Here is a 288,358-nt window from a genome sequence, read left to right as displayed (position 1 = left end):
AATTCTTTGTATGTACACTCAAACTGGATTCTGATCCTAATCAGAGCCGGCCAAAGCCTCCATGGGGCCCTAAGCGAAATATGGTTTTGGGGCCCTGAATTTCTGGTAATAGTGTGGATTGCTGCAATCAATAGTGAGAAGATTAGCTCATTCACACACCTGTCATAAATCAATACATTTCTCATAGTGATGGTTAAATTTTATCATATATCCATGTATCATCTATTGGTAGTAAAAAGCAAAAAAAAATAAACTAGTGTACACTGGACTTAAGATGGAATACACACACACAAATATTAATTGACATACAGTACAGACCAAAAGTTTGGACACACCTTTTAATTTAAATAAATAACTGAATCAGATTGTTATAATGAAATTGTGTGTTTTTGTTAACATAATAACATAGAAATCATTACTAAATAAAACTATTGTGATCTTTTGAAACCAGCAGTATAGAAAAATGTATTACAAACAGCAAAAATATCCATTCACAACCACATTGTAAATGTTACTGGTTTACAAAAACATTTTGATGTTTTCTTTTTTTTATGTTTACCATGCATTGAACCGCAACTATCATTATTTATTGTTTGGGAAATTATTTAATATAAAGCATTTGGTCTACTGAAAAACCTAAGACAGACTTGAAATCAAGGGAATGTTTTACTTTGAAACACTTAACATATTTAATCTAATACCACAGCAAAATGAAAAGATGACTCTGATTATGATTTTCTTTTCTTTTCAGTTTCAGAGATGTTCACTGTATCAGTAAAGTCTCATGTCTCAGTCCAGCGAGGCCAGACAGCCATCTTACCCTGCTGGCTCACTTTCTCTGAGAGTGCAGAAGATATGGAGGTACGCTGGAATCACTGGAATGATGAGTTTGATACTCCTCCCCTCCTTTCTAAGGAAAAGGCTTTCAACTACTCATCCCAGAAAGCTTCGTACGCTGGCCGAGTCTCATTCGGCTTAAAGGAAGAAACATCAGGTGGATTAAAGGCAGGTGATGTCAGCCTGAAGCTGGAAAACGTCACAATTGAAGATGCAGGAAAATATAAATGCTTTGTCAGGAGCTCTGACGGTTATGACTTTAAATATATTAGTCTGAGTGTGACAGGTGAGAACCATGAAACAGAACAAGAACAAAACCAAACAGAATGATGTCTACATCAAATGATCATCCTCTTCTTCTTCCAGAAACTGGACGCTCCCCTCTCCTGTCAGCAGTGATGAAAGACGATAACAAAGTTAATATGAGCTGCCAATCTGACGGCTGGCATCCAAAGCCTGAGCTGAGCTGGTCAGACAGCAAAAAAGCTCTAATCCCTTCTAATGTGTCGTTTAGCAAAAACTCTGCTGGTTTTTATTCAGTCCATAGTTGGGTTCTGGTCTCCAGTTCTTCTGAGGTCTCCTGCTCTGTTGGACTTTTCAATGAAGCACCAAAAGAGGCCAGAATGTGTCTGAAAAATCCTCCACCATTACAAGAAGGTACATGGTTTTACCCTCAAGTTTCTTTTATTAGTCTTTTATGTAAAAGAAGTTTATTAGAACAATATTTGCTCTTTATTTAGAGACAGCATTGCCGTTAGCTGGATGGGTGGCCTTTGGGATACTTCTGGCAGCTGTAGTTGTTTCCGGAGTTTTGTACTTCCTGTATTTCAGAAAGAAAGGTAAATGTTTCATTTAAGCCAGAGAGGATGCATATCTGAAATGTAAAAAATGCTGACATTTTATTGAGCAATAACTTCAAACCTTATTATATTTATTTTAATTTCAGCTAACAAGTCAAAATCTGGAGATGACACAACTGGTGGTAAATAAAACACAACAGACTCAAAATGTCATTGTTTTTCTATTAAAGGTTCAATCATGTACTTTTGTTTAGTAGTTATCAGACTTAAGTACAAATGTAACAAAATTTACATCTTTGAAATAATAACTATTTGAACAGATTGATAAGATTGATGAGATTTATCTTTATCGAGTGCCTAAATAAAAGCTGTTGCAACTTAATACATTTAGAAGTCATCTAATTAGAACATTGATAAACACATTGAAGGTTTGAAAATATTATGAAATAATATTGTAGATATAGTCCACAACCTTGTCATCATACTGTACAGACTTAACCGCCACAAATGTGCTTTATAGTATAGTTTATTTAGGATTTTGAGACAAGAACAGTTTACCACAATAAGTCTGCTTTGACACTGGGATTTAAAATCTCATCTCTTGACCATGTAAGACCTGAATTAAGAAAAAAGTTTAGATCTGTTTTTCCCAGAGTAGTTTTCCATAATGTCATGAGGAAACTGGTAATTCAATAATCAAATTCCTTTAAATGTCTAAGAATAACTAAATAAATAAATAAGAACATTTTCTTTCAGTACATTAAATCCAAATCGTCCATCTAGATATCAAAATACGAACCTCTTTATCGATCAGACCATCCTAGAAGTCACTGTGTAACATCCACAAATATAAAACAGTTACAACAGCAAGTCACACTGGATTTACAATTCCTAAAGTTTGTATTTTTATCTTTCAACTGCTGAACTAATGAGCAGTACTGAAGGTAAGAAAGGAGACATAATTCATTTCTTTCTCTATGTCTGAGTCAGTTTAATTAATTTCAGTTCAACAGAATTTATTTATATAGTATAGTATATTTCTATTTATTTCACAGCATGTCCACTCAAGGCACATTTAAGGACTCAAGTTATTTTGATTTGCTCTAAATGAATGAAGGCTTGAAATGGACACATTAAAAACATTAACTTATTACATATTTTACAGTGGGTTAGGCTTTCAGCAATCTCACCTTCAAACTAGAAATGTCTGTAAAAGTGTAGATGGTTTTAAAGCTCTGTTTATTTTCGTGACATTAATTAATAAAAATTCATTTAATTTTGCATTTTTCCCTTAGACAATGAACCACTTCTGTCTGCAGGTAGGACCCAGTATTTGAAGCTGCCAGCGTTAATAGAGTCAAAACAAAACCTTTATAATGGAAAAATCTAATTTCTGAGATGTTTTTTTTCCTATTGCTTTTCTGTCCAGCAACATGGCAGCCAGCAACTCCATCGGAAGCCTCCAAGCATTATGGTAATTTTACATTTAGTTAATATTATTGTTATTTAGCATTTTTCTTTGTGACATTATTGATTATAATCTAATTTTCCATTTTTAACAGAAAATGTTCAACTGGTGGACACAGGCAATCCGCTAATAACAATACAGGGTTCTACACTGAGAGAAAATATTCATGCAAAGTTTCCTGATGGAGACAGAGTCACCTGTCTCACTGCAGTCAGAGGATCACCTGGCTTCTCTTCTGGACGACACTACTGGGAGGTTTCCTTACAAACTGAAAATGTAGACCTCAAGACGTCTTGGTGGATCGGAGTTACAGATAAACATGAAATCCCTCGTGATGCCAGTTTCCCTCCAACCACAAAAAATGGTTTCTGGTTCTTGTCTTCTTTCACCAAACAGGGGAAAACTCTTCAGTTTAGCACTGAACCAGAGACATTCATTCATGTCCAGTCAAAACTAAAAACAGTCGGTGTGTATTTGGACTTTGACAACAGAAAGCTCTCCTTCTTTAATGTGGAAGAAAAATGTCTGATTGGATCTCTGGCAGCAAAGTTCACAGGTGAAGTGTTCCCACTTTTTAACCCTGGAAAAGGTGACGCAGAAAAGATGGCGATATCACCTAGACCTGCGCAGGATCAGTCAAATAACACTGAACCTGTGGCGAAATTACAGAAGGAGCAGGAGGACTGATCATCCAGTTGCAATCCTCTGCAACTGGATGATCGCAGAGAACTGGATGTTTTGCTCCTTAAAAAAGAAGAAGAAAAACAAGACAAACCACATTGTATGATTTTTAAAAATCCTGTTTTGTTGGTAATTTTTGTTCAAATGTCCATTCTTCTGCAGGTTCAGATTCTACAGTAGTTGTCATAGTATCCTAGACATTTGAGAACATTCACATTTTTTTTTAAAATCACTGTTAAATAATTGAACACCACAATGCTGAAGCTGGTTTTTGATTTGTGGTGTGTTCAAGGACTATGTCAATTATTTTCTAGCATCTGAACCAACTTGGATACCTCAACATACCCGAGTTCTCAAATCTGAACTGAAGTGTCTTGATCTAAATACAGTTTATTTACTGCTTGTGTTCTCATCAATATTTGACAAAACTGTACATTTTGATGTGGTGAACTAATCTAATCTAGCTATGTATCGACACAAAAAGAAAGTCATTGATATTGAAATCCACTTGATCAGTATGTCCCAACCCTTGTCCTTAAGGGTCACCCTCCTGCATGGGTTTAGGTGCTTCCTTTCTTCAACACACCTGACTCAGATAATTACAGCATCAGTTAATCAGCCACCAGTTGACATCAATTGTCCTGAGGCAGAGAAACGCATAAAACATACAGGGCGTTGTGTCTCAAGGACCAGGGTTAGGAAACATTGCTCTTGTTTAGATCATAAAGGTGCATCTCAAAAGTCTAAATATCATCCAAAAGTTTATTTCATCAACTCAATGTGAAATGTTAAACTCTTGAGACAGAGTGACCCAAACACAGTAACACCATGAACATTAAAGCTAGCATTTGAACTTTTGGCACCAGTGCGGTCAGATGCTGAGTCCTGCTGGAAAATTAAATCAGCATCTCTGCACAGCTTGGCAGCAGAGAGAAGCCTGATGTACTCTAATAGGTCCTTGTAGACAGCTGATCTGACTTTGGACTAAAATAAAGTGGAACAACACTAGCAGATGAAATGCAACCCCAAGTCATCACTGACTGTGGAAATTTCACTCTTCCTTCAGGATCTGGGAAATTAACGTATGAAAAGACATTGGGCCATTGTGCAGCAGATGATTCTGACATCTTTGGTCCAGGAGGAGTTTCACACAAGGAATGTAATAATTTTGAAGCTCATGTTCTGGATTTGTCCATGTGGCGACTCACACTCAGACTTCAGCTGAAGTTCATGTACATTTCCTTCAAACTCTTAACAGGCTATGATTATCTCTGTTGCTTGTGGAGGTATTTTCCCTTCCACTCAACCTTTTGTAAATTTCTTCTCCGAGTACAGCCAGATTCTTCAGGATTGTGCCTTGGTAGATTGCTCCCCCTTGTGGAGGGTTTTGGTTAGTGTCTACTGGACAACTGTAGTCTTTCATGATTGTCCATGCAGGAACAGAAAAATGTTCCTAATGCCTGTATTAATTAATGCATTATTAATGCCTGTAATATTATGTTTGTCAAACAGAAATATTCATTAGATGTCATTGCTTATGAAAATTTACAGAAATAATTACTTTAGATTATTCATTTTGAAATAAATTACTAAACTACACTAATTTGTTGATAGTGATTTATTTTTATGCACCTGCTGACTAAGGAATCAAATCTTGAAACTCAACATATTGCCATTCTTATCCACACCTGAAAATTGTATAAAACAAATGTTTACTTTTTAATAAATACCAAAAAAAACACAAAAGAACCCCCCAAAAAACAAGTTTGTCATTTCTATGTTGCTCAGTTGTTTTCACAAGGCAAAATTCACTTTACAATCCAGTTTAGGAAAACACAACAAAATGTCATACACTTTAATAAGTACAGGTAATATTTACAGTTTATATACACAAAGAGAAACTGCCAACTTTGCTATCACAACCTCATACTTTTATAGATTAGGAACTATTTACAGTGTGGATAAGGTCATATGTTGATTCTGAAATACATAATTTTTATTAAAAATTATACTCAGTGAATTCAAGTAGATGTGCCTTGACACACTAACCTATAATGATGGTATGGAGGTATGCAAGAAACACTTAAAAACAGGTGCATCATGGTCTGGGACACTGAAGAATACTTTTTTCCAACACACACACACACACACACCTGTTGGAGCACACATGAGCATCAAACACATACTGTACAGATTCATACGAGTCCATGTAGTTTAGTTTGTTCTCCCAAAGCTTTACACATTCATGTTTGGTCAACAGCGACGTGACAGAGGTCTGTCTGCTTTCTGCATAAAACTCCACAGACTTGTTGCTAGTGACCCACTTTCCCCCCATACGTTCTCTACTTTTATTTTACTGGCAGAAAGTAAACAGGACATTTTAAAAAACCTAATAAAAAGTGTTCACTGTGCTCCACCTCATTTGTCAAAAAGTTTCCAAAACGGAGCAAAAGAATATTTTTTCTTCATCCAGTCTGTCCTCATAGCTTAATCACTTTTATTACACTACTCCCTTATAACCAGGGCGATGACCTGGAAAACCCCAAAACTTCAGGTGCTGCTCCTCTCAGCTTGTTCCACAGTTCGTCCCGACTGCTGGTGGTTTATACATCATGGTACTTTACCTTCTTTCACAGATTCCCTTCGCTCTAGCTAACTGCAGCAGCACTTTCTCTCCTCCCCTGCTTCTTCAGCAGCTGAATCCGGTTGTGGACATAAAACTTGATGGCTCTCCAGTCTCGCTGGTTGCTCACCAGCAGGGGGCAGAGTTCCAGGCAGCGTTCACAGTCCGCCTTGGCTGGGACACGCAGGTCCAAGAGGTTCTTCTTGAGGTGCGTCTCCACAGCTACGCGCTCCGCCTCGGACCAGGGTCGCTTCAGGACGCCGCGTTTTCCTGTGGGAAGGTGTAATGAAGGCCATGAGCACACGTATAAGATCCTTTCAGGTCACAAGGTCGCCGTTGACAAACCTACCTGATTTAACTGGAGCAGGTCTCCTTTTTTGGGGGTTTGCTACAGGTGGGGTGACAGTGGTTGGAGGAAGGGGTGCAGGTTTCTTCCGTGGGGGTCGTCCCGGTCCTTTCTTCTTTACGATCACCTCCGTCTTCTCCTTTACGTCTTCCTTCTCTTCATCTGCATCCGAATCTTCTGAAAATGAATCTCCGGAGTTGCCAGACATCACTGTTTGAAGACAAATTTCAATGTGACTGAATGCTTAACACTTTGCTTACATGATCCTGCTGAAGATGTGCATCCCCAAAGCATAATGCAGGAGACTTATGCGTTTAGGATGATGTGCGGTTCAAAAAGCGTCTTCACCTGCTCCTTGTCTGTCACCATTGCTTGCTTCTCTGATTAATGCTTTAGTCGCTACCTAAACTCTGCTTTAAAACTCCTCCCCATCCTTATCTCTGACCCATCTGCTGTGTTTCTAGGTTTGTATGAGGCAGATTGTTTTCTGAGAAACATCAGAGGCCTTCACAAAACAGCTGGAGATTAGATATCCAGAAATGGACTCCATGTACCATTTAGGTGACTTCTAAAGACTGCATTTCATTTTGGCGTACCAGCAAGAATTAGGCAAAAAAAATAAATAAAACACACACTTCAAATGTTCTAAGAAAAAAAACAAACAAAAGAAAAATCCTGATAAAAACTATAGCACTTTCATGCCATTTGTCAAAAGAGGTCAGAGCTGCCCAGTACTTCTGGGGGAGAAAAGGAGTTCCAGTGAAATTAAGACCTGAGAAGTGAGTCAGTGTTTTGAACAAGACATGAATCAAAATACTTCAAATGATGCTTTTCAAGAAATGAATTGAAAGTAAAAAAGATTAGGGAAAGAGAAATTAGTGCTATTTTACTCTATAATACAATAGTCTCAGAATGTTTATGAAATTTTTCTGACATTTTAAGTCATTTATCAAAGTTCAAGAATAGCATCCTGTGTAATTCAAAGAAAAGCATTCTTAATCGTGTTTGATTAAAGGAACAGTTTTCCTCAGAAGATGTAAAACATCTTCATTTATAAGAACTGCAGTACTGCAATGTTCTCTTTACAGAACTTATTCACTTTTTACTGAATGAAAAAAAAAGAATCACCATAAATCTTTCTGATTTTGACAAAAACAAACTTCTAACATTGTGTCTATTGATTTGGGTGCAGCTACATCATTGGCTGAAACGACATACAGACAGGGTTGGAAATAGAAAAAGAAAACTGTTAGATGCATTTCTTACCGTCTAACTCGAGGCAAATGTCCTGGAGGCTCATGCCCCTGAAAAGCACGCCCTCCCTCTCTCCGTAGAGAACGACGCGTCCAACTCGACTCATCAGCGCTGGATCTCGTATGATGGAGGAGCAGTTCTGCGTCACGTGGTACTCCCGTTCCAGGAAGTCCTCCAGCCGTTTGATGGCTCCACCCGGACCTTCTCCGTCCTCCAGCAGCAGCAGCTGGGTGAGGATGGCCACCTGCCGCCGCACTCGTGTCGCCGTCAGCGCCCCGGCGTTTTTGGCCCCACTGGCCCGAGCCAAGTTCCTCAGCAGGTCTGTGCCGCGGAGCGGAGTGGCAGGCGAGTGGTAGGGCCGGGAGAAGACGTAGGGGCTCTCGGGGTCCACGCCCACGTTGGGGCTGGTGCGGAGCAGCAGGTCCAGGCAGGACTCGCAGTGAGGCGGGAGGATGAGCGGCTGGACGCGGCCGCGCTTGCCCAGGACCCCCGCCCGTGGGAGGTGGCATAAGACCTGATGCTCGAAGGGGGACAAGAAAGACTCCATGGCAGAGGAGGCGCTGGGGGCGGACTGCGGCGTGATCCGGTTGCGGTAGTCCTGAATTGTGAGCTTGGCCACCTCGCATTCCCGGTGTCGGTTGTAGAGGATGAGCAGCGAGAGGCTGGAGTGGCAGAGCAGCCGCCACGCCTCGGCAGAGTGAGGAGAGCGAGTCAGAGCGAGGGAGGAGGAATGCTGCTGGCGGCGGAGGTAGATGATCAAACACGACAGGGAGGAGAGCAGGGGAGACATGTGATGCCTGTGTGTGCTGGAGAGAAAAATTGAGAAACATTAAATCGATTATTGAAATAATCATCAACTAATTTAGAAATCAATTAGCTGTTAACTAGAGTATACCGATTGAAAAAAGTTCAGTTGGTGGGAAAAAGAAAACATATTCAGAGTAGTAATTGTTTTAGGTGATAAAATGTAGTTTTTCTTATTTAAAAAAGAATGTAACCGTTTATTTACAACTTTGAATGTATGTCTAATACTGTGTAAAAAGGAATAAACAGACAAATGAAAAACCTGTGGATTAATCGATGACATAATAAATAAATGTTTCTAGGCAGACAGAAAATCTAACCACACCTTACAACTTCTCCATTCTTCTCTGGTGCATCCTCCTCCACTCCACTGAGCTCCAGATCTTCATCAGGATCAATATTAGGCTCCGGAGTGGGAGGCGGCAGCAGCTCCTCTTGATTCTTCTCTACCTCCACCTTCTGCTGCTCCTCGTGCTTCTCCTTCTTCATCCGCCTTCCTCTTTTCAAAGCCGGGGTCGGAGGTGGCGACGGACTCTTTACTCGAGAAACCAGCGGCGGCGAGGAGAGTTTGGCAGCGGGAAGCGGTAAGCTGGGCCCCTTCTTTGCAGCTGTGGGCTGTGCAGACGCAGGAGGTGAAAGCGAGAGGGAGAAGGAAACGCTGCCCGTGCTCGAGCGCGTAGCCGGCGACTCCCTCTCCCTGGAGAAGAGCGAAGGCGGAGCCGGGTTGGAGGCGGAGGACTGTGGGATGGCGAAGGAGTGGCTGTGAGGAGCGGAGGTGGAGGACGAGGAGGGGTGTGGCGTGTTGCCGTTCGAGGAGCTGTGTGTGTGCAGGTGTGCCAGCTCCATGGCCGTTCGGACATCTGGCTGGTTGCCGTGGTATTTCTCCAGGTGGCGTGCCAGCGAGCGGTAGTGGCGGCCACAGTACGGGCAATGCTGCCGCCGGTTCACAGCGGCGCCGCTGGAGCTGCCGATGTTTATGTTGATGTTATTGTTTATGTTGGTTGTTGGGGGCGCCAGCGGCCGAGCTGGCGGGGCCACGGGCCCCGGCCGGGAGAAGGAGGAGCAGGGGCGCCCAGGACCCCTGGAGGAAGGGGGCGCGCTCTTCTTCTTGGAATTAACGGCCGCAGGCAGCTTGCGCTTCTTGCGGCGCCGAAGCATCCGACCCCTTATCTCCTCAATTTCTTCTTCTTCATCGTCGTCGTCATCATCGTCATCCTCCTCCTCTTCGTCTTCTTCCCGGTCTGAGTCGCTGGCCTCAGAGTGGGTGAGTGGGGAGGAGGAGGGTGACAGTGACCAGGAGGGGGTGAGGTAATCGGACACAGAGAGGGACAGCGGGTGAGGGCCAGCCTCTTCCTCCTGGTTACACAACAGAAGAACAATTAACTGGTGTAGATTACAACTGTCCTGTGGTCAGGAGTAAAACACATCAGGATGAAGTTAGCATCTGTTGTGATTGTCTTTAGTAATTTAGGAAATCATTCTGACGAGTGCCCTTGTACATTCTCCTCTTTTACTCGTCTGTTGTTGTTCTTTGGCTCCTTCAAAAAAACATCTAGCTATTATTAAAACGGCTCTACACTATATTGCACTGGACTGGTGATTTCATTAAGAAGTAAATGTAATTTATATGAATGTCTAGTCCAATGACCGTTTGCAAAAAGTTATCAAGATCATTGCAATTTACAAAACATTTGTTAGAAATATGCAAAAGCGATGAAAAGCTGAAATTAGGGCTTTTCACAGCCCTAATTCATAGCCTTAATAATGCCACTAGCATTATTCACTTCATGCAGCAGAAATTGATAGATAATTACTGTTATGTGCGGATTTACAATGCTTGACAGCTGCCATTTATTAAATTATCTCACAGACTAGTAAGAGTCTGAGACTGAACACACAATGCACTCGGGAGAAGCAGAAAGGATCAACTTCTTTAAAATGTCTAAAATATTTAAATACAGAATACAGTACATAGAAATTAGAACATGTAGCGAACTTTTAAGTGGACTGTTTATATGTAATTAAAATAGTCAATTCTAAATATTCACACTGTAAAACAGTACCAAAGTTCTGGGTGTAAAAAATAACTGCAATTTTGAATAAGAGTACATTCAGTGAGAGAATCATTGTTTTACCATTGTATTCTTTATTACCATTTTATCCCTAATATTTCACTGTTCGCTTGGACTTATCACTTCTTTAACAGAAAATACTGTAAAATGCTATCAGCTGCTCACCATTGCGTTCTCCCCCCAGTCCGTCAGGCTGTAGTCCACAGTTATCTCCTCCCCTTTCGCAATGTCGCGGATTGCTATGACAACCAATCGGACCTGAGTACCACAGTGGACTTCTCGAATCCGGCAATTGGGAGGCGGGTGGAAGAGCACGGGTCCTCGAACACCGCTCGCTCCCTCTTCCCCCAGCTCAGGAACGCTGGAAAAACACGAAGTGGGTTTAGCAACGAGACAGCTTCCGTCAGCATCGGAGAAAAGTGGTCAGGGTCTTCTTTACCAGAGCTGAGTGGGGTCAGGCAGGTAGTAGGGACTACCAGGAGGAGGAAGGCGGTCTTCGGCGCCTTCTGGGTACTGGCCGTCACCTGCGATCAAGTAACGGTTTCATTATAGAAGCTATGTTTGGAATGGAAGGTATAACACAGCACAATGAATATACACAGTGGTACCAGATGGCAAGTTGTATTTGTATATATACCCGGGCTGTAGCTGTGCTCTGACATGCTCTCCTCCTCCTCATCTTCTGTTACATACGCTCGATCACACACCTTCACAGGTGTGCCCTTCCTTTTTCTCCCACACACGCGGCTGTAAAGAGAAAAGCCTTTGTTCAACGTACAGTCAAGATTATATAAAAAGCATTTTTACTGTAAATATTGGCAGAGCTAGCAGACACATTAAGGTGTGCAGGAGACACCTGGAGCAAAGCAAAAACAAGAGATCATCTTTAAGAATTTATTTCAACTATATGAACCAATCAGGTTTTTACTGGTCCAAACTGATTTTTATTTATGTATTTATTTATTCTAATTTTAGCAAATCCCCATATTACTAACAGACTATAACTGATTTTGAAAGCATTGACTTAATTCAACAATAAAACAAACAGTTATCAATCATCACAGAAAAAATGTGCTGCGCATTTCTTGACAGAAACTTCGACTCCAACTGAAAATGAAAAGATTACAGGATTGATGTTTAAGCTGGGACTACACTACAATATTTTCTGTAAATATTGTGCCGATGTACTGTACCACTACATCGGCACTTTCTATAATTCACAGCTTACAAACTTTGTTTTCGCACAGTACGACCAGACGCTTGGAAGTGACATACATGTGATGTGACACGTGTCGTACAAGTTTGGGAATGTGCTGCATACGAACATACACTTTACGTGTAGCCTTATGTCTGGAACTACAAAAGAAGAAGAAATAGAAAACCCGGAAGCGATGAGACCCTCGCCAGAGAAGGACACTAACCTTAGTAATCCTTGGCATTCTGTGCAAAAAAACTGCAGTCTTAACTTCACTACAGTCAACAACACACTTTTACTGAAGTAGTTTTGTATTTACAATCATATTAATGTGTGCTAATGTGAGAGAAATGAGTGAACCCTCAATTCAATAAGCAAGAAGAAATGGTTGGGGGACAATATTTTTATGTGGCTTTGAAGCTCACAAACTCCAATATCAGAATTTCAGTCTTTTTTAGAGACATGTCCACTTTAATGAAAGTAACATTTCATTATAGTGTTAACATAACACTATATATAACAGTGTTATACTGCTTACACAGTGAATGTAAGAGTTTCAGGTAAATTTGCTTCAACAGTGCGACACTCTCACAAGGCGCGGCCAGTATTTCCAACAGGTTTGATTTTCGAGCGACTGTGTGAATTTTGATTGGGAGCTGGTTGTGAGGCGCTTCTCGTTATCCCATGTATACTACTATCCACGAAACACAATTAGGCTGTGACTCAGCCTGACTGCAAAAACTGTCATATGTCATGAAAAATTTGAACAAAAATCACAGTGTATTTTTGATTGTTTGATTTTTTTTACTAAGACTTAAACAAAGCAAATGTGTTTGTTCATGCATTTTCAGACTCTAATGGTCCATGAACAGGCCTGACTTGCCAAGGAGGAAAGTCAGCCTTTAGTTTCAGATGTGTTGCAGCAGGAATCCATCCAAAAGTTGCAGGAAAGTGGCACTGGAGTGAAGGATTGGAATTTCAAACCCCTGCTAGAGAAATGATTATTAAACTTTCCATGTATCAGCAGTAATGCTGGTAAATACTCATCCATTTACAACACAACGTCTATTGTACACCTTTTTACCCTTAAAGGTTTCTTTCTCTCTCTCTTTTTCATATTCTGGAGATCTCTGAACATGATAGACAAGTCTATATCAGTTCTTGACATAACAGACAGCAAAAGGTCAACCAGTAAGTTTTAAAAGTAAAAGCACTCAAACCATATAGCCTGTCAAAAGAAGAAAGATATTTTGAAGTAAGAAATATAGGCCAAAATAACATCCATTATTCCTTTATTTGTAACTGATAACTTTAAAAGATTTGGAACCAATCAAACTGTATTAAGCCACCTCTCCATGCTTCTTCATTTTGCAATTAAGATATTACACACAATATTGCCCTGGGGATTGGAATCCAATCTGTGGTGCAAATGGAGTAAATTATACTCCATTTTTAACCGTACTGCATAAAACAGCAAAGGGACATAAATAGATAAATACAAATGACCCATATTGTTTGTCAATGGGGACATCCAGGATGTTGTGGCTTTTTTCCTTTTTATGCTTGAAATGAAAACTTCCCAGTAAAAACAAGGTTTATTTACATAGCTGCTGGTTAATAAATGCAATAAAATTTTTAGTTAACGGCTATTGTTGTTCAAATAAAATGCATCTAAGAGTAGCTTGATCAAAAATCTTGCCTTATTTTGGAGACAATTCAGGGTATTGATATGGTAAACAGGATGCAACGAGTAACCCAGCTAATTGCTGCTAATGGTCGTGATTTCTCTAATCACAACGTCAATAGTAGCCCCACCCCTTCATTCAATCACTCAGACTGTGCGACTTGCCTTTTGAAAAGGCTGATTAGCGCAACAACGTGTCCCTTATCTCTGAGCCCAGTGACAGTTAAATGTTTTAGGATGCATTTTTTTTCCTGGTGGTCAGCAACTTTGTTTACTCAACACAAAAACACGCCTGCCATTTGTGAGCCGTTGGCTCAAAGCTGAGGAGAAATGTGTTCGAAAACATGCAGTTCTTAAAATCTGGTGGATGAAGACGACTTCTGATTTAGGGGTTTTAAGAGCGACTGTTTTCTGCGGGGATAATGCTAACATGAATGCTAAACCACCGCTAGCCTGTTAGCTTCCAGCAGCAGCTAGCGAGGACTTCTCCGACGTACAAACATCTGAATTAAAACGGGTTTCCTTTTCAGTGCAGACCCAGCCGTCTGGGCGGCAGACGCCAACCTTTAACCTTCACCGTCTGCAGCAAATAAACAGATAAAACACACTTTCCCTGCTCCGTTTTCTGCAACACAACACCGAAATCATGCACGCGAACACTGGGTCCTAACGTTAACTACAAATACGCGCACGCTCCCAGCGCGTGCGCATGTGGCTCTGGCGTTTAATGCGATGAAAACGACTCGCGACGACCAACCGGTTTCCACCGCCGCGCTCACTCACCCCCGTGGTGGCGGCGGTTTGCTCCCATCCCCGTCGCTGTCGAGGGTCGGTGGCTCCCGGTAGTCAAAAGGCGACCGTACGCTCTCCGCCATTAGGACTGCCTTCACTACCTCTGGCGCTCCGGTAGATTGCACGCAGCGCGCATGTGCACAACATCCTTGAGGTTCCGCTGGTAAAATGGGGTGCAGCCAACCACCCCCTTTAAAATGTGGAAATAATAATAATAATAATGATAATAATAATAATAATTTAAACACAACATTTGTAAAAAAAAAAAAAAACCCAAACAAACAAAACAATTATCACCATAAGATCTCATCCTATTGAAAATAAGTAATAGTCGCAATACTTTTACTACTAATAATAGGAAATAATATCACATCTATGAAATAATACTGAAAAAGAAATCTAAATATGCATTGCACTGTGATGAACTAGAGACCTGTGCCAGGCGTACCTTGATCTGAGAATTAAACCCCAAGCATTAAATGAGAAGAGAATGAAGGGACAATATGACATTAAAAAACCCTTCCGATTTAAAATTTACGCACTGAAATGAATACATGGGACTGAAAATAAAAATCTACTAATCTACTACTAAACATGCCTGCCTATTATTTTGAAGTAAGCTGTTCCATACTGAAAAAGTTCACTCACAGTGTGAATTTGTGTACATATACTGTACATACTCTGGGAAAGCTGAGAGTCAGCTGGCAAAATGTTGCTGGACTTTTTTGCTTTCACATGTAGGATAAAGAAATACAATTAAATCTTTTCCAGTGGCCTGAAAGAGTACGAAATAGGTTAAATAATATGCCGCAAATAGGACTGTCCCTGAACAGAATCTGGACTCTCCTTGCTATGACCACCCAACAAATATTGAGGTGGTATCCAATTGCACTGGCAAACACTCTGAATCAAGTAAAGTCTAGCTAAGAAAGAGGGCAAAAAGTTGTTGTGTACATGTAGATGCAGGATAAATCGGGGACCAATGTGGAGCTCATCCAGCATGGTCAGAGTGCTCCGAAACATGATGCACAGTTTGAACTGAGACTCGCAAGTTTTTTGAACATTTACTTGTTCTTGTTAAAACAGTAAGCGCGCCAACTGTACTTACTCTTCTATATTGTTTTGCTCTGTGTTTTGCTCAAATATATTGATTTATAAAATCAGAGAAAAAGAAAAACACTATGCAATCACATGAAGAAGCAAAATCAAACTATGTTGGGTGCTGGTGGACACTGTAACCTGATTTTGATCGCACTTGGTTTCAGTGGTGAAGAAAGCAATACGCTTGGGTTACACTGGCTAATTTAAATTATATGAATGCTTAAAATCTCTCATGAGGAAAGTTGGCCACCTCTCTGCTTTAGTTCCCTCCGTAAATCTTAAAAATGAAAAATATAAACAGAAAATAACTCAAAAGGAGGTCTTTGCACATAGAAGCTTTTTTTTAGGAGTACAGATTTTATACTGATTGAGATTCAGTGCCTTTGTTCACATTTTGTCTGCTGACAGCTATAAACATCCATTTAAGTTAATCATTGTTTATTTGTGTTGATGTTCATTTTGTGTACAATATGTAACAGATTTTACAAACAATTGAATACTCATCAAGTTCTTAGTCTGAGTTGTATGTATGCAGAAAAAGCCGAAGAAGATCAGTATAAATATGAGCCAATATTTCAGCTGTGCAGATGTCTACGGGGTGCCTGGCACATTACATACGTCACGGGCAAACATAGACAATTGGGTAAAATTTAAAACCTCAACACAGTCCAAGACTCCAGGAAAGCAATTGTTTCTCAACAGCCAAACCCTCTACGAAGCAAAGTGTATTACAAGGGGACGGTTTTTACCAGAATACATTTATACAGCATTCGAAGAAAAAGAGAAAATCTAATTTAGTCACCTCTTGGAGCAAACTTGCAAGAATTTTCTTTGTCAAAGGAAATACCAACATGGCAAACCAAGGATCACTTTAACACTTGCTGTGGAAATGCCAGTGCCTGGGAAAAGCTGTTTACATGGTTTTGTTATGTAATTTTTCAACATCAAGTGTATAACGTGATCTACTGTTTACATGTTTAAATAGGAATATTTTGAAGAAGAAGCTGGTTCGTAGTGTTGATTAGGTTTGTTTAATGTTGTTGGAGTGAAACGAAAAGGGGTCAGATCTACTTTGTTCCTTCTCTCTCAGTGTGTAAAACATGCAGGGTCTTTGCAGCTTGGTCAGCCCAGTGGATGAGCTCCAACAGCACGCGGTAGGTCCACATTTTTAGGCCAAAGGTTCCCCCCATCCCATCAACTTCCTAGACAGAGGAGAGGAGGAAAACAAAGCATCACATGTGTCAGTAGGGAAAGACAGGGCAAAGGAATAATTCTGTGTTTGAGCCATATTAAAAAAATACCAAATTCCATCCTGTTATGAATTCAGGCTACATACGCTCACTGACTATTGGTCAAACTCTAGATTCAGTTGTGAAGATGCCATGTTTTATTAAACAAACCAAATCCAAATAGAACAGTTACAGTGAAGAAATCTAACCTCAAATGCAGAAAAACAGATTGATTATGTCTATTATTAATCAAGGAAGAGACAAAGTGGAAAAGTGTTTTTATTCATAGATTACTGCAGTCTGATTGTTGTACACACCTTTAGTATCCGTGAAATAATCTGAACATTTGAAATATCTCTGTTTATTAAATATCTATTGTTTTATATTGTTAGAAGTAATTTTGAATGTTTTGTAGGAAAGAGAATATTTTGCTCTGTGGTATTGATAGATAAATATATTGATAAATATATTGATTTATAAAATGAGAAAAAAAGGAGGCACAAAATCACATGAAGAAGCAAAAGAACTATGATGGAAGCTGGGGAAGACTTTCCAGGGTCTTCATGATGTGGGACATCAGCGCCACAGGCCTGAAGTCCTTGGAACCACATGGATGCTGCGCCTTTGGCACCAGAACAATGCAGAACGTTTGATCACAGCTGCACTGTTTCTCTTTTCTTTATTACTGTCCGTATTTCTGAGAGACGAGCAGCTAGCAGTGCTGCTAAATCATTTTGCAGTAAAAGTTACTGCATGAGTTCCTGCCGCTGCTCCTGATTAAGCTCATAGTTAAACTCTTCCTTACTGAGCAGCTCTCTGATAGCATGTCCGCCGGAAAGTGCTAAAAGCAACATTTTGTTTGCAGTTTTCAGTGATGTAATTCACTAGCCAATCAATGAATGCGGTCACCTGTTAATCAAATTGTTTCAGAACCTGCCCTGCTTGGTGCTGCTAGTACTACCCTTGAAGTATGTATGAAAATGTGAGAACAGCCATGCTGAGCCACGCCGAATTTACTACCGGAAAACAAATCTGGCTGAGGCGGCCTCTAACTGGCACAAACTTGAAAAGTGAAGAAGTGGAAAAGTGAGACATTTTAATTCAGAGGAAGATCTGGCAAGTGGCTTGAATCCAAACAGGACCGTGCCGTTTATACTTCACCTCATTACACTGATGATCTTGAGCCACTTCCAGGGTCAAATCTTTGCTCTTCAGCAGATCCTTGGTGGTGTAGAGCAGGTTCTCCAGACGTGCTCGGACAGATGCTTTTAGGGTCTCATAGCCGTCTCCCTGCTGGCCCAGCTCCTCCCTCTCCTTTTGGATGACACGGCGGAGCATCCCTAGACACTGTCGCAGAGCCGAGTGCAGCAGCCGCACCTGCTCCTCTATACTGAACTTTGTTGTCTCCGAGGACAAAGACACCATACGTACACCGTCTGGGGTTTGGTCCGACAAGGAGGTCTCCCTTTTTTTCTAAGGGAAAAAAATACATACCCAGACATGACCTTCAGGAATTTATGATAACATTCTATCTACATCATGTCAAGTGCAACAAATTATTTTGTTTTAAATAATGCAATATTATTATTATGTTTTAAAAAATATATTAGTATTTTGGTAAAAGTAATGTATTATCAGACATGTAGTTCCACCAGGCATTTGCTAATTGCTGCTGCTAGTCTGAAGGAGCTGTGTGAGGAAGGCACAGGGAGGGGGTGCTCTGTGGGGTGGAAGTTCAGCTCGAGACTTAACTTATTATGTTGTCTGAAATTATTTTGTTTTAAACAACTGTTTTGTTTTATATGTATACTCAATGTGGAAATAATGCTAAATTTAGTGACTGATTTGATTAAAAGGTTTTCTGGTAATGAATCATAAAGCAGGGAGATCAGAGATATACGAACACATGCTGCTGATTACATTAAGCACTGAAGTTCACCTTTTTCACGTTCAATAAGACGGCAGCTAACCGTCTTAGCACAGGGACAAACCGCATGTAACGGAACCGTGAGCCAATGAGAAACAACTGTTTCTCATTGGCGAGCGGGAAAACTCACGAATAGCTGAAGCAGCTGGATGCATTCTTGGTGCAGTAGCCGGGCCAGCGCCACCGCTCTCCCGGTCTGCGTCGAGTTCGGCGCCGTTGAGTCGGTTAACGGCTGCTTCCTCTGCTCTGCCATTTGCACTCAGGTCCGGTAAAGCCAGCGATGCAAACCAAGCAGAGGAGAAACGAAATCTAATTCCCCTTCGCCTAAAAAAAAAAACAAAAAACAAAAACAAAACAAAACAAAAAAACAACAACACAGACACACACACACAAACGGAATGTGCGTGTCTGTGCGGAAGGGAGCGGTGTTTATGAGCGCGCGGGGATTTAATGGCGCTTATCGCAAATTACGTCACATTTGCTTATTAATATTTATGAGCGCGCCAGTTGCCCGGAAGTTCGGACTAACAGGGTGCACACAGAATGGCAACATGTATAACTTTGGAAGACGATGATCTGGTGGCTTCATTTCAAAAAGCTTCAATACAGAAACACAGTGTAGAACATAATTGAAATTTAGAGGATTCAAAGTGAGCAGAAAGAAGGCAGTATTGGTAGAACTTGCCATTAAAAATGATCTGGAGGTATCTAGCCAAGTTCCTGCTGGGTAATAGGAGAGATTCAAAATATTGATCTATCGATGTATAGCAATTTTTTTCCAATTCAAAATCAATTCAGGAAAACTTGGAGAGTAACAGTTTCCTGAGCTACTTGCACTGTTGCTATTAGCTTAGTGTGGAGCTTATCCACAGTGGTCACAATGGTCACAGTCCTCCTTACTGCCATGATGAGTTTGAATGAGACTCACACTTTGAATGAGTGTTTTGTGAACATTTACTTGTTCTTGTTAAAAGCCACCAACTGCATTTAGCACCACTTCAAGACATTGTAAAATCGTTTTTAATTAACAGCTTTTCATCCAACCATGGAGAGACACTTGATAAATGCTTACTTTTTATTTGAAAATGAACTTTTGTTTTGTCAACTTTTCTTTGAGTCAAGCATTCAAGCACAGCTTTTTTTGAACAAAATTATAAAACTGTGTTGCACACGAGGATCACTCATTTGTTCTTGATGGCTCTGTTTAAAAAAAATTAAATGCTTACTACTTTAAGACCTCCACAGCTCCTACAGAACAGATTACACTTAAAGTGACTTCTATAATTTTGCTCTATTAGCTGGTAACCAGGTCATCATATACGTTTTTCACTACTCACAGGAGACATGTCAGAGACTTCTTATTCATGCTCCATTAACTTTCTGAACTGGTGCCATTGGGTAAAAGGTGCAGCAACATCAAAGGAGGCACCCAACTGCACCAATTTTCCATGGAAGTTAAGATCCTGAACTTGAGTTAAATTGAAATCACTGCATTTTTTTCTATGGCATTTGTATTTATGTTTCCTAAATCAATGCTCACTAATCTGCTGAGCAACCCAGAGAAACATTTTTATTTCCTTGTATGTCATATATTAACAAATGAGAGTTGATTTTTGCATCATGGAAGTAGGATAATGTACTTTAATTGTGTGTAATTTTAAGCATGATAATTGATTACACATCACATTATTCTCAATTTGCTCTCAAATTTATACCATCTCAACATTGTGAGGTTTTCAAAGTTAACTGTTGATGTAGTTGTACCTTTGTAAGGCATTTGTATGAAAAAAATAAAATAAAATCTGAATCACAATTATGCCTTCTTGCAAATAAAACTAACAAAACACAAGGAGTGGGATTGGTATTTTAATTTGCAATGTACAATCTTCACAGAAATTAATGCACAGCATTCAGAAAGACATTCTATGATTACATCTAAAGTGAGTTGTTGTACATTCAGTTAGTGCATCTGGCTATATTAGAAGTGTGGTGCATAGTGTTTGATTCTTTTGGCTTCACTGTGAAAAATAAAATAAAATAAAAAAAATCAGTCTAATACAGCAGTTCTGATACTATTTCCAGGCCTCAAGACTAGGGATTGGGGGAGGGGAGAAAGGGGACACACCCAGTTGGTCAAATAATGTAGAGTTCAGCAGCACATTCAAGTATCAGGAGAGAACTATGAACAAAGCAGCAAAAACATGACACCATGTCACAGATGGTGCCTCACAACACACATGACGAGACTCTAGGACATCATTTAGATTAAATGTGTAGATCATGTTTGTTAAAATCTAAAAATGGTAACACAATCAGCTGCACATGTAAGTCACAGTTCATCAGTTGTGGATTTTTGGTTAAACTCTAGCAGTTAGTAAATTGCGGAGTGTTAACAGCAGGTATAGATATACTGTATATATATATATTTATATATTGCCATTAACTGAAATCGATTTAAATAAAAATTTAAACTGCATTCAAAGAAAAGAGAAAAATATAAGCCCTCTATAAGTTACCTCTTAGACCAAACTAATTTACAAACTCTACAAGCATGTTTTTTTTGCCAAACAAAAAATCAACATGGGAAACCAGAGGTCACTAACACTTGTAGTGGAAATACCAGTGTCAGGGAAAATCCTTTAATCTTCTGTGGCAATAGAGCTGCTCTTAACCCTTTAACAACCTTTTTACCAGCATTGCACAGAGTCGCAAGGGAAGGTTGCTCTGTGAGACAGAAGATTGGAAATTGCAGCTCAGAGGAGGAGCTGTGCTTGAGCCACCCAGGCATTTTGTACAGCTAAATGGTTGCCACCAAATAGCAGTTTCTGATATGGGCAACATGGGTAAACGCCCAGGGTGACATCTCGTAAGGGGGGGGGGGGATAGACATGAGACATACCAATGTGTCTCCTCTCCATCCAAATGACATTGGAGGGCGCAGGTGAGATTGTTCGTCCAGGGCGCTAAAGAGATTAATAGACGAGCAACATTGTGATGACTTCCTGAAGGCAGAGTTTCAGAAAGAGCAGGAGTGTTTTAAAGAGATAGAGGCCCAATTTAAAGGCGTTAAATTACGATGTCCAAGTTATTTTAAGTCATATTTGATATATATAGCATTTTTATAACTGAAGGTTGTTATAACCTTCAGTTGTGATTTAAAATGCCACTATGTGCCTGGAAATACATAATACTGACACTTTTAAAGGGGCTTAGTAGTGTTAAGTAGTTTTTCCATGTCAGGTGTATAGAGTGATCATCTGTTTACAAGTTTAAATAGGAATATTTAGAAGAAGACGCTGGTTGGTAGTGTTGATTAGGTTTGTTTAATGTTGTTGGAGTGAAACGAAAAAGGGTCAGATCTACTTTGTTCCTTCCCTCTCTTCATGTAAAACATGCAGGGTCTTTGCAGCTTGGTCAGCCCAGTGGATGAGCTCCAACAGCACGCGGTAGGTCCACATTTTTAGGCCAAAGGTTCCCCCGATGCCATCAACTTCCTAGACAGAGGAGAGGAGGAAAACAAAGCAAAGAATCCAGCTTATCTTCCCAGCATAGTTTCAGTTCATTAAGATTTCTGAGCATAAATCTAAAAGGAGGTCTTGTTATTCAGTCATTCTGTTGCAAATTTCCTGATGTGTTTGGCAGAAGGCCTCACGTCTCACTCTGGAATTAACCACAAGCCCCTGCGTACACCAGTCACTGCTAGGCGGCACTACATACTCAGATTAAAATCACGACCATGATAATATATCTGCACCTTGAAATCAGCTAGAGATTGTTCCAGAGGTTTTGAGGAGTGATGTTGTTATATTCTTTTTTTAAAAAGCATAAGCTTCCTGCTGGAAACTTTAACAGGTGGGACTAGTTGAACCTTTCTCTAACTGCACTATAATATTATACATGCTAGTTGAGGTCAAGAGTGGAAGTGTGAGGGCGGTCTGACTTCCTGACATTCACTGCTGGAATTATAACAATGGTTGTAAAAAGTTTTCCACATTTTAATAAGCTTTATCAGAGTAGAATTATGGATTTCAAATAGTGTATATATGGCCTTACAAATATAAACTATTATATATAAACGCTGGACAATAAATCAATAATATATATACAAATAGACATGGCCTTGTAAAAGCGCAAGCAGTAACTTATTCTATTATTATTATTTCAAAGCCTGACCAATTTGTTTCTATGGTAAATGGCTTGTACTTGTTTTGTGCTTTATCAAGACCAGAGGTCCCCAAAGCGCTTCACTCTACATTTTAGTCATTCACACACATTCACATGCTGATGGTGGCACGGTATTGTATAGCTTGCCCTGGGGCAGCCTGACAGAAGCATCAGCACCTCCGGGTCTCTGACCACCAGCAGCAGGCCCTGTACTAAAAATAGCCAAAAAAAGTTGCAAAGTTGGCAACAGTAGGCTGACTACTGTGAAACGTAGCCCTCTCTCAGATGTTAGTGATGGTAGAATAGATCAGTAGATAAGATCAGTTTCTTAAGTAGGTATCAATCAAACCAAAATGAAAGAAATGATCATCAGTCTGTGCAACCCTATAAAATCCCCTCCAAACCCAAGTTTCTAGGAGAAACACTGGAAGTTTACCTAGACGCAGGCTTTTCATTCAAATTAGACGATTTGGAAGGTGTTCTTGCAGAGCAGGTTCACCTGTATTGGCATTTATATTAGCCCCGATCAGGACTTTCTTTGGTAAATACTGCACCAAGACAGGCGTCACGTTTAAAAGCCACAGTGTTGCTCTGCTTGTGCAAACTCAATGCGAACCGCAAATATAACTTATAGTTGCGCTTTTAGAGGTTCACCCAGTGATATTTGACATCTCCTGTCAACGAAACATTTTTTGTACAAAAACATGATGGGCTACTTGTAGACTGGCTTGGCACCCTGACCACCAGGTTAAGCAAGTTTTATGGGGTAACCCTGTATATAAATTAAGATCTGGCAACCCCTGTGCCTTTGTCTCCTCCATAAACCTCTACCACGTGCTTTAAAGAAAAATATAAAACGAACAATATCACAATAAGTCTTTGCACATAGACGTTTTTTATCGGAGTACATGTTATACTGATATAGATTCAGTGGTTTTCACATTTTTGTCTTCATACAATCATAAGAATGTTAAGGTGTGATAAGTGATATCTAAATGTGAGCTTAGAGGAAGATATCCAAACAGGATTGTGCTATTTATACTTCACCTCATTACATTGGTGATCTGGAGTTACTTCCAAGATCTTATCTTTGCTCCTCAGGAGATTTTTGGTGGTGTGAAGCAGGTTCTCCAGACGTGCTCGGACAGATGCTTTTAGGGTCTCATAGTTGTCTTCCAGCCTGCCCCACTCCTCCTCCTCCTTTTGGATGACACAGTGGATCATCCCCAGACACTGTCGCAGAGCCGAGTGCAGCAGCTGCACCTGCTCCTCTGTAGTGGACTCTGTTGCCTCGGGGGACAAAGACACCATACGTCCACCGTCTGGTGTTTGGTCCGACAAGGAGGTCTCCCTTTCTTTCTAAAGAAAAAAAAAACAAAAAAACAGACACGGTCTTGAGGTAGTGATGAGATTCTATCTACACCATGTGAAATGCAAATAATTATTTTGTTCTATTTGAAGTAATAATGTTAACACAATGTGGACTATATTGCTGACTATAATGATTGATTAAAATGTTTTCTGGTAATGAAAGAGACACCAAAGCAGGAAAATTGCTAAAGATTCATCTAGCAGGGAGATCAGGAATACAAGGGTGCATGCTGCCTTTTAGCATGGTTACATTTTTGAAAGCTCAGTGCCACCCCATGGCATATGAGTTACGCGGCTGCCTGGGGCCCCTACATCACCAGGAGGCAACCAAAAGCACCAGTTGAATAATACAAACTAAACGCTATTACACATGGAGAAAAATTTCTATTATTTTTATAGTGACACAAATAATAGGTTAATCTCTTGTTGGCTGCTGTCACTCTTGTGGAAATATAAAATATCAAGCTCATGTACAAATAGTCAAAATAATACTTCACACTGAAATACCACTCTGCATTTCAAAATTCAATTGTAGTTTTGCTTGTTACGGCTGAAAGGTTAAAATAACGCCACTGCTATGATGTAAACTAATTATAAACAATGCTAATGACAGTAGGTATTTTACACACATGATAGCTTTGGGATGATACAGCATTTGGTGTTGACATGTTGGTATGGTGAGCCCCAAAGGGAAATCTGCTTAGGGCTCCAAAAAGGCTTGGACCTATGGAAGACGAATAGTGCCACTGGAAAAACAAACAACAACAAAATTCTGACTTTAATCTCAGGCTACAGGGGAAAAAAAGGCTTAAATACAACATGACACTCTTGGTCACTGAACCAGGTTCCTCTAGGGTGCCCATCTGCTTTAAAGTAAACAAATTCTGAGTTAAAATCAGAATTCTGAGAAAAAAGATGGAATTTGGGGATTAAAGTCAAAATCATTTTTGGGTTTTTTTCTGTGGCCCTAATCCTCTTCCGTATGGACCGGCCCTGTCTCAACATCACCTATGTTCAGTGTCTGCAGTAAAACCCACACACGGCAATACGACAGGTTGCTAACAGTCCCAGGGACAAACCGCATATAACGGGACGGTCTGTGAGTCACACCGATGGGGAACAGCGAGGCAAAGCCCGGCGAGCGGGAAAACTCACGAATAGCTCAAGCAGCTGGATGCATTCTTGGTGCAGTAGCCGGGCCAGCGCCACCGCTCTCCCGGTCTGCGTCGAGCCCGATACCGTTGAGTCGGAGGCGGTTAATGGCTGCTTCTCCTGCTCTGCCATTTGCACTCAAGACACGGACAGTAAAGCCAGCGATGAAAACCGAGCACCGGGAGAAAACAAAGTCTATCACAAAACAGAACGACCACCTTTCCTCCGGTTTACCATAAAAAAAAAAAAGAGCACACGGAATGTTCGTGTCTGTGGGAAGGGGAACGGCGTTTATGGTGCCGTGAACGCAACGCGAGGGGATTTAATTGGTTCCGCAAGCTAGAGGGGCGTTCAGAAGGGGTGAAACACGGGAGGTTATTTTTTGTAACCCCCTTCTACGTCACTGTGTGGCCCACCAGCTCTCGGTATATTTATATGTCTTTTTCGGTCAAAAAAGACAATAAATAAATCACAGTTTCTCATCAAAATATCCTGTCTTTTTAAAACGTGGAATGTAATTAAAAAAAAAAAAATAAATAAACCCTTTTCCTCTGGAGAAACCAGGAATGATAGGAATGCCATTAATAGAGCTATGTTTCCCAAATCCATAATTCACCAAAATGACAGCGGAAGAGAACTGTAAGCCGACCAAACTGGCTGCAGAAAGAAAACATTTGTAAATCAAATTGAAATTGATTTACATTTGTAAATCAATAAATAAACAGTAAATATACTGTAGTATAAACTGCAAGGCACTTTATACTACAGTATAAAGTACACTATACTGTACTTTATACTACAGCATAGTGCAAGGCACTTTATACTACAGTGCCTTGCAAAAATATTTATATTTGCTTTAACTTACAATGACAAACATCATGGCCTTTTATGGTAATTTTACGGAGAAACAACACAAACTAGTGCAAAACTGTGAAAAGTAAATTTGTATATCATCTAATCCAGTGTTTCCCAACCCTGGTCCTCAAGGCACACTGCCCTGCATGTTGTAGGTATTTCCTTGCTTCAGTCCAGCTGATTTCAATTGATGCCTGATTAACAGGCGTTTGTTGAACTGCAATCAGTTGAATCAGGCACATTAAAGCAGGGAAACTTCTAAAACATGTAGGACAGTGTGCCTTGAGGACCAGGGTTTCTCCTAGAAACTTGGGTTTGGAGGGGATTTTATAGGGTTGCACAGACTGATCAGTGACAAGTTCACAACACCCAAGATAATACATTTCTCAATGAGTTACACACATTTATTAATGTTACATAATACTGCTATCAAAGCCTATCACTTTTAAATGTTATTCTTGCATATCTTCTGTTACTTCCCCCAACGTCCCAATGTATCATACATTGGGGTTTACTATATCTACCGGGTTTGGTTTCCCACCAGAAGACCCTAATTTGTCCACTGCTTTAACGTTATCATTTGCTACATGTTTACATTCAACTTTAAGTCTCTAATATTTGTTTTTAAGATTAAACTTAGTTGTGAAAATGCCAGTCATTACAAAGAGAATGTATGCACTCTCTTGTTTTCATAGTTTATAGCTCACAGTTCTGTTCATAATTTAAATTAATCGACTTTCAATGGAGTAACATTTGCCATTTACTTTTAAACATTTTAGGCTCAGGAGGTCTGGGCTTTAACTGGGTCATTACCACACCTAGAACAAACTAAAACATCATGCTTGCACAAGCATGTTTGACAGTGAGTGTAAAGTTATGAGACCATGAAGATGGATCATGCTCACAGAGCTTTCGCAGCTTTGTTTCCGCTTCTTAGTTGATCCTCTCAGTTTGCCTGTGGGTTTGTGGGTGAAGTCCCGATGAGAGGCTTACCTTGATACCCAGCATACAACAGAACTGTTTAAAAACTGCAAACAAACTTTGGTCATCCATCTGAAACAATGTCTTTAGACAGGAGAAATTTTCTCGAGTCAGAATCCCTCTTAGCTCCTTGGAAAAAAGTTTGTGAAGTGGTACCTAGTGGGACGTCCTAGAGAATCGATCTACAATCATGAGAAGGACAGAGTGATCATTGGGCAAATCTATTACAAAATCCATGAATTTGTGGGATCAGGGACAGTGAGCAATAGAGAGAGGTTACAGGAGCCCAGAAGGTGGTCAACTGGATGGTTTAGCCTGGCAGCAAACCGGCAAGTTCTGATGTATTATGTGACATCGTGAAGCAAAGTTTCCTCCCAGAAACAACTTCTGACCACCGTCCTAGTAACTCCAGGATGACAGACTCATGACAAAATGAGAGAACCTCAGGGTTTGCTGATGGGTCTCCCGCATTTTCTGATCCAGTTCAGGTTTGGTAACTGTTAACTATATAGACTTGGGAAGCATGTCTATATGGTTCCCAATAGCATATAGTCAAAATAATACGTCACACTGAACTACCACCTGCCTGACCTCCTGTCTCTCCTCCGTAGTTTCATGGAAAGTGCATAAGGGTTGATGTTCTTACTCCCAGGTCAGTAAGACAGTGAGAAATTGAAACAATTGAAGAGTAAGATCCACCTGGGGTTGAGTCTCTTTGCTACCTTGAGATACTGCAAATTTTTATGGTCTGACCAAATCACAAAGGGTTCCTTAGCTCCCTCCACTCAATGCCTCCACTTCTCTAGTGCCAGTTTAACTGCCAACACTTCATGATCACCGACATCATAGTTATTTTCTGCAGAAAATAAGCTTCTGGAAAAGAACGCTCATGGGCGAGTCTTACCATCCGTGGATCTCTGCCTGAGCATGGCTCCCGGTGGTTTTTCTTCAAGTACTCCAGTTTCCAAATAGCACTCCCGTTTCAAAGATTGCGGTGACATGTGTCAGCTCCCTTTTATTGTTCACTTTGTGTTAATCTGCTTTATTGAATACAAGAAATACATCAAAGTTTGAGACTGTAAGAAGATAAACCGTGAACAACTTCAAGACTTATGATTTATTTTGTTTCAAGGCACGCCGTATTTCAGAGTTGCCACAAGGTGGAGACAGACAACAGAAAGTGGGAAAGTTTTCTCTTCGAAATTTTCTGTCACTGGAAGCATATGAAGGAGATGACTTCAGGAACAAGTCAGAAGCAATACAGATATACATCTATTCAAAATTTATTAATTTGAATATTCTATTCTATTTACCTTTAGAAAATGCAAAATTAATTCCTTTTTGATTTATATAATGAGTTGTAAAAGTTTATCTTAAATATAGGCTTAAGTGTTGCTATAAACAACAACTTCATTTTAATTTCTTAAAATGAAGTGGCTCCTTTGCAAGAATTTTGATTACTGTAAAATGTTAAATAAAAACTTTAAATATTCATCAATGTTGGATCCAATAATATTGTTCCTTAATTAATAAGTGATCAGATCGGACTGCTTGGTCAGTGCTTGGAGCTCAGGAGTTGGGATCGCTTTTTATGAAACCCCCTTTAGATGCTAAGACCTCAGCTATGATCCCATTAACATTCAGATGTGGGCAACAACACAACCCGATGCCACAAACTGAACAAGAGAGCTGATATGTGGGCCTTTCGCATCATGTCTTTTCAGTTCGTAGTGCAGGTAAAGCCACATACCTCCCAGCTGCCACGAGGTGGAGACAAAGTACATCAAAATATCTTAGATAGTTCTACTTACCAATATCAGTAACAGCATCACAAGTTTATTGTGTCAATTCAAGGTATTCCCATTGAAATTTTGAAATTGTTTTAAGAATAACACATCCTTGGCATACAAGTTATTGTTTATTATTAGTGATTATATCTGTTTTAGGTAACAAAAGCTGGTTCACGTTTGAAAAACACATTCAAACCAGTTCAGAATGAGGCCAAGATCAGATCTGTGATGGGCCTTTTGCCCAAAGATGGGCCTATCTGCAGATAGATGGCAAAAAGCCTGTCTGCAAGGCAAAAGGCCTGCAGATAGGCACCAGTCTACTTGTGACTCCACAAGTAATTATAGACAGTGTGTGGATAGAAGATCAGATGTCATCAAGATTTTGTTAAAAAAAAAAAAAAATCCAAAGATTCGGTAAATGTTCAGAATTTGAAAACCATTCATAACATCTCAAGACTAGAAATCTAAAATTAAATTTGTAGGAAAGTCAGACAGTCCTGGATCACGTCTTTGAACAGATAACTCTATGGTGGAGGGCTTGGACTTGGAACAGGTCTTCAATTAAGGCACTCACACAACACCATCTGTAAAACACTAGGAGGCAGTGTGATGCCACAAATCAAACCTACCAACGAAACCATAACACCTACTAGAAGATAATAAGACATGAAATGTTCTGCAAAGGCCAAATTAAGTTATATATTTAACAAAAGTCAATTCTTTAGCAAACAGTGATTTATTTTCAGTTAGTTAACTGAAAAAAGGCAGTTGCAGTGTGCAAGATTGATGCTTATTGTTTCCATTTGCAACTCCTAAAAAATGAACCTATATTGAACTCCTGTTAAAAGTTCATTGACCTTATGCAGTGACTAGTTGGTTTTACATAAGAAAGAAAGTAACACACACCTAACACACACTTCAGAAGTAAAGAGTTTTTCAGTAAAAGTTTGTGAACTAGAAGTTCATTTTTACCGGACACCTAAATTGTAAGAATTTTTAAGTTAAACATACAGAATCAAAGATGTGTCAATATTAAGTTATATCTCCAAATAGTTAGTTTAAATCCAAATAATTTCAAAACCAAAGTTATACTGCTATTTCCAGCTCAGTTCTGTTTACAGTGCAATACAGTCAAATGTAATATTTAATATTATGTCTGTTGGTAAAATGTTCTCTGTAAAACACAAGAAAATACCAAAACCATTCAATCTTTTGACTTACTAAATTTGTGTAATAACATTTTGCAAGTGCTCCATTTTATGCAGAATGGGGAAAAAAAAGCAAATGAAGACAGAACAAATGTATTAAAACTAATTTTATTATGGTAAATAATTCACACAGGTTATTGTCATGCCTAAACTAGTTAAATGGAGTCCTACAATTCTGATTGTATTTCACAAGAACTCCACAGTAAACTGACCCACTGACACAAATAATGATCAACGTCTGCTATTACAAGTTCTGGCAACATATAGGATTTTATAGTTCTTTTATTTTTATTTCAATTAAAAAGAAAGAAAAAAACCCAATGATTTTAAAAACTGATGTTTTTCCTATGCAATTTTTGCAGCTATTTTTTGTAGTTTATGTAGAATCTAAGGCAGTTTATGCATTTGTTTATAAATCATGAATTAATTCTGAATAAATAACCGATTTACGTATTGTGCTCTGATCCTTTTCCTCCCAGACAAACCGGGTTTTCACATGACTGTCTATTATTAACAACATTGCTGTGCTCTGCCCAACTGTGAAATGAACAAGGTGCAAACTCACTGCGCTGGTTTTCTGACTGTGTGAATCATCCCGTGTCACAGTCAGGTTCTGGGCACACCTAAAGCCCGCAGGGCTTTATCAGACAGCTGTCAGTGTAAATGCCTAAACTATCAAAATAGCATCTATTCAATGTCTGTCTCGCTGAGCGGCTCCTACTAGCTTGGTGGATGCATCCGTCCTCAGGAAACAACAACAAAGACTTCAGGGCAGTGCTACAGTTGTGTCTGCACATACAGTATATTACCTTTACAAAAGTCTTCATACCTGTTTCATTTTTTGTTTTGGGACTTTATGTAACACCCTCACACAAACTTTGAAACGAAAAGTGAGGGTGGGAATAAAATATAGATTTTCAAAAGCTTTTCTAGCTCAAACTCTGAAACTCTGAGTGATATTTTTTTTTTACTGCTTTTGAAAATATATAAAGCTCAGTCCAACTGGATGGAGAGTATGTGAACATAAATGTTCAAGTCAACATTTATGTTCACATAATTAGAATTATGTTAGAATTGAATTAGACTTAGATCTGAATCTGAATATACTTTGATCTAAACCTTTCCACATAACTCTGGCTGTGTGTCATGTCTTATTGAGGTTCAATATTCCCCTGAAAGATAAACCTCTACCTCATTTTCAAATTTTTTGCACCCTCTGACAGACTTTCTTCCAGGAAGGCCCTGCCATGTATATACCTTCATCCATCATCCCAACTCAATGAGATCAACGTTTGTGATTTGACTGGATCCATGTCTTTTCATCTCTTAGTTTACAACCATATTTAGATGGATTTATTGTTTTGGGACATTCTTGCGATACAGGGTCCTGCTGTGCTTCAGCTACTTTTTTTTACAGATGGCCTGACATTTTCCTTAAGCATCCTGTGATGGATGATGGAATTAACGGTGGAATCTATTATAATTTGCTGCAAAGGTCAGAATGCAGCAAGACGTCCCCAAAACATGCCATTTCCATTTCCAGGTTTCCACAGCTGAATTGAATGGAAAAATGGAGAAGCAACATTTGGATTTTATGCTGCTCTAATCTGAAACAAACTTCCAAAAAACTGCAAAGCAGCCGAAACACTAGTTCCTTTGAATCAAAGTTAACAACCCACCACTTTAGAGTTGCCCTTGACTAATAATAACTGAAACATTTGATTTATATTTGCCTGATGATTGTGATGATGGCTTTTGAAAATGTAATGTTTATTGCTGTAAACCTCTTTGAACTGCCCTGTTCCTGTGCTATACAAATAAAGTTGTCTTGACTGGTGTAGTTTATTTATACTCATTATGTCCCCTGTTTTGTCCAGATAGACAAATTTTGGTCTCATCTGTTCAAAGAACATCATACTAGAAGTCTGGGTTTTTGATTACATGCTCTCTGGCAAACTTCAGTCTGACCCTCAAATTTTTCTTATGGATCAAATGTTTACGCCTTGAAAGTTAGACTGGAGACTTCATCTTGCTTTCTGCTTTCAGGGTGAACTTGTTTGAACTTTCCAGATCTGGGCGTGTCGGCAGCTCTGTTGAACGTCCTGACATTGCAGACTATTCAAAACAAGGAAGTTCAAGTTTGGACAAATTGTAAAAGGTATTTTATTCAAATTTTACTGTTTATTTATATTACATGCATTTCTCTGTGTTGTTGAAATGAATCTTAAATATCTCTACGCTCAAATATGCTTGAAAAACTGTAGGTTGCCTCATTTTTTAACATGTCAGTACATTGACGTTAGTGGGGTGTAACATGACAATGAGAAAAAGGTCAGGGGACATAAATACGTTTACAACAAACTGTACATGCTCCTTCATTGTTACTACAGTGTTTCTAAAGTCAGATAATGGCATCACAGCAAATTTGTTAAATTTATCAGTTGCAGTCAGTCAGTCAGCATGCCAAGGTTTCAACCATGAATAACAAACTATGATAGCACAAAAGGGCTCTTTTCCCCAGGTGTGTTTATTCTCAGAATAAAAGTGTTGCGCAAAGATCACGTCTAAATTAAGTAACAGTTTTTCAACTAGTATGAAAGACAAAGTCTTCTCACATTTGTCTGTCTGCTTTTTAAAGGGAGGTTTGACATCATATCTACTTAATCTTTAAACAACAAAGGGTGAAGAGATTAAATGTTGATTACAAAGCTAAAATTGCTAAGAAAGGTAATCTTTTTCACTAATAGCTCATCTCTGTGATAGACCAATACTTGAAATATTTTCTGGTTCAAAAGTAATTTAACCTCTTGTTCTATATCTGTTTAAAAAGAAGTTAGAAATTACACTCCTGCCTATTTTTTTATCTTCTGAAATGATCATCTACAATTTTCTCTTCTGTTCCTTTTATTAAGTTATCACTTAAATGAAAAGTACAATTTATCCACCTTAAAACAGCCACAACTTGAAGAATAAATAACCTGAAGACTTGATTTGACAAATTCTGACGTTATCCCTGGATCTTTCGCGTCACAACTTCCTTATTGGACAGTGTGACAGTATTCTCCCTGTCACGCACTCTGATACTTGGTTTCTGTTTTTGTTTTGTAGGTTATCTTTCAGGCCTTCAGCATGATAATCCCAGAAGAATCTTCACTTATAATAATTATTGGATTTGTTTTATTTTTATTTCAATTTCAGATGGAAGATTCTAGCCATCAACTCATCTACAGACTCAGTTATTGTTTGGGCTTTTTATATTAGGAAGTGCAGTAAACTATGCTTTTAGGACTTTAAGAAAAGGGATATTCATAAAAGCCTAAAAATTAACTTACATTTACAAACCTTCTTAGTAACTGTAATGAAGAGATCTCCATTACTGGGACTATTTTACCGAAATCACTGTATAGCACTTTTAAAAGTACTTTTTGCACTTTATTAACAAGCACTTTATTTAGCACTGACTTTAAGCATAGATTTGTACATCAATAACAATTTGCACACAAGAAGTTTTAATTGTATTTATTGAGTATTTTTAGAGATTAGCATGTAGCCTTTTGTTCTGGGCTCTGCACAGCTGCTCCTCATTGACGAGTGAGGTGGTTGCCTGTGGAGGGAGGATAATTGTTACTCAGAGCAATGAGCTACTGGTGGGTAAAACTGAGCAAATGTGTTGTGCATAATCTGTTGGGTGTGGAGTGCTAATGTAGAGTGACTCACCTGTCTTTTCTGTGTCCTCTCCAGGGTGTTTGGACAAATACTGCCCCGGGGGTCCAGACACCATATATAGTCTCCGGGAGAGGCCATTGAAAAGTGTGTGGGGGGGAATTGTTTATGGGTTTTGTGGTGTTTCATATGGTGTAATGATAAAACATAAAATATTTATAAAAAGTAAATGGAAATGTTTGTATTTAGTAAAAGGTATTTTAATTAAATAAGTGGATATTGATGAATTGAGATTCCCCTGTGAATTAAAGGTGGTTTGGTCTGTCACAGCTGGGACTATTTAAGACTGCAGTTTCAAGTGTGAAGTGTTGATTTTATGTGAAGAATAAACCTGACTCTGCCTCAAGGCTTCATCCTCACTGTAAAATCCAACCGCGAAAGGCTACCTTGTTACAGTAACACACACACACATGCACACACCCTCACAACAACACGGATGCCATAACTTCCTCAGGGACTAAACATAACAAAAGCTATCATGAGGGTACATCTGCTGCTTAGATTGAAGTTCTTGCTGGCCTTGTGCTTAAAGTTGTGACTGACAGCTTTCGTTTTTGCTTTTTTGTCACATTCTCATGTGACAAGGACCCAACAGCTCTGATTGTCACGCTTCTTGAGTTACACCCTTGACCTTCTGGATGCCTCTCTTGTCCCTCCCACATGTTCATCCACGCACTGACTGCATGACAGGGGTGTTTCTGAAGTGTGCTGCCCTCAGGGTTGTCATGTCTTAGGTCTACAGTATTCCAGGTATTTCAGAACGCACTCGTCCAAAAAATTTTGGCACGACTGGATTGTAAAACACACACAAGCAGAAGACTCATACCATCCTTACTTGAGCCGTCTTGTTCACCCTTCGGATAAAAGAAAGATAAAGTGATGGACAGAACTCAAAATACATGAGAATCTGAAATTGAATGCAAATACTGAAAATGGGGAAATATTCAGGCAATTCATCAAGAAGTTCAAAAACATCTGCTATAAGGAAAACATAAACATCAAAGTTGATTCCAAACACTGGACAGCCATATAAAAAACGTTTATAGACTATTTCAGGTTTGTCAGTAATTGTCTATATTTAGCCCAGAAAAATTTAGAAAATGTGACTTTTTTTCTAACTCAGTGGACCTCTCTGAACTTAGCCTACACAAAAATGTTAAAAGTCAAGGTTGGGCAACTGCAACTACTTTCAACCATATTTAAACATTTATGTCTTTTCACATCTTAACCACAATTTCATCCTGTTTGGGTTGAGTCCAATGTCATCCTTTTTACTATGCAACAGTAATTTGCTTAGAGGAGTTTAAGTTACTTCAGTTGCTGATGCTGTTTTCACTGACATCCTAAACATAATTCCAGTACTTTAAGAGAAGTTGCAACAGTCAGAGGCATATAAAGACAGCATGTACAATTGTTAGAGATGGTGGAAATTGGGAAATTTAAAAAACATTTGGTTTACTTTGTGAACATTGGCATATCAATCTATCCAAAGTGACAGCAGTCAAAAGGTGTGCCATCTCCACCCATAACCAGATCAATCAAATACAATCCAATTAAACAGAATACAATTGAGTCAAATTAAGTTTAAGATTGCCACAATAGAAAACAGTTGCTGTGCATCTAAGGAAGCACATCGGTTTGAATCAAGTCACTGACTTTACCTCATCCTGAGCAGGTTTGCGCAGACAGTAAACAGGAACCCTTCTCTTTTAGCAAGAAGAACCTAATTGTGAAGTAGCTATTTGATGTGACTCAGTGGGAATTGAAAATGCAGGAAAGAGACACAAAAGCCCCATAGAAGCACTGGTCCAGGAATAAAAAGAGCCAATTGCAGCAGAGACTCCATTACTGGTTTTGTCCAAGGGGTGAAGCTCAGCTAAACAGCGTAGTTGATCCAATAGTACTATCTGTGTCACGGAAAAACCTGTCCCCACGATTAATGGCAACAGCAAATTCTTGAATTGATTTGTCCATGGATCATACCTGGTTAAACACGGAGAACTGGGCCAAGTCTATCATATATAGTTATTGAAAATTAAGTTGATGGAAGAAATAGCTCAACCGATAGCCAATTGCTGGAGGGAGAAACGTGTTAAAGATAGAAACAACACATCATCGAGATGTGACATCACAAACAACCAGGAGAGTGGCTGCTAAGGCAATGCAAGTTTATTTGAATAGCACCATTCATAAGAGATTAAACTACAAAACAAACTAAAATGCCTTGACATAAAGAAACTTCTGTCTTCTCCAAATGTTAAAGTGATTTTTCATTAAATGCAACCAGACCAAACCAAATACAAAACCACATATACCCTGTGCTTTATTCCAGTTAGGAATACCTACAAATATCAATCTTAGGACAGATATTCCAAATTTATCAAGTTCAAAATTGTCCAATTTCACAATCAATATCCATTCTGTACCTTATCTAACATCGGCTTATCCTGTTGCTTTGCAGATAAATTCACTGTTATGTCACTTTGTGGGTTCCAGGTAAACTTGACAATGAGCTACTTTCTGTTAGAAGGGAATGACACTCCGGCATCTTTCACCATGCGTCAGTCATAATTGGAAAATGCCACAGGAGATTAAAGAAAACTTCTGTTGTCAGGCAGCCATAACTTTGCACCTCATGACGTTTTCTAATCAGATTTTCATTATGAAAGCCAAGCAAGCATTCAGCTTTCCAATAAAGGCAACCGTCAAAGCTTAAGTTGAATTTTGTATGTTATATCAAATAATAAAAACACCAATCAATTAAAAAAAACAAACTTGTAAAACTTTAAATACTTAAAAGACACATTCAGTTAAATATAGCAGAGCTCTACCCCACTCCACCACCATCTACTAATGTAATTGTTCAAGATCTGTGAGGAAGTTGTGGCCTAATAGGAAGAGTAGTAGCTCTATGCAATTACTTTTGAATGCGGCGTGTGCAACTTACCCAGGTCTGCAGAGTCATACTCTCTGCACCCTTCAGATGGTTGATTGTTTGGGTAAATTTGGACAACCCAAAACACCTCATGTAAACGTGAGTCATGCTCACTCAATGAGGTTCCCCATAAATTGGGTGCCGTCTCTTGCGCTTCTGCATGCTTAGTTTATATTTTGCGATCTTCTCTTGGTTTATATGGGCAATGGACACAATGAAGTGTTACTGACACTTCCCCAGCTGATTAATTTTCATGTAAATTGGTGCTGATTGGGATTTACTTCAGTGGCTTGTCATTTTGCCAATTTTCTTCCCGTTTTTCACCAGATTTTTACAAATGAAAGTCTCAAACTGCTGGCAAGGACGCAAAAGAAACTAAAAACTTCCTTTACTAATAAATGGTACATTTCTATATGATTATTAAAATGCATTTCAAGCAAAAGCTTGCTCTGCATTTGCAACTCTAGATACAAAGCAAAATTGAGCTCGTTCCAACTGATAAACAAACAGTGAAGAAACCTGTGATTAAATGACTCATCTAAGGGGTGAATTAAAACAGACAAAAAATTTTTTTTGGCTGCCACCTATGGGACGTGAGGTACAAGAAAGTCTGTCTCTGGAGTACTGTGACGCACATCGACTCATGGGAACATGCAGAAAACCTTCTGTGTTTTCGGCATGTCTTTGTAATGATTAATGAACTCCATAAATGTTTCTTTGTATTATTCCTTGAACATGCCTGACATGGTTTTTGAATTACAAAGCAAACACCAAGGTGTTCTTGTTCTGCAGGTCTCTCCACGCCCAGTAATAATTAGCTGCCCTTTTGTTATAGGACAAAACATGGGGCAGAGGTAGTTTTAAGAGCATTAAGGACAACTAATTAAAACCTGTTTAAAAGTCAAATGTATTTTCCATTAGTCACCAGGGTATCAAAACAGATACCCTCTGATGCAGATTATATTGATGGGTTGGTCCAAATGGTTTTCCACTTGGACCCGCTTCCTTCGAGGATGTCTCCAGCTGGCACTCACTGAGAGCGTCTGTAATCAGAACTGTGACAATAATAATAATAATAATAATAATAATAATAATAATAATAATAATAATAATAATAATAATAATAATAATAATAATAATGGAGGAAGGGGGTTGCGGTCTAAGAGAGAAATTCAAATGATTGACAAATTAAGTAAATAACTTATTTTCAAATTAAGTAAGTTATTTCCATCCATCCATCCATCCATCCATCCATCCATCCATCCATCCATCCATCCATCCATTTTTTAACGCCCTTGTCCCTAGTGGGGTCAGGAGGGATGCTGGTGCCTTATTTGATCTCCCTATATACAACTTGTGAATAGTTTAATTATATTTATAAAACATTATCATCTTATTCAATCCCTTATTATTCTAGTGCTGTGATTTTAGATCGTGTAATGTTTATCAAACAATTATCTTATCCTACTTCAGCCATCTGAAACTGTTGCACCAACAATGCCCCTTATGTCGGTCTTTTTCAGTTAAATTGTCCTTCGTATAATTTAGGATCCAAAACCAATTTACTTATTACAAGATTTCTGTGAATTTTTGTACATGGATGTGCAACGTTGGATTACTTTTAAAGAGATATTTTTCTGGTGTCACATCTAAGATGCCCTGCTTAATGCTTAATCCAAGAGGACAGGTCTTATAATCAGTTTTTTTCAAGTGACAATAACTGGATGATGGTGTTATATAAAACACAATGAGAGCTCTGTAAGCAATCACTTTGAAGCCAATGCACTGGAATAAAACGGGAAATCCTTGCAAACAAAAAAAAATTCAAAAGACCTGAACCTAAAGTCAACCATATTCTCAAAAACACAATTGTTGGTCATTAATGTCTTTTTGGCTACAGGTGTGTGAGTTCACTCTTTATCTTGTGCAACCTTACCTCCATATACTCTTCTATAATAAATTTATCTTGTATAAAGTTTATGAAAGAACAATATCAGTAATTTCTTTTGTCATAACTTCACTGTTGCACTATAATTACGAACAACGAACCATCTTTAATGGAAGGCGTTTCAGTCGAATTCTCTTTTGTATTGATTAGATGGTGAAGTCTGAGAAACAAGGACTTTGATGATGGGTGAGTTATATAAAGACTTATTGTCATGGATAATATAAACTACATAACTGTGATATAAATGAAAAAATATAGGTAAACACATTATGGATACTGTTAGCCATAATGTGTTTACCTATACTTTTAGCTTCGATACACATACACTGGTCAGTTATATCGGGATAGGATTTATTGAGCATTTATTTCCCCATTATGAGCAGAAAAGTATGAATTTTATTTCTTTGATACTTTGTTTTATGTATCGTTTGACCTCAGTCAAAATTCTTGACTGACAATGTCATTCGGCACAATAATATCATGATGTTATTTCATATTTGATCATTTTTGGTATTTCTGTTAACATTTATTGTTTAAGTATGTTGAAAACAAATATATCATTTATTCACCCATTCACTGATTGAAGCATTAATTGATTTAGTTTAAGAGCTGCTCATTACATATATTTATGTATCAGTATTCCCATGCAGGTAGCTAGAGGTATTTGCATATAGCAGAGTATAAAATGCAGACCGTACAGTCTGCTTTTCACAAAACATGACAATCAATCAAAATGAAAAAAAAAATCGGTTCGTGAAAGAGGAATGTGTGTGTGCGCGCGCTTGCGGGGGTGTGCATGAGGGTGTGACATCGCATAACATCTAAATTGATGTGTATGTACTGCCAGGTTTCAGTCTTGCAGATTTTTCGGAGGGGGGTAAACTTGTTTCTTTGTAGGCCAGTAGGAGGAGACATAAACGCAATAAATTCTTAGCAGCAACACTTTCAAAGTAGCTTTAAACTTGAAACTGGATTGAAAGAAACAGCTGTTTCATACCTGGAGGTCTGATAGTCACTCTCCTTGTAAAGGCTATAAAATATCAGTGGCAATTCCTGCACACACACACACTTACGCACACACTTTGCAACCCAATAAAAGGAGATGTTTTTTTACCTGCACTTAACCAAAATGCACAAATATCTCAGCAGTTTATATTAATACTGAAATTAAGGAAGATTGGCAGAAATGTATCTTTACTCAGTGGTAAGCACCTGAAATTCCATCATAAATCAAATCAGACTTCCTCAATAGCATTCCCAATAAGAAAGGCATTCCTTACCACCATGATGATGCAGATGTGACAAAGTCAACAAAAATGGAAGCGTCGTACCAACTCTTTCTTCGTTATCCAGTTGACATTTAAGACATATAATTTGTTGAATTATTTAATATTCGACTTATTTTAGAGATGATAAAAGTAGAAAAAGGAAATCAAAATCTTTTCAGTCAAAGAAAGTGTTTTTGCAGGGAGGACTTGCAAAATAAAAAGTAGATTGGGAATAAAATTGGCAGGACAGGGGAGACATTACTTCAATGTTTGCTAAAGAACATTGAAGTAATATCAATAGACTAAATGTAACCCCCACTAAGGAGACCTAAACTGGAAGGAGTCACTGGTGGTGCAACGTTTAATTAATACATTTTTATTCAGATATGGGATTCATTTTACATACTGCGAGATACGAACAAGGGAGGCCAGAAACTGTGATGACCAGTGTTGTAAATTCAGCAACAGAAGTAATTTATTGATCTGATCAGGGTGCCTCCTGTGAGTTTGGAGGTTTTTCCCAGTACACCCATCAGCAGGTAGCAGACACTGGGACAAACCTCCCTCCCCTCCCCGATTCAATCTCCACCAAGCAGAAAATAATGGATACATTATTTTTCCCCAACTTCCTCTTACCTGTTAATTTGCACGAGGTTTACTTTACCTCTCATCTAATTTGCATTGCTCTTTCGATTTGTTCCTTGTGATAGCTGCTTCACAAAAATAATTCTGCCTCAGCTCCTCAGTAAATAGATGGTTTCTGTTGACTGAATGCGGGCGCAGAGTTATTTCTGGGCAGTTCAACAAAAAGACCAAACTGATGAACGGCTAAAAATAAAATAGAAAAAATGTTGACGGAAACTAATCATTCATTCCTGCAAACATAAAAGCCTAGCAAAAGACATTTAGGTATGGGATGAATTTTGCTATCAACCATCTTATCGCATTAGCTATGCCCTTGATGTTGAATATCAGGGCCGAAAGAAACTACAGTCAGTATTGTGCTGTGTGTTCTCATGGTTACCATGCACAATAACTAGCAAGTACAGTGTGGATTGTGGATGAACAGGAAATATGTTGTTGCTCTATTACTTATCTGACAGTAACATCTAAACAAGGTTCCAGGAAATAGAAAATAATCTTACAGATGACTAATTGCAAAAACTCTCACAGTGATAGCATGATTAGTGTTCGGGATTTCTTGACATGAAGAATAATGCTGGCTTAAAGTTTCAGCACAAATCAGTGGTGTGAGGAAATTGCTGGAGATGGCTTTTCATTTCAGACATTGATTGGCTAAACACAGAATCATTTAACAAACTTGTCACAATATCAACATCATTAAAATTCTGAAACCAGAGATTTAGGGAGGCAGAGAAAGACATGTTCTATAGTGGCAGAGATTACTGGGTAAGTGCTACCACCAGTACCATCATTAGCCAGTAGGGACAAATATAGTCAATAGAAAGTAAACCCAATTTCATGTTTTGTATTTGTAAGGATTTGTGAGATATGCACAGATTTTTTTTTTTTTTTTGGACAAACTCTTCTGTGCTGTGTTTTGTGCACTTGCTGTTAGATTTAAGTACATTTAAAAGCTGTTCAAAATCAGATAATTTTCAATTAGCAAAAAAGATCCTAGAAGTGACTTAGATTCCCACAGAGACAGCATAGGATATTTATTATTTTATAGAATATTTTAAATTCTTCACCACCCTTTGAGGCATAAAAATACATACTCTTTAAGGCTTGGTGTGATTTTTTTTTGGCAGCAAAGTGACAAACCAGTTCTCAACATTGTCAGCTCTTTTGGCAGGTTCCATTTCTCTTTTTCAAATAAATTTTAAAATCCAGCGCTTAATGTGAGAGCATGAAACAAGTTTCCTCTATCCTTGTCTGTATTTAAATCTGCTGTTACATACAGCAGTCAAAGTTTTTCAATTTACATAGGTGACAATATGCAGTGAGGCGCAGCCGCTGGAGCTGTTAAGGCAGGAAGAACAGATTTCCGGAAAATGAGCTTAACTCCGTTGTTGTTGTGTTTTTAGTTTTGTTGAAACTTATCAGTGAACTGGAGATTTTGTCAAGATATTGTATCAGACTGATAAAAAGGTGAGTCTAACCTCGTGTAATTCATGCATTTCAAACCTCATGATAAACTTTGGGTTTGCGCAACTCACTTCTCGATTTTCTTGTCTGTCAGATTGAGCCTGCTCTGAAATTTGTACGTGTTGAAACTTGCAGGAAAAAATTATTCAGAAGCTTATGTGTGATGGCTTCATCAATCCTGCAGGAGAGAACAAAATATAAAAACATTATATGTAGGTGGACATGGATGGAGAAGAGGGGGAAAAAAAAAAGGTGAAGACTAACATTTTGTAGAAATTTCTAGCAATTACCATTGAAGGCTGCTGTTGCTGCGATTTGTTTCCTGTTGATTGCTCAAGCAGAGCTTGCTATGAACAACTTGTACTTTTCTTAAGCCTTTCTAAAAAAAAAAAAAAAAAAAAAAGGTTTGTAGTAACTTTGTAGCAGTGACCAGGAAATCCCTGCAGGCTAAAAAGTGTCTTTAAGTGTGAGGGAGTTCTCAGATCACCAAACCTGTTAAACATCCCACTGTGACCTCCACATTCAACGGCACAGCCAAAGTTCCTCTCAACTTCATGATCTCACATTCCGGTGGCTTGTTCTTCCATTTAGAAAAGCAACAGGAGGATGTTGAAAACTATTACAGTCGCTGGACGTTCGTTGCCATTTTGACTGTGAGTTGAATAACTCAATTTACCAAATGAATAGAATAGAATAGAATAGAATAACTTTATTCATCCCAGCAGGGAAATTATTTCGCAGTTACAGCAGCATAGAGACAAGACACACAACAACCACCACTGAGTAGCAATTGTAGACAAGATCAAAAAAAAAAACATGCTGTCAATATAAAAAGCAGCTTAGAGCAGTCCTTGCAAAGATTCAAAAAATGCAGATACAGTATGTATATGTATATGTATCTTATATATATATTCATATATATATGAATATATATGAAAATGAAACACATTCTATAGATTAATAGATTAGATTAATAGATTAATAGATCTATAGATTAATTACACATTTAAGTTTTTATGATGATTTTCTACTTATAGCCAATGAAAACACGAACACATTTAGACATCAATAGATCTTTTATTCTTTTAATTTTTCACTTTTGAACCATATGTTGATATCAGAAGTCTTTTCACCTATTACATTTCAGCTACACTTAAGGAATAGTAAACATTTTTAAATAAAGACATCCAGACTACTAGTATGTATTTTCGTCTTTGATTTTTTTAACCACATTTAGACATTAATACAGTTTTATGAGGACATCTCACCTTTCACTGTTCCACCACATTTTAGGATGCCATCTCATCAAAGGGTATATCGCACACAACTTGGGCTATAAGATTACATTTTGACAAATTTGAGCCGCAGTTTAACATGCACGGTTAAAATTTCCTAGGCCTTACAATATTTGTTCAGGCACTTTAGTGTAAATCTTCAGTCATCCAGGATATGAGAGTCAGCTGAGTTTATGTACAGGGTGAAGAAACAGACGATTCTAAGTTTCACATATTTAAGCATATTCTAGATAAAAGAAAATGCACATCTAAGCAATGTCTCAATAGTTTGCACCCATCTTTATGTCTAGAATGTAATTTTATGGAATTTATGGAATTGCCTACGTTGTTTTTCTGAAAGTGCAGACTTCTCTGTAATCTGTGTAATCCAGTGATTATTATCCTGACAGCAAGTACAACATTTCAAAAGATAAGCTACTTTTATTTTTCACCAGAAAAATTCCAGTACTTTCCATGATTCTATTTTTGTGAAAGTACACATGTTCGACAGAGGAACTCTCCGGTAGCTAAATTGACACTGAACGTAATCAAAGCACTTACACATCATGTCACTTTAAAATATAGCGACTGAGACAACGCTTACATTTGTGAGTGATTTGCAGACACGTCTTCTTGTCGTTAATTTACAAGCATGCATCTGAAGAATCTAGGTTTTTGAGGTGTAGAAGCCCGAGGCCTCCTGCTACTTCACAGAAACAACTGGTTTGGTTCGTCCTAAAAAAAGTTTTGTTGAGCACTGAGAATGAGGACTGAGGAGTAAAACAGGATTCAGTTTTAGACAGAGACTAATTCAGTCAAATGATGAGACACCTTAACTCAAGGTTACTGATGTTGGATACATAGTTCACCAGAAAAAGAAACATTCAGACCTACATGCTGTGAGAGAAAACAGCATCTACACCCAGATTGTCAATCCAGGACTGAGTGGTTCATTTAAAATTTATGAGAAAATGAAACATTTTGTTTTGAGGACAGTGAAGACAGGTGGATTGAGACAGAGGTGAAGGGAACAAGACTCTGACTCTGACTCTTCCCCCCATGCAGCTCCACAAGCTAAAACTCCTTAAAACACGACAAGAAAGGAAGTTGGAAGGATTGCTGTGTCAGTGATTAATGAGAGTTTAACAGCCCTATAAGTTTAATTGTTCTATAAATAAAACTTCTGGAACTCCTAATCAGATGAAGGTGAAAGATTTTCTACCTTATAATTATGAGCTTTACTTCTGGCTTTGAGAGCCTTTGGCAAGATTCCAGCTTGTTTTGGTGGCACACTTGTGTTTATTTATAACACACAAGGTTAAGATAAAGAATGCAAACTTTCTTAGAAATAATAACACATACATTGATTTGCAAAATGAATTGCTGTGGCAGGTAACAAAATGTACACACCTCCTCTTTCTCAAACCTGCTTTAGAATTTGTACCTATTCAATGTCGTCAAAAGTGATCAACGCTAAAGAATCTGCAATTCAAAACTTTTCTTCATTGATATTTGCTTAGGAAAAATGAGTTTCACTCTGATTAATACTTGATCTAATAAACTATAATACACGTTTGCTATTTGTGATACCAGAATGAGGAACTTTGAAATGTAGAACAGGAAGAAAAATGCTGCATGTTTTGAATATGTCATTGTATAACAATGAAGGAAATAAATGAGCTATGAACATAATACTACCAAAATCCCAGAACAGTAAGGTTTGCTCAAGGAAGTTCTTAAGAAAACAAATGAGAGAAACATGTGACTGCTAAGCTATTACAAATAGCATACCATTTGTACCATTTGGCTGTACGGCCTTACAGTATATTCTTCTGGTGCTCATTGTTTGTTTTTGTTTTTCTTTTAGACGGGGACTCTGGTTCCCTCCTACACTCTAATAACATTGGTGACTCTAAATTTGACCTCTACATTTTGTTTGTATGTTTGAATAGAGAAGGCAGGTGCAGACAATAAGTCGGTAATCCTTTTTGAAAACTGTTGACTCTTCAAGTGTGCAAGTTGAATCAGTGGATTATAACTTTAATTACAGTTGGCTTCACCCAACATAACCTGTGAAAGTTTCCGCCATGAACGCCACAATTACAATAGAGCCAAACCCTTCAGAAGCAATTCCAACACCAGCAGGCACCATTCCGCACAATACTTTAAACAAAAAGCAGCAATCATTGCTCCACAGTACAGACAGTGTTCTGTAATTACATAAATATGTCTGGCTGTTGTTAAAGTTTAACAACCATTGTATTCAGAAACAATAATTTAGTTCCTTTAATTATTAGGATCTACTATCAACAACGGTACTGGTAAACTTTAGTTCAACAGTAAATACTGACTTCCTTAAAGTACTGTTGCCAGTAAGATGCGAGATTTAGTTTTGGTTATTGCTCATACTGACCAAGATTTAAATTGCTTGGTGAGCTCACAGACACATTGGGCGCTGTGATCATTAAAAACTACTGGGTAACCTTTGGCCCAGAGATGCTTAGATTCTCAAAGTGAAACGAAAAACCAAAATGAAAGAATTTAGGTAATATGTGACTAAATTAAATGTAAGATCTGATAGACTTTTTAAAAAGCATGTGACAGGCTTGGAGTGACAAATCACTTAAAAATGCCATTGAATTTTCTTTGTCACAAACCAGACAAGAGGAGTGTAAAGTAAGTACGCAAGACGTTTTAGAGTAGGGAGCGTTTGTCTGTCATGGAAAAAACTTTTGAATTTATACCTCTGTCATTTGCAGACAAAAATAAAAGATAACCATCAGCTGCCACCATGAATGGTGGATTCCTTGTGAACTTGTTGGCAGGTGAGTAATCTAGTGCGTTAACCGTTGGCACAGGTTTAGATACTACACCAAAGATTTGGAAAACTGATTAGAGCAAAAGATAAATAATATCCGGCTCGTCAAGAACCGGATGCCCCTGGCTTTAAAGTAGCCCGACACTTGTAGTTATCTTTTAAATTATTCTTCGTTACCATTCTGCAGGTTTTCTGAAGGTCATTCAAAGTTTGCCTTTTGAGAAGATATTTTTTTGTAGTTTGTTTGACATCTGAATATGGCTGATGGACCATTCAGGAATAACCTGGCCATTCTCTTCCTGTGTAATTCCGCTCAATTATAATTTCGCTTCACAGCTTCAAAAGTCAATGGGCTTTCTCCCATTGACTTCATAGTGTCAAACTATCACATCACAAGCATGACGGACTAGTTTAAAACTTGTCCGTACCTCCAGGAATTAATTGTTTCTCAATATCCAAGAGCCCAGACGAAGGATGAGGGTTTGATTTTTACCAGGCTAATTCAGGAATTAAAAGCCTCCTGAAGTCTGACTGAGGAGTGCTTTGAAAGAGAACTTAGTCTAGATCCAATTTCAAATATGAATTATAGATACATTTTCACCAGCTGCCAGCTGCTGTTGTGAGACAGTTGGCCAAAGAAACAATCGCTTAACACCAACAAGGTGATTCCCAAAGAGCTATTACGGTAGATAAAAATCTGTAAAACAGTTGACCATCAAGAGAAAGAAGATGTTTTTTTTTTTTTGGTTTGTTTTGTTTTTAACTTTCTCTAAGATATAACTTTCAGTAGCCAGGGATATTGGATATGTGTGATGGAAGAGCAGACAACAAACATAATCAGGCATTAATTATACAAGATTTGGTGTCATTGTATGTCTAGCTATGAACTTTTACCTTATTCTGTAAGGATGAAATGTAATATTACTCACATCATGTGTTTTCATTTTCATCACAGACTTTTGCATACACACAAAACAGAGCTTTGTCCCATCTTTCACATATCAGCCTCATATTGCTTAAAATAATAGTTAATATTTAGATAAATGTTTATATTACCTGACTACACTCATATATATTCTTTCCATCTTGCACAGCTGTCTGCATAACTCACAGAGTGAGTCTACAAACCGAACCTACACAATTAAATATTAGTACACCAACAAACAGCACTATCGGAAACACAACACAATTTTATGTTGGAAAAACAACAGTGTCATCAGGGAAAATCATCAGTAACAACGCTTCAGATGGAGAAAGCATCATGCTTTCTACACCCAAGAGAAATGCCCAAGAATGTTGCAAAACCACTCAATCATCTGATTCAGAAACAAGCCAACCAGCCTCTACATTTTCTGAGGGGAACTCATCATTTTCACGTCAGACTCCCGCACCAGCTGAGACTGAAAACATTTCTGGAACGACGCCATCGAATGCTCTGCAGACTTCAGGCATCAAAGGTGGCAACATACCCACCGGCATTTCTTCACCATTAGCACAAAGTGAGACGTCAGTAAGGACGCCCACACAAGGATTCTTGGAATCACAGATAAACGAGCTTTTAACTACTTTAACAGACATGCCTGGAAACATACAAACCAACATGAAACCAACCAAAATGTCTACCCAGTCACACACAGACAGAAAAGAATCTGATGCAACAAAGAGTACTACACTTTTAACAACAATAAACACAGTGGTGACACGAAATACACAATCAGGGCAAAAACCATCATCTGAGGCATCATCTGACTATAAAGCTCCAACAAACTTCACTGTAGTTCCAGGCACAACAGAACCAACTTCAATCAACAGACTTGATTCTGAACCAAGTCAGAATCAAAGCACTGACTCTTTAAAGACTGACTCAGCCTCAACACAAAGCTCTGCAGGAACCACAAAACCAGATATGTCTACAACGGAGACGCAAATTGAGTCTACAGAACCAGCTACTTTACGTGCACTAAAAACTGAAACATCTACTGCGCATTATACACAGACACAAATTATGGAGGACATGACAACACCTTTGTCACCCTTATTAGAAACTTCTGCAACAGGAACAACCAGAAAGTCAACATCTTCCCGTCCACCTGTAACACAAGCAACACGCAGTGAATTACAAACATCAATGAAGAATAATGTAAGATCTTTCACAACACTTTTTCAAAACACGTCAGAACAAATTACTGTAAATGTAACCACTGAAACACAAACTGCAGTTGCAGAAGCAAGTGAAACAGCTGCCCAAGGTTTGGAGACTTCAACAACCTCTGAATCACTAACAACACAACTTCCCAAAACTTCAAAAGAAACTGCAGCCTCTATGATGGATTATACATCTACACTGACAGCAAAGTCCACAACATCATTCAGTACAATATCACCTCCTTCTGTAATTTCTACAAAAGAAACGTCTGTAAAAGGATTATCTTTACCTCAATCTATTACAACACCATCCACAACAGATATTGTAGAACCAACAACAAACAAGCAAGGCAATGAAACAACAAAATTAAAAAACACCTCAGAACAGAATACTTCAGATGTAACCACACAAACACCAGCTGCAAATAATATTAAAGCATCATCAACAACAAAAATATCAACTGTTTCAGGAACTGATTTGCTTTCTTCATCACCGCTAAATGCAACACAAACTTTGACTGAAGCAATACAACCAGAGAGTCAGAATAAAACTGCAACATCGACAACAACAAAACAAGAAAATACAACAGCATCAGCAAAATTTTCTACACAATCCACAACTGCAAAACAAACCGTTGGATCCGTAACAATTCAAGGAAAAACAGACCGTGAATCGGCGTCTGTGTCAACCAGACTCACAACCCAAACTGCAGGGCCTCTGGAAATTGTTGGATCTACAGGGCAAACAAAATCTATGGCGGCAAGAACTCAGACATCCACCAAAGATAACACAGCTACACTGTTTATGAAGTTCACAACAATAAGCTTGATCTCACCTCAAAGTGTGACTCCACAAGGATCATTTACAACACAACAACCCACAACTACCATGCAGACTAATCCATCAACAACAAATAGCAGAACAACTGACAATAAATCATTCTTTGCATCAACAAGGCTGAGTACACAAACTGCTCAATCAGTGGAAATTAATCCAACTACAAAACAAACACAATCTAGTCCAATGGCGACAGTCAGTAAAACATCTATGCAGATGGTGGAGTCCATGTCAACAGCCTCAACCCAAACATCACCTCCATCTTTAACTTCCACAATGAACAAACCCGTTCAGTCAACACAATCCTCTCCATATGTAACAAGATCCACAGTAAGCACTGTTTCATTAACAGCTACCAAACAGGATGAAGAAACATCAAAATTACAAAGTATATCAAATGTAGCAACAACAAAAACCTTAGCAGAAGAAACAACAGAAGCATCCTCAACAACTAGATCAGAAAATCAACAGAAAATGTCATCGTTTACAACAAGAAAATCATCAACATCAGAAGCATCAACAACACAATCCTCAACTGCAAAACAAACTGTGGGATCAACAATGACTGAAGCAAACAAAGACAGAGGTTCACTGACTGCATCAACAAGACAAACTATAGAGTCTGTGACCACACTGAGAATTGTGACAATAACAGAATCAAATCCGTCAACAACTGCAAATCAAGCATCTATTACAAATCAGACATCTACTTCAATGATGAATGTAAGGGCAACAGGATTGATGAGAACATCGTCTACATCTGTTACATCTAAAACAGAAGGAACTGTACAGTTAACATCTTCACCTCCACCCCTTACAACAAGATCCACAACAGGAACAGAAGCTGAAATACCAACATCAAAGAAATCAGACAAAATATCATCAACACAAAGCACCTCAGCGCAAAACCCTTTACATGTAACAACTGAGACACAGACTGCAGCTGCAGAAACAGGATCATCAACTGCTTTCAAACAGACTGTGTCATCAACATACAGTGAATCAGTGTCTGATCATAATAGAAGTGTATCAGAGTTATTGCAAACATTAACTCAAAACACAGATAAAACAACACAATCACAGAATGAGCCCACAACAACACCACAACCTCTAATTACTGGATCAAGAATTCAAGAAAACACAAACAGTGGATCAGATTCTTTCTCCACAATCGACAGAAAACAAACTACTAAGACTGTGGAAATGGCGCCCATTGCAACACAAACAGATTCTAGATCACCAACAATCATCAAGAAAGTATCGACCACAACTGCAAAGCAACCTGCTGGATCTGTAACTCAAACAAGCACAGAATCTGGATCAATCTCTGTGTCAGCAAGACTCTCAACACAGAGCACACAACCTGCAGCATCAAAAATACTCAACATATCTGCAACAATAGACTTGTCATACATAACTGAAAGGCTCACTGTTGCAAAACAAACAATGGCTGATCAAAATGAAAGCAGTCAAACTGTAAATGAGTCTCTGCAAAGTTCAACACTGAAATTAAAAACTCAGGATAGACCTTCACCGTCTGCAGCAGACAATTCAGGTTCATCGACAACATCAGCAGCTTTTCCAACAGAACAACACAAAGCAATTGGATCAACAACAGTTCAACCAAACGCAAAAAGTGAATCAATTCTCATGTCAACAAGACTTAACACACAAATGGCAGCAGATGTTCAAACGGAAACATCTAGTGTATCTAAAAATGAAACTCAAGCATCCACCACAAAAACAGATACATCTACACAAATGGTGATGTCAAAGGCAACAATTGCCAAACAAACAACAACAACAACAACAGTTCGAGAAAAAGATGTCAGTGGACTGGTGTCTATGTCACCTGAAACAGGAACCACTTCACTGTCAGTAATATCCTCTACATCTGTTACAAGACAATTCACCAAATTATCAAATGCTACTCAAACAACAACTAAAACAGACAAAGGAACGTCATTAAAAACTCCAGAGCCAATTACATTAAATTTGACACCAACATCTCAAACTAGAGCTGCAGAAATAACCAAAACAACAGAATTTGAGACTCTGCAAGAAATGGAGTCAACATCAATAGCATTAACAACACACCAGCCAACAGCTACAAAGCATGCCACTGGATCAGCAACAGGTCAAGTAACAACATATGGTGGATCAGTGCCTATGTTAACAAAGCAAACTGTAGGGCCTGGGACAACACTGCTAGCTGCAACACAAACACTATCTAGTCCATCTACAAATGCAACTCCAAAGTCTACCACAGATCATGAGACTACAAATATAATGGAGTCCATGTTGACACATGGTGGATTAGTGTCTGGTCAGAATGGAGGTGAATCCATGGAATCCATGGCAACAGGATCCTCAGCAATATCTCCTACCTCTCTAACTTTGACTGCAAGAACATCTGTAAAAGCAACATCTTTAACTCCATCTAAGACAATAAAACCAACAACAAATTCAGTAGAAAAGGCACAGTTACAAAACACCTCAGAAAAAATTACTTTAAATGTAAAAGGAGAGGCACAGACCACAGATGAGCAAATGACCAAAACACCAGCAAAAATTGAATCATTCACCACTTCAAAAGAAACGAAGGGGTCAACTAAGGGTGGATTAGTGGTTACACAAACACAAACAATAAACACTGTTTATGGACAGCAACAAATATCAACGCAAATTTCAACCTTGAGAACTCCATCAGTGGATTCACAGGAAACATCATCATCTGCAGTGACCAAGTCAGCGAAGCCAACAACATCAGCGCCACTGACAACACAGCAAACTGCTGGAACTACAACAACTAACGGAAACACAGACAGCAGATTGGACTCTGTGTCATCCAGACTCACAACCCAAACAGCAGAGTCTAATAAACATGCTAACTCAAATTCAGTAACGACTTCAGCTTCGTCTGCAACTTCTACAACTGGTGCAAATGGAAAGTCTACAGTATCGACTCTATCTGTATCAAGAAGACTAACCAGCTCTGTGGTAGCAAATACCCAAGAAGAGACAGAAAATACAAAATTGCCAACATTTTCAAGACAAAGTACACAAAATGTAGCAACCAAAAATCAAACACCAGAAAAAGAAACAAGCATAACACCTGAAACAACTAAAGCTGACACTCAGTATGAAACAAAAACCTTAGCAGAAGAAACAACAGAAGCATCCTCAACAACTAGATCAGAAAATCAACAGAAAATGTCATTGTTTATAACAAGAAAATCATCAACATCAGAAGCATCAACAACACAACCCTCAACTGCAAAACAAACTGTGGGATCAACAATCACTGAAGCAAACAAAGACAGAGGTTCACTGACTGCATCAACAAGACAAACTGTGACCACACGGAGAATTGTGACAATAACAGAATCAAATCCGTCAACAACTGCAAATCAAGCATCTATTACAAATCAGACATCTACTTCAATGGTGAATGTAAAGGCAATAGGATTGATGACAACATCGTCTACATCTGTTACATCTAAAACAGAAGGTACTGTACAGTTAACATCTTCACCTCCACCCCTTACAACAAGATCCACAACAGGAACAGAAGCTGAAATACCAACATCAAAGAAATCAGACAAAATATCATCAACACAAAGCACCTCAGCGCAAAACCCTTTACATGTAACAACTGAGACACAGACTGCAGCTGCAGAAACAGGATCATCAACTGCTTTCAAACAGACGGTGGTATCTACATACAGTGAATCAGTGTCTGATCATAACAGAAATAAATCAACTTCATTGCAAACATCGTCTCAAAAGACAGGTGAAACAAATGAATCAGAGGATCAAACTAAAGATGCATCACCTGCAACGAACAAATCAGAGATTCCAAAAACACAACAACCTCCAATTATTGGATCAATAACAGTTCAAGAAAACACAAAAAGTAAATCAATATCCCTGTCTACATTTGACAGGAGACAAACAGAGCACAATGGCACGCAAACAAATTATACTCCACCAACGACCATCAATCAAATGTCTATCACAACTGCAAAGCAACCTGTTGGATCTACAACAACTCAAGGAAGCGGAGACTCTGGGTCAACCTATATGTCAGCTAAAAAATCAAGCATAACACCTGCAACAACTAAATCAAACACTCAGGATAAAGCAACATCATCCGCAACAACCAAATCACAGACTACAACGACAGCAGCAATTACAGGAAAACAACCCACAACTACAAAGCAAACCGTGAGTTCAGCAACAACAGCTTCGTCGAGGACTTCGACAATCACAGCACATGCAGTGACAAACACAAATTATGACACCTCATTAACAACCGGACAGATATCACCCATAGCTTCAACACAAAGCATTGGATTATCAAACCAGTCACCAACACAAGTTCTAGAGAAGACTACAGGGAAACAAGAGGCAGGACGAACAACGGGATATATGGGAACTACAGTGAACACCACACCACACACCACAGCATCTTTAGTTACATCTCTTCAAGAAACGACACAAACAGCTGCACACACAATTACCCCTGAGGAGGAACCAGAGACTGCATCAGGTATGTTGGTCGCAAACATTTCCACCCATGACCAAATTACTACCACAGTCATACCAACAGATCCAAATCAAACTAATGTCTTTCTTTCTTGTGCTTCTGCAGCAGCCTGGACAGCGGATCAGTACTCATCCACACTGCAAAGTTTAGAATCTTCCAGTTCGCAACAACCTCAAAGTGTCTCATTGGTCCCAGTTAGCACATCAAGAAGCACTTCAGCTTCAGTCCCAGCACAGAGCTCATCCCATTCCACAACAGAAGAAGCTCATTCAAGTACTTCCCCTCAGGTTAACGGGACTACAAATATGGAGAAGGCTACAGTAAAATCCACAGCAGCTGAGTATGGAAGCGCAGATACAACAGACTCCAATTTATACACATCATCAGCTAACATCAGGCATGCAAACACAACACAACTGGAATACGATGCAAGCCCTTTGCCTGTTTCTCGAAACAGGACTGTGTTTTTCAAATACAGTCCTAGGGTTGTTATTGTGAAGCCTTTAGTCTTTGATTATCCAGTTGTGGAGCGCATCACGTTTTTATCAAATGATACAGACAAAATTGATGGAATGACAAACTAAATAGTAACAAGGTTTGCCAATGGTACAAGATGATGAAAACAACATGGCAAATTACTTGTTAAAACATTTGTCACATGTTGATGTAAAATAATTTTTGGGATAAAATTTTACTGGGGCGGTTTCTTACAATCTCTTTTGTTCTGTTGAGATGTTGCGACTGTTCGGGATTTTAAAATTAGTTCAAAAGAGCAACCTAAATCTGGAGAGCCAATAGGTACACTCGAAATAAAACTTGATGTGGGCATTTTACAACATGTAGGCCACATCCAGCTCTTTAGTTGTTCAAGACTGGCCTGCAGTGGTTAATAGATCTGCAAAAATGCAATAAATAAAATAAATAAAGTTTATTTTGTACTGAAGTCCAACTATGTGTATTATTTGGAGAATCCAATCCTTATTTCACTTTTGTCTCTGTCTGCTACAACAGCGTCCGGTATGTGCCAATGTTCATTTTGCTACCAAATGTAAAGTTTCTTCTATGTAATTACTGCACACATACCATCATCACAACATGAGTGTTAATACTAATAATATTTCAATTGTCACGAATGCGCACACTGCATATGACATTCAGCCTGAAATAAATGTGACACAGGGAAAAGACATCACAATCCAATGTACCTAATATACCTAATACTGTATAAAAGTTTGGTTTCTGACACTGCAGTTTTAGATTACAACATGTTCTATTTTGCAAAATATGTAAAACTCTGAGATAGCTGGTAATGGGACATTTCAAAATCTTCAGTGTAAAGCAAAACAACAAACTCCTATGTAAAAAAGTAATGCAGTACAAAGGAACTACAGTCTGACGGTGAAATTTGAGGTTGTAAAGTATAAAGTATTGTCATTTTGTTTGTTCAACATGTGGATAACAGTCTATGTAAATAGTTTTACAACCAAAACACAGCAAATGTGCCATTATTGGTGTGGGAGGTAAACAAATCTTGTTTTTAGTTTCATGTTATAGCTCACTTCATCATTTGTCAGAACTGTTTTAGAAACAAGATTTCTTTTTTTTCCACTGTATAATCCTTTAATCTGTTATTGAAGACATCAAGAGATTGTTTTTAATTATTCTTTTACATTTTCTGTCAATGCTGTGTGCAGTGGCAAAGTGGTTAACACTTTAACTTTTTCCAGAAAGTCTTCGACCATCAATCTGTTTTTTCTCTTAAAGTGGATTGCACCCAGGCAATCTTTGTCATCTGGATCAACAACATGAAGTCTGGTGTATCTTTACAACTAATGTCTGGTAACCGGTTGGCCTTCGTTTTTTCTTAAAGTAACACATGATATTATAAAGCTTGGGAATCATTGCATTTTTCAAGCAGTTTTCAAAATAACATCTGGGGATTTGTAAGGTGAAGGAAATAGCAAAATTCCATTTTAAAGGTCTAATTACAAAGTTGCACAACATAACATTTAAAAATCTTAATGTAGATGTTCAATGCAGACCTTATGTTCTAATGTGTGTCTATTTTTAATAAAAACAATTGCTCCCAATGTCTATATTTGTTGTGTTACGCTTCTTTCAGGTTTTCAGGTAGCCACTTTCCTCCTATTATGTAATGCCCCCATCCTCCATCTACGCCAGCCTGTGACATCAGACACTATGCACCCTAAATCAGTATATGAAAAGAAACAATCTCCTGCACTGCCTTAGAAACAAGCCAAAAATAAAACACAAAAAAAAATAAGCAACAAAAGCAAACACACCTCCGCCCTCTACATTCTTCAGATCAAATGAAACAGATTCACTTCTTATTATGTTGGTCGTAGTCATGATGTTTCTCATAGTGGGTTTGATCTGAAGCGTGCCTCTTGTTTGACTATAAGCAGTGATGGTGACAGACACAGCTCCTTCAGCATACTTAGTGCAGTTAGACCAGTTTAACTGAAAGTCTTTGCATGGATGTAATTTGCAAAAGGTGATTTCAGTTTCTCTAAATATTCACATTTATGCAAATAACATTTTAAAAATGTGGAAAATACATTTGTGATTTATATTTCTTTGTGTATTTAGATGACTGTCACATGCAATTTCTGACAAATGTAGGTCTTCGTGTAGTGCTGCTTACTTCCTTTAATTTGTTGTGATGAATTGTGTTTTTCTTGGATGAAGCAGAAAAATCACATGGTTGCTTGAAAGCTCAATCAATTTATAAGCCAGTCATTATTGTGGACCAAAGGATCTTGGTGATCCCTGGAAAAGCGTTCTCTCCTGATCCTCCTATTTACAATATCCTTCAATGCCAGTGGCTCCATTGTGCAGCATTGAGCATGGGTGTCACAGCGTATTTAGATGTTTACAGGGATCAGTGTGATTACACATCTTGTCAAAATGTATGCGTTAATCTGTGGTGAAATAAATAAATAAAACTGATGTGTGTCTCAACATTCTGACCACTGAAGACAGGACTCTGAAGATGAGAAAAACGTTTAAATATTGCGTAGACTTTGATTTTGGATTGAGACTGCCTTATAGAACTTTCTTGTTTGCTAGAACGGTCATCATGTATAATTATATCACCCTTTGAATGCTTGAATGCTTATGAAAAAGTCGATCTACGTTTAAAGGTCAAAAGATTTCCGCATATAAAAACACTTGCAACCTTCCATGCACAAATCTTGTCCACAAACAACACTCAAACAAGATTGTATCAGCAAAATATTTTGCAAAAATATGCAGCGCATATGCTGATCACCAGAAAGTGCAAAATACAGGGAGGAGGATATGGAAATGTGTGACGTACCACCTGCAATTCAATATACTAGACCAGGACCAGATTACGGGTGCTGTTATTACGTCTACATTTGGCATGTTTGAAAAGCAGGTGAGAACTTTAATGTAAAACTGTATGGCCACAGTGGCAAGCATAGCATAGCATTCTAGCTGCAAGACAATTGATAGTTGGGAATTTTTTTTTTGTCTGTCTATGATGCACACTGCTGTCATTGGAGCAGTCCCTTCTCCTAAGCAAGCATGAGGTGGCAGTGGAAAGGAAAGACTCCTTTATTACAAGCTGAACGTTGATCTTTATTTATTGTAAAGAAATTGCTAGTGGTCTAACCTTGTCCATGTTTAGAGTCTAAGGAATTATTTCAAAAACTTATAACTGGAAATGTGACAACCAAGGCTGGATATGGAGATTTGTCTTACCATATGCACAGTGAGGAGGACTATAAAAGTTTTAAAGAGATCAACTTCTGTTTCAAAAACTGCTGCAAATATTTCTTTATCTACTTCTTTATCTTTATTCTTTATCTTTTCTCACGTTTTAGAACTGATGAGATGTTTTATTTATTTATCCCTAAGTACTTTGTCATGTTTTCATAGTTTTCAACTGCGTTTTTCATAGTTGTTTTAGGTCAGTGAAGTTTAAAATAAATGTTGCTAATTAAAAAGGTACACCTTAGGTCCTACTGTCCTTAATTGTGACACAGTAAATCAATGTCATGCAAGTTCACATCAAGCCAGGAAAGTAAAAATGTCAGTGCCAATGACGTCTGAAAATAAATGTGTCAGTGCTCTGATTTGCTTGATTAATTTTTTTTATTGAAAATGTCACATTGCACCCATGCCTTTGAATTTGTTTTGCCAAGAAAAACAGCTTCTACATCCAATCACGCTATCCGGTTCACTCTGTGACTGATCTGGCAAGCTTCTAAAGCATATTTCTTTAAGAGCTTGCTAGGCTTGTTGCAAAAAAATGGAACAAATGCACCTATCTTTTGTATTTCACACATTGTGTGTATTGTTTTCTTAGTCTCAATGTTTAAGAAAACAGACCTTCAATCCGAGAAACTCAAGCGTCTACCTAACCTTTCAGACCATAAAGTAAAGATAAATAATTTGGACATGCAAACATTAACATCTTATCATTGTTGACATCAATACTTAAATTTTAAAGTGAAACTGTACCAACATGGAACAGAGGTAAGCTAGCTTGTGGTCTGACCACTTCAGTGGAATGAATAAACAATACATGCCTCTAAAACTGAGTCTGAGCCAAAAGATTTTTTTTCTTTTACCTGTCAATTCACAAACATCCCTAGGAGAATGAACATGAATTCCTTTCCGTCGTCCTACTTTTCAGATGCAGGTTATATATAAGGGCCAACATCATTGTGGCATCTGATGAGTTAAGGGAGCAGCAGGAAAGTTTTAAAGAAGCACTTGAACTTGAATACAGCTGCAGGTAAGTGGATTACTGACTTCGTTGTTAGTTAAAGTGATGAGAGCTTTTATAGTCTAAATCTAATTCCTTATCAGTCAAATTCATGTAATATTAGACATTGTGTGATGTTTGTGCAATGTGCAATGTAAAAGATTCTAATTGGGAAATTTTGCCTTGTACAAATTCACTATAACATAATTACAACATTTTTGTTGTGGTATCAAAATCTAAATAATAGATTTTTTTTATTTATTATATTTCAAGACTCATAATATTTATTTTGTATTTTAAGACAAATACAATGTAAATACCTTATTATTCTCTAGTCTGTTTTAACATTAACGTCTGCTTGTCTGTTTTACAACTATTTCATAACTACTATTTAACCATTTCCACTCCCTACTTTTAGGGAGGTGTGGGATAAAAAACAAAACATGCATGACTTATGCCTGAGGTTAGTTTAGATTAACCATAGAAATAAATATCCTTGCTATTGGACTGCTGTGTTAGAAAAGTCAGTTTCAAATAGAGCACATGGAAACTGCACACTACAGTATAGAACAGTTCATCACTATAAGTCCCAAAGCACTGGTTTATAAAACATTGTTTCAGTGATAAACTTTTCTTAACATGTACAGTCAACCCGCTCAGATTTAAACCAAATTCTCTCTTTCTCTCTTGATTTTAATTAAATTAGTGTGATATTTGCACAAAAAAAAAACTCAGTGAAACTTCTAAGTATTCTAAAAACTCATAAATTTTTATTTTACATGTTATTTTTATACCACTGATTAAGAACTAAAGTGGACACTGATAGTCCGGGTCACTCTCACTCCTTTCTTTACATTATCCCACATGATAAAAAGCACTGTACTACATCTTACAGGATCTACTAATTATTAGATCCTATTGAGAACTTATTCAGGAAGAAAATAAATTAAAAAATCCCATTCCATAAAAGAAACATTAAAATATGTTTTCAGTTAAAGTTAATTAAAACTTTTTTTTTGTTTGTTGAACAGGTTTAGAAGAAATCGCAGAGAAGATGTAGATATGACATTTGATTAGATTCTTTTTTTATTCCACATGACTTCCAAACAATGGACCTTTGACTCATTCATAGTTTCAATATTATGTATTTAGAGAGAAGTGCATGCAAGACCAGTAATGATAGTTGAATACCCACAATCCTTCACGCTGCTTGAACTGAACCCAAGAGAGAAAAATAAGTGAACCATGTGACTGCTCCTTGTTTCATCACAATCAGCATTTTCCATTTGTTGCACTGATTTCCTCTGCAGAATAATTAAGAAGTAGTATATAAGACAAAAACTACTCATCCTTGAATCACAATTTAATATTAAGGTTAGGCTAATTTTCTGAAACACTAAAAATTTTGGCAACCTATAAGCTCTATCTAGCTCTATCTCATTTTGGGGAGAGCAATTAAACTACTCTCCTTAAAAGATAAAAGTTGTTGTGATTTGTGTTTTGACCAGTTGAATGATTTAAATGAGACATCACCTACACAAATATTAAACTCAAAAAATACAGATTGTACTTAGTTTAAAGAATTAGTCGGTTAATTTATACATATGAATGACATAATGACTTAATTTAGTCATGATTTCAGTAGCTTAGCTACTTTGTTGAAGTATTACCACATCACTCATTTGATTAAAGAATAGGAACATGTCAATACAAAAGTAATAGAAACCATTTTATTAAATAACATTATTTACTTTCTGTTTTTGAGGTGATTTTGTTTCATCTTTGCTGTTATGTGTCCACAAATGTGATCAAGAAAGAATTTGGATGAAACAAGACTTAAAGTTTACTGAAAAAACTTTAAAAACATATCAAAATAAAATGGGTTTAGCACATAATAAAGGCTCAGTTACTACAAAAAATTATGGAGATGACATTGAAAATTGATTAAGATAGATTTTCTTTACGTTGCAGACTAAAGATCAGAAAAGGATGGGGGTTGGAAACGTAATACCATTGCTACTAATCCTAGCAGGTAAGTAAGAGATTAGACAAAATAAGGTTGAGGGTGGAAAGACACGGTCCTGAATATATGATTTTAGCTCCAAAAGAGCTGCACAAAATAACGTAAATCTCAGTAGAGCAAACAAAAATCTCTATATGTGAATAATAATAAGGATTAATAAACTGTTTTCTTGATTCAGTAGTAACACAGATAACAACAACTACAGCTCAGATAACAGCAGCTGCTCCAACTACAACAACAGCTGCTCCAACTACAACCACAGCTGTTACAACAACAACCACAGCTGCTCCAACTACAACCACAGCTACTACTACTACAATAGTAGCTCCAACAACAACCACAGCCGCTGAAACTACAACCACAGCTGCTCCAACTACAACCACAGTTGCTCCAACTACAACCACAGATGTTCCAACTACAACCACAGTTGCTCCAACTACAACCACAACAGATCCAACCACAACCACAGATGTTCAAACTACAACCACAGCAGCTCCAACTACAACCACAGCGACTACAACCACAGCGGCTCCAACCACAACAACAGCGGCTCCAACTACAACTACAGCAGCTCCAACCACAACAACAGCAGCTCCAACTACAACCACAGCTGCTCCAACTACAACCACAGCGGCTCCAACTACAACTACAGCGGCTCCAACCACAACAACAGCGGCTCCAACTACAACCACAGCTGCTCCAACTACAACCACAGAGGCTCCAACTACAACTACAGCGGTTCCAACTACAACTATAGCTGTTGCAACTACAACCACTGTGGCTCCAACCACAACCACAACAGCTCCAACCACAACCACAGAGGCTCCAACCACAACCACAGCGGCTCAAACCACAACCACAGTTATTCCAACTACAACCACAACGGCTCCAACTACAAACACAGTGGCTCCAACTACAACCACAGTGGCTCCAACTACAACTACAGTGGCTCCAACCACAACAACAGCGGCTCCAACTACAACTACAGCTGCTCCAACAACAACTACAGCTGCTCCAACAGCAACCACAGTTATTGCAACTACAACCACAGCTGTTCCAACTACAACTACAGCTGTTCCAACTACAACCACTGTGGCTCCAACCACAACCACAACAGCTCCAACCACAACCACAGCTGCTCGAACCACAACTGCAGCAGTTCCAACTACAACCACAGAAGCTCCAACTACAACAACAGTTGCTACAACCACAACCACAGAGGCTCCATCCACGACCACAGCTACTACAACCACAACTACAGCTGTTCCAACTACAACCACTGTGGCTCCAACCACAACCACAACAGCTCCAACCACAACCACAGCTGCTCCAACCACAACTGCAGCTGCTCCAACTACAACCACAGAAGCACCAACTACAACAACAGTTTCTACAACCACAACCACAGCTCCTCCAACCACAACCACAGTTGCTCCAACTACAACCACAGAGGCTCCAACCACAACCACAGCTGCTCCAACCACAACCACAGCGGCTCCAACAACAACAACAGCAGCTACAACCACAACCACAGCTGCTCCAACCACAACCACAGCAACTCCAACTACAACCACAGAGGCTCCAACCACAACCACAGCTGCTCCAACCACAACCACAGCGGCTCCAACAACAACAACAGCAGCTACAACCACAACCACAGCTGCTCCAACCACAACCACAGCAGCTCCAACCTCAACGGCTCCAACCACAACCACAGCTGCTCCAACCACAACCACAGTGGCTCCAACCACAACCACAGTAGCTCCAACAACAACCACAGCGGCTCCAACCACAATCACAGCAGCTACAACCACAACCACAGCAGCTACAACCACAACCACAGTAGCTACAACCACAACCACAGCTGCTCCAACTACAGAGGCACCAACCACAACCACAGCTGCTCCAACCACAACCACAGCTGCTCCAACTACAGAGGCACCAACCACAACCACAGCTGCTCCAACCACAACCACAGCGGCTCCAACCACAACCACAGTAGCTCCAACAACAACCACAGCGGCTCCAACCACAACCACAGCAGCTACAACCACAACCACAGCAGCTACAACCACAACCACAGTAGCTACAACCACAACCACAGCTGCTCCAACCACAACCACAGCAGCTACAACCACTACCACAGCAACTACAACCACAGCTCCTCCAACAACAACCACAGCTGCTCCACCCACAACCACAGCTGCTCCAACCACAACCACAGCAGCTACAACCACAACCACAGCAGCTACAACCACAACCACAGCTGCTCCAACCACAACCACAGCTGGTCCAACGACAACCACAGAGGCTCCAACCACAACCACAGTTGCTCCAACAACATCCACAGCAGCTCCAACCACAACCACAGAAGCTACAACCACAACAACAGCAGCAACAACTACAACCACAGCGGCTCCAACCACAACGGCTCCAACCACAACCACAGCGGCTCCAACCATAACCACAGTGGCTCCAACCACAACCACAGTACCTCCAACAACAACCACAGCGGCTCCAACCACAACCACAGCAGCTACAACCACAACCACAGCAGCTACAACCACAACCACAGTAGCTACAACCACAACCACAGCTGCTCCAACTACAACCACAGTAGCTACAACCACAACCACAGCTGCTCCAACTACAACAACAGAGGCACCAACCACAACCACAGCTGCTCCAACCACAACCACAGCGGCTCCAACAACAACCACAGCAGCTACAACCACAACCACAGCGGCTCCAACCACAACCACAGCAGCTCCAACCACAAACACAGCGGCTCCAACAACAACCACAGCTGCACCAACCACAACCACAACTGCTCCAACCACAACCACAGCGGCTCCAACCATAACCACAGTGGCTCCAACCACAACCACAGTACCTCCAACAACAACCTCAGCGGCTCCAACCACAACCACAGCAGCTACAACCACAACCACAGCAGCTACAACCACAACCACAGTAGCTACAACCACAACCACAGCTGCTCCAACCACAACCACAGCAGCTACAACCACTACCACAGCAACTACAACCACAGCTCCTCCAACAACAACCACAGCTGCTCCACCCACAACCACAGCTGCTCCAACCACAACCACAGCAGGTACAACCACAACCACAGCAGCTACAACCACAACCACAGCTGCTACAACCACAACCACAGCTGGTCCAACGACAACCACAGAGGCTCCAACCACAACCACAGTTGCTCCAACCACAACCACAGCGGCTCCAACCACAACCACAGCGGCTCCAACCACAACCACAGTAGCTACAACCACAACCACAGCTGCTTCAACTACAACAACAGAGGCTCCAACCACAACCACAGCTGCTCCAACCACAACCACAGCGGCTACAACCACAACCACAGTAGCTACAACTACAACCACAGCTGCTCCAACCACAACCACAGCTGCTCCAACAACAACCACAGCTGCTCCAACCACAACCACAACTGCTCCAACCACAACCACAGCGGCTCCAACCACAACAACAGTAGCTACAACTACAACCACAGCTGCTCCAACCACAACAACAGCTGCTCCAACCACAACCACAGCAGCTACAACCACAACCACAGCTCCTCCAACAACAACCACAGCGGTTCCAACAACAACCACAGCGGCTCCAACCACAACCACAGTAGCTACAACCACAACCACAGTTGCTCCAACTACAACAACAGAGGCTCCAACCACAACCACAGCTGCTCCAACCACAACGACAGCGGCTCCAACAACAACCACAGCGGCTACAACCACAACCACAGCGGCTCCAACAACAACCACAGCTTCTCCAACCACAACCACAGCGGCTACAACCACAACCACAGTAGCTACAACCACAGCGGCTCCAACAACAACCACAGCTGCTCCAACCACAACCACAGCTGTTCCAACTACAACCACAGCTGCTCCAACCACAACCACAGAGGCTCCAACCACAACCACAGCAGCAGCAACTACAACCACAGCGGCTCCAACAACAACCACAGCGGCTCCAACCACAACCACAGCGACTCCAACCACAACCACAGTAGCTACAACCACAAACACAGGTGCTCCAACTACAACAACAGAGGCTCCAACCACTACCACAGCTGCTCCAACCACAACCACAGCGGCTACAACCACAACCACAGTAGCTACAACTACAACCACAGCTGCTCCAACCACAACCACAGCTGCTCCAACAACAACCACAGCTGCTCCAACCACAACCACAACTGCTCCAACCACAACCACAGCGGCTCCAACCACAACAACAGTAGCTACAACTACAACCACAGCTGCTCCAACCACAACAACAGCTGCTCCAACCACAACCACAGCAGCTACAACCACAACCACAGCTCCTCCAACAACAACCACAGCTGCTCCAACCACAACCACAGCAGCTACAACCACAACCACAGCGACTCCAACAACAACCACAGCTGCTCCAACGACAACCACAGCTGCTCCAACTACAATCACAGCTGCTCCAACCACAACCACAGAGGCTCCAACAACAACCACAGCTGCTCCAACCACAACCACAGCGGCTCCAACCACAACCACAGCAGCTACAACCACAACCTCAGCAGCAACAACTACAACCACAGCGGTTCCAACAACAACCACAGCGGCTCCAACCACAACCACAGTAGCTACAACCACAACCACAGCTGCTCCAACTACAACAACAGAGGCTCCAACCACAACCACAGCTGCTCCAACCACAACCACAGCTGCTCCAACAACAATCACAGCTGCTCCAACCACAACCACAGCTGCTCCAACCACAACCACAGCTGCTCCAACCACAACCACAACTGCTCCAACCACAACCACAGCGGCTCCAACCACAACAATAGTAGCTACAACTACAACCACAGCTGCTCCAACCACAACAACAGCTGCTCCAACCACAACCACAGCAGCTACAACCACAACCACAGCTCCTCCAACAACAACCACAGCTGCTCCAACCACAACCACAGCAGCTACAACCACAACCACAGCGACTCCAACAACAACCACAGCTGCTCCAACGACAACCACAGCTGCTCCAACTACAATCACAGCTGCTCCAACCACAACCACAGAGGCTCCAACAACAACCACAGCTGCTCCAACCACAACCACAGCGGCTCCAACCACAACCACAGCAGCTACAACCACAACCTCAGCAGCAACAACTACAACCACAGCGGTTCCAACAACAACCACAGCGGCTCCAACCACAACCACAGTAGCTACAACCACAACCACAGCTGCTCCAACTACAACAACAGAGGCTCCAACCACAACCACAGCTGCTCCAACCACAACCACAGCTGCTCCAACAACAATCACAGCTGCTCCAACCACAACCACAGCTGCTCCAACCACAACCACAGCTGCTCCAACCACAACCACAACTGCTCCAACCACAACCACAGCGGCTCCAACCACAACAATAGTAGCTACAACTACAACCACAGCTGCTCCAACCACAACAACAGCTGCTCCAACCACAACCACAGCAGCTACAACCACAACCACAGCTCCTCCAACAACAACCACAGCTGCTCCAACCACAACCACAGCAGCTACAACCACAACCACAGCGACTCCAACAACAACCACAGCTGCTCCAACGACAACCACAGCTGCTCCAACTACAATCACAGCTGCTCCAACCACAACCACAGAGGCTCCAACAACAACCACAGCTGCTCCAACCACAACCACAGCGGCTCCAACCACAACCACAGCAGCTACAACCACAACCTCAGCAGCAACAACTACAACCACAGCGGTTCCAACAACAACCACAGCGGCTCCAACCACAACCACAGTAGCTACAACCACAACCACAGCTGCTCCAACTACAACAACAGAGGCTCCAACCACAACCACAGCTGCTCCAACCACAACCACAGCTGCTCCAACAACAATCACAGCTGCTCCAACCACAACCACAGCTGCTCCAACCACAACCACAGCTGCTCCAACCACAACCACAACTGCTCCAACCACAACCACAGCGGCTCCAACCACAACAACAGTAGCTACAACTACAACCACAGCTGCTCCAACCACAACAACAGCTGCTCCAACCACAACCACAGCGGCTCCAACCACAACAACAGTAGCTACAACTACAACCACAGCTGCTCCAACCACAACCACAGCTGCTCCAACAACAACCACAGCTGCTCCAACCACAACCACAACTGCTCCAACCACAACCACAGTGGCTCCAACCACAACAACAGTAGCTACAACTACAACCACAGCTGCTCCAACCACAACAACAGCTGCTCCAACCACAACCACAGCAGCTACAACCACAACCACAGCTCCTCCAACAACAACCACAGCTGCTCCAACCACAGCCACAGCAGCTACAACAACAACCACAGCGACTCCAACAACAACCACAGCTGCTCCAACGACAACCACAGCTGCTCCAACTACAACCACAGCTGCTCCAACCACAACCACAGAGGCTCCAACAACAACCACAGCTGCTCCAACCACAACAACAGCGGCTCCAACCACAACCACAGTAGCTACAACCACAACCACAGCTGCTCCAACTACAACAACAGAGGCTCCAACCACAACCACAGCTGCTCCAACCACAACCACAGCGGCTCCAACAACAACCACAGCAGCTACAACCACAACCACAGCTGCTCCAACCACAACCACAGCAGCTACAACCACAACCACAGCTCCTCCAACAACAACCACAGCTGCTCCAACCACAACCACAGCAGCTACAACCACAACCACAGCGACTCCAACAACAACCACAGCTTCTCCAACGACAACCACAGCTGCTCCAACTACAACCACAGCTGCTCCAACCACAACCACAGAGGCTCCAACAACAACCACAGCTGCTCCAACCACAACAACAGCGGCTCCAACCACAACCACAGCAGCTCCAACCACAACCACAGCAACAACAACTACAACCACAGCGGTTCCAACAACAACCACACCGGCTCCAACCACAACCACAGTAGCTACAACCACAACCACAGTTGCTCCAACTACAACAACAGAGGCTCCAACCACAACCACAGCTGCTCCAACCACAACGGCTCCAACAACAACCACAGCAGCTACAACCACAACCACAGCGGCTCCAACCACAACCACAGTAGCTACAACTACAACCACAGCTGCTCCAACCACAACCACAGTAGCTACAACCACAGCTGCTCCAACAACAACCACAGCTTCTCCAACCACAACCACAGCTGCTCCAACCACAACCACAGCGGCTCCAACAACAACCACAGCAGCTACAACCACAACCACAGCTGCTCCAACCACAACCACAGCAGCTACAACCACAACCACAGCTCCTACAACAACAACCACAGCTGCTCCAACCACAACCACACCAGCTACAACCACAACCACAGCGGCTCCAACAACAACCACAGCTGCTCCAACGACAACCACAGCTGCTCCAACTACAACCACAGCTGCTCCAACCACAACAACAGCGGCTCCAACCACAACCACAGCAGTTCCAACCACAACCACAGCAGCAACAACTACAACCACAGCGGTTCCAACAACAACCACACCGGCTCCAACCACAACCACAGTAGCTACAACCACAACCACAGCTGCTCCAACTACAACAACAGAGGCTCCACCCACAACCACAGCTGCTCCAACCACAACCACAGCGGCTCCAACAACAACCACAGCAGCTACAACCACAACCACAGCGGCTCCAACCACAACCACAGTAGCTACAACTACAACCACAGCTGCTCCAACTACAACCACAGCTGCTCCAACCACTACCACAGAGGCTCCAACAACAACCACAGCTGCTCCAACCACAACCACAGCTGCTCCAACAACAACCACAGCTGCTCCAACCACAACCACAACTGCTCCAACCACAACCACAGCGGCTCCAACCACAACAACAGTAGCTACAACTACAACCACAGCTGCTCCACCCACAACAACAGCTCCTCCAACAACAACCACAGCTGCTCCAACCACAACCACAGCAGCTACAACCACAACCACAGCGACTCCAACAACAACCACAGCTGCTCCAACTACAACCACAGCTGCTCCAACCACAACCACAGAGGCTCCAACAACAACCACAGCTGCTCCAACCACAACCACAGCGGCTCCAACCACAACAACAGCAGCTACAACCACAACCACAGCAGCAACAACTACAACCACAGCGGTTCCAACAACAACCACAGCGGCTCCAACCACAACCACAGTAGCTACAACCACAACCACAGCTGCTCCAACTACAACAACAGAGGCTCCAACCACAACCACAGCTGCTCCAACCACAACCACAGCTGCTCCAACAACAATCACAGCTGCTCCAACCACAACCACAGCGGCTCCAACCACAACCACAACTGCTCCAACCACAACCACAGTGGCTCCAACCACAACAACAGTGGCTCCAACCACAACAACAGTAGCTACAACTACAACCACAGCTGCTCCAACCACAACCACAGCTGCTCCAACAACATCCACAGCTGCTCCAACCACAACCACAACTGCTCCAACCACAACCACAGTGGCTCCAACCACAACAACAGTAGCTACAACTACAACCACAGCTGCTCCAACCACAACCACAGCTACTCCAACCACAACCACAGCAGCTACAACCACAACCACAGCTCCTCCAACGACAACCACAGCTGCTCCAACGACAACCACAGCTGCTCCAACTACAACCACAGCTGCTCCAACCACAACCACAGAGGCTCCAACAACAACCACAGCTGCTCCAACCACAACCACAGCGGCTCCAACCACAACCACAGTAGCTACAACCACAACCACAGCTGCTCCAACTACAACAACAGAGGCTCCAACCACAACCACAGCTGCTCCAACCACAACCACAGCGGCTCCAACAACAACCACAGCAGCTACAACCACAACCACAGCTGCTCCAACCACAACCACAGCAGCTACAACCACAACCACAGCTCCTCCAACAACAACCACAGCTGCTCCAACCACAACCACAGCAGCTACAACCACAACCACAGCGACTCCAACAACAACCACAGCTGCTCCAACGACAACCACAGCTGCTCCAACTACAACCACAGCTGCTCCAACCACAACCACAGAGGCTCCAACAACAACCACAGCTGCTCCAACCACAACAACAGCGGCTCCAACCACAACCACAGCAGCTCCAACCACAACCACAGCAGCAACAACTACAACCACAGCGGTTCCAACAACAACCACACCGGCTCCAACCACAACCACAGTAGCTACAACCACAACCACAGTTGCTCCAACTACAACAACAGAGGCTCCAACCACAACCACAGCTGCTCCAACCACAACCACAGCAGCTACAACCACAACCACAGCGGCTCCAACCACAACCACAGTAGCTACAACTACAACCACAGCTGCTCCAACCACAACCGCAGTAGCTACAACCACAGCTGCTCCAACAACAACCACAGCTTCTCCAACCACAACCACAGCTGCTCCAACCACAACCACAGCGGCTCCAACAACAACCACAGCAGCTACAACCACAACCACAGCTGCTCCAACCACAACCACAGCAGCTACAACCACAACCACAGCTCCTCCAACAACAACCACAGCTGCTCCAACCACCACTACACCAGCTACAACCACAACCACAGCGACTCCAACAACAACCACAGCTGCTCCAACGACAACCACAGCTGCTCCAACTACAACCACAGCTGCTCCAACCACAACCACAGAGGCTCCAACAACAACCACAGCTGCTCCAACCACAACAACAGCGGCTCCAACCACAACCACAGCAGCTCCAACCACAACCACAGCAGCAACAACTACAACCACAGCGGTTCCAACAACAACCACAGCGGCTCCAACCACAACTACAGCAGCTCCAACCACAACCACAGTAGCAACAACTACAACCACAGCGGTTCCAACAACAACCGCACCGGCTCCAACCACAACCACAGTAGCTACAACCACAACCACAGCTGCTCCAACTACAACAACAGAGGCTCCACCCACAACCACAGCTGCTCCAACCACAACCACAGCGGCTCCAACAACAACCACAGCAGCTACAACCACAACCACAGCGGCTCCAACCACAACCACAGTAGCTACAAATACAACCACAGCTGCTCCAACTACAACCACAGCTGCTCCAACCACAACCACAGAGGCTCCAACAACAACCACAGCTGCTCCAACCACAACCACAGCTGCTCCAACAACAACCACAGCTGCTCCAACCACAACCACAACTGCTCCAACCACAACCACAGCGGCTCCAACCACAACAACAGTAGCTACAACTACAACCACAGCTGCTCCACCCACAACAACAGCTCCTCCAACAACAACCACAGCTGCTCCAACCACAACCACAGCAGCTACAACCACAACCACAGCGACTCCAACAACAACCACAGCTGCTCCAACTACAACCACAGCTGCTCCAACCACAACCACAGAGGCTCCAACAACAACCACAGCTGCTCCAACCACAACCACAGCGGCTCCAACCACAACAACAGCAGCTACAACCACAACCACAGCAGCAACAACTACAACCACAGCGGTTCCAACAACAACCACAGCGGCTCCAACCACAACCACAGTAGCTACAACCACAACCACAGCTGCTCCAACTACAACAACAGAGGCTCCAACCACAACCACAGCTGCTCCAACCACAACCACAGCTGCTCCAACAACAATCACAGCTGCTCCAACCACAACCACAGCGGCTCCAACCACAACAACAGTAGCTACAACTACAACCACAGCTGCTCCAACCACAACCACAGCTGCTCCAACAACATCCACAGCTGCTCCAACCACAACCACAACTGCTCCAACCACAACCACAGTGGCTCCAACCACAACAACAGTAGCTACAACTACAACCACAGCTGCTCCAACCACAACAACAGCTGCTCCAACCACAACCACAGCAGCTACAACCACAACCACAGCTCCTCCAACCACAACCACAGCTGCTCCAACCACAACCACAGCAGCTACAACAACAACCACAGCGACTCCAACAACAACCACAGCTGCTCCAACGACAACCACAGCTGCTCCAACTACAACCACAGCTGCTCCAACCACAACCACAGAGGCTCCAACAACAACCACAGCTGCTCCAACCACAACCACAGCGGCTCCAACCACAACCACAGTAGCTACAACCACAACCACAGCTGCTCCAACTACAACAACAGAGGCTCCAACCACAACCACAGCTGCTCCAACCACAACCACAGCGGCTCCAACAACAACCACAGCAGCTACAACCACAACCACAGCTGCTCCAACCACAACCACAGCAGCTACAACCACAACCACAGCTCCTCCAACAACAACCACAGCTGCTCCAACCACAACCACAGCAGCTACAACCACAACCACAGCGACTCCAACCACAACAACAGTAGCTACAACTACAACCACAGCTGCTCCACCCACAACAACAGCTCCTCCAACAACAACCACAGCTGCTCCAACCACAACCACAGCAGCTACAACCACAACCACAGCGACTCCAACAACAACCACAGCTGCTCCAACTCCAACCACAGCTGCTCCAACCACAACCACAGAGGCTCCAACAACAACCACAGCTGCTCCAACCACAACCACAGCGGCTCCAACCACAACAACAGCTGCTCCAACCACAACCACAGAGGCTCCAACAACAACCACAGCTGCTCCAACCACAACAACAGCGGCTCCAACCACAACCACAGCAGCTCCAACCACAACCACAGCAGCAACAACTACAACCACAGCGGTTCCAACAACAACCACACCGGCTCCAACCACAACCACAGTAGCTACAACCACAACCACAGTTGCTCCAACTACAACAACAGAGGCTCCAACCACAACCACAGCTGCTCCAACCACAACCACAGCAGCTACAACCACAACCACAGCGGCTCCAACCACAACCACAGTAGCTACAACTACAACCACAGCTGCTCCAACCACAACCACAGTAGCTACAACCACAGCTGCTCCAACAACAACCACAGCTTCTCCAACCACAACCACAGCTGCTACAACCACAACCACAGCGGCTCCAACAACAACCACAGCAGCTACAACCACAACCACAGCTGCTCCAACCACAACCACAGCAGCTACAACCACAACCACAGCTGCTCCAACCACAACCACACCAGCTACAACCACAACCACAGCGACTCCAACAACAACCACAGCTGCTCCAACGACAACCACAGCTGCTCCAACTACAACCACAGCTGCTCCAACCACAACCACAGAGGCTCCAACAACAACCACAGCTGCTCCAACCACAACAACAGCGGCTCCAACCACAACCACAGCAGCTCCAACCACAACCACAGCAGCAACAACTACAACCACAGCGGTTCCAACAACAACCACAGCGGCTCCAACCACAACCACAGTAGCTACAACCACAACCACAGCTGCTCCAACTACAACAACAGAGGCTCCACCCACCACCACAGCTGCTCCAACCACAACCACAGCGGCTCCAACAACAGCCACAGCAGCTACAACCACAACCACAGCGGCTCCAACCACAACCACAGTAGCTACAACTACAACCACAGCTGCTCCAACCACAACCACAGTAGCTACAACCACAGCTGCTCCAACAACAACCACAGCTTCTCCAACCACAAGCACAGCGGCTACAACCACAACCACATTAGCTACAACCACAACCACAGCTGCTCCAACTACAACAACAGAGGCTCCAACCACAACCACAGCTCCTCCAACAACAACCACAGCTGCTCCAACCACAACCACAGCTGCTCCAACCACAACCACAGCAGCTACAACCACAACCACAGCAGCTACAACCACAACCACAGCGGCTCCAACAACAACCACAGCTGGTCCAACGACAACCACAGCTGCTCCAACTACAACCACAGCTTCTCCAACCACAACCACAGAGGCTCCAACAACAACCACAGTTGCTCCAACCACAACCACAGCGGCTCCAACCACAACCACAGCAGCTACAACCACAACAACAGAAGCAACAACTACAACCACAGCGGCTCCAACAACAACCACAGCGGCTCCAACCACAACCACAGCAGCTCCAACCACAACCACAGAAGCTACAACCACAACCACAGCTGCTCCAACTACAACAGAGGCTCCAACCACAACCACAGCTGCTCCAACCACAACCACAGCGTCTCCAACAACAACCACAGCAGCTACAACCACAACCACAGCGGCTCCAACCACAACCACAGTAGCTACAACTACAACCACAGCTGCTCCAACCACAACCACAGTAGCTACAACCACAGCTGCTCCAACAACAACCACAGCTTCTCCAACCACAACCACAGCGGCTACAACCACAACCACATTAGCTACAACCACAACCACAGCTGCTCCAACTACAACAACAGAGGCTCCAACCACAACCACAGCTCCTCCAACAACAACCACAGCTGCTCCAACCACAACCACAGCAGCTACAACCACAACCACAGCAGCTACAACCACAACGGCTCCAACAACAACCACAGCTGGTCCAACGACAACCACAGCTGCTCCAACTACAACCACAGCTGCTCCAACCACAACCACAGCTGCTCCAACCACAACCACAGAGTCTCCAACAACAACCACAGTTGCTCCAACCACAACCACAGCGGCTCCAACCACAACCACAGCAGCTACAACCACAACAACAGAAGCAACAACTACCAGCACAGCGGCTCCAACAACAACCACAGCGGCTCCAACCACAACCACAGCAGCTCCAACCACAACCACAGTAGCTACAACCACAACCACAGCTGCTCCAACTACAACAGAGGCTCCAACCACAACCACAGCTGCTCCAACCACAACCACAGCGGCTACAACCACAATCACAGTAGCTACAACTACAACCACAGCTGCTCCAACCACAACCACAGCTGCTCCAACAACAACCACAGCTGCTCCAACCACAACCTCAACTGCTCCAACCACAACCACAGCGGCTCCAACCACAACCACAGTAGCTACAACCACAACCACAGTTGCTCCAACTACAACAACAGAGGCTCCAACCACAACCACAGCTGCTCCAACCACTACCCCAGCGTCTCCAACCACAACCACAGTAGCTACAACCACAGCTGCTCCAATAACAACCACAGCTTCTCCAACCACAACCACAGCGGCTACAACCACAACCACAGTAGCTACAACCACAGCGGCTCCAACAACAACCACAGCTGCTCCAACCACAACCACAGTAGCTACAACCACAGCTGCTCCAACAACAACCACAGCTTCTCCAACCACAACCACAGCGGCTACAACCACAACCACAGTAGCTAAAACCACAGCGGCTCCAACCACAACCACAGTAGCTACAACCACAACCACAGCTGCTCCAACTACAACTGAGGCTCCAACCACAACCACAGCTGCTCCAACCACAACCACAGCGGCTACAACCACAATCACAGTAGCTATAACTACAACCACAGCTGCTCCAACCACAACCACAGCTGCTCCAACAACAACCACAGCTGCTCCAACCACAACCACAACTGTTCCAACCACAACCACAGCGGCTCCAACCACAACAACAGTAGCTACAACTACAACCACAGCTGCTCCAACAACAACCACAGCTGCTCCAACCACAACCACAACTGCTCCAACCACAACCACAGCGGCTCCAACCACAACAACAGTAGCTACAACTACAACCACAGCTGCTCCAACCACAACAACAGCTGCTCCAACAACAACCACAGCAGCTACAACCACAGCGGCTCCAACCACAACCACAGCGGCTCCAACCACAACCACAGTAGCTACAACTACAACCACAGCTGCTCCAACCACAACCACAGTAGCTACAACCACAGCTGCTCCAACAACAACCACAGCTTCTCCAACCACAACCACAGCGGCTACAACCACAACCACAGTAGCTACAACCACAGTGGCTCCAACCACAACCACAGTTTCTCCAACCACAACCACAGTTTCTCCAACCACAACCACAGCGGCTCCAACTACAACCAGAGAAGCTCCAACTACAACAACAGCTGCTCCAACTACAAACACGGCTGCTCCAATTATCACTACAGCTGTTCCAACCACAACAGCTGCTCCGACCACAAGTATAGCAGCTCCAGCATTAATAAGACAACTAACTTTTAAGTCCAATGAAGTATTCACCTCTGATTTGGGAGACCCATCAACATCAGGATTCCAAACACGCTCTGGACACATAATTAATCGTGTATGTTTACATTTCTTACTCACATAAATGTGTTCATTGTAATTTTTATAAAAATGAATTCTGCTTCATAAATTAATATCTTTTTATATGTATATAAATATTTTGTGTATCTCTTCAACTTGAAGATGTGAGTTAAGTTTTATTCTAAATTTAAAAAATACATATTTATCTTATAAATATTATAACATGTATTGCTTACCTAGAATGTAGTCTTAATTTTCCTCCAACATCACACCATATACTTTCATTTTTTTCATTAGGGGAGTATGTAGAATTTCTATTGAAATCAATACAACATAATATATTAATTGTAATAATGTTTATATCTAGCGATATCCAGAAAAATACATTTTTTAAAATTGTACACTTAACATTCTTAATTTCTCCACATAGCTTGACCCACTTTTCAGAAGATCTTTCCCCTCATTCCAAAAGACTGGAGCCATGAGATTCAGGTAATTTCTTCGTAGTTTGCTCAAGAAATTATAAACTTTGTAGGAAGGCACTTGTAGACAATAACTAATTATGCTAATACATTTGCAGTGCTGGATCAATTATCAACTCTGTGGACCTTGAATTTCAGTCATCATCGTCTCCTAATGATACACTAATTAAAGACATTTTGGTTAATGAGGCTTCAAACATCACGGAATTCAACGTACTAGCAGACACGGTTGCTATTAGTGACCCAGGTAAGAGGAATAAACTAATTTAAGAAAATTGAATATTTATGCAAAGGACAAATGAAAACAAACACTGTTCAATAAATATGAAGGAATTAGTTGGATCAACAAAATATTCTAAAAATCTTTTTGAGAACTTATAACTTCTAAGCTTTTTGAGAACAGCTTAGAAGAACTGTAATCTTTTTCAGTTCTTCCAAGCTGTTCACATTTGGTAAATGCAATAAATATTACAGCACCTCCAACCACAACAACAATGGTTCCAACCACAACAACTGCTCCATCCACAACTACAGTGGTTCCAACCACAACTACAACAACTCCAACCACAGCTGCTGCCACCACCACAACAGCTCCAACCACAACCACAGTAGCTACAACCACAGCGGCTCCAACCACAACCACAGTAGCTACAACCACAGCTGCTCCAACTACAACAGAGGCTCCAACCACAACCACAGCTGCTCCAACCACAACCACAGCGGCTACAACCACAATCACAGTAGCTACAACTACAACCACAGCTGCTCCAACCACAACCACAGCTGCTCCTACAACAACCACAGCTGCTCCAACCACAACCACAACTGCTCCAACCACAACCACAGCAGCTACAACCACAACCACAGTTGCTCCAACTACAACAACAGAGGCTCCAACCACAACCACAGCTGCTCCAACCTCAACCACAGCGGCTCCAACAACAACCACAGCAGCTACAACCACAACCACAGCGGCTCCAACCACAACCACAGCGGCTACAACCACAACCACAGTAGCTAAAACCACAGCGGCTCCAACAACAACCACAGCTGCTCCAACCACAACCACAGTAGCTACAACCACAGCTGCTCCAACAACAACCACAGCCTCCCCAACCACAACCACAGCGGCTACAACAACAACCACAGCTGCTCCAACCACAACCACAGTAGCTACAACCACAACCACAGCTGCTCCAACCACAACAACAGAGGCTCCAACCACAACCACAGCTGCTCCAACAACAACCACAGCTGCTCCTACAACAACCACAGCTGCTCCAACCACAACCACAACTGCTCCAACCACAACCACAGCAGCTACAACCACAACCACAGTTGCTCCAACTACAACAACAGAGGCTCCAACCACAACCACAGCTGCTCCAACCACAACCACAACTGCTCCAACCACAACCACAGCAGCTACAACCACAACCACAGTTGCTCCAACTACAACAACAGAGGCTCCAACCACAACCACAGCTGCTCCAACCTCAACCACAGCGGCTCCAACAACAACCACAGCAGCTACAACCACAACCACAGCGGCTCCAACCACAACAACAGAGGCTCCAACCACAACCACAGCGGCTCCAACCACAACAACAGAGGCTCCAACCACAACCACAGCTGCTACAACCACAACCACAGTAGCTAAAACCACAGCGGCTCCAACCACAACCACAGTAGCTACAACCACAGCTGCTCCAACTACAACAGAGGCTCCAACCACAACCACAGCTGCTCCAACCACAACCACAGCGGCTACAACCACAATCACAGTAGCTACAACTACAACCACAGCTGCTCCAACCACAACCACAGCTGCTCCAACCACAACCACAGCAGCTACAACCACAACCACAGTTGCTCCAACTACAACAACAGAGGCTCCAACCACAACCACAGCTGCTCCAACCTCAACCACAGCGGCTCCAACAACAACCACAGCAGCTACAACCACAACCACAGCGGCTCCAACCACAACCACAGCGGCTCCAACCACAACCACAGCGGCTACAACCACAACCACAGTAGCTAAAACCACAGCGGCTCCAACAACAACCACAGCTGCTCCAACCACAACCACAGTAGCTACAACCACAGCTGCTCCAACAACAACCACAGCCTCCCCAACCACAACCACAGCGGCTACAACCACAACCACAGTAGCTACAACCACAGCGGCTCCAACAACAACCACAGCTGCTCCAACCACAACCACAGTAGCTACAACCACAACCACAGCTGCTCCAACCACAACAACAGAGGCTCCAACCACAACCACAGCTGCTCCAACAACAAGCACAGTAGCTACAACCACAACCACAGCGGCTCCAACAACAACAGCTGCTCCAACCACAACCACAGCGGCTCCAACCACAACCACAGCAGCTACAACCACAACCACAGCAGCTACAACCACAACCACAGTAGCTACAACAACAACCACAGCTGCTCCAAGCGCAACAACAGCAGCTCCAACTACAACCACAGCTACTCCAACCACAACCACAGCTTCTCCAACTACAACAGCGGCTCCAACCACAACCATAGAAGCTCCAACCACAACAACAGTAGCTCCAACAACAATAACAACTGCTTCAACTACAACTACAGCACCTACAACCACAACAACAGTAGCTCCAACAACAATAACAACTGCTTCAACTACAACTACAGCACCTACAACCACAACAACAGTAGCTCCAACAACAACAACTGCTTCAACTACAACTACAGCACCTACAACCACAACAACAGTAGCTCTAACAACAATAACAACTGCTTCAACTACAACTACAGCACCTACAACCACAACAACAATAGCTCCAACAACAATTACAACTGCTTCCACTACAACTACAGCAGCTACAACCACAACAACAGTAGCGCCAACCACAATAACAACTGCTTCAACTACAACTGCAGCAGCTACAACTACAACAACAGCTGCTCCCACCAAACCAAAGACTACTCCAACAACACCAACTACTCTTGTGACGACTACAACAACAACAACTCAAGCTCCTCCTCCAGTGTTTGTTGTTGCAGCAACTGTGGTTGAACCATTTGTTGAAGAGCTAAATGACAGACAGAGTGTGCAGTTCAAAGCACTTGAAGTAAAAGTGATAGCAGTGGTGAGTGGTTCATTCAAAATCCTTTATTATTTAAATTGTTTAATCTGAGGATTATTTTACAATGAATTTTAACATGTTTTCTGTTCTACAGTATGATATCATCTACAGCGCAAGATATGGAATTCTCTTCATCCGGAGTTTTATCATTTCCTTCAAGTATGTTAGCTTTTGACTTTATTAGTCAAGTTCATCTACTTGTATGTTTTATTTACGTTTATAGTGGTAATGACCAACTAGGAATAACATAATCTGAAAGACATATTACACATAATTTATTATTTCCACCACAAACATAGAATTTTAATATTTGAAATCAGTTTGAGTGTTGATCTTTTTTTTCAGACCAGCCTTCACCAGATTTCGAATGAATGGTACTCAAGCAGAGGTTGGCGTAGAGTTCAATAAAACCACACCAGCTGAGACAATCCCAAAGGCTGAAGATGTTCAAGCAACACTGAAGGAGGCTGTGAATAACCCCAACTCCACTTTGAATGTCACATTCGACGTGAATTCCATTCAAATAATAAGTAAGAACAAAGTGTTTGAAACACATAAAGCCATATATTTAAGGTTACTCAAGTAATTTTACTCCATAATTATATTTCTAATTATCCTAATTCTCTGCGGAGTAGCATGACACTAAGTATCTCTAATTTTGTAATTAGGCAGATGATTCATACAATTCTCCTTTTATATCTTATCAGTCACGTACACGGTGCCTTCCACCCATCTCTCTCCTGTAGGATCTTCTCTAAGTTTCTCTCATCTCTGGTTAATTGGTACCTCTGTCCCTAAATCAAACCCGGTTCAAAGAAGTTTTGGTTGGACAAGGAAGAAAAAAACATCTTCCCTGAAACCTCCGTTATCAGTTCCATAAGTATAACGCCTGCTCAGAAACCTTCATTATCAGTTCATTCTTCCCAGTAAATAAGCGAAAGTTTTATTTTCCAAGACACCTGGTAAAACAAGCCCCTTGTTTTACACTTTGCTCCATACAAAGGGTCTGGACCCTGGGTTACTGAGAAATTATTGATTGCAGGAGTTGTGGATTTTGCTGATGTTTGAAAAGATTGGATTTGACTTTACAGAGTCGCTAACGATTGGCCATGTAATGAGCCAGCTCAGTGAAGCTTCCTGGGGAGTAGGGAACTACATCTTTGCCAGCGGTTTCGAACTTGAACACAATCCACACTTCCTGTAAACGATCATTACTCTATAGCCGGGGGAGCAGGCCTTCTGTATGAAGTGAGTACAGAACAGGGGACTGGTTTTTACCAAGCTAACCTCCCAGTGGAACATGACTGGAAAACTTCCAAGCAGAGTGAGAAATTTTGAGAATCTTTGTCATCGCTAATTATCTTTTAAAATATGATTTAAAAACAATTATTTCATTCATTGTTATTTTTATCACCATAAAGAAAAAGCAGTTGACTTTCAGGTTAATTTTAAAACAATAAATCAAGCAATTCCTGTCTTTATTTGTCAGCACATTAGTAACTCTAAAGAAAATTCAATGACCAAAATATGCACAGACTGATTAAAAAAAAACAAAAAAACACTAACTACATAGTTTATTTTTATTGTGATAAATATTAAGTTGATTACTTATTGCTTTCACTCCACCAAATAAGTATTAGTTCATGTATTGTAATGGTAAAGAAAAATGATCAATTTTACATTTCACTTTTTTGTTGTTTTTCTGCACACTAATATGTTACTTTCAATGCTTGTCTTTGTTTGGCAGGTGTACCTGCAACTTCAGCCCCAGTAGTTTTGCAAAATACAACAACTACAACTAATGAAACTACTGCAAACATCACTACCGGAGTAGCAACAACAACACCTGTAACGTCAACTGCCAGCAATGCAACAACCACAACTACAGTAGCTCCAACAACAATAACAACTGCTTCAACTACAACTACAGCAGCTACAACTACAACAACAGCTGCTCCAACCAAACCAAAGACTACTCCAACAACACTAACTACTCTTGTGACGACTACAACAACAACAACTCAAGCTCCTCCTCCAGTGTTTGTTGTTGCAGCAACTGTGGTTGAACCATTTGTTGAAGAGCTAAATAACAGAAGTAGTGTGCAGTTCAAAGCTCTTGAAGTAAAAGTGATAGCAGTGGTGAGTGGTCCATTCAAAATCCTTTATTATTTAAATTGTTTAATCTGAGGATTATTTTACAATGAATTTTAACATGTTTTCTCTTCTACAGTATGATATCATCTACAGGTCAAGATATGGAATTCTCTTCATCCGGAGTTTTATCGTTTCCTTCAAGTATGTAAGCTTTTGACTTTATTAGTCAAGTTCATCTACTTGTATGTTTTATTTACATTTATAGTGGTAATGACCAACTAGGAACAAAATAATCTGAAAGACATATTACACATAATTTATTATTTCCACCACATACATAGAATTTTAATATTTGAAATCAGTTTGAGTGTTGATCTCTTTTTTCAGACCAGCCTTCACCAGATTTCGAATGAATGGTACTCAAGCAGAGGTTGGCGTAGAGTTCAATAAAACCACACCAGCTGAGACAATCCCAAAGGCTGAAGATGTTCAAGCAACACTGAAGGAGGCTGTGAATAACCCCAACATCACTTTGAATGTCACATTCGACGTGAATTCCATTCAAATAATAAGTAAGAACAAAGTGTTTGAAACACATAAAGCCATATATTTAAGGTTACTCAAGTAATTTTACTTCATAATTATATTTCTAATTATCCTAATTCTCTGCGGAGTAGCAAGACACTAAGTATCTCTAATTTTGTAATTAGGCAGATGATTCATACAATTCTCCTTTTATATCTTGTCAGTCACGTACACGGTGCCTTCCACCCATCTCTCTCCTGTAGGATCTTCTCTAAGTTTCTCTCATCTCTGGTTAATTGGTACCTCTGTCCCTAAATCAAACCCGGTTCAAAGGAGTTTCGGTTGGACAAGGAAGAGAAAAACATCTTCCCTGAAACCTCCGTTATCAGTTCCATAAGTATAACACCTGCTCAGAAACCTTCATTATCAGTTCATTCTTCCCAGTAAATAGGCGAAAGTTTTATTTTCCAAGACACCTGGTAAAACAAGCCCCTTGTTTTACACTTTGCTCCATACAAAGGGTCTGGACCCTGGGTTACTGAGAAATTATTGATTGCAGGAGTTGTGGATTTTGCTGATGTTTGAAAAGATTGGATTTGACTTTACAGAGTCGCTAACGATTGGCCATGTAATGAGCCAGCTCAGTGAAGCTTCCTGGGGAGTAGGGAACTACATCTTTGCCAGCGGTTTCAAACTTGAACACAATCCACACTTCCTGTAAACGATCATTACTCTATAGCCGGGGGAGCAGGCCTTCTGTATGAAGTGAGTACAGAACAGGGGACTGGTTTTTACCAAGCTAACCTCCCAGTGGAACATGACTGGAAAACTTCCAAGCAGAGTGAGAAATTTTGAGAATCTTTGTCATCGCTAATTATCTTTTAAAATATGATTTAAAAACAATTATTTCATTCATTGTTATTTTTATCACCATAAAGAAAAAGCAGTTGACTTTCAGGTTAATTTTAAAACAATAAATCAAGCAATTCCTGTCTTTATTTGTCAGCACATTAGTAACTAAAAAGAAAATTCAATGACCAAAATATGCACAGACTGATTAAAAAAAAAAAAACCACTAACTACATAGTTTATTTTTATTGTGATAAATATTAAGTTGATTACTTATTGCTTTCACTTTACCAAATAAGTATTAGTTCATGTATTGTAATGGTAAAGAAAAATGATCAATTTTACATTTCACTTTTTGGTTGTTTTTCTGCACACTAATATGTTGCTTTCAATGCTTGTCTTTGTTTGGCAGGTGTACCTGCAACTTCAGCCCCAGTAGTTTTGCAAAATACAACAACTACAACTAATGGAACTGCTGCAAACATCACTACCGGAGTGGCAACAACAACACCTGGAACGTCAACTGCCAGCAATGCAACAACTGCAACTAATGAAACTGCTGCAAACATCACTACCGGAGTGGCAACAACAACACCTGGAACATCAACTGCCAGCAATGCAACAACTACAACTAATGAAACTGCTGCAAACATCACTACCGGAGTGGCAACAACAAAACCTGGAACGTCAACTGCCAGTAAAGCAACAACTGCAGCAGTTACAACCATTACAACAAAAACCACAACTGTGGTGCAAACAGTAAGGCAGCTGACCTTTAGGTCTCCCGGAGAGACCTTTACAGCTGATTTACTCGACTCGACCTCAACAGCATTTAAAAACCGAGCTGCACTTTTAAAGTCAACTGTGAGTAATTTTCTTTGAAATTTGTAACAGCCAAATGATCACAACATATTTTCTACACTTGTTAAGCAATGTGGCAAGACTTTTTTTTTTGTCAAAAAATAAATGTACATTTTTATTGAGATTCTACTTAAATATATTTCTTGTTCTGTATGTTTGGTATGAATAATTTCCACAATGTTCTAAATGACACAACTTTGTTTAGTTGTGTTATTTACACATTGAGCATTGTTTATTTACACTCTTAGCATCGAGATTTGATTCAAACTTTCTTCTTTCTTCAGCTTGAACCATTCTACAAGCAATCATTTTCTTCATTCAGTGATCTAACAGTGAAGTCTTTCAGGTAATTCGTTTACAATATTCTAAAAAAATTTTTTTTAATTCTTTCAACTCACATCATATGTTTTCTGTTGTACAGAAGCGGCTCAATCATCAATGAAATGGAGCTTCGATTTGTATCTGCATCTGCTCCTACTGGCTCCGAAATTGCACAAGTTTTGGTCAAGGCGGCTTCAAACATCACTGCCTTCACCATTGATGCTGCTAGTATTTTCGTCGATGGCACACGTAAGCTACAATAAATTCAGATATCAAGATAATTATCTACATAAACAAAAATCATAAAATACATTTAAAAACCGTTTTATTATCAAACATTTTGTTGACGTCGTGTTTTGCTTTCTCAATGTTTACAGAAGTGTCAAGTGGAGTAAGCCACAAGATCAGTCTCATCATGGCTTTCTGCATGGTCCTGTTGTCATGGATGCTGTCAAGCCAACACTAACATCTCTGCTAATTTCTAGTGGATGATCTGCTTAAAAATTATTCTAAGTGGAAACCACCCAAGACATCATGAGAGGGCATTTTGTTTAAGAGATATAATTAGTCAACATTTTCCAAGCATGTTTCAGCAAATCATCAGTCAAAAACTGAAATGCTGGTAAAACCACATTTATTATTTGTACTACTTGTGAAGATGTTAGTAGGATATTGTTACTTTGGCAGCAAAATCCTGGATCCAGTCTATGAAGAAAACAACTTGTGTACTGCCTGCGTCTATTGAGAGAGTTATTTATGTTGTCTAAAGAAGTGATGTAGGATTTAAAACTTTTTCTCTCAAAGTAACTGCACTTTATTCTTATACAAAGTTTAATTATTGTGTTCATTATTTATATATACATATATTTGAAATACTAATGAAGGAATTGCCTGAATGACTGATGAGTGGGTGACACAATTTATGCCAGAATCCTCTATAAATGAATGTTGTGGGATAAAAGAAATGTAGAACGTCTGAAACCTTTGTGATTATTTTGTTTTTCTTTTCAATATAAACATATCAATGAGATCGATTGGTTCTGTATTCAGTATGCTCTTAAGTGTTATGCAAGCTTATTTCCGTGTAACTAATGAAGAAATTTAATTATATACAATATGAACATTAAATTACATTCATATGAGATTATTGCAATATTTATCTTTAGGGTGAAAGATGTGTTAAAGGGTATAAAATGCAATGTAGCTGTTTCCAATAAAGAAATTAATATGTAAAAGTATTGCTTCTATTCTATTCTGAGCAATAAATACACCACTGAGCAGTTACTCATTGGGCTGAGTGACAGAGCTGAAAAATAAAATCTCAGATTTTTTTCATACTAAATCTGATGTCTGATTTAAATTTTAAAAATTTATCTCGCTTTTTATTTTCTGTTTATTTTTTAAAGGAAATTACAAATCACATAAAGCATTTCCAAAGACATGCTTTTATTTTAATCATTCCTTCTTGGAATTTAAATGAATTTAAATGAAGTAATAAAAATGATCATTAGAAAATGTCTTTATAAATGTTCTGGCACTAACTGAATTGAAAACGAATGAAGAATTCTTTTCGTACCTGGTTAGAGTTTAGTCTGATGTAAAGTCAAACTGTGAGAGAAAAAAAAACAATGTTTTCAAAAAGTTAATTTAAATCTTCCAATGTCAAATAAAAGACTCTTTCAGTTGTGCTGTTTTTTTATCTAAGTCATTTTAAAATCGTCATGAAGGCGTCCAATAGGAAATGACACCTTTTTCTCAGCTTTTTCTGACCAAAGGAATCCTTTGTTTGCTGCTGACGTCGTTCACGCACTCAAGCAAATACAATGTAAATCTCTAATACCAACAATGAAAACAAACTTGTGTATTTATAGAATTCAATCTGGAGAGACTCAGACGGAGATAAGAAGACAATTAGAAGAGTTTACTAACAGACAGAACAGCTCGGCTGGAGAGCGAAGGACACCATGAATGAAGGTCCTTATCAGCTGGGACTTGGTCGATGATTGGACGTGACGTGGCTTGGTCCGGCGTTGATAGGTCGGCGATTGTGGGCAGGTCGCTTCAGTGGGGATAAAAGAGTCTTCCAGTTTGAATTTGCGCCTAGGCTTCATTTCTCAGTTGATGTTAACGTAAGCAAGCTGTTATCTTGTTTTATGATCTTCCTTCCTGCATGTTTGTGGTGGTTTGGCCAGTTTTGCTGCTATTTATATATCCGGATGAAGAGATTTCCCAATAGCAAGTTCTATGTTATTACGTTCTTAAATAAAAAATACTTATTGATAACATTTGGACACATTTGAAATCAAAGATTTGGTATGTAAATTTGTATGGTTTTGGATTTAAAGTGTACCGGATATTACTGGTAAAATTTTTCATATTAGTATTAGAGAAAACAAGTAGATATAAATGTTTGTTGCTACCACTAAACATATATTTATCACAATTACTGTTACTATTATTATTATTATTATATTTTAACCACCACACATATCTTAACTACATGAGGCATATGTATACATGTTATCTTAAATGTTGGGAAAAATAATATCTTTATGAAATTTTATTCATTCACTTCCTTATTTGTGCTTTGACTTGTCGTTAAATGGTTTGTGTAACTCTTCCAATAATGTGGAAAATGTAAAATTTAGGACTTTTTGAACAGTGAACTTTTTGTTTCTTTTTAAACCAGCTGGTTTAAAACTGCAATAGCTCAAAATAAAATAAAATAATGTAGCAAAAACTTTTGTTTTAAACTTGAACAACATCTACAACAGAAACATCTTCGACTATTGCGGTACATTTTATTGCCATACTCTTATGCGCATTCTAAAATATATTCCAGGATTGCAAGAAGTTGATCTACAACGTAATTCTTTGTTAAATATAAAGTTTATTCCATTTAACAAGTTTGAGCCAATATATAAACAAATTTTATAGTGTTTAAAAAAACTAAACATGATGTCTTAATGCTGATGTCTTAATGTCTAATAGCTTAATGCTATTTGTAACAATGAAGTGTTCGAAGTGAGACAAACATAATGTCGCAGCCACACCTTTGCATTCTTGCTCTTGTGAATACTACTCACAAAAACACACATGCAGTTTAAAAGCTATTCATCTTTAACAATAGGTCTGTCTACAGGCATTTTTGTCTGAGTTAGTTTTTAAATACATCAGACACTTTATAACGTAAACCTTTGTACAAAACAGTCTGTTCAGCTTTATAGAATGTAGATTTCATAGCATCTGTGCTAAAAAAAAGAGACATACAAATTTCTTTAAAAAAAAAAAAGAACTTGTGGGGCAAATTAAACTGTAAATTACTGAAACGACCAAGTCATTCAGTACAATGCCTTATGTAACTATGAAACCCTCTTCTATTAGAAGGTTTAGAAGGCACCATTTTGCATACACAAAACAAGATAATGGCGTCTGGTTTGTTCACTTTGACGGAATGAGAGGACAATAGGAATGCAAACCAAATCACCTTTGCGAGTTGTTTTCATTCCTCTGACACCAACAACAGTTCAAAAATGAATTTTTTAACCTGCGTCATACTTGCAATAGATAAGGTGCAATAGATAAGGGTAATATATAAGGTTCAGCAGCAGACTGGTTGATCAAGAGTTAGAGGAGAAGCAAGAGAGGGTTAGAGGAACTTTTTAAACCAGCCACTGCTTTGGGTAAGTACATTCCTTAGTCTAATAATGCCAGGTTTTGTAATTTACATGTGTATGAAAAATTAAGGTTTTAGATTTTCTTTTAAAAAATTATGTTGATGTGATTTGTGTTTAAGGTTCTCACTGTCATTGTTTAAAATGACTATGTCCTCCTCCGTTCATCCCCCTAAAAGACAAAATTTAAAAACAAAAAAGCCTGCTGTGTGACGTGCTTTTGCTAATAAATTTCCTATACATTGACAGAGAAGTAAAAAACACTGATAGAGTCAGAAATACATTTCTTTTTTATGCAAATGTGAATTGGAATAAATGACTGGACTTTTACGCGTATTTATGTGTCTTTAATATTGGCAAGCTTACTAAATATGTAAGTTTGCCAATATTGTGATAAAATGGTGACTGGGAAGTTTAATCAGACTTTTAGCTAGATTAAAATATGTCAAAACAATTTAAAAACTAAATTTTGATGACAAAATATAATCTACAGAATACCTTGGCAAAACTTTAAATGAAACATTAACACACGTTTAGTTAACACATTAATTCTTTTTAAAAAAAATTCTAATAAAAGATTTTTTAACTACAACAAAATGGAAATATGTACAGCTTATTTTAATTTCAAGTAGTTAAAGAACAGTGTTTTTTGTTAAAAACCTTTAAAAAACTAATAAGAAGAAGTTGAAAATCAATAAATCAATTTGATGTGTTTCCTGTTTTGATAATTGTTTGAGGATCGACTGTAAGAAACTCACAAATTGTGTTGAATATTTTTCTTTGTCTTCTTGTGAGGAAAGTTGTTGGTTGCTTTAATGTGTTTATCTTTACTTGAACAGTTCATTATTTATTACAATTGATTATTTACAATTTATACAACTTAGTTATAATTTATTATTTACAATTAACCTAAATAACTATCAATTAAGTTCTTTTTTTATGTTTTTAAAATGGCTGTTTTAAAGGAGATTCAATTTATCTATTTAGTTGGTGGAAGTAACTCTTGTCTGTAAATTTACAGGTGTTGTGTTAACTTTTTTAGGACAAAGATTGAAAATGGGACTTAAAGGAATCTTGATGATACTACTAATGCTAAATGGTAAGTTCACAAAGGAAAAACTTAAAAGATTTGTGTAAATATGAAACTGTAAAATAACAGTTTAATATAATAAAAAACTTTACCAACAAATTCCAACCGACAGCAAGTACAACGCTGACGACTGCACAGTCATCAACCACAGCTGCTCCAACCACAACCACAGCAGCTCCAACCACAACCACAGCTACACCAACCACAACCACAGCTACACCAACCACAACCACAGCTGCTCCAACCACAACCACAGCTACACCAAGCACAACAACAGCTGCTCCAACCACAACCACAGCGGCTCCAACCACAACCACAGCTGCACCAACCACAACAACAGCAGCTCCAACCACAACCACAGAGGCTCCAACCACAACAACAGCTGCTCCAACCACAACCACAGCTACACCAACCACAACCACAGCTGCTCCAACCACAACCACAGCGGCTCCAACCACAACCACAGCGGCTCCAACCACAACCACAGCTGCACCAACCACAACAACAGCTGCTCCAACCACAACCACAGCGGCTCCAACCACAACCACAGCTGCACCAACCACAACAACAGCAGCTCCAACCACAACCACAGAGGCTCCAACCACAACAACAGCTGCTCCAACCACAACCACAGTGGCTCCAACCACAACCACAGCAGCTCCAACCACAACCACAGCTACACCAACCACAACCACAGCTGCTCCAACCACAACAACAGCAACTCCAACCACAACCACAGCTACACCAACCACAACCACAGCTACACCAACCACAACCACAGCTGCTCCCACTACAACCACAGCGGCTCCAACCACAACCACAGCTGCACTAACCACAACCACAGCGGCTCCAACCACAACAACAGCTGCTCCAACCACAACCACAGCTGCTCCAACCACAACAACAGCAGCTCCAACCACAACCACAGAGGCTCCAACCACAACCACAGCTGCTCCAACCACAACAACAGCAGCTCCAACCACAACCACACCTACAGCAACCACTACCACAGCTACACCAACTACAACCACAGCTGCTCCAACCACAACCACAGCTGCTCCAACCACAACAACAGCTGCTCCAACCACAACCAGAGTTGCTCCAACCACAACCACAGCTGCTCCAACCACAACCACAGCTGCACTGACCACAACCACAGCGGCTCCAACCACAACCACAGCTGCACCAACCACAACAACAGCAGCTCCAACCACAACCACAGAGGCTCCGACCACAACAACAGCTGTTCCAACCACAATAACAGCTGCTCCAACCACAACAACAGCAGCTCCAACCACAACCACAGCTACACCAACCACAACCACAGCAGCTCCCACTACAACCACAGCGGCTCCAACCACAGCTGCACTAACCACAACCACAGCGGCTCCAACCACAACAACAGCTGCTCCAACCACAACCACAGCTGCTCCAACCACAACAACAGCAGCTCCAACCACAACCACAGAGGCTCCAACCACAACCACAGCTGCTCCAACCACAACAACAGCAGCTCCAACCACAACCACACCTACAGCAACCACAACCACAGCTACACCAACTACAACCACAGCTGCTCCAACCACAACCACAGCTGCTCCAACCACAACAACAGCTGCTCCAACCACAACCACAGTTGCTCCAACCACAACCACAGCTGCTCCAACCACAACCACAGCTGCACTAACCACAACCACAGCGGCTCCAACCACAACCACAGCTGCACCAACCACAACAACAGCAGCTCCAACCACAACCACAGCTGCTCCAACCACAACAACAGCAGCTCCAACCACAACCACAGATACACCAACAACAACCACAGCTACACCAAGCACAACCACAGGTGCTCCCACCACAACCACAGCGGCTCCAACCACAACCACAGCTGCACTAACCACAACCACAGCGGCTCCAACCACAACAACGGCTGCTCCAACCACAACAACAGCTGCACCAACCACAACCACATTGGCTCCAACCACAACCACAGCGGCTCCAACTACAACCACAGCTGCACTAACCACAACCACAGCGGCTCCAACCACAACAACAACTGCTCCAACCTCAACCACAGCTGCTCCAACCACAACAACAGCAGCTCCAACCACAACCACAGAGGCTCCAACCACAACAACAGCAGCTGCAACCACAAACACAGCTACACCAACCACAACCACAGCTGCTCCAACCACAACAACAGCAGCTCCAACCACAACCACACCTACAGCAACCACAACCACAGCTACACCAACTACAACCACAGCTGCTCCAACCACAACCACAGCTGCTCCAACCACAACCACAGCTGCACTAACCACAACCACAGCGGCTCCAACCACAACCACAGCTGCACCGACCACAACAACAGCAGCTCCAACCACAACCACAGAGGCTCCGACCACAACAACAGCTGCTCCAACCACAACCACAGCTGCTCCAACCACAACAACAGCAGCTCCAACCACAACCACAGCAGCTCCAACCACAACCACAGCTGCTCCAACCACAACAACAGCAGCTCCAACCACAACCACAGATACACCAACAACAACCACAGCTACACCAACCACAACCACAGGTGGTCCCACCACAACCACAGCGGCTCCAACCACAACCACAGCGGCTCCAACCACAACAACGGCTGCTCCAACCACAACAACGGCTGCACCAACCACAACCACATCGGCTCCAACCACAACCACAGCGGCTCCAACCACAACCACAGCGGCTCCAACCACAACCACAGCTGCACTAACCACAACCACAGCGGCTCCAACCACAACAACAACTGCTCCAACCACAACCACAGCTGCTCCAACCACAACAACAGCAGCTCCAACCACAACCACAGAGGCTCCAACCACAACAACAGCAGCTCCAACCACAACCACAGCTACACCAACCACAACCACAGCTGCTCCAACCACAACAACAACAGCTCCAACCACAACCACACCTACAGCAACCACAACCACAGCTACACCAACTACAACCACAGCTGCTCCAACCACAACCACAGCTGCTCCAACCACAACAACAGCTGCTCCAACAACAACCACAGTTGCTCCAACCACAACCACAGCTGCTCCAACCACAACCACAGCTACAGCAACCACAACCACAGCTGCTCCAACCACAAACACAGCGGCTACAACCACAACAACAGCGGCTCCAACCACAACCACAGCTGCACTAACCACAACCACAGCGGCTCAAACCACAACCACAGCTGCTCCAACCACAACAACAGCTGCTCCTACCACATCCACAGCGGCTCCAACCACAACCACAGCAGCTACAACTACAACCACAGCAGCTACAACCACAACCACAGCGGCTCCAACCACAACGGCTCCAACCACTACAACAGCAGCAACAACTACAACCACAGTGGCTCCAACAACAACCACAGCGGCTCCAACCACAACCACAGCAGCTACAACTACAACCACAGCAGCTACAACCACAACCACAGCAGCTACAACTACAACCACAGCGGCTCCAACAACAACGACAGCTGCTCCAACCACAACCACAGCTGCTCCAACTACAACCACAGATGCTCCAACCACAACCACAGCGGCTCCAACCACAACCACCGCAGCTACAACCACAACCACAGTAGCTACAACCACAACCACAGCTGCTCCAACTACAACAACAGAGGCTCCAACTACAACTACAGCTGCTCCAACCACAACCACAGCGGCTCCAACAACAACCACAGCAGCCACAACCACAACCACAGCGGCTCCAACCACAACCACAGCGGGTCCAACCACAACCACAGCTGCTCCAACAACAACCACAGCTGCTCCAACAACAACCACAGTAGCTACAACCACAACCACAGCTGCTCCAACCACAACCACAGCAGCTACAACCACAACCACAGTAGCTACAACCACAACCACAGTGGCTCCAACAACAACCACAGCTGGTCCAATAACAACCACAGCCTCTCCAACCACAACCACAGCTGCTCCAACTACAACAACAGAGGCTCCAACCACAACCACAGCTGCTCCAACCACAACCACAGCAGCTACAACTACAACCACAGCTGCTCCAACCACAACGGCTCCAACCAGTACCACAGCAGCAACAACTACAACCACAGTGGCTCCAACAACAACCACAGCGGCTCCAACCACAACCACAGCAGCTACAACTACAACCACAGCAGCTACAACCACAACGACAGCTGCTCCAACCACAACCACAGCTGCTCCAACTACAACCACAGCTTCTCCAAACACAACCACAGCGGCTCCAACCACAACGGCTCCAACCACTACCACAGCAGCAATAACTACAACCACAGTGGCTCCAACAACAACCACAGCGACTCCAACCACAACAACAGCATCTACAACTACAACCACAGCAGCTACAACCACAACCACAGCAGCTACAACCACAACCACAGCTGCTCCAACTACAACAACAGAGGCTCCAACCATAACCACAGCAGCAACAACTACAACCACAGATGCTCCAACCACAAACACAGCGGCTCCAACCACAACCACAGCAGCTACAACCACAACCACAGTAGCTACAACCACAACCACAGCTGCTCCAACTACAACAACAGAAGCTCCAACTACAACTACAGCTGCTCCAACCACAACGACAGCGGCTCCAACAACAACCACAGCAGCCACAACCACAACCACAGCGGCTCCAACCACAACAACAGCGGCTCCAACCACAACCACAGCTGCTCCCATAACAACCACAGCTGCTCCAACAACAACCACAGTAGCTACAACCACAACCACAGCTGCTCCAACCACAACCACAGTAGCTACAACCACAACCACAGTAGCTACAACCACAACCACAGCGGCTCCAACAACAACCACAGCTGCTCCAACTACAACAACAGAGGCTCCAACCACAACCACAGCTGATCCAACCACAACCACAGCAGCTACAACTACAACCACAGCTGCTCCAACCACAACGGCTCCAACCACAACGGCTCCAACCACAACCACAGCGGCTCCAACCACAACGGCTCGAACCACTACCACAGCAGCAACAACTACAACCACAGTGGCTCCAACGACAACCACAGCGGCTCCAACCACAACCACAGCAGCTACAACTACAACCACAGCAGCTACAACCACAACCACAGCAGCTACAACCACAACCACAGCTGCTCCAACCACAACCACAGCTGCTCCAACAACAACCACAGCAGCTACAACTACAACCACAGCTGCTCCAACCACAACCACAGCAGCTACAACCACAACTACAGCTGCTCCAACCACAACGACAGCGGCTCCAACAACAACCACAGCAGCCACAACCACAACCACAGCGGCTCCAACCACAACAACAGCGGCTCCAACCACAACCACAGCTGCTCCAATAACAACCACAGCTGCTCCAACAACAACCACAGTAGCTACAACCACAACCACAGCTGCTCCAACCACAACCACAGTAGCTACAACCACAACCACAGTAGCTACAACCACAACCACAGCGGCTCCAACAACAACCACAGCTGCTCCAACTACAACAACAGAGGCTCCAACCACAACCACAGCTGATCCAACCACAACCACAGCAGCTACAACTACAACCACAGCTGCTCCAACCACAACGGCTCCAACCACAACGGCTCCAACCACAACCACAGCGGCTCCAACCACAACGGCTCGAACCACTACCACAGCAGCAACAACTACAACCACAGTGGCTCCAACGACAACCACAGCGGCTCCAACCACAACCACAGCAGCTACAACTACAACCACAGCAGCTACAACCACAACCACAGCAGCTACAACCACAACCACAGCTGCTCCAACCACAACCACAGCTGCTCCAACAACAACCACAGCAGCTACAACTACAACCACAGCTGCTCCAACCACAACCACAGCAGCTACAACCACAACCACAGCTGCTCCAACAACAACCACAGCTTCTCCAACTACAACCACAGCGGCTACAACCACAACCACAGCAGCTCCAACCACTACCACAGCAGCAACAACTACAACCACAGTGGCTCCAACAACAACCACAGCGGCTCCAACCACAACCACAGCAGCTACAACTACAACCACAGCAGCTACAACCACAACCACAGCAGCTACAACCACAACCACAGCTGCTCCAACTACAACAACAGAGGCTCCAACCACAACCACAGCTGCTCCAACAACAACCACAGCAGCTACAACTACAACCACAGCTGCTCCAACCACAACCACAGCAGCTACAACCACAACCACAGCTGCTCCAACAACAACCACAGCTTCTCAAACTACAACCAGAGCGGCTACAACCACAACCACAGCAGCTACAACCACAACCACAGCGGCTCCAACAACAAACACAGCTGCTCATACCACAACCACAGCTGCTCCCACCACATCCACAGCGGCTCCAACCACAACCACAGCAGCTGCAACTATAACCACAGCAGCTACAACCACAACCACAGCAGTTACAATCACAACCACAGCGGCTCCAACAACAACCACAGCAGCTACAACCACAACGACAGCGACTCCAACCACAACCACAGCGGCTCCAACCACAACCACAGCTGCTCCAACCACATCCACAGTGGCTCCAACCACAACCACAGCAGCTACAACTACAACCACAGCTGCTCCAACCACAACCACAGTAGCAACAACTACAACCACAGCGGCTCCTACAACAACCACAGCGGCTCCAACTAGGACAACAGAGGCTCCAACTACAACTACAGCTGCTCCAACCACAACCACAGCAGCCAAAACCACAACCACAGCAGCTACAACTACAACCACAGCTGCTCCAACCACAACAACAGCAGCTACAACTACAACCACAGCTGCTCCAACCACAACCACAGTAGCTACAACCACAACCACAGCTGCTCCAACAACAACCACAGCTTCTCCAACTACAACCACAGTGGCTCCAACAACAACCACAACCACAGCTGCTCCAACCACATCCACAGCGGCTCCAACCACAACCACAGCAGCTACAACTACAACCACAGCAGCTACAGCCACAACCACAGCAGCTACAACCACAACCACAGCGGCTCCAACAACCACAGCTGCTACAACTACAACCACAGCAGCTACAACCACAACCACAGCAGCTACAACCACAACCACAGCGGCTCCAACAACAACCACAGCTTCTCCAACAACAACCACAGCGGCTCCAACCACAACCACAGCAGTTCATACCACAACAACAGGTGCTCCAACCACAACAACAGCAGCTCCAACCACAACCACAGGGCCTCCAACCACAACCACAGCAGCTACAACCACAACCACAGCGGCTCCAACCACAACCACAGTAGCAACAACTACAACCACAGCGGATCCTACAACAACCACAGCGGCTCCAACCACAACCACAGCAGCTACAACCACAACCACAGTAGCTACAACCACAACGGCTCCAACAACAACCACAACAGCTACAACCACAATGACAGCGACTCCAACCACAACCACAGAAGCTACAACCACAACCACAGCGGCTCCAACAACAACCACAGCTGCTCCAACCACAACCACAGTAGCTACAACCACAACCACAGCGGCTCCAATCACAACCACAGCTGCTCCAACCACAACCACAGCAGCTACAACCACAACCACAGCGGCTCCAACCACAACCACAGTGGCTACAACCACGACCACAGCAGCAACAACCACAACCACAGCGGCTCCAACAACAACCACAGCAGCTACAACCACAATGACAGCGACTCCAACCACAACCACAGAAGCTACAACCACAACCACAGCGGCTCCAACCACAACCACAGCTGCTCCAACCACATCCACAGCGGCTCCAACCACAACCACAGCAGCTACAACTACAACAACAGCAGCTACAACCACAACCACAGCAGCTACAACTACAACCACAGCGGCGCCAACAACAACCACAGCTGCTCCAACCACAACCACAGCTGCTCCATCTACAACCACAGCTGCTCCAACCACAACCACAGCGGCTCCAACCACAACGGCTCCAACCACAACCACAGCAGCAACAACTACAACCACAGTGGCTCCAACCACAACCACAGCGGCTCCAACCACAACCACAACAGCTACAACCACAACCACAGTAGCTACAACCACAGCCACAGCTGGTCCAACTACAACCACAGCTGCTCCAACCACAGCCACAGCTGCTCCAACAACAACCACAGCAGCTACAACCACAACGACAGCTGCTCCAACCACAACCACAGCAGCTACAACCACAACCACAGCTGCTCCAACTACAACAACAGAGGCTCCAACTACAACTACAGCTGCTCCAACCACAACAACAGTGGCTCCTACAACAACCACAGCAGCCAAAACAACAACCATAACCACTGCGGCTCCAACCACAACCACAGTAGCTACAACTACAACCACAGCTGCTCCAACCACAACCACAGTAGCTACAACTACAACCACAGCTGCTCCAACCACAACCACAGTAGCTACAACCAGAACCACAGCTGCTCCAACAACAACCACAGCTTCTCCAACCACAACCACAAGTGTTCTAACTACAACAACAGAGGCTCCAACCACAACCACAGCTGCTCCGACCACAACCACAGCGGCTCAAACAACAACCACAGCAGCTACAATCACAACCACAGCGGCTCCAACCACAACGTCTCCAACCACAACCACAGTAGCTACAACCACAACGGCTCCAACAACAACCACAGCTGCTCCCACAACAACCACAGCTTCTCCAACCACAACCACAGCTGCTCCAACTACAACCACAGCTGCTCCAACCACAACCACAGCGGCTACAACCACAACCACAGCGGCTCCAGCCACAACCACAGCAGCAACAACTACAACCACAGTGGCACCTACAACAACCACAGCGGGTCCAACCACAACCACAGTAGCTAAAACTACAACCACAGCTGCTCCAACCACAACCACAGTAGCGACACCTACAACCACAGCTGCTCCAACCACAACCACGGCGGCTCCAACAACAACCACAGCTGCTCCAACAACAACCACAGCTTCTCCAACCACAACGACTCCAACAACAACCACAGCGGCTCCAACCACAACCACAGTTCCTCCAACCACAAAAACAGCTGCTCCAACCACAACCACAGCAGCTCCAACCACAACAGCAGCAGCTCCAACCACAACCACAACAGCTACAACAACAACCACAGCAGCTACAACTACACCCACAGCAGCTCCAACCACAACAACAGCTGCTCCAACTACAACCACAGAGTCTCCAACCACAACCACAGCAGCGCCAACCACAACAACAGCTGCTGTAACCACAACCACAGAGGCTCCAACCACAACTACAGAGGCTCCAACCACAACCACAGCGGCTCCAACTACAACCACAGTGGCTCCAACCACAACCACAGAAGCTCCAACCACAAGCACAGCAGCTCCGACTACAACCACAGAGGCTCCAACCAAAACAACAGCTGCTCCGACCACAAATCCAGCGTCTCCAGCTACAACCACAGCACCTCCAACCACAAGCACAACAGCCCCAACCACAACCACAGAAGCTACAACTACAACAACAGAAGCTCCAACCACAACCACAGCTGCTCCAACCACAACCACAGCTGCTCCGACTACAACCACAGAGGCTCCAACCACAACCACAGCTGCTCCAACCACAACCACAGCGGCTCCAACCACAACCACAGTGGCTCCAACCACAACCACAGCTGCTCCTACCACAACAACAGTAGCTCCAACTACAACCACAGCTGCTCCAACTACAACCACAGCGGCTCCGACCACAACCACAGCGGCTCCAACCACAACCACAACAGCTACAACCACAACCACAGTAGCTACAACCACAGCCACAGCTGCTCCAACTACAACCACAGCTGCTCCAACCACAGCCACAGCTGCTCCAACAACAACCACAGCAGCTACAACCACAACGACAGCTGCTCCAACCACAACCACAGCAGCTATAACCACAACCACAGCTGCTCCAACTACAACAACAGAGGCTCCAACTACAACTACAGCTGCTCCAACCACAACAACAGTGGCTCCAACAATAACCACAGCAGCCAAAACAACAACCATAACCACTGCGGCTCCAACCACAACCACAGTAGCTACAACTACAACCACAGCTCCTCCAACCACAACCACAGTAGCTACAACTACAACCACAGCTGCTCCAACCACAACCACAGTAGCTACAACCAGAACCACAGCTGCTCCAACAACAACCACAGCTTCTCCAACCACAACCACAAGTGTTCTAACTACAACAACAGAGGCTCCAACCACAACCACAGCTGCTCCAACCACAACCACAGCGGCTCAAACAACAACCACAGCAGCTACAATCACAACCACAGCGGCTCCAACCACAACGTCTCCAACCACAACCACAGTAGCTACAACCACAACCACAGCGGCTCCAACAACAACCACAGCTGCTCCCACAACAACCACAGCTTCTCCAACCACAACCACAGCTGCTCCAACTACAACCACAGCTGCTCCAACCACAACCACAGCGGCTCCAGCCACAACCACAGCAGCAACAACTACAACCACAGTGGCACCTACAACAACCACAGCGGGTCCAACCACAACCACAGTAGCTACAACTACAACCACAGCTGCTCCAACCACAACCACAGTAGCGACACCTACAACCACAGCTGCTCCAACCACAACCACAGCGGCTCCAACAACAACCACAGCTGCTCCAACAACAACCACAGCTTCTCCAACCACAACGACTCCAACAACAACCACAGCGGCTCCAACCACAACCACAGTTCCTCCAACCACAAAAACAGCTGCTCCAACCACAACCACAGCAGCTCCAACCACAACAGCAGCAGCTCCAGCCACAACCACAACAGCTACAACAACAACCACAGCAGCTACAACTACACCCACAGCAGCTCCAACCACAACAACAGCTGCTCCAACTACAACCACAGAGTCTCCAACCACAACCACAGCAGCGCCAACCACAACAACAGCTGCTGTAACCACAACCACAGAGGCTCCAACCACAACTACAGAGGCTCCAACCACAACCACAGCGGCTCCAACTACAACCACAGTGGCTCCAACCACAACCACAGAAGCTCCAACCACAACCACAGCTGCTCCAACCACAACCACAGCAGCTCCGACCACAACCACAGCGGCTCCACCTACATCCACAGCTGCTCCAACCACAACCACAGCTCCTCCAACCACAACCACAGAAGCTCCAACCACAAGCACAGCTGCTCCAACCACAACCACAGCAGCTCCGACTACAACCACAGAGGCTCCAACCACAACAACAGCTGCTCCGACCACAAATACAGCGTCTCCAGCTACAACCACAGCACCTCCAACCACAAGCACAACAGCCCCAACCACAACCACAGAAGCTACAACTACAACAACAGAAGCTCCAACCACAACCACAGCTGCTCCAACCACAACCACAGCTGCTCCGACTACAACCACAGAGGCTCCAACCACAACCACAGCTGCTCCAACCACAACCACAGCGGCTCCAACCACAACCACAGTGGCTCCAACCACAACCACAGCTGCTCCTACCACAACAACAGTAGCTCCAACTACAACCACAGCTGCTCCAACTACAACCACAGCGGCTCCGACCACAACCACAGAAGCTCCAACCACAACCACAGAAGCTTCAACCACAACTACAGCTACTCCAACCACAACCACAGCTGCTCCAACTACAACCACAGCGGTTCCAACCACAACTACCGCTGCTCTAACTACAACTGTAGCAGCTCCAGCATTAATAAGACAACTGACTTTTAAGTCTGATGAAGTATTCACCTCTGATTTGGGAGACCCATCATCATCAGGATTCCAAACACGCTCTGGACACATAATTAATCGTGTATGTTTACATTTGTTATTCACTTAACAGTGTTCATTGTAATTTTTATAAAAATGAATTCTGCTTCATAAATTAATATCTTTTTATATGAATATAAATATTTTGTGTATCTCTTCAACTTGAAGATGTGAGTTAAGTTTTATTCTAAATTAAAAAAAATACTAATGTATCTTATAAATATTATAATATGTGTTGCTTACCTAGAATGTAGTCTTAATTTTCCTCAAACATCACACTATATACTTTCATTCTTTTTCATTTACAGGAGTATGTAGAATTTCTATTGAAATCAATACAACAAAATATACTAATTATAATAATGTTTATATCTAGTGATATCCAGAAAAATCCATTTTTTAAACTTGTACACTTAACATTCTTAATTTCTCCACATAGCTTGACCCACTTTTCAGAAGAGCTTTCCCCTCATTCCAAAAGACTGGAGCTATGAGATTCAGGTAATTTCTTTGTAGTTTGCTCAAGAAATTATAAACTTTGTAGGAAGGCACTTGTAGACAATAACTAATTATGCTAATACATTTGCAGTGCTGGATCAATTATCAACTCTGTGGACCTTGAATTTCAGTCATCATCTTCTCCTAATGATACGCTAATTGAAGACATTTTGGTTAATGAGGCTTCAAACATCACGGAATTCAATGTACTAGCAGACACGGTTGCTATTAGTGACCCAGGTAAGAGGAATAAACTAATTTAAGAAAATTGAATATTTATGCAAAGGACAAATGAAAACAAACACTGTTCAATAAATATGAAGGAATTAGTTGGATCAACAAAACATTCTAAAAATCTTTTTGAGAACTTATAACTTCTAAGCTTTTTGAGAACAGCTTAGAAGAACTGAAATCTTTTTCAGTTCTTCTAAGCTGTTCACATTTGGTAAATGCAATAAATATTACAGCACCTTCAACCACAACAACAATGGCTCCAACCACAACAACTGCTCCATCCACAACTACAGTGGTTCCAACCACAACCACAACAACTCCAACCACAACCACAGCTGCTTCACCTACAACAGCGGCTCCAACCACAATCTCAGAAGCTCCAACCACAACCACAACTGCTTCACCTACAACAGCGGCTCCAACAACAACAATGGCTCCAACCACAACAACTGCTCCATCCACAACTACAGTGGTTCCAACCACAACCACAGAAGCTCCAGCCACAACAACAGTAGCTCCAACAACAATTACAACTGCTTCAACTACAACTACAGCAGCTACAACCACAACAACAGTAGCTCCAACCACAATAACAACTGCTTCAACTACAACTACAGCAGCTACAACAACAACAGTAGCTCCAACAACAATAACAACTGCTTCAACTACAACTACAGCAGCTACAACCACAACAGTAGCTCCAACAACAATTACAACTGCTTCAACTACAACTACAGCAGCTACAACCACAACAACAGTAGCTCCAACCACAACAACAACTGCTGCAACTACAACTACAGCAGCTACAACAACAACAACAGTAGCTCCAACCACAATAACGACTGCTTCAACTACAACTACAGCAGCTCCAACAACAATTACAACTGCTTCAACTACAACTACAGCAGCTACAACTACAACAACAGCTGCTCCAACCAAACCAAAGGCTACTCCAACAACACCAACTACTCTTGTGACGACTACGACTACAACAACTCAAGCTCCTCCTCCAGTGTTTGTTGTTGCAGCAACTGTGGTTGAACCATTTGTTGAAGAGCTAAATGACAGAAGTAGTGTGCAGTTCAAAGCTCTTGAAGTAAAAGTGATAGCAGTGGTGAGTGGTCCATTCAAAATCCTTTATTATTTAAATTGTTTAATCTGAGGATTATTTTACAATGAATTTTAACATGTTTTCTCTTCTACAGTATGATATCATCTACAGCGCAAGATATGGAATTCTCTTCATCCGGAGTTTTATCATTTCCTTCAAGTATGTAAGCTTTTGACTTTATTAGTCAAGTTCATCTACTTGTATGTTTTATTTACGTTTATAGTGGTAATGACCAACTAGGAACAAAATAATCTGAAAGACATATTACACATAATTTATTATTTCCACCACATACATAGAATTTTAATATTTGAAATCAGTTTGAGTGTTGATCTCTTTTTTCAGACCAGCCTTCACCAGATTTCGAATGAATGGTACTCAAGCAGAGGTTGGCGTAGAGTTCAATAAAACCACACCAGCTGAGACAATCCCAAAGGCTGAAGATGTTCAAGCAACACTGAAGGAGGCTGTGAATAACCCCAACATCACTTTGAATGTCACATTCGACGTGAATTCCATTCAAATAATAAGTAAGAACAAAGTGTTTGAAACACATAAAGCCATATATTTAAGGTTACTCAAGTAATTTTACTTCATAATTATATTTCTAATTATCCTAATTCTCTGCGGAGTAGCATGACACTAAGTATCTCTAATTTTGTAATTAGGCAGATGATTCATACAATTCTCCTTTTATATCTTATCAGTCACGTACACGGTGCCTTCCACCCATCTCTCTCCTGTAGGATCTTCTCTAAGTTTCTCTCATCTCTGGTTAATTGGTACCTCTGTCCCTAAATCAAACCCGGTTCAAAGGAGTTTCGGTTGGACAAGGAAGAAAAAAACATCTTCCCTGAAACCTCCGTTATCAGTTCCATAAGTATAACACCTGCTCAGAAACCTTCATTATCAGTTCATTCTTCCCTGTAAATAAGCGAAAGTTTTATTTTCCAAGACACCTGGTAAAACAAGCCCCTTGTTTTACACTTTGCTCCATACAAAGGGTCTGGACCCTGGGTTACTGAGAAATTATTGATTGCAGGAGTTGTGGATTTTGCTGATGTTTGAAAAGATTGGATTTGACTTTACAGAGTCGCTAACGATTGGCCATGTAATGAGCCAGTTCAGTGAAGCTTCCTGGGGACTAGGGAACTACATCTTTGCCAGCGGTTTCAAACTTGAACACAATCCACACTTCCTGTAAACGATCATTACTCTATAGCCGGGGGAGCAGGCCTTCTGTATGAAGTGAGTACAGAACAGGGGACTGGTTTTTACCAAGCTAACCTCCCAGTGGAACATGACTGGAAAACTTCCAAGCAGAGTGAGAAATTTTGAGAATCTTTGTCATCGCTAATTATCTTTAAAAATATGATTTAAAAACAATTATTTCATTCATTGTTATTTTTATCACCATAAAGAAAAAGCAGTTGACTTAATTTTAAAACAATAAATCAAGCAATTCCTGTCTTTATTTGTCAGCACATTAGTAACTAAAAAGAAAATTCAATGACCAAAATATGCACAGACTGATTAAAAAAACAAAAACCACTAACTACATAGTTTATTTTTATTGTGATAAATATTAAGTTGATTACTTATTGCTTTCACTTTACCAAATAATTATTAGTTAATGTATTGTAATGGTAAAGAAAAATGATCAATTTTACATTTCACTTTTTTGTTGTTTTTCTGCACACTAATACGTTGCTTTCAATGCTTGTCTTTGTTTGGCAGGTGTACCTGCAACTTCAGCCCCAGTAGTTTTGCAAAATACAACAACTACAACTAATGGAACTACTGCAAACATCACTACCGGAGTGGCAACAACAACACCTGGAACGTCAACTGCCAGCAATGCAACAACTACAACTAATGAAACTGCTGCAAACATCACTACCGGAGTAGCAATAACAAAACCTGGAATGTCAACTGCCAGCAATGCAACAACTACAATTAATGGAACTACTGCAAACATCACTACCGGAGTGGCAACAACAAAGCCTGGAACGTCAACTGCCAGCAAAGCAACAACTGCAGCAGTTACAACCATTACAACAAAAACCACAACTGTGGTGCAAACAGTAAGGCAGCTGACCTTTAGGTCTCCCGGAGAGACCTTTACAGCTGATTTACTCGACTCGACCTCAACAGCATTTAAAAACCGAGCTGCACTTTTAAAGTCAACTGTGAGTAATTTTCTTTGAAATTTGTAACAGCCAAATGATCACAACATATTTTCTACACTTGTTAAGCAATGTGGCAAGACTTTTTTTTTTGTCAAAAAATAAATGTACATTTTTATTGAGATTCTACTTAAATATATTTCTTGTTCTGTATGTTTGGTATGAATAATTTCCACAATGTTCTAAATGACACAACTTTGTTTAGTTGTGTTATTTACACATTGAGCATTGTTATTTACACTCTTAGCATCGAGATTTGATTCAAACTTTCTTCTTTCTTCAGCTTGAACCATACTACAAGCAATCATTTTCTTCATTCAGTGATCTAACAGTGAAGTCTTTCAGGTAATTCGTTTACAATATTCTAAAAAATTTTTTTTTAATTCTTTCAACTCACATCATATGTTTTCTGTTGTACAGAAGCGGCTCAATCATCAATGAAATGGAGCTTCGATTTGTATCTGCATCTGCTCCTACTGGCTCCGAAATTGCACAAGTTTTGGTCAAGGCGGCTTCAAACATCACTGCCTTCACCATTGATGCTGCTAGTATTTTCGTCGATGGCACACGTAAGCTACAATAAATTCAGATATCAAGATAAATACCTACATAAACAAAAATTATAAAATACATTTAAAAACCGTTTTATTATCAAACATTTTGTTGACGTCGTGTTTTGCTTTCTCAATGTTTACAGAAGTGTCAAGTGGAGTAAGCCACAAGATCAGTCTCATCATGGCTTTCTGCATGGTCCTGTTGTCATGGATGCTGTCAAGCCAACACTAACATCTCTGCTAATTTCTAGTGGATGATCTGCTTAAACATTATTCTAAGTGGAAACCACCCAAGACATCATGAGAGGGCATTTTGTTTAAGAGATATAATTAGTCAACATTTTCCAAGCATGTTTCAGCAAATCATCAGTCAAAAACTTAAATACTGGTAAAACCACATTTATTATTTGTACTACTTGTGAGGATGTTAGTAGGATATTGTTACTTTGGCAGCAAAATCCTGGATCCAGTCTATGAAGAAAACAACTTGTGTACTTCCTGCGTCTATTGAGAGAGTTATTTATGTTGTCTAAAGAAGTGATGTAGGATTTAAAACTTTTTCTCTCAAAGTAACTGCACTTTATTCTTATAGAAAGTTTAATTATTGTGTTCATTATTTATATACTGTATATATATTTGAAATACTAATGAAGGAATTGCCTGAATGACTGATGAGTGGGTGACACAATTTATGCCAGAATCCTCTATAAATGAATGTTGTGGGATAAAAGAAATGTAGAACGTCTGAAACCTTTGTGATTATTTAGTTTTTCTTTTCAATATAAACATATCAATGAGATCGATTGTTTCTGTATTCAGTATGCTCTTAAGTGTTATGCAAGCTTATTTCCGTGTAAATAATGAAGAAATTTAATTATATACAATATGAACATTAAATTACATTCATATGAGATTATTGCAATATTTATCTTTAGGGTGAAAGATGTGTTAAATGGCATAAAATGCAATGTAGCTGTTTCCAATAAAGAAATTAATATGTAAAAGTATTGCTTCTATTCTATTCTGAGCAATAAATACACCACTGAGCAGTTACTCATTGGGCTGAGTGACAAAGCTGAAAAATAAAATCTCAGATTTTTTTCATACTAAATCTGATGTCTGATTTAAATTTTAAAAATTTATCTTGCTTTTTCTTTTCTGTTTTTTTTTTAAAGGAAATTACAAATCACATAAAGCATTTCCAAAGACATGCTTTTATTTTAATCATCTCTTCTTGGAATTTATATGAATTCAAGGTCCAAATAAATACAAGCTCTAAAGCATGTTTGTAAAACAATATGGTAGGTCTTGGACGGGCTGACATAGCCCTGAAGTATGGAAGACCAAAAAAATAAAAATGTTTCTAAATCTATGAATGCATTGATAAAATTGATTTATTGTCAACCCTAGTTTTCTCTTTCTTTTTGATACAGAGAAAAAGAACATTTTCTTTTTATGCTTAAAAATGCACCATAAGTAGTTAAAAAAATAACTTGTGCTCTTCGTAATATGTAACATACATCCTATGAACATCACATATTTACATCATATTGCAAGAAGTATCATTAAAATTTTTACTTTTGATATGAGCTTGTTAGAATCACCAGAGCCACAGTTACATAATTTCATTTGTCATTTTTGTGTCATAATCAAACAGTTCATTTAAAAATGGTCTGATTTCAAACTGCTTTTCCTCCATCATTTACACTGTTAATACTTTTAATAATAATTTTACACATCCCTACTAGTCGCGCCAATAAGCTTAAACATTACTGTACTTGAGCAGAACTTGCTTTCCTTTCATTTGGTGCATGCCTTAAACAAAAAAGCAGTTTCATGAGACATATCTTAGCAAAAGTAAGCAATTCTAAAAAAAGCACTGATTTCCACAATGTCTCGACTTTTCTTTGGGGCCCTTCATATTGCTTTCATGTCAACTTTGTGAGCAATCACAGTGTCTGGCAGACTAGCTGTTTTAAAATATCAAATTTGTACATAGCATTGTATTTATAAATGACAGACACCATTTTTAAATATTAAATCAAATAATCTGATCAGGTACTCAGTACTTGAGTAGCCCTTTAAAGACCTTTTAAAGACTAAGATCATCACCCACTATGATGTAGAACATAGTAAAGTACCAAATGTCACAGCAGGCTAAGCAGGTAGAAAATAGCAGCAGAATAACAAAGCTTGTGCACAAACAATAAGTCTCACTTTACCTTAAACTAGGTGTGTCTGTCCCTCATGCATTTTTTTTATTTTGTTTTCCTTCACTCTGTGAAGTTACTCACAGTGGGTAGGGTATCCAGAAATTTTACTCCAGCAAGAGTGGTGATAATAATAAGAAGAATAATAATAAGAATAATAATTATGATGATTTACTTTGTGGTGCTGACGAGTTGTGTGTCTGACCAGGTGGTCTTAAACCACACAGGACACGTCCGAACAGTCAGAGATGCTGAGTACAGCGAAGGGCTGCTTTGTAAGCAGAGTGCGGGCGCAATCACCTCAGCCGCTGGTAACGCTGAAAATGAAGGCTGACCCTGTTCTGGGGACATTTCTGGAACCTCTCAAGGTCATTGTAAAAAGGAAAAATGTTTCACAAACAAATAACAAAAACCAAAGCAAAGACAAGGTGTCGTCAACCAGAGACTTCTTACGATTTGTTGTAATACAGAACATTAAATAAATGTTTTGTTGTTTTTTTAATTAAGCAAATCAAACCCTTGGACATTGAACAAAGTAATAAAAACGATCATTAGAAAATGTCTTTATAAATATTCTGGTACTAAATGAATAGAAAACGAATAAAGACTTCTTTTTGTACCTGGTTAGAGTTTAGTCTGATGTAAAGTCAAACTGTGAGAGAAAAAAAGACAATGTTTTCAAAAAGTTAATTTAAAACTTCCAATGTCAAATAAAAGACTCTTTCAGTTGTGCTGTTTTTCTTTCTCAGTCTTTTAAAATCGTCATGAAGGCGTCCAAAAGGAAATGACACCTTTTGCTCAGCTTTTTCTGACCAAAGGAATCCTTTGTTTGCTGCTGACGTTGTTCACGCACTCAAGCAAATACAATGTAAATCTCTAATACCAACAATGAAAACAAACTTGTGTATTTATAGAATTCTCAGTTGATGTTAACGTAAGCAAGCTGTTATCTTGTTTTATGATCTTCCTTCCTGCATGTTTGTGGTGGTTTGGCCAGTTTTGCTGCTATTTATATATCCGGATGAAGAGATTTCCCAATAGCAAGTTCTATGTTACGTTCTTAAATAAAAAATACTTATTGATAACATTTGGACACATTTGAAATCAAAGATTTGGTATGTAAATTTGTATGGTTTTGGATTTAAAGTGTACCGGGTATTACTGGTAAAATTTTTCATATTGGTATTAGAGAAAACAAGTAGATATAAATGTTTGTTGCTACCACTAAACATATATTTATCACAATTACTGTTATTATTATTATTATTATTATTATTATTATTATTATTATTATTATTATTATTATTATTATTATTATTATTATATTTAAACCACCACACATATCTTAACTGCATGAGACATATGTATACATGTTATCTTAAATGTTGGGAAAAATAATATCTTTATGAAGTTTTATTCATTCACTTCCTTGTCGTTAAATGGTTTGTGTAACTCTTCCAATATTGTGGAAAATGTAAAATTTAGGACTTTTTGAACAGTGAACTTTTTGGGTTTTTTTAAACCAGCTGGTTTAAAACTGCAATAGCTCAAAATAAAATAAAATAATGTAGCAAAAACTTTTGTTTTAAACTTGAACAACATCTACAACAGAAACGTCTTCGACTATTGCGGTACATTTTATTGCCATACTCTTATGCGCATTCTAAAATATATTCCAGGATTGCAAGAAGTTGATCTACAACATAATTCTTTGTTAAATATAAAGTTTATTCCATTTAACAAGTTTGAGCTAATATAAACAAATTTTATAGTGTTTAAAAAAACTAAACATGATGTCTTAATGCTGATGTCTTAATATCTAATAGCTTAATGCTATTTGTAACAATGAAGTGTTCGAAGTGAGACAAACATAATGTCGCAGCCACACCTTTGCATTCTTGCTCTTGTGAATACTACTCACAAAAACACACATGCGGTTTAAAAGCTATCCATCTTTAACAATAGGTCTGTCTACAGGCATTTTTGTCTGAGTTAGTTTTTAAATACATCAGACACTTTATAACGTAAACCTTTGTACAAAACAGTCTGTTCAGCTTTATAGAATGTAGATTTCATAGCATCTGTGCTAAAAAAAAAGACATACAAATTTCTTTAAAAAATAACAAAAAGAACTTGTGGGGCAAATTAAACTGCAAATTACTGAAACGACCAAGTCATTCAGTACAATGCCTTATGTAACTATGAAACCCTCTTCTATTAGAAGGTGTTACACCCTTTTGCATAAACAAAACAAGATAATGACGTCTGGTTTGTTCACTTTGACGGAATGAGAGGACAATAGGAATGCAAACCAAATTACCTTTGCGAGTTGTTTTCATTCCTCTGACACCAACAACAGTTCAAAAATGAATTTTTTAACCTGCGTCATACTTGCAATAGACGGGTAATATATAAGGTTCAGCAGCTCAGACTGGTTGACAAAGAGTTAGAGGAGAAGCAAGAGAGGATTAGAGGAACTTTTGAAACCAGCCACTGCTTTGGGTAAGTACATTCCTTAGTCTAATAATGCCAGGTTTTGTAATTTACATGTGTATGAAAAATTAAGGTTTTAGCTTTTCTTTAAAAAAATTAGGTTGATGTGATTTGTGTTTAAGGTTCTCACTGTCATTGTTTAAAATGACTATGTCCTCCTCCGTTCATACTCAAAAAAAGACAAAATTTAAAAACAAAAAAGCCTGCTGTGTGACGTGCTTTTGCTAATAAATTTCCTATACATTGACAGAGAAGTAAAAAAACACTGACAGAGTCAGAAATACATTTCTATTTTATGCAAATGTGAACAGTAATGAATGACTGGACTTTTACGGGTATTTATGTGTCTTTAATATTGGCAAGCTTACTAAATATGTAAGTTTGCCAATATTGTGATAAAATGGTGACTGGGAAGTTTAATCAGACTTTTAGCTAGATTAAAATATGTCAAAACAATTTAAAAACTTTTAATTAACAATAAAGTGTAGATTATCACTGGGAACTAAATTTTGATGACAAAATATAATCTACAGAATACCTTGGCAAAACTTTAAATGAAACATTAACACACATTTAGTTAACACATTTAGTTCTTTTTTTAAAAATTTCTAATAAAAGATTTTTTAACTACATCAATATGGAAATATGTACAGCTTATTTTAATTTCAAGTAGTTAAAGAACAGTGTTTTTTGTTAAAAACTTTTAAAAACTAATAAGAAGTTGAAAATCAACAAATCAATTTGATGTGTTTTCTGTTTTGATAATTGTTTGAGGATCGACTGTAAGAAACTCACAAATTGTGTTGAATATTTTTCTTTGTATTCTTGTGAGGAAAGTTGTTGGCTGCTTTAATGTGTTTATCTTTATTTAAACAGTTTATTATTTATTACAATTGATTATTTACAATTTATACAATTTATTACAATTTAGTTATAATTTATTATTTACAATTAACCTAAATAACTATAAATTATGTTCTTTTTTAATGTTTTTAAAATGGCTGTTTTAAAGGAAAATCAACATATCTATTCAGTTGGCAGAAGAAATTATTGTCTGTAAATTTACAGGTGTGGATGTGTTAACTTTTTTAGGACAAAGATTGAAAATGGGACTTAAAGGAATCTTGATGATACTACTAATGCTAAATGGTAAGTTCACAAAGGAAAAACTTAAAAGATTTGTGTAAATATGAAACTGTAAAATAACAGTTTAATATAATAAAAAAACTTTACCAACAAATTCCAACCGACAGCAAGTACAACGCTGACGACTGCAACGGCAACAACCACAGCTGCTCCAACCACAACCACAGCTACACCAACCACAACCACAGCTACTCCAACCACAACCCCAGCTGCTCCAAGCACAACAACAGCGGCTCCAACCACAACAACAGCAGCTCCAAGCACAACAACAGCGGCTCCAACCACAACAACAGCAGCTCCAACCACAACCACAGCAGCTCCGACCACAACAACAGCGGCTCCGACCACAACCACAGCTGCTCCGACCACAACAACAGCTGCTCCAACCACTACCACAGCTGCTCCAACCACTACCACAGCTGCTCCAACCACAACAACAGCAGCTCCAACCACAACAGAGGCTCCGACCACAACCACAGCTGCTCCAACCACAACAACAGCGGCTCCAACCACAACCACAGCTGCTCCAACCACAACAACAGCAGCTCCAACCACAACAGAGGCTCCGATCACAACCACAGCTGCTCCAACCACAACAACAGCGGCTCCAACCACTACCACAGCGGCTCCAACCACAACAACAGCGGCTCCAACCACAACCACAGCTGCTCCAACCACAACAACAGCGGCTCCAACCACAACCACAGCTGCTCCAACCACAACAACAGCGGCTCCAACCACAACGGCTCCGACCACAACCACAGCTGCTCCGACCACAACCACAGCGGCTCCGACCACAACCACAGCGGCTCCGACAACAACCACAGCTGCTCCAACCACAACAACAGCAGCTCCAACCACAACCACAGCGGCTACGACCACAACCACAGAGGCTCCAACCACAACCACAGCGGCTCCGACCACAACCACAGCAGCTCCTACCACAACCACAGCTGCTCCAAGCACAACAACAGCGGCTCCAACCACAACCACAGCTGCTCCAACCACTACCACAGCTGCTCCAACCACAACAACAGCAGCTCCAACCACAACAGAGGCTCCGACCACAACCACAGCTGCTCCAACCACAACAACAGCGGCTCCAACCACAACCACAGCTGCTCCAACCACAACAACAGCAGCTCCAACCACAACAGAGGCTCCGACCACAACCACAGCTGCTCCAACCACAACAACAGCGGCTCCAACCACAACCACAGCTGCTCCAACCACAACAACAGCAGCTCCAACCACAACAGAGGCTCCGACCACAACCACAGCTGCTCCAACCACAACAACAGCGGCTCCAACCACTACCACAGCGGCTCCAACCACAACAACAGCGGCTCCAACCACAACCACAGCTGCTCCAACCACAACAACAGCGGCTCCAACCACAACCACAGCTGCTCCAACCACAACAACAGCGGCTCCAACCACAACGGCTCCGACCACAACCACAGCTGCTCCGACCACAACCACAGCGGCTCCGACCACAACCACAGCGGCTCCGACAACAACCACAGCTGCTCCAACCACAACAACAGCAGCTCCAACCACAACGGCTACGACCACAACCACAGAGGCTCCAACCACAACCACAGCGGCTCCGACCACAACCACAGCAGCTCCTACCACAACCACAGCTGCTCCAAGCACAACAACAGCGGCTCCAACCACAACCACAGCTGCTCCAACCACAACAACAGCAGCTCCAACCACAACAACAGAGTCTCCAACCACAACCACAGCCGCTCCGACCACAACCACAGCGGCTCCGACCACAACCACAGCTGCTCCGACCACAACAACAGCGGCTCCAACCACAACCACAGCTGCTCCGACAACAACCACAGAGGCTCCAACCACAACCACAGAGGCTCCAACCACAACCACAGCGGCTCCGACCACAACCACAGCAGCTCCTACCACAACCACAGCGGCTCCGACCACAACCACAGCAGCTCCTACCACAACCACAGCTGCTCCAAGCACAACAACAGCGGCTCCAACCACAACCACAGCTGCTCCAACCACAACAACAGCAGCTCCAACCACAACAACAGAGTCTCCAACCACAACCACAGCCGCTCCGACCACAACCACAGCGGCTCCGACCACAACCACAGCTGCTCCGACCACAACCACAGCGGCTCCGACCACAACCACAGCGGCTCCAACCACAACAACAGCAGCTCCAACCACAACAGAGGCTCCGACCACAACCACAGCTGCTCCAACCACAACAACAGCGGCTCCAACCACAACAACAGCAGCTCCAACCACAACAGCAGCTCCAACCACAACAACAGAGTCTCCAACCACAACCACAGCCGCTCCGACCACAACCACATCGGCTCCAACCACAACCACAGCTGCTCCGACAACAACCACAGAGGCTCCGACCACAACCACAGCTGCTCCGACCACAACAACAGCGGCTCCGACCACAACCACAGCTGCTCCGACAACAACCACAGAGGCTCCAACCACAACCACAGAGGCTCCAACCACAACCACAGCGGCTCCGACCACAACCACAGCAGCTCCTACCACAACCACAGCTGCTCCAAGCACAACAACAGCGGCTCCAACCACAACCACAGCTGCTCCAACCACAACAACAGCAGCTCCAACCACAACAACAGAGTCTCCAACCACAACCACAGCCGCTCCGACCACAACCACAGCGGCTCCGACCACAACCACAGCTGCTCCGACCACAACAACAGCGGCTCCAACCACAACCACAGCTGCTCCGACAACAACCACAGAGGCTCCAACCACAACCACATCGGCTCCAACCACAATCACAGCGGCTCCAACCACAACCACAGCTGCCCCGACCACAACCACAGCTGCTCCAACCACAACAACAACAGCTCCAACCACAACAACAGCTGCTCCATCCACAACCACAGCGGCTCCAACCACAACCACAACAGCTCCAACCACAACAACAGCTGCTCCATCCACAACAACAGAGGCTCCAACCACAACCACAGCTGCTCCAAACACAACCACAGTGGCTCCGACCACAACCAGAGAGGCTCCAACCACAACCACAGAGGCTCCAACAACAACCACAGCTGCTCCAACCACAACAACAGCGGCTCCAACCACATCAACAGCGGCTCCAACCACAACAACAGCGGTTCCAACCACAACCACAGCTGCTCCAACAACAACAACAGCAGCTCCAACCACTACCACAGTGGCTCTAACCACAACCACAGCTGCTCCAACATCAACCACAGCGGCTCCGACCACAACCACAGAGGCTCCGACCACAACCACAGCTGCTCCGACCACAACCACAGGGGCTCCGACCACAACCACAGCAGCTCCTACCACAACAACAGCTGCTCCGACCACATCCACAGCGGCTCCAACCACAACCACAGCTGCTCCAGCCACAACAACAGGGGCTCCAACCACTACCACAGCGGCTCCAACCACAACCACAGTTGCTCCAACGTCAACCACAGCGGCTCCAACTACAACCACAGAGGCTCCAACCACAACAACAGCCGCTCCAACCACAACCACAGCGGTTCCAACCACAACGGAGCCTCTAACCACAACAACAACCGCTCCAACCACAACAACAGCGGCTCCAACCACAACAACAGCAGCTCCAACCACAACGGCTCCAACCACAACCACAGCTGCTCCAACCACAACAACAGCTGCTCCAACCACAACAACAGAGGCTCCGACCACAACCACAGAGGCTCCGACCACATCCACAGCGGCTCCGACCACAACCACAGCCGCTCCAACCACAACAACAGCTGCTACAACCACAACCACAGCTGCTACAACAACAACGGCTCCAACCACAACCACAGCTGCTACAACCACAACAACAGCAGCTCCAACCACAACCACAACAGCTCCAACCACAACAACAGCTGCTCCATTCACAACCACAGTGGCTACAACCACAACAACAGCAGCTCCAACCACAACCACAACAGCTCCAACCACAACAGCTGCTCCATTCACAACCACAGTGGCTCCAACCACAACCACAGCTGCTCCAACCACAACCACAGAAGCTACAACTACAACCACAACGGCTCCATCCACAACCACAGTGGCTCCAACCACAACCACAGCTGCTACAACCACAACCACAGCTGCTACAACCACAGCAGCTCCTACCACAACAACAGCTGCTCCGACCACATCCAAAGCGGCTCCAACCACAACCACAGCTGCTCCAACCACAACAACAGGGGCTCCAACCACTACCACAGCGGCTCCAACCACAACCACAGCTGCTCCAACGTCAACCACAGCGGCTCCAACTACAACCACAGAGGCTCCAACCACAACAACAGCCGCTCCAACCACAACCACAGCGGTTCCAACCACAACGGAGGCTCTAACCACAACAACAACCGCTCCAACCACAACAACAGCGGCTCCAACCACAACCACAGCTGCTCCAACCACAACAACAGCAGCTCCAACCACAACCACAGCGACTCCAACCACAACCACAGCTGCTCCAACCACAACAGCTGCTCCAACCACAACAACAGAGGCTCCGACCACAACCACAGAGGCTCCGACCACATCCACAGCGGCTCCGACCACAACCACAGCCGCTCCGACCACAACAACAGCTGCTCCAACCACAACCACAGCTGCTACAACCACAACCACAGCTGCTACAACGACAACGGCTCCAACCACAACCACAGCTGCTACAACCACAACAACAGCAGCTCCAACCACAACCACAACAGCTCCAACCACAACAACAGCTGCTGCATTCACAACCACAGTGGCTCCAACCACAACCACAGCTGCTCCAACCACAACCACAGAAGCTACAACTACAACCACAACTGCTCCATCCACAACCACAGTGGCTCCAACCACAACCACAGCTGCTACAACCACAACCACAGCTGCTACAACCACAACGGCTCCAACCACAACCACAGCTGCTCCAACCACAACCACAACAACAGCTGCTCCATCCAGAACCACGGTGGCTCCAACCACAACCACAGCAGCTCCAACCACCACCACAGCTGCTCCAACCACAACTACAGCTGCTCCAACCACAACCACAGCTGCACCAATTACATCCACAGCAGCTTCAACTACAACCACAGCGGCTCCAACAACAACCACATCGACTCCAACCACAACCACAGCTCTTCCAACCACAACCACAGCAGCTCCTACCACAACAACAGTAGCTACAACTACAACCACAGCTGCTCCAACTACAACCACAGCGGCACCAACCACAACCACACCAGCTCCAACCACAACAGCTGCTCCAACCACAACTATAGCAGCTCCAGCATTAATAAGACAACTGACTTTCAAGTCTGATGAAGTATTCACCTCAGATTTGGGAGACCCATCATCATCAGGATTCCAAACACGCTCTGGACATATAATGAATCGAGTATGTTTACAGTTATTATTCACATAACACTTTCCATTGTAATTTTTATAAAAATGAGTTCTGCTTCACAAATTAATATCTTTTTATATGAATATAAATATTTTGTGTATCTCTTCAACTTGAAGATGTGAGTTAAGTTCAATCTTCAGAGACTCAGACGGAGATGAGAAGACAATTAGAAGAGTTTATTGACAAACAAAATTTAAAGTCTTTGGCGCTCGGGCCCATGCTGGGGATAACGGTTATCGCAGCGTTAACGATAGGCTTCAGATGAGCATCCCCGATGCTGATAGGAACGTCATCCCCCAGGACCCGGCACTGCTGGTGGAGGTTGAAGAAGGGTACGGGCCTCAGGACCAGGCGAATGGAGGAGAAGGGGTGGTGGTGGGTTGAGCTTGGCTGGAGAGCGAAGGACGCCATGAATGAAGGTCCTTATCAGCTGGGACTTGGTCGATGATTGGACGTGACGTGGCTTGGTCCGGCGTTGATAGGTCGACGATTGTGGGCAGGTCGCTTCAATTAACGGGTCCCGGTGGGGATAAAACAGTCTTCCAGTTTGAATTTGCGCCTAGGCTTCATTTTTATTCTAAATTAAAAAAATACTAATGTATCTTATAAATATTATAAAATGTATTTCTTACCTAGAATGTAGTCTTAATTTTCCTCAAACATCACAACATATACTTTTAGAGGAGTATGTAGAATTTCTATATAAATCAATACAACAAAATATATTAATTGTAATAATGTTTATATCTAGCGATATCCAGAAAAATAAATTTTTTAAAATTGTACACTTAACATTCTTATTTTCTCCACGTAGCTTGACCCACTTTTCAGAAGAGCTTTCCCCTCATTCCAAAAGACTGGAGCCATGAGATTCAGGTAATTTCTGTGTAGTTTGCTCAAGAAATTATAAACTTTTGGAGGAAGGCACTTGTAGACAATAACTAATTATGCTCATACATTTGCAGGGCTGGATCAATTATCAACTCTGTGGATCTTGAATTTCAGTCATCATCTTCTCCTAATGATACACTAATTAAAGACATTTTGGTTAATGAGGCTTCAAACATCACGGAATTCAACGTACTAGCAGACACGGTTGCTCTTAGTGACCCAGGTAAGAGGAATAAACTAATTTAAGAAAATTGAATATTTATGCAAAGGACAAATGAAAACAAACACTGTTCAATAAATATGAAGGAATTAGTTGGATCAACAAAATATTCTAAAAATCATTTTGAGAACTTATAACTTCTAAGCTTTTTGAGAACAGCTTAGAAGAACTGAAACCTTTTTCAGTTCTTCTAAGCTGTTCACATTTGGTAAATGCAATAAATATTACAGCACCTGCAACCACAACAACAATGGTTCCAACCACAACCACAACAACTCCAACCACAGCTGCTCCAACAACAACAACAGCGGCTCCGACCACAACCACAGCGGCACCAACCACAACCACAGCGGCACCAACCACAACCACAGCGGCTCCAACCACAACAACGGCGGCTCCAACCACAACCACAGCTGCTCCAACCACAACCACAGCGGCTCCAACCACAACAACAGCGGCTCCAACCACAACAACAGCTGCTCCAACCACAACAACAGCGGCTCCAACCACAACCACAGCGGCTCCAACCACAATCACAACTGCTTCAACCAAAACAACAGCTGCTCCAACCACAACAACAGTGGCTCCAACCACAACCACAGCGGCTCCAACCACAACCACAGCTGCTCCAACCACAACCACAGCTGCTCCAACCACAACAACAGCGGCTCCCACCACAACCACAGCTGCTCCAACCACAACAACAGCGGCTCCCACCACAACAACAGCCGCTCCAACCACAACAACAGCGGCTCCACCCACAGCGGCTCCAACCATAACAACAGCTGCTACAACCACAACCACAGCTGCTCCAACCACAACAACAGCTGCTCCATCCACAACAACAGCGGCTCCAACCACAACCACAGCGGCTCCAACCACAACAACAGCGGCTCCACCCACAGCGGCTCCAACCATAACAACAGCTGCTCCAACCACAACCACAGCTGCTCCAACCACAACAACAGCTGCTCCATCCACAACAACAGCGGCTCCAACCACAACCACAGCGGCTCCAACCACAACCACAGCGGCTCCAACCACAACCACAGCGGCTCAAACCACAACAACAGCGGCTATAACCACAACAACAGCGGCTCCAACCACAACCACAACAGCTCCAACCACAACAACAGCTGCTCCAACCACAACCACAGCGGCACCAACCACAACCACAGCGGCTCCAACCACAACCACAGAAGCTACAACCACAACCACAGCTGCTCCAACCACAACCACAGCTGCTCCAACCACAACCACAGCTGCTACAACCACAACCACAGCGGCACCAACCACAACCACAGCGGCTCCAACCACAACCACAGAAGCTACAACCACAACCCCATCAGCTCCAACCACAACCACAGCTGCTCCAACCACAACCACAGCTGCTACAACCACAACCACAGCAGCTCCAACCACAACAACAGCAGCTCCAACAACCGCAGCTGCTCTAACCACAGCTACTCCAACGACAACATCAGCTGCTCCAACCACAAGCACAGTTGCTCCAACCACAGCTGCTACAACCGCAACAACCGCTGCTCCAACCACAACCACAGCGGCACCAACCAGAACAACAGCGGCTCCAACCACAACCACAGCGACTCCAACCACAACCACAGAAGCTACAACCACAACCCCATCAGCTCCAACCACAACCACAGCTGCTCCAACCACAACCACAGCTGCTACAACCACAACCACAGTTGCTCCAACCACAACCACAGGTGCTACAACCACAACAACAGCTGCTACAACCACAACCACAGCAGCTCCAACCACAACAACAGCAGCTCCAACAACCGCAGCTGCTCTAACCACAGCTACTCCAACGACAACATCAGCTGCTCCAACCACAAGCACAGTTGCTCCAACCACAGCTGCTACAACCGCAACAACCGCTGCTACAACCACAGCTGCTACAACCACAACAACAGGAGCTCCAACCACAACTACAGCTGCTTCAACCACAACCACAACGGCTCCAACCACAACCACAGCTGCTCCAACCACAACCACAGATGCTCCAACCACAACAACAGCAGCTCCAACCACAACAACAGCGGCTCCAACCACAACCACAACAGCTCCAACCACAACAACAGCTGCTCCAACCACAACAACAGCGGCTCCAACCACAACCACAGAGGCTCCAACTACAACCACAGCGCCTCCATCCACAATCACAGTGGCTCCCACCACAACCACAGCTGCTCCAACCACAACCACAGCTGTTCCAACCACAACCACAGCGGCTCCAACTACAACCACAGTGACTCCAACCACAACCACAGAAGCTACAACCACAACCCCATCAGCTCCAACCACAACGGCTCCAACCACAACCACCGTTGCTCCAACCACAACCACAGTTGCTCCAACCACAACCACAGCTGCTACAACCACAACAACAGCTGCTACAACCACAACCACAGCTGCTCCAACCACAACCACAGCAGCTCCAACCACAACAACAGCTGCTCCAACAACAACCACCGCTGCTCCAACCACAGCTACTCCAACAACAACAACAGCTGCTCCAACCACAAGCACAGTTGCTCCAACCACAGCTGCTACAACCGCAACAACCGCTGCTACAACCACAACCACAGCTGCTACAACCACAACAACAGGAGCTCCAACCACAACTACAGCTGCTTCAACCACAACGGCTCCAACCACAACAACAGCGGCTCCAAGCACAACCACAACGGCTCCAACCACAACAACAGCTGCTTCAACCACAACCACAACGGCTCCAACCACAACTACAGCTGCTTCAACCCCATCAGCTCCAACCACAACCACAGCGGCTCCAACCACAACCACAGTTGCTCCAACCACAACCACAGCTGCTACAACCACAACCACAGCTGCTACAACCACAACAACAGCTGCTACAACCACAACCACAGCTGCTCCAACAACAACCACCGCTGCTCCAACCACAGCTACTCCAACCACAACCACAGTTGCTCCAACCACAACCACAGTTGCTCCAACCACAACCACAGCTGCTACAACCACAACAACAGCTGCTACAACCACAACCACAGCTGCTCCAACCACAACCACAGCAGCTCCAACCACAACAACAGCTGCTCCAACAACAACCACCGCTGCTCCAACCACAGCTACTCCAACAACAACAACAGCTGCTCCAACCACAAGCACAGTTGCTCCAACCACAGCTGCTACAACCGCAACAACCGCTGCTACAACCACAACCACAGCTGCTACAACCACAACAACAGGAGCTCCAACCACAACTACAGCTGCTTCAACCACAACGGCTCCAACCACAACAACAGCGGCTCCAAGCACAACCACAACGGCTCCAACCACAACAACAGCTGCTTCAACCACAACCACAACGGCTCCAACCACAACTACAGCTGCTTCAACCCCATCAGCTCCAACCACAACGGCTCCAACCACAACCACAGTTGCTCCAACCACAACCACAGCTGCTACAACCACAACAACAGCTGCTACAACCACAACAACAGCTGCTGCAACCACAACCACAGCTGCTACAACCACAACAACAGCTGCTCCAACAACAACCACCGCTGCTCCAACCACAGCTACTCCAACGACAACAACAGCTGCTCCAACCACAAGCACAGTTGCTCCAACCACAGCTGCTGCTACAACCACAACAACCGCTGCTACAACCACAACCACAGCTGCTACAACCACAACAACAGGAGCTCCAACCACAACCACAACGGCTCCAACCACAACAACAGCTGCTCCAACCACAACCACAGCGGCTCCAACCACAACAACAGCTGCTCCAACCACAACAACAGCAACTCCAACCACAACCACAGCGGCTCCAACCACAACAGCTGCTTCAACCACAACAACAGCTGCTCCAACCACAACAACAGCGGCTCCAACCACAACAGCTGCTCCAACCACAACCACATTGGCTCCAACCACAACAACAGCAGCTCCAACCACAACCACAGTTGCTCCAACCACAACCACAGCTGCTCCAACCACAACAACAGTGGCTCCAACTACAACCACAGCAGCTGCACTAACCGCAATAACAGCAGCTACAACCCCAACAGCTGCTTCAACCACATTAACTGCAGCTATAACCTCAATAGGTGGTCCAAACACAACAGCTCCAAACACAACAGTTGCTCCAATTACAACCACCCCAACTCCAATCACATTTGTTGATGATCCAACCACAGCAGCAGCTCCAACTACAACCACATCACCTCCAACCACAACAGCTGCTCCGACCATTTCAACAGCAGCTCCAACATCAACCACAGGATCCCATTCTGAACCCACATATGCCCCCACAGAAACAACTACTTTAAAAACTACAACTGAACCTCCTGCTCCAGTGTATGTTCTTGCAGCAACCATTATTGAACCATATGATGAACAACTTAAAAACAAATCCAGCAAATTGTTTATGGATCTTGAGAAAAAAGTCATAGAAACAGTAAGTGCCAAACAGACATGTCTATTTTATATTTGCAAAGATTCAGTAAACATCTATTTTGAATGATTCAAATTTATTCTTCGTTCTTATGGTTGCATTCAATGTTATTTCCTACAGTATGACTCAATCTACAAAAAGAAGTTTGGAATCCTCTTCGTTCGTAGTTTTGTCATTGCATTTAGGTAAGATTTAAATTGTACTTCTTCTCTTTCTACAAGCATATTTGTGATCTGAATGATGATTTATGTTATTTGATGAAAAAGAGCCAAAATATTATAGGTTTTTTATTTTCTGTTTTTTTCTTAACTTGCTTTATTTATGGTTATGTTGCAGAAATTCCACACAATCTGCACAACGATTGACTACTACTGAAGCAGAAGTGGGGTTGGAGTTTAATAAAACTACAACTTCTGACAATCTCCCAAAGAATGAAGTTGTACAAGAAACCTTACGCGAGGCAATAAACAGCACCACTTTCAACGTTACATTCATTCCTAACACCATTAATTTAATAAGTAAGTAAACGAGTTTTAACACTACACAAGAACAGAGCAGTGAAGCTCTTTTTAGAAGCATTGATATTTGCATTTTTGACCAGTTTATGTGTCTGTTTAATTTTGATGAAAAACTGCAGGGACTTCATTTTTGACAACAAGCAATGGCTAATTTTATATTGTTTATGTTACTGGTAGGCACACCTTTGGCAACCCCTGCTCCCACTACAAATGCTACAGATACTACAAATACTACTACAACTGCGCCAACCACCAATGCAACTACTACAAATACTACAACTACGCCAACCACCAATGCAACTACTACAAATACTACTACAACTGCGCCAATCACCAATGCAACTACTACAAATACTACAACTACGCCAACCACCAATACAACTACTACAACTACGCCAACCACCAATACAACTACGCCAACCACTACAACTACTACAAATACTACAAATGCTACAACTACGCCAACCACCAATACAACTACTACAACTACGCCAACCACAACAACTACAACTGTGGAGTCACTAGTGAAAAGGCGACTGACTTTTAGGTCTGCGGGAGAGATATTTACCACTGAGTTGCTGGACACATCATCTACAGCTTTCATAAAACGAGCCGTACTTTTGAAGACCCATGTAAGTATTATTTGAGATGGTCGTGAAATATTTGCATTAGTCATTAGTGTTTAAAACATCTTACCTAAAAGAACTAATACAAGTTTTCTTTCTTCATATCTGTGCGCTTTGGCAGCAAATATAAAATTTCCATGCAATGTCACACAGACTCAAAAACATGTTCCATCTTTATTTTTTTGCACGAATCAAAAAACAATTATGAAAAAAAGAAAAAAAACAATGGGTCTGAACATGTTTTATCAAGCCAATATTAAGAGCTTGCAATATCACAGGAGAAATTTTGAATTCCCTTTACTGCTTTTTCACAAACTTCAAGCCTGATTGTTGCAATTATATTTTGAAGTACCCAATGTTAAAATTCACCATTAATAGAAAACTCACTTTTTTTTGTCTTTTTGCAGCTTGAACCACTCTACCAGGCAGCGTTCGCTTCTTACCGCAGTTTCATTGTGATTTCATTCAGGTATGAGTTGCAGATAAATTCTGAAGACTGTTTAATATGAATGTGCACAGAATAACTGAAATGTTGTTACCTCTGCAGCAATGGATCAATCATCAACAACATTGACCTTGGATTTGCAACAGCATCCCAACCTAGTAGCACCCAAATCACAGATATTTTGGTGAAAGCAAATTCAACCGTCACAGCTTTCAACATTGACATCAATTCAATTTTTGTGGATGGCACACGTAAGTTAAATTACATTCAAACTACAGAAAATATAGATTAACATGTTAATCATACAAGATCTATGAACTCACGAAGGAGTTTGTTGATATAAGTTTTTCTTTTTGCCTTCTTTTACACAGAAACGTCGAGTGGAGCAAGCCATAAAATCAGCCTCATCACTGCATTCAGCATGGTCCTGTTGTCATGGCTTCTTTCAACACAACAATAACGTCTCTGCTGGCTTCCAGAGGAAAATCTGCATGAAAATGTCAATTATTGCTTGTGTGAACAAGAATGTTGTTCTAATTCCGGACCAAGATTCACTTAGAATTTTAAACTTTAAAACATTTATTGAAACTTGATCATTTCCTCATGTCAATTTTGTCTTATTTATTAATGAAAAACTAATTATTCTGTGTCATTGTATTAACTTATCATATTCATCATGAAGGTATTTCTTGAAGGATTATTTAGTTTGGTGAAGATTTCTCTCTCAATAAATATTGTAGGATTTACCAAAAATAAGCTGTCTGAGCAACGTCCTGTATGATTGTCCAGTTTTTCTTTTCCTTTTAATTGTATTTATAACAGAAGGTATTCTGTAAAGAATATACCTGTCAGTTTAATAAAAGATAATGAAAACACAATTTTGCAATGGAATTGTTTTTATATATTAAATTATCTTCTTTTCTCCTCCCTGTCTGAAGTTACAAACCAAACTTATCTTGTTTTAGCTTAGTTAGAATTACCAAAATTATTTCTATTTACTAAACTACATGATTTGTGTCAAGCCTTTGGGGTTTCCTTCCACAGGTTTTCACACAACATTTTGCTGGAGTTCTGGCCCATTCCTTCTGATGACAGAATTGGTGGGACTAAGTCCATTTTGTAGGAAGCCTCACTTGCACACACACCAAGTTAAAACCTGAAAAGTGTGGTCGGATTTAACTTCACACAGTGAGAACAAATGTGCATGTCTCTTTTTAGTCTGTGTATGGAAAGAGTTAGTGCTTTATATACTTACACTTATTATTATTATTATTGTAATCAGCATCTAAACCCATGCAAAAATGTTTTCATGAAACTGCGTCCATTAGAATAACAAGCAAATAATCAGCCGACATCTTCAGGGAATCAGGAGAAAATATTCCAATAATCTCAGTACATAAAAGACGAAGAGACAGTGACAGAAGACAATGGCAGGCCAGGAAGAGGAAGAGTATCACTCACTGGGAGATTCTGGGAACCTGCATCCAAACCTGAAACTGTGGCCTCTCTTCTTGAAGAGTTACCTACAGAAAACATAAAAAAATAAACTTAAAAAAAGTCCACACTGCATGTAAGAAGCCAATCAAAGGGAAGTGTGTATTTCTTACACACAATCAGAAGTGAAAAGTGTTCTGTTTGATCATTAAGGGGTAATGTCTTAAAACAGTTTTCTTACTATGAATTTACAAACGGCACAAATACCAACACATTAAATATTTCATTTCACGCTTTCAGCTGCTACACGCAGATAACAGGCAGCGGAAAACGACAGGGTGACCTTTCAACATCAGAAAGCGGTTAGTGGGAAAACACCCTCCACGTCCACCCGCCCGTGGAGCCTGCAGCGGCCTGGCCCCGTTAGCGGAGCTACGCTGCTCCGAAAACTCCGGAGCACATTTCAAAGAAGCCTAATGTTGGATGAACTAAGTGGATAGATGAAGCCATGAAGACTACTTTCTCGCCTAAAAGCGTTTTACAATAACTTATTATAGCAAATTCATAGTGTGTATTTACCGGTCACATTTCTTGTTTTTACTGATTTGTTCGTTGTTCGACTCCCCCCAGTGGTTTGGAGAGCGTCCGTTTTGTGGAACCAGTTTGCAGTTGTTTTTGCTATTTGCTTCATTTATCTGCCTTGCTCCTTTTTCTTGTGATTGCAGCATTTTATTAGTGTTAGCAGCATTTTTCATGATTACAGCATTTTATTTTGTAATTTCAGCCTTTTGATTGTAGTTGCAGCATTTTATTTGTAATTGCAGCATTTTTTTTGCCTGCATTTGTTTTCTGTGATTGCATATTTTGGAGTTTGCATCTTACATCTGTTATTAGCTCATGCCGCCATTTGCTCTGTATTTGTTGGGCACATGACCTCCTATCGCTGATTATATTTATATTTGCGCAATTTTATGATTAATGGAAAAGCAGCTGCCATTGCACTTGTTTTTTTTTCTTTGTTTAAAAAGAAAACCCACATCTACATATAAAGTTTAAATAAGAGTCTAAATATCATTCTGTAATTATTTTCTGTTTACTATCAGCTGTTCAAAGTTTCACACATCGCCGCCTGAATTTTATCAATCGTCATTAAACAGCTAAAACGGAAAAGTTTATTAAAAACCAAGTACAACAATAAAACTTGGGATATGTGCAAAATGTGTAAAAGCCTAGAATGCATTGCCCATGACTGTAATGCTTACTTCAGTCATTAATTCAGAATCCCCAGACTTCTACTAGAAGTCTTCTGGCGCCTCCTTGTGGTTTATGTTTGTATATTTTGGTGTAAATACACTGGAGAGCATTTCAAGCATAATGCACACAGCTGATGTTGAATTTTCTTTTCTGTTTAATTAATAATTAATTTGAAATTTTAGAAGCACGTATGGAGCCAGTATTAATATTCTTATTCAATGTTGGATCTCAAAGTCTCGGGAGTGAGGATACCGCCTAAGTTTCTTTGCCGTGTCATTTTTGTGCTTTGCACGTCCTATGGCATACATTTCTCATAATAGTGCCATCTGGTGTACATTTCTTGCAAAACTCAATACAGAATGACAGTCACATTCAATACATTAGAATATTAAGATAAAGTATTTCAGTAACTCAGCTGACAAGAAAAACACGTCATATAGTTTAATTACAAATAGACTGATGTTTTAAAGCTTCAATTTCAGTTAATTATGATGATTTATTGTTTAAAGCTATTGGAAACATGATATTCAAGATTAGAATGTTACATGAGACCAATAAAAAATATATTAATGCAGAATTGTGGGTCTAATGACAAATATGTTTAATCTGAAAAACAAGACTAATCAGAATCCATATTCTAATTTCTTGAATATGACTAAATTTGATCCGGGCACGTTTTGTAATTAATTAATATAATTGACTCATTATCACACATTCACTTTGACTCGTCCCCTTTATGTAACAACAGGTGAATCTTAAGACTTTTAAATATCTTTTTGCTCCTCATTCCATTTGTTTTCACTTCTTTTTATTCTGTTAGCAGAAAAATCTTCTGTCTTAGTGATGAACAAACCGATTCTTCTTGAGTTGCCGATGACCTTCAGTTCTCCTAATGTCAAATAACCGATTTATTTCAAATGAACTCGTTCTAATCTGAAGTCTTTATTAGTTTTAATCTACAATGTGTGTCTTAAGGCCACATGTTAAAGCTATTGCCAAAATCTCAAATTAGATGTTTCCATTTTCTGCTGTGAATGATTTTAGTGTTGACATCTTCCACCAGCTGAAAACCTTTCGTTTGATTAAGAGGAAAATGAATTACCTCCTCTCTGAGGTTTAAGTAGCTCCAGGCTCTTGTTCATGAGTGAAGAGAAAAATGGAGGGGGTAATTGATACGCTAAATTGTTCTGGGTCTGTAGTGATGTGGACTCGGTACCGGTATGTTGGGGTGAAGAGGGAGGTGAGTCAAAAGGCCAAGCTCACAATTTACTGGTTGAGATACGGTCCAACCCTCCTCTGCAGTCATCAGCTCTGGGTAGGAACAGAAAGAACGAGATCATGGATACTGGTGGCCAGAAAGAGTTTCATCCGCAGGGTGTCTGGACTCTCCCTTAGAGACAGGGTGAAGCTCGGTCATCCGGGACGGACTCAGAGTAGAGCTGCTGCTTCTCCACATTGACACGAGCCAGTGGAGGAGGTTCTGCCGTGTGGTTAGCATGCCTCCCTGGTGAGGTGTTCTGGGCACATCCCACCGGGAGGAGACCCAGAAGTAGACCCAAGACACGCTGGAGGGACTATGTGCCTCTGCTGGCCTTGAAATGCTGGTGGAAGGATGGACAGATGGATGGATGGATGAACGGATGGAAAATGCATTAGGAATGATTTACTGTATCTGACATACTTTTGAATGGGAACAACCAAAAACAACATCCTACTTCTGTTAATTATAATGCTAGTCATAGATCAGTCACTTTGGTCTGAGGCTCAGCAGTCTTTTTATTTAATGCAGCAAACTATGAAGTGGCAAGATTTGACTCATCTGCCAATGACACATAGAGAAAGTATTTCAAAAGAAAGCCATGCAATTACTGATTTTAGTTTCCTCTCGAATTGTCCTTGTGGTTGAATGACTGTACTTGTTAAAGCATTTTCCTATGTAGTTAAATGTCTAAATCAAACACATGTGAATTGTAATTTCACACATCGTAATTAAAGAATTATACAATAAAGTTTATTGTAAAATGTTTGTTTACAAATTTATTTTATAGTTGCATTGGAACCATGTCACTTGTTTTAACTCAGAATATTTTTAAAATAAATTTCAAATTGTTTTGAAATTCTCATATATGTTTTGTTACAGTGTGACTCCACAACAGACATTTCTTGCCATGTTATGACATAACTTTTGTAAGACGTTACACAAAAAAACAAGTTCTCATTTAAGGATCACAAACTGTGGACTTCTTGTGATCCCTTTTGTGAACCTAAGCATGGTTTGTTTTGTGCCTGATCCGACCTGTCAACTAAGAATTTCACAAGTTAATAATGGATTTCTGAACAGAGTGCATCTATTCTAAATTTGGATTTTCTAAAGCCGTCAGCGTTGCACAAAAGATGGTATTACAGCCACACCTCTGGCATTTTCTTACTCACAATTTGCATTCAACAAATTTACCGTGTACCTTAGCAAAATGAAACTAAGCCAAAAAATATATTTTCGTTGTTTTTATTCGCAGCAAAGTCTTATCTTTATATTTTGACATACTTAAAACTGCAACACATCCACAAATAAAAGCAAAATCGTCTGGATTGTTTACTTGGGTGGAACGAAGAAATATCACTGAGCTGTGAATGTGGTGTAGATGAAAGAAACTTATAAAAAAAGGGGAGTAGCACAGCCGGATTTGTTACCTCGCCATTCCTGAAATACCTATGTTGTTTCAAAAGAAATTTCATATCTGCGTCATTCTGGTAATAACTTAGAGCTAATATATAAGGCTGAGCAAGCTCTAGAAAAGCAAGTTTCAAGAGCAGCAAGAGAGATTTTAGGAACCTTTGAATTGATTTACTGCTCTGGGTAAGTACATTTCTGAGCGTTAAGATTTAAAGGTTTAAATACAATGAACCTTAAAAATTGACTTTTTTTTGAAAGATTTGCCTTTTAGATCTGATTTATTAACACAGATTTGTTTCTAGATATTTAGACACTAGTTTTAAATAGAGGAATTTGTAAACATTTAACTAGTTCGCACTGATTTGAGGGCATTCCATATAATCAGTAAAATAGGCAAAATTATGTCAAAGTTTCACCACATTAAAGAGAATCAAAACAGATTTTTACTTTTAGTTCTTTTTTTATATATATTATCAAAGTTACAGAATTTGGAATTTTTTTTTTGTTTTTTCTCACTTTTTCATAAAAACTGCTTTTGTTTAGGAGAAGTCATGAGTACGTTTTCCCATTTTTGCTAAATTCTTACTTTAGCAGTCATTATAAAAATATATTTAAAAAAATATTTTGTGGTCTGTTTATCTTAAAGTAACAGCGAGGTTATTTAAAATAGATACTAAACATTTCAACAATATTCTAATATATGGAGTTTATATTCACGTTTTAGTTCCGCTTAATCCCAGAGTTCAGCCCTCTCTGATCTGTATTATCTTGAATATGGAAGTCAGTACAGTAGCAATTTTCAGATTGGCAAAAGACGCTTTACTCTTAATTTCTTTCTTTTCTTTTCTTTTCTTTTTTTGTGTCTCCGGGTTTGTGTTGAACGTCGACTTGAATTTGACCACTTAGGCAGGACCATTTTCTGAGCTATCCATCCCTTTGGAGAGATGAGCACAGGCAGAATCACAGAGTACCAAAAATACCTGTTTCTTCATTCTTGTTCATTCTCCTGGAAACATTGTAACACTTTTTGCCTTGGCATATTTAACACCTCCAATTTTTAAGACAGACCTTTCAAACTGTTTCACAAAATACCCCACGAGTTTACTACAAACAGTACTGACAGAAAACCACATAAGGAGATTACAGAATTTGTGAGTTTGTGTCAAAGACAGACGTGGCCTTTATTAAAACCTACCCCAGTATGTAGGATGCAATGCATGATGGGATGAGTTGGAGCAAAATTTTAAAAAAAGAGCAAAATTAGAAACCACGTTGTAGATGCAATTTAACAAGTGTAATTGAGAAATAAGCCAACCCAAAATAGCGTCTTGTCATTCTTTATGGACAACTTTCAGATAATTAGCTTCTTGAGAAACTACTTTCTCAACAGACAGACAATATTCTAGTTCCAACTGTGTAAAAACCCAATCAAAATTCATCTTTTGTCAAAAAAAAGTTCTTACCGCTAAATCAGTTTTTTCCTAAATAAAATAGGAACACCACAGCTTTCAGCCCTGACATCCACCTTGTGGGCTTGACTCAATAATCAAAGAATTGATGTAGCGCCATCAATTATAAATGGTAGAATTGATGGTTTTACAACGCGCAACGCGTTGCAATCATCCGTGTTGCAGGCAAGATCTGCCTACAACAGGGGAAAAAACATTTAATTAGAATATAGTTCATTACTATTTACTGATATAAGTGTATTTGCACATTGGAATAGACATTATTTCTCTCTAAAACCCACACAGGACAGTGAAAAATAAATTTGGCTAAATTTGCCTGCAGGGTTCCAGAAGTGTTTCCAACTTCTGCTCTCTGTCCATTTCAGCTGTAATTGGCGATCTTGGTGTTGTGTGTGGTGAGAACATCCCTGAGTTTCTGCGGATTCCTTTTATTATGTTCAAAGTCGAATTCCATCTGGATGGGAATATTTATTTTGTCCGTGTTCTGTTTAATTGCTCCCGCGTTCAAAGTTGCCCACGACGTTTCTTCATTTGTCCAAAACATTGCCGAATGCGCTGTTAAAAAGGCGTACCCTGACAGGACGCCGGAGAAGCTGCGCGATGCGTTATGTTTCGTGGCATTATTTAGGCTAAATGAACTCGCTTCATTAAAAACGCCCCACTGTTGTCAAACGGTTTCAGCAAAATGTCTTTAAAGTTACCCGACAACGTCCAGTCTCCAAAGAATCAGTTGCTGCATGTTTTAGCGCTCTCTTAGCTTTTGCGTCTTTCTTGTGATTTGAACACTTGTTGTGACCGCAAGAGCGTTGCTCAGACCCACAACACTATTGTCGAAGACTGTTGGTTGAAAAAAAAAATAATAATGAATTTAATACACTGCCTAAATAAGGGCTGTAAATAATTATCGGCGCTAATCAAAAATTGCATATTTACACACAGGCCAGCTGCCCACCCACCACTGCAGAAATATAAGGTTTTGTTTTTTTCTTTAACAATTTAAATACATGGTTCATTTTTGTTCTGTGGTCTTTCCCAGCCTCTCAACACTTTAAATTGTTTTAGTTTTCCTCTTCTGAACAGGTTCAACAGGATATTCCTGTTATAGACTACTAACGATGACAAATCCTAAGCATTACTGAGTTATTAAATACGTGTTATAGCCTATGTGATAATTTGAATAAAACTGGAAATTTATCAAATTAATAATTCAGTATTGTTTTCGTAATTTATTACACAAAAATATATTAAATTTGGAATCAGAGCAAAATTTGAATCAAATGCATGGTAAAATCATTTATTATTTTTTTTTCCAAGTTATGTTTCACTTCCTGTGCTAAAGTAGATTATTGAACAATTATAACTGCTCCTTGTCTACTAAATCCTAACAGCTTCACAGGACTTCAGTGGCAGAATAGCCAATGACAAAAATATGTTTCATATTTTATTTTATCTGATTTGTAATATGGGGAGAAAAAAAATAAATTCCTCAACTTTAGGAGCATATGACTATGAATAAAAATATACACATTAAGTTATTACTCAAGTACGGAACAGAATTAGGGCCACTGGAAAAAAACAAAATCTGACTTTAATCTCAGAATTCTGAGAATAAAGTCAGAATCGTGACATTTCTCTCAAAATTCTGATTTGAAAGTCAGAATTTTGTTTTCTGGTGGCCCTAATCCTCTTCCATACATTACTTGAGACCTAAAACGGCGAGTGACTGAGGGTCATTGCATGTAACGGAAACCCTGTAAATTCTAGACACTAACAGATACCATAGAATTGCACAAAAATCCGTGAGGGACGGCGGAGTCCCTGCTCGAAATTCCGTGTAAGAGGTGTACAGAGCCTGGTCCCAGAAGCCCATTAAAATGCTGCCTACATCGTTTTAAACTGTGTGATTGTGAGCGTAAGTGGGAATAAAAATAGCAATAGGTATTTTGTTCCGTATAACACAGTAGGAGTGTAAAAGGTAAACCTTTTATGGATGCAAACTCGACTAAAAACCCACCTGTTTAGGATTGTATTTGAAAAGTAATCATTTACAAATTTATAGATGGAACCTGACCTAATGTCGTGTTTTGATTGTTGATTCTATGTTGCATTGTGTTTCTCTGTTTGATATGATGTAAAGCACTTTGAAATGCTTTGCTGCTGAAATGTGCTATACAAATAAAATCAGATTGATTGATTGATTGATTGATTGATTGATTGATTGATAAATATAATTTTTTTTAATCATAATTTGTGCAAGATAATTATTTATTATTTCAATTTGACAGTCAAGTCTCCAGTTGTATTACAATTTTACATAAATAAAAATCTAATTTTGTACATTTTAAAGTACTAAACTGACACTTGTGGCCTTCCATACATGAGGCTCTGAATCAAATTATTAATATATTAGGCTTCTGGGTGTTAGACGTGTAGATTTGAGCTAGTTTTGAACTTTCCTCTCACAGCTGAGGGTTTACAGCAATCTCTACATTTCAATCATACCTATTTTTAAGATGCAGCGGTGAGGAGGAAACTGGTATCCGTGTCAAGCTAGAGCAAACTTTGAAACAGTGCAGTCATTAATGTTACCAGTATCCAAGCATTAACCACCAGATTCAGACCTGGTATAATGATAACTTCCACAAGTAAATATGCACAGTAAGCCTCTGGCAGAAACAGCTGAGCGCAGAGGGCACAGAGGTAATCTGTGGATTCGAGAGTGAACCGAAGGCTGTACCAGCAGCTTGACGTTGTTTCTATTTCTAGAAGCGATGGCACAACTGGCTGACTCAGAAAGGAGCGACAAATTGAAGCTGCTTATTTTCCCCTGTCTGCCTGTAGTGCAACGAGAATTTTATAATTTACTATAGAACGGCTATATATAAATACTGTATACTGTATATATATACAGTATATATACAGTACAGACCAAAAGTTTGGACACACTTTCTCACTGAATTAAATGGGAAGGTGTGTCCAAACTTTTGGTCCGTACTGTATATATATATATATATATATATATATATATATATATATATATATATATATATATATATATATATATATATATATATATGTATCGTCAATCTCAACTTTTCGTCTGTACTGTATATATATTTGATGTCCACAATGAAATGTGGACATCCACATTTCCTTGTGATATCCACATTTCAAAATGTCTCTATGTTAAATGACATTAAGTATTGATGAATTATTTCTCTGATTCACTAATGTTTGAATAAGTTGTTTGTTTTGCTTACAATTACAGCATTAAGATTGAAAAAGCATGGGTCCTGAAAAAGTGTTACCACTGCTACTAATACTAACAAGTAAGTTTGATGTTATAAATCCAGTGCCTAAATACAACAGCATATGATGTAAATATTGATTATTTAAAATGTTTCCACTCTAAAAAATAAACAGCTCAGAAGATGATGGCTGCACAGACAACTACAAATCCTACAACCATCACAAGTGCTTATTCAACAACAAACAAAGTGGCAACAACGAGAGGCACTCCAGACACAACAACAGCAGTTGTTACCACAACAACGTCAGACACAACTACAGAACCTCCCCCAACAACTGTAGTTGTTCCAGAAACTACCAGAGCTATTCCAGTACAAACTACAGCTGTTCCAACTGCAACTGCAACCACACTCTATGTAACAACAACAGTTGGTGGCACAACAACCACAGAAGCCAAATCCAAAACAACAGCAACTCCAACAACAACCACAGCACCATCAAGTACAGCTGATGCAAAAACAACCACTACAGTTGCTACATCCACAACAGCTGGACTAACCACAACAAAAGCAGCTGAAACCACAACCACAGCTGCTCCAAGCACAACAGCTGCTCCAACCACAACAACAGCGGTTCCAACCACAACCACAACAGCTCCAACCACAACAACAGCTGCTCCAACCAAAACAACAGCGGCTCCTACCACAACCACAACAGCTCCAACCACAACAACATCTGCTCCAACCACGACAACAGCTGCTCCAACCACAACCACGGCAGCTCCAACCACAACAGATGCTCCAACCACAACAACAGCGGTTCCAACCACAACAGCTCCAACCACAACAACAGCTACTCCAACCACAACAACAGCGGCTCCTACCACAACCACAACAGCTCCAACCACAACAACATCTGCTCCAACCACAACAACAGCTGCTCCAACCACAACCACAGCAGCTCCAACCACAACCACAGATGCTCCAAACACAACAACAGCTGCTCCAACCACAACCACAGCAGCTCCAACCACAACCACAGATGCTCCAAACACAACAACAGCTGCTCCAACCACAACAACAGGAGCTCCAACCACAACAACAGCTGCTCCAACCAGAACCACAGCTGCTCCAACCACAACAACAGGAGCTCCAACCACAACAGCAGCTGCTCCAGCCACAACAACAGCTGCTTCAACCACAACAACAGCTGCTCCAACCACAACCACAAAAGCTCCAACCACAACAACAGCTGCTCCAACCACAACCACAGCACCTCCAACCACAACCACAGCAGCTCCAACCACAACAACAGCTACTCCGACCACAACAACAGCGGCTGTAACCACAACCACAGCTGCTCCAACCACAACAACAGCTGCTTCAACCACAACAGCTGCTCCAACCACAACAACAGCTGCTGGAACCACAACAACAGCTGCTTCAACCACAACAACAGCTGCTCCAACCACAACAACAGCTGCTCCAACCACAACAACAGCTGCTCCAACCACAACAACAGCTGCTGGAACCACAACAACAGCTGCTTCAACCACAACAACAGATGCTCCAACCACAACCACAGCTGCTCCAACCACAACAACAGGAGCTCCAACCACAACAGCAGCTGCTGGAACCACAACAACAGCTGCTCCAACCACAACAACAGCTGCTCCAACCACAACAACAGCTGCCCCAACCACAACCACAGCTGCTCCAACCACGACAACAGCTGCTCCAACCACAACCACAGATGCTCCAACCACAACAACAGCTGCTGGAACCACAACCACAGCTGCTCCAACCACAACAAGAGGAGCTTCAACCACAACAACAGCTGCTCCAACCACAACAACAGCTGCTCCAACCACAACCACAGCTGCTCCAACCACAACAACAGCTGCTCCAACCACAACCACAGCTGCTCCAACCACAACAACAGGAGCTCCAACCACAACAACAGCTGCTCCAGCCACAACAACAGCGGCTATAACCACAACCACAACAACAGCTGCTCCAACCACAACAGCGGCTACAACCACAACAACAGGAGCTCCAACCACAACAACAGCTGCTCCAACCACAACAACAGCGGCTACAACCACAACAACAGCTGCTCCAGCCACAACAACAGCGGCTATAACCACAACCACAACCACAGCTGCTCCAACCACAACAACAGCTGCTTCAACCACAAGAAGCGCTGCTTCAACCACAACAACAGCTGCTCCAACCACAACCACGGCAGCTCCAACCACAACCACAGCTGCTCCAACCACAACCACAACAACAGCACCTCCAACCACAACCACAGATGCTCCAACCACAACAACAGCTGCTCCAACCACAACCACAGCTGCTCCAACCACAACAACAGGAGCTCCAACCACAACAACAGCTGCTCCAGCCACAACAACAGCTGCTCCAACCACAACAACAGCGGCTCTTACCTCAACCACAACAGCTCCAACCACAACAACAGCTGCTCCAACTACAACCACAGCACCTCCAACCACAACCACAGATGCTCCAACCACAACAACAGCTACTCCAACTACAACCCCAGCTGCTCCAACCACAACAACAGGAGCTCCAACCACAACATCTCCAACCACAACAACAGCTGCTCCAACCACAACCACGGCAGCTCCAACCACAACAGATGCTCCAACCACAACAACAGCGGTTCCAACCACAACAGCTCCAACCACAACAACAGCTACTCCAACCACAACAACAGCGGCTCCTACCACAACCACAACAGCTCCAACCACAACAACATCTGCTCCAACCACAACAACAGCTGCTCCAACCACAACTACAGCTGCTCCAACCACAACAACAGATGCTCCAACCACAACAACAGCTGCTCCAACCACAACCACAGCTGCTCCAACCACAACAACAGGAGCTCCAACCACAACCACAGCAGCTCCAACCACGACCACAGATGCTCCAAACACAACAACAGCTGCTCCAACCACAACCACAGCAGCTCCAACCACAACCACAGATGCTCCAAACACAACAACAGCTGCTCCAACCACAACAACAGGAGCTCCAGCCACAACAACAGCGGATATAACCACAACAACAGCTGTTCCAACCACAACAACAGGAGCTCCAACCACAACAACAGCTGCTCCAACCAGAACCACAGCTGCTCCAACCACAACAACAGGAGCTCCAACCACAACAGCAGCTGCTCCAGCCACAACAACAGCTGCTTCAACCACAACAACAGCTGCTCCAACCACAACCACAAAAGCTCCAACCACAACAACAGCTGCTCCAACCACAACCACAGATGTTCCAACCACAACAACAGGAGCTCCAACCACAACCACAGCAGCTCCAACCACAACAACAGCTACTCCGACCACAACAACAGCGGCTGTAACCACAACCACAGCTGCTGGAACCACAACAACAGCTGCTTCAACCACAACAACAGCTGCTCCAACCACAACAACAGCTGCTCCAACCACAACCACAGCTGCTCCAACCACAACAACAGATGCTCCAACCACAACCACAGCTGCTCCAACCACAACAACAGATGCTCCAACCACAACCACAGCTGCTCCAACCACAACAACAGGAGCTCCAACCACAACAGCAGCTGCTGGAACCACAACAGCTGCTCCAACCACAACCACAGATGCTCCAACCACAACAACAGCTGCTGGAACCACAACCACAGCTGCTCCAACCACAACAACAGGAGCTTCAACCACAACAACAGCTGCTCCAACCACAACAACAGCTGCTCCAACCACAACCACAGCTGCTACAACCACAACAACAGCTGCTCCAACCACAACCACAGCTGCTCCAACCACAACAACAGGAGCTCCAACGACAACAACAGCTGCTCCAGCCACAACAACAGCGGCTACAACCACAACAACAGGAGCTCCAACCACAACAACAGCTGCTCCAGCCACAACAACAGCGGCTATAACCACAACCACAACCACAGCTGCTCCAACCACAACAACAGCGGCTACAACCACAACAACAGCTGCTCCAGCCACAACAACAGCGGCTATAACCACAACCACAACCACAGCTGCTCCAACCACAACAACAGCTGTTTCAACCACAAGAAGCGCTGCTTCAACCACAACAACAGCTGCTCCAACCACAACCACGGCAGCTCCAACCACAACCACAGCTGCTCCAACCACAACCACAACAACAGCACCTCCAACCACAACCACAGATGCTCCAACCACAACAACAGCTGCTCCAACCACAACCACAGCTGCTCCAACCACAACAACAGGAGCTCCAACCACAACAACAGCTGCTCCAGCCACAACAGCTGCTCCAACCACAACAACAGCGGCTCTTACCTCAACCACAACAGCTCCAACCACAACAACAGCTGCTCCAACTACAACCACAGCACCTCCAACCACAACCACAGATGCTCCAACCACAACAACAGCTACTCCAACTACAACCCCAGCTGCTCCAACCACAACAACAGGAGCTCCAACCACAACAGCTCCAACCACAACAACAGCTGCTCCAACTACAACCACAGCACCTCCAACCACAACAACAGCTACTCCAACCACAACAACAGCGGCTATGACCACAACCACAACAGCTCCAACCACAACAAAAGCTGCTCCAACGACTACAACAGCGGCTCCAACCACAACCACAACCACAGCACCTCCAACCACAACAACATCTGCTCCAACCACGACAACAGCTGCTCCAACCACGACAACAGATGCTCAAACCACAATCACAGTTGCTCCAACCACAACAACGGCTTCAATGACAACCACAAAAGCTACAACCACAACCATGGCAGCTCCAACCACAACCACAGCAGCTCCAACCACAAACACGGGAGCTCCAACCACAACAACAGTTGCTACACCCGCAACCAGAGCTGCTCCAACCACAACCACAGCACCTCCTACCACAACAATTGCTGCTTCAACCACAACAGCAGCTACAACCACAACCACAGCTGCTCAAACCACAACATCTTCTCCAACCACAACATCTGCTCCAACAACAACAACAGCAGTTCCAACCACAACCACAGCTGCTCCAACCACAACAGCAGCTACAACCACAACCACAGCTGCTCAAACCACAACAGCTGCTCCAACCACAACAACAGCGACCACAACCACAATCACAGCTGCTTCAACCACGACAGCAGCTGCTCCAACCACATCCACGGCAGCCCAAACCACAACAACAGCGGTTCCAACCACAACCATAACAGCTCCATCCACAACAACAGCTGCTCCAACCACAACAACAGCGACTCCAACCACAACAACAGCTGCTACAACCACAACCACAGCAGCTCCAACCACAATCACAGTTGCTTCAACCACAACAACAGCGGCTCCAACCACAACCACAGTTGCTCAAACCACAACATTAGCTCCCACCACAACAACAGCGGCTCCAACCACAACCACAACAGCTCCAACCACAACCACAACAGCCCCAACCACAACCACAGCAGCTCCAACCACAACAACAGCTGCTCCAACCACAACAACAGTGGCTTCAACGACAACCACAACAGCTCCAACCACAACCACAGCAGCCCCAACCACAACAACAGCACCTCCAACCACGACAACAGCTACTCCAACCACGACAACAGCTGCTCCAACGACGACAACAGCTGCTCCAACCACAATCAGAGTTGCTCCAACCACGACAGCTGCTCCAACCACAACAACAGCGGCTTCAACGACAACCACAACAGCTCCAACCACAACAGCTCCAACCACGACAACAGCAGCTTCAACGACAACCACAATAGCTCCAACCACAACAGCTCCAACCACGACAACAGCTGCTCCAACCACGACTACAGCTGCTCCAACCACCACCACAACAGCTCCAACCATGACAACAGCTGCTCCAACCACGACTACAGCTGCTCCAACCACAACCACAGTGGCCCCAACCACAACTACAGAGGCTCCAACCACAACTACAGAGGCTCCAACCACAACTACAGAGGCTCCAACCACAACTACAGAGGGTCCAACCACAAGCACAGTGGCTCCAACCACAACCACAGCGTCTGCAACCACAACAACAGCAGCTACAACCACAATTACTGCTGCTCCAACCACAACAACAAATTCTCCAACCACAACCACTGCACCTCCAGCATTAATAAGGCTGCTGATTTTTAAATCTGATGAAGTATTCACCACAGATTTGGCAGACCCATCAACATCAGCATTCCAAACACGTTCTGGACACATAAGGAATAGTGTATGTTTACCCTTCTTACTCCCATAACAATTTCCATAAAAAAAAAAAAAAATTATAAATTAAAATCCTATTGTATGCCTATGAAGGATATTTTGTGTCTCTTCTGCATAAAAATGTGAAATAAATTTTCCTCTAACCTAAGAATATACAAAGGAATCTTATACTCCTTATATTGTAAGTCCTGCTTACCTAGAATGTGGGTTTAAATATACGGAAGAGGATTAGGTCCACCGAAAAGAAAAAAACAAATTCTGAGTCAGAATTTGATTAAACTCAGAATTTTGACATTAATCTCAGAATTTTTGACTTTAAACTCAGAATTCAGACTTTAGATTTTCTACCTGAACCAATAAATACCAAATGTATTCACTGAACTAATGTTTTTAGTAACGGCATTCTGAGAAATACATTTTCAAAAACTATACAATTAAATTCCTTCTCTTTTTTTCATGTAGCTTGACCCACTTTTCAGAAATGTGTTCCCTTCATTCCAAAAGACTGGAGCTGTGGCATTCAGGTAATTTCTTTGTAGTTTGCACAACAAATCGTGAACATCATCTTAAGAGATTTGTAGACTTTAACTAACTATACTACACTTTTCCAGAGCGGGCTCAATCATCAACTCTGTGGACCTTGAATTTGAGTCATCTTCTACTCCTAATGATACACTTGTCTCAGAGACGTTGGTTAACCAGCCTTCAGTAATGGCAGAATTTCACATAGATCCTGCGACCGTTTCTGTCAGCAACACAGGTAAGACAAAATGATACATTCAAGAAAATCAAATATTTGCGCAACAAATGAAAAATGAAACACTGACAGAAATGTTAATGAACATTGAAAAAGTATAATGGAATTGAGTTACATCACTTGAATGTTTGTAGAAAACATCAATCAAACTTTAATTAAGAGGAAAACTTTAGTATAATTTTGAACAAATTTTAGAAACAAAATTAAAAAATGTTGTTCCTCTGAACTGCATACTAACTGCAACAAATATTACAGTAACTGACACCACGACAGCTGCTCCAACGACAACTACAGAGGCTCCAACCAAAACCACAGAAACTACAACTACAACTACAGCATCTCCAACCACAGCCACAGAAGCCCCAACCACAACCTCAGCTGCTCCAACCACAACCACAGCAGCTCCAACCACAACCACAATAGCTCCAACCACAACCACAGCTGCTCCAACTACAAAGACAGAGGCTCCAACCAAAACCACAGAAACTACAACTACAACTACAGCATCTCCAACCACAGCCACAGAAGCCCCAACCACAACATCAGCTGCTCCAACCACAACCACAGAAGCTCCAACCACAAAAACAGCGGCTCCAACCACAACAGTTGCTCCATCCACAACCACTGCTGCTCCAACCACAACCACAGCTGTTCCAACTACAGCCACAGGGGCTCCAACCACAACCACAGTTCCTCCAACTACAACAACAGTGGCTCCAACAACAACCACAGCGGCTCCAACCACAACCACAGTTCCTCCAACTACAACCACAGCGGCTCCAACCACAACCACAGCTGCTCCGACTACAACTACAGCATCTCCAACTACAACCACAGCTGCTCCAACAACAACAGCTGCTCCAGCCACAACCACAGCTACTCCAATCACAACCACAGCGGCTCCAACCACAAACACAGCTCCTCCAACCACAACCACAGCAGCACCAACAACAACCACACCTTCTCCAACCACAACTACAGCTGCTCCAACCAAGATTACAGCTGCTCCAACCACGACAACAGCTGCTCCAACCACAATCACAGTTGCTCCAACCACAACTACAGATGCTCCAACCACAACAACAGCGGCTCCAACCACAATCACAGCTTCTCCAACTACAACTACAGCTGTGCCAACCACAACCACAGCTGCTCCAGCCACAACCACCGCTGCTCCAACTACAACAACAACAACTCCAACCACAACAACAGCGGCTCCGACCACAACCACAGCTGCTCCAACTACAAAAACAGCTTCTCCAACTACAACCACAGCCTCTCCAGCTACGACCACAGCTGCTCCAACCACAACCACAGCGGCTCCAACTACAACCACAGCTGCTCCAACCACAACCACAGCAACTCCAACAACAAGTACAGCTGCTCCAGCTACAACCACAGCTGCTCCAATGACAACCACAGCTGCTCCAACCACAACCACAGCTGCTCCAACTTCAACCACAGAATCTACTACAACAACCACAATGGCTCCAACCACAAACACAGCACCACCAACTACTACAACAGCGACTCCAACCACAACCATAGCTGCTCCAACTACAACCACAGTAGCTCAGACCACAACCACAGCTGCCCCGAGCACAACCACAGCGGCTCCAACAACAACCACAGCTGCTCCACCTACAACTACAGCTTCTCCAGCTACAGCCACAGCTGCTCCAAGGACAACAACAACAACTGCAACCACAACCAAAGAAGCTCCAACCACAACCACAGCTGCTCCAACTACAACCACAGCTGCTCTGACTACAACCACAGAACCTCCAACTACAACCACAGCGACCCCAACAAAAACCACAGCTGCTCCAGCTACAACCACAGAGGCTCCAACCACAACCACAGCGGCTCCAACTACAACCACAGCTGCTCCAACCACAACCACAGCAAATCCAACAACAACTACAGCTGCTCCAGCTACAACCACAGCTACTCCAACGACAACCACAGCTAATCCAACCACAACCACAGCTGCTCCAACTACAACCACAGAATCTACTACAACAACCACAGTGGCTCCAACCACAACCACTGCAATTCCAACCACAACCACAAAGGCTCCAACTACAACCACAGTAGCTCAGACCACAACCACAGCTGCCCCAACCACAACCACAGCACCTCCAACTACTACAACAGCGACTCCAACTACAACCACAGCTGCTCCAACTACAACCACAGCTTCTCCAACTACAACCACAGCTTCTCCAGCTACAAACACAGCTGCTCCAACGACAACCACAGAGGCTCCAACCACAACAACAGTGGCTCCAACTACAACCACAGCTGCTCCAACCACAACCACAGCAACTCCAACAACAACTACAGCTGCTCCAGCTACAACCACAGCTGCTCCAACGACAACCACAGCTGCTCCAACGACAACAACAACAACTGCAACCACAACCAAAGAAGCTCCAACCACAACCACAGCTGCTCCAACTACAACCACAGCTGCTCTGACTACAACCACAGTGGTTCCTACAACCACCACAGCCCCTCCAACTACAATCACAGCAGCTCCAACCACAACCACAGAACCTCCAACTACAACCACAGCGACCACAACAAAAACCACAGCTGCTCCAGCTACAACCACAGAGGCTCCAACCACAACCACAGCGGCTCCAACTACAACCACAGCTGCTCCAACCACAACCACAGCAAATCCAACAACAACTACAGCTGCTCCAGCTACAACCACAGCTACTCCAACGACAACCACAGCTAATCCAACCACAACCACAGCTTTTCCAACTACAACCACAGAATCTACTACAACAACCACAGTGGCTCCAACCACAACCACTGCAATTCCAACCACAACCACAATGGCTCCAACTACAACCACAGTAGCTCAGACCACAACCACAGCTGCCCCAACCACAACCACAGCACCTCCAACTACTACAACAGCGACTCCAACCACAACCACAGCTGCTCCAACTACAACCACAGTAGCTCAGACCACAACCACAGCTGCCCCAACCACAACCACAGTAGCTCCAACTACAACCACAGCTTCTCCAACTACAACCACAGCTTCTCCAGCTACAACCACAGCTGCTCCAACGACAACCACAGAGGCTCCAACCACAACCACAGAGGCTCCAACTACAACCACAGCTGCTCCAACCACAACCACAGCAACTCCAACAACAACTACAGCTGCTCCAGCTCCAACCACAGCTGCCCCAACGACAACCACGGCTGCTCCAACCACAACCACAGCTGCTCCAACTTCAACCACAGAATCTACTACAACAACCACAGCGGCTCCAACCACAACCACTGCAATTCCAACCACTACCACAATGGCTCCAACCACAAACACAGCACCACCAACTACTACAACAGCGACTCCAACCACAACCATAGCTGCTCCAACTACAACCACAGTAGCTCAGACCACAACCACAGCTGCCCCGAGCACAACCACAGCTGCTCCAACTACAACCACAGCTGCTCCAACTACAACCACAGCGACCCCAACAAAAACCACAGCTGCTCCAACTACAACCACAGCTGCTCTGACTACAACCACAGCGGTTCCTACCACCACCACAGCCGCTCCAACTACAATCACAGCAGCTCCAACCACAACCACAGAACCTCCAACTACAACCACAGCGACCCCAACAAAAACCACAGCTGCTCCAACTACAACCACAGAGGCTCCAACCACCACCACTGCTGCTCCAACCACATCCACAGTGTCTCCAACCACAACCACAGCTGCTCCACCTACAACTACAGCTGCTCCAACTACAACCACAGAGGCTCCAACCACCACCACAGCAACTCCAACCACAACCACAGCTGTTCCAACTACAAACACAGCAGCTCCAACCACAACCACAGCAACTCCGACTACAACCACAGCTGCTCTAACTACAACCACAGCTGCTCCGACTACAACCACAGCTGCTCCGACTACAACCACAGCAGCTCCAACAACAACCACAGAATCTCTAACTACAACCACAGCGACTCCAACCACAACCACAGCTGCTCCAACTACAACCACAGAGGCTCCAACCACCACCACCGCTGCTCCAACCACAACCACAGCGACTCCTATCACATCCACAGTGGCTCCAACCACAACCAAAGCTGCTCCAACTACAACCACAGAGGCTCCAACCACAACCACCGCTGCTCCAACTACAACAACAACAACTCCAACCACAACCACAGAAGTTCCAACCACAACCACTGCTGTTCCAACTACAACCACAGCACCTCCAACTACAACCACAGCGACCCCAACAAAAACCACAGCTGCTCCAACTACAACCACAGAGGCTCCAACCACCACCACTGCTGCTCCAACCACATCCACAGTGTCTCCAACCACAACCACAGCTGCTCCACCTACAACTACAGCTGCTCCAACTACAAACACAGAGGCTCCAACCACCACCACAGCAACTCCAACCACAACCACAGCTGTTCCAACTACAAACACAGCAGCTCCAACCACAACCACAGCAACTCCGACTACAACCACAGCTGCTCTAACTACAACCACAGCTGCTCCGACTACAACCACAGCTGCTCCGACTACAACCACAGCAGCTCCAACAACAACCACAGAATCTCTAACTACAACCACAGCGACTCCAACCACAACCACAGCTGCTCCAACTACAACCACAGAGGCTCCAACCACCACCACCGCTGCTCCAACCACAACCACAGCGACTCCTATCACATCCACAGTGGCTCCAACCACAACCAAAGCTGCTCCAACTACAACCACAGAGGCTCCAACCACAACCACCGCTGCTCCAACTACAACAACAACAACTCCAACCACAACCACAGAAGTTCCAACCACAACCACTGCTGTTCCAACTACAACCACAGCACCTCCAACTACAACCACAGCGACCCCAACAAAAACCACAGAAGCTCCAAGCACAACCACAGCGGCACCAACCACAACCACACCAGCTCCAACCACAACAGCTGCTCCAACCACAACTATAGCAGCTCCAGCATTAATAAGACAATTGACTTTTAAGTCTAATGAAGTATTCACCTCTGATTTGGGAGACCCATCATCATCAGGATTCCAAACACGCTCTGGACATATAATGAATCGAGTATGTTTACAGTTATTATTCACATAACACTTTCCATTGTAATTTTTATAAAAATGAATTCTGCTTTATGAACTACTATGTTTTTATATGAATATAAATATTTTGTGTTTCTCCTCAACTTGAACGTGGGAGTTAACTTTTATTCAAAATAAAAACATATATATGTATCTTATAAATATTATAAAATGTATTGCTTACCTAGAAAGTCTTAATTTTCCTCCAACATCACACCATATACTTTCATTTTTTTTTTCATTTAATGGAGTATGTAGAATTTCTTTCTAATCAATACAACAAAAAATATTAATTGTAATAATGTTTATATCTAGTGATATCCAGAAAAATAAATTTTTTAAAATTGTACACTTAACATTCTTATTTTCTCCACGCAGCTCGACCCACTTTTCAGAAGAGCTTTCCCCTCATTCCAAAAAACTGGAGCCATGAGATTCAGGTAATTTCTTTGTAGTTTGCTCAAGAAATTATAAACTTTGTAGGAAGGCACTTGTAGACAATAACTAATTATGCTAATACATTTGCAGGGCTGGATCAATTATCAACTCTGTGGATCTTGAATTTCAGTCATCATCTTCTCCTAATGATACACTAATTAAAGACATTTTGGTTAATGAGGCGTCAACCATCACGGAATTCAACGTAGTAGCAGATACGGTTGCTATTAGTGACCCAGGTAAGAGGAATAAACTAATTTAAGAAAATTGAGAGTATTTTGAGAACAGCTTAGAAGAACGGAATTCTTTTTTAGTTCTTCTAAGCTGTGCACATTTGGTAAATACAATAAATATTACAGCACAAACCACAGGCACTGCTGCTCCAACTACAACCACGACGGCTCCAACCACAATCACAGCAGCTCCAACTACAACCACAGCTGCTCCAACGACAACCACAGAGGCTCCAACCACAACCACAGCGGCTCCAACTACAACCACAGCTGCTCCAACCACAACCACAGCAACTCCAACAACAACTACAGCTGCTCCAGCTACAACCACAGCTGCTCCAGCTACAACCACAGCTGCTCCAACCACAACCACAGCTGCTCCAACTACAACCACAGAATCTACTACAACAACCACAGCGGCTCCAACCACAACCACTGCAATTCCAAACACAACCACAATGGCTCCAACCACAACCACAGCACTTCCAACTACAACCACAGCAACTCCAACCACAACCACAGCTGCTCCAACTACAACCACAGAGGCTCCAACCACCACCACCGCTGCTCCAACCACAACCACAGTTACTCCTACCACATACACAGTGGCTCCAACCACAACCACAGCTGCTCCACCTACAACTACAGCTGCTCCAACTACAACCACAGAATCTCCTACAACAACCACAGCGGCTCCAACCACAACCACAGCAGCTCCAACCACAACGACAGAACCTCCAACTACAACCACAGCAACTCCAACCACAACCACAGCTGCTCCAACTACAACCACAGAGGCTCCAACCACCACCACCGCTGCTCCAACCACAACCACAGTTACTCCTACCACATACACAGTGGCTCCAACCACAACCACAGCTGCTCCACCTACAACTACAGCTGCTCCAACTACAACCACAGAATCTCCTACAACAACCACAGCGGCTCCAACCACAACCACAGCAGCTCCAACCACAACGACAGAACCTCCAACTACAACCACAGCAACTCCAACCACAACCACAGCTGCTCCAACTACAACCACAGAGGCTCCAACCACCACCACCGCTGCTCCAACCACAACCACAGTTACTCCTACCACATACACAGTGGCTCCAACCACAACCACAGCTGCTCCACCTACAACTACAGCTGCTCCAACTACAACCACAGAATCTCCTACAACAACCACAGCGGCTCCAACCACAACCACAGCAGCTCCAACCACAACGACAGAACCTCCAACTACAACCACAGCAACTCCAACCACAACCACAGCTGCTCCAACTACAACCACAGAGGCTCCAACCACCACCACCGCTGCTCCAACCACAACCACAGTTACTCCTACCACATACACAGTGGCTCCAACCACAACCACAGCTGCTCCACCTACAACTACAGCTGCTCTAACCACCACCACAGCTGCTCTAACCACAACCACAGCTGCTCCAACGACAACCACAGCTGCTCCACCTACAACTACAGCTGCTCCAACTACAACCACAGAATCTCCTACAACAACCACAGCGGCTCCAACCACAACCACTGCAATTCCAACCACAACCACAATGGCTCCAACGACAACCACAGCTGCTCCAACTACAACCACAGCTGCTCCGACTACAACCACAGCGGTTCCAACCACCACCACAGCCGCTCCAACTACAACCACAGAAGCTCCAACCACAACCACAGAACCTCCAACTACAACCACAGCGGCTCTAACCACCACCACAGCTGCTCTAACCACAACCACAGCTAGTCCTGCCACAACCACAGCTGCTCCAACTACAACCACAGAGGCTCCAGCCACCACCACCTCTGCTTCAACTACAACAACAGCTTCAACCACAACCAGAGAAGCTTCAACCACAACCACAGCTGTTACAACTACAAACACAGCAGCTCCAACCACAACCACAGCACCACCAACTACAACCACAGCGACTCCGATCACAACCACAGCTTCTCCAACTACAACCACAGCTGCTCCAACCACAACCACAGCGGTTCCAACCACCACCACAGCAACTCCAACCACAACCACAGCTGCTCCAACGACAACCACAGCGGCTCCAACTACAACCACAGCAGCTGCAACTACAACCACAGAAACTCCAACAACAACTACAGCTGCTCCAGCTACAACCACAGAATCTCCTACAACAACCACAGCGGCTCCAACCACAACCACTGCAATTCCAACCACAACCACAATGGCTCCAACGACAACCACAGCTGCTCCAACTACAACCACAGCTGCTCCAACCACAACCACAGCTGCTCCAACTACAACCACAGAATCTCCTACAACAACCACAGCGGCTCCAACCACAACCACTGCAATTCCAACCACAACCACAGTGGCTCCAACCACAACCACAGTGGCTCCAACCACAACCACAGCTGCTCCACCTACATCTACAGCTGCTCCAACTACAACCACAGAGGCTCCAGCCACCACCACCTCTGCTCCAACTACAACAACAATAACTCCAACCACAACCACAGTGGCTCCAACCTTTACCACAGCGGCTCCAACTACAACCACAGCTGCTGCAACCACAGCCACATCTGCTGCAACCACAACCATAGCTGCTCCAACTACAACCACAGAATCTCCTACAACAACCACAGCGGCTCCAACCACAACCACAGCTGCTCCAACTACAACCACAGAATCTCCTACAACAACCACAGCGGCTCCAACCACAACCACTGCAATTCCAACCACAACCACAATGGCTCCAACCACAACCACAGCTGCTCCAACTACAACCACAGCTGCTCCGACTACAACCACAGCGGTTCCAACCACCACCACAGCCGCTCCAACTACAACCACAGAAGCTCCAACAACAACCACAGAACCTCGAACTACAACCACAGCGACTCCAACCACAACCACAGCTACTCTAACTACAACCACAGCTGCTCCGACTACAACCACAGCAGTTCCAACCACCACAGCTGGTCCAACTACAACCACAGCAGCTACAACCACAACCACAGCTGCTCCAACTACAACCACAGAGGCTCAAACCACCACCACCGCTGCTCCAACCACAACCACAGTTACTCCTACCACATACACAGTGGCTCCAACCACAACCACAGCTGCTCCACCTACAACTACAGCTGCTCCAACTACAACCACAGAGGCTCCAACCACCACCACCGCTGCTCCAACCACAACCACAGTTACTCCTACCACATACACAGTGGCTCCAACCACAACCACAGCTGCTCCACCTACAACTACAGCTGCTCCAACTACAACCACAGAGGCTCCAACCACCACCACCGCTGCTCCAACCACAACCACAGCTACTCCTACCACATACACAGTGGCTCCAACGACAAACACAGCGACTCCAACCACAACCACAGCTGCTCCACCTACAACTACAGCTGCTCCAACTACAACCACAATATCTCCTACAACAACCACAGTGGCTCCAACCACAACCACAGCTGCTCCAACTACAACCACAGAATCTCCTACAACAACCACAGCGGCTCCAACCACAACCACTGCAATTCCAACCACAACCACAATGGCTCCAACCACAACCACAGCTGCTCCAACTACAACCACAGCTGCTCCGACTACAACCACAGCGGTTCCAACCACCACCACAGCCGCTCCAACTACAACCACAGAAGCTCCAACCACAACCACAGAACCTCCAACTACAACCACAGCGGCTCGAACCACCACCACAGCTGCTCCAACTACAACCACAGAGGCTCCAGCCACCACCACCTCTGCTTCAACTACAACAACAGCTTCAACCACAACCAGAGAACCTCCAACCACAACCAGAGCGGTTCCAACCACCACCACAGCAACTCCAACCACAACCACAGCTGCTCCAACCACAACCACAATGGCTCCAACCACAACCACAGCTGCTCCAACTACAACCACAGCTGCTCCAACGACAACCAGAGCTGCTGCAACTACAACCACAGAATCTCCTACAACAACCACAGCGGCTCCAACCACAACCACTGCAATTCCAACCACAACCACAATGGCTCCAACCAAAACCACAGCTGCTCCAGCTACAACCACAACTGCTCCAACCACAACCACAGCTGCTCCAACCACAACCACAGCTGCTCCAACCACAACCACAATGGCTCCAACCACAACCACAACTGCTCCAACTACAACCACAGCTGCTCCAACGACAAGCAGAGCTGCTCCAACTACAACCACAGAATCTCCTACAACAACCACAGCGGCTCCAACCACAACAACTGCAATTCCAACCACAACCACAATGGCTCCAACCACAAACACAGCTGCTCCAACTACAACCACAGAACCTCCAACTACTACCACAGCGGCTCCAACCACAACCACAGCTAATCCTGTCACAACCACAGTGGCTCCAACCACAACCACAGCTGCTCTACCTACATCTACAGCTGCTCCAACTACAACCACAGAGGCTCCAGCCACCACCACATCTGCTCCAACTACAACAACAATAACTCCAACCACAACCACAGTGGCTCCAACCTTTACCACTGCGGCTCCAACTACAACCACAGCTGCTGCAACCACAACCACAGCTGCTGCAACCACAACCACAGCTGCTCCAACTACAACCACAGAATCTCCTACAACAACCACAGCGGCTCCAACCACAACCACAACTGCTCCAACTACAACCACAGAATCTCCTACAACAACCACAGCGGCTCCAACCACAACCACTGCAATTCCAACCACAACCACAATGGCTCCAACCACAACCACAGCTGCTCCAACCACAACCACAGCTGCTCCGACTACAACTACAGCGGTTCCAACCACCACCACAGCCGCTCCAACTACAACCACAGCAGCTCCAACCACCACCACAGGAACTCCAACCACAAACACAGCTGCTCCAACGACAACCACAGCGGCTCCAACCACAACAACAGTTGCAGCAACAACAACTACAGCTGCTCCAGCTACAACCACAACTGCTCCAACCACAACCACAGCTGCTCCAACCACAACCACAGCAGCTCCAACCACAACCACAATGGCTCCAACCACAACCACAGCTGCTCCAACTACAACCACAGCTGCTCCAACGACAACCAGAGCTGCTCCAACTACAACCACAGAATCTACTACAACAACCGTAGCGGCTCCAACCACAACCAGTGCAATTCCAACCACAACCACAATGGCTCCAACCACAACCACAGCACCTCCAACTACTACAACAGCGACTGCAACCACAAACACAGCTGCTCCAACTACAACCACAGAATCTACTACAACAACCACAATGGCTCCAACCACAACCACAGCACCTCCAACTACTACAACAGCAACTCCAACCACAACCACAGCTGCTCCGACTACAACCACAGCGGCTCCAACCACCACCACAGCTGCTCCAACCACAACCACAGCTAGTCGTGCAACAACCACATTGGCTCAAACAACAACCACAGCAGCTCCGACCACAACCACAGCTGCCCCGACCACAACCACAGCGGCTCTAACTACAACCACAGCTGCTCCTACTACAAACACAGCAGTTCCAACCACAACCACAGCTACTCCTACCACAACCACAGCAGCTCCGACCACAACCACATTTGCCCTGACCACAACCACAGCGGCTCCAACACCAACCACAGCTGCTCCACCTACAACTACAGCAGCTCCAACTACAACCACAGACGCTCCAACTACAACTACAGCTGCTCCAACTACAACCACAGCAGCTCCAACAACAACCACTGAACCTCCAACTACAAACACAGCGACTCCAACCACAACCACAGTTGCTCCAACTACAACCACAGAGGCTCCAACCACCACCACAGCTACTCCGACCACAACCACAGCTGCTCCAACTACAACCACAGCGGCTCCAGCCACCACCACAGCTGCTCCAACCACAACCACAGCAGCTCCAACTACAACCACAGAGGCTCCAACTACAACTACAGCTGCTCCAACCACAACCACAGCAGCTACAACCACAACCACAGCAGCTCCAAGCACAACCACTGCAATTTCAACCACAATGGCTACAACCACAACCACAGCACCTCCAACTACTACAACAGCGAGTCCAAACACAACCACAGCTGCTCCAACTACAACCACAGTAGCTCCAACCACAACCACAGTGGCTGCAACCACCACCACAGCTGTTGCGACCACAACCACAGCAGCTCCGACCACAACCACAGCTGCTCCAACTACAACCACAGCGGCTCCAACCACCACCACAGCTGCTCCAACCACAACCACAGCAGCTCCAACTACAACCACAGAGGCTCCAACTACAACTACAGCTGCTCCAACTACAACCACAGGGACTCCAACAACAACAACACCTGCTCCAACCACAACTACAGCTGCTCCACCTACAACTACAGCTTCTCCAACGACAACCACAGATTCTCCAACAACAACCTCTGCGGCACCAACCACAACAACTGCACCTCCAACCACAACAACAGCTGGATCAACTACAACCAAATCGGCTCCAACCACAACCACAGTTGCTCCAACCACTTCAACAGAGGCACCAACCACAACAACAGCAGCTTCAACTACAACTACAGTACCTATAACTACAACATCAGCTGCTCCATCTACAACCACAGAGGCTCCAACTACAACTACAGCTGCTTCTATCACATCCACAGTGGCTCCAACCACAACCAAAGCTGCTCCACCTACAACTACAGCTGCTCCAACTACAACTACAGAGGCTCCCACCACAACCACCGCTGCTCCAACTACAACAATAACTCCAACCACAACCAGAGAAGCTCCAACCACAACGACAGCTGCTCCAACCACAACCACAGCAACTTCAACAACAACTACAGAGACTCCAACCACCACCACAGCTGCTCCATCGACAACCACAGAGGTTCCAACCACAACCACAGCGGCTCCTACTACAACCACAGCTGCTCCAACTACGACAACATCAACTCCAACCACAACCAGAGAAGCTCCAACCACAACCACAGCGGCTCCTACCACATCCACTGCTGTTCCAACCACAACCACAGCACCTCCGTCTACAACCACTGCGACTCCGACAACAACCACAGAGACTCCAACCACCACCACCACTGCTCCAACCACAACCACAGCGACTCCTACCACATCCACAGTGGCTCCAACCACAACCAAAGCTGCTCCACCTACAACTACAGCTGCTCCAACTACAACCACAGCTGCTCCGACCACAACCACAGCTGCTCCAACTACAACCACAGCGGCTCCAACCACCACCACAGCTGCTCCAACCACAACCACAGCAGCACCAACTACAACCACAGCAGCTCCGACCACAACCACAGCGGCTCCAACCACCACCACAGCTGCTCCAACCACAACCACAGCAGCTCCAACTACAACGACAGATGCTCCAACTACAACTACAGCTGCTCCAACTACAACCACAGGGACTCCAACAACAACAACACCTGCTCCAACCACAACTACAGCTGCTCCACCTACAACTACAGCTTCTCCAACTACAACCACAGCTGCTCCGACCACAACCACAGCGGTTCCAACCACCACCACAGCAACTCCAACCACAACCACAGCAGCTCCAACTACAACCACAGAAGCTCCAACTACAACTAAAGGTGCTCCAACTACAACCACAGAGGCTCCAACCACAACCACTGCTGCTCCAACTACAACAACATCAACTCCAACCACAACCAGAGAAGCTCCAACCACAACCACAGCGGCTCCTACCACATCCACAGTGGCTCCAACCACAACCAAAGCTGCTCCACCTACAACTACAGCTGCTCCAACTACAACCACAGAGGCTCCAACCACAACCACTGCTGCTCCATCTACAACAAAAACTCCAACCACAACCAGAGAAGCTCCAACCACAACCACAGCTGTTCCAACTACTAACACAGCAGCTCCAACCACAACCACAGCACCTCGAACTACAACCACAGAGACTTCGATCACAACCACAGCTGCTCCAACTACAACCACAGCTGCTCCGACCACAACCACAGCGGTTCCAACCACCACCACAGCAACTCGAACCACAACCACAGCTGCTCCACGTACAACCACAGCGGCTCCAACCACCACCACAGCTGCTCCAACCACAACCACAGCAGCTCCAACTACAACCACAGAGGCTCCAACTACAACTACAGCTGCTCCAACTACAACCACAGCGGCTCCAACCACCACCACAGCTGTTCCGACCACAACCACAGCAGCTCCGACCACAACCACAGCTGCTAAAACCACAACAGCATCTCCAACCACAACCACAGCTGCTCCAACTACAACTACAGCAGCTCCAACTACAACCACAGAGGCTCCAACTACAACTACAGCTGCTCCAACTGCAACCACAGTGACTACAACAACAACACCTGCTCCAACCACAACCACAGCTGCTCCACCTACAACTACATCTGCTCCAACTACAACTACAGTACCTCCAACTACAACAACAACTGCTCTGACCACAACAACAGTTGCTCCAACCACAACAACACTAGCTTCGACAACAACAGCATCTCCAACCACAACCACAGCAGCTCCAACCACAACCACAACTGCTCAGACCACAACAACAGAGGCACCAAACACAACTACTCTGGCTACAACCACAACCACAGCTGCTGCAACCACAACAGCTTCTCCAACCACAACAACAGAATCTCCAACCACAACTACAGTACCTCCAACCACAACAGCAGCTCCAACCACAACCACATCAGTTCAAACCACAACTACAGCAGCTCCGACCACAACCGTTGCTCCGACCACAACAACAGTAGCTCCGATGACAATAGCCTCTCCAACCACAACCACATCAGCTCCAACCACAACCACAAATGCTCTGACCACAACAACAGAGGCACCAACCTCAACAACAGTGGCTGGCACTACAACCACAGTTTTTCCAACTACAACTACAACTGCTCCAACCACAACTACAGTACCTCCAACCACAACCACAGCAGGTCCGACCACAACTACAGTAGCTCCGACGACAACAGCCTCTCCAACCACAACCACATCAGCTCCAAGCACAACCACAACTGCTCCAACCACAACTACAGAAGCTCCAACCACAACTACAGTAACTCCAACCACAACCACAACTGCTCCATTCACAACAACAGAGGCACCGACCACAACTACAGTGGCTGCAACCACAACCACAGCTGCTGCAACCACAACAACAGAGGCACCAACCACAACTACAGTGGCTCCCACCACAACCACAGCTGCTAAAACCACAACAGCATCTCCAACCACAACCACAGCTGCTCCAACTACAACCACATTGGCTCAAACCACAACCACTGTTGCTCCAACTACGACCACAGCAGCTCCAAGCACAACTACAGTTATGCCAACTACAACCACAGAGGCACCAACCACAACCACAGCTTCTGCAACCACAACAGCTTCTCCAACCACAACAACAGGATCTCCAACCACAACTACAGTACCTCCAACAACAACAACAGCATCTCCAACCACAACCACAGCTGCTCCAACTACAACCACATTGGCTCAAACCACAACCACTGTTGCTCCAACTACGACCACAGCAGCTCCAAGCACAACTACAGGTATGCCAACTACAACCACAGTGGCACCAACCACAACTACAGTGGCTGCGACCACAACCACAGCAGCTCTAACTACAACCACAGTTTTTCCAGCTACAACTACAACTGCTCCAACCACAACAACAGCTGATCCGACCACAACAGTTGCTCCAACCACAACCACATCAGCTACAACCACAACCACAGAAGCTACAACTACAACCACAGCTGCTCCAACTACAACCACATTGGCTCAAACCACAACCACTGTTGCTCCAACTACGACCACAGCAGCTCCAAGCACAACTACAGTTATGCCAACTACAACCACAGAGGCACCAACCACAACCACAGCTTCTGCAACCACAACAGCTTCTCCAACCACAACAACAGGATCTCCAACCACAACTACAGTACCTCCAACAACAACAACAGCATCTCCAACCACAACCACAGCTGCTCCAACTACAACCACATTGGCTCAAACCACAACCACTGTTGCTCCAACTACGACCACAGCAGCTCCAAGCACAACTACAGGTATGCCAACTACAACCACAGTGGCACCAACCACAACTACAGTGGCTGCGACCACAACCACAGCAGCTCTAACTACAACCACAGTTTTTCCAGCTACAACTACAACTGCTCCAACCACAACAACAGCTGATCCGACCACAACAGTTGCTCCAACCACAACCACATCAGCTACAACCACAACCACAGAAGCTACAACTACAACCACAGCTGCTCCAACTACAACAACAGCTGCTCCAACCACAACCTCAGTGGCTCCAACCACAACCAACGCTTCTCCAACCACAACACCTGCACCAACCACGACAACATCTGCTCCAACAACAACTGCATCTATAACAATTTCTACAACAGCAGCAACTACCGTTAGCACAACTGAGATGAGAGTTTTCCGCCGGATGAACTTTAGGTCTCCTACTGATACCTTTACCAACAATCTTGAAATCAATTCTTCAGATTCTTTCAGCCAACGATCCCAACTTTTGTGGAATCGTGTAAGTTTTATTCTCTTGATATCTTAATTTTTTCTATGTTTTTTTTTAAAAAATCAGACAAAATTATACTGTCTTACAATGGTATAGCAGTAGTCCTCGCATTATTATCTTGTAGCAATAAAATCCTGCTTTAGAATCCAGATAGGAAACAGAACCCTATTTTATCAAGAAAAATATACACAATTGTTAGATGGATTACAACATTATTTAAAGATGAGGGAAATTTGGAACTGAGTTTTATTTCCAAAAAAAATATTGTAATAAGAAAATACAATGATCTACCACTCAAATATTTTAAGTGATTGTATTAATTACATACCTTCCCAATGTTTTGAAGTAAGATGAGTCATGATAATGTATTGTTTTATCCTGTAAAAGTAGTGTATTTATGTTTTTACTACTTCAAATTCTGAGTTATAATATTGTAAAACAGAGAGCAAGTAATTCATTTCACATCATTTCTTTGCAGCTTCATCCCCTCTACAAACAAGCATTTAGGTCATTCTTGGGAATGATTATCATCTCATTCAGGTTCTGAAATAGAAAAAAAAACACATTTTCGTCTTCTAAATGAGCTTTTTGTATGAATGAGTTTTTGATTTTTCTATATTTGCAGAAGAGGATCAGTTATCAACACGCTGGACCTCGAATTTCAAGCAACAGATGTTCCTAGTAATCAAGCAATCGAAAATGTTTTAATCAATGAGGCACCAAACATAACTGAATTCTCGGTGGAAGCGTCATCGGTTATTGTTGGAGACTTAGGTAAGCAAAGTAAAAAACATCCATAAAAAATGTAAATCTGTGCATTACCAAAACTACTGAAATTTTGAGTGATGCAATACTGCTTTACTAATGCTCGTATCAAACTACAACCACAGTTCCTTTAACAACAACAACAGCTGCACCAACAACAACCACAACTTCTCCAACCACAACAGAGACACCAACCACACCAACAGAAGCTCCAACCACAACTACAGTACCTCTAACAACAACAACAGAGACGGTAACCACAACAACAATAGCACCGACGACAACAGCAACTCCAACAACAACCACAGCTTCTCCAACCACAACCACAGCTGCTCCAACCACAACAACAATTTCTTCAACCACAACAGCTGCACCAACCACAACAACAGCAGCTCCAACCACAACAACAGAGACACCAACCACAACCACAGCATCTCCAACCACAACAGCTGCACCAACCACAACCACAGTAGCTCCAACCACAACAGCTTCTCCAACCACAACAATAGCGTCTCTAACCACAACCACAGCTGCTCCAACCACAACTACAGCTGCTGCAACCACAACAGATTCTCAAACCACAACAACAGGGACACCAACCACAACTACAGAGACACCATCCACAACAACAGAAGCTCCAACGACAACCACAGCAGCTGCAACCACAACAGTTGCTCCAACCACAACAGAGACACCAACCACAAAAACAGCAGCTCCAACCACAACCACAGCTGCTGCAACCACAACAGCTTCTCCAACCACAACAACAGCGTCTTCAACCACAACCACAGAAGCTCCAACCACAACTACAGCTGCTGCAACCACAACAGCTTCTCCAACCACAACAACAGGGACACCACCCCCAACTACAGCTGCTCCGACCACAACAACAGTAGCTCCAACCACAACAACAATTCCTTCAACCACAACAGCTGCACCAACCACAACAACAATTCCTTCAACCACAACAGCTGCACCAACCACAACAATAGTGTCTCCAGCCACAACCACAGCAGCTCCAACCACAATAACAGAGACACCAACCACAACAACAGAAGCTCCAACCACAACCACAGCGGCTGCAACCACAACAGTTTCTCCAACCACAACCACAGCAGCTCCGACCACAACAGCATTTGTTCCAACCACAACAGTAGCTCCGACAACAACAACAGTTGCTCCAACCACAACAGAGACACCAACCACAACAACAGCAGCTCCAACCACAACCACAGCTGCTGCAACCACAACAGCTTCTCCAACCACAACAACAGCATCTTCAACCACAACCACAGAAGCTCCAACCACAGCAACAGGGACACCAACCACAACAACAATTCCTTCAACCACAACAGCTGCACAAACCACAACCACAGAACCTCCAACCACAACAGCTTCTCCAACCACAACCACAGCTGATCCAACCACAACAACAATTCCTTCAACCACAACAGCTGCACCAATCACAACCACAGCAGCTCCAACCACAACAACAGAGACACCAACCACAACAACAGAAGCTCCAACCACAACCACAGCGGCTGCAACCACAACAGTTTCTCCAACCACAACAACAGTAGCTCCGATGACAACAACAGTTGCTCCAACCACAACCACAGCTGCTCCAACCACAACAGCTGCACCAACCACAACCACAGCAGCTCCAACCACAACAACAGAGACACCAACCACAACAACAGAAGCTCCAACCACAACCACAGCGGCTGCAACCACAACAGTTTCTCCAACCACAACAACAGTAGCTCCGATGACAACAACAGTTGCTCCAACCACAACAGAGACACCAACCACAACAACAGCACCTCCAACCACAACCACAGCTGCTTCAACCACAACAGCTTCTATGACCACAACAACAGCGTCTCCAACCACAACCACAAAAGCTCCAACCACAACTACAGCTGCTGCAGCCACAACAGCCTCTCCAACCACAACAACAGAAGCTCCAACCACAACAGCTTCTCCAACCACAACCACAGCTGCTCCAACCACAACAATTCCTTCAACCACAACAGCTGCACCAACCACAACAACAGCAGCTCCAACCACAACAACAGCTGCACCAACCACAACCACAGCAACTCCAACCACAACCACAGCTGCACCAACCACAACCACAGCAGCTCCAACCACAACCACAGCTGCTCAAACCACAACAACAGAAGCTCCAACCACAACCACAGCTGCTCCAACCACAACAGCTGCACCACCCACAACCACAGCAGCTCCAACCACAACTACAGCTGCTCCAACCACAATAACAGAAGCTCCAACAACAACTACAGTAGCTCCGACGACAACAACAGAACCTCCAACCACAAAAACAGAGACACCAACCACAACAGATGCACCAACCACAACAAAAGCTCCTTCAACCACAACAGCTGCACCAACCACAACCACAGCAGCTCCAACCACAACCACAGCTCCTCCAACCACAACAACAATTCCTTCAACTACAACGGCTGCACCAACAACAACCACAGCAGCTCCAACCACAACTACAGTAGCTCCGACCACAACTAAAGTTGCTCCAACCACAACAACAGTAGCTCCGACGACAACAACAGTTGCTCCAACCACAACAGAGACACCAACCACAACAACAGCTTCTCCAACCACAACAACAATTCCTTCAACCACAACCGCTGCACCAACCACAACCACAGAAGCTCCAACCACAACAGCTTCTCCAACCACAACCACAGCTGCTCCAACCACAACAATTCCTTCAACCACAACAGCTGCACCAACCACAACCACAGCAGCTCCAAGCACAACCACAGCTACTCCAACCACAACCACAGCTGCTCCAACCATAACAACAGAGACACCAACCACAACAACAGCAGCTCCAACCACAACCCCAGTGGCTGCAACCACAACAGTTTCTCCAACCACAACCACAGCTGCTCCAACCACAACAACAATTCCTTCAACCACAACAGCTGCACCAACCACAACAACAGCAGCTCCATCCAAAACCACAGCTGCACCAACCACAACCACAGCAACTCCAACCACAACCACAGCTGCTCCAACAACAACCACCGCAACTCCAACCACAACCACAGCTGCACCAACCACAAGCACAGCAGCTCCAACCACAACCACATTTGCTCCAACCACAACAACAGAAGCTCCATCCACAACAACAATTCCTTCAACTACATCGGCTGCACCAACAGCAACCACAGCAGCTCCAACCCCAACTACAGTAGGTCCAACCACAACTACAGTAGCTCCGACCACAACTACAGTTGCTCCAACCACAACAACAGTAGCTCTGACGACAACCACAGTTGCTCCAACCACAACAGAGACCCCAACCACAACAACAGCTTCTCCAACCACAACAACAATTCCTTCAACCACAACAGCTGCACCAACCACAACCACAGCAGCTCCAACCACAACCACAGCTGCTCCAACCACAACAGCAGAAGCCCCAACCACAACTACAGTAGGTCCAACCACAACAACAGAAACACCAACCACAACCACAGCTTCTCCAACCACATCAACAGCTGCTCCAACCATAACCACAACAGCTCAAACCACAACCACAGCTGCTCCAACCACAACAACAGAAGCTCCATCCACAACAGAGGCAAAAACCACAACGACTGCTGCTCCAAGCACAACCACAGCTGCTCCAACCACAACCACAGCGGCTGCAACCACAACAGTTTCTCCAACCACAACCACAGCAGCTCTGACCACAACAGCATTTGTTCCAACCACAACAGTAGCTCCGACAACAACAACAGTTGCTCCAACCACAACAGAGACACCAACCACAACAACAGCAGCTCCAACCACAACCACAGATGCTGCAACCACAACAGCTTCTCCAACCACAACAACAGCATCTTCAACCACAACCACAGAAGCTCCAACCACAGCAACAGGGACACCAACCACAACAACAATTCCTTCAACCACAACAGCTGCACTAACCACAACCACAGAACCTCCAACCACAACAGCTTCTCCAACCACAACCACAGCTGCACCAATCACAACAATAGCGTCTCCAACCACAACCACAGCTGCTCCAACCACAACAGCTGCACCAACCACAACCACAGCAGCTCCAACCACAACAAAAGAGACACCAACCACAACAACAGAAGCTCCAACCACAACCACAGCGGCTGCAACCACAACAGTTTCTCCAACCACAACAACAGTAGCTCCGATGACAACAACAGTTGCTCCAACCACAACAGAGATACCAACCACAACAACAGCACCTCCAACCACAACCACAGCTGCTTCAACCACAACAGCTTCTATAACCACAACAACAGCGTCTCCAACCACAACCACAAAAGCTCCAACCACAACTACAGCTGCTGCAGCCACAACAGCCTCTCCAACCACAACAACAGAAGCTCCAACCACAACAGCTTCTCCAACCACAACCACAGCTGCTCCAACCACAACAATTCCTTCAACCACAACAGCTGCACCAACCACAACAACAGCAGCTCCAACCACAACAACAGCTGCACCAACCACAACCACAGCAACTCCAACCACAACCACAACTGCACCAACCACAACCACAGCAGCTCCAACCACAACCACAGCTGCTCCAACCACAACAACAGAAGCTCCAACCACAACCACAGCTGCTCCAACCACAACATCTGCACCAACCACAACCACAGCAGCTAAAACCACAACTACAGCTGCTCCAACCACAATAACAGAAGCTCCAACAACAAGTACAGTAGCTCCGACGACAACAACAGAACCTCCAACCACAAAAACAGAGACACCAACCACAACAGATGCACCAACCACAACAAAAGCTCCTTCAACCACAACAGCTGCACCAACCACAACCACAGCAGCTCCAACCACAACCACAGCTCCTCCAACCACAACAACAATTCCTTCAACTACAACGGCTGCACCAACAACAACCACAGCAGCTCCAACCACAACTACAGTAGCTCCGACCACAACTAAAGTTGCTCCAACCACAACAACAGTAGCTCCGACGACAACAACAGTTGCTCCAACCACAACAGAGACACCAACCACAACAACAGCTTCTCCAACCACAACAACAATTCCTTCAACCACAACCGCTGCACCAACCACAACCACAGAAGCTCCAACCACAACAGCTTCTCCAACCACAACCACAGCTGCTCCAACCACAACAATTCCTTCAACCACAACAGCTGCACCAACCACAACCACAGCAGCTCCAAGCACAACCACAGCTACTCCAACCACAACCACAGCTGCTCCAACCATAACAACAGAGACACCAACCACAACAACAGCAGCTCCAACCACAACCCCAGTGGCTGCAACCACAACAGTTTCTCCAACCACAACCACAGCTGCTCCAACCACAACAACAATTCCTTCAACCACAACAACTGCACCAACCACAACAACAGCAGCTCCATCCAAAACCACAGCTGCACCAACCACAACCACAGCAACTCCAACCACAACCACAGCTGCTCCAACAACAACCACCGCAACTCCAACCACAACCATAGCTGCACCAACCACAAGCACAGCAGCTCCAACCACAACCACATTTGCTCCAACCACAACAACAGAAGCTCCATCCACAACAACAATTCCTTCAACTACATCGGCTGCCCCAACAGCAACCACAGCAGCTCCAACCCCAACTACAGTAGGTCCAACCACAACTACAGTAGCTCCGACCACAACTACAGTTGCTCCAACCACAACAACAGTAGCTCTGACGACAACCACAGTTGCTCCAACCACAACAGAGACCCCAACCACAACAACAGCTTCTCCAACCACAACAACAATTCCTTCAACCACAACAGCTGCACCAACCACAACCACAGCAGCTCCAACCACAACCACAGCTGCTCCAACCACAACAGCAGAAGCCCCAACCACAACTACAGTAGGTCCAACCACAACAACAGAAACACCAACCACAACCACAGCTTCTCCAACCACATCAACAGCTGCTCCAACCATAACCACAACAGCTCAAACCACAACCACAGCTGCTCCAACCACAACAACAGAAGCTCCATCCACAACAGAGGCAAAAACCACAACGACTGCTGCTCCAAGCACAACCACAGCTGCTCCAACCACAACCACAGCGGCTGCAACCACAACAGTTTCTCCAACCACAACCACAGCAGCTCCGACCACAACAGCATTTGTTCCAACCACAACAGTAGCTCCGACAACAACAACAGTTGCTCCAACCACAACAGAGACACCAACCACAACAACAGCAGCTCCAACCACAACCACAGATGCTGCAACCACAACAGCTTCTCCAACCACAACAACAGCATCTTCAACCACAACCACAGAAGCTCCAACCACAGCAACAGGGACACCAACCACAACAACAATTCCTTCAACCACGACAGCTGCACTAACCACAACCACAGAACCTCCAACCACAACAGCTTCTCCAACCACAACCACAGCTGATCCAACCACAACAACAATTCCTTCAACCACAACAGCTGCACCAATCACAACAATAGCGTCTCCAACCACAACCACAGCTGCTCCAACCACAACAGCTGCACCAACCACAACCACAGCAGCTCCAACCACAACAAAAGAGACACCAACCACAACAACAGAAGCTCCAACCACAACCACAGCGGCTGCAACCACAACAGTTTCTCCAACCACAACAACAGTAGCTACGATGACAACAACAGTTGCTCCAACCACAACAGAGATACCAACCACAACAACAGCACCTCCAACCACAACCACAGCTGCTTCAACCACAACAGCTTCTATAACCACAACAACAGCGTCTCCAACCACAACCACAAAAGCTCCAACCACAACTACAGCTGCTGCAGCCACAACAGCCTCTCCAACCACAACAACAGAAGCTCCAACCACAACAGCTTCTCCAACCACAACCACAGCTGCTCCAACCACAACAATTCCTTCAACCACAACAGCTGCACCAACCACAACAACAGCAGCTCCAACCACAACAACAGCTGCACCAACCACAACCACAGCAACTCCAACCACAACCACAACTGCACCAACCACAACCACAGCAGCTCCAACCACAACCACAGCTGCTCCAACCACAACAACAGAAGCTCCAACCACAACCACAGCTGCTCCAACCAAAACAGCTGCACCAACCACAACCACAGCAGCTCCAACCACAACTACAGCTGCTCCAACCACAATAACAGAAGCTCCAACAACAAGTACAGTGGCTGCAACCACAACAGTTTCTCCAACCACAACCACAGCTGCTCCAACCACAACAACAATTCCTTCAACCACAACAGCTGCACCAACCACAACAACAGCAGCTCCAACCAAAACCACAGCTGCACCAACGACAACCACAGCAACTCCAACCACAACCACAGCTGCTCCAACAACAACCACCGCAACTCCAACCACAACCACAGCTGCACCAACCACAAGCACAGCAGCTCCAACCACAACCACATTTGCTCCAACCACAACAACAGAAGCTCCATCCACAACAACAATTCCTTCAACTACATCGGCTGCACCAACAGCAACCACAGCAGCTCCAACCCCAACTACAGTAGGTCCAACCACAACTACAGTAGCTCCGACCACAACTACAGTTGCTCCAACCACAACTACAGTAGGTCCAACCACAACAACAGAAACACCAACCACAACCACAGCTTCTCCAACCACATCAACAGCTGCTCCAACCATAACCACAACAGCTCCAACCACAACCAGAGCTGCTCCAACCACAACAACAGAAGCTCCATCCACAACAGAGGCAAAAACCACAACGACTGCTGCTCCAAGCACAACCACAGCTGCTCCAACCACAACAACAGAAGTTCCAACCACAAAAACAGAAGCTCTAACCACAACAACAGAGACACCAACCACAACAACAGCAGCTCCATCCACAACCACAGCTGCTCCAGCCACAAGAACAGTAGCTCCGACGACAACAACAGTTGCTCCAACCTCAACAGAGAAACCAACCACAACCACAGCAGCTCTTACCACAACAATTCCTTCAACCACAACAGCTGTACCAACCACAACCACAGCAGCTCCAACTACTACAACAGCGTCTCCAACCACAACCACAGCTGCTCCAACCACAACAGCTGCACCAACCACAACCACAGCAGCTCCAACTACAACCACAGCTGCTCCATCCACAATAACAAAAGCTCCAACAACATCTAAAGTAGCTCCGACGACAACAACAGAACCTCCAACCACAACTACAGCTGCTCCATCCACAACAGCTCCTTCGACCACAACAGCTGCACCAACCACAACCACAGCAGCTCCAACCACAACCACAGCTCCTCCAACCACAACAACAATTTCTTCAACTACAACGGCTGCACCAACAACAACAGAGACAAGAACCACAACAACAGCAGCTCCATCCACAACCACAACTTCGTCAACCACAAACACAGCTGCTCCAGCCACAACAACAGAAGCTCCGACGACAACAACAGTTTCTCCAACCTCAACAGAGACACCAACCAAAACAACAGCTTCTCCAACCACCACAACAATTCCTTCAACCACAACAGCTTCACCAACCACAACCACAGCAGCTCCAACCACAACCACAGCTGCTGCAACCACAACTGAAGCCCCAAGCACATCTACAGAAGGTCCAAAAACAGAGACAACAACCACAACCACAGCTGCTCCAACCACAACAATTCCTTCAACCACAACAGCTTCTCCAACCACAACCACAGCTGCTCCAACCACAACAATTCCTTCAACCACAACAGCTGCACCAACCACAACAACAGCAGCTCCAACCACAACAACAGCTGCACCAACCACAACCACAGCAACTCCAACCACAACCACAACTGCACCAACCACAACCACAGCAGCTCCAACCACAACCACAGCTGCTCCAACCACAACAACAGAAGCTCCAACCACAACCACAGCTGCTCCAACCAAAACAGCTGCACCAACCACAACCACAGCAGCTCCAACCACAACTACAGCTGCTCCAACCACAATAACAGCAGCTCCAACCACAACCACAGCGGCTGCAACCACAACAGTTTCTCCAACCACAACCACCGCAACTCCAACCACAACCACAGCTGCACCAACCACAACCACAGCAGCTCCAACCACAACCACAGCTGCTCCAACCACAACAACAGAAGCTCCATCCACAACAACAATTCCTTCAACTACAACGGCTGCACCAACAACAACCACAGCAGCTCCAACCACAACTACAGTAGCTCCAACCACAACTACAGTAGCTCCGACCAGAACTACAGTTGTTCCAACCACAACAACAGTAGCTCCGACGACAACAACAGTTGCTCCAACCAAAACAACAGTAGCTCCGACAACAACAACAGTTGCTCCAACCACAACAGAGACACCAACCACAACAACAGCTTCTCCAACCACAACAACAATTCCTTCAACCACAACAGCTGCACCAACCACAACCACTGGTGCTCCAACCACAATCACAGTTGCTCCAACCACAACAGCAGCTAAAACCACAACAACAGCAGCTCCAACCAAAACCACAGCTGCTCCAACAACAACCACAGCTTCTCCAACCACAACAATTCCTTCAACCATAACAGCTGCACCAAACACAACCACAGCTGCTCCAATCATAGTTACAGTCGCTCCAACCACAACAACAGGGACACCAACCACAACAACAGCAGCTCCAACCTCAACCACAGCTGCTGAAACCAAAACTGCTTCTACAACCACAACAACTGAGGCTCCAACCACATCTACACTCGCTCCGACCACAACATTTGCTCCATTCACAACAACTGTAGCTCCAACGACAACAGCAACTCCAACCACAACCACAGCTTCTCCAACCACAACCACAGCTGCTCCATCCACAACCACAACAGTTGCTCCAACCACAACAACAGCTGCTCCAACCACAACCACAGCAACTCCATCCACAACCACAGCTGCTCCAACAACAACCACAGCTTCTCCAACCACAACCACAGCGGCTCCCACCACAACAACAGTTCCTTCAACCACAACAGCTGCTCCAACAGGAACCACAGCTTCTCCAACCACTACCACAGGTGCTCCAACCACAACAGTTCCTTCAACCACAACAGCTGCACCAACCACAACCACAGCAGCTCCAACCAAAACCACAGCTGCTCCAACCACAACAATTCCTTCAACCACAAGAGCTGCACCAACCACAACCACAGCAGTTCCAACCACAACCACAGTTGCTCCAACCACAACAACAGAAGCTCCAACCACAACCACAGTAGCTCCAACCACAACAACAGGGACACCAACCACAACAACAGCAGCTCCAACCTCAACCACACCTACTGAAACCAAAACAGCTTCTCCAACCACAACAACTGAAGCTCCAACCACAACCACAGCTGCTCCAACCACAACAACAGAGACACCGACCACAACAACAGTTCCTTCAACCACAACAGCTGCACCAACCACAACCACAGCAACTCCAACCACAACCACAGCTGCTCCAACAAGAACAACAGCTTCTCCAACCACTACCGCAGCAGTTCCAACCACAACCACAGTTGCTCCAACCACAACAACAGAAGCTCCAACCACAACCACAGTATCTCCAACCACAACAACAGGAACACCAACCACAACCACAGTAGCTCCAACCACAACAGCAGAGACACCAACCACAACTACAGCTGCTCCGACCACAACAACATTTGCTCCATCAACAACAACTGTAGCTCCAACGACAAAAACAGCAACTCCAACCACAACCATAGCTGCTCCAACAACAACCACAGCTTCTCCAACCACAGCACCAGAAGCTCCAACCACAACAACAGAGACACCGACCACAACAACAGCAGCTCCAACCACAGCCACAGCTGCTCCCACAACAACCACAGCTTCTCCAACCACAAAAACAGAGACACCAACCACAACAACAGTTCCTTCAACCACAACAGCTGCACCAACCACAACCACAGTGGCTCCAACCACAACAACAAAAGCTCCAACTACAACAACAGTTCCTTCAACCACAACCACAGCAGTTCCAACCACAACCACAGCTGCTCCAACCATAATTACAGAAGCTCAAACCACAACTACAGTAGCTCCAACCACAACAACAGGGACACCAACCACAACCACAGCAGCTCCAACCAAAACCACAGCTGCTCCAACAACAATCACAGCAGTTCCAACCACAACCACAGTTGCTCCAACCACAACCACAGTTGCTCCAACCACAACCACAGTTGCTCCAACCACAACAACAGAAGCTCCAACCACAACCACAGTAGCTCCAACCACAACAACAGGGACACCAACCACAACAACAGGAGCTCCAACCTCAACCACAGCTGCTGAAACCTCAACAGTTTCTCCAACCACAACCACAGCAGCTCCGACCACAACATCAGTTGCTCCAACCACAACCACAGTTGCTCCAACCACAACAACAGAAGCTCCAACCACAACCACAGTAGCTCCAACCACAACAACAGGGACACCAACCACAACAACAGGAGCTCCAACCTCAACCATAGCTGCTGCAACCTCAACAGTTTCTCCAACCACAACCACAGTAGCTCTGTCCACAACAACAGCTGCTCCAACCACAACCACAGTAGCTCTGACAACAACCACAGCAGCTCCAACCACAACATCAGAGACTCCAACAACAGCTGCCCCAATCACCACCATAACTGCTACATCCACATCCACATCCGTTGCGCCAACAATAACAAGCTCTACTCCAAGCATCCCAATTACAGCTGGCTCAACCATAACTACAAATCTGCAACCCACAGCAGCTCCACCCACAACTACGATTGCCCAATCCACTAGAATTATTGCAACAGCCACTACCAAAACTTCTCCAGCTACATCCATATCAACTTCATCCACATCCTCGATTTTTCCTTCAACAATATCACCTTCATCAGTAATAACAGCTGCTACAGTTACAAGTCAAACTTCTGTTACAGAGACCACAGTGTCTCCTAACACATTCACAGCTGCCCCAAATATAGCCACAAATGCCCCGATCAGAACCACAAATGTTTCAACCAACACTTCTGCTGCTCCAGCAGCAACTACACCTGCTCTAATTACTTCCACAGTTCTTCCTTTAACAGCCACACCTTCCCTGACCGCAACAATTCCATCAAACACGACAGTTTCATCTCCCACCACAGCTCCTTCGACACTATCAGCTAAGCCAACCTTAATGTCATCTACTCATAACCAAACCACAGCTTATCAAACAATTCCGGCTACTAATGCAACTACTACAAATGGACCTCCTGCTCCAGTTTTTTATGTTGGAGTGGTTGTTTACGAACCATTTGATGAAGATCTCAAAGATAATAACACCCAAAAATTTAAGGATCTCGCAAAGAGGATTGTTGCAGTAGTAAGTGCCATAGTAAAATATATCATTATGGTCATATTGTCAGACATTCAATTGAAATATTAAAATATTCAGTTATACAATATTCTTATCATTGTACTTAATCTTTTGTCCTACAGTATGACATGCTCTACAGAAAAGCTTTTGGAGCCCTCTTCGTCCGTAGTTATGTCATTTCATTTAGGTAAGCTTAATATATATATATTTTTAAAATAACAAAATGAATATATGTTTTCCTAAACTTGTTTATATTTTGTGTTTATATTGCAGAGTTTCTGTAACATCCCGAATTCGAATGAATGTCACAGAAGTAGAAGTTGGGGTGGAGTTTAACCAAACCACGCCACTTGTGGAACTCCCAAGGAACGAAGAAGTACAAAAAACGTTATCAGATGCTATAGATACGTCTAATAACAACACTATCATGGATGTTCCATTTTCACCTGGTTCTGTCCAAATAATACGTAAGTAAATCGTGGTCTAACACTACACAGAACCAGAGCAATGTAAATTTTTATTTAAGCAGCATTGTCTTTTTTCTTTTCTTTTTCTGGCAGGCACACCTTTGCCAACCACACCGCCCACTACAAATTCTACAGATACTACCATCTCTCCAAACTCAACTGCAACTACTGCAGTTAATCCAACAACCAACACCACAACTCCATCTACTGCAGTTAATCCAACAACCAACAGCACAACTCCATCTACTACAGTTAAACCAACAACCAACACCACAACTCCATCTACTACAGTTAAACCAACAACCAAAACAACTCCAACTGTGGAGGCAACAGTCACAAGGAAAGTGACTTTTAGGTCTCTGGGCGAGACCTTCACCACTGATTTGCTGAACCCATCATCTGCCGCATTTAAAAATCGAGCTGCACTTTTAAAGTCAAATGTAAGTCTTATTTCAGCTTATAGTAAAATATTTGTAAAAGAGCTTTAATAAACAACACTTTCAAGTTGATATTTGCTGTGAGACAGAACCATAAAGCTGTCTAAATTATTTTGTATTCAGAAAATGAAAATTGAATAAAAGAAACTATGTTCTATACCACAGGAGGGCAAGGGTTGTTAGAAAAAAAATCTACACCTTGGCCTGTATGGTGTAGATTTATTCCCTGATTTAAAATTAGAATATACTTTCCGGATCCTGAAAGGGAAGTTGTTTATTTGTTAACAAGCTACTCCCATCTAAAGTGTCAAATACTGGTAAATATAAATATAACCATACGTGATATAAAAATTAAAAATACATGCATAAGTGTGAAATTATGAGTAATTTAAAAGAAAAAAAGAAACAAAAACAAATATGTATGCTTGTATGGATATATCTGAATCTATAAATAAGTCCAGGGTAAATATAATCTTTGTTATATAGTCTGATGGCACTTTTAAAATATCAAATTATGATTCAAATTGTTTAGTTATATAATTAACCTTTAACCAGCTTCTGTAGAACCTTGTCAGTTAATTATTTATTTAAATCAGGTGGGTTTAAGAAACACACTTTGTAACATGCAGGACAAAAATTGGTTAAAACAATGTTTCTTCACTTAATGAATTCACACTTTCCTTTAGCAAAAGTTAGTAATATCTAATATCACTGAAATACAACACATACACAAAAGGTTTATCATGATTGTTTTTTTTTGCCTAAACTAACATAGGAAAAAATTATATTTGATGTAATTTCAGGATTTGGATGAGTGAGATATAAAAAAAATTACAACTTTAATTTACAGAACAATATTTTCTTTGTCTTCCTGCAGCTTGAACCTCTCTTCCAGCGAACGTTTTCTACTTTACGCGACTTCACTGTAACTTCATTCAGGTATGATTTGCAGACAATTTTAAACATTGTTAAATATAAATTTGGACAAATTAACTGATATTTTTTTTTAATTTTTAGCAACGGATCAATTATCAACAACATGGACCTTAAATTTTCAGCAGCGTTTGTACCTAGCAACATTCAAATTTCAGAGGTTTTGCTGAAAGCAGCTTTGATCGTCACAGACTTCAACATCGAAACTGCTTCTATTCTTGTGGATGACATACGTAAGCTAAATTACATTCAAATAAAAATAAGTTAGCATTGCAATGATACAAAATCTGGTATATAACAGAGGAGGGGTTTTTTTCAAATAAGGTCATGCGTCTTCTTTTTCTCACTTGCAGAGGTATCAAGTGGAGTAAGCCACAACATCAGCCTCATCACTGCACTCAGCTTGGTCTTGTTGTCATGGCTTCTTTCAAACCAGCAATAACGTCTCTGCTGGTTTCCAGAGGAAGATGTGCTGGAAAATGTCAATTCTTACTGGTGTGAAGAAGGACATTCTAAAAATTTACTCATGACACTTTAAAACTTTAAAAGCATTTATTGAAACTTGATACTGTATTACAGTGAATATGTTTATTTGAATTGTCAGGCTCTTTAAGTTTGTTCATATCAGTTCTTTCTTATTTATTTATGTAAATTTAATTATTATGGTAAAGTAATATAATTTATAATCTGTGAAAGGTAACATGAAGGTAATTAAGGATTATTTAGGTCAGAGACTGTTTATGTAATCCTTAAGATTTCTCTCTCAATGAATATTGTAAGACTGTCTGATCAATGTCCTGTATGATTGTCTAGTTTTTCTTTTTCTTTTACTTGTATTTATCACAAAAATATTCTGTATTCAGTATTCTGAAAGTATTTTGCTTATTTTTTCCTGTATAGATATCAATATAATAAATATAAATTATAAGATACAGCGTTGGTCCTAGACTAAATTTATCAGAGTGTCCAAGGTGGGGCCATAATTTTTTTTATGGGGGCACATAGCAAAAAATGAAAAAAAAGAAAAATCTTCATTTTATACATTATGTGAAGCTCCAGATTGCAGAGCGCTTGGGGTTGAAATTCAACCGGGGGATTGAAGAAGTCTTTAATCTGTTTCTAAAACATAATCAGCATTTAACATATATGTATTTAATGACACAGTTAAAAGTAACAAAAGTTTATTAAACAGATTATAAAAATTAAAGCAAATTTAATGGAACAAAAAAAACAACCTCCAAGGCTAAACAGAACTATTACATTATGAAGGGAAATTATTCATATTTAAACTTAAAACAGAACAGGACAACTACGTGTAGCCTCTATATTGAGATTTTTTTAAATTATATTTTATTTTGAACACAGGTTTTCTCCTGAAATGTTCCCTCTTACATTAAAGGAATCTGTGCCTTTTATTGGTCAGCCAGTAGGGACTGATTTTATTAATTAGCGTTACATGTGTAATTATTAATGCTGTGTGTGCCCTGAACACAAACACATGTAGGTAATGATGGCTGACCTGCTGTAGTCCTGGAAGATTTTCTTCAGCCTTACCTGCGTCATCCAATCGCTGAGTCATGAGCTTCTACCACAGCCAATCAGCATTGGAGCGCACCTCAATAAACTCCTCCATCTACGGCTCCATCTGCTCACCAGCTGGGCTTCAACCCACCTCCATCCCTTCTTCTCCACCCTTGGTCCTTCATCTTCTTCAGACTTCCATCCTCTCTTTTGCCTCCTCCACCAGTGTCCGGATCCCGGGGGGAAGACATCTCTAATCCTCATCCTAATCTGCGCATCTAAGCCTATATCATTTCACAGCTTCCATGTCTTCTACCGGACGCCATAACTTTAATCCATATCACAGGAGAAATTGGTCTGGATAGATTTGAATTCCCCTTACTGCTTTTTCACAAACTTCAAGCCTGATTGTTGCAATTATATTTTGAAGTACCCAATGTTAAAATTCACCATTAATAGAAAACTCACACTTTTTTTTGTCTTTTTGCAGCTTGAACCACTCTACCAGGCAGCGTTCGCTTCTTACTGCAGTTTCATTGTGATTTCATTCAGGTATGAGTTGCAGATAAATTCTGAAGACTGTTTAATATGAATGTGCACAGAATAACTGAAATGTTGTTACCTCTGCAGCAATGGATCAATCATCAACAACATTGACCTTGGATTTGCAACAGCATCCCAACCTAGTAGCACCCAAATCAAAGATGTTTTGGTGAAAGCAAATTCAACCGTCACAGCTTTCAACATTGACATCAATTCAATTTTTGTGGATGGCACACGTAAGTTAAATTACATTCAAACTACAGAAAATATAGATTAACATGTTAATCATACAAGATCTATGAACTCACGAAGGAGTTTGTTGATATAAGTTTTTCTTTTTGCCTTCTTTTACACAGAAACGTCGAGTGGAGCAAGCCATAAAATCAGCCTCATCACTGCATTCAGCATGGTCCTGTTGTCATGGCTTCTTTCAACACAACAATAACGTCTCTGCTGGCTTCCAGAGGAAAATCTGCATGAAAATGTAAATTATTGCTTGTGTGAACAAGAATGTTGTTCTAATTCCGGACCAAGATTCACTTAGAATTTTAAACTTTAAAACATTTATTGAAGCTTGATCATTTCCTCATGTCAATTTTGTCTTATTTATTAATGAAAAACTAATTATTCTGTGTCATTGTATTAACTTATCATATTCATCATGAAGGTATTTCTTGAAGGATTATTTAGTTTGGTGAAGATTTCTCTCTCAATAAATATTGTAGGATTTACCAAAAATAAGCTGTCTGAGCAACGTCCTGTATGATTGTCCAGTTTTTCTTTTCCTTTTAATTGTATTTATAACAGAAGGTATTCTGTAAAGAATATACCTGTCAGTTTAATAAAAGATAATGAAAACACAATTTTGCAAAGGAATTGTTTTTATATATTAAATTATCTTCTTTTCTCCTCCCTGTCTGAAGTTACAAACCAAACTTATCTCGTTTTAGCTTAGTTAGAATTACTAAAATTATTTCTATTTACTAAACTATATGATTTGTGTCAAGCCTTTGGGGTTTCCTTCCACAGGTTTTCACACAACATTTTGCTGGAGTTCTGGCCCATTCCTTCTGATGACAGAATTGGTGGGACTAAGTCCATTTTGTAGGAAGCCTCACTTGCACACACACCAAGTTAAAACCTGAAAAGTGTGGTCGGATTTAACTTCACACAGTGAGAACAAATGTGCATGTCTCTTTTTAGTCTGTGTATGGAAAGAGTTAATGCTTTATATACTTACACTTATTATTATTATTGTAATCAGTATCTAAACCCATGCAAAAATGTTTTCATGAAACTGCGTCCATTAGAATAACAAGCAAATAATCAGCCGACATCTTCAGGGAATCAGGAGAAAATATTCCAATAATCTCAGTACATAAAAGACGAAGAAACAGTGACAGAAGACAATGGCAGGCCAGGAAGAGGAAGAGTATCACTCACTGGGAGATTCTGGGAACCTGCATCCAAACCTGAAACTGTGGCCTCTCTTCTTGAAGAGTTACCTACAGAAAACATAAAAAAAATAAACTTAAAAAAGTCCACACTGCATGTAAGAAGCCAATCAAAGGGAAGTGTGTATTTCTTACACACAATCAGAAGTGAAAAGTGTTCTGTTTGATCATTAAGGGGTAATGTCTTAAAACAGTTTTCTTACTATGAATTTACAAACGGCACAAATACCAACACATTAAATATTTCATTTCACGCTTTCAGCTGCTACACGCAGATAACAGGCAGCGGAAAACGACAGGGTGACCTTTCAACATCAGAAAGCGGTTAGTGGGAAAACACCCTCCACGTCCACCCGCCCGTGGAGCCTGCAGCGGCCTGGCCCCGTTAGCGGAGCTACGCTGCTCCGAAAACTCCGGAGCACATTTCAAAGAAGCCTAATGTTGGATGAACTAAGTGGATAGATGAAGCCATGAAGACTACTTTCTCGCCTAAAAGCGTTTTACAATAACTTATTATAGCAAATTCATAGTGTGTATTTACCGGTCACATTTCTTGTTTTTACTGGTTTGTTCGTTGTTCGACTCCCCCCAGTGGTTTGGAGAGCCTCCGTTTTGTGGAACCAGTTTGCAGTTGTTTTTGCTATTTGCTTCATTTCTCTGCCTTGCTCCTTTTTCTTGTGATTGCAGCATTTTATTAGGGTTTGCGGCATTTTTCATGATTACAGCATTTTATTTTGTAATTTCAGCCTTTTGATTGTAGTTGCAGCATTTTATTTGTAATTGCAGCATTTTTTTTTGCCTGCATTTGTTTTCTGTGATTGCATATTTTGGAGTTTGCATCTTACATCTGTTATTAGCTCATGCCGCCATTTGCTCTGTATTTGTTGGGCACATGACCTCCTCCTATCGCTGATTATATTTATATTTGCGCAATTTTATGATTAATGGAAAAGCAGCTGCCATTGCACTTGTTTTTTTTTCTTTGTTTAAAAAGAAAACCCACATCTACATATAAAGTTTAAATAAGAGTCTAAATATCATTCTGTAATTATTTTCTGTTTACTATCAGCTGTTCAAAGTTTCACACATCGCAGCCTGAATTGTATCAATCGTCATTAAACATCTGAAACAGAAACGTTTATTAAAAACCAAGTACAACAATAAAACTTGGGATATGTGCAAAATGTGTAAAAGCCTAGAATGCATTGCCCATGACTGTAATGCTTACTTCAGTCATTAATTCAGAATCCCCAGACTTCTACTAGACTTCTACAGACTTCTGGCGCCTCCTTGTGGTTTATGTTTGTATATTTTGGTGTAAATACACTGGAGAGCATTTCAAGCATAATGCACACAGCTGATGTTGAATTTTCTTTTCTGTTTAATTAATAATTAATTTGAAATTTTAGAAGCACGTATGGAGCCAGTATTAATATTCTTATTCAATGTTGGATCTCAAGTCTGGGGAGTGAGGATACCGCCTAAGTTTCTTTGCCTAAGTTTCTTTGCCGTGTCATTTATGTGCTTTGCACGTCCTATGGCACAGGTGTCAAACTCCAGTCCTCAAGGGCCAGTGTCCTGCAGTTTTTAGATGTGCCACAGGAACAAAACACTAGAATGAAATGGCTTAATTACCTCCTCCTTGTGTAGATCAGTTCTCCAGAGCCTTGCTAATGACCTAATTATTCTATTCAGGTGTGGTGCAGCAGAGTCACATCTAAAAGTTGCAGGACAGCGGCCCTTGAGGACTGGAGTTTGACACCCTTGTTCTAAAGCACAGGTGTCAAACTCCAGTCCCAGAGGGCCACTGCCCTGCAACTTTTTGATGTGCCTCTGCTGCACCACACCTGAATAGAATAATTAGTTCATTAGCAGGACTATGGAGAACTGATCTACACAAGAAGGAGGTAATTAAGCCATTTCATTCCAGATTTTGTACCTGTGGGACATCTAAAAACTGCAGGACACTGGCCCTTGAGGACTGGAGTTTGACACCCCTGTCCTATGGCATACATTTCTCATAATAGTGCCATCTGGTGTACATTTCTTGCAAAACTCAATACAGAATGACAGTCACATTCAATAAATTAGAATATTAAGATAAAGTATTTCAGTAACTGAGCTGACAAGAAAAAGACGTCATATAGTTTAATTACAAATAGACTGATGTTTTAAAGCTTCAATTTCAGTTAATTATGATGATTTATTGTTTAAAGCTATTGGAAACATGATATTCAAGATTAGAATGTTACATGAGACCAATAAAAAATATATTAATGCAGAATTGTGGGTCTAATGACAAATATGTTTAATCTGATAAACAAGACTAATCAGAATCCATATTCTAATTTCTTGAATATGACTAAATTTGATCCGGGCACGTTTTGTAATTAATTAATATAATTGACTCATTATCACACATTCACTTTGACTCGTCCCCTTTATGTAACAACAGGTGAATCTTAAGACTTTTACATATCTTTTTGCTCCTCATTCCATTTGTTTTCACTTCTTTTTATTCTGTTAGCAGAAAAATCTTCTGTCTTAGTGATGAACAAACCGATTCTTCTTGAGTTGCCGATGACCTTCAGTTCTCCTAATGTCAAATAACCGATTTATTTCAAATGAACTCGTTCTAATCTGAAGTCTTTATTAGTTTTAATCTACAATGTGTGTCTTAAGGCCACATGTTAAGGCTATTGCCAAAATCTCAAATTAGATGTTTCCATTTTCTGCTGTGAATGATTTTAGTGTTGACATCTTCCACCAGCTGAAAACCTTTCGTTTGATAAAGAGGAAAATGAATTACCTCCTCTCTGAGGTTTAAGTAGCTCCAGGCTCTTGTTCATGAGTGAAGAGAAAAATGGAGGGGGTAATTGATACGCTAAATTGTTCTGGGTCTGTAGTGATGTGGACTCGGTACCGGTATGTTGGGGTGAAGAGGGAGGTGAGTCAAAAGGCCAAGCTCACAATTTACTGGTTGAGATACGGTCCAACCCTCCTCTGCAGTCATCAGCTCTGGGTAGGAACAGAAAGAACGAGATCATGGATACTGGTGGCCAGAAAGAGTTTCATCCGCAGGGTGTCTGGACTCTCCCTTAGAGACAGGGTGAAGCTCGGTCATCCGGGACGGACACGAAGTAGAGCTGCTGCTTCTCCACATTGACACGAGCCAGTGGCGGAGGTTCTGCCGTGTGGTTAGGATGCCTCCCTGGTGAGGTGTTCTGGGCACATCCCACCGGGAGGAGACCCAGAAGTAGACCCAAGACACGCTGGAGGGACTATGTGCCTCTGCTGGCCTTGAAATGCTGGTGGAAGGATGGACAGATGGATGGATGGATGAACGGATGGAAAATGCATTAGGAATGATTTACTGTATCTGACATACTTTTGAATGGGAACAACCAAAAACAACATCCTACTTCTGTTAATTATAATGCTAGTCATAGATCAGTCACTTTGGTCTGAGGCTCAGCAGTCTTTTTATTTAATGCAGCAAACTGTGAAGTGGCAAGATTTGACCCGTCTGCCAATGACACATAGAGAAAGTATTTCAAAAGAAAGCCATGCAATTACTGATTTTAGTTTCCTCTTGAATTTTCCTTGTGGTTGAATGACTGTACTTGTTAAAGCATTTTCCTATGTAGTTAAATGTCTAAATCAAACACATGTGAATTGTAATTTCACACATCGTAATTAAAGAATTATACTAAAGTTTATTGTAAAATGTTTGTTTACAAATTTATTTTATAGTTGCATTCTCAACTGACATTGAAGACCCATGTTGCGTTTTTGACTCAGAATATTTTTAAAATAAATTTCAAATTGTTTTGAAATTCTCATGTATGCTTTGTTACAGTATGACTCCACAACAGACATTTCTTGCCATGTTATGACATAACTTTTGTAAGACCTTACACAAAAAAACAAGTTCTCATTTAAGGATCACAAACTGTGGACTTCTTGTGATCCCTTTTGTGAACCTAAGCATGGTTTGTTTTGTGCCTGATCCGACCTGTCAACTAAGAATTTCACAAGTTAGTAATGGATTTCTGAACAGAGTGCATCTATTCTAAATTTGGATTCTCTAAAGCTGTCAGCGTTGCAAAAAAGACGGTATTACAGCCACACCTCTGGCATTTTCTTACTCACAATTTGCATTCAACAAATTTACCGTGCATCTTAGCAAAATGAAACTAAGCCAAAAAATATATTTTCGCTGGGAGACATGGAGTCTGAGTGGACCGTGTTCCGTGCCTCCATTGTCGAGGCGGCCGATCGGAGCTATGGCCGCAAGGTTGTCGGTGCCTGTCGCGGCGGCAACCCTCGAACCCGCTGGTGGACACTTTCGGTGAGGGATGCCGTCAGGCTGAAGAAGGAGTCCTATCGGGCCTTTTTGGCCTGTGGGACTCCGGAAGCAGCTGATGGGTACCGGCGGGCGAAGCGGCATGCGGCTCGGGCGGTTGCTGAGGCAAAAACTCGGGCGTGGGAGGAGTTTGGAGAGGCCATGGAGAAAGACTTCCGTACGGCTTCGAGGCGATTCTGGTCCACCATCCGGCGTCTCAGGGGGGGGGAAGCGGTGCAGCACCAACACTGTTTATAGTGGGGATGGTGTGCTGCTGACTTCTACTCGGGACGTTGTGGGCCGGTGGGCAGAGTACTTCGAAGACCTCCTCAATCCCACCAACATGCCTTCCACTGAGGAAGCGGAGCCTGGGGACTCTGGGTTGGGCTCTCCAATCTCTGGGGACGAGGTCACCGAGGTGGTTAAAAAGCTCCTCGGTGGCAGGGCCCCGGGGGTGGATGAGATCCGCCCGGAGTTCCTTAAGGCTCTGGATGTTGTGGGGTTGTGTTGGTTGACGCGACTCTGCAATGTCGCATGGACATCGGGGGCAGTTCCCCTGGATTGGCAGACTGGGGTGGTGGTCCCCCTGTTCAAAAAGGGGGACCGGAGGGTGTGCTCCAATTATAGAGGGGTCACACTCTTAAGCCTCCCTGGCAAGGTCTATTCAGGGGTCCTGGAGAGGAGGGTCCGTCGGATAGTCGAACCTCGGATTCAGGAAGAGCAGTGTGGTTTTCGTCCTGGTCGTGGAACACTGGACCAGCTCTACACCCTCGGCAGGGTCCTGGAGGGTGCATGGGAGTTCGCCCAACCAGTCTACATGTGTTTTGTGGACTTGGAGAAGGCGTTCGACCGTGTCCCTCGGGGAGCCCTGTGGGGGGTTCTCCGGGAGTATGGGGTACCGGGCCCTTTGATACGGGCTGTCAGGTCCCTGTATGACCGGTGTCAGAGTCTGGTCCGCATTGCCGGCAGTAAGTCGGGCTCGTTTCCGGTGAGAGTTGGACTCCGCCAGGGCTGCCCTTTGTCACCGATTCTGTTCATCACTTTCATGGACAGAATTTCTAGGCGCAGCCAAGGTGTTGAGGGGATCCGATTTGGTGGCCTTAGGATCTCATCTCTGCTTTTCGCAGACGATGTGGTCCTTTTGGCTTCATCAGATCGTGATCTGCAGCTCTCGCTGGAGCGGTTCGCAGCCGAGTGTGAAGCGGCCGGGATGGGGATCAGTGCCTCCAAATCCGAGGCCATGGTCTTGAGCCGGAAAAGGGTAGAGTGCCTTCTCCGGGTCAGGGGGGGTGTCCTGCCCCAAGTGGAGGAGTTTAAGTATCTCGGGATCTTGTTCACGAATGGGGGAAGAAGGGAGCGGGAGATCGACAGGCGGCTTGGCGCAGCGTCTGCTGTCAAGCGGGCGCTGTACCGGTCCGTCGTGGTGAAGAGAGAGCTGAGCCAAAAAGCGAAGCTCTCGATTTACCGGTCGATCTACGTTCCCACCCTCATCTATGGTCATGAGCTTTGGGTCATGACCGAAAGAACGAGATCGCGGATACAAGCGGCCGAAATGGGTTTTCTCCGTAGGGTGGCTGGGCTCTCCCTTAGAGATAGGGTGAGAAGCTCAGTCATCCGGGAGGGACTCAGAGTAGAGCCTCGGGGAAGACCCAGGACACGCTGGAGGGACTATGTCTCTCGGCTGGCCTGGGAACGCCTCGGGATTCCCCCGGAGGAGCTAGAAGAAGTGGCTGGGGAGAGGGAAGTCTGGGCCTCCCTTCTGAAGCTGCTACCCCCGCGACCCGACCTCGGATAAGCGGAAGAAGATGGATGGATGGATGGATGTTTTTATTCGCAGCAAAGTCTTATCTTTATATTTTGACATACTTAAAACTGCAACACATCCACAAATAAAAGCAAAATCGTCTGGATTGTTTACTTGGGTGGAATGAAGAAATATCACTGAGCTGTGAATGCGGTGTAGATGAAAGAAACTTAAAAAAAAAAGGGTAGTTGCACAGCCGGATTTGTTACCTCGCCATTCCTGAAATACCTATGTTGTTTCAAAAGAACTTTAATGTCTGCGTCATTCTGGTAATAACTTAGAGCTAATATATAAGGCTGAGCAAGCTCTAGAAAAGCAAGTTTCAAGAGCAGCAAGAGAGATTTTAGGAACCTTTGAATTGATTTACTGCTCTGGGTAAGTACATTTCTGAGCGTTAAGATTTAAAGGTTTAAATACAAGGAACCTTAAAAACTGACAATTTTTTTTTGGAAAGATTTGCCTTTTAGATCTGATTTATTAACACAGATTTGTTTTTAGATATTTACACACCAGTTTTAAATTGAGGAATTTGTAAACATTTAACTAGTTCGCACTGATTCAAGGGCATTCCATATAATCAGTAAAATAGGCAAAATTATGTCAAAGTTTCACCACATTAAAGAGAATCAAAACAGATTTTTACTTTTAGTTCTTTTTTATATATATATTATCAAAGTTACAGAATTTGGAATTTTTTTTTTGTTTTTTCTCACTTTTTCATAAAAACTGCTTTTGTTTAGGAGAAGTCATGAGTACGTTTTCCCATTTTTGCTAAATTCTTACTTTAGCAGTCATTATAAAAATATATTTAAGAAAATATTTTGTGGTCTGTTTATCTTAAAGTAACAGCGAGGTTATTTAAAATAGATACTAAACATTTCAACAATATTCTAATATATGGAGTTTATATTCACGTTTTAGTTCCGCTTAATCCCAGAGTTCAGCCCTCTCTGATCTGTATTATCTTGAATATGGAAGTCAGTACAGTAGCAATTTTCAGATTGGCAAAATATGCTTTTCTCTTAATTTCTTTCTTTTCTTTTCTTTTTTTTGTGTCTCCGGGTTTGTGTTGAACGTCGACTTGAATTTGACCACTTAGGCAGGACCATTCTCTGAGCTATCCATCCCTTTGGAGAGATGAGCACAGGCAGAATCACAGAGTACCAAAAATACCTGTTTCTTCATTCTTGTTCATTCTCCTGGAAACATTGTAACACTTTTTGCCTTGGCATATTTAACACCTCCAATTTTTAAGACAGACCTTTCAAACTCCCAAAATACCCCACGAGTTTACTACAAATAGTACTGACAGAAAACCACATAAGGAGATTACAGAATTTGTGAGTTTGTGTCGAAGACAGACGTGGCCTTTATTAAAACCTACCCCACTATGTAGGATGCAATGCATGATGGGATGAGTTGGAGCAAAATTTAAAAAAAAGAGCAAAATTAGAAACCACGTTGTAGATGCAATTTAACAAGTGTAATTGAGAAATAAGCCAACCCAAAATAGCGTCTTGTCATTCTTTATGGACAACTTTCAGATAATTAGCTTCTTGAGAAACTACTTTCTCAACAGACAGACAATATTCTAGTTCCAACTGTGTAAAAACCCAATCAAAATTCATCTTTTGTCAAAAAAAAAAAAAAAAAAGTTTTTACCTCTAAATCAGTTTTTTCCTAAATAAAATAGGAACACCACAGCTTTCAGCCCTGACATCCACCTTGTGGGCTTGACTCAATAATCAAAGAATTGATGTAGCGCCATCAATTATAAATGGTAGAATTGATGGTTTTACAACTCGCAACGCGTTGCAATCATCCGTGTTGCAGGCAAGATCTGCCTACAACAGGAAAAAAACAACATTTAATTAGAATATAGTTCATTACTATTTACTGATACATATTGAAATAGACATTATTTCTCTCTAAAACCCACACAGGACAGTGAAAAATAAATTTGGCTAAATTTGCCTGCAGGGTTCCAGAAGTGTTTCCAACTTCTGCTCTCTGTCCATTTCAGCTGTAATTGGCGATCTTGGTGTTGTGTGTGGTGAGAACATCCCTGAGTTTCTGCGGATTCCTTTTATTATGTTCAAAGTCGAATTCCATCTGGATGGGAATATTTATTTTGTCCGTGTTCTGTTTAATTGCTCCCGCGTTCAAAGTTGCCCACGACGTTTCTTCATTTGTCCAAAACATTGCCGAATGCGCTGTTAAAAAGGCGTACCCTGACAGGACGCCGGAGAAGCTGCGCGATGCGTTATGTTTCGTGGCATTATTTAGGCTAAATGAACTCGCTTCATTAAAAACGCCCCACTGTTGTCAAACGGTTTCAGCAAAATGTCTTTAAAGTTACCCGACAACGTCCAGTCTCCAAAGAATCAGTTGCTGCATGTTTTAGCGCTCTCTTAGCTTTTGCGTCTTTCTTGTGATTTGAACACTTGTTGTGACCACAAGAGCGTTGCTCAGACCCACAACACTATTGTCGAAGACTGTTGGTTGAAAAAAAAATAATAATGAATTTAATACACTGCCTCAATAAGAGCTGTAAATAATTATCGGCGCTAATCAAAAATTGCATATTTACACACAGGCCAGATGCCCACCCACCACTAACTAAGCAGAAATATAAGGTTTTTCTTTTTTCTTTAACAATTTAAATACATGGTTCATTTTTGTTCTGTGGTCTTTCCCAGCCTCTCAACACTTAAAATTGTTTTAGTTTTCCTCTTCTGAACAGGTTCAACATGATATTCCTATTGTAGACTACTAACGATGACAAATCCTAAGCATTACTGAGTTATTAAATACGTTTTCGTGGCCATTTATGCTAAGGTTTTGTAGTTTATCATTTCTACCAATTTTGTTTTGTTCTTTGGGTAGTTGGAATATATTTAAGTTAATTTAGAACCAATATTTGTAATTAATTTTTATATTTGGAATTGTTTTATTTACGTTGTTAATTGTTAGACCCTCCCACCAATTTAATGATTAAGAACACACCGGGTGTTTGGTGCTGGGTGGATTGTTTGGTGGATGTCTGGTGTGGATGGGAGGTTTGGTAGAATGATTTTTTTGACTTAAATGTCGCAGCCTTTCGTTCCAAAAAAGCGAAAAATAAAACTCCAAGAAAGGCTGTGGGTGGTAACAGGTGGCTTGGGATTTGTACGCACTTGAACCAAGGACGTAGGTTTGGTCTAAGTTTTGGTGGGACCTTACAACTTACTGCGCCCCCCCCGCAACCCCCCGCACCGACCATTTTTGACCAGTGGGGGGCCTTAATAACATTGGCTTAATAACCCCCTCCCCCCAACCATAACCATAACTTGATCATGCATCTTGTGTATACAACCAGATACAGTCATGCTCAGCAGATCAGTTCAAGAACACTTTACTTTTTCCTTTTCAAAATTCAGCAAACATTACAAGTAAGATCAAAAGAAATATCCTCTGGATCTACTGATTATACAACAAACACAATTGCAGATAAGAACAAAAAATGACTTCTTGCACTTCAGGAAAAAGATCCAATTGTTGAGATATTATTGCGTGATAGATATCTAACTTATGGGCCCACTCACTGTACTTACAGCAGAGGTAGCGAAATAACTTCTAATGTCTGTCGTCCATGACCATGTCTTTTTTGGTGGCGACATGGTCTCGGAGACTCATAATAAATGTCAAACTCAGAAGGAGACGCGTTCACTTTCATCACCATGGACCAAGCTTCCGTTCCGCGTGTGGCCAGCTGGCCGCCGCCTGGTGCAGCTAATCAAAGAACGAAGATCCAAGTTCTGTGAGCCAATGGCGGGTCGTCATAGTTCATAACAGCGAATTTTAAAATGAATGCTACCACTGCGTAGTATATTGAAATATTAAACTAATCAATGTAGATTTTCGTTTATTTATTTTGTTTTTGTTAAAAAATACATGTTTTTTTTTATTAATATGGCAAAAATTGGTCGGGACTATTTTATATCCCTTGAATATTGGTCGTGACATGTCACTACCGTCCATACCCAAACCTACGCCCATGACTTGAACACTTGAACACTTATTTACACTTGTTTTGTTTACACCTTCAAACATTAAATTGAGATTATTTTTCATTTCAACTAAGTTACAAGACCTTTATTTCTACTTTTGCAATAAACGAATCAAGTCAAAGTGCGTACAAATCCCAAGCCACCTGTTACCACCCACAGCCTTTCTTGGAGTTTTATTTTTCGCTTTTTTGGAACGAAAGGCTGCGACATACGTGTTATAGCCTATGTGATGAATTGAATAAAATTGGAAACTTATCAAATTAATAATTCAGTATTGTTTTCGTAATTTATGACACAAAAATATATTAAATTTGGAATCAGAGCAAAATTTGAATCAAATGCATGGTAAAATAATTTATTAATTTTTTTTCAAGTTATGTTTCACTTCCTGTGCTAAAGTAGATTATTGAATAATTATAACTGCTCCCTTGTCTACTAAATCCTAACAGCTTCACAGGACCTCAGTGGCAGAATAGCCAATGACAAAAATATGTTTCATGTTTTATTTTATCTGATTTGTAATATGGAGAGATAAAAAATAAATTCCTAAACTTTAGGAGCACATGACTATGAATAAAAATATACACATTAAGTTATTACTCAAGTACGGAACAGAATTAGGGCCACTGGAAAAAAACAAAATCTGACTTTAATCTCAGAATTCTGAGAATAAAGTCAGAATCGTGACATTTCTCTCAAAATTCTGATTTGAAAGTCAGAATTTTGTTTTTTGGTGGCCCTAATCCTCTTCCATACATTACTTGAGACCTAAAACGGCGAGTGACTGAGGGTCATTGCATGTAACGGAAACCCTGTAAATTCTAGACACTAACAGATACCATAGAATTGCACAAAAATCCGTGAGGGACGGCGGAGTCCCTGCTCGAAATTCCGTGTAAGAGGTGTACAGAGCCTGGTCCCAGAAGCCCATTAAAATGCTGCCTACATCGTTTTAAACTGTGTGATTGTAAACGTGAAAGGCAATAAAAATAGCAATAGGTATTTTGTTCCATATAACACAGTAGGAGTGTAAAAGGTAAACCTTTTATGGATGCAAACTCGACTAAAAACACACCTGTTTAGGATTGTATTTGAAACGTAATCAAAAACAAATTTATTGATGGAACCTGACCTAATGTCGTGTTTTGATTGTTGATTCTATGTTGCATTGTTTTTCTCTGTTTGATATGATGTAAAGCACTTTGAAATGCTTTGCTCTGGTTCAAATTATTAATATATTAGGCTTCTGGGTGTTAGATGTGTAGATTTGAGCTAGTTTTGAACTTTCCTCTCACAGCTGAGGGTTTACAGCAATCTCTACATTTCAATCATACCTATTTTTAAGATGCAGCGGTGAGGAGGAAACTGGTATCCGTGTCAAGCTAGAGCAAACTTTGAAACAGCGCAGTCATTAATGTTACCAGTATCCAAGCATTAACCACCAGATTCAGACCTGGTATAATGATAACTTCCACAAGTAAATATGCACAGTAAGCCTCTGGCAGAAACAGCTGAGCGCAGAGGGCACAGAGGTAATCTGTGGATTCGAGAGTGAACCGAAGGCTGTACCAGCAGCTTGACGTTGTTTCTATTTCTAGAAGCGATGGCACAACTGGCTGACTCAGAAAGGAGCGACGAATTGAAGCTGCTTATTTTCCCCTGTCTGCCTGTAGTGCAACGAGAATTTTATAATTTACTATAGAACGGCTATATATATATATATATATATATATATATATATGTGATGTCCACAATGAAATGTGGATGTCCACATTTCAAAATATCTCTATGTTAAATGACATTAAGTATTGATGAATTATTTCTCTGATTCACTAATGTTTGAATAAGTTGTTTGTTTTGCTTACAATTACAGCATTAAGATTGAAAAAGCATGGGTCCTGAAAAAGTGTTACCACTGCTACTAATACTAACAAGTAAGTTTGATATTATAAATCCAGTGACTAAATACAACAGCATATGATGTAAATATTGATTATGTTTCCACTCTAAAAAATAAACAGCTCAGAAGATGATGGCTGCACAGACAACTACAAATCCTACAACCATCACAAGTGCTTATTCAACAACAAACAAAGTGGCAACAACAAGAAGCACTCCAGACACAACAACAGCAGTTGTTACCACAACAACGTCAGACACAACTACAGAGCCTCAACCAACAACTGTAGTTGTTCCAGAAACTACAACAGCTATTCCACTACAAACTACAGCTGTTCCAACTGAAACTACAACCACACTCTCTGTAACAACAGTTGGTCGCCCAACAACCACAGAAGAAAAATCCAAAACAACAGCAACTCCAACAACAACCACAGCACCATCAAGTACAGCTGATGCAAAAACAACCACTACAGCTGCTACATCCACAACTGCTGCATTAACCACAACAACAGCTGCAATAATCACAACCAAAGCAGCTGAAACCACAACTACAGCAGATCCAGCAACTACAGCTGCTCCAACCACAACCACAACAGCTCCAACAACAACCACAGATCCTCCAAAAACAACTACAGCTACTCCATCCACAACCACTTCAGAGCCAACCACAACAACAGCAGCACCAACCACAACCACACCAGCTCCAACCACAAACACAAATGCTCTAACCACAACCAAAGCACCTCCAACCACAACCACAACTGAACCAACCACAACCACAGCTGATCCTACCACAACCACAGCAGCTTCAACCACGACAACAGCTGCTCCAACCACAACAGCACCTCCAACCACAACCACAACTGAACCAACAACAACCACAGCTGATCCTACCACAACCACAGCAGCTCCAACCACAAACACAGCTGATCCTACCACAACCACAGCAGCTCCAACCACAAACACAAATGCTCTAACCACAACCAAAGCACCTCCAACCACAACCACAACTGAACCAACCACAACCACAGCTGATCCTACCACAACAGCAGCTAAAACCACAACAACAGCGGCTCCAACAACAACCACAGAAGCTCCAACAACAACCACAGCTTCTCCAACCACAACCACAGCGGATCCAACCACAACCCCAGCAACCCCAAACACAACTACAGCAGCTCCAACCACAACTACATTGGCTCCAACTAGAACTACAGCTACTGAAGCACCAACAACCTCAGCTTCAACCACAACCACAGCATCACCAACCACAACCACAGCAGCTTCAACCACAACAAAAGTAGCACCGACGACAACAACAGCTGCTCCAACAACAACCACAACTGAACCAACCACAACCACAACTGAACCAATCACAACCACAGCAGCTCCAACCACAACAACAGCTGTTCCACCCACAACCACAGCTGCTCTAACCACAACCACAGCAGCTTCAACCACAACAGCTGCTCCAACCACAATCACAGCTACTCCAACCACGACAACAGCTACTCCAACCACGACAACAGCTGCCCCAACCACAACCACAGCTGCTCCAACCACAACCACAACAGCTCCAACCACAACAACAGCTGCTCCAACCACAACCACAGCGGCTCCAACCACAACCACAGCGGCCCCAACCACAACCACAGGTGCTCCAACCACAATCACAGTTGCTCCAACCACAACAGCAGCTAAAACCACAACAACAGCGGCTACAACCACAACCACAACAGCTCCAACCACAAACACAGCTGATCCTACCACAACCACAGCAGCTCCAACCACAAACACAAATGCTCTAACCACAACCAAAGCACCTCCAACCACAACCACAACTGAACCAACCACAACCACAGCTGATCCTACCACAACAGCAGCTAAAACCACAACAACAGCGGCTCCAACAACAACCACAGAAGCTCCAACAACAACCACAGCTTCTCCAACCACAACCACAGCGGATCCAACCACAACCCCAGCAACCCCAAACACAACTACAGCAGCTCCAACCACAACTACATTGGCTCCAACTAGAACTACAGCTACTGAAGCACCAACAACCTCAGCTTCAACCACAACCACAGCATCACCAACCACAAACACAGCAGCTTCAACCACAACAAAAGTAGCACCGACGACAACAACAGCTGCTCCAACAACAACCACAACTGAACCAATCACAACCACAGCAGCTCCAACCACAACAACAGCTGTTCCACCCACAACCACAGCTGCTCTAACCAAAACCACAGCAGCTTCAACCACAACAACTGCTCCAACCACAATCACAGCTACTCCAACCACGACAACAGCTACTCCAACCACGACAACAGCTGCCCCAACCACAACCACAGCTGCTCCAACCACAACCACAACAGCTCCAACCACAACAACAGCTGCTCCAACCACAACCACAGCGGCTCCAACCACAACGACAGCGGCCCCAACCACAACCACTGGTGCTCCAACCACAATCACAGTTGCTCCAACCACAACAGCAGCTAAAACCACAACAACAGCGGCTACAACCACAACCACAACAGCTCCAACCACAACCACAGCTGCTCCAACCACAACAACAGCTGCTTCAACCTCAACCACAACGGCTCCAACCACAACCACCGCTGCACCAACCACTACCACAGCGGCTACAACCACAACAACAGCGGTTCTAACCACAACCACAGCTGCACCAACCACAACCACAGCTGTACCAACCACAACTACAGCTGTGCCAACCACCGCGGCTCCAACCACAACCACAACAGCTCCAACAACAACAACAGCTGCTCCAACCACAACCACAACAGCTCCAACCACAACCACAGCGGCTCCAACCACAACCACAGCGGCCCCAACCACAACAACAGCGGCTCCAACCACAACTACAGCTGTATCAACCACAACCACAGCTGCATCAACTACAACCACAGCGGCTCCAACCACAACCACAGCTGCTCCAACCACAACTACAGCTGTGCCAACCACCGCGGCTCCAACCACAACCACAACAGCTCCAACTACAACTACAGCTGTGCCAACCACCGCGGCTCCAACCACAACCACAACAGCTCCAACTACAACTACAGTTGCTAAATCTACAACCACAGAGGTTCCAACCACAACCACAGCTGTTCCAACTACAACTACACCTGTGCCAACCACAACCACAGCGGCTGCAACCACAACCACAAACACAGCTGCTCCAACTACAACGACAGCTGCACCAACCACAATTGAACCAACGACAGCCACAGTTGCTCTAACAACCACAGCACCTCCAACAACAACAACAGCTGCTCCAACCACAACAGCAGCTAATACCACAACAACAGCGGCTACAACCACGACAGCTCCAACCTCAACCACAACGGCTCCAACCACGACAACAGCTACTCCAACCACGACAACAGCTGCTCCAACCACGACAACGGCTGCCCCAACCACTACCACAGCGGCTCCAACCACAACAACAGCGGCTCCAACCACAACCAGTGCTGCACCAACCACAACCACAGCTGCACCAACCACAACCACAGCCGCACCAACCACAACTACAGCTGTGCCAACCACCGCGGCTCCAACCACAACCACAACAGCTCCAACAACAACTACAGCTGCTAAATCTACAACCACAGAGGTTCCAACCACAACCACAGCTGCTCCAACAACAACAACAGCTGCTCCAACCACAACCACAACAGCTCCAACCACAACAACAGCTACTCCAACCACAACCACAGCGGCTCCAACCACAACGACAGCGGCCCCAACCACAACCACAGCTGCTCCAACCACAACAACAGCGGCTCCAACCACAACTACAGCTGTGTCAACCACAACCACAGCTGCATCAACTACAACCACAGCGGCTCCAACCACAACCACAGCTGCTCCAACCACAACTACAGCTGTGCCAACAACAACCCCAGCTGCATCAACCACAACCACAGCCGCTCCAACCACAACTACAGCTGTGCCAACCACCGCGGCTCCAACCACAACCACAACAGCTCCAACTACAACTACAGCTGTGCCAACCACCGCGGCTCAAACCACAACCACAACAGCTCCAACTACAACTACAGTTGCTAAATCTACAACCACAGAGGTTCCAACCACAACCACAGCTGTTCCAATTACAACTACACCTGTGCCAACCACAACCACAGCGGCTGCAACCACAACCACAGCTGCTCCAACTACGACAGCTGCACCAACCACAATTGAACCAACGACAGCCACAGTTGCTCTAACAACCACAGCACCTCCAACAACAACAACAGCTGCTACAACCACAACCACAGCTGCTTCATCCACAGCAACAGCTGCTCCAACCACAACCACAACAGCTCCAACCACAAGAACAGCTACTCCAACCACGACAACAGCTGCTCCAATCACGACAACAGCTGCCCCAACCACAACCACAACCACAGCTGCTTCAACCACCACCACAACAGCTCCAACCACAACAACATCTGCTCCAACCACGACTACAGCTGCTCCAACCACGACAACAGCTGCTCCAACCACAACAGCAGCTAACACCACAACAACAGCGGCTCCAACCACAACAGCTCCAACCACAACCACAGCTGCTCCAACCACAGCAACAGCTGCTCCAACCTCAACCACAACGGCTCCAACCACAACAACAGCTACTCCAACCACAACCACAACAGCTCCAACTACAACTACAGCTGCTCCAACCACAACAACAGCGGCTCCAACCACAACAGCTCCATCCACAACCACAGCTGCTCCAACCACAGCAACAGCTGCTCCAACCTCAACCACAACGGCTCCAACCACAACAACAGCTACTCCAACCACGACAACAGCTGCTCCAACCACGACAATGGCTGCCCCAACCACAACCACAGCCACTCCAACCACAACTACAGCTGTGCCAACCACGACAACAGCTGCTCCAACAACGTCAACGGCTGCCCCAACCACAACCACAACCACAGCTGCTCCAACCACAACCACAACAGCTCCAACCACAACTACAGCTGCTCCAACCACAACCACAACGGCTCCAACCACAACAACAGCTACTCCAACCACGACAACAGCTGCTCCAACAACGTCAACGGCTGCCCCAACCACAACCACAACCACAGCTGCTCCAACCACAACCACAACAGCTCCAACCACAACAACAGCGGCAACAACCACAACCACAACAGCTCCAACCACAACCACAACGGCTCCAACCACAACAACAGCTACTCCAACCACGACAACAGCTGCTCCAACAACGTCAACGGCTGCCCCAACCACAACCACAACCACAGCTGCTCCAACCACAACCACAACAGCTCCAACCACAACAACAGCTGCTCCAACCACAACCACAGCTGCACCAACCACTACCACAGCGGCTCCAACCACAACAACAGCGGCTCCAACCACAACCACTGCTGCACCAACCACAACCACAGCTGCACCAACCACAACCACAGCCGCTCCAACCACAACTACAACTGTGCCAACCACCGCGGCTCCAACCACAACCACAACAGCTCCAACCACAACCAAAACCACAGCTACTCCAACTACAACAACAGCTGCTAAAACTACAACCACAGAAGCTCCAACCACAACCACAGCTGTTCCAACCACAACCACTGCAGCTGCAACCACAACCACAGCGTCTGCAACCACAACAACAGCAGCTACAACCACAATTACTGCTGCTCCAACCACAACAACAAATTCTCCAACCACAACCACTGCACCTCCAGCATTAATAAGGCTGCTGATTTTTAAATCTGTTGATGTATTCACCACAGATTTGGCAGACCCATCAACATCAGCATTCCAAACACGTTCTGGACACATACGGAATAGTGTATGTTTACCCTTCTTACTCCCATAACAATTTCCATTAACAAAAAAAAATAATAATTATATATCAAAATCCTATTGTATGCCTATGAAGGATATTTTGTGTCTGTTCAGCATAAAAATGTGAAATAAATTTTCTTCTATTTTAAGAAAATACAAAGGAATCTTATAAATATTGTAAGTCCTGCTTACCTATAATGTGGTTTTAAATATACGGAAGAGGATTAGGGCCACCGAAAAGAAAGAACGAATTCTGAGTCAGAATTCGATTAAACTCAGAATTTTGACATTAATCTCAGAATTTTTGACTTTAAACTCAGAATTTTGACTTTAGATTTTCTACCTGAACCAATAAAAACCAAATGTATTCACTGAGCTAATGTTCTTAGTTTTAATGTTTTAACAGCATTCTGAGAAATACATTTTCAAAAACTGTACAATTAAATTCCTTCTCTTTTTTTCATGTAGCTTGACCCACTTTTCAGAAATGTGTTCCCTTCATTCCAAAAGACTGGAGCTATGGCATTCAGGTAATTTCTTTGTAGTTTGCACAACAAATCGTGAACATCATCTTAAGACAGTTGTAGACTTTAACTAACTATACTACACTTTTCCAGAGCGGGCTCAATCATCAACTCTGTGGACCTTGAATTTGAGTCATCTTCTACTCCTAATGATACACTTGTCTCAGAGACGTTGGTTAACCAGCCTTCAGTAATGGCAGAATTTCACATAGATCCTGCGACCGTTTCTGTCAGCAACACAGGTAAGAATTGAGTTACATCACTTGAATGTTTGTAGAAAACATCAATCAAACTTTAATTAAGAGGAAAACTTTAGTATAATTTTGAATAAATTTTAGAAACAAACTTTAAAAATGTTGCTCCTCTAAACTGTGAAGTCATACTAACTGCAACAAATATTACAGTAACTGACACCACAACAACAGCTGCTCCAACAACAACCACAGCTGCTCCAACTACAACAATGGCTGCTCCAACTACAAGAACAGCTGCTCCAACTAAAACCACAACAGCTCCAACCACAACCACAGTTAGTCCATCTACAACCACAGCTGCTCCAACCACAACTACAGCTGTGCCAACCACAACCACAGCTGATCCAACTACAACAACGGCTGCTCCAGCTACAACCGCAGCTGCTAAAACTACAACCACAGCTGCTCCAACCACAACAACAGCTGCATCAACTACAACCACAGCATCTCCAACCACAACCACAACAGCTCCAACCACAACCACAGCTGCTCCAACTACAACAATGGCTGCTCCAACTACAACCAGAGAGGCTCCAACTACAACCGCAGCTGCTAAAACTACAACCACAGCTTCTCCAACAACAACCACAGCAGCACCAACCACGACAACAGCAACTCCAACCACAACCACAGCGGCTCCAACCACAACCACAGCAGCACCAACCACGACAACAGCAACTCCAACCACAACCACAGCTACTCCAACCACAACCACAGCAGCTCCAACCACAACTACAGCAGCTAAAACCACAACAACAGCTGCTACAACCACAACCACAACAGCTCCAACCTCAACCACAACGGCTCCAACCACAACAACAGCGGCTCCAACCACAACTACAGCTGTGTCAACCACAACCACAGCTGCATCAACTACAACCACAGCGGCTCCAACCACAACCACAGCTGCTCCAACCACAACTACAGCTGCTCCAACCACAACCACAACGGCTCCAACCACAACAACAGCTACTCCAACCACGACAACAGCTGCTCCAACAACGTCAACGGCTGCCCCAACCACAACCACAACCACAGCTGCTCCAACCACAACCACAACAGCTCCAACCACAACAACAGCGGCTACAACCACAACCACAACAGCTCCAACCACAACAACAGCTGCTCCAACTACAACCACAGCGGCTCCAACCACAACCACAGCTGCTCCAACCACAACTACAGCTGTGCCAACAACAACCACAGCTGCATCAACCACAACCACAGCCGCTCCAACCACAACTACAGCTGTGCCAACCACCGCGGCTCCAACCACAACCACAACAGCTCCAACTACAACTACAGCTGTGCCAACCACCGCGGCTCCAACCACAACCACAACAGCTCCAACTACAACTACAGTTGCTAAATCTACAACCACAGAGGTTCCAACCACAACCACAGCTGTTCCAACTACAACTACACCTGTGCCAACCACAACCACAGCGGCTGCAACCACAACCACAACCACAGCTGCTCCAACTACAACGACAGCTGCACCAACCACAATTGAACCAACGACAGCCACAGTTGCTCTAACAACCACAGCACCTCCAACAACAACAACAGCTGCTACAACCACAACCACAGCTGCTTCATCCACAGCAACAGCTGCTCCAACCACAACCACAACAGCTCCAACCACAACAACAGCTACTCCAACCACGACAACAGCTGCTCCAACCACGACAACAGCTGCCCCAACCACAACCACAACCACAGCTGCTTCAACCACCACCACAACAGCTCCGACCACAACAACATCTGCTCCAACCACGACTACAGCTGCTCCAACCACGACAACAGCTGCTCCAACCACAACAGCAGCTAAAACCACAACAACAGCGGCTCCAACCACAACAGCTCCAACCACAACCACAGCTGCTCCAACCACAGCAACAGCTGCTCCAACCTCAACCACAACGGCTCCAACCACAACAACAGCTACTCCAACCACGACAACAGCTGCTCCAACCACGACAATGGCTGCCCCAACCACAACCACAGCCACTCCAACCACAACTACAGCTGTGCCAACCACGACAACAGCTGCTCCAACAACGTCAACGGCTGCCCCAACCACAACCACAGCTGCTACAACCACAACCACAACAGCTCCAACCACAACAACAGCTGCTCCAACCACAACCACAACGGCTCCAACCACAACAACAGCTACTCCAACCACGACAACAGCTGCTCCAACAACGTCAACGGCTGCCCCAACCACAACCACAATCACAGCTGCTCCAACCACAACCACAACAGCTCCAACCACAACCACAACTGCTCCAACCACAACAACAGCTACTCCAACCACGACAACAGCTGCTCCAACAACGTCAACGGCTGCCCCAACCACAACCACAACCACAGCTGCTCCAACCACAACCACAACAGCTCCAACCACAACAACAGCTGCTCCAACCACAACCACAGCTGCACCAACCACTACCACAGCGGCTCCAACCACATCAACAGCGGCTCCAACCACAACCACAGCCGCTCCAACCACAACTACAACTGTGCCAACCACCGCGGCTCCAACCACAACCACAACAGCTCCAACCACAACCAAAACCACAGCTACTCCAACTACAACAACAGCTGCTAAAACTACAACCACAGAAGCTCCAACCACAACCACAGCTGTTCCAACCACAACCACTGCAGCTGCAACCACAACCACAGCGTCTGCAACCACAACAACAGCAGCTACAACCACAATTACTGCTGCTCCAACCACAACAACAACTGCACCTCCAGCATTAATAAGGCTGCTGATTTTTAAATCTGTTGAAGTATTCACCACAGATTTGGCAGACCCATCAACATCAGCATTCCAAACACGTTCTGGACACATACGGAATAGTGTATGTTTACCCTTCTTACTCCCATAACAATTTCCATTAACAAAAAAAAATAATAATTATATATCAAAATCCTATTGTATGCCTATGAAGGATATTTTGTGTCTGTTCAGCATAAAAATGTGAAATAAATTTTCTTCTATTTTAAGAAAATACAAAGGAATCTTATAAATATTGTAAGTCCTGCTTACCTATAATGTGGTTTTAAATATACGGAAGAGGATTAGGGCCACCGAAAAGAAAGAACGAATTCTGAGTCAGAATTCGATTAAACTCAGAATTTTGACATTAATCTCAGAATTTTTGACTTTAAACTCAGAATTCAGACTTTAGATTTTCTACCTGAACCAATAAAAACCAAATGTATTCACTGAGCTAATGTTCTTAGTTTTAATGTTTTAACAGCATTCTGAGAAATACATTTTCAAAAACTGTACAATTAAATTCCTTCTCTTTTTTTCATGTAGCTTGACCCACTTTTCAGAAATGTGTTCCCTTCATTCCAAAAGACTGGAGCTATGGCATTCAGGTAATTTCTTTGTAGTTTGCACAACAAATCGTGAACATCATCTTAAGACAGTTGTAGACTTTAACTAACTATACTACACTTTTCCAGAGCGGGCTCAATCATCAACTCTGTGGACCTTGAATTTGAGTCATCTTCTACTCCTAATGATACACTTGTCTCAGAGACGTTGGTTAACCAGCCTTCAGTAATGGCAGAATTTCACATAGATCCTGCGACCGTTTCTGTCAGCAACACAGGTAAGAATTGAGTTACATCACTTGAATGTTTGTAGAAAACATCAATCAAACTTTAATTAAGAGGAAAACTTTAGTATAATTTTGAATAAATTTTAGAAACAAACTTTAAAAATGTTGCTCCTCTAAACTGTGAAGTCATACTAACTGCAACAAATATTACAGTAACTGACACCACAACAACAGCTGCTCCAACAACAACCACAGCTGCTCCAACCACGACAACAGCAACTCCAACCACAACCACAGCGGCTCCAACCACAACCACAGCAGCACCAACCACGACAACAGCAACTCCAACCACAACCACAGCTACTCCAACCACAACCACAGCAGCTCCAACCACAACTACAGCAGCTAAAACCACAACAACAGCTGCTACAACCACAACCACAACAGCTCCAACCTCAACCACAACGGCTCCAACCACAACAACAGCGGCTCCAACCACAACTACAGCTGTGTCAACCACAACCACAGCTGCATCAACTACAACCACAGCGGCTCCAACCACAACCACAGCTGCTCCAACCACAACTACAGCTGCTCCAACCACAACCACAACGGCTCCAACCACAACAACAGCTACTCCAACCACGACAACAGCTGCTCCAACAACGTCAACGGCTGCCCCAACCACAACCACAACCACAGCTGCTCCAACCACAACCACAACAGCTCCAACCACAACAACAGCGGCTACAACCACAACCACAACAGCTCCAACCACAACCACAACGGCTCCAACCACAACAACAGCTACTCCAACCACGACAACAGCTGCTCCAACAACGTCAACGGCTGCCCCAACCACAACCACAACCACAGCTGCTCCAACCACAACCACAACAGCTCCAACCACAACAACAGCTGCTCCAACTACAACCACAGCGGCTCCAACCACAACCACAGCTGCTCCAACCACAACTACAGCTGTGCCAACAACAACCACAGCTGCATCAACCACAACCACAGCCGCTCCAACCACAACTACAGCTGTGCCAACCACCGCGGCTCCAACCACAACCACAACAGCTCCAACTACAACTACAGCTGTGCCAACCACCGCGGCTCCAACCACAACCACAGCTGTTCCAATTACAACTACACCTGTGCCAACCACAACCACAGCGGCTGCAACCACAACCACAACCACAGCTGCTCCAACTACGACAGCTGCACCAACCACAATTGAACCAACGACAGCCACAGTTGCTCTAACAACCACAGCACCTCCAACAACAACAACAGCTGCTACAACCACAACCACAGCTGCTTCATCCACAGCAACAGCTGCTCCAACCACAACCACAACAGCTCCAACCACAACAACATCTGCTCCAACCACGACTACAGCTGCTCCAACCACGACAACAGCTGCTCCAACCACAACAGCAGCTAACACCACAAGAACAGCTACTCCAACCACGACAACAGCTGCTCCAATCACGACAACAGCTGCCCCAACCACAACCACAACCACAGCTGCTTCAACCACCACCACAACAGCTCCAACCACAACAACATCTGCTCCAACCACGACTACAGCTGCTCCAACCACGACAACAGCTGCTCCAACCACAACAGCAGCTAACACCACAACAACAGCGGCTCCAACCACAACAGCTCCAACCACAACCACAGCTGCTCCAACCACAGCAACAGATGCTCCAACCTCAACCACAACGGCTCCAACCACAACAACAGCTACTCCAACCACGACAACAGCTGCTCCAACCACGACAATGGCTGCCCCAACCACAACCACAGCCACTCCAACCACAACTACAGCTGTGCCAACCACGACAACAGCTGCTCCAACAACGTCAACGGCTGCCCCAACCACAACCTCAACCACAGCTGCTCCAACCACAACCACAACAGCTCCAACCACAACAACAGCTGCTCCAACCACAACCACAACGGCTCCAACCACAACAACAGCTACTCCAACCACGACAACAGCTGCTCCAACAACGTCAACGGCTGCCCCAACCACAACCACAACAGCTCCAACCACAACAACAGCTGCTCCAACCACAACCACAGCTGCACCAACCACTACCACAGCGGCTCCAACCACAACAACAGCGGCTCCAACCACAACCACTGCTGCACCAACCACAACCACAGCTGCACCAACCACAACCACAGCCGCTCCAACCACAACTACAACTGTGCCAACCACCGCGGCTCCAACCACAACCACAACAGCTCCAACCACAACCAAAACCACAGCTACTCCAACTACAACAACAGCTGCTAAAACTACAACCACAGAAGCTCCAACCACAACCACAGCTGTTCCAACCACAACCACTGCAGCTGCAACCACAACCACAGCGTCTGCAACCACAACAACAGCAGCTACAACCACAATTACTGCTGCTCCAACCACAACAACAAATTCTCCAACCACAACCACTGCACCTCCAGCATTAATAAGGCTGCTGATTTTTAAATCTGTTGATGTATTCACCACAGATTTGGCAGACCCATCAACATCAGCATTCCAAACACGTTCTGGACACATACGGAATAGTGTATGTTTACCCTTCTTACTCCCATAACAATTTCCATTAACAAAAAAAAATAATAATTATATATCAAAATCCTATTGTATGCCTATGAAGGATATTTTGTGTCTGTTCAGCATAAAAATGTGAAATAAATTTTCTTCTATTTTAAGAAAATACAAAGGAATCTTATAAATATTGTAAGTCCTGCTTACCTATAATGTGGTTTTAAATATACGGAAGAGGATTAGGGCCACCGAAAAGAAAGAACGAATTCTGAGTCAGAATTCGATTAAACTCAGAATTTTGACATTAATCTCAGAATTTTTGACTTTAAACTCAGAATTTTGACTTTAGATTTTCTACCTGAACCAATAAAAACCAAATGTATTCACTGAGCTAATGTTCTTAGTTTTAATGTTTTAACAGCATTCTGAGAAATACATTTTCAAAAACTGTACAATTAAATTCCTTCTCTTTTTTTCATGTAGCTTGACCCACTTTTCAGAAATGTGTTCCCTTCATTCCAAAAGACTGGAGCTATGGCATTCAGGTAATTTCTTTGTAGTTTGCACAACAAATCGTGAACATCATCTTAAGACAGTTGTAGACTTTAACTAACTATACTACACTTTTCCAGAGCGGGCTCAATCATCAACTCTGTGGACCTTGAATTTGAGTCATCTTCTACTCCTAATGATACACTTGTCTCAGAGACGTTGGTTAACCAGCCTTCAATAATGGCAGAATTTCACATAGATCCTGCGACCGTTTCTGTCAGCAACACAGGTAAGACAAAATGATACATTCAAGAAAATCAAATATTTGTGCAACAAATGAAAAAAGAAACACTGACAGAAATGTTAGAGAACATTGAAAAATTATAACGGAATTGAGTTACATCACTTGAATGTTCGTAGAAAACATCAATCAAACTTTAATAAAGAGGAAAACTTTAGAATAATTTTGAATAAATTTTAGAAACAAACTTAAAAAATGTTGTTCCTCTAAACTGTGAAGTCATACTAACTGCAACAAATATTACAGTAACTGACACCACGACAACAGCTGCTCCAACAACAACCACAGCTGCTCCAACTACAACAATGGCTGCTCCAACTACAAGAACAGCTGCTCCAACTAAAACCACAACAGCTCCAACCACAACCACAGTTAGTCCATCTACAACCACAGCTGCTCCAACCACAACTACAGCTGTGCCAACCACAACCACAGCTGATCCAACTACAACAACGGCTGCTCCAACTACAAGCAGAGAGGCTCCAACTACAACCGCAGCTGCTAAAACTACAACCACAGCATCTCCAACCACAACCACAGCGGCTCCAACCACAACCACAGCTGTGCCAACCACAACCACAGCTGCATCAACTACAACCACAGCATCTCCAACCACAACCACAACAGCTCCAACCACAATCACGGCTGCTCCAACTACAACAATGGCTGCTCCGACTACAACCAGAGAGGCTCCAACTACAACCGCAGCTGCTAAAACTACAACCACAGCTTCTCCAACAACAACCACAGCTGCTCCAACTACAACCACAGTGGCTCCAACCACAACAACAGAAGCTCCAACCACAACCACAGCGGCTCCAACCACATCCACAGCTGCATCAACTACAACCACAGCATCTCCAACCACAACCACAACAGCTCCAACTACAACAACGGCTGCTCCAACTACAACCAGAGAGGCTCCAACTACAACCGGAGCTGCTAAAACTACAACCACAGCTTCTCCAACAACAGCAGCTCCAACCACAACCACAGCTTCTCCAACAACAGCAGCTCCAACCACAACCACAGCGGCTCCAACAACAGCAGCTCCAACCACAACTACAGCTGCTCCAACCACGACAACAGCTGCTCCAACCACAATGACAGTTGCTTCAACCACAACAGCGGCTAAAACCACAACAGCGGCTAGAACCACAACGACAACAGCTCCAACCATAAGAACAGCTGCTCCAACCACAACTACAGCTGCTCCAACTACAACAACAGCGGCTCAAACCACAACCACAACAGCTCCAACCACAACCACACTTAGTCCATCTACAACCACAGCTGCTCCAACCACAACTACAGCTGTGCCAACAACAACCACAGCTTCTCCAACCACAACCACAGCTGCTCCAACTACACCAACGGCTGCTCCAACTACAACCACAGAGGCTCCAACTACAACCACAACACCTCCAACCACAACCACAGCTGCTCCAACCACAACCACAGCTACTCCAACCACAACCACAGCGGCTCCAACCACAACCACAGCAGCACCAACCACAACCACAGTGGCCCCAACCACAACCAAAGCGGCTCCAACCACAAGCACAGCTGCATCAACTACAACCACATCTGATCCAACCACAACCACAGTTCCTCGAACTACAACCACAGCACCTCCAACCACAACCACAGCTTCTCCAACCACAACTACAGCTGTGCCAAACACAACCACAGCTGCATCATCTACAACCACAGCAGCACCAACCATAACCAGAGCTTCTCCAACCACGACCACAGCTGCTCAAACCACAACAGCAGCTAAAACCACAACAACAGCTCCAACCACTACAACAGCTGCTCCAACCACTACAACAGCTGCTTCAACCACAACAACAGCTACTCCAACCACAACGGCTAAAACCACAATCACAACAGCTCCAACCACAACCACAGTTAGTCCATCTTCAACCACAGCGGCTCCAAAAACAACGACAGCTGTGCCAACCACAACCACAGCTACATCAACTACAACCACAGAATCTATAACTACATCTTCTCCAACTACAACCACAGCGGCTCCAACAACAACAGCTGCTCTAACCACAACCACAGCTGCTCCAACAACAACCACATCTTCTCCAACTACAACCACAGTGGCTCCAACAACAACAGCTGCTCCAACCACAACCACAGCAGCTCCAACCACAACCACAGCTGCTCCAACCACAACCACATCAGCTCCAACCACAACTACAGAGGCTCCAACCACAACCACAGCTGCTCCAACCACAACCACAGTTCCTCCAACCACAACTACAGCTGCTCCAACTACAACCACAGCGTCTCCAACCACAACTACAGCTATGCCAACCACAACAGCTTCCCCAACCACAACAACAGTAGCTCTGACAACAACAACAGCAACTCCAACCACAACCACAGCTGCTCCAACCACAACCACAGTTCCTCCAACCACAACTACAGCTGCTCCAACTACAACCACAGCGGCTCCAACGACAACCACAGTTCCTCCAACCACAACTACAGCTGCTCCAACTGCAACCACAGCGTCTCCAACCACAACTACAGCTATGCCAACCACAACATCTTCCCCAACCACTACAACAGTAGCTCCGACAACAACAACAGCAACTCCAACCACAACCACAGAAGCTACAACTACAGTACCTCCAACCACAACAACAGAGACAACAACAGAGGCTCCAACCACAAATACAGTACCTCCAACCACAACCACAGCTTCTCCAACCACAACACCTGCACCAACCACGACAACATCTGCTCCAACAACAACTGCATCTATAACAATTTCTACAACAGTACCAACTACCATTAGCACAAATGAGATGAGAGTTTTCCGCCGGATGAACTTCAGGTCTCCTACTGATACCTTTACCAACAATCTTGAAATCAAGTCTTCAGATTCTTTCAGCCAACGATCCCAACTTTTATGGAATCGTGTAAGTTTTATTCTCTTGATATCCTAATTTTTTCTATGTTTTTTTTTTTAAAAATCAGACAAAATTATACTGTCTTACAATGGTATAGCAGTAGTCCTTGTATTATTATCTTGTAGCAATAAAATCCTGCTTTAGAATCCAGATAGGAAACAGAACCTTATTTTATCAAGAAAAATATACACAATTGTTAGATGGATTAAAACATTATTTAAAGATGAGGGAAATTTGGAACTAAGTTTTATTGCAAAAAAATATATATTGTAATAAGAAAATACAATGATCTTTTACCACTCAAATATTTTAAGTGATTGTATTAATTACATACCTTCTCAATGTTTTGAAGTAGGATGAGTCATGATAATGTATTGTTTTATCCTGTAAAAGTAGTGTATTTATGTTTTTACTATTTCAAATTCTGAGTTATAATATTGTAAAACAGAGAGCAAGTAATTGATTTCACATCATTTCTTTGCAGCTTCATCCCCTCTACAAAGAAGCATTTAGGTCATTCTTGGGAATGATTATTATCTCATTCAGGTACTGAAATAGAAAAAAAAACACATTTACGTCTTCTAAATTAGCCTTTTGTATGAATGAGTTTTTGTTTTTCTATATTTGCAGAAGAGGATCAGTTATCAACACGCTGGACCTCGAATTTCAAGCAACAGATGTTCCTAGTAATCAAGCAATCGGAAATGTTTTAATCAATGAGGCACCAAACATAACTGAATTCTCCGTGGAAGCGTCATCGGTGTTTGTTGGAGACTTAGGTAAGCAAAGTAAAAAACATCCATGAAAAATTGTAATTCTGTACATTACCAAAACTACTGAAATGTTGAGTGATGCAGTACTGCTTTACTAATGCTCGTATCAAACTACAACCACAGTTCCTTTAACAACAACAACAACTGCATCAACAACAACCACAACTTCTCCGACCACAAAAGAGACACCAACCACAACGACAGCTACTCCAACCACAGCCACAGCTTCTCCAACCACAACACCTGCACCAACCACGACAACATCTGCTCCAACAACAACTGCATCTATAACAATTTCTACAACAGCAGCAACTACCGTTAGCACAAATGAGATGAGAGTTTTCCGCCGGATGAACTTTAGGTCTCCTACTGATACCTTTACCAACAATCTTGAAATCAAGTCTTCAGATTCTTTCAGCCAACGATCCCAACTTTTGTGGAATCGTGTAAGTTTTATTCTCTTGATATCCTAATTTTTTCTATGTTTTTTTTTAAATCAGATAAAATTATACTGTCTTACAATGGTATAGCAGTAGTCCTCGTATTATTATCTTGTAGCAATAAAATCCTGCTTTAGAATCCAGATAGGAAACAGAACCCTATTTTATCAAGAATAAAGAAAATATACACAATTGTTAGATGGATTAAAACATTATTTAAAGATGAGGGAAATTTGAAACCGAGTTTTATTGCCAAAAAAAAAATTGTAATAAGAAAATACAATGATCTTTTACCACTAAATATTTTAAGTGATTGTATTAATTACATACCCTCTCAATGTTTTTGAAGTAAGATGAGTCATGATAATGTATAGTTTTATCCTGTAAAAGTAGTGTATTTATGTTTTTACTACTTTAAAATTCTGAGTTATAATATTGCAAAACAGAGAGCAAGTAATTGATTTCACATCATTTCTTTGCAGCTTCATCCCCTCTACAAAGAAGCATTTAGGTCATTCTTGGGAATGATTATTATCTCATTCAGGTACTGAAATAGAAAAAAAAACACATTTACTTCATCTAAATGAGCCTTTTGTATGAATGAGTTTTTGTTTTTCTATATTTGCAGAAGAGGATCAGTTATCAACACGCTGGACCTCGAATTTCAGGCAACAGATGTTCCTAGTAATCAAGCAATCGAAAATGTTTTAATCAATGAGGCACCAAAAATAACTGAATTCTCGGTGGAAGCGTCATCGGTTATTGTTGGAGACTTAGGTAAGCAAAGTAAAAAACATCCATAAAAAATGTAATTCTGTACATTACCAAAACTACTGAATTGTTGAGTGATGCCATACTGCTTTACTAATGCTCGTATCACACTACAACCACAGTTCCTTTAACAACAATAACAGCTGCTCCGACCACAACTTCACCAACCAAAACCACAGCTACTCCAACCACAACAGTTGCTCCAACCACAACAGAGACACCAACCACAAAAACAGCAGCTCCAACCACAACAACAGAAGCTCCAACCACAACTACAGTAACTCCAACAACAGAGACACCAACCACAACTACAGCTGCTCCGACCACAACAACAATAGCTCTGACGACAACAGCAACTCCAACCACAACAACAGAAGCTCCAACCACAACTACAGTAGCTCCAACCACAACGACAGCAGCTCCAACCACAACCACAGTGGCTGCAACCACTACAGTTTCTCCAACCAAAACCACAGAAGCTCCGACCACAACAACAGTTTCTCCAACCACAAAAACAGTAGCTCCAACCACAACCACAGCTGCTCCAACCACAACAGAGACACCAACCACAACTACAGCTGCTCCAACAACAACAACAGAGGCACCAACCACAACTACAGTAGCTGCAACCACAACCACAGCTTCTCCAACCACAACCACAGCTGCTCCAACCACAACAACAGAGACACCAACCACAACCACAGCAGCTCCGACCACAACAACAGTAGCTCCGACTACAACAACAGCATCTCCAACCACAACAGTTTCTCCATCCACAACAGTAGCTCCGATGACAACAACAGTAACTCCAACCACAACCACAGCTTCTCCAACCACAACCACAGCTGCTCCAACCACAACAACAGTAACTCCAACCACAACCACAGCTTCTCCAACCACAACTACAACTGCTCAAACAACAACAACAGAGGCACCAACCACAACTACAATAACTGCAACCACAACCACAGCTACTCCAAGGACAACAACAGTTGCTCCATCCACAACAACAGTACCTCCGACGGCAACAACAGCAACTCCAACAACAACCACAGCTTCTCCAACCACAACCACAGCTGCTCCAACCACAACAACAATTCCTTCAACCACAACAGCATCTCCAACCACAACCACAGCTGCTCCAACCACAACAATTACTTCAACCACAAGAGCTGCATCAACCACAAACACAGCAGCTCCGGCCACAACAACAGTAGCTCCGACTATAACAACAGCATCTCCAACCACAACCACAGCTGCTCCAACCACAACAATTCCTTCAACCACAAGAGCTGCATCAACCACAAACACAGCAGCTCCGACCACAACCACAGCTGCTAAAACCACAACAACAGAAGCTCCAACCACAACTACAGTAGCTCAAACCACAACAACAGAGACACCAACCACAACCACAGCAGCTCCGACCACGACAACAGAAGCTCCAACCACAACTACAATAGCTGCAACCACAACCACATCTACTCCAAGGACAACAACAGTTGCTCCATCCACAACAACAGTACCACCGACGACAACAACAGCAACTCCAACAACAACCACAGCTTCTCCAACCACAACCACAGCTGCTGCAACCACAACAGTTTCTGCAACCACAAACACAGCAACTCCAACGACAACCACAGCTTCTCCAACCACAACCACAGCTGCTCCAACCACAACAGAAGCTCCAACCACAACTACAGTAGCTCAAACCACAACAACAGAGACACCAACCACAACCACAGCAGCTCCGACTACAACAACAGCATCTCCAACCACAACAGTTTCTCCATCCACAACAGTAGCTCCGATGACAACAACAGTTACTCCAACCACAACCACAGCTGCTCCAACCACAACAACAGTAACTCCAACCACAACCACAGCTTCTCCAACCACAACTACAACTGCTCAAACAACAACAACAGAGGCACCAACCACAACTACAATAACTGCAACCACAACCACAGCTACTCCAAGGACAACAACAGTTGCTCCATCCACAACAACAGTACCTCCGACGGCAACAACAGCAACTCCAACAACAACCACAGCTTCTCCAACCACAACCACAGCTGCTCCAACCACAACAACAATTCCTTCAACCACAACAGCATCTCCAACCACAACCACAGCTGCTCCAACCACAACAATTCCTTCAACCACAAGAGCTGCATCAACCACAAACACAGCAGCTCCGGCCACAACAACAGTAGCTCCGACTATAACAACAGCATCTCCAACCACAACTACAGCTGCTCCAACAACAACAACAGAGGCACCAACCACAACTACAATAGCTTCAACCACAACCACAGCTACTCCAAGGACAACAACAGTTGCTCCATCCACAACAACAGTACCTCCGACGGCAACAACAGCAACTCCAACAACAACCACAGCTTCTCCAACCACAACAATTCCTTCAACCACAAGAGCTGCATCAACCACAACCACAGCTGCTCCAACCACAACAATTCCTTCAACCACAAGAGCTGCATCAACCACAAACACAGCAGCTCCGACCACAACCACAGCTGCTAAAACCACAACAACAGTACCACCGACGACAACAACAGCAACTCCAACAACAACCACAGCTTCTCCAACCACAACCACAGCTGCTGCAACCACAACAGTTTCTGCAACCACAAACACAGCAACTCCAACGACAACCACAGCTTCTCCAACCACAACCACAGCTGCTCCAACCACAACAGAAGCTCCAACCACAACTACAGTAGCTCAAACCACAACAACAGAGACACCAACCACAACCACAGCAGCTCCGACTACAACAACAGCATCTCCAACCACAACAGTTTCTCCATCCACAACAGTAGCTCCGATGACAACAACAGTTACTCCAACCACAACCACAGCTGCTCCAACCACAACAACAGTAACTCCAACCACAACCACAGCTTCTCCAACCACAACTACAACTGCTCAAACAACAACAACAGAGGCACCAACCACAACTACAATAACTGCAACCACAACCACAGCTACTCCAAGGACAACAACAGTTGCTCCATCCACAACAACAGTACCTCCGACGGCAACAACAGCAACTCCAACAACAACCACAGCTTCTCCAACCACAACCACAGCTGCTCCAACCACAACAACAATTCCTTCAACCACAACAGCATCTCCAACCACAACCACAGCTGCTCCAACCACAACAATTCCTTCAACCACAAGAGCTGCATCAACCACAAACACAGCAGCTCCGGCCACAACAACAGTAGCTCCGACTATAACAACAGCATCTCCAACCACAACTACAGCTGCTCCAACAACAACAACAGAGGCACCAACCACAACTACAATAGCTTCAACCACAACCACAGCTACTCCAAGGACAACAACAGTTGCTCCATCCACAACAACAGTACCTCCGACGGCAACAACAGCAACTCCAACAACAACCACAGCTTCTCCAACCACAACAATTCCTTCAACCACAAGAGCTGCATCAACCACAACCACAGCTGCTCCAACCACAACAATTCCTTCAACCACAAGAGCTGCATCAACCACAAACACAGCAGCTCCGACCACAACCACAGCTGCTAAAACCACAACAACAGAAGCTCCAACCACAACTACAGTAGCTCAAACCACAACAACAGAGACACCAACCACAACTACAGCTGCTCCAACAACAACAACAGAGGCACCAACCACAACTACAATAGCTTCAACCACAACCACAGCTACTCCAAGGACAACAACAGTTGCTCCATCCACAACAACAGTACCACCGACGACAACAACAGCAACTCCAACAACAACCACAGCTTCTCCAACCACAACCACAGCTGCTGCAACCACAACAGTTTCTGCAACCACAAACACAGCAACTCCAACGACAACCACAGCTTCTCCAACCACAACCACAGCTGCTCCAACCACAACAGAAGCTCCAACCACAACTACAGTAGCTCAAACCACAACAACAGAGACACCAACCACAACCACAGCAGCTCCGACTACAACAACAGCATCTCCAACCACAACAGTTTCTCCATCCACAACAGTAGCTCCGATGACAACAACAGTTACTCCAACCACAACCACAGCTGCTCCAACCACAACAACAGTAACTCCAACCACAACCACAGCTTCTCCAACCACAACTACAACTGCTCAAACAACAACAACAGAGGCACCAACCACAACTACAATAACTGCAACCACAACCACAGCTACTCCAAGGACAACAACAGTTGCTCCATCCACAACAACAGTACCTCCGACGGCAACAATAGCAACTCCAACAACAACCACAGCTTCTCCAACCACAACCACAGCTGCTCCAACCACAACAACAATTCCTTCAACCACAACAGCATCTCCAACCACAACCACAGCTGCTCCAACCACAACAATTCCTTCAACCACAAGAGCTGCATCAACCACAAACACAGCAGCTCCGGCCACAACAACAGTAGCTCCGACTATAACAACAGCATCTCCAACCACAACTACAGCTGCTCCAACAACAACAACAGAGGCACCAACCACAACTACAATAGTTTCAACCACAACCACAGCTACTCCAAGGACAACAACAGTTGCTCCATCCACAACAACAGTACCTCCGACGACAACAACAGTAACTCCAACAACAACCATAGCTTCTCCAACCACAACAACAATTCCTTCAACCACAACAGCATCTCCAACCACGACAACAGAAGCTCCAACCACAACTACAATAGCTGCAACCACAACCACATCTACTCCAAGGACAACAACAGTTGCTCCATCCACAACAACAGTACCACCGACGACAACAACAGCAACTCCAACAACAACCACAGCTTCTCCAACCACAACCACAGCTGCTCCAACCACAACAACAATTCCTTCAACCACAACAGCTGCACCAACCACAACCACAGCAGCTCCAACCACAACAACCGAAGCTCCAACCACAACTACAGTAGCTCCAACCACAACAACAGAGACACCAACAACAACCACAGCAGCTCCAACCACAACCACAGCGGCTGCAACCACAACAGTTTCTCCAACCACATCTACAGCAGCTCCAACCACAACCACAGCGGCTGCAACCACAACAGTTTCTCCAACCACAACCACAGCTGCTCCAACCACAACAAGAATTCTTTCAACCACAACAGCTGCACCAACCCCAACCACAGCAGCTCCAACCACAACCACAGCAGCTCCAACCACAACTACAATAGCTGCAACCACAACCACATCTTCACCAAGGACAACAACAGTTGCTCCATCCACAACAACAGTACCACCGACAACAACAACAGCAACTCCAACAACAACCACAGCTTCTCCAACCACAACCACAGCTGCTCCAACCACAACAACAATTCCTTCAACCACAACAGCTGCACCAACCACAACCACAGCAGCTCCAACCACAACTACAGTAGCTCCAACCACAACAACAGAAACACCAACCACAACCACAACAGCTCCAACCACAACCACAGCGGCTGCAACCACAACAGTTTCTCCAACCACAAACACAGCAGCTCCAACCACATCTACAGCTGCTCCGACCACAACAACAGTAGCTCCGACGACAAACACAGCAGCTCCAACCACAACCACAGGTGCTCCAACCACAACAACAATTCCTTCAACCACAAGAGCTCCTCCAACCACAACCACAGCTGCTCCAACCACAACAACAATTCTTTCAACCACAACAACAGAGACACCAACCCCAACCACAGCAGCTCCAACCCCAACCACAGCAGCTCCAACCACAACAACAGAAGCTCCAACCACAACTACAGTAGCTCCAACCACAACAACAGAGACACCAACCACAACCACAGCAGCTCCAACCACAACCACAGCTGCTGCAACCACAACAGTTTCTCCAACCACAAACACAGCTGCTCCAACCACAACAGAAGCTCCAACCACAACTACAGTAGCTCAAACCACAACAACAGAGACACCAACCACAACCACAGCAGCTCCGACCACGACAACAGAAGCTCCAACCACAACTACAATAGCTGCAACCACAACCACATCTACTCCAAGGACAACAATAGTTTCTCCATCCACAACAACAGTACCTCCGACGACAACAACAGCAACTCCAACAACAACCACAGCTTCTCCAACCACAACCACAGCTGCTCCAACCACAACAACAATTCCTTCAACCACAACAGCTGCACCAACCACAACCACAGCAGCTCCAACCACAACCACAGCTGCTCCAACCACAACCACAGCTACTCCAACCACAACCACAGCGGCTCCAACCACAACCACAGCAGCACCAACCACAACCACAGCTTCTCCAACCACGACAACATCTGCTCCAACCACAATCACTGTTGCTACAACCACAACAGCAGCTAAAACCACAACAACAGCGGCTACAACCACAACAGTTCCAACCACTACAACAGCTGCTCCAACCACAACAGTTGCTCCAACCACAACCACAGTGGCCCCAACCACAACCAAAGCGGCTCCAACCACAAGCACAGCTGCATCAACTACAACCACATCTGATCCAACCACAACCACAGTTCCTCGAACTACAACCACAGCACCTCCAACCACAACTACAGTTGCTCCAACTACAACCACAACCACAGCTTCTCCAACCACAACTACAGCTGTGCCAACCACAACCACAGCTGCATCATCTACAACCACAGCAGCACCAACCACAACCAGAGCTTCTCCAACCACGACCACAGCTGCTCAAACCACAACAGCAGCTAAAACCACAACAACAGCGGCTACAACCACATCCACAACAGCTCCAACCACTACAACAGCTGCTCCAACCACTACAACAGCTGCTCCAACCACAACAACAGCTACTCCAACCACAACGGCTAAAACCACAACCACAACAGCTCCAACCACATCCACAGTTAGTCCATCTTCAACCACAGCGGCTCCAACAACAACAGCTGCTCCAACCACAACCACAGCTTCTCCAACCACAACACCTGCACCAACCACGACAACATCTGCTCCAACAACAACTGCATCTATAACAATTTCTACAACAGTAGCAACTACCATTAGCACAAATGAGATGAGAGTTTTCCGCCGGATGAACTTTAGGTCTCCTAGTGATACCTTTACCAACAATCTTGAAATCAATTCTTCAGATTCTTTCAGCCAACGATCCCAACTTTTGTGGAATCGTGTAAGTTTTATTCTCTTGATATCCTAATTTTTTCTATGTTTTTTTTTAAAAATCAGACAAAATTATACTGTCTTACAATGGTATAGCAGTAGTCCTCGTATTATTATCTTGTAGCAATAAAATCCTGCTTTAGAATCCAGATAGGAAACAGAACCCTATTTTATCAAGAATAAAGAAAATATACACAATTGTTAGATGGATTAAAACATTATTTAAAGATGAGGGAAATTTGGAACTGAGTTTTATTGCAAAAAAATATATATTGTATTAAGAAAATACAATGATCTTTTACCACTCAAATATTTTAAGTGATTGTATTAATTACATACCTTCTCAATGTTTTGAAGTAAGATGAGTCATGATAATGTATTGTTTTATCCTGTAAAAGTAGTGTATTTATGTTTTTACTATTTCAAATTCTGAGTTATAATATTGTAAAACAGAGAGCAAGTAATTGATTTCACATCATTTCTTTGCAGCTTCATCCCCTCTACAAAGAAGCATTTAGGTCATTCTTGGGAATGATTATTATCTCATTCAGGTACTGAAATAGAAAAAAAAACACATTTACGTCTTCTAAATTAGCCTTTTGTATGAATGAATTTTTGTTTTTCTATATTTGCAGAAGAGGATCAGTTATCAACACGCTGGACCTCGAATTTCAAGCAACAGATGTTCCTAGTAATCAAGCAATCGGAAATGTTTTAATCAATGAGGCACCAAACATAACTGAATTCTCCGTGGAAGCGTCATCGGTGTTTGTTGGAGACTTAGGTAAGCAAAGTAAAAAACATCCATGAAAAATTGTAATTCTGTACATTACCAAAACTACTGAAATGTTGAGTGATGCAGTACTGCTTTACTAATGCTCGTATCAAACTACAACCACAGTTCCTTTAACAACAACAACAGCTGCACCAACAACAACCACAACTTCTCCGACCACAACAGAGGCACCAACCACAACGACAGCTACTCCAACCACAACCACAGCTTCTCCAACCACAACACCTGCACCAACCACGACAACATCTGCTCCAACAACAACTGCATCTATAACAATTTCTACAACAGCAGCAACTACCGTTAGCACAAATGAGATGAGAGTTTTCCGCCGGATGAACTTTAGGTCTCCTACTGATACCTTTACCAACAATCTTGAAATCAAGTCTTCAGATTCTTTCAGCCAACGATCCCAAATTTTGTGGAATCGTGTAAGTTTTATTCTCTTGATATCCTAATTTTTTCTATGTTTTTTTTTTAAATCAGATAAAATTATACTGTCTTACAATGGTATAGCAGTAGTCCTCGTATTATTATCTTGTAGCAATAAAATCCTGCTTTAGAATCCAGATAGGAAACAGAACCCTATTTTATCAAGAATAAAGAAAATATACACAATTGTTAGATGGATTAAAACATTATTTAAAGATGAGGGAAATTTGAAACCGAGTTTTATTGCCAAAAAAAAAATTGTAATAAGAAAATACAATGATCTTTTACCACTCAAATATTTTAAGTGATTGTATTAATTACATACCCTCTCAATGTTTTGAAGTAAGATGAGTCATGATAATGTATAGTTTTATCCTGTAAAAGTAGTGTATTTATGTTTTTACTACTTTAAAATTCTGAGTTATAATATTGCAAAACAGAGAGCAAGTAATTGATTTCACATCATTTCTTTGCAGCTTCATCCCCTCTACAAAGAAGCATTTAGGTCATTCTTGGGAATGATTATTATCTCATTCAGGTACTGAAATAGAAAAAAAAACACATTTACTTCATCTAAATGAGCCTTTTGTATGAATGAGTTTTTGTTTTTCTATATTTGCAGAAGAGGATCAGTTATCAACACGCTGGACCTCGAATTTCAGGCAACAGATGTTCCTAGTAATCAAGCAATCGAAAATGTTTTAATCAATGAGGCACCAAAAATAACTGAATTCTCGGTGGAAGCGTCATCGGTTATTGTTGGAGACTATGGTAAGCAAAGTAAAAAACATCCATAAAAAATGTAATTCTGTACATTACCAAAACTACTGAAATGTTGAGTGATGCCATACTGCTTTACTAATGCTCGTATCACACTACAACCACAGTTCCTTTAACAACAACAACAGCTGCTCCGACCACAACTTCACCAACCACAGCCACAGCTACTCCAACCACAACAACAGTTGCTCCAACCACAACAGAGACACCAACCACAAAAACAGCAGCTCCAACCACAACAACAGAAGCTCCAACCACAACTACAGTACCTCCAACAACAACAACAGAGACACCAACCACAACTACAGCTGCTCCGACCACAACAACAATAGCTCTGACGACAACAGCAACTCCAACCACAACAACAGTGGCTCCAACCACAGCGACAGCAGCTCCAACCACAACCACAGTGGCTGCAACCACAACAGTTTCGCCAACCAAAACCACAGAAGCTCCGACCACAACAACAGTTTCTCCAACCACAAAAACAGTAGTTCCGACGACAACAACAGTTGCTCCAACCACAACAGAGACACCAACCACAACAACAGCATCTCCAACCACAACAATTCCTTCAACAACAAGAGCTGCTCCAACCACAACCACAGCTGCTCCAACCACAACAACAATTCCTTCAACCACAACAGCTGCACCAACCACAACCACAACAGCTCCAACCACAACAACAGTTTCTCCATCCACAACAACAGTAGCTCCGACGAAAACAACAGCAACTCCAACCACAACCACAGCTGCTCCAACAACACCAGCATCACCAACCACAACTACAGCTGCTCCAACAACAACAACAAAGGCACCAACCACAACAACAGTAGCTGCAACCACAACCACAGCTACTCCAACCACAACAGTTTCTCCATCCACAACAGTAGCTCCGACGTCAACAATAGTAACTCCAACCACAACCACAGCTTCTCCAACCACAACCACAGCTGCTCCAACTACAACAACAGCAGCTCCAACCACAACTACATTAGCTCAAACCACAACAACAGAGACACCAACCACAACCACAGCAGCTCCGACCACAACAACAGTAGCTCCGACTACAACAACAGCTTCTCCAACCACAACTACAGCTGCTCCAACAACAACAGAGGCACCAACCACAACAACAGTAGCTCCGACGAAAACAACAGCAACTCCAACCACAACCACAGCTGCTCCAACCACAACCACAGCTGCTCCAACCACAACAACAGCAGCTCCAACCACAACTACATTAGCTCAAACCACAACAACAGAGACACCAACCACAACCACAGCAGCTCCGACTACAACAACAGCTTCTCCAACCACAACTACAGCTGCTCCAACAACAACAACAGAGGCACCAACCACAACAACAGTAGCTCCGACTACAACAACAGCTTCCCCAACCACAACCACAGCTGCTCCAACAACACCAGCATCACCAACCACAACTACAGCTGCTCCAACAACAACAAAGGCACCAACCACAACAACAGTAGCTGCAACCACAACCACAGCTACTCCAACCACAACAGTTTCTCCATCCACAACAGTAGCTCCGACAACAACAATAGTAACTCCAACCACAACCACAGCTTCTCCAACCACAACCACAGCTGCTCCAACCACAACAACAGCAGCTCCAACCACAACAACAGTAGCTCAAACCACAACAACAGAGACACCAACCACAACCACAGTAGCTCCGACCACAACAACAGTAGCTCCGACTACAACAACAGCTTCTCCAACCACAACTACAGCTGCTCCAACAACAACAACAGAGGCACCAACCACAACAACAGTACCTCCGACGACAACAACAGCAACTCCAACAAACACAGCTTCTCCAACCACAACCACAGCTGCTCCAACCACAACAACAATTCCTTCAACCACAACAGCATCTCCAACCACAACCACAGCTGCTCCAACCACAACAATTCCTTCAACCACAAGAGCTGCATCAACCACAAATACAGCAGCTCCGACCACGACAACAGAAGCTCCAACCACAACTACAATAGCTGCAACCACAACCACATCTACTCCAAGGACAACAACATTTGCTCCATCCACAACAACAGTACCTCCGACGAGAACAACAGCAACTCCAACAACAAGCACAGCTTCTCCAACCACAACCACAGCTTCTCCAACCACAACAACAATTCTTTCAACCACAACAGCTGCACCAACCACAACCACAGCAGCTCCAACCACAACAACCGAAGCTCCAACCACAACTACAGTAGCTCCAACCACAACAACAGAGACACCAACCACAACCACAGCAGCTCCAACCACAACCACAGCGGCTGCAACCACAACAGTTTCTCCAACCACAAACACAGCAGCTCCAACCACATCTACAGCTGCTCCGACCACAACAGTAGCTCCGACGACAACCACAGCAGCTCCAACCACAACCACAGAAGCTCCAACCACAACTACAGTAGCTCCAACCACAACAACAGAGACACCAACCACAACCACAGCAGCTCCAACCACAACCACAGCGGCTGCAACCACAACAGTTTCTCCAACCACAACCACAGCTTCTCCAACCACAACCACAGCTGCTCCAACCACAACAACAGAAGCTCCAACCACAACTACAGTAGCTCAAACCACAACAACAGAGACACCAACCACAACCACAGCAGCTCCGACCACGACAACAGAAGCTCCAACCACAACTACAGTAGCTGCAACCACAACAACAACAGAGGCACCAACCACAACTACAATAGCTGCAACCACAACCACATCTACTCCTAGGACAACAACAGTTTCTCCATCCACAACAACAGTACCTCCGACGACAACAACAGCAACTCCAACAACAACCACAGCTTCTCCAACCACAACCACAGCTGCTCCAACCACAACAACAATTCCTTCAACCACAACAGCTGCACCAACCATAACCACAGCAGCTCCAACCACAACCACAACTGCTCAAACCACAACCACAGCTGCAGCAACAACAACAACAATTCTTTCAACCACAACAGCATCTCCAACCACAACCACAGCTGCTCCAACCACAACCACAGCTGCTCCAACCACAGAAACAATTCCTTCAACCACAACAGCATCTCCAACCACAACCACAGCTGCTCCAACCACAACAATTCCTTCAACCACAAGAGCTGCATCAACCACAAACACAGCAGCTCCGACCACAACCACAGCTGCTCCAACCACAAATACAGTAGCTCAAACCACAACAACAGAGACACCAACCACAACCACAGCAGCTCCGACCACGACAACAGAAGCTCCAACCACAACTACAGTAGCTGCAACCACAACAATAACAGAGGCACCAACCACAACTACAATAGCTGCAACCACAACCACATCTACTCCAAGGACAACAACAGTTGCTCCATCCACAACAACAGTACCTCCGACGACAACAACAGCAACTCCAACAACAACCACAGCTTCTCCAACCACAACCACAGCTTCTCCAACCACAACAACAATTCTTTCAACCACAACAGCTGCACCAACCACAACCACAGCAGCTCCAACCACAACAACCGAAGCTCCAACCACAACTACAGTAGCTCCAACCACAACAACAGAGACACCAACCACAACCACAGCAGCTCCAACCACAACCACAGCGGCTGCAACCACAACAGTTTCTCCAACCACAAACACAGCAGCTCCAACCACATCTACAGCTGCTCTGACCACAACAACAGTAGCTCCGACGACAAACACAGCGGCTCCAACCACAACCACAAGTGCTCCAACCACAACAACAATTCCTTCAACCACAACAGCTCCTCCAACCACAACCACAGCTGCTCCAACCACAACCACAGAAGCTCCAACCACAACTACAGTAGCTCCAACCACAACAACAGAGACACCAACCACAACCACAGCAGCTCCAACCACAACCACAGCGGCTGCAACCACAACAGTTTCTCCAACCACAAACACAGCAGCTCCAACGACAACCACAGCTTCTCCAACCACAACCACAGCTGCTCCAACCACAACAACAGAAGCTCCAACCACAACTACAGTAGCTCAAACCACAACAACAGAGACACCAACCACAACCACAGCAGCTCCGACCACGACAACAGAAGCTCCAACCACAACTACAATAGCTGCAACCACAACCACATCTACTCCTAGGACAACAACAGTTTCTCCATCCACAACAACAGTACCTCCGACGACAACAACAGCAACTCCAACAACAACCACAGCTTCTCCATCCACAACCACAGCTGCTCCAACCACAACAACAATTACTTCAACCACAACAGCTGCACCAACCACAACCACAGCAGCTCCAACCACAACCACAACTGCTCAAACCACAACCACAGCTGCAGCAACAACAACAACAATTCTTTCAACCACAACAGCTGGACCAACCACAACCACAGCAGCTCCAACCACAACAACCGAAGCTCCAACCACAACTACAGTAGCTCCAACCACCACAACAGTTTCTCCAACCACAAACACAGCAGCACCAACCACATCTACAGCTGCTCCGACCACAAGAACAGCAGCTCCAACCACAACAACAATTCCTTCAACCACAACAGCTCCTCCAACCACAACCACAGCTGCTCCAACCACAACAACAATTTTTTCAACCACAACAGCTGCACCAACCCCAACCACAGCAGCTCCAACCCCAACCACAGCAGCTCCAACCACAACTACAGTAGCTCCAACCACAACAACAGAGACACCAACCACAACCACAGCAGCTCCAACCACAGCGGCTGCGACCACAACAGTTTCTCCAACCACAAACACAGCAGCTCCAACGACATCTACAGCAGCTCCAACCACAACCACAGCTGCTCCAACCACAACAACAATTCTTTCAACCACAACAGCTCCTCCAACCACAACCACAGCTGCTCCAACCACAACAGCATTTGCTACGACCACAACAACAGTTGCTCCAACCAAAACAGTATCTCCGACGACAAGAACAGTTGCTCCAACCACAACAGAGACACTACCCACAACAACAGCAGCTCCAACCACAACCACAGCTGCTGCAACCACAACAGCTACTCCAACCACAACAACAGAAGCTCCAAACACAACTACCGAACTACCAATCTCAACAACAGGGACACCAACCACAACTACAGCTTCTCCGACCACAACAATGGTAGCTACGACGACAACCACAGCTTCTCCCAAAACAGCCACAGCTGCTCCAACCACAACAACAATTACTTCAACCACAACAGCTGCACCAACCACAGCAGCTAGAACGACAACCACAGCTGCTGCAACCACAACCACAGCTGCTCCAACCACAACAACAATTCCTTCAACTACAACAGCTGCACCAACCACAACCACAGCAGCTCCAACCACTACGACAGAAGCTCCAACTACAACTACAGTAGGTCCAACCACAACAACAGAGACACCAACCACAACAACAGCAGCTCCAACCACAACCACAGCGGCAGCAACCACAACAGTTTCTCCAACCACAACCACAGCTGCTCGAACAACATCATCATCTCCAACCACAACCACAGCTGCTCCAACAACAACAGAAGCTCCAACCACAACTACAGCTACTCCGACCACAACAACAGTAGCACCGACGACAACAACAGCTGCTCCAACCACAACAACAGAAGCTCCAACTGCAACTACAGTAGGTCCAACCACGACAACACAGACACCAACCACAACAACAGCAGGTCCAACCACAACCACAGCGGCACCAACCACAACAGTTTCTCCAACCACAACCACAGCAGCTCCGACCACAACAACAGTTCGTCCAATCACAACAACATTAGCTCCGACGACAACAACAGCATCTCCAACCACAACCACAGCTGCTCCACCAACAACAGAGGCACCGTTCACAACAACAGTAGCTCCGTCGACAACAACAGCAACTCCAACAACAACTACAGCTACTCCAACAACAACAGATGCACCAACCACAACTACAGTAGCTGCAACCACAACCACTGCTACTCCAACCACAACAGTTGCTCCATCCACAACAACAGTAGCTCCGACGACAACCACTGCACCAACCACAACCACAGCTGCTCCAACCACAACAACAATTCCTTCAACCACAACAGCTGCACCAACCACAACCACAGCAGCTCCAACCACAATGACAGAAGCTCCAACTACAACTACAGTAGTTCCAACCACAACAACAGAGACACCAACCACAACAACAGAATCTCCAACCACAACTACAGCAACTCCAACCACAACAAAAGAAACTCAAACCACAACCACAGCTGCTGCAACCACAACAACAGCTTCTCCAAACACAACTACAGTACCTGCAACCACAACAACCGCTGCTCTGACTACAACAACAGTTGCTCCAACCACAACAACAGTAGCTCCGACAACAACAGCAACTCCAACCACAACCACAGAAGCTACAACTACAGTACCTCCAACCACAACAACACAGACACCAACTACAACAACAGAGGCTCCAACCACAACTACAGTACTTCCAACCACAACAACAGAGACACCAACCACAACTACAGCTGCTCCGACCACAACCTCAGCGGCTCCAACCACAACCACAACTTCTCCAACCACAACACCTGCACCAACCACGACAACACCTGCTCCAACAACAACTGCATCTACAACAATTTCTACAACAGCAGCAACTACCGTTAGCACAACTGAGATGAGAGTTGTCCGCCGGATGAACTTTAGGTCTCCTAGTGATACCTTTACCAACAATCTTGAAATCAATTCTTCAGATTCTTTCAGCCAACGATCCCAACTTTTGTGGAATCGAGTAAGTTTTATTCTCTTGATATCCTAATTTTTTCTATGTTTTTTTTTTTTAAATCAGATAAAATTATACTGTCTTACAATGGCATAGCAGTAGTCCTTGTATTATTATCTTGTAGCAATAAAATCCTGCTTTAGAATCCAGACAGGAAACAGAACCCTATTTTATCAAGAATAAAGAAAATATACACAATTGTTAGATGGATTAAAACATTATTTAAAGATGAGGGAAATTTAGAAGTGAATATTATTGCCAAAAAAAATTGTAATAAGAAAATACAATGATCTTTTACCACTCAAATATTTTAAGTGATTGTATTAATTACATACCTTCTCAATGTTTTGAAGTAAGATGAGTCATGATAATGTATTTTTTGATAATGTATCCTGTAAAACTAGTGTATTTATGTTTTTACTACTTTAAAATTCTGAGTTATAATATTGTAAAACAGAGAGCAAGTAATTGATTTCACATCATTTCTTTGCAGCTTCATCCCCTCTACAAACAAGCATTTAGGTCATTCTTGGGAATGATTATTATCTCATTCAGGTACTGAAATAGAAAAAAAAACACATTTTCGTCTTCTAAATGAGCCTTTTGTATGAATGAGTTTTTGTTTTTCTGTATTTGCAGAAGAGGATCAGTTATCAACACGCTGGACCTCGAATTTCAAGCAACAGATGTTCCTAGTAATCAAGCAATCGAAAATGTTTTAATCAATGAGGCACCAAAAATAACTGAATTCTCAGTGGAAGCATCATCGGTTATTGTTGGAGACTTAGGTAAGCAAAGTAAAAAACATCCATAAAAAAATGTAATTCTGTACATTACCAAACCTACTGAAATTTTGAGTGATGCAATACTGCTATACTAATGCTCGTATCAAACTACAACCACAGTTACTTTAACAACAACAACAGCTGCACCAACAACAACCACAACTTCTCCGACCACGACAGAGGCACCAAGCACAACAACAGTAGCTCCGACAACAACAGCAACTCCAACAACCACAGCTGCTCCAACAACAACAGAATCTCCAACCACATCCACAGCTGCTCCAACCACAACAACAGAAGCTCCAACCACAACAAAAGTAGCTCCGACAACAACAACAGCAACTCCGACAACAAGCACAGCTGCTCCAACCACAACAAATCCTTCAACCACAACAGCTGCACCAACCACAACCACAGCAACTCCAACCACAACCACAGATGCTCCAACCACAACAACAGAGACACCGACTACTACAACAGCGGCTTCAACCACAACCACAGCTTCTCCGACCACAACAACAGAGACACCGACCATAACAACAGTAGCTCCGACAACAACAGCAACTCCGACAACAACCATAGCAACTCCATCTACTACCACAGCTGCTCCAACCACAACAACAATTCCTTCAACCACAACATCTGCACTGACCACAACCACAGCAGCTCCAACCACAACAACATTAGCTCAGACAACAACAACAGCAAGTCCAACCACAACCACAGCTGCTCCGACCACAACAACAATTCCTTCAACCAAAACAGCTGCACCAACCACAACCACAGCTGCACCAACCACATCCACAGCTGCTCCAACCACAACAACAGAAGCTCCAACCACAACAACAGTAGCTCCGACAACAACAACAGCAACTCCGACAACAACCACAGCAACTCCATCTACTACCACATCTGCTCCAACCACAACAACAATTCCTTCAACCACAACAGCTGCACCAACCACAACCACAGCTGCACCAACCACATCCACAGCTGCTCCAACAACGACAGCTGCTCCGTCCAAAACAACAGCAACTCCATCCACTAGCACATCTGCACTGACCACAACCACAGCAGCTCCAACCACAACCACAGTGGCTCCAACCACAACGACAGAAGCTCCAACCACAACAACAGAGACACCGACCACAACCACAGCAACTCAATCCACTACCACAGCTGCTCCAACAAAAACCACAGCTGCTCCAACCACAACAATTCCTTCAACCACAACAGCTGCAACAACCACAACCACAGCAACTCCAACCACAACCACAGCGACTCCAACCACAATTCCTTCAACCACAACAGCTGCACCAACCACAACCACAGCAGCTCCAACCACAACAACAATTCTGTCAACCACAACAGCTGCACCAACCACAACAACAGTAGCTCCGACAACAACCACAGCAACTCCATCCACTAGCACAGCTGCTCCAACAACAACCACAGCTGCTCCAACCACAACAACAATTCTGTCAACCACAACAGCTGCACCAACCACATCCACAGCAGCTCCAACAACAACCACAGAAACTTCATCCACTACCACAGCTGCTCCAACAACAACCACAGTTGCTCCAACCACAACAACAATTCTGTCAACAACAACAGCTGCACCAACCACAACAACAGTAGCTCCGACAACAACCACAGCATCTCCATCCACTAGCACAGCTGCTCCAACAACAACCACAGCTGCTCCAACCACAACAATTCCTTCAACCACAACAGCTGCACCAACCACAACCACAGCAACTCCAACCACAACCACAGTTGCTCCAACCACAACAACAGAGACACCGACTACAACAACAGCGGCTCCAACCACAATCACAGCATCTCCAACCACAACAACAGAGACACCGACCACAACATCATTAGCTCCGACAACAACAACAGCAACTCCAACCACAACCACAGCTTCTCCAACAACAACCACAGCGGCTCCAACCACAATTCCTTCAACCACAACAGCTGCACCAACCACAACCACAGCAGCTCCAACCACAACAACAATTCTGTCAACCACAACAGCTGCACCAACCACAACAACAGTAGCTCCGACAACAACCACAGCAACTCCATCCACTAGCACAGCTGCTCCAACAACAACCACAGCTGCTCCAACCACAACAACAATTCTGTCAACCACAACAGCTGCACCAACCACATCCACAGCAGCTCCAACAACAACCACAGAAACTTCATCCACTACCACAGCTGCTCCAACAACAACCACAGCTGCTCCAACCACAACAACAATTCTGTCAACAACAACAGCTGCACCAACCACAACAACAGTAGCTCCGACAACAACCACAGCATCTCCATCCACTAGCACAGCTGCTCCAACAACAACCACAGCTGCTCCAACCACAACAATTCCTTCAACCACAACAGCTGCACCAACCACAACCACAGCAACTCCAACCACAACCACAGTTGCTCCAACCACAACAACAGAGACACCGACTACAACAACAGCGGCTCCAACCACAATCACAGCTTCTCCAACCACAACAACAGAGACACCGACCACAACATCATTAGCTCCGACAACAACAACAGCAACTCCAACCACAACCACAGCTTCTCCAACAACAACCACAGCTTCTCCAACCACAACCACAGCTGCTCCAACCACAACAACACTTCCTTCAACCACAACAGCTGCACAAACCACAACAACAGTGGCTCCAACCACAATAACAGAAACTCCAACCACAACAACAGAGACACCGACCACAACAACAGTAGCTCCGACAACAACAACAGCAACTCCGACAACAACCACAGCAACTCAATCCACTACCACAGCTGCTCCAACAACAACCACAGCTGCTCCAACCACAACCACAGCGGATCCAACCACAATTCCTTCAACCACAACAGCTGCACCAACCACAACTACAGCAACTCCAACCACAACCACAGCTGCTCCAACCGCAACAACAATTCCGTCAACCACAACAGCTGCACCAACAACAACGACGGCTGCTACGACCACAACAACAGTAGCTCCGACTACAACCACAGCAACTCCATCTCCATCCACTACCACAGCTGCACCAACCACAACCACAGCAGCTCCAATCAAAACCACAGCTGCTCCAACCACAACAACAGAGACACCAACCACAACCACAGTTGCTCCAGCCACAACAACAGAGACACCGACCACAACAACAGCAGCTCCGACAACAACAACAGCAACTCCAACCACAACCACAGCTGCTCCAACAACAACCACAGCTTCTCCATCCACAACCACAGAGACACCAACCACAACTACAGCTGCTCCGACCACAACAACAGTAGGTCCGACAACAACAACAGCAACTAAAACCACAACCACAGCTGCTCCAACAACAACCACAGCTTCTCCAACCACAACCACAGCTGCTCCAACCACAACAACAATTCCTTCAACCACAGCAGCTGCACCAACCACATCCACAGCAGCTCCAACAACGACAGCTGCTCCGTCCACAACAACAGTAGCTCCGACAACAACCACAGCAACACCATCCACTAGCACAGCTGCTCCAACAACAACCACAGCTGCTCCAACCACAACAATTCCTTCAACCACAACAGCTGCACCAACCACAACCACAACAACTCCAACCACAACCACAGTTGCTCCAACCACAACAACAGAGTTACCGACTACAACAACAGCGGCTCCAACCACAACCAAAACTTCTCCCACCACAACAGAGGCACCAAGCACAACAACAGTAGCTCCGACGACAACAGCAACTCCAACAACCACAGGTGCTCCAACAACAACAAAATCTCCAACCACATCCACAGCTGCTTCAACCACAACAACAGACGCTCCAACCACAACAACAGTAGCTCCGACAACAACAACAGCAACTCCGACAACAACCACAGCAACTCCATCCACTACCACCGCTGCTCCAACAACAACCACAGCTGCTCCAACCACAACAATTCCTTCAACCACAACAGCTGCACCAACCACAACCACAGCTGCTCCAACCACAACAACAATTCTGTCAACAACATCAGCTGCACCAACCACATCCACAGCAGCTCCAACAACAACCACAGCAACTTCATCCACTACCACAGCTGATCCAACAACAAGCACAGATGCTCCAACCACAACAACAATTCTGCCAACCACAACAGCTGCACCACCCACATCCACAGCAGCTCCAACAACGACAGCTGCTCCGACCACAACAACTGTAGCTCCAACAAAAACCACAGCAACTCCAACCACAACCACAGCAACTCCAACCACAACCACAGTTGCTCCAACCACAACAACAGAGACACCGACTACAACAACAGCGGCTCCAACCACAACCACAACTTCTCCGACCACAACAGAGGCACCAAGCACAACAACAGTAGCTCCGACGACAACAGCAACTCCAACAACCACAGAATCTCCAACCACATCCACAGCTGCTTCAACCACAACAACAGAACCTCCAAGCACAACAACAGTAGCTCGGACAACAACAACAGCAACTCCAACAACAACCACAGCAACTCCATCCACTACCATAGCTGCTCCAACAACAACAATTCCGTCAACCACAACAGCTGCACCAACCACAACAACAATTCTGTCAACCACAACAACAATTCTGTCAACCACATCAGCTGCACCAACCACATCCACAGCAGCTCCAACAACGACAGCTGCTCCGACCACAACAACAGTAGCTCCGACAACAACCACAGCAACTTCATCCACTACCACAGCTGCTCCAACAACAACCACAGATGCTCCAACCACAACAACAATTCTGTCAACCACAACAGCTGCACCAACCACATCCACAGCAGCTCCAACAACGACAGCTGCTCCGACCACAACAACAGTAGCTCCGACAACAACCACAGCAACTCCATCCACTAGCACAGCTGCTCCAACAACAACCACAGCTGCTCCAACCACAACAATTCCGTCAACCACAACAGCTGCACCAACCACAACCACAGCAACTCAAACCACAACCACAGTTGCTCCAACCACAACAACAGAGACACCGACTACAACAACAGCGGCTCCAACCACAACCACAACTTCTCCGACCACAACAGAGGCACCAAGCACAACAGTAGCTCCGACGACAACAGCAACTCCAACAACCACAGGTGCTCCAACAACAACAGAATCTCGAACCACATCCACAGCTGCTTCAACCACAACAACAGAAGCTCCAACCACAACAACAGTAGATCCGACAACAACAACAGCAACTCCGACAACAACCACAGCTGCTCCAACCACAACAATTCCTTCAACCACAACAGCTGCACCAACCACAACCAAAGCAACTCCAACCACAACAACAGACACACCGACCACAACAAAATTAGCTCCGACAACAACAACAGCAACTCCAACCACAACAACAGCGGCTCCAACCACAACCACAGCTTCTCCAACCACAACAACAGACACACCGACAACAACAACATTAGCTCCGACAACAACAACAGCAACTCCAACCACAACCACAGCTGCTCCAACAACAACCACAGCTTCTCCAACCACAACCACAGAGACACCAACCACAACTACAGCTGCTCCGACCACAACAACAGTGGCTCCGACAACAACAACAGCAACTAAAACCACAACCACAGCTGCTCCAACAACAACCACAGCTGCTCCAACCACAACAACAATTCTTTCAACCACAACAGCTGCACCAACCACAACCACAGCAGCTCCAACCACAACCACAGTGGTTCCAACTACAACAACAGAAGCTCCAACTACAACAACAGAGACACCAACCACAACAACAGTAGCTCCGACAACAAAAACAGCAACTCCGACAACAACCACAGCAACTCAATCCACTACCACAGCTGCTCCAACAACAACCACAGCTTCTCCAACCACAACCACAGCAACTCCAACCACAACCACAGCTGCTCCAACCACAACAATTCCTTCAACCACAACAGCTGCTCCAACCACAACCACAGCAACTCCAACCACAACCACAGCGGCTCAAACCACAATTCCTTCAACCACAACAGCTGCACCAACCGCAACCTCAGCAGCTCCAACCACAACCACAGCTGCTCCAACCACAACAATTCCGTCAACCACAACAGCTGCACCAACCACAACAACAATTCTGTCAACCACAACAACAATTCTGTCAACCACATCAGCTGCACCAACCACATCCACAGCATCTCCAACAACAACCACAGCAACTTCATCCACTACCACAGCTGCTCCAACAACAACCACAGATGCTCCAACCACAACAACAATTCTGTCAACCACAACAGCTGCACCAACCACATCCACAGCAGCTCCAACAACGGCAGCTGCTCCGACCACAACAACAGTAGCTCCGACAACAACCACAGCAACTCCATCCACTAGCACAGCTGCTCCAACAACAACCACAGCTGCTCCAACCACAACAATTCCGTCAACCACAACAGCTGCACCAACCACAACCACAGCAACTCAAACCACAACCACAGTTGCTCCAACCACAACAACAGAGACACCGACTACAACAACAGCGGCTCCAACCACAACCACAACTTCTCCGACCACAACAGAGGCACCAAGCACAACAGTAGCTCCGACGACAACAGCAACTCCAACAACCACAGGTGCTCCAACAACAACAGAATCTCGAACCACATCCACAGCTGCTTCAACCACAACAACAGAAGCTCCAACCACAACAACAGTAGATCCAACAACAACAACAGCAACTCCGACAACAACCACAGCTGCTCCAACCACAACAATTCCTTCAACCACAACAGCGGCTCCAACCACAACCACAGCTTCTCCAACCACAACAACAGACACACCGACAACAACAACATTAGCTCCGACAACAACAACAGCAACTCCACCCACAACCACAGCTGCTCCAACAACAACCACAGCTTCTCCAACCACAACCACAGAGACACCAACCACAACTACAGCTGCTCCGACCACAACAACAGTGGCTCCGACAACAACAACAGCAACTAAAACCACAACCACAGCTGCTCCAACAACAACCACAGCTTCTCCAACCACAACCACAGCTGCTCCAACCACAACAACAATTCTTTCAACCACAACAGCTGCACCAACCACAACCACAGCAGCTCCAACCACAACCACAGTGGTTCCAACTACAACAACAGATGCTCCAACTACAACAACAGAGACACCAACCACAACAACAGTAGCTCCGACAACAAAAACAGCAACTCCGACAACAACCACAGCAACTCAATCCACTACCACAGCTGCTCCAACAACAACCACAGCTTCTCCAACCACAACCACAGCAACTCCAACCACAACCACAGCTGCTCCAACCACAACAATTCCTTCAACCACAACAGCTGCTCCAACCACAACCACAGCAACTCCAACCACAACCACAGCGGCTCCAACCACAATTCCTTCAACCACAACAGCTGCACCAACCACAACCTCAGCAGCTCCAACCACAACCACAGCTGCTCCAACCACAACAATTCCTTCAACCACAACAGCTGCTCCAACCACAACCACAGCAACTCCAACCACAACCACAGCGGCTCCAACCACAATTCCTTCAACCACAACAGCTGCACCAACCACAACCTCAGCAGCTCCAACCACAACCACAGCGGCTCCAACCACAATTCCTTCAACCACAACAGCTGCACCAACCACAACCTCAGCAGCTCCAACCACAACCACAGCTGCTCCAACCACAACGACAGAAGCTCCAACAACAACAACAGCATATCCAACCACAACCACAGAGACACCAACCACAACTACAGCTGCTCCGACCACATCAACAGTAGCTCCAATCACAACCACAGCAGCTTCAACAACAACGACAGCTGCTCCGATCTCAACTACACTAGTTCCAACCACAACAACAGAGACACCAAAGACAACTACAGTTGCACCAACCACAGCTACAGTAGCTGCAACCACAACCACAGTTACTTCAACCACATTTACAGTAGCTCCAACCACAACAACAGTTGGTCCAACCACAACCCCAGCTGCTGAAACCACAACAGCTGCTCCAACCACAACACCAGAGACACCAACCACAACTACATCTGCTCTGACCACAACACCATTTGCTCCAACCACAACAACTGTAGCTCCAATGACAACCACAGCTGTTCAAACAACAATAGCATCTCCGACCACAACAACAGAGGCACCAACCACAACGACAGCAGCTCCAACCACAACAACAGTTGCTCCAACCACAACCACAGTTACTTCAACCACATTTACAGTAGCTCCAACCACAACAACAGTTGGTCCAACCACAACCACAGCTGCTCCAACAACAACCACAGCTTCTCCAACCACAACATCAGTTCCTTCAAACACAACAACTGCACCAACCACAACCACAGCAGCTCCAACCACAACCACAACTGCTCCAACCACAACAACAGAAGCTCCAACGACAACAACAGAGACACTAACCACAACAACAGCAGCTCCAACCACAACCCCAGCTGCTGAAACCACAACAGCTTCTCCAACCACAACAACTGAAGCTCCAACCACAACTACACTAGCTCCAACCACAACACCAGAGACACCAACCACAACTACATCTGCTCTGACCACAACACCATTTGCTCCAACCACAACAACTGTAGCTCCAACGACAACCACAGCTGTTCAAACAACAATAGCATCTCCGACCACAACAACAGAGGCACCAACCACAACGACAGCAGCTCCAACCACAACAACAGTTGATCCAACCACAACCACAGTTACTTCAACCACAACAACAGAGGCACCAACCACAACGACAGCAGCCCCAACCACAACTACAGCTGCTCCAACCACAACATCAGTTCCTTCAAACACAACAACTGCACCAACCACAACCACAGCAGCTCCAACCACAACCACAACTGCTCCAACCACAACTACAGAAGCTCCAACCACAACAACAGAGACACCAACCACAACTACAGCTGCTCCGACCACAACAACAGCTGCTCCAACCACAACAACAGAGGCACAAACCACAACGACAGCAGCTCCAACCACAACAACAGAAGCTCCAACCACAACTACACTAGCTCCAACCACAACAACAGAGACACCAACCACAGCTACAGCTGCTCCGACCACAACAACAGTTGCTCCAACCAGAACAACTGCAGCTCCACCCACAACAACAGCTGCTGCAACCACAACAACTGCAGCTGCAACCACAACAACAGAGGCACCAACCACAACTACAGTAGCTGCAACCACAACATCAGACACTCCAACAACAGCTGCCCCAATCACCACCATAACTGCTACATCCACATCCACATCCGTTGCACCAACAATAACAAGCTCTACTCCAAGCATCCCAATTACAGCTCGCTCAAACATAACTACAAATCTGCAAACCACAGCAGCTCCACCCACAACTACGATTGCCCAATCCACTGGAATTATTGCAACAGCCACTACCAAAACTTCTCCAGCTATATCCATATCAACTTCATCCACATCCTCAATTTTTCCTTCAACAATATCAGCTTCATCAGTAATAACAGCTGCTACAGTTACAAGTCAAACTTCTGTTACAGAGACCACAGTGTCTCCTAACACATTCACAGCTGCCCCAAATATAACCACAAATGCCCCGATCAGAACCACAAGTGGTTCAACCAACACTTCTTCTGCTCCAGCAGCAACTACACCTGCTCTAATTACTTCCACAGTTCTTCCTTTAACAGCCACACCTTCCCTGACCGCAACAATTCCATCAAACACGACAGTTTCATCTCCCACCACAGCTCCTTCGACACTATCAGCTAAGCCAACCTTAATGTCATCTACTCATAACCAAACCACTGCTTATCAAACAATTCCGGCTACTAATGCAACTACTACAAATGGACCTCCTGCTCCAGTTTTTTATGTTGGAGTGGTTGTTTACGAACCATTTGATGAAGATCTCAAAGATTATAACACCCAAAAATTTGAGGATCTCGCAAAGAGGATTGTAGCAGTAGTAAGTGCCATAAAAAAATATATCATTATGGTCATATTGTCAGACATTCAATTGAAATATTAAAATATTCAGTTATACAATATTCTTATCATTGTACTTAATCTTTTGTCCTACAGTATGACATGCTCTACAGAAAAGCTTTTGGAGCCCTCTTCGTCCGTAGTTATGTCATTTCATTTAGGTAAGCTTAATTTTTATTTTATTTTTTTTAAATAACAAAATGAATATATGTTTTCCTAAACTTGTTTATATTTTGTGTTTATATTGCAGAGTTTCTGTAACATCCCGAATTCGAATGAATGTCACAGAAGTTGAGGTTGGGGTGGAGTTTAACCAAACCACGCCACTTGCGGAACTCCCAAGGAACGAAGAAGTACAAAAAACGTTATCAGATGCTATAGATTCGTCCTATAACCACACTATCATGGATGTTCCATTTTCACCTGGTTCTGTCCAAATAATACGTAAGTAAATCGTGGTCTAACACTACACAGAAACAGAGCAATGTAAATTTTTATTTAAGCAGCATTGTCTTTTTTCTTTTCTTTTTCTGGCAGGCACACCTTTGCCAACCACACCGCCCACTACAAATTCTACAGATACTACCATCTCTCCAAACTCAACTGCAACTACTGCAGTTAATCCAACAACCAACACCACAACTCCATCTACTGCAGTTAATCCAACAACCAACACCACAACTCCATCTACTGCAGTTAATCCAACAACCAACACCACAACTCCATCTACTACAGTTAAACCAACAACCAAAACAACTCCAACTGTGGAGGCAACAGTCACAAGGAAAGTGACTTTTAGGTCTCTGGGCGAGACCTTCACCACTGATTTGCTGAACCCATCATCTGCCGCATTTAAAAATCGAGCTGCACTTTTAAAGTCAAATGTAAGTCTTATTTCAGCTTATAGTAAAATATTTGTAAAAGAGCTTTAATAAACAACACTTTCAAGTTGATATTTGCTGTGAGACAGAACCATAAAGCTGTCTAAATTATTTTGTATTCAGAAAATGAAAATTGAATAAAAGAAACTATGTTCTATACCACAGGAGGGCAAGGGTTGTTAGAAAAAAAATCTACACCTTGGCCTGTATGGTGTAGATTTATTCCCTGATTTAAAATTAGAATATACTTTCCGGATCCTGAAAGGGAAGTTGTTTATTTGTTAACAAGCTACTCCCATCTAAAGTGTCAAATACTGGTAAATATAAATATAACCATACGTGATATAAAAATTAAAAATACATGCATAAGTGTGAAATTATGAGTAATTTAAAAGAAAAAAAGAAACAAAAACAAATATGTATGCTTGTATGGATATATCTGAATCTATAAATAAGTCCAGGGTAAATATAATCTTTGTTATATAGTCTGATGGCACTTTTAAATTATCAAATTATGATTCAAATTGTTTAGTTATACAATTAACCTTTAACCAACTTCTGTAGAACCTTGTCAGTTAATTATTTATTTAAATCAGGTGGGTTTAAGAAACACACTTTGTAACATGCAGGACAAAAATTGGTTAAAACAATGTTTCTTCACTTAATGAATTCACATTTTCCTTTAGCAAAATTTAGTAATATCTAATATCACTGAAATACAACACATACACAAAAGGTTTATCATGATTTTTTTTTGCCTAAACTAACATAGGAAAAATGTATATTTGATGTAATTTCAGGATTTGGATGAGTGAGATATAAAAAAAATTACAACTTTAATTTACAGAACAATATTTTCTTTGTCTTCCTGCAGCTTGAACCTCTCTTCCAGCGAACGTTTTCTACTTTACGCGACTTCACTGTAATTTCATTCAGGTATGATTTGCAGACAATTTTAAACATTGTTAAATATAAATTTGGACAAATTAACTGATATTTTTTTTTCAATTTTTAGCAACGGATCAATTATCAACAACATGGACCTTAAATTTTCAGCAGCGTTTGTACCTAGCAACATTCAAATTTCAGAGGTTTTGCTGAAAGCAGCTTTGATCGTCACAGACTTCAACATCGAAACTGCTTCTATTCTTGTGGATGACATACGTAAGCTAAATTACATTCAAATAAAAATAAGTTAGCATTGCAATGATACAAAATCTGGTATATAACAGAGGAGGGTTTTTTTTCAAATAAGGTCATGCGTCTTCTTTTTCTCACTTGCAGAGGTATCAAGTGGAGTAAGCCACAACATCAGCCTCATCACTGCACTCAGCTTGGTCTTGTTGTCATGGCTTCTTTCAAACCAGCAATAACGTCTCTGCTGGTTTCCAGAGGAAGATGTGCTGGAAAATGTCAATTCTTACTGGTGTGAAGAAGGACATTCTAAAAATTTACTCATGACACTTTAAAACTTTAAAAACATTTATTGAAACTTGATACTGTATAACAGTGAATATGTTTATTTGAATTGTCAGGCTCTTTAAGTTTGTTCATATCAGTTCTTTCTTATTTATTTATGTAAATTTAATTATTATGGTAAAGTAATATAATTTATAATCTGTGAAAGGTAACATGAAGGTAATTAAGGATTATTTAGGTCAGAGACTGTTTATGTAATCCTTAAGATTTCTCTCTCAATGAATATTGTAAGACTGTCTGATCAATGTTCTGTATGATTGTCTAGTTTTTCTTTTTCTTTTACTTGTATTTATCACAAAAATATTCTGTATTCAGTATTCTGAAAGTATTTTTGCTTATTTTTTCCTGTATAGATATCAATATAATAAAGATAAATTATAAGATACAGCGTTGGTCCTAGACTAAATTTATCAGAGTGTCCAAGGTGGGGCGATCATTTTTTTTATGGGGGCACATAGTAAAAAAGAAAAATCTTCATTTTATACATTATGTGAAGCTCCAGATTGCAGAGCACTTGGGGTTGAAATTCAGCCTGGGGATTGAAGAAGTCTTTAATCTGTTTCTAAAACATAATCAGCATTTAACATATATGTATTTAATGACACAGTTAAAAGTAACAAAAGTTTATTAAACAATCAGATTATAAAAATTAAAGCAAATTTAATGGAACAAAAAAAAAACAACCTCCAAGGCTAAACAGAACTATTACATTATGAAGGGAAATTATTCATATTTAAACTTAAAACAGAACAGGACAACTACGTGTAGCCTCTATATTGAGATTTTTTTAAATTATATTTTATTTTGAACACAGGTTTTCTCCTGAAATGTTTCCTCTTACATTAAAGGAATCTGTGCCTTTTATTGGTCAGCCAGTAGGGACTGATTTTATTAATTAGCGTTACATGTGTAATTATTAATGCTGTGTGTGCCCTGAACACAAACACATGTAGGTAATGATGGCTGACCTGCTGTAGTCCTGGAAGATTTTCTTCAGCCTTACCTGCGTCATCCAATCGCTGAGTCATGAGCTTCTACCACAACCAATCAGCATCGGAGCGCACCTCAATAAACTCCTCCATCTACGGCTCCATCTACTCACCAGCTGGGCTTCAACCCACCTCCATCCCTTCTTCTCCACCCTTGGTCCTTCATCTTCTTCAGACTTCCATCCTCTCCTTTGCCTCCTCCACCAGTGTCCGGGTCCCGGGGGGAAGACGTCTCTAATCCTCATCCTAATCTGCGCATCTAAGCCTATATCATTTCACAGCTTCCATGTCTTCTACCGGACGCCATAACTTTAATCCATATCACAGGAGAAATTGGTCTGGATAGATTTTAATTCCCTTTACTGCTTTTTCACAAACGTCAAGCCTGATTGTTGCAATTATATTTTGAAGTACCCAATGTTAAAATTCACCATTAATAGAAAACTCACACTTTTTTTGTCTTTTTGCAGCTTGAACCACTCTACCAGGCAGCGTTCGCTTCTTACCGCAGTTTCATTGTGATTTCATTCAGGTATGAGTTGCAGATAAATTCTGAAGACTGTTTAATATGAATGTGCACAGAATAACTGAAATGTTGTTACCTCTGCAGCAATGGATCAATCATCAACAACATTGACCTTGGATTTGCAACAGCATCCCAACCTAGTAGCACCCAAATCAAAGATGTTTTGGTGAAAGCAAATTCAACCGTCACAGCTTTCAACATTGACATCAACTCAATTTTTGTGGATGGCACACGTAAGTTACATTACATTCAAACTACAGAAAATATAGATTAACATGTTAATCATACAAGATCTATGAACTCACGAAGGAGTTTGTTGTAAGTTTTTTTTTTTGCCTTCTTTTACACAGAAACGTCGAGTGGAGCAAGCCATACAATCAGCCTCATCACTGCATTCAGCATGGTCCTGTTGTCATGGCTTCTTTCAACACAACAATAACGTCTCTGCTGGCTTCCAGAGGAAAATCTGCATGAAAATGTCAATTATTGCTTGTGTGAACAAGAATGTTGTTCTAATTCCAAGATTCACTTAGAATTTTAAACTTTAAAACATTTATTGAAACTTGATCATTTCCTCATGTCAATTTTGTCTTATTTATTAATGAAAAACTAATTATTCTGTGTCATTGTATTAACTTATCATATTCATCATGAAGGTATTTCTTGAAGGATTATTTAGTTTGGTGAAGATTTCTCTCTCAATAAATATTGTAGGATTTACCAAAAATAAGCTGTCTGAGCAACGTCCTGTATGATTGTCCAGTTTTTTTTTTCCTTTTAATTGTATTTATAACAGAAGGTATTCTGTAAAGAATATACCTGTCAGTTTAATAAAAGATAATGAAAACACAATTTTGCAATGGAATTGTTTTTATATATTAAATTATCTTCTTTTCTCCTCCCTGTCTGAAGTTACAAACCAAACTTATCTTGTTTTAGCTTAGTTAGAATTACTAAAATTATTTCTATTTACTAAACTATATGATTTGTGTCAAGCCTTTGGGGTTTCCTTCCACAGGTTTCCACACAACATTTTGCTGGAGTTCTGGCCCATTCCTTCTGATGACAGAATTGGTGGGACTAAGTCCATTTTGTAGGAAGCCTCACTTGCACACACACCAAGTTAAAACCTGAAAAGTGTGGTCGGATTTAACTTCACACAGTGAGAACAAATATGCATGTCTCTTTTTAGTCTGTGTATGGAAAGAGTTAATGCTTTATATACTTACACTTATTATTATTATTGTAATCAGTATCTAAACCCATGCAAAAATGTTTTCATGAAACTGCGTCCATTAGAATAACAAGCAAATAATCAGCCGACATCTTCAGGGAATCAGGAGAAAATATTCCAATAATCTCAGTACATAAAAAGAGACAGTGACAGAAGACAATGGCAGGCCATTCACCCTGTCTCCCTTAGAGACAGGGTGAAGCTCGGTCATCCGGGACGGACACGAAGTAGAGCTGCTGCTTCTCCACATTGACACGAGCCAGTGGCGGAGGTTCTGCCGTGTGGTTAGGATGCCTCCCTGGTGAGGTGTTCTGGGCACATCCCACCGGGAGGAGACCCAGAAGTAGACCCAAGACACGCTGGAGGGACTATGTGCCTCTGCTGGCCTTGAAATGCCAGTGGAAGGATGGACAGATGGATGAACGGATGGAAAATGCATTAGGAATGATTCACTGTATCTGACATACTTTTGAATGGGAACAACCAAAAACAACATCCTACTTCTGTTATTTATAATGCTAGTCATAGATCAGTCACTTTGGTCTGAGGCTCAGCAGTCTTTTTATTAAATGCAGCAAACTATGAAGTGGCTAGATTTGACTCATCTGCCAATGACACATAGAGAAAGTATTTCAAAAGAAAGCCATGCAATTACTGATTTTAGTTTCCTCTTGAATTTTCCTTGTGGTTGAATGACTGTACTTGTTAAAGCATTTTCCTATGTAGTTAAATGTCTAAATCAAACACATGTGAATTGTAATTTCACACATCGTAATTAAAGAATTATACAATAAAGTTTATTGTAAAATGTTTGTTTACAAATTTATTTTATAGTTGCATTCTCAACTGACATTGAAGACCCATGTTGCTTTTTTTTTGACTCAGAATATTTTTAAAATAAATTTCAAATTGTTTTGAAATTCTCATGTATGCTTTGTTACAGTATGACTCCACAACAGACATTTCTTGCCATGTTATGACATAACTTTTGTAAGACCTTACACAAAAAAACAAGTTCTCATTTAAGGATCACAAACTGTGGACTTCTTGTGATCCCTTTTGTGAACCTAAGCATGGTTTGTTTTGTGCCTGATCCGACCTGTCAACTAAGAATTTCACAAGTTAGTAATGGATTTCTGAACAGAGTGCATCTATTCTAAATTTGGATTCTCTAAAGCTGTCAGCGTTGCACAAAAGACGGTATTACAGCCACACCTCTGGTATTTTCTTACTCACAATTTGCATTCAACAAATTTACCGTGTACCTTAGCAAAATGAAACTAAGCCAAAAAATATATTTTCGCTGTTTTTATTCGCAGCAAAGTCTTATCTTTATATTTTGACATACTTAAAACTGCAACACATCCACAAATAAAAGCAAAATCGTCTGGATTGTTTACTTGGGTGAAATGAAGAAATATCACTGAGCTGTGAATGTGGTGTAGATGGTAGAAACTTTTAAAGAAAAGGGTAGTTGCACAGCCGGATTTGTTACCTTGCCATTCCTGAAATACCTATGTTGTTTCAAGCGAAATTTCATATCTGCGTCATTCTGGTAATAACTTAGAGCTAATATATAAGGCTGAGCAAGCTCTAGAAAAGCAAGTTTCAAGAGCAGCAAGAGAGATTTTAGGAACCTTTGAATTGATTTACTGCTCTGGGTAAGTACATTTCTGAGCGTTAAGATTTAAAGGTTTAAATACAATGAACTTTAAAAAATTTTAACACAGATTTGTTTTTAGATATTTACACACTAGTTTTAAATTGAGGAATTTGTAAACATTTAACTAGTTCGCACTGATTCAAGGGCAATCCATATAATCAGTAAAATAGGCAAAATTATGTCAAAGTTTCACCACATTAAAGAGAATCAAAACAGATTTTTACTTTTAGTTCTTTTTTTATATATATTATCAAAGTTACAGAATTTGGACATTTTTTTGTTTGTTTTTTCTCACTTTTTCATAAAAACTGCTTTTGTTTAGGAGAAGTCATGAGTACGTTTTCCCATTTTTGCTAAATTCTTACTTTAGGAGTCATTATAAAAATATATTTAAAAAAATATTTTGTGGTCTGTTTATCTTAAAGTAACAGCGAGGTTATTTAAAATAGATACTAAACATTTCAACAATATTCTAATATATGGAGTTTATATTCACGTTTTAGTTCTGCTTAATCCCAGAGTTCAGCCCTCTCTGATCTGTATTATCTTGAATATGGAAGTCAGTACAGTAGCAATTTTCAGATTGGCAAAAGATGCTTTTCTCTTAATTTCTTTCTTTTCTTCTATTTTCTTTTCTTTTCTTTTTTTTGTGTCTCCGGGTTTGTGTTGAACGTCGACTTGAATTTGACCACTTAGGCAGGATCATTTTCTGAGCTATCCATCCCTTTGGAGAGATGAGCACAGGCAGAATCACAGAGTACCAAAAATACCTGTTTCTTCATTCTTGTTCATTCTCCTGGAAACATTGTAACACTTTTTGCCTTGGCATATTTAACACCTCCAATTTTTAAGACAGACCTTTCAAACTCCCAAAATACCCCACGAGTTTACTACAAACAGTACTGACAGAAAACCACATAAGGAGATTATAGAATTTGTGAGTTTGTGTCAAAGACAGACGTGGCCTTTATTAAAACCTACCCCAGTATGTAGGATGCAATGCATGATGGGATGAGTTGGAGCAAAATTTTAAAAAAAGAGCAAAATTAGAAACCACGTTGTAGATGCAATTTAACAAGTGTAATTGAGAAATAAGCCAACCCAAAATAGCGTCTTGTCATTCTTTATGGACAACTTTCAGATAATTAGCTTCTTGAGAAACTACTTTCTCAACAGAGAGACAATATTCTAGTTCCAACTGTGTAAAAACCCAATCAAAATTCATCTTTTGTCAAAAAAAAAAAAAAAAGTTTGTACCTCTAAATCAGTTGTTTCCTAAATAAAATAGGAACATCACAGCTTTCAGCCCTGACATCCACCTTGTGGGCTTGACTCAATAATCAAAGAATTGATGTAGCGCCATCAATTATAAATGGTAGAATTGATGGTTTTACAACGCGCAACGCGTTGCAATCATCCCTGTTGCAGGCAAGATCTGCCTACAACAGGAAAAAAAACAACATTTAATTAGAATATAGTTCATTACTATTTACTGATACATATTGAAATAGACATTATTTCTCTCTAAAACCCACACAGGACAGTGAAAAATAAATTTGGCAAAATTTGCCTGCAGGGTTCCAGAAGTGTTTCCAACTTCTGCTCTCTGTCCATTTCAGCTGTAATTGGCGATCTTGGTGTTGTGTGTGGTGAGAACATCCCTGAGTTTCTGCGGATTCCTTTTATTATGTTCAAAGTCGAATTCCATCTGGATGGGAATATTTATTTTGTCCGTGTTCTGTTTAATTGCTCCCGCGTTCAAAGTTGCCCACGACGTTTCTTCATTTGTCCAAAACATTGCCGAATGCGCTGTTTAAAAGGCGTACCCTGACAGGACGCCGGAGAAGCTGCGCGATGCGTTATGTTTCGTGGCATTATTTAGGCTAAATGAACTCGCTTCATTAAAAACATTAGTCAAAAATGGCATATTTGCACACAGGCCAGATGCCCACCCACCACTAACTAAGCAGAAATATAAGGTTTTGTTTTTTTCTTTAACAATTTAAATACATGGTTCATTTTGTTCTGTGGTCTTTCCCAGCCTCTCAACACTTTAAATTGTTTTAGTTTTCCTCTTCTGAACAGGTTCAACAGGATATTCCTGTTATAGACTACTAACGATGACAAATCCTAAGCATTACTGAGTTATTAAATACGTGTTATAGCCTATGTGATAATTTGAATAAAACTGGAAATTTATCAAATTAATAATTCAGTATTGTTTTCGTAATTTATTACACAAAAATATATTAAATTTGGAATCAGAGCAAAATTTGAATCAAATGCATGGTAAAATCATTTATTATTTTTTTTTCCAAGTTATGTTTCACTTCCGGTGCTAAAGTAGATTATTGAATAATTATAACTGCTCCTTGTCTACTAAATCCTAACAGCTTCACAGGACCTCAGTGGCAGAATAGCCAATGACAAAAATATGTTTCATGTTTTATTTTATCTGATTTGTAATATGGAGAGATAAAAAATAAATTCCTAAACTTTAGGAGCACATGACTATGAATAAAAATATACACATTAAGTTATTACTCAAGTACGGAACAGAATTAGGGCCACTGGAAAAAAACAAAATCTGACTTTAATCTCAGAATTCTGAGAACAAAGTCAGAATCGTGACATTTCTCTCAAAATCCTGATTTGAAAGTCAGAATTTTGTTTTTTGGTGGCCCTAATCCTCTTCCATACATTACTTGAGACCTAAAACGGCGAGTGACTGAGGGTCATTGCATGTAACGGAAACCCTGTAAATTCTAGACACTAACAGATACCATAGAATTGCACAAAAATCCGTGAGGGACGGCGGAGTCCCTGCTCGAAATTCCGTGTAAGAGGTGTACGGAGCCTGGTCCCAGAAGCCCATTAAAATGCTGCCTACATCGTTTTAAACTGTGTGATTGTAAACGTGAAAGGCAATAAAAATAGCAATAGGTATTTTGTTCCATATAACACAGTAGGAGTGTAACAGGTAAACCTTTTATGGATGCAAACTCGACTTAAAACCCACCTGTTTAGGATTGTATTTGAAAAGTAATCATTTACAAATTTATAGATGGAACCTGACCTAATGTCGTGTTTTGATTGTTGATTCTATGTTGCATTGTTTTTCTCTGTTTGATATGATGTAAAGCACTTTGAAATGCTTTGCTGCTGAAATGTGCTATACAAATAAAATCAGATTGATTGATTGATTGATTGATTGATTGATTGATTGATAAATATAAATTTTTTTAATCATAATTTGTGCAAGATAATTATTTATTATTTCAATTTGACAGTCAAGTCTCCAGTTGTATTACAATTTTACATAAATAAAAATCTAATTTTGTACATTTTAAAGTACTAAACTGACACTTGTGGCCTTCCATACATGAGGCTCTGAATCAAATTATTAATATATTAGGCTTCTGGGTGTTAGACGTGTAGATTTGAGCTAGTTTTGAACTTTCCTCTCACAGCTGAGGGTTTACAGCAGTCTCTACATTTCAATCATACCTATTTTTAAGATGCAGCGGTGAGGAGGAAACTGGTATCCGTGTCAAGCTAGAGCAAACTTTGAAACAGCGCAGTTATTAATGTTACCAGTATCCAAGCATTAACCATCAGATTCAGACCTGGTATAATGATAACTTCCACAAGTAAATATGCACAGTAAGCCTCTGGCAGAAACAGCTGAGCGCAGAGGGCACAGAGGTAGTCTGTGGATTCGAGAGTGAACCGAAGGCTGTACCAGCAGCTTGACGTTGTTTCTATTTCTAGAAGCGATGGCACAACTGGCTGACTCAGAAAGGAGCGACAAATTGAAGCTGCTTATTTTCCCCTGTCTGCCTGTAGTGCAACGAGAATTTTATAATTTACTATAGAACGGCTATATATATATATATATGTATATATATATATATATATATATATATATATATATATATATATATATATATATATATATATATATATATACACACAGTATAGACCAAAAGTTTGGACACACCTTTTAATTCAATGAGTTTCCTTTATTTTCATGACTATTGACATTGTAGATTCACACTGAAGGCATCAAAACTATGAATAACACATGTGGAAATATGCACTAAACAAAAAAGTGTAAAACAACTGAAAATACCCCTTATATTCTGTGATTACTGCTTTGTACACACTGCATTTTCTTGATGAGCTTCAAGAGGTAGTCACCTGAAATGGTTTTCACTTCAGAGGTGTGCCCTGTCAGTTTAATAAGTGGGATTTCTTGCCTTATAAATAGTCATGAAAATAAAGAAAACACATTTTAATTAGAAGGTGTGTAAAAACCTTTGGTCTGTACTGTATATATATATCTATCTATCTATCTATATATATATATATATATATATATATATATATATATATATATATATATATATATATATATATATATATATATATATATATATATTTGATGTCCACGATGAAATGTGGACATCCACATTTCCTTGTGATATCCACATTTCAAAATATCTCTATGTTAAATGACATTAAGTATTGATGAATTATTTCTCTGATTCACTAATGTTTGAATAAGTTGTTTGTTTTGCTTACAATTACAGCATTAAGATTGAAAAAGCATGGGTCCTGAAAAAGTGTTACCACTGCTACTAATACTAACAAGTAAGTTTGATATTATAAATCCAGTGACTAAATACAACAGCATATGATGTAAATATTGATTATTTAAAATGTTTCCACTCTAAAAAATAAACAGCTCAGAAGATGATGGCTGCACAGACAACTACAAATCCTACAACCATCACAAGTGCTTATTCAACAACAAACAAAGTGGCAACAACAAGAAGCACTCCAGACACAACAACAGCAGTTGTTACCACAACAACGTCAGACACAACTACAGAGCCTCAACCAACAACTGTAGTTGTTCCAGAAACTACAACAGCTATTCCATTACAAACTACAGCTGTTCCAACTGAAACTACAACCACACTCTCTGTAACAACAGTTGGTCGCCCAACAACCACAGAAGAAAAATACAAAACAACAGCAACTCCAACAACAACCACAGCACCATCGAGTACAGCTGATGCAAAAACAACCACTACAGCTGCTACATCCACAACTGCTGCATTAACCACAACAACGGCTGCAATAATCACAACCAAAGAAGCTGAAACCACAACCACGGATCCTCCGAAAACAACTACAGCTACTTCATTCACAACCACTTCAGAGCCAACCACAACAACAGCGGCAACGACAACAACTACATTGGCTCCAACTACAACTACAGCTGTTCCAATAACAACCACTGCAGTTCCAACCACAACCACAGCAGCACCAACCACAACCACAGCAGCTCCAACCACAACCACAGGTGCTCCAAAAACAACAACAGCTGCTTCAACCACAACTACATTGGCTCCAACTACAACTACAGCTACTGGAGCACCAACTACTTCAGATCCAACCACAACCACAGCAGCTTCATCCACAACAACAGCTGTTCCAAAAACAACCACTGCAGTTCCAACCACAACCACAGCAGCACCAACCACAACCACAAATGCTCCAACCACAACCAAAGCACCTCCAATCACAACAACAGCTGCACCAACCATAACCAGAACCGCTCCAACCACAACCACAGCAGCTCCAACCACAACAACAGCTGCTCCAACCACAACTACAGCTGTGTCAACCACAACCACAGCTGCATCAACTACAACCACAGCGGCTCCAACCACAACCACAGCTGCTCCAACCACAACTACAGCTGTGCCAACAACAACCACAGCTGCATCAACTACAACTACAGCTACTCCAACCACAACCACAGCGGCTCCAACCACAACCACAGCGGCTCCAACCACAACAACAGCTGCTCCAACTACAACAACAGCGGCTCCAACCACAACCACAGCTGCTCCAACCACAACCACAACTGCTCCAATCACAACAGCAGCTAAAACCACAACAACAGTGGCTACAACCACAACCACAACAGCTCCAACCACAACCACAGCTGCTCCAGCCACAACAACAGCTGCTCCAACCACAACCACAATGGCTCCAACCACAACAACAGCTACTCCAACCACAACTGCAACAGCTCCAACCACAACAACAGCTTCTCCAACCACAGTGATAGTTGCTCCAACCACAACAGCAGCTAAAATGACAACAACAGCTGCTCCAACTACAACCACAGCTGCTCCAACCACAACCACAGCGGCTCCAACCACAAGCACAGTGGCACCAACCACAACAACAGCGGCTCCAACCACAACAACAGTTTCTCCAACCACAACCACAACGGCTCCAACCACAACCACAGTTGCTCCAACCACAACCACAACGGCTCCAACTACAACCACAGCTGCTCCAACCACAACCACAGCGGCTCCAACCACAACCACAGCGGCTCCAACCACAACAACAGCTGCTCCAACCACAACAACAGCGGCTCCAACCACAACCACAGATGCTCCGACCACAACCACAGATGCTCCAACCACAACAACAGCGGCTCCAACCACAACCACAGATGCTCCGACCACAACCACAGCTGCTCCAACCACAACAACAGCTGCTCCAACCACAACCACAGTTCCTCCAACTACAACCACAGTTCCTCCAACTACAACCACAGCGGCTCCAACCACAACCACAACTGCTCCAATCACAACAGCAGCTAAAACCACAACAACAGTGGCTACAACCACAACCACAACAGCTCCAACCACAACCACAGCTGCTCCAGCCACAACAACAGCTGCTCCAACCACAACCACAATGGCTCCAACCACAACAACAGCTACTCCAACCACGACAACAGCTGCTCCAACCACAACTGCAACAGCTCCAACCACAACAACAGCTTCTCCAACCACAGTGATAGTTGCTCCAACCACAACAGCAGCTAAAATGACAACAACAGCTGCTCCAACCACAACCACAGCAGCTCCAACAACAACCACAGCTGCTACAACCACAACCACAGCGACTCCAACCAAAACAACAGCTGCTCCAACAACTACAACTGTGCCAACCACCACGGCTCCAACCACAACCACAGCAGCTTCATCCACAACAACAGCTGTTCCAATAACAACCACTGCAGTTCCAACCACAACCACAGCAGCACCAACCACAACCACAGCAGCTCCAACCACAACCACAAATGCTCCAACCACAACCAAAGCACCTCCAACCACAACAACAGCTGCACCAACCATAACCACAACCGCTCCAACCACAACCACAGCAGCTCCAACCACAACCACAGTTGCTCCAACCACAAGCACAACGGCTCCAACTACAACCACAGCTGCTCCAACCACAACCACAGCGGCTCCAACCACAACCACATCGGCTGCATCCACAACAACAGCAGCTACAACCACAACAACAGCTGCTCCAACCACAACAACAGCTGCTCCAACTACAACCACAGACGCTCCAACCACAACCACAGTTGCTCCAACCACAACCACAACGGCTCCAACCACAACCACAACGGCTCCAACTACAACCACAGCTTCTCCAACCACAACCACAGCGGCTCCAACCAGAACAACAGCTGCTAAAGCTACAACAACAGCGGCCCCGACCACAACCACAGATACTCCGACCACAACCACAGATGCTCCAACCACAACAACAGCGGCTCCAACCACAACCACAGATGCTCCGACCACAACTACATCGGCTCCAACCACAACAACAGCGGCTCCATCCACAACAACAGCACCTCCAACCACAACAACAGCTGCTCCAACTACAACAACAGCAGCTCCAACCACAACCACAGCTCCTCCAACCACAACTACAACTGCTCCAACCACGACAACAGCTGCCCCAACGACAACCACAACCACAACCACAGCTGCTCCAACCACCAGCACAACAGCTCCAATCACAACCACAGCTGCTCCAACCACAACAACAGCTGCTCCAACTACAACAACAGCAGCTCCAACCACAACCACAGCTCCTCCAACCACAACTACAACTGCTCCAACCACGACAACAGCTGCCCCAACGACAACAACAACCACAACCACAGCTGCTCCAACCACCAGCACAACAGCTCCAATCACAACCACAGCTGCTCCAACCACAACCACAGCGGCTCCAACCACAACCACAGATGCTCCGACCACAACCACAGATGCTCCAATCACAACCACAACCGCTCCAACCACAACAACAGCGGCTCAAACCACAACCACAGCAGCTCCGACCGCAACAACAGCTGCTCCGACCACAGCCACATCCGCTCCAACCACAACCACAGCCGCTCCAACCACAACCACAACAGCTACAACCACAACCACAGCCGTACCAACCACAACAACAGCTGCTCCAACCACAACAACAGCTGCTCCAACTACAACAACAGCAGCTCCAACCACAACAACAGTTGCTCCAACCACAACCACAACGGCTCCAACCACAACCACAACGGCTCCAACTACAACCACAGCTTCTCCAACCACAACCACAGCCGCTGCAACCACAACTGTAGCAGCTCCAGCATTAATAAAACAACTGACTTTTAAGTCTGATGAAGTATTCACCTCTGATTTGGGAGACCCATCATCATCAGGATTCCAAACACGCTCTGGACATATAATGAATCGAGTATGTTTACATTTCTTACTTCCAAAACAGTGTTCATTGTAATTTTTATAAAAATGAATTCTGCTTCATAAATTAATATCTTTTTATATGAATATAAATATTTTGTGTATCTCTTCAACTTGAAGATGTGAGTTAAGTTTTATTCTAAATTTAAAAAATACATATGTATGTTATAAATATTATAAAATGTATTGCTTACCTAGAATGTAGTCTTAATTTTCCTCAAACATCACAACATATACTTTCATTCTTTTTCATTTAGAGGAGTATGTAGAATTTCTATTGAAATCAATACAACAAAATATATTAATTGTAATAATGTTTATATCTAGTGATATCCAGAAAAACATTTTTTAAAATTGTACACTTAACATTCTTATTTTCTCCACGTAGCTTGACCCACTTTTCAGAAGAGCTTTCCCCTCATTCCAAAAGACTGGAGCCATGAGATTCAGGTAATTTCTTTGTAGTTTGCTCAAGAAATTATAAACTTTTGTAGGAAGGCACTTGTAGACAATAACTAATTATGCTCATACATTTGCAGGGCTGGATCAATTATCAACTCTGTGGACCTTGAATTTCAGTCATCATCTTCTCCTAATGATACACTAATTAAAGACATTTTGGTTAATGAGGCTTCAAACATCAGGGAATTCAACATACTAGCAGACACGGTTGCTATTAGTGACCCAGGTAAGAGGAATAAACTAATTTAAGAAAATTGAGAGTATGTTGAGAACAGCTTAGAAGAACTCAAATCTTTTTTAGTTCTTCTATGCTGTGCACATTTGGTAAATACAATAAATATAACAGCACATACAACAACCACAGCAGATCCAACTACAACCACAGTGTCTCCAACCACAACCACAGCAGCTCCATCTACAACCACAGCTTCTCCAACTACAACCACATCGGTTCCAGCCGCAACCACAGCGACTGCAACGACAACTGAAGCTGCTCCATCTACAACCACAGAGGCTCCAACTACAGTGGCTCCAACCACAACCACTGCTGCTCCAACTACCACTACAGATGCTCCACCCACAACCACAGCTGCTCCAAGCACAACCACAGGGGCTCCAACCACAACAACAGCTGGATCAACTACAACCACATCGGCTCCAACCACAACCACAGTTCCTCCAACTACATCCACAGCGGCTCCAACCACAACCACAGCTGCTCCAACCACATCCACAACTGCACCAACCACAACCACAGTGGCTCCAACCACAGTGACAGCTACTCCAACTACAACTACAGGTGCTCCAGCCACAACCACAGAAGCTCCAACCACTACCACAACAGCTCCAACCACAACCACAGCTGCTCCAACTACAACCACAGAGGCTCCAACTACACTTGCTCCAACCATAACTACAGCTGCTCCAACTACAACTACAGCTGCTCCAACGACAACCACAGAGGCTCTAACCACAACCACAGTGGCTCCAACCACATCCACTGTGGCTCCAACCCCAACCACAACCACAGCCGCTCCATCCACAACCACTGCTGCACCAACAACATCACCTGCTCCAACCACAAGATCAGTGGCCCCAACTACAACTACAGTTGTTCCAACTACAACCACAGAGGCTCCAACCACAACAACAGCTGCTTCAACCACAACCACAGCAGGTCCAACCACAGCAGTAACAACCACAACCACTGCTACTCAAAGAACAACTACGGCAGCTCCAACCATAACCACGACGGCTCCAACCACAACCACAGCCACTCCAACCACAACCACTGCTGCTTCAACAACTACGGCACCTCCAACGACAACACCTGCTCCAACCACCACAACAGCTTCACCAACCACAGCGACAGCTGTTACAACCACAACCACAGAAGCTCCAACCACATCCACAGTCGCTCCAACTACAACAACAGTGTCTCCAACCACAACCACAACCACAGCTGCTCCAACAACAACTACGGCATTTTCAACAACAACAACACCTGCTTCAACCACAACTACAGCTGCTCCAACTACAACCACAGAGGCTCTAACCACAACCACAGTGGCTCCAACCACCACCACAGGTGCTCCGACCACAACCACAGTGGCTACAACCACCACCACAGGTGCTCCGACCACAACCACAGCTGCTCCACCTACAACTAAAGATGCTCCAACTACAACCACAGAGGCTCCAACTACAGTGGCTACAACCACAACCACTGCTGCTACAACTACCACTACAGATGCTCAAACTACAATCACAGAGGCTCCAACCACAACCACAGCTGCTCCAACCACAACCACAGGGGCTCCAACCACAACAACAGCTGGATCAACTACAACCACATCGGCTCCAGCCACAACCACAGTTCCTCCAACTACATCCACAGCGGCTCCAACCACAACCACAGCTGCTCCAACCACAACCACAACTGCTCCAACGACAACCACAGTGGCTCCAACCACAGTGACAGCTACTCCAACTACAACTACAGTTGCTCCAGCCACAACCACAGAAGCTCCAACCACTACCACCACAGCTCCAACCACAACCACAGCTGCTCCAACAACAACCACAGATTCTCCTACAACAACCTCAGAGGCTCCAACCACAACAACAGCTGCTCCAACAACAACCACAGCTGCCCAAACCACAACCACAGCTGCTCCAACTACAACCACAGAGGCTCCAACTACACTTGCTCCAACCATAACTACAGCTGCTCCAACTACAATTACAGCTGCTCCAACTACAACCACAGAGGCTCCAACTACAGTGGTGTTGGGTACCACAACCACTGCTGCTACAACTACCACTACAGATGCTCCAACTACAACCACAGCTTCTCCAACTACAACCACATCGGCTCCAGCCGCAACCACAGCGACTGCAACGACAACTGAAGCTGCTCCATCCACAGCCACAGAGGCTCCAACTACAGTGGCTCCAACCACAACCACTGCTGCTCCAACTACCACTACAGATGCTCAAACTACAACCACAGAGGCTCCAACCACAACCACCGCTGCTCCAACTACAACTACAGTTGCTCCAACCACAACCACAGCTGCTCCACCTACAACTACAGCTTCTCCAACTACAACCACAGAAGCTCCAACCACTACCACAACAGCTCCAACCACAACCACAGCTGCTCCATCAACAACCACAAATTCTCCTACAACAACCTCAGCGGCTCCAACAACAACCACAGCTGCCCAAACCACAACCACAGCTGCTCCAACTACAACCACAGAGGCTCCAACTACACTTGCTCCAACCATAACTACAGCTGTTCCAACTACAACTACAGCTGCTCCAACTACAACCACAGAGGCTCTAACCACAACCACAGTGGCTCCAACCACATCCACTGTGGCTCCAACCCCAACCACAACCACAGCCGCTCCATCCACAACCACTGCTGCTCCAACAACAACTTCACCTGCTCCAACAACAAGATCAGTGGCCCCAACTAAAACTACAGTTGTTCCAACTACAACCACAGAGGCTCCAACCACAACAACAGCTGCTTCAACCACAACCACAGCAGGTCCAACCACAGCAGTAACAACCACAACCACTGCTACTCAAAGAACAACTACGGCAGCTCCAACCACAACCACGACGGCTCCAACCACAACCACTGCTGCTTCAACAACTACGGCACCTCCTACGACAACACCTGCTCCAACCACCACAACAGCTACACCAACCACAGCTACAGCTGTTACAACCACAACCACAGAAGCTCCAACCACATCCACAGTCGCTCCAACTACAACAACAGTGTCTCCAACCACAACCACAGCTGCTCCACCAACAACCACAGAAGCTCCAACCACAACCACAGTGGCTCCGACCACAACCACAGCAGCTCCATCCACAACAACAACAGATCCAAGTAAAACAACAGTGTCTCCAACCACAACCACAGCAGCTCCAACCACAGCAGTAACAACCACAACCACTGCTACTCCAACAACAACTATGGCAGCTCCAACAACAACCACGACGGCTCCAACCACAACCACTGCTGCTCCAACAACATCTACGGCAGCTCCAACAACAACAACACCTACTCCAACCACAGCAACACCTGCTCCAACCACAACCACAACGGCTCCAACTACAACCACAGCTGCTCCATCCACAACAACAGCAGCTCCAACCACAACAACAGCTGTTCCAACCACAACAACAGCTGCTCCAACTACAACAACAGCGGCTCCAACAACATCATCACCTGCTCCAACCACAAGATCAGTGGCCCCAACTACAACTACAGCTGTTCCAACTACAACCACAGAGGCTCCAACCACAACAACAGCTGCTTCAACCACAACCACAGCAGGTCCAACCACAGCAGTAACAACCACAACCACTGCTACTCAAAGAACAACTACGGCAGCTCCAGCCACAACCACAGCCACTCCAACCACAACCACTGCTGCTTCAACAACTACGGCACCTCCAACGACAACACCTGCTCCAACCACCACAACAGCTTCACCAACCACAGCTACAGCTGTTACAACAACAACCACAGAAGCTCCAACCACAACCACAGTGGCTCCGACCACAACCACAGCAGCTCCATCCACAACAACAACAGATCCAAGTAAAACAACACTGTCTCCAACCACAACCACAGCAGCTCCAACCACAGCAGTAACAACCACAACTGCTCCTCCAACCACAACCACAGCTGCCCAAACCACAACCACAGCTGCTCCAACTACAACCACAGAGGCTCCAACTACACTTGCTCCAACCATAACTACAGCAGCTCCAACTACAACTACAGCTGCTCCAACTACAACCACAGAGGCTCTAACCACAACCACAGTGGCTCCAACCACCATCACAGGTGCTGCAACCACAACCACAGTGGCTTCAACCACCACCACAGGTGCTCCGACCACAACTACAACTGCTCCAACCACGACAACAGCTGCCCCAACGACAACCACAACCACAGCTGCTCCAACCACCAGCACAACAGCTCCAATCACAACCACAGCTGCTCCAACCACAACCACAATGGCTCCAACCACAACAACAGTGGCTCCAACCACAACAACAGCTGTTCCAACCACAACCACAGATGCTCCAACCACAACAACAGCGGCTCAAACCACAACCACAGCAGCTCCGACCACAACAACAGCTGCTCCGACCAAAACCAAATCCTCTCCAACCACAACCACAGCCGCTCCAACCACAACCACAACAGCTACAACCACAACCACAGCCGCTCCAACCACAACAACAGCTGCTACAACCACGTCCACAGCTGCTACAACCACAGCCACAGCAGCTCCAACCACAACAACAACTTTTCCAACCACAACAACAGGCGCTCCAACCACAACAGCTGTAACCACAACAACAGCGGCTCCAACCACAACCACAGCTGCTCCAACCACAACAACAACTGCTCCAACCACAACCACAACGGCTCCAACTACAACCACAGCTGCTCCAACCACAACCACAGCGGCTCCAACCACAACCACAGCGGCTCCAACCACAACAACAGCTGCTCCAACCACGACAACAGCTGCCCCAACGACAACCACAACAACAGCTGCTCCAACCACAACCACAACAGCTCCAATCACAACCACAGCTGCTCCAACCACAACCACAATGGCTCCAACCACAACAACAGCGGCTCCAACCACAACAACAACAGCTACAACCACAACAACAGCGGCTCCAACCACAACCAGCGATGCTCCGACCACAACCACAGCAGCTCCAACCACAACAACAGTTGCTCCAACCACAACAACAGCAGCTCCAACCAGAACAACAGCTGCTAAAGCTACAACAACAGCGGCCCCGACCACAACCACAGATGCTCCGACCACAACCACAGATGCTCCAACCACAACAACAGCGGCTCCAACCACAACCACAGATGCTCCGACCACAACCACAGATGCTCCAACTACAACCACAGCGGCTCCAACCACAACCACAGCTGCTCCAACCACAACTACAGCTGTGTCAACCACAACCACAGCTGCATCAACTACAACCACAACGGCTCCAACCACAACCACAGTTGCTCCAACCACAACCACAACGGCTCCAACTACAACCACAGCTGCTCCAACCACAACCACAGCGGCTCCAACCACAACTACATCGGCTCCAACCACAACAACAGCGGCTCCATCCACAACCACAGCTGCTCCAACCACAACAACAGCTGCTCCAACTACAACAACAGCAGCTCCAACCACAACCACAGCTCCTCCAACCACAACTACAACTGCTCCAACCACGACAACAGCTGCCCCAACGACAACAACAACCACAACCACAGCTGCTCCAACCACCAGCACAACAGCTCCAATCACAACCACAGCTGCTCCAACCACAACCACAGCGGCTCCAACCACAACCACAGATGCTCCGACCACAACCACAGATGCTCCAATCACAACCACAACCGCTCCAACCACAACAACAGCGGCTCAAACCACAACCACAGCAGCTCCGACCGCAACAACAGCTGCTCCGACCACAGCCACATCCGCTCCAACCACAACCACAGCCGCTCCAACCACAACCACAACAGCTACAACCACAACCACAGCCGTACCAACCACAACAACAGCTGCTCCAACCACAACAACAGCTGCTCCAACTACAACAACAGCAGCTCCAACCACAACAACAGTTGCTCCAACCACAACCACAACGGCTCCAACCACAACCACAACGGCTCCAACTACAACCACAGCTTCTCCAACCACAACCACAGCCGCTGCAACCACAACTGTAGCAGCTCCAGCATTAATAAAACAACTGACTTTTAAGTCTGATGAAGTATTCACCTCTGATTTGGGAGACCCATCATCATCAGGATTCCAAACACGCTCTGGACATATAATGAATCGAGTATGTTTACATTTCTTACTTCCAAAACAGTGTTCATTGTAATTTTTATAAAAATGAATTCTGCTTCATAAATTAATATCTTTTTATATGAATATAAATATTTTGTGTATCTCTTCAACTTGAAGATGTGAGTTAAGTTTTATTCTAAATTTAAAAAATACATATGTATGTTATAAATATTATAAAATGTATTGCTTACCTAGAATGTAGTCTTAATTTTCCTCAAACATCACAACATATACTTTCATTCTTTTTCATTTAGAGGAGTATGTAGAATTTCTATTGAAATCAATACAACAAAATATATTAATTGTAATAATGTTTATATCTAGTGATATCCAGAAAAACATTTTTTAAAATTGTACACTTAACATTCTTATTTTCTCCACGTAGCTTGACCCACTTTTCAGAAGAGCTTTCCCCTCATTCCAAAAGACTGGAGCCATGAGATTCAGGTAATTTCTTTGTAGTTTGCTCAAGAAATTATAAACTTTTGTAGGAAGGCACTTGTAGACAATAACTAATTATGCTCATACATTTGCAGGGCTGGATCAATTATCAACTCTGTGGACCTTGAATTTCAGTCATCATCTTCTCCTAATGATACACTAATTAAAGACATTTTGGTTAATGAGGCTTCAAACATCAGGGAATTCAACGTACTAGCAGACACGGTTGCTATTAGTGACCCAGGTAAGAGGAATAAACTAATTTAAGAAAATTGAGAGTATGTTGAGAACAGCTTAGAAGAACTCAAATCTTTTTTAGTTCTTCTATGCTGTGCACATTTGGTAAATACAATAAATATAACAGCACATACAACAACCACAGCAGATCCAACTACAACCACAGTGTCTCCAACCACAACCACAGCAGCTCCATCTACAACCACAGCTTCTCCAACTACAACCACATCGGCTCCAGCCGCAACCACAGCGACTGCAACGACAACTGAAGCTGCTCCATCTACAACCACAGAGGCTCCAACTACAGTGGCTCCAACCACAACCACTGCTGCTCCAACTACCACTACAGATGCTCCACCCACAACCACAGCTGCTCCAACCACAACAACAGCTGGATCAACTACAACCACATCGGCTCCAACCACAACCACAGTTCCTCCAACTACATCCACAGCGGCTCCAACCACAACCACAGCTGCTCCAACCACATCCACAACTGCACCAACCACAACCACAGTGGCTCCAACCACAGTGACAGCTACTCCAACTACAACTACAGGTGCTCCAGCCACAACCACAGAAGCTCCAACCACTACCACAACAGCTCCAACCACAACCACAGCTGCTCCAACTACAACCACAGAGGCTCCAACTACACTTGCTCCAACCATAACTACAGCTGCTCCAACTACAACTACAGCTGCTCCAACTACAACCACAGAGGCTCTAACCACAACCACAGTGGCTCCAACCACATCCACTGTGGCTCCAACCCCAACCACAACCACAGCCGCTCCATCCACAACCACTGCTGCTCCAACAACATCACCTGCTCCAACCACAAGATCAGTGGCCCCAACTACAACTACAGTTGTTCCAACTACAACCACAGAGGCTCCAACCACAACAACAGCTGCTTCAACCACAACCACAGCAGGTCCAACCACAGCAGTAACAACCACAACCACTGCTACTCAAAGAACAACTACGGCAGCTCCAACCATAACCACGACGGCTCCAACCACAACCACAGCCACTCCAACCACAACCACTGCTGCTTCAACAACTACGGCACCTCCAACGACAACACCTGCTCCAACCACCACAACAGCTTCACCAACCACAGCGACAGCTGTTACAACCACAACCACAGAAGCTCCAACCACATCCACAGTCGCTCCAACTACAACAACAGTGTCTCCAACCACAACCACAACCACAGCTGCTCCAACAACAACTACGGCATTTTCAACAACAACAACACCTGCTTCAACCACAACTACAGCTGCTCCAACTACAACCACAGAGGCTCTAACCACAACCACAGTGGCTCCAACCACCACCACAGGTGCTCCGACCACAACCACAGTGGCTACAACCACCACCACAGGTGCTCCGACCACAACCACAGCTGCTCCACCTACAACTAAAGATGCTCCAACTACAACCACAGAGGCTCCAACTACAGTGGCTACAACCACAACCACTGCTGCTACAACTACCACTACAGATGCTCAAACTACAATCACAGAGGCTCCAACCACAACCACAGCTGCTCCAACCACAACCACAGGGGCTCCAACCACAACAACAGCTGGATCAACTACAACCACATCGGCTCCAGCCACAACCACAGTTCCTCCAACTACATCCACAGCGGCTCCAACCACAACCACAGCTGCTCCAACCACAACCACAACTGCTCCAACGACAACCACAGTGGCTCCAACCACAGTGACAGCTACTCCAACTACAACTACAGTTGCTCCAGCCACAACCACAGAAGCTCCAACCACTACCACCACAGCTCCAACCACAACCACAGCTGCTCCAACAACAACCACAGATTCTCCTACAACAACCTCAGAGGCTCCAACCACAACAACAGCTGCTCCAACAACAACCACAGCTGCCCAAACCACAACCACAGCTGCTCCAACTACAACCACAGAGGCTCCAACTACACTTGCTCCAACCATAACTACAGCTGCTCCAACTACAATTACAGCTGCTCCAACTACAACCACAGAGGCTCCAACTACAGTGGTGTTGGGTACCACAACCACTGCTGCTACAACTACCACTACAGATGCTCCAACTACAACCACAGCTTCTCCAACTACAACCACATCGGCTCCAGCCGCAACCACAGCGACTGCAACGACAACTGAAGCTGCTCCATCCACAGCCACAGAGGCTCCAACTACAGTGGCTCCAACCACAACCACTGCTGCTCCAACTACCACTACAGATGCTCAAACTACAACCACAGAGGCTCCAACTACACTTGCTCCAACCATAACTACAGCTGCTCCAACTACAACTACAGCTGCTCCAACTACCACTACAGATGCTCCACCCACAACCACAGCTGCTCCAACCACAACAACAGCTGGATCAACTACAACCACATCGGCTCCAACCACAACCACAGTTCCTCCAACTACATCCACAGCGGCTCCAACCACAACCACAGCTGCTCCAACCACATCCACAACTGCACCAACCACAACCACAGTGGCTCCAACCACAGTGACAGCTACTCCAACTACAACTACAGGTGCTCCAGCCACAACCACAGAAGCTCCAACCACTACCACAACAGCTCCAACCACAACCACAGCTGCTCCAACTACAACCACAGAGGCTCCAACTACACTTGCTCCAACCATAACTACAGCTGCTCCAACTACAACTACAGCTGCTCCAACTACAACCACAGAGGCTCTAACCACAACCACAGTGGCTCCAACCACATCCACTGTGGCTCCAACCCCAACCACAACCACAGCCGCTCCATCCACAACCACTGCTGCTCCAACAACATCACCTGCTCCAACCACAAGATCAGTGGCCCCAACTACAACTACAGTTGTTCCAACTACAACCACAGAGGCTCCAACCACAACAACAGCTGCTTCAACCACAACCACAGCAGGTCCAACCACAGCAGTAACAACCACAACCACTGCTACTCAAAGAACAACTACGGCAGCTCCAACCATAACCACGACGGCTCCAACCACAACCACAGCCACTCCAACCACAACCACTGCTGCTTCAACAACTACGGCACCTCCAACGACAACACCTGCTCCAACCACCACAACAGCTTCACCAACCACAGCGACAGCTGTTACAACCACAACCACAGAAGCTCCAACCACATCCACAGTCGCTCCAACTACAACAACAGTGTCTCCAACCACAACCACAACCACAGCTGCTCCAACAACAACTACGGCATTTTCAACAACAACAACACCTGCTTCAACCACAACTACAGCTGCTCCAACTACAACCACAGAGGCTCTAACCACAACCACAGTGGCTCCAACCACCACCACAGGTGCTCCGACCACAACCACAGTGGCTACAACCACCACCACAGGTGCTCCGACCACAACCACAGCTGCTCCACCTACAACTAAAGATGCTCCAACTACAACCACAGAGGCTCCAACTACAGTGGCTACAACCACAACCACTGCTGCTACAACTACCACTACAAATGCTCAAACTACAATCACAGAGGCTCCAACCACAACCACAGCTGCTCCAACCACAACCACAGGGGCTCCAACCACAACAACAGCTGGATCAACTACAACCACATCGGCTCCAGCCACAACCACAGTTCCTCCAACTACATCCACAGCGGCTCCAACCACAACCACAGCTGCTCCAACCACAACCACAACTGCTCCAACGACAACCACAGTGGCTCCAACCACAGTGACAGCTACTCCAACTACAACTACAGTTGCTCCAGCCACAACCACAGAAGCTCCAACCACTACCACCACAGCTCCAACCACAACCACAGCTGCTCCAACAACAACCACAGATTCTCCTACAACAACCTCAGAGGCTCCAACCACAACAACAGCTGCTCCAACAACAACCACAGCTGCCCAAACCACAACCACAGCTGCTCCAACTACAACCACAGAGGCTCCAACTACACTTGCTCCAACCATAACTACAGCTGCTCCAACTACAATTACAGCTGCTCCAACTACAACCACAGAGGCTCCAACTACAGTGGTGTTGGGTACCACAACCACTGCTGCTACAACTACCACTACAGATGCTCCAACTACAACCACAGCTTCTCCAACTACAACCACATCGGCTCCAGCCGCAACCACAGCGACTGCAACGACAACTGAAGCTGCTCCATCCACAGCCACAGAGGCTCCAACTACAGTGGCTCCAACCACAACCACTGCTGCTCCAACTACCACTACAGATGCTCAAACTACAACCACAGAGGCTCCAACCACAACCACAGCTGCTCCAACTACAACTACAGTTGCTCCAACCACAACCACAGCTGCTCCACCTACAACTACAGCTGCTCCAACTACAACCACAGAAGCTCCAACCACTACCACAACAGCTCCAACCACAACCACAGCTGCTCCAACAACAACCACAAATTCTCCTACAACAACCTCAGCGGCTCCAACAACAACCACAGCTGCCCAAACCACAACCACAGCTGCTCCAACTACAACCACAGAGGCTCCAACTACACTTGCTCCAACCATAACTACAGCTGTTCCAACTACAACTACAGCTGCTCCAACTACAACCACAGAGGCTCTAACCACAACCACAGTGGCTCCAACCACATCCACTGTGGCTCCAACCCCAACCACAACCACAGCCGCTCCATCCACAACCACTGCTGCTCCAACAACAACTTCACCTGCTCCAACAACAAGATCAGTGGCCCCAACTAAAACTACAGTTGTTCCAACTACAACCACAGAGGCTCCAACCACAACAACAGCTGCTTCAACCACAACCACAGCAGGTCCAACCACAGCAGTAACAACCACAACCACTGCTACTCAAAGAACAACTACGGCAGCTCCAACCACAACCACGACGGCTCCAACCACAACCACTGCTGCTTCAACAACTACGGCACCTCCAACGACAACACCTGCTCCAACCACCACAACAGCTACACCAACCACAGCTACAGCTGTTACAACCACAACCACAGAAGCTCCAACCACATCCACAGTCGCTCCAACTACAACAACAGTGTCTCCAACCACAACCACAGCTGCTCCACCAACAACCACAGAAGCTCCAACCACAACCACAGTGGCTCCGACCACAACCACAGCAGCTCCATCCACAACAACAACAGATCCAAGTAAAACAACAGTGTCTCCAACCACAACCACAGCAGCTCCAACCACAGCAGTAACAACCACAACCACTGCTACTCCAACAACAACTATGGCAGCTCCAACAACAACCACGACGGCTCCAACCACAACCACTGCTGCTCCAACAACATCTACGGCAGCTCCAACAACAACAACACCTACTCCAACCACAGCAACACCTGCTCCAACCACAACCACAACGGCTCCAACTACAACCACAGCTGCTCCATCCACAACAACAGCAGCTCCAACCACAACAACAGCTGTTCCAACCACAACAACAGCTGCTCCAACTACAACAACAGCGGCTCCAACAACATCATCACCTGCTCCAACCACAAGATCAGTGGCCCCAACTACAACTACAGCTGTTCCAACTACAACCACAGAGGCTCCAACCACAACAACAGCTGCTTCAACCACAACCACAGCAGGTCCAACCACAGCAGTAACAACCACAACCACTGCTACTCAAAGAACAACTACGGCAGCTCCAGCCACAACCACAGCCACTCCAACCACAACCACTGCTGCTTCAACAACTACGGCACCTCCAACGACAACACCTGCTCCAACCACCACAACAGCTTCACCAACCACAGCTACAGCTGTTACAACAACAACCACAGAAGCTCCAACCACAACCACAGTGGCTCCGACCACAACCACAGCAGCTCCATCCACAACAACAACAGATCCAAGTAAAACAACACTGTCTCCAACCACAACCACAGCAGCTCCAACCACAGCAGTAACAACCACAACTGCTCCTCCAACCACAACCACAGCTGCCCAAACCACAACCACAGCTGCTCCAACTACAACCACAGAGGCTCCAACTACACTTGCTCCAACCATAACTACAGCTGCTCCAACTACAACTACAGCTGCTCCAACTACAACCACAGAGGCTCTAACCACAACCACAGTGGCTCCAACCACCATCACAGGTGCTGCAACCACAACCACAGTGGCTTCAACCACCACCACAGGTGCTCCGACCACAACTACAACTGCTCCAACCACGACAACAGCTGCCCCAACGACAACCACAACCACAGCTGCTCCAACCACCAGCACAACAGCTCCAATCACAACCACAGCTGCTCCAACCACAACCACAATGGCTCCAACCACAACAACAGTGGCTCCAACCACAACAACAGCTGTTCCAACCACAACCACAGATGCTCCAACCACAACAACAGCGGCTCAAACCACAACCACAGCAGCTCCGACCACAACAACAGCTGCTCCGACCAAAACCAAATCCTCTCCAACCACAACCACAGCCGCTCCAACCACAACCACAACAGCTACAACCACAACCACAGCCGCTCCAACCACAACAACAGCTGCTACAACCACGTCCACAGCTGCTACAACCACAGCCACAGTTGTTTCAACCACAACAGCAGCTGCTACAACCACAACCACAGCAGCTCCAACCACAACAACAACTTTTCCAACCACAACAACAGGCGCTCCAACCACAACAGCTGTAACCACAACAACAGCGGCTCCAACCACAACCACAGCTGCTCCAACCACAACAACAACTGCTCCAACCACAACCACAACGGCTCCAACTACAACCACAGCTGCTCCAACCACAACCACAGCGGCTCCAACCACAACCACAGCGGCTCCAACCACAACAACAGCTGCTCCAACCACGACAACAGCTGCCCCAACGACAACCACAACAACAGCTGCTCCAACCACAACCACAACAGCTCCAATCACAACCACAGCTGCTCCAACCACAACCACAATGGCTCCAACCACAACAACAGCGGCTCCAACCACAACAACAACAGCTACAACCACAACAACAGCGGCTCCAACCACAACCAGCGATGCTCCGACCACAACCACAGCAGCTCCAACCACAACAACAGTTGCTCCAACCACAACAACAGCAGCTCCAACCACAACAACAGCAGCTCCAACTACAACCACAGCTTCTCCAACCACAACCACAGCGGCTCCAACCACAACCACAGCCGCTGCAACCACAACTGTAGCAGCTCCAGCATTAATAAAACAACTGACTTTTAAGTCTGATGAAGTATTCACCTCTGATTTGGGAGACCCATCATCATCAGGATTCCAAACACGCTCTGGACATATAATGAATCGAGTATGTTTACATTTCTTACTTCCAAAACAGTGTTCATTGTAATTTTTATAAAAATGAATTCTGCTTCATAAATTAATATCTTTTTATATGAATATAAATATTTTGTGTATCTCTTCAACTTGAAGATGTGAGTTAAGTTTTATTCTAAATTTAAAAAATACATATGTATCTTATAAATATTATAAAATGTATTGCTTACCTAGAATGTAGTCTTAATTTTCCTCAAACATCACAACATATACTTTCATTCTTTTTCATTTAGAGGAGTATGTAGAATTTCTATTGAAATCAATACAACAAAATATATTAATTGTAATAATGTTTATATCTAGTGATATCCAGAAAAACATTTTTTAAAATTGTACACTTAACATTCTTATTTTCTCCACGTAGCTTGACCCACTTTTCAGAAGAGCTTTCCCCTCATTCCAAAAGACTGGAGCCATGAGATTCAGGTAATTTCTTTGTAGTTTGCTCAAGAAATTATAAACTTTTGTAGGAAGGCACTTGTAGACAATAACTAATTATGCTCATACATTTGCAGGGCTGGATCAATTATCAACTCTGTGGACCTTGAATTTCAGTCATCATCTTCTCCTAATGATACACTAATTAAAGACATTTTGGTTAATGAGGCTCCAAACATCAGGGAATTCAACGTACTAGCAGACACGGTTGCTATTAGTGACCCAGGTAAGAGGAATAAACTAATTTAAGAAAATTGAGAGTATGTTGAGAACAGCTTAGAAGAACGGAATTCTTTTTTAGTTCTTCTATGCTGTGCACATTTGGTAAATACAATAAATATAACAGCACATACAACAACCACAGCAGATCCAACTACAACCACAGTGTCTCCAACCACAACCACAGCAGCTCCATCTACAACCACAGCTTCTCCAACTACAACCACATCGGCTCCAGCCGCAACCACAGCGACTGCAACGACAACTGAAGCTACTCCATCTACAACCACAGAGGCTCCAACTACAGTGGCTCCAACCACAACCACTGCTGCTCCAACTACCACTACAGATGCTCCAACCACAACCACAGCTGCTCCAACCACAACCACAGGGGCTCCAACCACAACAACAGCTGGATCAACTACAACCACATCGGCTCCAACCACAACCACAGTTCCTCCAACTACATCCACAGCGGCTCCAACCACAACCACAGCTGCTCCAACCACAACCACAACTGCTCCAACCACAGTGACAGCTACTCCAACTACAACTACAGGTGCTCCAGCCACAACCACAGAAGCTCCAACCACTACCACAACAGTTCCAACCACAACCACAGCTGCTCCAACAACAACCACAGCTGCCCAAACCACAACCACAGCTGCTCCAACTACAACCACAGAGGCTCCAACTACACTTGCTCCAACCATAACTACAGCTGCTCCAACTACAACTACAGCTGCTCCAACTACAACCACAGAGGCTCTTACCACAACCACAGTGGCTCCAACAACATCCACTGTGGCTCCAACCCCAACCACAACCACAGCCGCTCCATCCACAACCACTGCTGCTCCAACAACAACATCACCTGCTCCAACCACAAGATCAGTGGCCCCAACTACAACTACAGTTGTTCCAACTACAACAACAGAGGCTCCAACCACAACAACAGCTGCTTCAACCACAACCACAGCAGGTCCAACCACAGCAGTAACAACCACAACCACTGCTACTCAAACAACAACTACGGCAGCTCCAACCACAACCACGACGGCTCCAACCACAGCCACTCCAACCACAACCACTGCTGCTTCAACAACTAAGGCACCTCCAACGACAACACCTGCTCCAACCACCACAACAGCTTCACCAACCACAGCGACAGCTGTTACAACCACAACCACAGAAGCTCCAACCACATCCACAGTCGCTCCAACTACAACAACAGTGTCTCCAACCACAACCACAACCACAGCTGCTCCAATAACAACTACGGCAGTTTCAACAACAACAACACCTGCTTCAACCACAACTACAGCTGCTCCAACTACAACCACAGAGGCTCTAACCACCACCACAGGTGCTCCGACCACAACCACAGTGGCTACAACCACCACCACAGGTGCTCCGACCACAACCACAGCTGCTCCACCTACAACTAAAGATGCTCCAACCACAACCACAGAGGCTCCAACTACAGTGGCTACAACCACAACCACTGCTGCTACAACTACCACTACAGATGCTCAAACTACAATCACAGAGGCTCCAACCACAACCACAGCTGCTCCAACCACAACCACAAGGGCTCCAACCACAACAACAGATGGATCAACTACAACCACATCGGCTCCAGCCACAACCACAGTTCCTCCAACTACATCCACAGCGGCTCCAACCACAACCACAGCTGCTCCAACCACAACCACAACTGCTCCAACGACAACCACAGTGGCTCCAACCACAGTGACAGCTACTCCAACTACAACTACAGTTGCTCCAGCCACAACCCCAGAAGCTCCAACCACTACCACAACAGCTCCAACCACAACCACAGCTGCTCCAACAACAACCACAGATTCTCCTACAACAACCTCAGAGGCTCCGACCACAACAACAGCTGCTCCAACAACAACCACAGCTGCCCAAACCACAACCACAGCTGCTCCAACTACAACCACAGAGGCTCCAACTACACTTGCTCCAACCATAACTACAGCTGCTCCAACTACAACTACAGCTGCTCCAACTACAACCACAGAGGCTCTAACCACAACCACAGTGGCTCCAACCACATCCACTGTGGCTCCAACCCCAACCACAACCACAGCCGCTCCATCCACAACCACTGCTGCTCCAACAACATCACCTGCTCCAACCACAAGATCAGTGGCCCCAACTACAACTACAGTTGTTCCAACTACAACCACAGAGGCTCCAACCACAACAACAGCTGCTTCAACCACAACCACAGCAGGTCCAACCACAGCAGTAACAACCACAACCACTGCTACTCAAACAACAACTACGGCAGCTCCAACCACAACCACGACGGCTCCAACCACAACCACAGCCACTCCAACCACAACCACTGCTGCTTCAACAACTACGGCACCTCCAACGACAACACCTGCTCCAACCACCACAACAGCTTCACCAACCACAGCGACAGCTGTTACAACCACAACCACAGAAGCTCCAACCACATCCACAGTCGCTCCAACTACAACAACAGTGTCTCCAACCACAACCACAACCACAGCTGCTCCAACAACAACTACGGCAGTTTCAACAACAACAACACCTGCTTCAACCACAACTACAGCTGCTCCAACTACAACCACAGAGGCTCTAACCACCACCACACGTGCTCCGACCACAACCACAGTGGCTACAACCACCACCACAGGTGCTCCGACCACAACCACAGCTGCTCCAACCACAACAACAGCTGGATCAACTACAACCACATCGGCTCCAGCCACAACCACAGTTCCTCCAACTACATCCACAGCGGCTCCAACCACAACCACAGCCGCTCCATCCACAACCACTGCTGCTCCAACAACATCACCTGCTCCAACCACAAGATCAGTGGCCCCAACTACAACTACAGCTTTTCCAACTACAACCACAGAGGCTCCAACCACAACAACAGCTGCTTCAACCACAACCACAGCAGGTCCAACCACAGCAGTAACAACCACAACCACTGCTACTCAAAGAACAACTACGGCAGCTCCAACCACAACCACAGCCACTCCAACCACAACCACTGCTGCTTCAACAACTACGGCACCTCCAACGACAACACCTGCTCCAAACACCACAACAGCTTCACCAACCACAGCTACAGCTGTTACAACCACAACCACAGAAGCTCCAACCACATCCACAGTCGCCCCAACTACAACAACAGTGTCTCCAACCACAACCACAACCACAGCTGCTCCAACAACAACCACAGCTGCCCAAACCACAACCACAGCTGCTCCAACTACAACCACAGAGGCTCCAACTACACTTGCTCCAACCATAACTACAGCTGCTCCAACTACAACTACAGCTGCTCCAACTACAACCACAGAGGCTCTAACCACAACCACAGTGGCTCCAACCACATCCACTGTGGCTCCAACCCCAACCACAACCACAGCCGCTCCATCCACAACCACTGCTGCTCCAACAACAACATCACCTGCTCCAACCACAAGATCAGTGGCCCCAACTACAACTACAGCTTTTCCAACTACAACCACAGAGGCTCCAACCACAACAACAGCTGCTTCAACCACAACCACAGCAGGTCCAACCACAGCAGTAACAACCACAACCACTGCTACTCAAAGAACAACTACGGCAGCTCCAACCACAACCACGACGGCTCCAACCACAACCACAGCCACTCCAACCACAACCACTGCTGCTTCAACAACTACGGCACCTCCAACGACAACACCTGCTCCAAACACCACAACAGCTTCACCAACCACAGCTACAGCTGTTACAACCACAACCACAGAAGCTCCAACCACATCCACAGTCGCCCCAACTACAACAACAGTGTCTCCAACCACAACCACAACCACAGCTGCTCCAACAACAACTACGGCAGTTCCAACAACAACAACACCTGCTTCAACCACAACTACAGCTGCTCCAACTACAACCACAGAGGCTCTAACCACAACCACATTGGCTCCAACCACCACCACAGGTGCTCCGACCACAACCACAGTGGCTACAACCACCACCACAGGTGCTCCGACCACAACCACAGCTGCTCCACCTACAACTAAAGATGCTCCAACTACAACCACAGCTGGTCCAACCACAACCACCGCTGCTCCAACCACAACGACGCCAACTACAACCACTGCTGCTTCAACAACTGCGGCACCTCCAACGACAACACCTGCTCCAACCACCACAACAGCTTCACCAACCACAGCTACAGCTGTTACAACCACAACCACAGAATCTCGAACCACATCCACAGTCGCTCCAACTACAACAACAGTGTCTCCAACCACAACCACAGCTGCTCCAACAACAACCACAGAAGCTCCAACCACAACCACAGTGGCTCCAACCACAACAACAGCGGCTCAAACCACAACCACAGCAGCTCCGACCACAACAACAGCTGCTCTGACCACAGCCACAGCCGCTCCAACCACAACCACAACAGCTACAACCACAAACACAGCCGCTCCAACCACAACAACAGCTGCTACAACCACATCCACAGCTGCTACAACCACATCCCCAGCTGCTACAACCACAACCACAGATGCTACAACCACAACAGCAGCTGCTACAACCACAACCACAGCAGCTCCAACCACAACAACAACTTTTCCAACCACAACCACAGCTGCATCAACTACAACTACAGCTACTCCAACCACAACCACAGCGCCTCCAACCACAACAACAGCTGCTCCAACCACAACCACAGCGGCTCCAACCACAACAACAGCAGATCCAACCACAACAACAGCGGTTCCATCCACAACAACAGCAGCTCCAACCACAACAACAGCTTCACCAACCACAGCTACAGCTGTTACAACCACAACCACAGAAGCTCCAACCACATCCACAGTCGCCCCAACTACAACAACAGTGTCTCCAACCACAACCACAACCACAGCTGCTCCAACAACAACTACGGCAGTTCCAACAACAACAACACCTGCTTCAACCACAACTACAGCTGCTCCAACTACAACCACAGAGGCTCTAACCACAACCACATTGGCTCCAACCACCACCACAGGTGCTCCGACCACAACCACAGTGGCTACAACCACCACCACAGGTGCTCCGACCACAACCACAGCTGCTCCACCTACAACTAAAGATGCTCCAACTACAACCACAGCTGGTCCAACCACAACCACCGCTGCTCCAACCACAACGACGCCAACTACAACCACTGCTGCTTCAACAACTGCGGCACCTCCAACGACAACACCTGCTCCAACCACCACAACAGCTTCACCAACCACAGCTACAGCTGTTACAACCACAACCACAGAATCTCGAACCACATCCACAGTCGCTCCAACTACAACAACAGTGTCTCCAACCACAACCACAGCTGCTCCAACAACAACCACAGAAGCTCCAACCACAACCACAGTGGCTCCAACCACAACAACAGCGGCTCAAACCACAACCACAGCAGCTCCGACCACAACAACAGCTGCTCTGACCACAGCCACAGCCGCTCCAACCACAACCACAACAGCTACAACCACAAACACAGCCGCTCCAACCACAACAACAGCTGCTACAACCACATCCACAGCTGCTACAACCACATCCCCAGCTGCTACAACCACAACCACAGATGCTACAACCACAACAGCAGCTGCTACAACCACAACCACAGCAGCTCCAACCACAACAACAACTTTTCCAACCACAGCTGCATCAACTACAACTACAGCTACTCCAACCACAACCACAGCGCCTCCAACCACAACAACAGCTGCTCCAACCACAACCACAGCGGCTCCAACCACAACAACAGCAGATCCAACCACAACAACAGCGGTTCCATCCACAACAACAGCAGCTCCAACCACAACAACAGCTGCTCCAACCACAACAACAGCTGCTCCAACTACAACGGCTCCAACCACAACCACAGTTGCTCCAACCACAACCACAACGGCTCCAACTACAACCACAGCTGCTCCATCCACAACCACAACGGCTCCAACCACAACCACAGCGGCTCCAACCACAACAACAGCGGTTCCATCCACAACAACAGCAGCTCCAACCACAACAACAGCTGCTCCAACCACAACAACAGCTGCTCCAACCACAACAACAGCTGCTCCAACTATAACAACAGCGGCTCCAACCACAACCACAACGGCTCCAACCACAACCACAGTTACTCCAACCACAACGGCTCCAACTGCAACCACAGCTTCTCCAACCACAGTGGCTCTAACCACAACCACAGCTGCTCCACCTACAACTAAAGATGCTCCAACTACAACCACAGAGGCTCCAACTACAGTGGCTACAACCACAACCACTGTTGCTCCAACTACAACTACAGATGCTCAAACTACAACCACAGAGGCTCCAACCACAGCTGCTACAACCACAACTACAGGTGCTCCAACCACAACAACAGCTGGATCAACTACAACAACATCGGCTCCAACCACAACCACAGTTCCTCTAACTACATCCACTGTGGCTCCAAGCACAACCACAGTGGCTCAAACTACATGGGCTCCAACCAACACTAAAGCTGCTTCAACTACAACTACAGCTTCTCCAACTACAACAACAGAGCCTCCAACCACAACCACAGTGGCTCCAACCACATCCACTGTGGCTCCAACCACAACCACCGTGGTTCCAACCACAACCACAGCAGCTCTAACAACAACCACATCTGCTCCAACCACAACCACAGCAGTACAAACCACGACAGCTGCTCCAACCACAACCACAGCAGCTACAACCACAACCACAGCGGCTCCAACTACAACCACAGAGGCTCCAACTACAATCACAACAGCTCCAACCACAACCACCACTGCTCCAACTACAACTCCAACCACAACCATGGAAGCTCCAACCACAACCACAGTGGCCCCAACCAGAACCACATCGGCTCCAACCACAACCACAGAGGCTCCAACTACACTTGCTCCAACCATAACTACAGCTGCTCCAACTACAACTACAGCTGATCCAACTACAACCACAGAGGCTCTAACCACAACCACAGTGGCTCCAACCACATCCACTGCTGCTCCAACAACAACATCACCTGCTCCAACCACAAGATCAGTGGCTCCAACTACAACCACAGCTGTTCCAACTACAACCACAGAGGCTCCAACCACAACAACAGCTGCTTCAACCACAACAACTGCTTCACCAACCACAACCACAGCTGCTCCAACCACAACCACAGCGGGTCCAACTACAGCAGTAACAACCACAACTACTGCTACTCCAACAACAACTACGGCAGCTCCAACCACAACCACGATGGCTCCAACCACAACCACGACGGCTCCAACCACAACCACATCCACTCCAACCACAACCACTGCTGCTTCAACAACTACGGCACCTCCAACGACAACAGCTTCACCAACCACAACTACAGCTGTTACAACCACAACCACAGAAGCTCCAACCACATCCACAGTTGCTCCAACCACAACAACAGTGTCTCCAACCACAACCACAGCTGCTCCAACAACAACCTCAGAAGCTCTAACCACAACCACAGTGGCTCCGACCACAACCACAGCGACGCCAACTACAACCACAGAGGCTCTAACCTCAACCACAGTGGCTCCAACCACATCCACTGTGGCTCCAACCCCAACCACAAACACAGCCGCTCCAACCACAACCACTGCTGCTCCAATTACAACATCACCTGCTCCAACCACAAGATCAGTGGCTCCAACTACAACTACAGCTGTTCCAACTACAACCACAAAGGCTCCAACCACAACCACAGCAGGTCCAACCACAGCAGTAACAACCACAACCACTGCTACTCCAACAACAACTACAGCAGCTCCAACCACGACGACTCCAACCACAACCACTGCTGCTTCAACAACTACAGCACCTCCAACGACAACACCTGCTCCAACCACCACAACAGCTTCACCAACCACAGCTACAGCTGTTACAACCAGAACCACAGAATCTCCAGCCACATCCACAGTCGCTCCAACTACAACAACAGTGACTCCAACCACAACCACAGCTGCTCCAACAACAACCACAGAAGTTCCAACCACAACCACAGTGGCTCCAACCACAACCACAGCGGCTCCAACCACAACCACTGTTGCTCCAACAACATCTACGGCAGCTCCAACAACAACAACACCTACTCCAACCACAGCAACACCTGCTCCAACTGCAACAATAGAAGCTCCAACCACAACTACAGGTGGGCCAACTACAACTACAGCAGCTCTGACCACAACAACAGCAGCCCCAATCACAACTACAGGTGCTCCAACCACAACAACAGCTGCACCAACTACAGCAACAGCAGCTCCAACCACAACCACTGCTGCTCCAACAACAACCACAGCAGCTCCAACCACAACTACAGCTGCTCCAACCACAACAACACCTGCTCCAACCACAACTACTGTGGCTCAAACAACAACAGCTTCCCCAACCACATCCACAGTTGCCCAAACCACAACATCAGCTGCTCCAACCGCAACCACAGCATATATAACAGTTTCTACAACCGCAACAACTACCGTTAGCACAACTGAAATGAAAAAGGTTGTACGCCGAATGACCTTTAGGTCTCCTGATGACACATTTTCCAGCGATCTTGAAATTGATTCTTCAGTTGCTTTCAGCCAACGGTCCCAAATTTTGTGGAATCGTGTAAGTTTTATTTTCTTAATCTTCCCATCATTTGTAAGTTTTTTTTAAAATTCAGATAACACATTTTATTCTATATTATTTTTATAGCAGTAGTTCATTGTGTTAGATTCCTGGTACTATCATCTTGGAGCAGTAAGTCCCTACTTTACAATCAGATCGGCAACAGTACCCTAATTCAGTAAGAATAAGCAAGTATATACAATTGATAAATGGATTGAAATGATCTTTTAACGCATGAGTGTCAAGCTCATTCTATTGTTGGGCCACTTCAAGATCTTAAATATTCTCAAAGGGCCGGTAATGGCGAAATGTATTGATAAAACTACCCATTAACTAACTATTACTGAGTTATACCTTTCTCAGTATATCATGAGTATGTCTTAAAATTAAATATTTAACATATTTTCAGAGTGTAATTTGATACAACGCAAAAAACGTATTTGATTATTATGGCCCTATAATGCAGGGGTGTCCAAAGTGTGGCCTTGGGGCCGTTTGTGGTCCTTGGACTGAGTTTGAACACACCAAAGCAGTTTGAGAATGACAGAAATTTGGCCCATCCAAATTGACTATTGATTTTTAAACCAGGACAAATGTATTACTATCATAATTTTCTCATAATGGAAAAAGTTAGGAACAACAAAAGTGTTTGTCTTTTTAAAACCAAGCTTTTATTATAAATAGAAAAATGGTTATCCAGATTTTTACTGACTTTACTGCACCTCAAATCAACTGTTATCGAATTTACTAATTTGGCTTATTATAGCAAGCAATTTAAAAAGGTGACCCTAAATTATGATCTTATAACTGAAAATAAATTTGTTGTACTGAGCCAAAAAGAATTTCATAACAAGATACACTTTTTTCATATAGCTACCTTGCAAAATCCTTTTTATGTTTGGAATCTACAATGAAAAACCTCCCTTTTCTTAAAAAAAAAAAGGTTGGATTGCTTTACTTGCTTTATTTTAAGATTCATTCTCTTTTTTTGGCCGTACTCTACAGTCTTGAGGGCCGGATAAATAGTTGCGGCAGGAGCTGTTTAAAGTATGTGGCGATATGGACTTCAGCTTCATTCATTCATCAATAGTGTCATAAAAATATACAAAGAATTTTCAACACTTCAATTGAAATCAGTTTCAGTTGAAACTGATTTCAATTGATAATGCATTGTTTTTATGTTTTTATTGCTTTAAATTCTGAGTTATAACATTGTAAAACAGAGAGCAAGTAATTAATTTCACATCATTTCTTTCCAGCTTCATCCCCTCTACAAACAAGCATTTTCGTCATTCTGGAGAATGATTATTGTCTCATTCAGGTACTGAAATATAAAAAAAAACACATTTACTCCTTCTAAATGAGACTTTTGTATAAATGAGATTTTGTCTCTCGATATTTGCAGAAGAGGATCAGTTATCAACACGCTGGACCTCGAATTTCAAGCAACAGGTGTTCCTAGTAATCTAGAAATCGAAAATGTTTTAATCAATGAGGCAGGAAACATAACTGAATTCACGGTGGAAACATCATCGGTTGCTGTTGAAGACTATGGTAAGGAAAGTAATAAACATCCATAAAAACTGTAATTCCAAAATTAGAGGAATATCCATGAAAGTAAGGATATCCAAGAATTTTTTTTTATTTTCAGAATTATATGAAACTGCATAACTAATATTTCTGTAAAACTGTAACCACAGTATCGACAACCACGTTTGCACCAACGACAACAGCTGCTCCAACCACAATAGTTTCTCCGACCACAACCACAGCTGCTCCAAGCACAACAACTCCTGGTCCAACTACAACCACAACTTCTACAACTACAACCACAGCGGCTCCAACAACAACCACTGCTGCTCCAACCACAACAACAGCAGCTCCAACTACAACCACAGCGGCTGCAACCACAACAGTTGCTCCAACCACAACCACAGCAGCTCCGACGACAACAACAGTTGCTCCAACCACAACAACAGCAGCTCCAACTACAACCACAGCGGCTGCAACCACAACAGCTTCTCCAACCACAACCACAGCAGCTCCAACTACAACAGCTGCACCAACCACAACCACAGCAGCTCCATCCAAAACCACAGCTGCTCCAACCACAACAACAATTCCTTCAACCACAACAGCTGCACCAACCACAACCACAGCAGCTCCAACCACAACCACAGTAGCTCTGACAACAACAGCAACTCTGACAACAACCACAGCAACTCCATCCATTACCACAGCTGCTCCAACAACAAATACAGCTGCTCAAACCACAACAATTCCTTCAACCACAACAGCTGCACCAACCACAACCACAGCAACTCCAACAACAACGACAGCTGCTCCAACCACAACAACAGAGACACCAACCACAACAACAGCAGCTCCAACAACAACCACAGCAGCTCCGACCACAACAACAGTTGCTCCAACCACAACAACAGTAGCTCCAACGACAACAACAGTTGCTCCAACCACAACCACAGCTGCTGCAACCACAACAGCTTCTCCAACCACAACCACAGCAGCTCCAACAACAGCAGCTTCTCCAACCACAACAACAGTGTCTCCAACCACAACCACAGCTTCTCCAACCACAACAATTCCTTCAACCACAACAGCTGCACCAACCACAACCACAGCAGCTCCAACCACAACAACAGAAGCTCTAACCACAACTAGAGTACCTCCAACCACAACAACAGAGACACCAACCACAACAACAGCAGCTCCAACAACAACAACAATTCCTTCAAACACAACAGCTGCACCAACCACAACCACAGCAGCTCCAACCACAACAACAAAAGCTCTAACCACAACTACAGTACCTAAAACCACAACAACAGAGACACCAACCACAACAACAGCAGCTCCAACCACAACCACAGCTGCTGCAACCACAACAGGTTCTCCAACCACAACCACAGCAGCTCCAACCACAACCACAGCAGCTCCAACCACAACAACAGAAACTCTAACCACAACTACAGTACCTCCAACCACAACAACAATTCCTTCAACCACAACAGCTGCACCAACCACAACAACAAAAGCTATAACCACAACCACAGCAGCTGCAACCACAACAGGTTCTCCAACCACAACAACAGAGACACCAACCACAACAACAGCAGCTCCAACAACAACAACAATTCCTTCAAACACAACAGCTGCACCAACCACAACCACAGCAGCTCCAACCACAACAACAAAAGCTCTAACCACAACTACAGTACCTAAAACCACAACAACAGAGACACCAACCACAACAACAGCAGCTCCAACCACAACCACAGCTGCTGCAACCACAACAGGTTCTCCAACCACAACCACAGCAGCTCCAACCACAACCACAGCAGCTCCAACCACAACAACAGAAACTCTAACCACAACTACAGTACCTCCAACCACAACAACAATTCCTTCAACCACAACAGCTGCACCAACCACAACAACAAAAGCTATAACCACAACCACAGCAGCTGCAACCACAACAGGTTCTCCAACCACAACAACAGAGACACCAACCACAACAACAGCAGCTCCAACAACAACAACAATTCCTTCAACCACAACAGCTGCACCAACCACAACCACAGCAGCTCCAACCACAACAACAAAAGCTCTAACCACAACTACAGTACCTAAAACCACAACAACAGAGACACCAACCACAACAACAGCAGCTCCAACCACAACCACAGCTGCTGCAACCACAACAGGTTCTCCAACCACAACCACAGCAGCTCCAACCACAACCACAGCAGCTCCAACCACAACAACAGAAGCTCTAACCACAACTACAGTACCTCCAACCACAACAACAATTACTTCAACCACAACAGCTGCACCAACCACAACCACAGCAGCTCCAACCACAACAACAAAAGCTATAACCACAACCACAGCAGCTGCAACCACAACAGGTTCTCCAACCACAACCACAGCAGCTCCAACCACAACAACAATTCCTTCAACCACAGCAGCGGCACCAACCACAACCACAGCAGCTCCAACCACAACAACAGAAGCTCTAACCACAACTACAGTACCTCCAACCACAACAACAGAGACACCAACCACAACAACAGCAGCTCCAACCACAACAGCAATTCCTTCAACCACAACAGCTGCACCAACCACAACCACAGCTGCTCCAACCACAACAATTACTTCAACCACAACAGCTGCACCAACCACAACCACAGCAGCTCCAACCACATCAACAAAAGCTCTAACCACAACTACAGTACCTCCAACCACAACAAAAGAGACACCAACCACAACCACAGCTGCTGCAACCACAACAGGTTCTCCAACCACAACCACAGCAGCTCCAACCACAACAACAATTCCTTCAACCACAACAGCTGCACCAACCACAACCACAGCAGCTCCAACCACAACCACAGCTGCTGCAACCACAACAGGTTCTCCAACCACAACCACAGCAGCTCCAACCACAACAACAATTCCTTCAAACACAACAGCTGCACCAACCACAACCACAGCAGTTCCAACCACAACAACAATTCCTTCAACCACAACAGCGGCACCAACCACAACCACAGCAGCTCCAACCACAACAACAGAAGCTCTAACCACAACTACAGTACCTCCAACCACAACAACAGAGACACCAACCACAACAACAGCAGCTCCAACCACAACAGCAATTCCTTCAACCACAACAGCTGCACCAACCACAACCACAGCTGCTCCAACCACAACAACAATTACTTCAACCACAACAGCTGCACCAACCACAACCACAGCAGCTCCATCCACAACAACAAAAGCTCTAACCACAACTACAGTACCTCCAACCACAACAACAGAGACACCAACCACAGCAACAGCAGCTCCAACAACAACCACAGCAGCTGCAACCACAACAGTTTCTCCAACCACAACAACAGTAGCTTCAACCACAACAACAGTAGCTCCAACCACAACCACAGCTGCTCCAACCACAACAACAATTCTTTCAACTACAACGGCTGCTCCAACCACAACAACAGTAGCTCTGACGACAACAACAGTTGCTCCAACCACAACCACAGCTGCTGCAACCACAACAGCTTCTCCAACCACAACCACCGCAGCTCCAACAACAGCAGCTTCTCCAACCACAACAACAGCGTCTCCAACCACAACCACAGCTTCTCCAACCACAACAATTCCTTCAACCACAACAGCTGCACCAACCACAACCACAGCAGCTCCAACCACAACCACAGCTGCTCCAACCACAACAACAATTACTTCAACCACAACAGTTGCACCAACCACAACCACAGTAGCTCCAACCACAACAACAAAAGCTCTAACCACAACTACAGTACCTAAAACCACAACAACAGAGACACCAACCACAACAACAGCAGCTCCAACCACAACCACAGCTGCTGCAACCACAACAGGTTCTCCAACCACAACCACAGCAGCTCCAACCACAACAACAATTCCTTCAACCACAACAGCTGCACAAACCACAACCACAGCAGTTCCAACCACAACAACAATTCCTTCAACCACAACAGCGGCACCAACCACAACCACAGCAGCTCCAACCACAACAACAGAAGCTCTAACCACAACTACAGTACCTCCAACCACAACAACAATTACTCCAACCACAACAGCTGCACCAACCACAACCACAGCAGCTCCAACCACAACAACAAAAGCTATAACCACAACCACAGCAGCTGCAACCACAACAGGTTCTCCAACCACAACCACAGCAGCTCCAACCACAACAACAATTCTTTCAACCACAGCAGCGGCACCAACCACAGCCACAGCAGCTCCAACCACAACAACAGAAGCTCGAACCACAACTACAGTACCTCCAACCACAACAACAGAGACACCAACCACAACAACAGCAGCTCCAACCACAACAGCAATTCCTTCAACCACAACAGCTGCACCAACCACAACCACAACTGCTCCGACCACAACAGCTTCTCCAGCCACAACTACAGTACCTCCAACCACAACAGCTTCTCCGACCACAACAACAGTTTCTCCAACCTCAACTACTGTACCTCCAACCACAACAGCAACTTCAACCACAACCACAGCTGCTCCAACCACAGCAACATCTGCTCCGACCACAACCACAGTTGCTCCAACCACAACAACAGCAGCTTCGACAACAACAACAGCAACTCCTACCACCACCACAGCTGCTCCATCCACAACCACAACTGCTCCGGCCACAACAACAGAGGCACCAATCACAACTACAGTGTCTCCAACCACAACCACAGCTACTCCAACTACAACCACAGTGGCTCCAACCACAACCTCAGCGGCTTCAACCACAACAACAGTTTCTCCAAATACAGCAACAGAGACACCAACCACAACTACAGCAGCTCCAACCACAACCACAGTGGCTCTAACTACAACCATAGTTTTTCCAACAACAACTACAACTGCTCCAACTACAATCACAGTGGCTCAAACCACAACCACTGCAGCTCCAACCACAACAACAGTTTCTCCAACTACAACAACAGAGACACCAACCGCAACTACAGCTGCTCCGACCACAACAGTTGCTCTAACCACAACAACAGTAACTCCCACCACAACCACAGCTGCTCCAACTACAACCACAGTGGCTCAAACCACAACTACTGCAGCTCCAAACACAACCACAGCAACTCCAACCACAACCACAGAAGCTACTACTAAAACCACAGTTTCTCCATCGACAACCACACCAGGTCCAACCACAAGCACAGCTTTTCCAACTACAACAACAGCTGCTCCAACTACAACTACAGCCGCTCCAACTACAGCCACAGTGGCTCCAACCACAACCACAGCTGCTCCAACCACAACACCTGCACCAACCACGACAACATCTGCTCCAACAACAACTGCATCTATAACAATTTCTACAACAGCAGCAACTACCGTTAGCACAAATGAGATGAGAGTTGTCCGCCGGATGAACTTTAGGTCTCCTACTGATACCTTTACCAACAATCTTGAAATCAATTCTTCAGATTCTTTCAGCCAACGATCCCAGCTTTTGTGGAATCGTGTAAGTTTTATTCTCTTGATATCCTAATTTTTTCTATGTTTTTTTTTTTGATCAGACAAAATTATACTGTCTTACAATGGTATAGCAGTAGTCCTCCTTATTATTATCTTGTAGCAATAAAATCCTGCTTTAGATTCCAGGTAGGAAACAGAACCCTATTTTATCAAGACTAAAGAAAATATACACAATTTTTAGATGGATTAAAACACTATTTAAAGATGAGGGAAATTTGGAACTGAGTTTTATTGCCAAAAAAATATTGTAATAAGAAAATACAATGATCTTTTACCACTCAAATATTTTATTTGATTGTATTAATTACATAGCTTCTCAATGTTTTGAAGTAAGATGAGTCATGATAATGTATTGTTTTATCCTGTAAAAGTAGTGTATTTATGTTTTTACTAATTCAAATTCTGAGTTATAATATTGTAAAACAGAGAGCAAGTAATTGATTTCACATCATTTCTTTGCAGCTTCATCCCCTCTACAAACAAGCATTTAGGTCATTCTTGGGAATGATTATTATCTCATTCAGGTACTGACATAGAAAAAAAAACACATTTACTTCTTCTAAATGAGCCTTTTGTATGAATGAGTTCTTGTTTTTCTATATTTGCAGAAGAGGATCAGTTATCAACACGCTGGACCTCGAATTTCAAGCAACAGAGGTTCCTAGTTATCAAGCAATCGAAAATGTTTTAATCAATGAGGCAGGAAACATAACTGAATTCTCGGTGGAAGCGTCATCGGTTATTGTTGGAGACTTAGGTAAGCAAAGTAAAAAACATCCATAAAAAATGTAATTCTGTACATTACCAAAACTACTGAAATTTTGAGTGATGCCATACTGCTTTACTAATGCTCATATCAAACTACAACCACAGTTCCTTTAACAACAACAGCTGCACCAACAACAAACACGACTGATCCAACCACAAAAGAGGCACCAACCACAACCACAGTACCTCCAACAACAACAACAGAGACAACAAGCACAACTACAGCTGCTCCGACCACAACAACACTTGCTCCGACGACAACAACAGCAACTCCAGCAACAACCACAGATGCACCAACCACAACCAAAGCAGCTCCAACCACAACCACAGCTGCTCCAACCTCAACAACAGTTGCTCCAACCACAACAACAGTAGCTCCGACGACAACCACGGCTGCTCCAACCACAACTTTAGCTCCAACCACAACAACAGAGACACCAACCACAGCAACAGCAGCTCCAACCACAACCACAGCGGCTGCAACCACAAAAGTTACTCCAACCACAACCATCGCAGTTCTAACCACAACCACAGCAGCTCCAACCACAACAACAGTTGCTCCAACCACAACAACAAAAGCTCTAACCACAACTACAGTACCTCCAACCACAACAACAAAGACACCAACCACAACAACAGCAGCTCCAACCACAACCACAGCGGCTGCAACCACAACCACAGCAGCTCCGACCACAACAACAGTTGCTCCAACCACAACCTCAGCTGCTGCAACCACAACAGCTTCTCAAACCACAACCACAGCACCTCCAACCACAACCACAGCTGCTCCAATCACAACAACAATTCCTTCAACCACAACAGTTGCACCAACCACAACCACAGCTGCTGCAACCACAACAACAATTCCATCAACCACAACAGCAGCGCCAACCACAACCACAGCTGCTCCACCCACAACAACAATTCATTCAACCACAACAGTTGCACCAACCACAACTACAGCAGCTCCAACCACAACAACAGAAGCTCTAACCACAACTACAGTAGCTCCAACCACAACAACAGAGACACCAACCACAACAACAGCAGCTCTAACCACAACCACAGCGACTGCAACCACAACACTTGCTCCAACCACAACCACAGCAGCTCCAACCACAACAACAGTAGCTCCAACGACAACAACAGATGCTCCAACCACAACAACAATTCCTTCAACCACAACAGCTGCACCAACCACAACCACAGCTGCTCCAACCAAAACAACAATTCCTTCAACCACAACAGCTGCTCCAACCACAACCACAGCATCTCCGACCACAACAGTTGCTCTAACCACAACTACAATAGCTCCAACCACAACAACAGAGACACCAACCACAACAACAGCAGCTCCAACCACAACAGTTGCTCCAACCACAACAACTGTACCTCCGACGACAACAACAGTTGCTCCAACCACAACCACAGCTGCTGCAACCACAACAGCTTCTTCAACCACAACCACAGTACCTCCGACCACAACAACAGTTGCTCCAACCACAACAATAATTCCTTCAACCACATCAGCTGCACCAACCACAACCACAGCAGCTCCAACCACAACAACAGAAGCTCTAACCACAACTACAGTAGCTCCAACCACAACAACAGCAGCTCCAACCACATCCACAGCGGCTGCAACCACAACAGTTGCTCCAACCACAACCACAGCAGCTCCGACCACAACCACAGCTGCTCCAACCACAACAACAATTCCTTTAACCACAACAGCTGCACCGACCACAACCACAGCAGCTGCAACCACAACAACAGAAGCTCTAACCACAACAACAGCAGCTACAACCACAACCACAGCTGCTGCAACAACAACAGCTTCTCCAACAACAACAGCTGCTCCAACCACAACAACAGTTCCTTCAACCACAACAGTTGCACCAACCACAACCACAGCAGCTCCAACCACAGGTGCTCCAACCACAACCACAGCTGCTCCAACCACAACATCAATTCCTTCAACCACAACAACAATTCCTTCAACCACAACAGCTGCACCAACCACAACCACAGCAGCTCCAACCACAGGTGCTCCAACCACAACCACAGCTGCTCCAACCACAACAACAATTCCTTCAACCACAACAGCTGCACTATCCACATCCACAGCAGCTCCAACCACAACCACAGCGGCTGCAACCACAACAGCTTCTTCAACCACAACCACAGTACCTCCGACCACAACACCAGTTGCTCCAACCACAACAATAATTCCTTCAACCACATCAGCTGCACCAACCACAACCACAGCAGCTCCAACCACAACAACAGAAGCTCTAACCACAACTACAGTAGCTCCAACCACAACAACAGCAGCTCCAACCACATCCACAGCGGCTGCAACCACAACAGTTGCTCCAACCACAACCACAGCAGCTCCAACCACAACCACAGCTGCTCCAACCACAACAACAATTCCTTTAACCACAACAGCTGCACCGACCACAACCACAGCAGCTGCAACCACAACAACAGAAGCTCTAACCACAACAACAGCAGCTACAACCACAACCACAGCTGCTGCAACAACAACAGCTTCTCCAACCACAACAACAGTTCCTTCAACCACAACAGCTGCACCAACCACAACCACAGCAGCTCCAACCACAGGTGCTCCAACCACAACCACAGCTGCTCCAACCACAACATCAATTCCTTCAACCACAACATCAATTCCTTCAACCACAACAGCTGCACCAACCACAACCACAGCAGCTCCAACCACAGGTGCTCCAACCACAACCACAGCTGCTCCAACCACAACATCAATTCCTTCAACCACAACAACAATTCCTTCAACCACAACAGCTGCACTATCCACATCCACAGCAGCTCCAACCACAACCACAGCGGCTGCAACCACAACACTTGCTCCAACCACAACCACAGCAGCTCCAACCACAACAACAGTAGCTCCGACGACAACAACAGTTGCTCCAACCACAACCACAGTTGCTCCAACCACAACAACAATTCCTTCAACCACAACAGTTGCACCAACCACAACCACAGCTGCGGCAACCACAACAACAGAAGCTCTAACCACAACAACAGCAGCTACAACCACAACCACAGCTGCTGCAACAACAACAGCTTCTCCAACAACAACAGCTGCTCCAACCACAACAACAGTTCCTTCAACCACAACAGTTGCACCAACCACAACCACAGCAGCTCCAACCACAGGTGCTCCAACCACAACCACAGCTGCTCCAACCACAACATCAATTCCTTCAACCACAACAACAATTCCTTCAACCACAACAGCTGCACCAACCACAACCACAGCAGCTCCAACCACAGGTGCTCCAACCACAACCACAGCTGCTCCAACCACAACAACAATTCCTTCAACCACAACAGCTGCACTATCCACATCCACAGCAGCTCCAACCACAACTACAGCGGCTGCAACCACAACAGCTTCTTCAACCACAACCACAGTACCTCCGACCACAACACCAGTTGCTCCAACCACAACAATAATTCCTTCAACCACATCAGCTGCACCAACCACAACCACAGCAGCTCCAACCACAACAACAGAAGCTCTAACCACAACTACAGTAGCTCCAACCACAACAACAGCAGCTCCAACCACATCCACAGCGGCTGCAACCACAACAGTTGCTCCAACCACAACCACAGCAGCTCCAACCACAACCACAGCAGCTGCAACCACAACAACAGAAGCTCTAACCACAACAACAGCAGCTACAACCACAACCACAGCTGCTGCAACAACAACAGCTTCTCCAACAACAACAGCTGCTCCAACCACAACAACAGTTCCTTCAACCACAACAGCTGCACCAACCACAACCACAGCAGCTCCAACCACAGGCGCTCCAACCACAACCACAGCTGCTCCAACCACAACATCAATTCCTTCAACCACAACATCAATTCCTTCAACCACAACAGCTGCACCAACCACAACCACAGCAGCTCCAACCACAGGTGCTCCAACCACAACCACAGCTGCTCCAACCACAACATCAATTCCTTCAACCACAACAACAATTCCTTCAACCACAACAGCTGCACTATCCACATCCACAGCAGCTCCAACCACAACCACAGCGGCTGCCACCACAACACTTGCTCCAACCACAACCACAGCAGCTCCAACCACAACAACAGTAGCTCCGACGACAACAACAGTTGCTCCAACCACAACCACAGTTGCTCCAACCACAACAACAATTCCTTCAACCACAACAGTTGCACCAACCACAACCACAGCTGCTGCAACCACAACAACAATTCCATCAACCACAACAGCAGCGCCAACCACAACCACAGCTGCTCCACCCACAACAACAATTCATTCAACCACAACAGTTGCACCAACCACAACCACAGCAGCTCCAACCACAACAACAGAAGCTCTAACCACAACTACAGTAGCTCCAACCACAACAACAGAGACACCAACCACAACAACAGCAGCTCTAACCACAACCACAGCGACTGCAACCACAACACTTGCTCCAACCACAACCACAGCAGCTCCAACCACAACAACAGTAGCTCCGACGACAACAACAGATGCTCCAACCACAACAACAATTCCTTCAACCACAACAGCTGCACTAACCACAACCACAGCTGCTCCAACCAAAACAACAATTCCTTCAACCACAACAGCTGCACCAACCACAACCACAGCAGCTCCAACCACAACAACAGAAGCTCTAACCACAACTACAGTAGCTCCAACCACAACAACAGAGACACCAACCACAACAACAGCAGCTCCAACCACAACCACAGCGGCTGCAACCACAACACTTGCTCCAACCACAACCACAGCAGCTCCAACCACAACAACAGTAGCTCCGACGACAACAACAGTTGCTCCAACCACAACCACAGTTGCTCCAACCACAACAACAATTGCTTCAACCACAACAGCTGCACTAACCACAACCACAGCAGCTCCAACCACAACCACAGCTGCTCCAACCAAAACAACAATTCCTTCAACCACAACAGCTGCACCAACCACAACCACAGCAGCTCCAACCACAACAACAGAAGCTCTAACCACAACTACAGTAGCTCCAACCACAACAACAGAGACACGAACCACAGGTGCTCCAACCACAACCACAGCAGCTCCAACCACAACATCAATTCCTTCAACCACAACAGCTGCACTAACCACAACCACAGCAGCTCCAACCACAACCACAGCGGCTGCAACCACAACACTTGCTCCAACCACAACCACAGCAGCTCCAACCACAACCACAGTTCCTTCAACCACAACAGCTGCACCAACCACAACCACAGCAGCTCCAACCACAGGCGCTCCAACCACAACCACAGCTGCTCCAACCACAACATCAATTCCTTCAACCACAACATCAATTCCTTCAACCACAACAGCTGCACCAACCAAAACAACAATTCCTTCAACCACAACAGCTGCACCAACCACAACCACAGCAGCTCCAACCACAACAACAGAAGCTCTAACCACAACTACAGTAGCTCCAACCACAACAACAGAGACACCAACCACAACAACAGCAGCTCCAACCACAACCACAGCGGCTGCAACCACAACACTTGCTCCAACCACAACCACAGCAGCTCCAACCACAACAACAGTAGCTCCGACGACAACAACAGTTGCTCCAACCACAACCACAGTTGCTCCAACCACAACAACAATTGCTTCAACCACAACAGCTGCACTAACCACAACCACAGCAGCTCCAACCACAACCACAGCTGCTCCAACCAAAACAACAATTCCTTCAACCACAACAGCTGCACCAACCACAACCACAGCAGCTCCAACCACAACAACAGAAGCTCTAACCACAACTACAGTAGCTCCAACCACAACAACAGAGACACGAACCACAGGTGCTCCAACCACAACCACAGCAGCTCCAACCACAACATCAATTCCTTCAACCACAACAGCTGCACTAACCACAACCACAGCAGCTCCAACCACAACCACAGCGGCTGCAACCACAACACTTGCTCCAACCACAACCACAGCAGCTCCAACCACAACCACAGCTGCTCCAACCAAAACAACAATTCCTTCAACCACAACAGCTGCACCAACCACAACCACAGCAGCTCCAACCACAACAACAGAAGCTCTAACCACAACTACAATAGCTCCAACCACAACCACAGAGACACCAACCACAACAACAACAGCTCCAACCACAACAACAGTTGCTCCAACCACAACAACTGTACCTCCGACGACAACAACAGTTGCTCCAACCACAACCACAGCGGCTGCAACCACAACAGCTTCTCCAACCACAACCACAGTACCTCCGACCACAACAACAGTTGCTCCAACCACAACAATAATTCCTTCAACCACAATAGCTGCACCAACCACAACCACAGCAGCTCCAACCACAACAACAGAAGCTCTAACCACAACTACAGTAGCTCCAACCACAACAGTTGCTCCAACCACAACAACAGAAGCTCTAACCACAACAACAGCAGCTACAACCACAACCACAGCTGCTGCAACCACAACAGCTTCTCCAACCACAACCACAGCAGCTTCAACCACAACAACAATAGCTCTGACGACAACAGTTGCTCCAACCACAACAGTTGCTCCAACCACAACCACAGCAGCTCCGACCACAACCACAGCTGCTCCAACAACAACAATTCCTTCAACCACAACAGCTGCACCGACCACAACCACAGCAGCTCCAACCACAACAACAGAAGCTCTAACCACAACAACAGCAGCTCCAACCACAACCACAGCATCTCCGACCACAACAGTTGCTCTAACCACAACTACAATAGCTCCAACCACAACCACAGAGACACCAACCACAACAACAGCTGCACCAACCACAACCACAGCAGCTCCGACCACAACATCAATTCCTTCAACCACAACAACAATTCCTTCAACCACAACAGCTGCACTAACCACAACCACAGCAGCTCCAACCACAACCACAGCGGCTGCAACCACAACTACAGTAGCTCCAAACACAACAACAGAGACACCAACCACAACAACAGCAGCTCCAACCACAACCACAGCTGCTGCAACCACAACAGCTTCTCCAACCACAACTACAGTACCTCCAACCACAACAACAGAGACACCAACCACAACAACAGCAGTTCCAACCACAACAACAATTCCTTCAACCACAACAGCTGCACCAACCACAACCACAGCAGCTCCAACCACAACCACAGCTGCTCCAACCACTACAACAATTCGTTCAACCACAACAGCTGCACCGACCACAACCACAGCAGCTCCAACCACAA

General features: G+C 44.2%; 24 protein-coding genes and 16 long non-coding RNA genes across 42 annotated transcripts in view; 39 read left to right on the top strand and 1 right to left on the bottom strand.

Annotated features, from left to right (window-relative positions):
• The window catches only part of LOC102217977 (butyrophilin subfamily 2 member A2-like), a 16,474-nt gene extending 10,542 nt beyond the window's left edge, over window positions 1-5,932 (top strand). Inside the window, exons 3-9 of one of the 2 annotated variants that reach the window (XM_023345990.1) lie at window positions 752-1,123; window positions 1,204-1,494; window positions 1,578-1,676; window positions 1,784-1,819; window positions 2,933-2,956; window positions 3,067-3,111; window positions 3,200-5,932. In XM_023345990.1, coding sequence (XP_023201758.1) covers window positions 752-1,123; window positions 1,204-1,494; window positions 1,578-1,676; window positions 1,784-1,819; window positions 2,933-2,956; window positions 3,067-3,111; window positions 3,200-3,792 — 1,460 coding nt within the window. In that variant the 3' untranslated portion in view covers window positions 3,793-5,932. The remainder of the gene's footprint in view (window positions 1-751; window positions 1,124-1,203; window positions 1,495-1,577; window positions 1,677-1,783; window positions 1,820-2,932; window positions 2,957-3,066; window positions 3,112-3,199) is intronic. The other variant, XM_023345991.1, reaches the window with a different exon arrangement.
• Window positions 5,611-14,675, bottom strand: LOC102217215. Its single transcript, XM_005814007.2, has 8 exons — window positions 14,548-14,675; window positions 11,523-11,632; window positions 11,325-11,409; window positions 11,051-11,246; window positions 9,139-10,169; window positions 8,022-8,815; window positions 6,759-6,965; window positions 5,611-6,679 (listed from the first exon to the last, which is right to left on the bottom strand). The coding sequence occupies exons 1-8, from the start codon at window positions 14,637-14,639 to the stop codon at window positions 6,435-6,437; spliced, it is 2,760 nt and encodes a 919-aa protein (XP_005814064.1). The 5' UTR covers window positions 14,640-14,675; the 3' UTR covers window positions 5,611-6,434.
• A 33,719-nt stretch (window positions 14,676-48,394) lies between these two features.
• Window positions 48,395-56,019, top strand: LOC111610865 (mucin-22-like). The gene is made up of 2 exons (XM_023345899.1): window positions 48,395-53,944; window positions 54,047-56,019. Exons 1-2 carry the CDS (start codon window positions 48,415-48,417, stop codon window positions 54,523-54,525), a joined length of 6,009 nt encoding a protein of 2,002 aa, XP_023201667.1. The 5' UTR covers window positions 48,395-48,414; the 3' UTR covers window positions 54,526-56,019.
• A 9,480-nt stretch (window positions 56,020-65,499) lies between these two features.
• On the top strand, window positions 65,500-66,381 carry LOC111610810 (integumentary mucin C.1-like; the record flags this gene model as incomplete). The annotated part of the gene is made up of 2 exons (XM_023345758.1): window positions 65,500-65,721; window positions 66,016-66,381. Coding segments are annotated over 2 exons (588 nt in total), but the record flags the coding sequence as incomplete, so codon positions are not given.
• A 7,662-nt stretch (window positions 66,382-74,043) lies between these two features.
• LOC111611084 (mucin-5AC-like) lies at window positions 74,044-75,354 on the top strand (the record flags this gene model as incomplete). Its single annotated transcript, XM_023346710.1, has 2 exons — window positions 74,044-74,574; window positions 74,839-75,354. Coding segments are annotated over 2 exons (1,047 nt in total), but the record flags the coding sequence as incomplete, so codon positions are not given.
• A 438-nt stretch (window positions 75,355-75,792) lies between these two features.
• Window positions 75,793-77,077, top strand: LOC111610811. Its single transcript, XR_002753785.1, has 4 exons — window positions 75,793-76,029; window positions 76,423-76,484; window positions 76,573-76,721; window positions 76,949-77,077. It is a non-coding gene; the product is annotated as an uncharacterized LOC111610811 (long non-coding RNA).
• A 2,204-nt stretch (window positions 77,078-79,281) lies between these two features.
• On the top strand, window positions 79,282-85,499 carry LOC111610808 (integumentary mucin C.1-like). Its single transcript, XM_023345756.1, has 10 exons — window positions 79,282-79,617; window positions 79,709-79,773; window positions 79,960-80,144; window positions 81,362-81,753; window positions 81,845-81,909; window positions 82,096-82,280; window positions 83,495-83,946; window positions 84,228-84,289; window positions 84,365-84,513; window positions 84,642-85,499. The coding sequence occupies exons 3-10, from the start codon at window positions 79,982-79,984 to the stop codon at window positions 84,728-84,730; spliced, it is 1,557 nt and encodes a 518-aa protein (XP_023201524.1). The 5' UTR covers window positions 79,282-79,617; window positions 79,709-79,773; window positions 79,960-79,981; the 3' UTR covers window positions 84,731-85,499.
• A 6,124-nt stretch (window positions 85,500-91,623) lies between these two features.
• Window positions 91,624-92,436, top strand: LOC111610809 (mucin-5AC-like; the record flags this gene model as incomplete). Its single annotated transcript, XM_023345757.1, has 1 exon — window positions 91,624-92,436. A coding segment is annotated over one exon (813 nt), but the record flags the coding sequence as incomplete, so codon positions are not given.
• An 8,323-nt stretch (window positions 92,437-100,759) lies between these two features.
• On the top strand, window positions 100,760-101,953 carry LOC111610812. The gene is made up of 4 exons (XR_002753786.1): window positions 100,760-100,947; window positions 101,344-101,405; window positions 101,494-101,642; window positions 101,870-101,953. It is a non-coding gene; the product is annotated as an uncharacterized LOC111610812 (long non-coding RNA).
• Window positions 101,954-102,516: 563 nt separating this feature from the next.
• Window positions 102,517-106,491, top strand: LOC111611083 (mucin-5AC-like; the record flags this gene model as incomplete). The annotated part of the gene is made up of 7 exons (XM_023346709.1): window positions 102,517-102,750; window positions 102,842-102,906; window positions 103,093-103,277; window positions 104,485-104,936; window positions 105,217-105,278; window positions 105,354-105,502; window positions 105,631-106,491. Coding segments are annotated over 7 exons (1,236 nt in total), but the record flags the coding sequence as incomplete, so codon positions are not given.
• A 3,643-nt stretch (window positions 106,492-110,134) lies between these two features.
• Window positions 110,135-111,541, top strand: LOC111610855. The gene is made up of 3 exons (XR_002753795.1): window positions 110,135-110,199; window positions 111,283-111,339; window positions 111,444-111,541. It is a non-coding gene; the product is annotated as an uncharacterized LOC111610855 (long non-coding RNA).
• A 5,036-nt stretch (window positions 111,542-116,577) lies between these two features.
• LOC111611092 lies at window positions 116,578-118,165 on the top strand. Its single transcript, XR_002753877.1, has 4 exons — window positions 116,578-116,770; window positions 117,594-117,655; window positions 117,745-117,893; window positions 118,121-118,165. It is a non-coding gene; the product is annotated as an uncharacterized LOC111611092 (long non-coding RNA).
• Window positions 118,166-119,988: 1,823 nt separating this feature from the next.
• Window positions 119,989-121,782, top strand: LOC111611082 (mucin-5AC-like; the record flags this gene model as incomplete). Its single annotated transcript, XM_023346708.1, has 2 exons — window positions 119,989-120,921; window positions 121,162-121,782. Coding segments are annotated over 2 exons (1,554 nt in total), but the record flags the coding sequence as incomplete, so codon positions are not given.
• Window positions 121,783-121,865: 83 nt separating this feature from the next.
• On the top strand, window positions 121,866-124,818 carry LOC111610890 (cell wall protein DAN4-like). The gene is made up of 7 exons (XM_023345952.1): window positions 121,866-122,364; window positions 122,482-122,546; window positions 122,698-122,879; window positions 123,057-123,511; window positions 123,913-123,974; window positions 124,053-124,201; window positions 124,322-124,818. Exons 1-7 carry the CDS (start codon window positions 122,335-122,337, stop codon window positions 124,408-124,410), a joined length of 1,032 nt encoding a protein of 343 aa, XP_023201720.1. The 5' UTR covers window positions 121,866-122,334; the 3' UTR covers window positions 124,411-124,818.
• Window positions 124,819-134,821: 10,003 nt separating this feature from the next.
• On the top strand, window positions 134,822-156,900 carry LOC111611081 (mucin-2-like; the record flags this gene model as incomplete). The annotated part of the gene is made up of 14 exons (XM_023346707.1): window positions 134,822-135,295; window positions 137,981-138,796; window positions 138,940-139,060; window positions 139,179-139,867; window positions 142,999-143,487; window positions 144,970-145,431; window positions 149,719-150,699; window positions 152,000-152,016; window positions 152,084-152,208; window positions 152,609-153,462; window positions 153,808-154,500; window positions 154,702-155,340; window positions 156,298-156,493; window positions 156,587-156,900. Coding segments are annotated over 14 exons (6,870 nt in total), but the record flags the coding sequence as incomplete, so codon positions are not given.
• Window positions 146,089-146,815, top strand: LOC111611254. Its single transcript, XR_002753960.1, has 3 exons — window positions 146,089-146,181; window positions 146,574-146,635; window positions 146,724-146,815. It is a non-coding gene; the product is annotated as an uncharacterized LOC111611254 (long non-coding RNA).
• Window positions 156,901-161,074: 4,174 nt separating the features above from the next.
• On the top strand, window positions 161,075-167,606 carry LOC111611080 (mucin-2-like; the record flags this gene model as incomplete). Its single annotated transcript, XM_023346706.1, has 3 exons — window positions 161,075-161,602; window positions 166,850-167,015; window positions 167,575-167,606. Coding segments are annotated over 3 exons (726 nt in total), but the record flags the coding sequence as incomplete, so codon positions are not given.
• A 2,193-nt stretch (window positions 167,607-169,799) lies between these two features.
• LOC111611246 (uncharacterized protein PB18E9.04c-like) lies at window positions 169,800-173,478 on the top strand. Its single transcript, XM_023347139.1, has 7 exons — window positions 169,800-170,713; window positions 170,830-170,894; window positions 170,981-171,174; window positions 171,268-171,614; window positions 172,489-172,550; window positions 172,629-172,777; window positions 172,898-173,478. The coding sequence occupies exons 1-7, from the start codon at window positions 170,528-170,530 to the stop codon at window positions 172,984-172,986; spliced, it is 1,092 nt and encodes a 363-aa protein (XP_023202907.1). The 5' UTR covers window positions 169,800-170,527; the 3' UTR covers window positions 172,987-173,478.
• Window positions 173,479-174,524: 1,046 nt separating this feature from the next.
• LOC111611247 lies at window positions 174,525-175,140 on the top strand. The gene is made up of 3 exons (XR_002753953.1): window positions 174,525-174,617; window positions 174,696-174,844; window positions 174,965-175,140. It is a non-coding gene; the product is annotated as an uncharacterized LOC111611247 (long non-coding RNA).
• Window positions 175,141-179,265: 4,125 nt separating this feature from the next.
• Window positions 179,266-193,320, top strand: LOC111611079 (mucin-5AC-like; the record flags this gene model as incomplete). The annotated part of the gene is made up of 3 exons (XM_023346705.1): window positions 179,266-179,276; window positions 191,504-191,625; window positions 192,182-193,320. Coding segments are annotated over exons 1-3 (1,272 nt in total), but the record flags the coding sequence as incomplete, so codon positions are not given.
• Window positions 193,321-193,858: 538 nt separating this feature from the next.
• On the top strand, window positions 193,859-194,994 carry LOC111611251. The gene is made up of 4 exons (XR_002753957.1): window positions 193,859-194,028; window positions 194,493-194,554; window positions 194,642-194,790; window positions 194,953-194,994. It is a non-coding gene; the product is annotated as an uncharacterized LOC111611251 (long non-coding RNA).
• A 77-nt stretch (window positions 194,995-195,071) lies between these two features.
• LOC111611078 (mucin-5AC-like) lies at window positions 195,072-196,955 on the top strand (the record flags this gene model as incomplete). The annotated part of the gene is made up of 2 exons (XM_023346704.1): window positions 195,072-195,902; window positions 196,056-196,955. Coding segments are annotated over 2 exons (1,731 nt in total), but the record flags the coding sequence as incomplete, so codon positions are not given.
• A 562-nt stretch (window positions 196,956-197,517) lies between these two features.
• On the top strand, window positions 197,518-198,641 carry LOC111611252. The gene is made up of 4 exons (XR_002753958.1): window positions 197,518-197,675; window positions 198,140-198,201; window positions 198,289-198,437; window positions 198,600-198,641. It is a non-coding gene; the product is annotated as an uncharacterized LOC111611252 (long non-coding RNA).
• A 77-nt stretch (window positions 198,642-198,718) lies between these two features.
• On the top strand, window positions 198,719-213,110 carry LOC111611077 (mucin-5AC-like; the record flags this gene model as incomplete). Its single annotated transcript, XM_023346703.1, has 12 exons — window positions 198,719-199,211; window positions 199,353-199,489; window positions 199,808-199,959; window positions 200,074-200,800; window positions 203,587-203,708; window positions 204,257-204,549; window positions 205,312-205,367; window positions 205,661-205,900; window positions 206,377-206,438; window positions 206,523-206,671; window positions 206,788-206,861; window positions 213,060-213,110. Coding segments are annotated over 12 exons (2,556 nt in total), but the record flags the coding sequence as incomplete, so codon positions are not given.
• Window positions 200,808-202,075, top strand: LOC111611250. Its single transcript, XR_002753956.1, has 4 exons — window positions 200,808-200,977; window positions 201,442-201,503; window positions 201,591-201,739; window positions 201,998-202,075. It is a non-coding gene; the product is annotated as an uncharacterized LOC111611250 (long non-coding RNA).
• LOC111611253 lies at window positions 204,461-205,452 on the top strand. The gene is made up of 3 exons (XR_002753959.1): window positions 204,461-204,690; window positions 205,166-205,227; window positions 205,312-205,452. It is a non-coding gene; the product is annotated as an uncharacterized LOC111611253 (long non-coding RNA).
• A 1,681-nt stretch (window positions 213,111-214,791) lies between the features above and the next one.
• LOC111611249 lies at window positions 214,792-216,071 on the top strand. The gene is made up of 4 exons (XR_002753955.1): window positions 214,792-215,071; window positions 215,549-215,610; window positions 215,695-215,843; window positions 215,960-216,071. It is a non-coding gene; the product is annotated as an uncharacterized LOC111611249 (long non-coding RNA).
• Window positions 216,072-218,286: 2,215 nt separating this feature from the next.
• Window positions 218,287-222,405, top strand: LOC111611076 (mucin-2-like; the record flags this gene model as incomplete). The annotated part of the gene is made up of 5 exons (XM_023346702.1): window positions 218,287-218,595; window positions 219,520-219,894; window positions 220,011-220,041; window positions 221,435-221,873; window positions 222,189-222,405. Coding segments are annotated over 5 exons (1,371 nt in total), but the record flags the coding sequence as incomplete, so codon positions are not given.
• A 29-nt stretch (window positions 222,406-222,434) lies between these two features.
• Window positions 222,435-223,696, top strand: LOC111611248. The gene is made up of 4 exons (XR_002753954.1): window positions 222,435-222,660; window positions 223,145-223,206; window positions 223,291-223,439; window positions 223,557-223,696. It is a non-coding gene; the product is annotated as an uncharacterized LOC111611248 (long non-coding RNA).
• Window positions 223,697-228,766: 5,070 nt separating this feature from the next.
• LOC111611075 (mucin-2-like) lies at window positions 228,767-232,450 on the top strand (the record flags this gene model as incomplete). Its single annotated transcript, XM_023346701.1, has 2 exons — window positions 228,767-229,309; window positions 231,179-232,450. Coding segments are annotated over 2 exons (1,815 nt in total), but the record flags the coding sequence as incomplete, so codon positions are not given.
• A 188-nt stretch (window positions 232,451-232,638) lies between these two features.
• Window positions 232,639-236,187, top strand: LOC111610880 (uncharacterized protein PB18E9.04c-like). Of its 2 annotated transcripts, XM_023345934.1 has the most exons (8): window positions 232,639-233,464; window positions 233,581-233,645; window positions 233,735-233,928; window positions 234,022-234,102; window positions 234,142-234,368; window positions 235,240-235,301; window positions 235,381-235,529; window positions 235,650-236,187. In XM_023345934.1, the coding sequence occupies exons 1-8, from the start codon at window positions 233,279-233,281 to the stop codon at window positions 235,736-235,738; spliced, it is 1,053 nt and encodes a 350-aa protein (XP_023201702.1). In that variant the 5' UTR covers window positions 232,639-233,278; the 3' UTR covers window positions 235,739-236,187. The 2 variants fall into 2 exon arrangements, with proteins under 2 accessions (XP_023201702.1, XP_023201701.1); XM_023345933.1 differs by having other exon boundaries at window positions 234,022-234,368; window positions 235,650-236,186.
• A 188-nt stretch (window positions 236,188-236,375) lies between these two features.
• On the top strand, window positions 236,376-238,154 carry LOC111611153. The gene is made up of 3 exons (XR_002753913.1): window positions 236,376-237,365; window positions 237,444-237,592; window positions 237,710-238,154. It is a non-coding gene; the product is annotated as an uncharacterized LOC111611153 (long non-coding RNA).
• An 8,405-nt stretch (window positions 238,155-246,559) lies between these two features.
• Window positions 246,560-252,951, top strand: LOC111611074 (mucin-5AC-like; the record flags this gene model as incomplete). Its single annotated transcript, XM_023346700.1, has 7 exons — window positions 246,560-247,108; window positions 249,481-249,589; window positions 249,932-250,162; window positions 250,730-251,364; window positions 251,450-251,472; window positions 251,633-251,760; window positions 252,065-252,951. Coding segments are annotated over 7 exons (2,562 nt in total), but the record flags the coding sequence as incomplete, so codon positions are not given.
• LOC111611115 lies at window positions 248,810-249,471 on the top strand. Its single transcript, XR_002753890.1, has 3 exons — window positions 248,810-248,896; window positions 249,290-249,351; window positions 249,441-249,471. It is a non-coding gene; the product is annotated as an uncharacterized LOC111611115 (long non-coding RNA).
• Window positions 252,952-255,699: 2,748 nt separating the features above from the next.
• Window positions 255,700-256,361, top strand: LOC111611114. Its single transcript, XR_002753889.1, has 3 exons — window positions 255,700-255,786; window positions 256,180-256,241; window positions 256,331-256,361. It is a non-coding gene; the product is annotated as an uncharacterized LOC111611114 (long non-coding RNA).
• Window positions 256,362-257,378: 1,017 nt separating this feature from the next.
• On the top strand, window positions 257,379-260,644 carry LOC111611073 (mucin-2-like; the record flags this gene model as incomplete). The annotated part of the gene is made up of 3 exons (XM_023346699.1): window positions 257,379-258,173; window positions 259,454-259,607; window positions 260,505-260,644. Coding segments are annotated over 3 exons (1,089 nt in total), but the record flags the coding sequence as incomplete, so codon positions are not given.
• Window positions 260,645-262,841: 2,197 nt separating this feature from the next.
• LOC111611071 (mucin-2-like) lies at window positions 262,842-271,056 on the top strand (the record flags this gene model as incomplete). The annotated part of the gene is made up of 10 exons (XM_023346693.1): window positions 262,842-263,639; window positions 264,198-264,259; window positions 265,275-265,405; window positions 265,470-265,975; window positions 266,042-266,181; window positions 267,228-267,370; window positions 267,456-268,171; window positions 268,320-268,341; window positions 268,557-269,406; window positions 270,939-271,056. Coding segments are annotated over 10 exons (3,486 nt in total), but the record flags the coding sequence as incomplete, so codon positions are not given.
• LOC111611113 lies at window positions 263,718-264,379 on the top strand. The gene is made up of 3 exons (XR_002753888.1): window positions 263,718-263,804; window positions 264,198-264,259; window positions 264,349-264,379. It is a non-coding gene; the product is annotated as an uncharacterized LOC111611113 (long non-coding RNA).
• Window positions 271,057-276,119: 5,063 nt separating the features above from the next.
• On the top strand, window positions 276,120-283,779 carry LOC111611070 (mucin-5AC-like; the record flags this gene model as incomplete). Its single annotated transcript, XM_023346692.1, has 4 exons — window positions 276,120-276,590; window positions 279,033-279,872; window positions 282,787-283,010; window positions 283,305-283,779. Coding segments are annotated over 4 exons (2,010 nt in total), but the record flags the coding sequence as incomplete, so codon positions are not given.
• A 993-nt stretch (window positions 283,780-284,772) lies between these two features.
• On the top strand, window positions 284,773-286,236 carry LOC111611112 (mucin-5AC-like; the record flags this gene model as incomplete). The annotated part of the gene is made up of 1 exon (XM_023346757.1): window positions 284,773-286,236. A coding segment is annotated over one exon (1,464 nt), but the record flags the coding sequence as incomplete, so codon positions are not given.
• Window positions 286,237-288,358: the final 2,122 nt, after the last annotated feature.

This window comes from Xiphophorus maculatus, chromosome 14, assembly GCF_002775205.1.
Source record: "Xiphophorus maculatus strain JP 163 A chromosome 14, X_maculatus-5.0-male, whole genome shotgun sequence".
In the NCBI taxonomy this organism is placed as follows: domain Eukaryota; kingdom Metazoa; phylum Chordata; class Actinopteri; order Cyprinodontiformes; family Poeciliidae; genus Xiphophorus; species Xiphophorus maculatus.
The sequence above is the reverse complement of the archived record's forward strand: the minus strand, read 5'-3'. Positions and strand labels throughout refer to the sequence as shown.

What these genes read in the sequence shown, in the direction of transcription:
- LOC111610865 (XM_023345899.1), top strand. Translation starts at nt 48,415, where the DNA reads ATGGAGGACATGACAACACCTTTGTCACCCTTATTAGAAACTTCTGCA. An exon ending in GGAACCAGAGACTGCATCAG is followed by an intron (nt 53,945 to 54,046) that starts GTATGTTGGTCG and finishes GTGCTTCTGCAG; the next exon opens with CAGCCTGGACAGCGGATCAG.
- LOC111610880 (XM_023345933.1), top strand. Translation starts at nt 233,279, where the DNA reads ATGTCATCTACTCATAACCAAACCACTGCTTATCAAACAATTCCGGCT. An exon ending in TTCACTGTAATTTCATTCAG is followed by an intron (nt 235,302 to 235,380) that starts GTATGATTTGCA and finishes TTCAATTTTTAG; the next exon opens with CAACGGATCAATTATCAACA. An exon ending in TATTCTTGTGGATGACATAC is followed by an intron (nt 235,530 to 235,649) that starts GTAAGCTAAATT and finishes TCTCACTTGCAG; the next exon opens with AGGTATCAAGTGGAGTAAGC.
- LOC111610808 (XM_023345756.1), top strand. Translation starts at nt 79,982, where the DNA reads ATGAATGGTACTCAAGCAGAGGTTGGCGTAGAGTTCAATAAAACCACA. An exon ending in GAATTCCATTCAAATAATAA is followed by an intron (nt 80,145 to 81,361) that starts GTAAGAACAAAG and finishes TTTGTTTGGCAG; the next exon opens with GTGTACCTGCAACTTCAGCC. An exon ending in TATTTTCGTCGATGGCACAC is followed by an intron (nt 84,514 to 84,641) that starts GTAAGCTACAAT and finishes CAATGTTTACAG; the next exon opens with AAGTGTCAAGTGGAGTAAGC.
- LOC102217215 (XM_005814007.2), bottom strand. Translation starts at nt 14,639, where the DNA reads ATGGCGGAGAGCGTACGGTCGCCTTTTGACTACCGGGAGCCACCGACC. An exon ending in AGAGCACAGCTACAGCCCGG is followed by an intron (nt 11,410 to 11,522) that starts GTATATATACAA and finishes ACTTGATCGCAG; the next exon opens with GTGACGGCCAGTACCCAGAA. An exon ending in AAGAATGGAGAAGTTGTAAG is followed by an intron (nt 8,816 to 9,138) that starts GTGTGGTTAGAT and finishes TTTTCTCTCCAG; the next exon opens with CACACACAGGCATCACATGT.
- LOC111611246 (XM_023347139.1), top strand. Translation starts at nt 170,528, where the DNA reads ATGTCATCTACTCATAACCAAACCACAGCTTATCAAACAATTCCGGCT. An exon ending in TGGTTCTGTCCAAATAATAC is followed by an intron (nt 171,175 to 171,267) that starts GTAAGTAAATCG and finishes TTTTTCTGGCAG; the next exon opens with GCACACCTTTGCCAACCACA. An exon ending in TATTCTTGTGGATGACATAC is followed by an intron (nt 172,778 to 172,897) that starts GTAAGCTAAATT and finishes TCTCACTTGCAG; the next exon opens with AGGTATCAAGTGGAGTAAGC.
- LOC111610890 (XM_023345952.1), top strand. Translation starts at nt 122,335, where the DNA reads ATGGATCTTGAGAAAAAAGTCATAGAAACA. An exon ending in AGAAAAAAGTCATAGAAACA is followed by an intron (nt 122,365 to 122,481) that starts GTAAGTGCCAAA and finishes TATTTCCTACAG; the next exon opens with TATGACTCAATCTACAAAAA. An exon ending in TAACACCATTAATTTAATAA is followed by an intron (nt 122,880 to 123,056) that starts GTAAGTAAACGA and finishes TGTTACTGGTAG; the next exon opens with GCACACCTTTGGCAACCCCT.